Raw genomic sequence first — 288,358 nt, 5'->3', positions numbered from 1 at the left:
AAATTTAGGTTGTTTTAAATTATATACTGGGTATTGTGTACTGGGCTCTGGGAATATCATTTTTGATTGATAAATACGACTGAGTGAATTGGTAGTTAAATTTTAAATCGCTGCCATGTCTTCTTGGTTCCATGGATTTGACTGTGCTGTCTAAATGTTGGACAGGTGGAACGGGTTCCCTGTGCTCTACTGAGGCTCAAGGGATTCCTGAGAGTCCTGAAGACACAGAAGGAAGAACGTCTATCCTGGTGGAAGGTAAGTGTAGATGCATCTGTTAAAGAAGAAACTAAAATTCACATGGGCACTTGACGTGAGATCCCTTTGATGAGGATGGAGGATAAAAAGAATAAATTAGTGAGAGAGAAGATGATTTTGCACATATTGTTGTACTTTCATTTCTTGGCTATAAAAAAGATAAATTAATTTAATCAGAGATTTAGTTACTTTGCTGAAGTCAGAAATGCATCCCCGATATAAGTTGATCCTGAGCCCCTTTTTAGTCAATGGAACATTCCTCAAAATGTGTTTGGACTACCTTAAATATATAAACTTTTAAAAAGTGACTAAAATGTAACTATCTACTAGAATAATGTAATTTATTTTTAAAGATCACATTATATATTTTCACACAGCACGTTAAAATCCTAGGACACATGTTCTGTGAGTCAAGTTTGGGAAGTGTCTCTAATGCACTGTCTCCTTTCTCAGGTGGACTCTGGGTCCCACCAGATGCCAGCCTGACACCTTCACACGTGTCATATTTTAAACTTCACAATTTTCAATCTAAAAAAGGATTATAGTAAAGCCTTGAAGGAAGACAGGGCCTACTTGGTAATTATTCTTAAATTATCTTAAAGCATTTAATATTTTACTTAGGATAGGATTTCAAGATAATAGACTGAGTACAGGCTTTATCTCCTTTCCCTGCTGAGACAACACTACAATAACAGGAAGGGAATTAAAGGGTGTAATTCCACAGAAACACAAAATGAAAGAAGAACCATTGTGGGTGAGACATTTTAAAACATGTCAGGAAGCACATATGTGGGTAGAACAGGGTATAACTGGAGAAGCGGATTGGGGGAGACTCCAGTCAAGATCTGTCCTAGCTGAGGACTGATGGGGTCTCCAGAGTCCAGAGGGGTACGCACACTGGAGAGGGCAGGCAGAAGGAAGGGAAGGGGCTAAGCAGGGAGTGGACCCTAAATGTCTATACAGAGCAACTGAGCTTCAGTCAGCTCCTCTACCACAACATTAAGTATCACCTGATGGCCAAGTGTTGACTGACCAGAAAAATCGAACAAAAAGACCAGGTTTCTTCTGGAATAACATTGGCTAAATATTGTGAATTAACTAGAACCAATCCCTCTGAATTCGGCGTTGGGGGCCCTAGAGTATCGTTCCTACTGCACATGTTCACCTGAAGAGCTCAGTCACTCTATTTCCTCACTCACGAATATTAGGAGACAGCAGGAATCACTAACTACTCAGGTAAGTTATCATGACTGATCACGACCAACATAAAAAGAAAAGCTGACTCCAAAGGAAATGGAGGTAATTCAGAAAAAAGAGAACTTTGCTTAAATTTTAATTTGTAACTAAGAGCCAGTTGGCAAGAAATATATTTATAAAATAGCAACAGATGATAATGAAAAGGAATTAACAGAGAACACAACGGTTATCTTGGTAGTTGAATGTGTGATTGCCAAAAAATTAATAGGAATTTTAAAATGTAAAATCAAGTCATCTCCTAGTAGGTAAAATCCCAAGAAAGTAAGACTTTGAAAGAAAGGTTGAAGAAAGTGGATCATCTCTGAAGGTCTAATATTTAAGGTGCCAGAAAAGCACATAAAAGAAAAAGGAAGTTTCTGTGCACCAAGGCTAAAGAGACCTTAAATAATTCCAGAAAGTAAAAAAACAAAATAAGTCATCTAACGAGTCATCAGAACACAGAATAAAGAGCCCGGAGTTTTATCTTTTTAACCCCCCACCACATTTTATATTTTTGATGACACACTTTACATCTTTTTATTTTGGGTATCTTTTGAGTAATCATTACATTTTTAATTAGTTTTACTTCTTCTCTTTTTTCCCCTTTTGTACTTGCTTTATAAATGATTGATCCCCTACTTTTCTTAATTATTTACTTTTCCAGTGAGATCATTACTTTCGTAAGTTTTCTTATTATTAGTCAGTGCCTTTTCTTTATAGCTTAGAGAAATTCCTTTACCATTTCTTGTAAGGCCGTTTTAGCGGTAATAAACTCCTTTAGCTTTTGCTTCTCTGTAAAACTCTTAACCTCTTCTTCAATTCTGAATGATAACCTTGCTAGGTAGAGAATTCTTGGTTGGCAGTTTTTTCCTTTCAGCATTTTGAATATGTCATGCCACTCTTTTCTGGCCTGTAAAGATTTTGCTGGAAAATTTGCTGATAGCTTTATGGGGTTTCCCTTGTATGTAATGAGTCACTCTTCTCTTGTTTTTAAGATTCTTTTTTTATCCTTAACTTTTACCACTTTCATTATAACGTGTCTCAGTGTGTTTCTCTTGTGTTCATCTTATTTGGAACTCTCTGGGATTCCTGCACCTGGATGTCTGTTTCCCTGCCTGGGTTAGGAAAGTTTTCAGTCATTATTTCTTTAAATAATTTTTCTGGCCCTTTATTTCTCTTCTCCTTCTAGGACCCCTGTAATGTGAATGTTATTTTGTTTGTTGTTGTCCCCAAGGTCCCTTAAGGTATCATCATTACCTTTAATTCTTTTATTATTTTGCTGCTCCATCTTGGTGTTTTCCTTTGCTTTGTCTTCCAGCTCGCTAATTCATGCTTCTACCTCATCCAATCTGCTGTTGGACCCCTCCAGTGTATTTTCAAGTTCAATTATAACTTCTGTTTGGTACTTTTCTATCTCTCTGTTGAGGTTGTGGCTGTGTTCATCCATGTCTCTCCTGACACCAGTGAGTATCTTTATGACCATTACCTTGAACTCTTTATCAAGCATGTCGCTTACCTCTGTTTCACTAAGGTCTTTTTCTGGGGATTTGCCTTGTTCTTTGCCTGGGAACATATTCCTCTGTGTCTGCATTTTTTCTGTTTCTCTGTGTTTGTCTATATGTATTAGGGGAAACGGAGACTTCCCTCAGTCCTGCAGGAGTGGTCTTGTGTAGGAGCTGTCCTGTGTGGTCCAGAAGTGCCATCTCACCTGGCCACCAGAGCCTGTCACTCTGTGAGTGTCCCTCTCATGGGCTGCATGTGCCACCAGGTTTGATGGGGCTGTAGTAGCTGCCCAGGAAGGGGGTGGGGGGGGGGTTCATCGCACATACTTTTTTAAAATGATGTTATTTCAGTTTGTTATAGGAATCACTGAATTCAACACAGAAACAGTTACTCTAGATAGAGAAGACAGAGACTCTGGGAGAAGGAAGGTCTGAATAACAACAACAAAAAATGTCGTGGGAGAGAATTCTGAATATACATATATGAGTTTATATATATAATTTTTGATTGTATATATATATATATATATATAATCTTTGATTGAAATTCTGAATTTATAGAGGCACAGAATATAGTAAAGAAAGAAAATATAAAGGAAAAACTCTAGTGAGTTTTTTTATTTTAATGCTCTGCACAAGGAACTCTACTTAATGCACTGTGGTGTCCTAAAAGGGAGGGAAATCCACAAGGGAGGGGATATATGTTTATGTATGGCTGATTCATTTTGCTGTGCAGTAGAAGCTAACACAACATTGTAAAGCAATTATACTCCAATAAAAATTAATTAATAAAAAACAGAGTAAAATCTAAATTTCCATGAAAAAAAAATGTGATCTAACCAGTTTAGAATAAAACAAGCATTCTGAAGTCTTCAGAATAAAAATGGAAATCACTCCATTAAGTAGACAGAATTAATGATACTAGAATATAATATGGATGTGGTTAAATGTATATGTTTACACACACACGGCTTCCAGCCTAAGAACAAAGAAGAACAAGGACGAAGAAGGATAGTCATCAGATTTTGTAGATATTACAAGACCCATAAAAGAGAGATATGTTAAAAAGTTACACACTTGTCATGATTTTGAGCAACTGGTAGAATGTAAAAAAGGAGACTCCATATGATTGTTTTCCTTAGAGAACACATTGGAGCAAGAAGGAAGGACACAGGAGCATTGCAGCTTATTATATTACACTGTTGGGTTATGACACAAACAACAGTAATAGAGTCATAGTAATGCAAAATTATTTTCACTTTTTGGGCAATGCATGTAAGATTCACTTGGGTTTCCAGACAAAAGGTATATGTTACCATTCTTGATTTGAAAGCAGCAATAAATCTGCCAGAATATGGGAAGTGGAAGAGAAGTTAGAGAGTAGAAGGTTAGAGGTTTTTGTACCCTCATTTGAAGAAGTGGAGAGTGATAATAAACTGCCAATAATGATGGAAGAAGAAATAGTAGAGTCAATATATTATTTAACGCTAAGACATTACCAACAGAAGAGTCATATACTAAAAGTGTGTAGAGGAGGTAGGGAGAATCATAGCAAAAAATCATTAAATTATGTAAAGTGGATAAATCAATAAGTAGCTGCCTAAATGTACTTTTAAGAATATAGATAAGACAAAAAATTTAAGTAATTATTTCTAAGTAAAACTGGAGGAGATTACTCTTTTATTTATGAACACCACTATACAATTCAATCTTTTAAAACTACGATTCATGTAATTTTAAGATGAAATATTTTAAAAATATAAAGTAAAATGGCACTAGTATATTCTATATTTTACTGATTCTCAGTGGAAACTAATGTGTAACAGTTTTAATAACTCATGTTTTTATGACATTTTTCACATTAACTAGAACAGCTTTTCCAGCCCCAATTCCCCTTTATTCCAAAAGTTCACAAAAGGATTTCTGGGAGTCTCTGAGGTATTTTACACAATTCCAATGACAATGACATTTTCTCTGCCCCTTGGTGTCAATAACCACCATGGAAGTTCTGATGTCCTTTCCAATAGATCTATTGCCAAATACACATGACTTGACTGTGACTTGACGAATTGGTGCTAAACGGAAGCCACATGGTTCTCAGGAGTTAGTGGGATGGCTGCTCCTCTTTCCCACACTGTCACAGTCATAACTCAAGGTTTCAGAAGTTTTCTTGTAAAAAGAAAATTCCTTCAGCTTCTGCCTGCTGCCTTTTCTCTTACAAAGCTCAGGGAGAAATCTAAGGGGTCTAGCAGGGAACTCTTCTGAGCAGGCATTGCTCTGGCAGACCTACATCTTGCTTCCAATTTGCAGGGTGACAAGGGCACCCCTGGACTCAGGCATTTGAAAGCTGCCAGAATCTACCAGTTCCCTCGTTTTGGATTCTCTTTTCAGATTTGCTTTATATTTTGAGACACGAGTTCCTGCACAGTAGGTATTATGACCTCACAGCTACCAAAACACATCCCCCCCACCCCAGCTCAGCAAACAGAAGGGGACCAAGAGGGATTCATAATATACTCACATTCCAAAACCTTAGGACAGGATTCTGGTTGATTCAGGCAACGTCGACCAATCAACAATCACAATCTGATTGGCTAAGGAGGCTGAGTGCTGTAAACCCATGACTGCTCCAACTGAAATCCTGTAATTAGGAGTGTAGGAAGGATGAAAAAGAAAGTATATCACTGAGTCACTTTGCTGTACAGCAGAAATTAAACACAACATTGTGGATCAACTATACTTCAGTAAATTTTAAAAAACAAACAAACAAACAAAAAGGAGTGTAGGAAGGATCATTTTCCAGAATGTTGGGGGAAGGTGTGGTGTTAGTACTCAGCACAGAAGAACATCTAAGCACAGAAAACATCCCAGTTGCAAGGTCGTGGAATAGACTCTTAGTGGATATAAGCTGAGTGGTTTACAAATCGAGTGCTTTTAGGATGTGCCCAACTTCATAGATGGCAGTGATGTTTGTTCAGATGGTGTAATTTGAGATCAGCAATGTCAGAACTGTATTCATTCTCAGTCCTATTATGGAGCCTAAACTTTCCACAGCTATTTAGTGTTTGGTTCAGAGAAGTCTCTTTTCAAATGTAATATAGGATGAGTGCAAAGTAGGGGACTCAAGTTATCCCACCATGAACTATTAATAACGTCCCTCATATTAGTTTCTTAGATTTGCTGTGTAGGAAAGGCTTGGATGGAATGAGTTATACAGCAAGAGATCTTGGATGCCTATTTTCATGATGCAATGCTTAGGGAAAATACAAAATAAAGTGTACAGTCCTATGAAAAAATAAAACCATTATCCTTAGAAAGAATGACTCAGGAAACATGACGCATATGGTAAGACCCTGGAGGAACAAACCTGCTTATGTTCCCACGCACACCTGGTGGTTCAATGTCAAGCTTTCAAGTCAGAGTATCAGATTTGAATTCTAGTGAGTTTGGGCAAGTTACTTCACTGCTCCAACTTTCGTCACTTCTAAGCTACAAGTGGTTTTAGAGACCTCATGAAGTTGTGGTGAATTTAAATAAAGAATTATATAAAACACAGAGCGGTGCCGAGCATATAAGACTTGAAAAGTATTAGCGATTACAATTAGCAGGAAGCTTAGGCACTCAGAAACAGTGAGTTTCTAGATGCAATGGAGAAACGTAAAGGGAGGTGAGGTCGTTCAAGAGTCTGAGAGGCAACAATTGACATGTTTAAGCATGGTATTCCATCACTGTGGCGACCCTGGTGACGGGGTTTGTTTAAGTCCTACAATGTCCAAAGCTTCACATATAGTTTTTGAGATGGAATTTTGAGGGTTTTGTCCTGCTACAGGTGTGATGCCTTATTAGACTGCACAGAGCAGAAGTCAGCCTTGCATAATTTGGATACTTTCTTCCCTGAATTTACTCAATAACTACTTTGAACTAAAATCTAAACATAGCTGTTACTTAGCCAATCTGTGAGAATTTCGTATTCATCTTTTAAAAGAATAAAAAAGTGTGGGATTCCCTCACTCCTCCATCATAGGATGGGACTATTGTGTAGAGAAATACACACACGCACACACATTAGATTTGGGGTCGTACGTTTAAGATCTGAGTTTAGCTTAAGCCTTGATAGCTGTGTTCCTGTACCAGTCACAGACCTCTTGGGTCCTTAGTTTTCTTACAGATAAAATAAAAATTGGATTAGCATCAATTGTTTGTGAGACCATTTAGTCAAAGAAAATCTTACTAGGAAGCCTTGTGTATAAAACAGACATGAGGGATGCTTCTTTGATTAAAATGGAGAAAAGATTGTGGAATCCTGAAAATTCAGATCTCCTCTCTTTGGTAGCTGAGTGGTTCCCCAGGGCAGTTACATAACTTCTGGACAGAAGTACCCTCTAGGCCCTTTCCGTTTTTAGACACATATTTCAGCTGAGTACCTACTTCCCCAAAGCTGAGCACAATCAATGTACCATAGAAAGTGTTTACTACACCTTTTTGCCTCTTCTGCTCTCTTCTGTATATTTTGCCTTCTTTACATTAAGTCTTCTTAAAATATACTCTTAAAAAATATCTTAATTAAATGGGAATAGGATCTCCAGTAAACCACTATCAAGAAACCATTTTAAAGTAAAAGAAGAGCACAAATATGTTCATATCAAGCAACCATCTACGGGTCACTCAAAAATCAATGGATTGCACTCACTTTTCTGGGTTAAACTTGGTCTACATTTCTTGTTGCAGACAAGAAAGCACTACTCTCTTGTATTCATGTTTGTCGTCCTTATTACAGTTATGACAACTATATCTCTTATTCTAAGCTTTCAATGTTTGGAGAAAACAACCTGGATTTGAGGTCAAAAGAGCTGGTTTTAAGTCCAATTTCTACCACCTGCTAGTTCTATGAAATTTAATCAAATTGTTAAACTTTTTGAGCCACATGTATAGATAAATAATATTCTTCATGGTATTCAATTGACTTTCCAACCACCATACTTTCTTGAACATCCTTCTGGTTTATCCTCTACCTCCTTTGTCCTTCCTTCCAGCCCTTTTTGATGGTGTTTCTTCTTCCTCCTCACCTCTTATCCTTACACCTTCCCCTACCAGGCCCAGATCTTAGTCATCTTATCTATTTGAAGGATGGTCTTGTTGATCTCAACCAGCCCAATGTATTTGAATAATATCTGTATCCTAGTGATTCTGAAAGTTAATCTCTAGCCTAGCCCTCATTCCTCAATGCAGACTTCTATATCCAACTGCATACATGACATTGCCAGTGGAATGTCCAAGAGATATCATACTTTCCACACGTCCCAAACCAAAGTCCTTGATCTTCACCCCAAACCTGCTCCCCATGCAACCCTTCCCATCTCAATTAATACAACTACATCCTAATAGTGGTTTAGGCCAAAACATTAGAGTCAGCCCTGAAATCAACTCAGTCAGGCCACTCTATTGGCTGCTCATTATAAAGGCTATTGCTTTGGGCCACAGGCACATGGAAAGATGCTCAACATTGCTAATTATAAAAGAAACTCAAATTAAAACTGCAATGAGGTATTACCTCACACCGGTCAGGATAGCCATCATTAATAAGTCTACACATAACAAATGCTGAAGAGGGTGTGGAGAAAAGGGAACCCTCCTACACTGTTGGTGGGAATGTAAATTGGTGCAGCCACTGTGGAAAAGAGTATGGAGGTTCCTCAAAAAAACTGAAAATAGAACTACCATATGATCCAGCAATCCCACTCCTGGGCGTATACCTGGACAAAACTATAATTCAAAAAGATACATGCACCCCAATGTTCATAGCAGCAATACTTACAACAGTCAAGACATGAAAACAACCTAAATGTCCATCAGGAGATGAATGGATAAAGAAGATGTGGTACATATATGCAATGGAATACTACTCAGCCATGAAAAGAATGGAATAGTACCATTTGCAGCAACTTGGATGGACCTAGAGATTATCATACTAAGTGAAGTAAGTCAGAGAAAGACAAATACAATATGATATCACCTACATGTGGAATCTAAAATATGACACAAATGAACAGAAATAAACTCTTTGAACAGAAACAGACTCACAGAAAAAGAGAACAGACTTGTGGTTGCCAAAGGGGAAGGGTGCGTGGGTGGGGGGAAGAATCGGGAGTTTGGGATTAGCAGATGCAAACTACATATGTACAATGGATAAACAACAAGGTCCTACTGTAGAGCACAAGGAACTATATTCAATATCCTGTGATAAGCCATAATGGAAAAGAATCTGAAAAAGAATATATGTGTGTATATATATATATCTGAATCACTGTGCTCTACAGCAGAAATTAACCCAACATTGTTAATGTTGTTCATGTTAATTCAACTATACTTTAATAAAATAAAATTTTTAAAAAGCCTACCAGAAATGAGGGTCAGGGACACCCTCATTTCTGTGTGAATTGTTGTGAAAGCCTCTTACTTCATCTCCCTGTCTCCCTGCTTCCTTTGGCTACCTACCTATAGCCTTCATAAGGCAAAGAGAGACATCCTTTTGAAATATAAAATGAAATTAGTCCCTTCTAATAGGTGACATAATTTACATATACTTATTGCCTATTTTCTCTCTCCCGCCACTGGAATGTAAGCTCCTTGACTGCAAAGGGGTTTGCTTCTTCACTGATACCTACTAACTACCCAGAATAGTGCTTAGTACAGAGCAGGAGATGAATAAAGTTTTGATTGACTAACTGAACAAATGAATGAATAAATAAATACATATTTTGAAATGGTTTTTTAAGGCTTCAATAGAATAATCTATCTCATGGCGCCTGACACAGAGAAAACATTAACCAATTATTGCTGTTCTTAGGCAATTTGCTCAGAGTAAATTCTGAGGTTATTGGATCACTGAATCCACTCTTTTTAGCATGCAGATGGAGTTTCCTATGTAAAGTTCTATACAAATCCTGAAAATGATTGGATAGCAACAAGAAAACTTAATCTGAGGCATCATCTTTTTGTTTATCAAATCCCATGCTTGTTTGCATGACAATAAAATTTTTGTACTGTAATTTTTCTGCCCGGAGATACGTAGAGCATCTTCTTAGCTGTCTTGCAGGCTGTCTTTATCCGAATTTATTTAAAAGAGTGTCTCTAGAAAAATCACCACATTTATTTTGAAAAATTTTAAAAAGTAACTGTCACACATTTCTTACCAGTATTTCGTTAGGGAACTAACAAAGAAAATAATTCTACATTTCGCAGCTAGAAGAAGACTTTTCAAAGTCAAGCCGACTATTCAGTTCCTCAATGCTTCTGATGGGCAATGCTTGTCAAATCATAGGAATTATCATAACTACCCCTTCCTTGATTTGCTTGTCAAATCACAGAAATTGGGACTTCCCTGGTGGCACAGTGATTAAGAATCCACCTGCCAATGCAGGGGACACGGGTTCGAGCCCTGGTCCGGGAAGATCCCACGTGCCGCAGAGCAACTAAGCCGATGCGCCACAACTACGGAGCCTGTGCTCTAGAGCCCGCGAACCACAACTACTGAAGCTCGCGGGCCTAGAGCCCATGTTCTGCAACAAAGAGAAGCCACCACAATGAGAAACCCGTGCACCGCAATGAAGAGTAGCACCCGCTAGCCACAACTCGAGAAAGCCCGCACGCAGCAATGAAGACCCAACGCAGCCAAAAATAAAATAAATAAATTTTTTAAAAAAATCACAGAAATTGTCATGCCCATCATAACTACAGAACTTTGGTTTCCCAGCTGGAAACATGGCTACTATCCCTGGCATATGCAAGACTTTTAAGCGTGAATCGAATTCCCATGTTTATTTTAGGTATTAACATAATGTAGGCAGAGCATATAAAAGATGTACAATCTTGGAGCTACAGTAAAAAGACACACACACACAAATGCAGCTCACCATCGCTTTTCTATTTTTACAGATATTTAGCACTGACAGCACGGAAGGAATCAACACATGGAAAACAAAATTTTGACCTCATTTTTAAACAAGAACATTTATCATCAGTTTAAAGGGTAGTGAGTTCACAAGGCCCTAGTGTGAATGCGGCCTGACCTTGGGGGAGAAGTTTTATAGCAAGGTCACTTCCAGCTGCCAGCAGGTGCTGCTTGGAGTGTCAGTCTAAAGACTTGATTCATTAAGTTCTGCCACTCTGGTACTGTACTCTTTATGACAAGAAAAACAAGAAGGAACAGTGAGTCTTTTCTATTTAACCCATAAAACTTAACACTCTGACCTCAACCATATAAAGCAGAAGTGAAAGGGGCAATTGCAAATCTGACCAATAAGACTGGTACAGCACTTCCATGCTGGGATTAGAAGACTCTCTGTCTAGGTACATGAGGAAAAGAACAATTTGCAAATTCTTCTGTGTAGGTGATTCCAGAACCGGTAGAGTCCATATTCTTTGTAGCGTTTAAGACACGTCGGTGAATGATGGGCAGACTCTTCATCAAGACCTGGTTTGCACGAGGGACTGGGGGAAAGTTCTTGGGTAGAAAGACATGGTAAGGAAGGGTCCCTCTGTTGTAAGGAGAAGGTGGCATCTCATGTCTGTCGGTTTCCTTCCATGTAAAGCCTGAAAGACCCACACGTGTTCTAGGAAGAGAGAGTCCTCCGAGTAGAGATGAGAGGACTATTTTATACTAAGCGGGACACAAGGCCACGCTACTTTGGAATGCATGACTAGAACACTAGGATATAGAAAATAATCTTTTAGCCTCCAACAAACACACAAGGACTTCAGGCTGTGCTGCTTTCCTTGGGAGCTGGTGGGGCTGATGGTGAGTTTCTTTACCCGGAAGAAAGCAAAACAAAACAAAACAAAACAAAAAGTCTATACCCCTAGTGATTTGCTGTATACAGGGATAGAATAAATCTTTTCTAAAACCCCTTTCTATATCCCAATGGAGGTGAGGGCATGGATGGAGACTATGGTTGAGAATGAAGACCTGGCTGATGATTCAGTTGCTCAAGAAAACTCCAGAATGTGTGCTTGAGTAGCTTTGGGTAATGTGGGAGTGGGTGGTGAACTGTGACATTGTCTCCTAAAGAAGTCATTGGTGATTAGCACACAGGAGAAGGAGGAAGAGGTCTTTAAAAAGAAAAATTGACCCTGACAAGACAGTCATGAACAAGTATTAGGAGTTGCCCAGGAAGAAAGTTTCAAATTTTCTCATGTTTATTTCAATATTTTGTATTTATTATGCTCTGATATAATCTCCTACTAGTACTCCAACAGATAGTAAAAGCGCATTGTATTAGTTTTTTATTTGTTATACTATTGATGGATTATGGAAAAGGTGTTGCATTCAGTACAGGATAAAGTCATGTGAGGAAAAGGATGGGGGAGGAGAGGGACTCAGGAGAAACAAACAAGCAACATGAGCTGGAAGAAGCCTCCTTGGAGTATCTTGCATGGTAGGCAGCATTTTAAGATCACTCCCTATGGATGTAATGAGATCCCACTAGTGTGATTACTTTATACTACATGACAAAGTAGTTTTGCAGATGTATATAAGGTTATTAATAGTTGACCTAGAGATAGATGGTTCTCTAGGTTCCCAATCTAGTGACATGAGCCTTTTAAAAGCAGAAAGGGTTTGGGCAGGAATTTGACATGAGGATCCTTGCGGAGCTGGAGGGGACAGGTGGAAGGACCTGAAGGTAGACTTCCAGGAGCTGAAAGTGGCCTTGGCTGACAGTTGGAAAGAAGACCAGAGTCTCAGTCCTACAACCACAAGGAACTAAATTCTACCAACAACTTGAAAGAGCTTAGAAGTGAATTCATCCCCAGAGCTTCCAAATAAGAGTCTGATCTGGCCAACACTTTGACTTCAGCCTTATGAGACCCAAACAGAGAGCCCAGTTGAGGCCTCCTAGGCTTCTGACCTACGTAATGGTGAGGTGATCAATGGGTGTTGCTTTAAAGTGCTAACGTTGTGGTGTTTGTTACACAGCAGTAGAACACTAACACACTTGCCACAACTGGGGTGAGAAAGTGCTGGCTTCCTTTAATAAAGGGCATGGACACATGACTGCAGCCTAAGGCCCGGAGGATGCAGGGCTATCCAGGTGTCAGGCAATAAACTGGAGTGTTTTCAGGTCAGCATTTATTAGGTATTTTGATTAGGTGACCAAGGGATACCAAAATCCATGTCAGCTGGTCTGGTAGTCATGGGTGTGTGCCTCTCAACCTTCAACTAGAGGGAGCTTAGTTGACCAAAGGCCCAGCTGCATTTTCCCTGAGGCTACGTCTTTTGCAGAACTGCTCCTTGCCAACCTTTGAGTACAGGCTGGGGCCTAAGGTTGACCAAGCCCTGCCTTAGACACATTAACCAGTTCCTGAGTGACAGGGGACTCCAAACTTTAGCTTGAAGAGTCCTTTTTTTTTAAATTAATTTTTATTGGAATATAGTTGTTTTGCAATGTTGTGTTAGTTTCTGCTATACAGCAAAGTGAATCAGCTATAAGTATACATATATCCCCCCTTTTTTGGATTTCCTTCCCATTTAGGTCACCACAGAGCACTGAGTAGAGTTCCCTGTGCTATACAGTAGGTTCTCATTAGTTACCTATTTTTTTTTTTTTTTTTTTTAGTTATCTATTTTATACACAGTAGTGTATATATGTCAGTCCCATTCTCCCAATTCATCCCCCCACCGATATCCATATGTCAGTTCTCTAAGTCTGTGTCTCTATTTCTGCTTTGAAAATAATTTCATCTGTATCATTTTTCTAGATTCTACATATAAGCCATATTATACAATATTTGTTTTTCTCTTTCTGACTTACTTCACTCTGTATGACAGTCTCTAGGTCTATCCATGTAGATTATCATACTAAGTGAAGTAAATCAGAGAAAGACAAATATTATATGATATCACTTCTATGTGGAATCTAAAAAAAAAAAAAAAATGACACAAATGAACTTATTTACAAAACAGAAACAGACTCAAAGACATAGAAGACAAATTTATGGTTACCAAAGCGGAAAGGGGAGGGGAGGGATAAATTAGGAGTTTGGGATTAACATGTACACATTACTATATGTAAAATAGACAACCAACAAGGATCTACTGTATAGCACAGGGAACTGTATTCAGTATCTTGTAATAACCTATAATGGAAAAGTATCCGAAAAAGAATAGATATACATATTGGGTTAGCCAAAAATTTCATTCAGGTTTTTCATAAGAAAACGGAAAAACTCGAATGAACTTCTGGGCCAACCCAATATACATAATGGAATCATTTTGCTGTACCCCTGAAACGTTGTAAGTCAACTATGCTTCAATAAAAAATTTAAAAATAAAAATAAAAAAATTTTAAAAGTTCTTGACAGCTTTGCTGAGCCTTCCTTAGATGATACAGAAGTCTAGGCACTTCTATCTAACTTTCCTTCCCTCTCTCTTCTCTGGGTCTGACTGCTCTCCCAGCCTTCCCCACCTCCCAACCAACCCCATTTTCCTTCACACAGGCTTTTCCCCTAAGACAATTCTTGAAAGCTTAACCCTGTCTTAGCATTTGTCGTTTGGAGGACCTGGACTAACACAGCAGAATTATCTTCCTCCTGTGAAATCCCTGGTTGCAATATGAGCATAAGATCGATGCTAGTTACACAAAGTAATACTATGTCGCTAACTAGAGCTTGGGTCCTGAGTTCTAAGGCAGGGCTGTTGTAAACTCATCAATTAGCTCATCAAGTGCTCCTTTACCGGATCTAACTTGGGCCAATGTTGGCCTGAATGTCCAAAGACCAGAGGAGCCTTTCAGTGCAAACTTGACCTACAAAACTATGCAATAATGAATGGGTGTTGCTTTAAGGGGCTAAGTTTGTGGTATTTGTTACACAACAGTAGAAACCACACACCTGGGAAGACTGAGCTGAGAATGTGCTGATTTCTTTAATAAGCAGCAGAGCCTACCAGTACAACGGGAGGACAGGTTGAATCAACCATCCCCACCAGCGCCAGAAGAGGGGTCAGAGAGAAAGAGTGAGACTGAGTGCTGACCCACCTGCCTAGAGACCAGCTGGTTGTAATTCTGGTCTAGACACCAAATAGATAAAAAAGACAACATCCCAGGGGAGGGAGAGTGACTGACTGACCCTTTGCCTGGACTTCCTCAGCCTCTAGTCCGGTTGGATGGAAATGATGCTGAAATCTCAGTCTCTGTGCACCGGTGCCAAAGCAAATCTCAGAGTTCTGGGTGAAGTAGAAAAGAATAGCTTTATTGCTTTGCCAGGCAAAGGGGGACACAGCTGGCTCCTGCCCCTCAAAATTGTGTGTCCCAACCCAGGAGGATTTGATGAGGAGTTTTATAGCAATAGTTCAAGGGTGGGGTTGCTGACACGATTAGGGTGTGTGCAGGGTCAGAGTCTCCTACTTGGCAGCATGAGCCAGGAAGAAGAGAGAAGCAGCTAGTTAGTAGAAGGAGGTGTGTCAAGTGTGTTTTTATTTGTTTTTAACTTCTTTTTAATTTTTATTTTACTTTCTGTATTGTGGTAAAACACTTAACATGAGATTTACCCTTTGGAAAATGTTTAAGTGTACAACACAGTATTGTTAATCATAGATTGTACGGAAGAACTCTAGAATGTACTCACCTGTATAACCGAAACTTTATAACCATCAGGTAACAAGTCCCCCTCCCACAAGCCTCTGATAACCACCACTCTACTCTCTGCTTTTGAGTTTGACTATCTTATTTTATTTTTAAATTTAAATCTTTATTAAATCTACCAAGTCATTTTTAAAATTTTTATTTTATATTGGAGTAGAGTTGATTAACAAAGTTGTGTTAGTTTCAGCTGTATGGCAAAGTGATTCAGTTATACATATACAAGTATCTATTCTTCAAATTCTTTTCACATATAGGTTACTACAGAATATCTAGTAGAGCTCCCTGTGCCATACCGGAGGTCCTTGTTGGTTATCTGTTTTACATAGAGCAGTGTGTACATGTCCGTCCCAAACTCCCAGTACGTAAAGTATGTTGTGATTATCTCACCTTGGAAGTAAGGAAAGGGCAGGAGACAGAGAAAAGTTGCCACGTGGGAAGGAATTCCCACAGAACTTTGTTATAATGACCTCTTCCTGAGGAAAGAGAAGTGAAAATAACACTGATGTCGAGAAGATGTTTTTAAATTATGATTTCAAGTTTTTTATTTACTTAGAAGTAAACCTACCTATGACCCAGAGATTCCACTCCCAGGTATTTTTACCCAAGAGAAATGAAAATGTATGTTTACGAAAACATTTCTAGAAGAATGTTTATAGCAGCTTTATTCATGGTAGGCAAAATAGGGGATCTTCATATGCTTCAGTTGGCAAAGCTAGTGAATTATACATCAGTCAAAGACCTACTCAAAACACACTTTTGTGAGAGACCCAGATGCACCCCTTAAACTCAAGCTGGAAGACACCTCATCTTGCAAAATCTCTTTTGCACATTACTTGACTGAGCCCACTGAGGGGAAGTACAGTATCTGGAGAACAAAAGTTCACTATCAAGATTGTTTTCTAGTGTGCCCTCACCATCATATATTTTAAATAACATATGAAAAAACCATCATAACTATGGGGAAAAGTAAACTTTGATCCTGAGGCTAAGCTAAGCCTTCAGGGTTTGCGAGATCAACAAACCACATGTTATATAAACAGAGACTTTCAAACAAATTGTTAAACCTGGTTTCATATTTACCACTAAAAAGAGTTGACTTGGAGGTGAAGAAAGAGCGTTGCCTTTGTAACTGGGTCCAAACCTCGGCTCTGCCTCTTACCCTCATCTTATCCTCTGGAACTCGGTACCGCTGCACCTCGCTTTGAAACATAAGAGAGGGGATACACATGAAAAAGTGTGGGGTACCATATACATGAGATGAAGGGTCTCTAGTCCACGTGTTTTAGGGAATGCTAGTTTTTCTGATGCATTCAGCCAGTTCTTCAGGAAACCCTTAATTCTTGGCAACTGGGTCAGTTTTGGAGGCCAGGAAGTTGGAGGCGGTCAGGAAAACCTGAATACCTGACATCCTTTGAAATGTCAAGATGCCCTAGACACTGTTTTAACCCAAGCTTTAAAAGAAATGACTGTTTTGTGTTTTGTTTGCTTTCACTCCATTTTCCATTCTCTCGTAGAGACACCAAAGCACAGTCAAGCCAGCAAACAGAAACAGAAACAAAACCACAAAAAAACCCTAAAAGACAAGGATGAGATGAAGGGGAAAAACCACCAGAGTCTGTATAATTCACAGACTGATTATCAACACTGGACATTTGAGAGTTGAGCACATTTATATGACTCAGAGCCACCAGAAGTCTAAAGGGGGTTCCCTAATGTAAAGCAAGTTCTACACATTTTAACAATTTTTGCAGTGAGCCAAGAGCGATAATTCAACTGAAGAGTATCCCTCTATAGTCTTAGACATGGGGTAGAATTGTTTAATTGTAAAACAGAGAAAATCGTTTCATGAGGTTCATTGTTGTGTGTGCATAAAAGCCAGTGTATTCAGTAGCAATGAGCAGGTGTTGTAGTTTCTCTTGTAGAGGAAACTGTCAAGTTTAAGCCCTTTTTCTTTTCACTTCTTTCCTCAGCATGAAAGACATCGACTTTGAGTTGAGTGTGTTTGCATTTTACAGTCTTGTAATAGAGTTATTAAAAAGGTTTCTGTCCCTTCCTTTCAGGTATTTTGGAAGGTTTTGAGATTTTAATTTTTAAAATTTAAAAAATTTTTATTTTATGTTGAAGTATGGTTGACTAACAATGTTGTGTTAGTTTCAGGTATTTTTAAATGTTTTTATTTACTGTTTGAACAATTCCAGGAACTACTCACCTGTGGCTCATGGTATTGACAGATCTTTTGTCACAATTGGACACAGTTTTCAGGGTGATTGTGAAGTTTTGTAATTTTCCAGGAAGTCTTTGCTGTTGTGGTCCATGTGGATGGATGCCCTGCTCTGATACTCATAAAAGGACCTGCCTATTGTAATATAATAGCAAGTCCTCAAAAAGATCAGTAGAAATGGGGAGGAGATGGTTGAGCTCGCAGATTTTGTGTGGAAATGATGCACAGGAGGGGGTTATGGGGGCTGATTAGATGGAGCCCACCCAAGGCTGCTTCTGATCTGAGCTGAGTCTATATAGGCATAAATCTAAGCCCAAAGGAGAGACTCTCTTTACAGAGAATCTCTGAGCTGCGTTTCTCCCTCTAGCAACTGTGGGAAGCCTGGTAATTGAACCCAACACTTGATCTTGGGTGACCTCAAAAGAGCATTAAGGATCTTTCTTGAAATAGAGTGCTAGCAAACCACTACCAATCAGTGGCAATTGGAACTTCCAATCAATGATGGAGACATCATGCAGTTCTGAGATTAGGATAAGCTTTGCAGCATAAACTTGGTTCTAGGTGATCTTTTATTTGATTCATATGCAGAATTAAAAATAGATTTGGGGTCAATCTGAAGTTAAGACTTGGGCACTTGGTCAGCCTTGTGGAAAGACCCGCATGGTGAAGAGGTGAGATGTCCAGTCAACAGTCATGTGGGCGGGTGTGGAAGAGGACACTCCAGCCTCAAATGAAAGCAGCTCCAGCTGACATCTTGATGGCCAACTTCATTAGATCCCAAGTCATCACCATCAAGCTAAGCTGCTTCCTGACCTTCAGAAACTGAGTGAGATAATAAATGTTTTTTTCAAGTCCAAAAAAAAAAAAAAGACTTCATTTCTAAAGGAATAGTGAGAGATCTCCCTCCCACAGCTTATTGTAGGTGAGTCCAACTATCATACAGCTACTGCCGTTGCTGACTTGCCAACTTGGTAGGGGGTGAGTTACTCATGCACTGACTTATCCACATTTTTCTTCTCCACTTGGTCTCGTTGGCTTCCAAAACATACGCAAAGTCATGTGACACTGCCAAGGAGCCAATAGACTGTGAGTCACACAGGACTGACTAACCAATCATTTATTTCATGTCTGACACGTGTGGACGTGCACCATATCTCTTGAGGCAGCGAATACCCTACATCATGTCACATCAGAGGCTCAACACGACAGGGCTGGGAAACATCTAGCTAATGTTTCATCCAAATACCTTCCAAGATGGCAATAACTATCTAACAGAGAAGAACTACTGAATAGCAGTTGGCAGCCTTGAAGAGCATGTTTAGAATAACCCAGTGCCACTAATGTAGAGAAGGCAGTCTTGTCATTTGAAGGGCAGCCTAGGTCACACCTTGTTGCAAAATGTGTCCCTTTTGGACCCAGTGTAACATGAAAATTTCTTATGTTATCCATTTTGCATACTTTACAGTGTTAGTATGTGCATATGTGTGTGTGTATTTATGTTTTTATGGTGGGGATCGTTAAACATTATATTTTGGTGTTGAGGCTCTTGCTGAAATAAAATCATTATATAGAAGAGGTGACATCGTAAGCTTTATCTGTCACAATCATGCTGGTTAGGATGTTTGTTTTAATGGGACTTAGAGATGTTCCATGGTTCAAAGATTGTGTGATAGACAGAAATAATTGGGAGCAATACTGAAACTTTAAGCAACCTCCTTGGTACATCCTCAAGTTCAAGAGCATCTTACACTCAACACACCTTACACTCAACACACCCCAACCAAATCCGATTGCCTTACTTAGACTCTGCTGGCTGCACCCCACCACCAGGAACCTAGGACAGAAACCTCTCAGTGGTCTCTGACTCCCCCTCCCTCATTTCACTCCTCACGGGCATTTGGTCACTGGTTCTGACATCCCACCCCTCCTTTCCTAGCCCCTCTCTGACCATACGCCTTGGTTCAGGACTAATCGTTGCTCATGTAGAAATGCATTAATCTACTCATGGAGTTACTTGCGTCCAGATTAATTAATTTGTTTATCTGCCGTCTTCTCTATTAGTTGTGAATTGGTTCAGTGGTAGAAACCATGTTTTAGTCATGGCTCTGCAATGTCTGATGAAACCCACTGCCCAGCATCTGGGTATGGGGTATGAAATGAAGTATGAAATGTATGAAATGTATACATGAAATGTATGAAGTGAGGCAGGACCCTCTGGGGCCTTCCCAGGATAGCCCCACCCCTCATGTCCTCAGCCTGCCTTTTGTTTGTAGAAAAACTTTAGTAAAAGAATAAATTTCATCAGAGAAGTGAGAAAATGCAGAAGCAAAGGAAAACAGTCAAATAAGACCAAGTAACAATAGTTTAGTCATTAAACAAAGGCCTTTAGTTCCTCCTCAAGGGCTATAGATAACATTCAGAGTCATGTCCTGTGAACTGTTTTACAGATACTGAAACCCCCGCCAGATGGAAGACTTTAACTACGTGATGACCAGACCATAGCCATGTCATAAGCTGCCACAATTCCAAGGAACTGGCCTCAAAGAAATGGGAACAAACAGATCCTGGAACTGAAGATTAACTGTTCTTAAAAAACAATCAAGATGATGCTGGTCGGACCACTGCATGACCAATTTCAAGATGAGTGTCAGAGCTGACTGTGCTGTTTCTGCATGTAGCCGCCTTCCTCAGCCTATAAAAGCCCTTGCCCACTGGTTGTCATGGGGGTGGGAGGGAGGGAGTCAGCCTTTGGACAGGAGTCCGCCCTCTCCACAGCTGCTGGCATCCAAAACAAAGCAAACTTTCCTTTCCATCAACCTTGCCTCTCAAGTATTGGCTTTCAAGTGGCAAGAAGGCAGACCCCACTTTCAGTAACATATATGTTTGTGTTTCTGTGTATTTTTGTGGATATGCATGTATGTGCATGTGCATGTGTGTCATTCAATAAAATCCAGTGTCATGAGAATAGGACCAAGTTGTGAGTCCCTGCAAGCCAGGTGACAGCATGAATGATAATAAGTACTATTCTTTGAATGCCTACATTGAGCCAGGTAATTGAGACACATTTTGTAAGATCAGTCTCACAACCTTTAGAGGCAGCTATTACTAGTCATAATTTCCAGGTTACTGAATAAAGACTCAAAGAGGTTATGTAAGTTCCTAGATCCATCTGACTCCAGAACCTTTATATACCTAGAGACAAGTGCTATAAAATGAAGAAGCGCTGTAAACAAAAATTGGGGAAGTTTTTTTTTTTTAATTTATTTACTTTATTTTTGGTTGCATTGTGTCTTTGTTGCTGCACACAGGCTTTCTCTAGTTGTGGCGAGCGGGGGCTACTCTTCGTTGCGGTGCACAGGCTTCTCATGGCTGTGGCTTCTCTTGTTGCGGAACACGGGCTCTAGGCACGCAGACTTCAGTAGTTGTGGCACGCGGGCTCAGTAGTTGTGGCTCGTGGGCTCAGTAGTTGTGGCTCGTGGGCTCTAGAGCACAGACTCAATAGTTGTGGTGCACGGGGCTTAGTTGCTCTGCGGCATGTGGGTTCTTCCCAGACCAGGGCTCGAACCAGTGTCCCCTGCACTGGCAGGCAGATTCTTAACCACTGAGCCACCAGGGAAGCCCCAAATTAGGGAAGTTTTGATAAGAAGCTTTGCCTGCCTTAACCTTTTGCCCAGTTTCCCAATCTGTACATAGATTCATTCAGGTTCAGTATCAGAGCTCATTTTTCATTATGAGAATTACATTTGAATGAACAATAAAAGAGAGTGCAGCAGTAGACTCCTACTACATACTTACATACCTGCACGTAAAATTACTTTCTGATTGTAGAGCTGCTATTTTTAGTTTGGATGTGCATAAGTGTGTGTGTGTGTATGTGTGTGTGTGTGTGTGTGTGTTTTAATGTTTAGAGACCCAACGTTTGGACGCCTTCAACTGATTTAACTGAAAAGTCCCCTGACAGAGAAAACTCAGTACTACATGAGGATAGCTATAACCTAGTGCAATTTGTTTATTGTATTGTGAGAATGCTGTATATCCTTTCTACACTTGACATAATCTATTAAACTGGTACCTAACGTTGATTACATGATTATATTCCAGGTTATTTAAAATAGCTTCCTTGTATCTAGTGAGACATGTAAATGTTGAGTGACAAGTTAAGATTCTTATTCAGACTGGGAATTCCTTTCAGAATCAACTCATAAACACTCATGAATGACATATGCCTGAAGAGGATTTGATTATGTTACTTTGTATCACATGTTTTGGAAAAGTGTTAATGGCTGACTTACATTTACTCTGTTGGGATTTATTTTGAAAATAGAGTTTCATTTTATAGACATCCTCTGGTTGTGCATTAGTGGTTCTTCTTCTACTTCGTTGGCTAACAAGAAACAATTCCAACCCAATCAATTTGACAACACAAGTTATAAGAATTACCCCATTTCCACAGAAAAGTTTGCTATAATTCATCCAACACCTGTTAAGAGTTTTCCATATATCATGACCTGTGCTATATGTTTTTAACTTATCTGACTGCCAATAATCCTGTGAGTTGGGTAACATTATCTCTATTTGATGGATAAGGAAGCTGAGACCCAGAAGGTCAGGCATTTAGTAACAAATGGATTCTACCCTGGGCTCTTGAGAACTGAATAGAATTGTACAGATTGTTTCCCCAAGTCTCAAAGCCTATTTGTCCTTACATAGCTATGTTAGCAGTTCCTTGTGGTCTCTGAAGTATAAAGACCATGATATCCAGGACACTTTGGGAATTCAATTAAGCCAGATCCCTAGCCAGCTAAATAGACCTGAGGTTTGAGTGAGCCTAACGTTGTGAGTACTGATTCAGAAAACTTCAAAGAAACACAGAACATGTTTAATATGCTTCCTCAATCAATGATGAACACTAAACCTTATTTTCCGATGACGTGAAAGAAAACATTTTTTTTTTAAATTTCAGATCTTTTTTTTTTTAACATCTTTATTGGAGTATGATTGCTTTACAATGGTGTGTTAGTTTCTGCTTTATAACAAAGTGAATCAGCTATACATATACATATATCCCCATATCTCTTCCCTCTTGCGTCTCCCTCCCTCCCACCCTCCCTACCCTACCCCTCTAGGTGGTCACAAAGCACCGAGCTGATCTCCCTGTGCTATGCGGCTGCTTCCCACTAGCTATCTGTTTTACATTTGGTAGTGTATATATGTCCATGCCACTCTCTCACTTCGTCCCAGCTTACCCTTCCCCCTCCCCGTGTCCTCAAGTCCATTCTCTAGTAGGTCTGCGTCTTTATTCCTGAAAACTTTTAACTGTGTAGCTCTCGCTGATCAATAGCTCAAACTCTAGAGCCAGAAGTTTAGCAGGTCATCCTGCCTTTAATACTTTTTAGCTTTGTGACTTTATTCAAGTTTCTTAACAACTCTGTGTCTCAATTTCCTCTTGTGTACTATGGAGCTAATAACAGCATTTACACCATAGAACAGTATAATGATTAACTGAATCCTCCTTGAGAGTTATTATTTTGATTGTTCTTAGCATTTCCTTAAAACCTTGAAACTATAAATTAGATGAAAAAGCTTTTCTAATAGTTATTATTATATTTCAAGACACGTGATTGGAACTGAGCAATCCACTACTTTTCCCCTGCAATTTACATCACCTAGGAGATAGAATTACTCCTCACTTTGTGTTTCTCACAATAAAACATTTATGGGTAAGTTAATGTAGAGCACTCTGCTTATCTCTAAGGAGTATTTTGTAAACTCTTCTGAGAAGTCTATCATTTCCTATAATTCATACAGCACTTTTAAATTTCTTGATGTGTTTTTACATAGCTGACCTTATATTTACAACAACCCAGTAATGTTGGAAGGGAAATATTACCACCATTATTTACAAAAGCAGAAAGTGAGTTTAAAAGTGAAGTTTGGGCAGAAGGAAGTATAGAGGCTTTATCTTCTAGTTCTTAGTCTCTTGTGTCTTTTTCTGGACCAGTCTGAGAAGAGAGGAAAGGTAACACATTCTGTTTGCCGGAAAACTGGATTTTCTCCTCTTCACCCATCCCAGTGAAACATTGTCCCTAATGAGGGCAAGAGCACACAGGAAGAAAGGACTGAGTCACCTTTAAAACAGTACCAGGAAAAAAAAAAAAGTGCTGGAACTTTTCTCTTTGTTGTTAAAGGCTTCTAGAAGCCTCTCAAGCAAACACAGAGTAGATTATAAAAGCAAGACCCCAATTTACTAACTACAGAAGAGTTCTTTTCTCCTCAAAATCATCATTCATAATTCCTTCTCTCACTGACTAAAGATCACAGGAGAAACCAAGCCTACCAAGGAAGCCTAGAACGAATCTTCACAAGCAATATCATTCCAGAGTTATCTTCAATTGCATATTTTACCTTTGCATTAAGATTCAGTGTCAAAATTAAAAGTTAAAATACTTGAGAGGAGAACAGTTTTGGCAGATGGCTAGTTTGAGAGACTGCTACGTTCTCCTGTAGAGCCTAGATGTTGTAGGTCAATATACCTAGCTTTAAAAAAAAATTTATGTATGTATAAAAACACCCGACCAACCACAAACAATAAGAAAAACAAAAAACCCACAACTGTTCAACTGTCCTCACTTCCCTTTGAGCTTGGAAACCATTGTAATTCTCCCCAATAAGATGTAAGCAGAAGAATTGGGGTGGAATTTATCAAGAAACCTTTTAAAAGAGAACCAACTTGCACCTGTGCTTTCTCCTGCTATCTGTCTGAAATGCTGACAGGATGGCGAGGTGTAACAGAAATGAGGGAACGGTTCAGAAAATCCAGGGGTCTTCAGCCAGGATACAGTTGAGCCCCTGCACCAGCCTTGAATCACCTACATTTCAATTTCTTCTTATCACAAAATGAATGAATAAATAAGTAAAATAATTAATATATAAGTAAGGAAATGAATGAATTTCAATTTTTATTAAATTCAATATTTGGATTTCTGTTATATAAGGCCATACCCAATTTTTCGGTGAAATAACATCCGTAGACAAAAGTGAACCCTAACAGTAAGTGAGTCTTTCCCCCATGCACAGACCCACCACCTGTGCAAAAACGCAACACAAAATAAGCCCTGTCATCTGTGAGCAATTCCCAAAGACATTCACAAATGTGGTTTACCATTACAAAAGAAATAACCTTTTGAAAATGCCTTCTATTCTTAAAAACACACACACACACAAAAGTATCTCTATAATGCCTATTTGGATTAAAGCATAGCAATTTATATTTGTTTTTATTGATTTTAAATAGGATAAGGTAGAGAAATGGTTAAAAAAAAAAAAAAGTCCTTTTTATTATATTGAAATGAAATGAAGAGAGTTTATTTGAGAAAGTCAGTCCAGGAGCCTGGATTCACATCTGATGTTTGGTAAGAGCAAAGGCTGGCTGGGCCTTTGGCAGTGGAGACTTTGTTGGGGGACCCAGCCATCCCTCTGAACTCTGCCATCCCTCAGTTCAGCCCTTGTTCAATGTGCTAATCCAGAACCCATCCTTTAATCGGAGGTACACCTCACTTCCCTAAGAGACAGAAAAACTTCAAAGGATGCCTTAATTTTATCATGGTAAGCCGTAAATATTTTCCCGTCTCTTTTGAAATCTCACCTTAGTAACAAATAGCTCTTACCCTCAAAGTTTTGAAATAATACTAAACTTTATCATGGATAAATCATAGAACACTATGACAAATGACAACAGATTGAGTCTCTTGTCATCATTTCAATTAAAATGATCTTACAAAAGACCTATCTTGCATATACAATGGATGTGGGACGTAGCTCAAGATGCATCAAATTATAAAATTAGAGGTTTCTTCTGGGGGGTATTTGATCATGAAAACTGAGGACACAAATACGATGAAGTGGAAAACACTGTTCATCATTATTGATTGTCACCTTCATGGAATTGCAGCAGGTATTTTTGTTTTGGCTCTATACCCAGCGCAATATGCTAACTTTCTAATTAAAATAAATGGAGTCAGAAGTGTGAGAGGTAGAGGAGGACTTGCTTGAGGGGTTAAGGTAAACAGAATAATGTCCCTTCCCAAAGATGTCTACATCTTAATTCCTGCAGCCCATGAATACCTTACTTTACATGGCAAAAGAGTCTCTGCAGATGTGATTATATTAAGGATGTTGACATGAGATGATTATCCAGGTGGGCCCAATGGAATCCCATGGGTCCCTATAAGAAGAAGGAGGAGGTCATCAGCACTGAAGATGTCTTGCTACTGACTTTGAACATGGAGAAAGGAATTCATCCATTCAATGAGCCAAAGAATGCAGGTGACCTCTAGAAGCTGGGAAAATCAAGGAAACAGACTGTCCCCCGGGGCCTTCAGAAGAAGTGGAGCCTGTTGACACCTTGATTTTAGCCCAGTAAGATGTACTGTGGCCTTCTGACCTCCAGAATCATAAAGTAATACATTTGTGTTGTTTTATGATATTGTTTTGGGAGAAATTTGTTACAACAGTAGGAAACTTTTCAGTAATATAGGGTTTATGTTTGATTTGAATTTTGAGTTCAGTGGAAAGATCGGGGAGGATATGTATTCCCATTTAAGGGAACAATAAACACTAAAGCATGAAGGCTGGAAGGAGAATGATGAGTTGACCTGGATGAAATAAAGATACATGTGAGAAAGAGATGCATGTGTGCAGGAGGGGAGGTTAGGTGATACAGGTGCCCATGTCCCCAAATAAATTTATCTACCTTTTTAAGGAATTTGAACAATAAGGAACCATGGGGAATGACTTAATTGGATTTGCATTTGGGAAGATTTAAAAAATTGCCCTCACAAGAAGCAGAGTGGGATTGGAAAGCAATGATACCAGTTAAAAACCAAGGAACGTAATACCTAATAGGAAGAGTATATAATGTGGGCAATCTGTTCAGGAACACCTTGATGGAAAAGGGTGATGGTTAAGCACCAAAGGATAACTTCTAGTTCTGATGTGCATCTATAGCAACTGAGAAGACCCAGCAGGATCAGAGGAACAACTCTGGTCCAAGGGGTCCCACCCGACTCCCCTCTTCCAAAGAGGACCCACAGTAAAATATTCCATAAACTGGAGACTTCACTTTGCAAAATCAGTCCTAAAAGTGCCATTAACTACTATGGTTCTGGAAAACTGTACTATTTGTGATTAGAATTCATGAACATCTGCAGGCGAAATTTTAATTTTCTATTTATCTTAAACTTTCAACTTTTTGACTTGCATAGGAGGTTAATTCATTCCATTTTTACACTAACATGTATAAATTAGGGGGGAGAGATAAATTAGGAGCTTGGGATGAACACAAACACACTACTATATATAAAATAGATAACCAACAAGGGCCTACTGTATAGCACAGGGAACTCTACTCAATATTTTGTGATAACCTATAAGGGAAAAGAATCTGAAAATATATGTATATATATATATCACTTTGCTGTACACCTGACAGTAACACAACATTATAAATCAACTATACTTCAATTTTTAAAAAGGCAAAATAAATAAACAACTAAAATATGGGGCCTTCTCAAATAACGTGAGGTCAATTATAAAGAAAAAAATAAATAAGTAAGACATCATTTTGACAAGTTTTTAAGTGCTGATTAGACAACACCCACCACCACCCCAAACCTCCCCAGGAAAGCTTTCTGTTTTATGCATAATAACCCCTATGCATAATAACCGGAAGTCATTTATTCTCACCACATAAGAGAGTTTGAATCTTCAACAGATTCCCTTTTGTTGAAGAAATTCTCAAGAACACAAGGCACTAACACATGCCTTTTAGTCATTCTTTGTTAAAAAAAAAGGAATTTCCAAATATCTTACCCACGTTTTGTTTTTCTTCACCTGAAGTCCAAATCCTTATTTTCAGCCTTTTGCTGATTTCCCAAAATGTTCTGGCATTAGAGTAGACACATGTTCAAGTCTCCTCTCAGGACTCAGCCCATGTGTCAACGTATTTGTGACAATCTGGGTGAATCTTTTACCAGCATTTTGAAAATTACTTATCAAATGTAACATATTATCTAAATATTCCAACCTTCTCTCTTGTCTATTTAACTCATTAACCTTTCTTTTCACTCTTAATGGAAGTGAAGAGAAGCAATTTATTAGTTCTGACATGCCTATCAGACTTATAAAGAAGGTATCAGTGGAAACAGTGTTTAATATATCTGAAAAAATACATATCTTTCTACTACAGATCTCTGTGAACCATTAGTAAAGTTAATCCTCTCAGCATATGTTATTTACTGAAAGAAGTCACCATTTTGCATAGGCATAATGCCAGAACTATAATAAAATGAATTAAGACTTATTATGATGATTTTAACCCCATGATAAAATGATTAGGCAGAACAGAAAATTGAAATTGAAAACATGTGGAGACCATCCTTCTGGTCTCTGGATTAATTTCAAATGTTCCGGGAGTATTAATCAGCTGGTTGCCCTACTTTCTATACTCCTATTAGACTCCTATTAGATGTGTTAAGATAAACAAACATTCCCCCAGGCAGCAAGACCAGGCTTGGTTCAGTCCTCCACTTAGAGGATACCTAGACCTGAAAAGAGCAGAGATGTGCTTGGATTTGACATAGAAGAGCTTTCTGTGTGGTTTTCATGTATGGGAACAGCTGGAGTAGGCACTGAATTAAGTCTGTGTATGATGTGGATACATAGATGATAGATCGATAGATCGATCGATAGATGATGAATGATAGATGATAGAGATAGATAACAGATAGATGATAGAGACAGATAGATAAATGATAGGTGATAAATAAATGATAGATAAATGATAGGTGATAAATGATAGATAAATGATAGATAATAGATAAATAGATGAAAAATGACAGAGATAGATAGATAGATGGATCATAAATGACAGATGATAGAGAGACAGACAGATAATAAATGATAGATGATAGACAGATGATAGATAGATAGATAGATAGATAATAAATGATAGATGATAGAGATAGACAGATGATAGATAATAGTTCTCAAGGGTTGCTGTGAGGCAAAATTAGAAAACATGTTAAAAAGAGAGATTTGGGTTCAAATCTCCCATTCAGCTTCAGCCTGGGCTTTTGAAGGACTTAATCAGAGGACTGTTATTTGAGGCAGGGCTGTGCTTGCCTGTGGTCAGGGGTCGTGAGAACACAGAGGCTGCCCCACACCTGACAGGCATCTCCACCTTAGTCACACCGCGAGGCACGCCTTAAGATGTGTTATTAATACCCAGATACTCTCCTTCAAATATAGACCTATAAAGAATTTTGAATGAAAAAATATTTTTATGCATTTTATATATTGAAATTCTATTGATCAACAAAACTGTAAATATGTACTTATTATGATTAGTAAAATGATCTAAACATTAATAATGATGGTTAAACTTATTAATTTTATGTACAAAAGCATTTAAGAACTTTTGGTCGATTTAATAAATAGAGACAGTTAATACAAATCTTAGGACGTTTGATAGTAAGTAACTTTTAAAAAAGAATTATATCCTTTAAGCCAAAAATATAAAAATTTAAAAATAATGATGCAAAGCAGAATTATAGAAAGCAGATTATACTCGATTCTAAATATGGTAGAATTGCTAGGTGTAATAGCATTCACAATATAAAGCAAAATAAAGCAAAAAGCTTTCAAGAACGCTGTTTAATTTTTAAAAAAAATCAATTCAGGCCCTGACTCTTTTAAAGAAAGAAAATACTATTTGGGAATTGTATACATCTCACAAGGATGAAGTAAAAGCAGAATGCATGTTTTGCTATTACAAAACTTCATAAGGAGAAAAAAAATTTCCAAAATGACATAACATCTATGATAAATAATCTTTACTGAAATGTAATACAGGATATAGAGAATATGAAGTAATAGTAAAAGCATTAAAGATAAATTAGGTACTTCCCAATATGTTGCTCTTTTACCAAGTTCAGTTGAAATGAGCATCTTTTTAGTTTCACGAACAAGAGGAACAATCTATTAGCATATTGTTGAGAAATTATCTTCCCCAATAATATCAAACTTCAAAAACTGAATCCTTAAATTTCTTAATAAAATATTATTTTTGGATAAAAATCTATATTTATTTTTTGACTCCCTCATAAGCTGATATTTACTTTACTCAGCTGTGGTTAATGATTCATTTTCACACTTACCCATTCATCATTTGCCTTCAAAGCCTATTCAGAACATGTCACAGTTAAGTTTGCCCAGAGAAAGTCCCTAAAGCAAGGATTTGAATGTGGGCAGTGTTTGAGAGGTTATCCCTGAAAACATGCGGAGCAGAGTTGGGGAGTGAGAGCATTTTAGGTTTCATCCCAGAAGCAGTCAGAAGCTATTATGTAGAGAAGTGGTGAAATTAGATTTGCATTTAAACAATCAACCAAAAACGACTACCTAAGGGAGAATGAATTTGTAGAAATCAAAACTCAGTATGAGAACTGTTAACGGGTAGGTATTACTATAATCCGTGCTAGAGGTCATGTACAGGAGTCTGTGTATATCTTGCAAGGATGAATTAAAAGCATAATGTGTGCTTTGCTTCTTAAAATATTTTATAAAGAGGAGAAAGTTACAAAATTGTATCACATCTATGATACATAATCTTTTATGGAAACACAACAGAATATAGAGAATATAAAAGAAATGGTGAAAGGTGGGATTAAGGCTCTAGAGAGCAAGAGAGGTTGACAGGTTAGAGGATTTAGAGGTTAGATGTGGAAGGGACAGGAGCAGAATGGCATCCGTGCATCTGGCATAAACACCACCTCTGGGGAGGTGGTGAACAGCCCGTTGATTGTAGACCTATGAGTGGGTTATCAGACAAGACCAGCCCAGAGAAATGACTTCTGAATTAAATACGTGCTTGCTACTTAAGCCATTAAGCTTGGGATATTATTGTAGCTTATTGTGTCAATAAATAATTTATACAGAAATTGATACCTAGAAAGAATAATATCATAAAAAAAACTTAAAACATATGGCATTGGCTTTAGAACCAGGTGGCAGGAAGAAGCTGACAGAATGGCAAGAAAATTGTTAGCAAAGGCTGAAAAAAATGATTTAAAAAAAAAGTATTAAGTTTGGAAAAGAGGAGACTCAGGCTACGTAGTAGCAGAAAAATACTGTGTTCACTTGGAAATTGAAAACGAAGGACTAGTGAACTTTTGGATTTGGTTAAGAAGACCTTCAGTGAGAATATTGAAAGTGTCAGCAAGTTGCTTCTAGCTGTGCGTGATAAGATATAGAAATAGATGGGCTAAAGAAAGAACTGAGCAATTTGTAAGAGGAATTTAGAGGAAATATCGAAGAGAAAAGCCTTGTTGGGTTAGAAAATAAAACTATTTTTTTATCCCTAGCCTCTCTAGCCAGCAAAACATTCGTAAAATACAGCTTGAGGAGGAGATCAAGTAAAGTGGGTGCTTATACAATCTCTTATGATGTTTCTATGCTCTGTGCTATGATGCATTCCCGTTCACAGAGGACCTTCTAACAGCTAGAAAAAAAGAACTTCTCGAAATCTTAAGGGATTCTAGAAATCCCACAAGAACTCGATATGCCCTAAATAGTTGTAATTAAATCTAGAGAAAGGCTTGTCTCTTGAATTGTAGGTATAGTCTTCACCGTTAGAACTGAATGGAATCAGATTCACAGAAAACCTAAAAAGTTCTTAAAGGAGTTATGTAAGCAAAAGTGCTGCAAGACTAAAAATGAAATTATTCGAAAATCAAAAAGGCAATAAAGAACTGGGAAAGTTCCTCGAAGGCCACATTTTTCAGTGGAAATACTCCCCACTGCCAGAGCAGGGAATCTGGGAATATTTGTTCAACAGGATTTTGAAATGCTATGGAACAATGACTGCTATGTCTCATTTCTTACCTTTTCAAATGAGAATGATAATTAAGCGAACCATACTCCTTTTCCACCCTTGTATGTTTGGGGGATGTGAAACAGATATCTTGTCTTTTTGGTCCTTAAATCTCTGAATCGAGAGGAGCCACATCAGGACCTGATGCAGAACCCAAGATACTGAATTTTGATCCTCGGGCTGTAATTGGATAACACTTTGAGGATATGTAAGGAGGTGAAGAAATTTTGCAGGTGGAAGGAATATATGAATGGCTATGGCAGAAGATATAGACTATTGCATATTGGTGATGAAATGCCCACATTTCTTCACCCTGCCCTCTATTCAGGCCCTCTGCAATGCAATTTTGCAGTAACTCCCACCAAAAGCCATGTGAATCTGGGATGGCCTTGTAACTTCCATCGATCTACATGTCTAACTTTATGTCAGTGCTACACCATCTTGATTGCTGTTGCTTTGTAGTAAGTTTTGAAATCGGGAGTGTGAGTCTACCCATTTTGTTCTTTTTCAAGATTGTTTTAAATATCCAGTATTGAGTTAAAAATGGAATCAGAATCTAGTCAAAGGTATGTCCTTAGCATTGGACAAAAGTAGTGTTTGGTACTTTCCCTGTAAATAGGAAAGTGCTCAGCACAGGACCAATTATATAACATGTGTATAATAAATGTGCATTCCCATTTAAGTATACTTTCTTTTCACACACAAGATAATATTCTATAGCCTAAGATAGATTTTGGCAGCTCTTAGAAATTTTCTGTGTACAGATTACAGATAGCAGGATTTTCTATCTTCCAATGCGGTCTAGAGACATCCCCTCTAATGAAAGATTTGAGATCACAAAGTTAAAACATGGGAATCTTGTCACAACATGGTGGAGACTTAAATCCTCAGTCTAGATGTGTGGTACCCCACGGGATATCCCAGGGCCAGATAGCCACGGTGCCGAACGAGCGAGAGATGATGATATCTAACAAGCTGGTTTGCTTTCCTTGTCGATATGGAGCTCCCGAAAGAGCTGTCAGGTATTTTGTGCCCGGTGAACTGTAGAGCAGCCTGTACTTCTCTGACTGTGTTTTCCCAGCCTGGGATGTGGGGAAATAACAGACACATAAACCCCTGGAAACTCTACTGAGTGGCCTGAAACACTGAATTTCATTGTAGACTCATTTCTGAATATTGGTCAGATTTCTTAGAGAAAGCAACAGCCACTCAAATCAATTAACTCTGTCTGTCAAGGGTTTTTCTTGTTCTTTAGATTCCTCCTGTCACCCCCCTCTTGCTGGGTCAATATCCCTTTCTTGCATTTTCTCCTCTTTCTTTGAGGTTTACTTATCCTGAGTGCATCTTTCACTGGACTTTTTCATGTTCTTTCTCTAGACCCTTATTACCACAAATCCCCTGGCCCTCTATTTTTCCTTCCCACCCTTGCCATACCCTCATCTAATCATCTTTTTACAAAGCCTTCCTGAAAAGAGATATTTATAATGAAACCCGAGGAAGATGGTGACAATTTCGGACAATCGTAACACACCAAATACAATTTTAAGTGGCTTATTACCTTCCAGGCATTCTGTGAGCTGCTGGAGACCCATTCGTGGAAAGGATGGATACCTCCCTTTCCACACGATTAAACAAATGCTTATGGGTGTGTAATAAATGCTATGGAAGAGCATACAGTTCTATTGGGTGAAGCATTTGGCCAGAGATACCTAGAGGAAATTGAGACCTGAAGGACAAATAAGGGGAGGTCAAAGGAAGAAATGTCCCAGGCAAAGAAAATAATGTTTGGAAGCCCGGGAGTGGCAGAGCCTGTTTTAAGATCCTAAAGGAATCCAGTACAGCTGGAGCTTAGGAGAGAAAGGAAGATAAAGATGTGTGCAGAGAAAGAGGTACCTGGAGACCGCTTGTAGGACTTGGCCCCAATGTCTAGAGGAAGATTGATGGTTTAATAGAAGGCCGACTTGACAGGAGCTGTATTTGCAAAAGATGAGTATGTGGATTGGGAATGTATTGGAAGGGGTCAAAATGTGGTATGTGCACCACCATCTGTAAAACAGATAGCTGGTGGGAACCTGCTGTATAGCACAGGGAGCTCAGCTCGGTGCCCTGTGATGACCTAGATGGGTGGGATGGGGAAGGACTGGGAGGGAGACCCAAGAGGGAGGGTATATATGTATACATATAGCTCATTCACTTCGTTGTACAGCAGAAACTAACACAACATTGTAAAGCAATTTTACCCCAACAAAAACAAAACAAAACAAAAAGATGTGGTGTGGTGAGGAGGTTATCTCCTGAGTCTAGAGGAGAAATTGTGGTGATGTATCCGTGTCATGCAAGTGAGGATAAAGAAAAAGGAGTAGATTGTTTAGCTCCCTCAGAGATAGAAATTGCAAATATAGGGGTTGTCGGAGGAGAAAGTGTCGGGGTTGTGAGAGAAAAACACATGATTCTAACCTGAGAAAGGAGAGATATATAAAATTTAGATATGCCTTGCTGTGGAGATTCCAGGATGCCAGAGGGTATGCTCATTATCAAAGGCGGGCGGGGTCATAAACAGCTTGGGGTTTGTGAGATGCCACGACTGGAATAATACTTTACAAAGGAAAGCACGCACTTTATAACATTCCTAAATATTAAAATCTGTTGAGTTTTAGCTTTAGCTAACTTTGAAATATTTTTATCTGCCTTGCCTCATCTTATACTGGACTTCAGTAAAACAGATTTTTCATTTGGGCAATAAAACTCAGCCTGCGTTACTTGTAAACTTTGAACATGTATCCTCACAAGGCACAGACCAAGCAAGGAGACGGTGTGAGCCCGTGTCCTTGCAGAGAATCAGAAGGTTGGTGGCTGAGGCGGCCTCTGAAAAATACATTAATTCCAATTTTTACCTCCATTGGGACCTTGAAAGAGAAGGCAATGGGACCCAGGATGAGACAGATCAGTTCCTTTCTCTGACAGAGTTTGAAAGTCCTGGCCATGGACTCAATAAACCTGTCACGGTGATGCTTATAAAATTTTTTTTTAAAATTCCAGCCCAAACCTCTCCTCTGAGCTTCAGTCTCATCTATCCAACTGCCTACTTGACCCACTTCTACATCTAAGGGAGAGCTTAACTTAACATGCTCCTGTCTGAACTCTGGATTTCCTCCCTCAAATTCTGCAGCTTCTCTTCTTGCAATCTCCTTACCTCTCAGTTAATGGTACCACTATGGCCCAGCTTCTCTCCTCCCCTTCCACATCTAATCTTCCTCTTCTTTTCTTTTCTTTTTTCTTTTTCAGTTTCCATATATAAGTGAGACCATATGGTATTTGTCTTTCTCTGACTTATTTCACTTACTCTCAAGGTCCATCTGTATTGTCACAGATTACAAGATTTCATTCTTTTTATGGCTGGGTAATATTCCATTATACATATATATATATACTGTACATATATATACATATATATATATATATACATATATATATATATGTACATATATATATATACTGCCATTCATCCGTTGATGGATACTTAGGCTGTTTCCATGTCTTGGCTACTGTAAATAAAGCTGCAATGAACGTAGGAGTGCATATATCTTTTTGAATTAGTGTTTTCATTTCCTTTGGATAAACATCCAGAAGTAGAATTGCTAGACCATACGGTAGTTCTATTTTTAATTTTTTGAGGCACATCCGTACTGTTTTCCACAGCGGCTGCACCAATTTACTTTCCCACTGGCAGTGCACAAGGGTTTCCTTTTCTCCACATCCTCACCAACACTTGTTATTTGTAGTCTTTTTGATAATAGCCATTCTAAAAGGTGTGAGGTGATGTCTCTTTGTGGTTTTGATTTGCATTTTTTGATGACTCATGATGTTGGACATCCTTCATGTAACTTTGTCCATCTCTACATCTTCTTTGTAAAAATGCCTGTTCAGATCTTCTGCCATTTTTAAATTGAATTGTTTGGGGGGTTTTTTGCTATTGAGTTATGCAAGTTCTTCATAAATTTTGGATATTAACCCCTTATCAGATATATAATTTATAATAATTTTTTCCCACTCAGTGGCTTGCCTTTTCATTTTGTTGATGGCTTAATTTGCTGTGCAGAAGCTTTTTAGTTTGATATAGTCCCACTTGTTTATTTTTGCTTTTGTTGCTTTTGCTTTGGATGTCGGATTTTAAAAATCATTGCTAAGATCTATGTCAAGGGGCTTACTGCCTATGTTTTCTTCCAGGGGTTTTATGGCTTCAAGTCTTACATCCGAGTCTTTAATTCATTTTGAATTAACTTTTTTGTATGGTGTAAGACAGTGGTTCAGTTTTATTCTTTTGAATGTGGCTGTTCAATTTCCCAATACCATTTATTAAACAGACTGTCATTTCCCCACTCTATAGTCTTGGTTCCTTTGTGGTAAGTTAATTGAAATATATGCTTGGGTTATTTCTGGGTTCTCTATTCTGTTCCATTAGTTTGTGTGTCCATTTTCATACCAATACCATGCTGTTTTGATTCCTGTAGCTTTGTAGTATAGTCTAAAATCACAGCGTTTGATACCTCTAGCATCGTTTTTTTTTTCTCAAGACTGTTTTGGCTATTCAGGGTCTTTTGCAGTTCCATATAGATTTTAGGATTGTTTGTTCTGTTTCTGTGAAAAGTACCATTGGAACCCTGATAGGTATTTCAGTGAATCTGTAGACTGCTTTGCATAGTGTGGACATTTTAACAATATGAATTCTTCCAATCCATGAGCATGGCATATTTTTACATTTAGTTGTGTATTATTCAATGTCTTTCATTAATATCTATGGTTTTCAATGTACAGGTTTTTCCACCACCTTGGTCAAATGTATTCCTAAGTATCTTATTCTTTTGATGCAGTTATGAATGAATTTGTTCTCTTCATTTTTCTTTCCTATTTTATTTCATTTTTTCTTTCTAATAGTCCATTACTAGTATTAAAAAAATGCAACAGATTTTTGTGTATCGATTTTGTATCCTGTAACTTTACTGAATTCATTTATTAGTTCTAACAGTTTTTTGATAGAGTCTTTGGGGTTTTCTATATGTAGTAGCTTCTGCAAATAATGACAGTTTTACTTCTTTCTTTCCATTTTGGATGATTTTATTTCTTTTTCTTGCTTAATTGCTGTAGCTAGGACTTCCAAAACTATGTTGAAGAAAAGTGGTGAGTGGACATTCTTGTCTTGTTCCTGATCTTAGAGGAAACACTTTCACTGAGTATGATACTAGCTGTGGGCTTGTTATATATGGTCTTTATTATGTAGACATACATTCCCTCTACACCCCCTTTGTTGAAAGTTTGTATCATTAATGGGTGTGGAATTTTGTTAGATACTTTTTCTGCATCTATTGTGATGATCATATATATTTTATTCTTCACTTTGTTAATGCAGTGTATCACACTGATTGATTTGTGGAGGCTGAACCATCCTTGCATCCCTGGAATAAATCCCAGTTAATCCTGATGTATGATCCTTTTAATGTATTGTTGAATTTGTCTTGCTAATATTTTGTTGAGAATTTTTACATCTATGTTCATCAGGGATATTAGCCTATAATTTCCTTTTTATGGCATCCTCATCTGGTTTTGGTATCAGGGTAATGCTAACCATGTAAAATGTGTTTGGAAGAGTTCCCCCTCCTTCTATTTTTTGGAAGACTTTGAGAAGGATTTGGTATTAATTTTTTTGAATTTTTGGTAGAATCCATCAGTGAAGCCATTTGGTCCTGGACTTTTGTTTGTTGGGAGGTTTTTGATCTCATGTTTTGATTCTCTGGAAGAAGACACAAAATTTAAGGGCAGCTCCATGTTATTTTATGAAGAATGAGAGAGAGGAGAAGGGTTGAAAAATAATGGTACCAACACATTTATTGTAACAATCAAAGGGAGAGGTTTAGTTTTCCCAACTGCAGTGAAACTAGAATATGGCCCTTTGCTGTGCATTTGTGCTGCCTCTTTTTCTTTTGTGGTAGAAAAATAACTGTATGGGGAGATTCATATGTTCATGGGCTCCACTTGACTTGTTCTGATGAAACACTACTGTTTGATCCAACAAGGGTAAGTGGCCAATAGCGCACGCATTCCTGCCTTTTCCGTGTTTCCTCTCAGTTCTTAGAAACAGACTGAGAAGTTATCATTTTGTTCCCCAAATGCTTCATTCTTGTTTTCCTGCTGTCTGTTATATCTATGAGTCATTTTCCAAATGTTTAAAAGAGAAGAATGAATATTGTGTCAGATCTCCTTGTAGCATCTTGAAATTCCTTGGGGATTCTGAATCTTCTCATGGAAATGGCCCTGGACCAGGAGCCTTGATATTAGCTTTCTAGTTCACTTTGTCACTCTCTCGCTGCATGAATTTGGACAAAGACAATGTGTGTCTCTGGACTTCAAATTACAGGCCTATGTGCAAGGAGAACATTGGATTAGATTACCTCTAATCATGTTTTCATGATTTATTTTGTATGTGTGGGGACACCTGTTTAATTTAGATATGCTCGGGGATTATAAAGGTAGCAACACAGTGGTTATCACTCCCGAGCTGTTCACAGAAAGAAACTGAGAGGCACAGAGAGAAGGGAAAAAGGAGAAACAGGGCAGACACTGGACTTTAGACCACGTGACTCATTTTAGTATCTCAACTGTATTTTGGCCAAATAGGAAACTTTATTTAGGGTGCTGTATCAATCAGCTTAAGCTAGATTATGCTGCAGTAATAAGTGTCCCCCAAAGTATCAGTGGCATACAACAACAACAACAAAAGTTGTTTTAAATTTAAATTACATCTCCAGCATGGATTGGTTTTGGCTCTGTTTCCAATTTTCTTCATTCCTGGGCCCAGGCTTAAGGAACAGCGTCTCCCAACGATGGGCCATTCTTAAGTCAAAAGCAAAGAACAACAACAACAAAAAAAAGCAAAGAACAATGGTAAAACCACACAAGGTCCCTTAAAACTGCTACTGAGAAGCATCACACTTCCCTGCCACTCCCATTTTACTGGCCAAAGCAAAGTACACAGCCAAGTCTGAATTCAATGGAGAAGGAAGTATGATCATCTTACAAGGAGAGAAACAAACAATTAGGGACAAAAATGCAATCAACTGCAGGCACGTTTGTATGAAAACTGAACAAAATGTGGTGGTCCTACAGGAAAGTAAGAACCTCTGACTGCTGACATACTAGATAAAAGTTGAATCATGGCCTATGTAACCATCATTACAGATTGAGTTTCTTTATACAGAGTAAAGAATGTAGTATTAAATGTCTTTCTAGTACAGCTATCTTACAAACTCTGGCTTATTTATACACTAATCAAAGCAGCAAAACAACCACATTCTGTTCACTGGATTGTCCTTAAGTGTTCAACACCCTGCCAAGCCTGATCCTCATTTCATTCAGTCTTATCTATGTTTCCTATTTAGATTATGTCTACAATTTTTAAAAGTCAGAGTTTCATAGCTTTTTTTTTTTATTGAATTTTTGAATTTTATTTTATTTATTTTTTTATACAGCAGGTTCTTATTGGTCATCCATTTTAAACATATTAGTGTATATATGTCAATCCCAATCTCCCAATTCATCACACCACCACCACCCCTCCCCACTTTCCCCCCTTGGTGTCCATATGTTTGTTCTCTACATCTGTGTCTCTATTTCTGCCCTGCAAACCAGTTCATCTGTACCATTTTTCTAGGTTCCACATATATGCCTTAATATATGATATTTGTTTTTCTCTTTCTGACTTACTTCACTCTGTATGACAGTCTCTATATCCATCCATGTCTCTACAAATGACTCAGTTTCGTTCCTTTTTCTGTCTGAGTAATATTCCATTGTATAGATGTACCACATCTTCTTTACCCATTCATCTGTTGATGGGCATTTAGGTTGCTTCCATGACCTGGCTATTGTAAATAGCCCTGCAATGAACAATGGGGTGCATGTGTCTTTTTGAATCATGGTTTTCTCTGGGTAGATGCCCAGTAGTGGGATTGCTGGGTCATATGGTAATTCTATTTTCAGTTTTTTAAGGAACCTCTATACTGTTCTCCATAGTGGCTGTATCAATTTACATTCCCATCAACAGTGCAAGAGGGTTCCCATTTCTCCACACCCTCTCCAGCATTTGTTGCTTGTAGATTTTCTGATGATGCCCATTCATAGCTTTTAAAATGTTTATAAAGCTCTATATTTGTTCAATAAATGTGCATGAAATGTGCTTTGCCTTCCTGCAAAGCAATAATAAATCAGCTGCCATAGGAAGGCTAACACTTCTGCAAATGGGAGAATGTGTAACTTTTTTTGCATGTCATTATTTTATTGTTTTTCAACATTTAAGTTTCTTGGGCATGAATATCACACCTATAATACTTAAAAGATTAAAATAATTTAGGGCCTTCTAAGACTTACGTTATTTAGTTGAATAACAAGAAAAAAATTGGCCTAAAGGAAAATAAAGTTAGTTTTTCTACATATTAAAATCCAACCAATAATGGCCTTTCAATATTTGTTGTTTTGTTTTGTTTTATAAGCAGGAAGAAACTTTTACATAAACACACTCACATGCATGCCAGAAAACATTCTTAGTAGGGTTCTTTAATATTGTTTTATTTATATATACAAAGTCTAAATCTATTTAATCCATATTAAACTATAATACCCTTTAATTAGGCAAATAAAAATTGGGACCGATCAGAAAGTAACCATTTCTACAGAGCAATTCTCTAGACAAGGCAGGATTGGAGACCACCATTAGATAGTTTTGCTCCTTCCTTTCTGTCACCTGATATTTAAAAAACCCAATTAAGAAGACTTCTTGGGGTGTACATGCCCCATTGCACCAAACTTTCTGCTGATTATATGATTATATCACTATCTTTTCTTTCCTGCTTCATTTTTCATCCTCTTTACACATCAGCCCCTCCTGCAGATATATTTTTAAAAAATTATCAGCAGACAAAATATATCTCACCCTTTTCCTAATTTGCTCATCTTCTTTCCATTTACCATGTTTTTGGTGTTTGAAGGAGGCTGTGCATGAGGCCAAGGTCAGAGACTGACTCATTGGAAGACTTCTTCCAGTCAAACATTTCCAACTGTTACTTCTAACAACTCTATTACACGCCGACTTTATTGTGTTGTGATTTTACTTTCAACTTCCACATACTGATTTGTCACTTGCTGCTATTTTCAGCTGCATGATCTTGGGCCAGTTATTTAAATGCCTGAGTCCCAGCTCTCCTATTTGTATAATGAGGAAAATACAAGCGTCTACCTATTTGTGTCATTATGAAAATAAAATAAACTCTTGCTAATAAAGCACTCGACACAGTAAGTGCTTGATAAACGTTAACTATTACCATGGAGATGAATACATGTAAAAAATCTCGAGCTTTGGAATTTGACACCTCTGTTAATGCAGGCCTTTCCATCATTGCTTTTGAAAATAAAAATATTTCCAATAATCCAGTAAATGTATTTAACAAGTTTATTTACCAAGCACTTTTGCTTGTGACATTTTGGTAAGTTCCACAAGGGTAGAAATCTCTTCCTGTCTCGGTCATTGTGATGAGACGTATCTTGGTAACTAATTATTGACTGACTGAAGAACAGAATGATATTAATTTATCCTGGCAGGAATGGGGATATATTCTGAGTCTTGTGAAGGAATGGGAGTATATTCAACCAGTTGTATTAATTTGGTAGGGCTGTTTAACAGAGTACACAGACGGGTGGCTTAAACAACAGAAATTTATTTTCTCTCAATTCTGAAGGCTAAACATCCAAGATCAAGGTGTCGGCAGGGGTGGTTTCTTCTGATCCTCTCTTGCTAGCTTGTGCACGGCCGCCTTCTCCCTCTGTCTTCACGTGTCTTTCTTCTGTGTGTGCCTGTGTCCTCATCTCCTCTTCTTATAAGGACACCAGGGACTTCCCTGGTCCAGTGGTTAAGATTTTGCCTTCCATTGCAGGGGGTGTGGGTTCGATCCCAGGTCGGGGAGCTAAGATCCCACACGCCTCACAGTCAAAAAACCAAAACAAGGCAGAAGCAATAGTGTAACAAATTCAATAAAGACTTAAAAAAAAAAAAAAAAAGGACACCAGTTATATTGGAGTAGGGTCCACCCTACAAAAACCTCATTTTAAATAGTCTCACCTCTTAAAAGGCTCTATATCCAAACACAGTCACATTTTGAGGTACTGGGGGATGAGGACTTCAGCATATGAATTTGGGGATCACTATTCAGCCCCTAATACCAGTCTCCCATGTTAGAGTCACACATAGAACCAGACCTCTTTAGTTTCTCTTCATTTCTCTTCCAGCCGAATGTGCTTTATCCTTGTAGCAGGGGGCCTGGGTGGGCAAATATTCAGCAAAATAAGGCATGGGGATAAAGATGAAAAAATCTAAGTCAAAATAAAGAAATAGAGGAGGAAAAAATAATAGAAAAATTATAAACGAAGTAAGAGAAGAAAGGAGAAAGGAAGAAAAGACTGCCTAGAAAAGTAATTTATCCTGTGTCTTGAGTGTTTTGTTAAGGCTAGCTCCATGCAACATAAAAGAGAAGGTTATTACAATCAGCAATCTAAGAATCAAGGGAAAAGCTAACTCTGGCCATAACCTTTTCACCATCTTTTTCCGTGATTCTTTCAAAACCTCACTTGTTACTTTTGAATCACATTTAAATCATTTTTTTCATTATGCAGATCTTAGTCTGAAAGCACTGATGAACATTTTTTTTTAAATTTATATACAGCAAACCATCAAGAAGCAAACAAAACCAAAGGTAATTAGGAGGGTTTTTATTAACTGCCCTAGAACTGGCTCTATTTGTGTCGGCCAGCAGCCTGTCCTAACAACCACAACTGCGGTGTCCAAATCATACAGCTGGAAGCTTCAGACCTTGAAGGCATGTTCTACATGCTGCCTCTGCATTAATCCATGAACTTAATAAGCATCTGTCTCCCTGGTGGTGCCTCCGTGTCTAACTGAACTACTTATACCCTGTAAATTTGCAGTCTGTTTGACTTCTGGAAAACAAACCAGTCAGGCTTGCCTGATCTCATCAGTTTAATCTTAGAACATCGAAGCTACTCAACAACCCATGTATCTTTATGTAAAAAAAACCAAAAAACGAAAAAGGAAAGAAAATTGGCACAGCAAGAGCTGTTATTAGAGACATGTGGTCCAGGTTGGGATCAGAATTCGTTCCTTCGCCTTTCTGGAGGAACATGAAAATATGAATATAACATATTAAAAACGAATGTGGCTAATGAATGACTATGTGCTGTAATCACCACGGTCATCTATAGGATGACATCGTCAGCATCTTCAGTATCAGTCAGAAAACACATTTTCTAGGGAAAATGGTTAATCATGAGAGTCATGAATCTGTCAATGTATGTAAGTGTGTTTAATGTATTAATTATGCTTGTATCTGAAAGTTTCTTAGCTCTGCTAATTTAAGTCTCAGAAGTCAGGAAACTATATTGATGCTAACCAGGGGGGCTTGATCCCAGAGGTGTTTGGGGACAAAACTGGATCTTTTCATGAGCTGCATCCTTAGCGGCTTGCACCTTCTTGGCACCAGGCAAATGGGCACTGTTGTCATATGATGTCGCACAAAAGTGGGAAGAACCGTTAGTTATAAAGAACACCTTATCAGCAGGTCTTCTTCCTGTTTAACCATTTGGACAGCACCTCACAAAACCCTTCCCTGTTTTATTCTTGGTGCAGGGAAATAGAAAGGATGTCCAGCATCTATCAAATACTTACTCTGTTCCAACCGCTCCCAATCACACGAACTATATAACCACGCTGTGAGTTGAGAATTCGCATCATCCCCACTTAAAACCAGAAAAAAAAGGAGCTTAAGTAACTTTCCAAAGGGGCCACCCGCAGTGAGTAGGACATCCTGGACTTGAACTCAGGCATTTAACACCAGAGCATTGAGACTAAGCACTATGCTGTATAGCAATTGGGGGCATGAACTTCTGGCTAATGAGGACCTTGGTCTCAGAGAGGAAATGCTGAAATGTCCTGCTTGTCTCACTTTGCACACACAGTAAGCCACATGTGAAGGGGTCTGAGTAGGACAGAGGCCAACTTCTTTCAAAGAAGAATTAACGAGAGGACTTGCTCCACGTGGGGAACTTCCTCTGTGAATGCTCCAAGCACCTTCTAAACATCAACCAAGAGTAAGGGGTGGGGGCCAGGGGTTGAATGCAATACAAGCCCTGCCTCTCTCTACCTGTGGGACACCGAGCAATTTTATTGAAGATAACAATAGTATTTATTTATCACAATATTTATCTCCTACATTTGAAGAAGTCATAAGACTTTCTCATTTCATCTTCTCAAAAATAGGACAAATAACATTAAGAGGCACACCTTGTTAAATCCATTTGACAGGTGAGAAAAGTAGGAAGTAACAAAGTTTAAAATAAATTCAGTAATTTCTGAAGGCCATGCTTTTTCTCCTAAACCACGTAGCCTACCATAAGGCACTTTTTCTAAATTTCTGAAAACTTCAATGGATTGTTAGGTGATAAAAGTTCTCTCTCAATGAGGAGGTTCATATGTGGGCTGAAGACCATAGAGCAAGGAAGTAGCATTTTGTTGAAAAAGGAGATTTGCAATAGTCTCTTCTGAACCTGAGATTCTTGACTACATGATCACCTAAGATCTGGCCATCCATGGCTCTGACTTTCTGGAAGATTTCTGTTTCATGTAACCAGTCGTTATAGCGTCTCTCTGTAGCTGGTGAACTTAGTTAACTTAGTTATTTCGTGCTTCTAACTACACTAAATTATTGAGTCCAAAATAATATGTTTATTACACTGTGAACCAGTGAGTTTTGTGTTCTAAGACCCTGGATTAAGTCCTTAAACTCATCGAGATTCCCTGAAATACAAGTATGGATGAATTCACTCAATCCACCTCAAATTCTGGGAAGCAGACGAAGATATATGCGCTACTAAAGGCAACTTGTTAGCCTTCCTATATCTTTTTCCAAAGGCTACTATTAATCCTTGGGTAGAACAACTCACTGCCCAAAGAGCTATATTTCATGGGAGGTCCTTTCAGTTGCATCAGTCTGCATGTGGGATCTACTTTCCTAAAATCTGAAATAGACCTGAAACTTTCTGAATTTATCCTTAAGCTACACCTGCCCTGATAAGTGAGTTTATGTTTAAACTGAACTTGTGACTAAACAAATTAATAAATAAATATAATACCCATGTTGAAACACATCTTTTGATGTAATTTACCATTCTAATACCATCTGTTGCCTTTTGCAGGCATTATGAACATGTCAGACTGAAGGTTAATTTAAGAAGAAACTAGAATTCTCTTTGAAGTGTTTTATTGGAACTGTGTATTCTGCTTCCATTCCTTGTGCAGAGTTTATGTATTTTGTTTCTGAAGAGTCAGGCCTCTCATGAGAGCTTTCTTTTCTTGAATTTGAATTTATCTGTGTGCCTTGTCCTTGTTATTTTTATGCTCAAAGGACAGTTATCATTTTAAATAAACAAGAACAGATCAACTTGAATGAACTGGAACAAAGAAAAGATATGCACACACACAGCACTTAGCCACTTGCCAAGATATCGTAGCATCAACTTGGCTCTGATTTTTAAAAGAGATGAGAGTAAGGTTCTTACCAAAAAAAAAGGGAAGTAGATTCTTTAGATAAATCCTCATTGACATTTTCTAGTAAACAGGAATTGTACTGACCCATGATATCAGACATAACATCCAACAACATGTGTGTTTCAACTTCCTCTTCCATTCACGATGGAGTACCACTACTGGACACAAACACCCATTCACTTTTGCCACAGAAAATAATCTTAAAACTGAATAAAATATGCAAGACAACACTTTAAGGTACCAGACAACAGAAGGCAGATGGTATGATCCTTGAGAGCAGGAAACACAAAAAATAAGCCCCAGGACTTTCCATACTCCAGTGTGAAGAGGTAGAAACCAAGTGGAGAACAGTGGTCCATTCTGCTGACAGAGGCTGAGCTCAAAGCAGGGCTGATGAGGCAGGTGGAATTCATGGGCCTAGATATCAGAAAGCAGGGAACTTGGCTGAGAGCTGGTTTGTACACACACAAGGCAGGACTCCACAGTGTAGGGTGGTGAGAGAGGCAGAGAGCTACATAGAGATATCAGATGTTGTGCAAGTATTCACTAAGCTCCTATTGTATGCATCAGGGCACTATGGTAAGCATGAGTGTGGTTTTAAACACAACATATAAAATGTATAAGTATATATATTTAATTAATAAAACATTAATATACATGCAGCACTATTTACAATAGCCAAGACATGGAAGGAAACCAAGTGCCCATCAACAGAAGATTAGCTTAAGAAGATGTGGCATATATATATCTATATATCTGTATATATATATATATCTGTATATAGATATAGATATGGATATAGATACAATGGAATATTACTTAATTCATTAAAAAAGAATGAAATATTGCAATTTGCAGCAACATGGATGGACCGAGAGAATATAATGCTTAGTGAAATCTGAAAAATGAAACAAATGAGTGTATGTACAAAACAGGCTCACAGATATAGAGAAGAAATTTATGGTTACCAAAGGGGAGAAAGAGAGGGGGAGGGACAATTTAGGAGTATGGGATTAACAGACACAAACTACTGTACATAAAATAGAAAAGCAACAAGAATTTACTGTATAGCACAGGGAATTATACCCAATATCTTGTAATAATCTACAATGGAATATAATCTACAAAAAGGACCCAAATCACAATGCTGTACACCTGAAACTCACACAATATTGTAAATCAACTACATTTCAATAAAAAAAGAGTGAGATCAATCAATCAATTTATATAATTTATAAATTTGTAAAATATATATTTATTTATATATTATATATATTATAAAATTTTAACATATCTTCCTGGTATTTGCCTTTCTCGCTTCCATTTTTTCACTATCTGCTCACAAAACCCAAAGTCTCTCCAAGCCACTTCTTTTTTTTTTTTTTTTTTGAGCTACCTTTCTATATTCCAACTTGAACATGATTAGTCTGAGAGTACTGTTCCAAACTGGGAATGAATGCAGCTATCAGAAAGGCAGCAGGGCAACAGCCAAAAATCATAAGCGAGTATATCAAGCATTGTTTGTTTTGTGAATAGAACCATACCTGGGTTCAGTATTGCTGTTCTAGACAGTAAGAAAGAAAGCCTTTTTCACCCAGTCTAAAGTTATGAAATGAGAAATATAAGGCTATGTTTTAACACTACGCCAGCTTTAGGGTAACACAAGTGTGTTCACATTTTGAACTGATTAAAATTCTTACAGCCGTCAAAGGGCATTTATTAAGTAAGTAAGTTCAACAGTTTATGGAGTTATTTGGTATATTCTCTTGATGTGTACAAACAGAAAAGGAACACAGTGACTAGTGCTTTTCTTTGGAAGAGCTGGAAGCATACCTCACATATCACAACAATCACATTATTCTCTGTAAACATTTTCAAAGCAGATATTTTTACCATTTTACAGATGGAAAAAATAAGATTAATTTTGCATTAAGTAATAACATCCAGATTTCTCAGATCTTGTCCAGAATTCACTGACTTCCAGCGAAGTAGCTGCTTGAATTTAAATTTTCAGAAGAGCTATTTTTTATTGGAGGCTTACATGCATCTGCTGTTGGAGAATTTCAATAAGGCAAAATGCTCTTTGTGTACAAGCTTCATTCCGGCATACTACGGATTTTGCCATAAAGTGAGATGAAACGTGAAAAAAGTTGGACTTTATTAATTTTTATTTAAGGCAATGATAAGATTTTGGGTGTGATATATTTCAAGAAAAAATAATAAAACTAAAACCACATAAAAATCAAATACATTATGAATATTTATTATTAGAAAAAATTAGTCTGTCTACTTCTTATGACACTTCCTTAAGTTTATCAAGCTTTTGTAATTTGGTGTTCTTTACTGAGATTTGCAGATTATAAGGTTTTTAGTATATGCATACATTAAATCACAAAAAATCAGAGTTCAGCTCTTTTGAGCATGAACTGCCTGTTCTCCTTGCTTGGCCCTGCAATAAAACTTTCTCTGCTCAAAAAACAAAAAAAAAAAACACACAAAAAACTAAACTTCCAGAAACTATTATATATTACAGTAGGATTCAGCCCTAAAATTTAACCAACAAAAAAAATTTCTGAGGCTGAAGTCTGATAGCCTAAGATCAGCCAGTGACTCTTTCAGAAACAATCTGCCTGTGGAGAAACTCAGGAAAAATTGCTTCCTGGAATTAGTGATATATGCACTGAAATTAAAGTCGTATCTTTCACCGTGGAAATCCATGCAGCAGTTGGACCAGCGATCTTGAAGGACCCTGACAATGAAAATGCAGTATCTTAAGGGACAATTCCAGCAATGAGCCCTGAAAACAGAAATTTACATGTTAGACTAGAAGTTCTCAGCCAGGGGATGAACCTGTAACAGGGGACATTTAGCAATGTGTGGAGACATTTTTGATGTCACAACTTGGAAATTATTAAAAAACAATACGACAGGCCCAAAATGGTGTCATTTATGTCAAGCCCCATGTCACCAAACCGAGACTTCATTACAGTTTTGGTTCTCCTGGCAATAGAACCTTAAACCTGTCCATCAGGAATCACCTGATCAGCACTAGGGAGCTCATCCACCTGATAAACCTCTGGCATCCCCTAAAGGAAAGGAACCTTGCAATAACCAGCCTCATTTTTTGCCTAGTAGAACTTCCTTGTTCTCAGTCCCTTTGGCTTATAAAAGTATTTCATTTTACACAGCAACTTGGAGCTCCTCCCTCTCTACTAGATTGGATGCTGCTTGATGCAAATCAATTTTTGCTCAAATAAACTGAAATTCTTTTTAATATGCCTCAGTTTATCTCTTGACAGAGTGTACCTGGCATCTAGTGGATAGAGGTCAGGGATGCTGTTAAATGTCCTACTATGTGCAGGTAAACTCCCTACAGCACAGAAGTATCCAGCCCAAAATGTCAATATAGCAGACGTTGAGAAATTCTGAATTAAACTAGTTTTAATAGTAATCAGAAAGCTTTCTTTCAAGCATTGAGATAAACCTATTCACAGGTAAATAAAGTTGTTTCTTAGAAAGAGGAGATTTCTATGGCTTCTCTGCTGGTGATTGAAAATATTATCAGATACAATACAGACGTGAGGTATTTTGGAATCTTCCTCGATTGAAATGGTTCACATAAAATCAATAGACTGCCATATATTTCTTCAGCAAAGATGGGTGTGTTTGGGATCAGCAGAGAATTGCACTCAGGGTCTGCAAGCATGCTGAGCCACGTACAAGTCCCACATGGCAAGGGAAGGGGAACATTTTACGGAGGAGAAAGGAAGTCAGGAGGGCTATGTAAACAAAGAGGCCGTGGCTTTTCATTGGCTGAGTCCTTGCAGGAAAGAACAGTATTTCTCCTGCCTATTGGGCTCTGCTATGGTCACAGGGACTGAGCCCTCCCCTTTCTGGTCTCCTGGGGCTTCTGTTTATTCATTTTTTTTTTTTTTTAGAAAATCAAAGGAGCCTTTGAATAGGAACAATAACATAGTGTATTACACAGCTTAGGACTGTATTTAACTAAATTCACTTAAAATTTCAGAAAAATCAAATGTTTGTGCACTTTAGTATGATTTTTAAATATAAATTGCCTTTTTATGCCCTTGATTTCCCAGCTAATATGCTTTCAGGGGCCACAGCCTCATTAGAAAGTGCCAGGAAATTGATGTGGATTAACCAACGCTCAAAATAAAGTATACTCATTGATCAGGTTGGAAATGGTTTCTTGCAAAGTTTGGGCCCTGGGTAGATGCCACTCTGAGCACATTCTTTGATAACGTGCCTGGTGCAATATCCTACTCAATCCACATTTGTGGGTGAAAATGGTGTTGACGATTACGGCTGCTTATAACTTGAAAGCCACACTAAGTTATTAGTACCAGACCAAATATTGCACACGTCAAGACAAAACCAGGGGACTCAAAAAGGTTGTGAGAGTTTTTGAAAACTGCTCTAAATTCATGCAGACTGAACGAAAACTGATTTTGATGCTGAGGATAATAGTAATGACATGAGTAGAGATGTGAAATCCATGTAAATGACACACAGCTTAGGAATGCTGATGAGGAAAAAGCAAGATGTACTGATTTCTCTCCCCTGGGCTGAATGGATCCACCCTTGCTTTTCCTTTGAGAAGCTGTTTTTTAAGGACCGAGATAAATTGATAACTTGCTTTTTAATAAGATATTTTTTATTCACAGAAAGCTTAAGTTACTCAGTCACTTTGATAAATTACTGTTTTGCTCTTTATACATGGAGTGGGAATAATATTGCGACTTTCCCCAGATAATTCAGGGGTGAAAGGTATTACCTGAATGCATATTATTTATCACAAAACTGAGTCCTATAACTTGTGTGGTGATTTCATTTGGGCTTTGCTAATGGCTTTTCCATTCTTGCTGGGTAACCAGTAGAGGTGGGCGGGATCCTATAAGACCACCCAAACTGGAATAACCTAGAAGGTTCCAACCACCACAGTAAATGTGCTGGCCTAGAATCCTTCCGTGGGCCCTCTGGCTTGTGTGGATGCATCACCTTTCACTCCTAAGCTTTTACATTCAAGATCAAGTGTTTTAAATACTCTCTTTCTGAAGTGATTTCCAAAGCTCTTTGCAGTTCTAAAATGCTGTGATTCTCTATAAATAATATTGTCTCTCTTTTTCATAGCACAGTTGCTTTCTTCTAGGAGATGCTGCCAGATAAATCACTTTCTAGCATACCATCCATATCATGATATAAATTCACCTGCATGTCATAAATTCAGGCACAAAAACTTCAGGATAGACTCCATGGGATGGAGTTATCAAAGGGGTTTGTAAAACCAGGAGATCACATGATTTTAAATGTTCAAAAAGAGTTAAGATAATGCATTTGTGATGTCTTAGTCTATTTTAGTTTATTTTTTACTGAAGTATAGTTGATTTACAATGTTGTGTAGTTTCAGGTGTACAGCAAAGTGATTCAATTTTAATTACATAGATACCTATTTTTTTTTGTGATGTCTTTTTAAAATTTTCCTAACGTGAGAGTTAATTTGTGAAAGAACACGTTAAGAAACCATAACCATGAAAACTGAAGTTATTTAGAAATATGCTTTCTAATGAACATATATGCTCTGTCCTAGGGCAATTTAGACCATTTAGAAACTCCCCGACTGGAGGAGTACATGGTGACTGAATTTCACTGTATCTGTGTTCTTACTCAGAATCTAAAGATATTTTCATGATTTCTTGAGAGTTTAGAGAACTCTTCACCATCAAAGATGGATTTTATTCCAGTACTTGCTCTGGAGAATGGAGGGTGTTGGATATACTTCTAAATAACTTGTTTGATTAAAACTATTTCAGTTCAACAAATAAAAAAAGGAAAAGGCAAGAGAAGAAAAAAAATAAGAAAAAGCCACGTGGAAAAGTGGGGAAAAGAACAGCAGCCACTCAGAAATATTCATTGACTGCGGAGAAATCTACAGGGCTCTGCTTTTAATACTCAACATCTGTCTTTAAAAACATATCAATCACATGATCAGTAACAGCTGTTGCATTAGACTTTTAATCAGCCATGATTTTCAAAAGGGAGAAAGAATGCCTTTGGATCAGTTGATGGAAAGTTATAGCTTAGAATGCACCAGCTTGGGACTGGCAACCAATTCTAAATTTAAAGAGACAAAACTACCAAGCACCGTAAACACTATTCGAGTACAAAGTGCTTTGTTATGACCAGCATAAATGCTCCCACAAATCTGGAAGCCTGAAGAAAACAATGCAAGTCATGCCATGCGTTTAAAATGATACATTTAATGTGATATGAAGTGTATGAAAATAATTTAAAAACAGCTTTTACATTCATAACAAGGCAAAAAAAACATAAAAGCATGATACATTTTAATCACAATAAATACGGAACCGTATTCGGGGAGCCTATTCCTTCGTAGGTTTGTGCAACTCTCACTCGTGCTATTGGAAATTAATAATCCATGTGGGAGTGAGAACTTCAGGATGGCAGCAATTTTACATATATTGGGGAAGAGGTTACTCCTGTTTTGAATTAACTTCCAGCTTTCTTGGAGACGACTTAGCAGGTCTGTGTCATTTACCATTCATGCTAAGATATAATGGCAACACGCTAAAAATTCTTGCATTGAAGTAGGGCATGTTTTTCCAAATTAAGGGGGAAAATATACTTACTTCCAGCACAGAATATTTCTTAGTTCATCAACCATTTGCTGCTAGAGGTGGTCACAGAGGAATCAGGGGTGTCCAATGAGATTGAAAGGGAATTAAATTTACATATGACTCTGGCATAATAACTCTGTTACACCCCAGAAATATGTAGAATGGGAGTCATATTCATTGAGACTGTGAAGGAGATAATGTCTCACTTATGACGGCTAAAATAAATTGCAACTGAGTTCCTTCTGAAGACATAGATTTCCAATCAGAAGGGTTGGATGGCCAAATGACCTTAAATGACCAATACAATGAATTTATCTTTCCTCTGATTTACAGTAAGTCCCCTACATACAAACCTTCAAGTTGCAAACTTTCAAAGATGCAAACGTGCATTTGCATGTCCAATCACGTAAGTTAGTTCACGTGTCTGGCGTATGTTGTCACATGCATGCATCCTCTACAAGTGGTTGTGCTTTTGTGTACTTTACTGCACGGTACTGTATAGAGTACAGTAGTATAGTATCTTTATTCCAAGCCCAGGATGTCCGGAAGCAAGTGTAAAAGCAGTAGTGATGTAGCTGGTACTGCTACCAGCCCCAGTATGCCAGCTGTTGTACTGTACTACTGTACTTTTCAAGGTACTGTACTGTAAGATTAAGAATGTTTTCTTCATTTTTTGTGTTTGTTTTTATGTATTATTTGTGTGAAAAGTATTATAAACCTATTACAGTACAGTAATTACATAGCTGATTGTGTTAGTTGGGTACCTAGGCTAACTTTGTTGGACTTAAGAACGCGCTGTTGGAATGGAACTCGTTCATACGTAGGGGACTTACTGTATTATAAATAAAAGGCATAGAATAATTACAGGTGTGACTATTGCACAGTACTTAATTTCTTTGTCATAGTAGGAAATTATTTCTTGTAATGATTCTAAATTATATCCTACAAGATTTATGAGGATAATCATGATGGCTAACCATCCTATCTTGCTCTAGAGCACAGCAAACATTTATTACCGACACATGTGTCCATATTCCATATTAAAAAATGATAATATACAAACGTATACAAGGACATGGGCTTGCTTTCATAGAGTTCAGTCCTAGAATAAACATATGGCAATTTTGACTGGGATCCAAACAGAGATTAAGATAAAATGAAGACCTCCATCTTGGGGGTGATGGGGGTCCTGGGATGAGAAGCTGAGAGAGCTTTCCTGGTGATGGGGTACAAGTGCTGGGCTCAGTGGTGTGTGCCCAGGGCATCCTAAGGAGAGGGAAGTACACACTTGGTAGCATAAGAGTTCACTGTGAGCAGCCAGGTGGCTCCAGGATGAACTCACATCCACAGAAGGAAAGAAAGAGTCAAGACATGAAATTGAACACCTAAATTGGAGCTGGAAGATGACGAGTCATCAGTGCCATGCTGCCAGATTTGTACCTCTTTTTTAACGAACATTGAGACTCCATCTGATTAAGTCATCTTCAAACTCTGAGAAGCCATAGGTTTTACCAGCAGATCCATCAGACACTGCCACGTGGGTGAAAGAAGGGGACTGAGTACCAGGATCCCAGTGCCCACTCAGAGTTCAGCCAGAGATGAGCCTCAATCATCCACAAAATGTTATTAAGGAAAGGGTTCTCCTGCGTAAGGAAAACTACACTAATTAAAGAAGGAAGAAGTTTACAAATCAATATATTAAGTATTTTGAAATGGGAAAACCAAGATACACAATGTCTCAGTTGGTTGGTTGGTTGGCTGGTTGGTGGGTTGGGTGGGCGGCTGGTTGGTGGGTTGGTTTTTAAAGCCACTCTGACAGTTGTCTGAAGAATGGGTTTGAAGGAGGCAGACCACTTACCAAGTCAATAAGACATAACAGAAGATAAAAATAGGCCAAGAGAAAAAGGAAGAAAAGAGGACAGGTTTTGGAGGTAAATTGGGGGCAGGCTACTTAGCACTCAGAGCAAACTGGAAGGGGAAGGGGAGATGGTTTGGAGGGGGTGGTGTACCACAGGGCTGCTCAAAGTGTGGTCAGTGACAGCATCAGCGTCACCTGGAGTCACTCCCCACCCCAGACTCCCTCAATCAGAATCACTGGGATGGAGGAAGGGGGGGGAGAAGGGAGGAGCCAAACTTCAGTGTTATCAGAAGTCTGCCGGATGATCTGTACTCGTGCCAAAGCTGTGGAAGCCCTGGTAGAGAGGATGAGCCAAAATTCCTAGGTTGGTAAGTAGAGTGGGTGGTGATTAAAAATGAGAAAGATAAGTTTGGAGTCCAAGATAATTGTTTCAGTTCTGGATATGTTGTGCTTGATATAAGTAGACAAGAGATATTTAGAAATCCAGGTCTGGAGCTCAAGGCCAGAGTTGGCTGGGTTATTGGTTAATGTAGTACATACTATTCTAAGACCATCAACTCCTACATTTCAATGTCTTAACCTGCAGGCATTTATTTTTTGCTCATGTAAAGTCCCAAACAGGGTTTTTTTTTTTTTTTTATTGAAGTATAGTTTATTGACAGTATTGTATTAGTTTCAGGTGTACAACAGAGTGATTTGATATTTTTACAGATTACACTCCATATAAAGTTATTATAAAATAGGTTCTTGATCAATAGGTTGTTGAAGGCTTCTCTCTCTGACAGGTGGCTTCATCAGCCTCAGGCTGCAGAAGAGGAAGGGCATGGAGGACCATGCATGGCCGGCTGGGAAGATGTGCTATCGCCTGCACTCCTGTTCAAATGGGAGAATGCAATCTTTTGGTCACATCTTACTTATAAGGGAGGAGAAGAGATACATATGTACATATAAGGGAGTCTAGCTGGGATGCCAGGAGGCAGGTTCGATGAGAAACGGGCCTGTCTTGGCCACTCCTAAAGATAGCAATTTGGAGATCAGAGGTACATGAAGTGTTCTCTTAGACACGGAAGGGGAAAGGATTGCTCATGTAACATGTATTTTGCTGATAAGGGTCATAAATAACACAGTAAGACATATTGATATGCTGGTCAGCTGATGAGACATACTGCCTAATTATGAAAAATAAGTTCACAACACTTTCAGAAACAAATGTAGACGTATATACAGTGGAATATTCCTCAGCCATAAAAAAGAAGGAAATAATGCCATTTGTAGCAACATGGCTGGACCTAGAGATGATCATACTAAGTGAAGAAAGTCAGACAAAGACAAATATCACATGATACCACTTATATGTGGAATCCAAAAAAAATGATACAAATGAACTTATTTACAAAACAGAAACAGACTCACAGACTTAGAAAACAAATTTATGGTTACCAAAGGGGAAAGAGGAGGGGGAGGGATTAATCAGGAGTTTGAGATGAACAGATACACACTATTATATATAACATAGATAATCAACAAGGACCTAGTGCATAGCACAGGGAGCTCTACTCAGTATTCTGTAATAACCTAAATGGGAAAAGAATCTGAAAAAGGATACATATATGTATATGTATAACTGAATCACTTTGTGTATATCTGAAACTAACACAACACTGTAAAATCAACTGTACTCCAATATAAAATAAAAATTTTAAAAACTAAATTGGAAACTTTTAAAAAATGAATAAAATTTCACCTTTCTGAAAAAAAAAAAGAAACAAATGGAGAAAGCTAGGAAAATAAACTAAGTAGTGATATTCAGGTTGACAGCTTTGTTTTGTATTAAGGAAGACAGCTTGTTTAGCTAGAGATTGGTCACAGTTTCTTGAAATTGAAGGAAGTACATCTAGTCTTTAAGATATTCCATTCTTATCCTAAAAAGAGAATATTGTAAAATAAGTACATACTACTTTGAATAGATATATTTCTTTGAGATATGCATTTTCATAGTATTATTTATGTTTTGGTTCTCCTACAAGTGCTTATCCTACCTGGTAGCTAGGACGGTAGATGGTTTGAAAGGTGATAGAATAAGGGCTTTGTGGTGAGCAGGGCGCTAAAGGATCTAAAATAATTCCTTTACATGGTATGCAGAGGGTTTGGCCTTTTAATTTTCATCTGTCTTTGCAGACTTACTCACTTTTGTAATTGCTGGACCACTGGTTTTTCCCTGGCATTCTCCCACCCGTCCCCCTCGGCCCCGTCAGGATTTGAGTCGGAGTGGGAGGCTTCCAGGAACTCAGAGGGCTCTGCAGAGAGCACATTTGAAAAGGACGGATCCAGACAGGAAAACAGGCAGAGATGAGACACGCAGGCTGGACTTGGGAATTATGTTTGAAATGTTTCTCCATAACTTTTCTTCGTAAGCCAGGTGTCCAGAGTGGTTTACTCCACGTACATGTTGAATGTGTCTATCTGAATATATTATATTTGTTGTATTTGAAGATCACTTCACTTGAAGCCCTCTCCCCTACAGGGGATAATAATATTACATTCAGATGTGTGTTGTAAGAGATGAAAGACATAACAACTGCCTGAGGTACAAGAACTCAATAGAGACCCAAAATTACTACTATTGTATTATTTTTTGTCTCTCAGGACATCACGAGGTGAAATCCCCAGAAGAGGGAGGCTGATTGGGGGTTTACCCTGCCCTCTGCTATGGAGACAGGCCACACAGCCAGCTGGGGGTAGGGCTGCTATGGTTATCTTCAGAGGAGGAGGGGGCTGCTGAACTGAGAGGGAGCAGTGACAGCTGTTGCCATGTGGAGGGGCCTTTAACCCCTATAAACTTTTGTGAAAGTGGTTTCCTTTGTGACAGCTTGAAATATTACACGGCTTACTTTCGTGTCGCCAGTGGATATCATGAGGTCAATCAGGTTTCCTTAGATGGTGCAGGACCAGACTTGTGTGTGCCTTCAATACATTACCCAGGCAACCAGAGGGAGGCCACAGCTACTGAGAGGCATAGGGCATCCCAGCGACCTTTGGTCTAGAATGCACTTCCCTCCCTTGCAGAGTAAATTCTAAGCATATCTCCAATGTTGTTGCTTCTTTCCTGAAGTTAGCCCTGCTCCTTCTCCCATGCCCTCCACGGCAGAAAAAGGGCTTCCAACTCACTGTTCCTATTGGGTGTTACTCCAATTTGCAAGCATGAAAATAACCACCTTGAGCTACAGTGGGAGAAAGCATGGCTTCATAGTGTTGTAAATTTAGTGTCACCACATCTTTGTGTCTCTAACTCAAATGGGCATCTGTTCTTCCCCCAAATAGCCAGGGCAGTATAAAACCCATTCCAATGAAAGTGCGGGCCATACGAATGTGAGGGGGCAAAAGATACAAAGCAGAGAGGCAGGGCCATGCAAATAGAAAGGCCATTCCAGGGTTGATAATTAACCAGGGGCAGGCCTTTAGAAGATTAAATGGAAGAAGGTAACTCAGTTACATACAATGAGCAAATAAACTGAACAGGCAAGTCTCTGCAGAGAACCACAAGGCTCCTAAAATAAGGAACTGGCATTTCAATCCAGATTCACATGGGTCCAGAAAAGGTTAGGATCTTGCATGTCAAAGAAAAAGAAAACTCTTGACTGCACCAGGAAATGAACAGTCTCTTTAGCCACGAGTGCAAGTGGTTTGTTTTTTTTTTTCTTGTTTGTTTCAGTTTTGTTACTGTTGTTTTAGTTCTTCTTCAATGTCTAATAAGGAAAATAAGATTAATAGCTGATGTTTATTGAAAGCTTACGATGTGCCAGATACTGTGCTCGAGGATTTATATATATATTAACTCATTTAATCCTCACATCAGGCATAAAACTAAGTATGTTTATTATCGATATTTTACAGATGGTGTGACTGAGGCCTGGATAGGTAAGTTACTGGCTGAAAGTGACCGAGTGAGGTTGGTGATGAGGGCTAAGCTTGAAACCTGGGAAGCACCATCACACTCTGTCTTGAGGACTTTCATAGGATCGTCTATAATACCATTTGCCATCATTGGTACCCTGGGTAGAGGAGATGCTAGGAGCAAGGACCAGAGCCAAAGATACTGCAAAGCAATGGAATCCCTGTTGGGACAACGCCCCCAAAGGGAGAGACGTGGATGGAGCAAGAGGAGGACGAGTCAACAAGGGACCGGAGGATCTTCTAATCCCTGTGGGTGGCAGTGAAATCAGTGCTTCCTACGAGCAGGGGTTTAGGGCCCCTACGTCAGGCGTGCTACCCACAAAGCCAGAGCCCTTTGCCTCCAGGTGCATGGGTGAAAGAGAGGAAGAGTATGGAGAAGACACAACCGCTGTTAATTAAGTTGGCAGGGATGCTCTGCTCACAGGCTATTGGTAAGAATTGTTCACATGACCCTCATTCGTATGTGAGGGGGAGAAGAACACGTCAAAATTTGGCAAGACCCAACAGTCTTTAACAAACTCACTAGTGGGTTGTCACCCAGCATTTGATTTATTTTCTACCATTTCCTCCAGCCTCAATTCAGCCAAACTGGACTTCTCTGACTCTCGTTTATGACCCCAGGATTCCACCCTACAAAGGGACTTACCACACACAGTTTTCCTTCCCCTTTTTAAGTAGCTAATCCCTCTGTATCCTTCAGAGTGTCCTTTAATCATATCTTCAGAAAAGCCTTCTTGGGCATCCTTAGCTAGATCAAATCCTGGGTCAAGCTCTCACGGCAACCTTTACTATTTTTGGTCGCAGTATTGATTTTTTATTTTGTGATTGACTAATTTTTATTTTCTGCCCTCCCTCATAGGCTGCCATTTGAATAGCGGCTCTCTTTTGGTTCATTGCTTTATGTCCCAAGATTTACAATAGCAGATACTCAGTAAATGCTAGTTGACTGGCTGGCTGGGTGGCTGAATAAATAAATATCCAATATTTTTGATAGATGTAGAGATAGATACAGATATATAGATATAACTTATATGTACCTATATGTATAATTTTCCCTAGAGGATATCAGTTGATTATTTAAATGTTGAGAGGTAAGTGGGAATAATTGAAATGTATAGGTCCAAAGTGGGAGCAAAACACAGGGTTTAGCAAGTTGCTGAAGTTTTAATGTTTCGTTATCTTTTTCTTTTTAATATGTAAACTCGTATTTGAGTAAGCTCAATCTGCAAATCTTGAGAGGAAACAATGAGGTTCCTTTCTTCTGTAGATAATTTGGGTTTCCTTTGCCCTATCTGAGGCTCTTGGCTTCACCCTGAGTTCTGTATTTACCTTCCCAGCTTGTCAGCAGGACCTTGGACCTTGTCTTAGACTCCCTAACCTAGGGCCACATTTGGGCATTATCACATGCCATCAAAACAATGCCAATTTCCTTCATTCAGCTTCCTTCCATTTTTATTTAGATTTAGTTCATTTTTCAATTGTCCTCTATTACTCACTTCTGAGCCCAGTAATCTTTTCATGCATATGCAGGCTTATCCAAGATCTGGTTAACTGTAGCAGGAAGGACCTCCACAATATCTTACTCTTCAGGTTACTTTTGACCCTCTAAATATAGATTATTCATTCTCATCACTTTTTTTTTTCTTTATCTTTAGTGGCGTTATTCTCTCTGATGGTGGTCACTACTATCTCTGTGATGTTCATTCATGTATCAATCAACCCATTTATTCGTTGGACAGAAATCTTAACATGATTATTCAGATCTGGGCAGGGGATTGCTGCAATGTGATGAAAATTAGGGTAAAAATATTCACAGTTCCCTGTAGATGCCAAGCATTCAGAAAAATCCTTACTCTTCCTGGAGAGGTCAGGAAAGGAAATCTTCCCTGAAGTGGAATGATTTTACCTGAAGTGAAAGCCATTAGGACTCTTAAGAGCTGGGCTTAGAAGTGCCTGAACCTCACCTCCACCACAAGGTATTGGTAGAAGCCAGTCACAAGGTCAGCAAAGGGCAAATACCCTCCACCTCTCGGTGTGAGCAGTGGCGTGTGCACGGTGCAGAGGGTGGGTAGTGCCCCATCATCACCAACTATTTACCGCAGACAGCATACCCTAGAAATCCAGAAATTTATCTCCCGGTATTTCAGAAAAATGTGCTTGAATATTCATTCTCCTCCATTACCCTCTTTATGAACCATGTTCTTGTGTCTATTGGATCCCATTGTCTACTTTCTATAACTATTATTTTTTCCTATTACTTAAATTATTTTAAAGTATAGATTTTTTAACTTTTGCTTTTCTTTCTTGCAATCTTCCTCTCTGTTCCTAATTAGATTGTCAACTTCTTTTCTATTTTGCTTTTTCATGGCTTTATTTCCCTCCTTTACTTACTTTCTGACATCTGCCAATTAAACATTTTAAATGTCATTTTCTTCTTTAAGCCCTACTTTAACTTACTTTAAACAGTAGTTCTAATAAACTTTTCATATATGCTTTTGGGTTATTGGGGAGTATCTTGGAACATAGACTCCACCTATTTCTTAGTGGAGATACTTTTCACATCTGTGTTCGTCAACGACCACTTTCTTTTGCCATTCCTTTTTTCTCTTTTGGGGGTAATGTTTATGTGCACATTCTGTGTAGTTTCCTCTTTGAGTATTTGAATGAACCATCAATTTTTTTTTTTAAAGCTTCAACCATTCTTTTCAATTTATTTGATATAAAGGAAAACATCTGGTTTAGGGTATGTGTTCAGAATACAGACTATCTGTGAAGCAGGCATGATGCTGGTACCTAGGAAAGACAGAATCTCTTTTTTCTTTGCTGGAACTGCCATTAGGAGGTTGCTGGCAACTTTTAGTTTGGAGAGGCTGAGAAAGCTCTCAGAATTTCTGGAACCGATTCCTTTTGTTTTTGGAAAATTACCAGCTCTAGATACACATTTAGGCAAAACATTTCTCACCCTCTTCAAGGGCATGGTTCTGGCTGAAGACACCCACTTACATCACTGGACAGAATACTTGGCATCTTAATCTGCAGCATCAGCATTCAGATTTATGGTGACTTCACTGCAATGGCCAAGGACGATGGGTGGGGACTTGCTTTATATTTATATAACTACAGAGCCAATCCTGAACCATCAATTTTTGGAAGAAAGTTGTGAGAGAGGAGTCAAGGCATCAGGAAATTGACTCTGCTCTTAGTAGAATGTTCTCTAATTCAAGGCTTTATGCCCGTGTAACATATTTAAAGCCAAGTGTTTGTCAAAGTGGGCGTAGCAAGGTGTACCCCAATCAGAGGTCTCCCTGCCCACCAGCATTTCATTCATACCCTTTTTGTTTTCCTTATTAACAAAAAGGCTAAATATCTTCTCCCATGTTTAGAAGCCATCTATTTTCTGTTCACTACTGAATAAAACCTGCCCAACTTTTAAATTATTTTTTATAGAATGTATAAATACGCATGTTTGTATGTGTGTGTATTTGCATATTAATTCTACGTTGTTCATATACGTTACGTGTATACACTTCAAGCTTGTGACTTGTCTTTTCACTCTTAACATGGTACATTTCAATGAACAGAAGATCTTACTTTGAAAGTAATGAAATGTACGAATTTTTTCCTACATTTCCTACACCATCCTATGTGGATGGTGCTGTTTGTATCTTGTTAAGAAATCCTTCTCTTTCCTACGTATGCAAATTATTCTCGTATTTGTTTATTTAAACGTTTAAGTTTTTTTCCTTTTGGTTTTAAATCTCTAAACTAAATGGAATTAGCGTGTGTGTGAGATATGGGATGGGAATGCAATTTCATTCTTTTTCGTATCGCTAATCAGATGCCTCTGTAGTTTGTCCCCTGTTCTGATTGCCGGGTCCACCTTGAATTACGTTCCCTATATGCTCACAGGTCTGTTCTATTGGTCTATTCCTGGTGTGGCCACACTCTGTTAAATTGAGTATTTTTATATCTGGTGGCAGAGGTTGTCTTGGTGTCTCCTGAGTATCCACCTCCCTTGCTGTGGTCCTTCTCCCTTTTCTCCTCAACTCAGGCCTCTCATCTGTCTCCCTCTTCTCCCCCATCCACCACATCTTCTTTTCCCTTCTCTTTCCTCCCCAAAGTTCTTTCTCCTTATTTCTCCCTCTCCCTCTTTCCCCAGCCTCTTTCCTCTTTATTCCCCAGCCTCTGTCCTCTTTATTCCCATCTTCTCATTCCATTAATTTATTCTTGAAATAAAGAAGAACTCATCTGCCTCCCAAAGAAACTTGCTTCTCAAAGAACTGAGGATGGGAGATAAAAACATGAGTGGGATTTAAGTTGAGGGAGAAATTACTTCCAAGAGGAATAAATCCAAAAGGAGGATGTATACAGGGATCCAGAAATGATTCTTAGAGTAGATAGCATTTGAGTTGAGACTTAATGTGACAGCGACCTTTTACAGTGCTGTCTCTGGGGTCAAGTCCTTCCAAGTAGGCGGAACACACTAAAATAAGTTCCAGGAACATAAAGAGTAGATGGTAGTGAGCATGCAGTGAGTAGAGCAGGTCAGCTCGTGCATAGGGTAAGGTGCAGATCGTGGAGGGGGTGGGTCTCAGGTCAGCAAGGGAGAGTGACCTTTCCTTGTGAGCCATGGGAAAATCACAGAGAGATAGTGTTATGATCAGAGATGCACTATAAGAAAGTTATCTGACAGCAATGTGTTGGATAAACCAAAGATGAGAGCATTCGGAGTCCAGTCCGGGAGACCCTGAGCTTGTATTAAAATAGTCTAATCAAAAGGTAGGAAGGGCTTATACTAGGGCCTTGGCTGCAGGTATCAAAATAATGGACACCTGCCAGACCCTTTGAAAAATGGAATCAATCAGTTTTTGTGATCATGGGCCCTGGAAGGGATGAAAGACAACACTGAAGCCTTGATCCCAGGACACTGGGCAGTTATCAATTCCGTTTACCAGGACTAGATGGGAGTTTCCAAGAAGTGAATGAAAATGTGTGTCTGGTCCCTCAAAGGAGGAGCTGATGCCATACTTTTTGGTCTGGAAGCTATCTAAATAAACAAGATACAAATAGCACCATCCACAAAAGAAAAAACGCATACATTTCTTTATATTAAAAGTAAGAACTTCTGGGACTTCCCTGCTGGTCCAGTGGTTAAGACGCCATGCTTCCACTGCAGGGGGCATGGGTCTGATCCCTGGTTGTCGGGGAGCTAAGTTTCCACATGTAAGAACTTCTGTTCATTGAAATATATGTATGATGCTAAGAGGAAAACTATATTGTAGAGGAAGCTAAGGAGAAATTTACCGCATCATTGAATGCAGTCAAAATTGGAGTCATCATCTTACAATTAGGAACAAGCCTGCAGAGCCTTTTGTCCTTGGGGAAACTAGTGTCCTTCTAGATCCAAGGCTCGATGCCAGGGCAGGGCATCGAGGAAGGGGCAGTGGGCTGCCCATGTCTCTAGTCCTGGGTTAACGGGAAATTGGGAGGATCAGTGTGTCTAGTGTCACCTATTACAGAAGTCAATTCACAGGAGGACTAAAAAGAATCACTAAATTTGATAATCCAGAGTTTATCATTAAACATGGAAAGACTAGTGTCAGGCGTCTCTTTGGGGATAAACGTTAGATTTCAAAGGTGAAGATTTCAAAAGATTTGAAAAGTGAGTATGGAATGAGGCAATGTAGCATCTGATGTACATGACTCTTTTGAGAGTTTGAAGTTGATACAGAGGCAGCTAGGATGGGACGAGCTGGGGGAATGGCAATATAGATCATCGTTTTGAGAACGGGGGGGAAACGTGTTTGTAGGTCAGATGATCAGCAGACGAAACGAATTTGAAGCAGAGGCTGGTAAAGTTGAGGAGGAGGTGTGAGGTCGTGGAACCAAGAACACAGGTGGGGCCTCGTGTAACAAAGGAGGGGGGGAGAAGGAGACCCAGCGGAGGAAGGCCTGAAGGAGGAAGACACAGATGGACCCCGAGTTCTGGAGAAGCTGGCCAAGGAGACACATGGAATTATCTTGCTCTCAGTGAAGCAGAAAGAAGAGTCATCTGCAGAAATAGTGAGGGGCGGAGTGGGCTTGACCACTGAGAATCACAGAGGATGGCAAACAATAGTTTGCAAAATGTGACGGAGATTTAGTCACCCTCCTGGGGCTGAACCCACAAGAACCTGCTTATTTCTCCTTTCTTCCTGTCGTTATCGTTGTCCTGTTATTGCTTTGTTTTTGCATAGTTTCAGATTTACTTTCCTAATAATATTAGCACTGGATAGCTGAGGGAAAGATTTTCGTTTTCGGCCTCACTGCTTATAAAATACATTAATAGGCAAAGATAGAAATCAAAGCCATCTTTTTTTTTTTTTTTTTATGTGAAATTACAGAGTACATGTTTAAAAAACAAGTTTTCCTTTAACTCCAGACGCAGACCTAAATCTTAAGGGGTATAAAAAAAGGTTTCACATGGGAAGCTGGATTTTTAAGCTAATGAATGCAACTCTATTTTTGATACTATGCTGTGTGTTTATATAAAATAGAGGAGCATTTTAGGCCAATTAGTGGCTTGCAAACCCTATACTTTTTCCAGCAAGGGGTAAGCTTGACGAACTTGAGAAGTTAATACAGAAAAGTGTTGGCAGTGAAATCGTGCGGTCGGGTTGATTCGAGGCAACAAAGCTTGAGCATAAATTAGTTTTTATTTGTTAAAAGAAAAACAAACTCTGTTTGTTTTTGTAATACAGTTTGTTAGCTCTTTTAATTTGGGGGAAAATTTGGGGAATTCCAGTTCTCAGAGAAAGTGAGAGGCTCGGGCCAGGGTGAGCCAGGCCCCAGCTCCCAGGCCTGTGTAAACAGCCACATGCATCTCCCTAAATATACCTCGGTCAGAGGCAGCAGGGCGGGCCTGTTATGCCTGGACCTCGGCTGAACCGAGAGAGCCAGCCAGGCAATGAGTGTGGTGGGGGCCACACTGGATTATTCAGACCACCAAAGGGAGCCCCTGGCATGGCCCCTGTCCCCCATCCGTCTTACGTAGTGGCTGTGGAAACCCAGATTTAGGGAATGATGTTGCACGATAGAATTTGGAGATCCTGGAGTCCTTTCCCTTCATTTTGCAGGCAAGAAAAGTCAAGATGAGACCTGTAGTTTGTCATGATCAAAGCAGATCCGTGCAACTCGAGACAGACTCAGTTCCCAAGTCCAAGGCTCTTTGACGTAAACTGTGCCATCAGCAGCCTTCTTTGTGTGGTCGGCCACGTGAGGGCGGGAGGGGTTCTTTGAGCCTGGATCTAGAAAATATGACATACGTGAAAATCAGATGACTTGTAGCCCAGCTAATGGTAAACCTCTGTACATTCAGAATCCGTGTCATCGTTGAGCCCTTCACCCAGGCCTCAGCTGCAACTCCCAGCTGAAACGAAGCTACCCCAACCCTAACCCTATCCTTAACCTTAACCCTAATCTTGGGGAAACTTTATGTGATTGTTGCTGCATCTTACTTACTTTTATGAGTTGGTAAAAAATCTCAGGATTTGTGGTGTAAGAGTTTCTTTAGAAGAAGTCTGCAGCTAGGGTTAGTTCAATGTTGTTGTTGGTTTTTTGTTTTTTTTTTTTTTTTCCTTAGGGCTCACAAAGCACTCTCACATTTACAAAGCACTCTCACATTTACAAAGCCCTTGAGACTCATGACAATACTGTAAAGTGATGTGGTGGAAATTGCTAGTGGTTCCCAAAATCTATTTTCTTTTTTCTACAACAGTAGAATTCCTGTGTTAATTAGTCAGGGTCCTCCAGAGAAACAGAACCCATCGGATGTAGAGAAAGACATATAAGAAGAGATTTATTATAGGAATTGCTTCACAAGGTTATGGAGGCCAAGACGCCCCACGGTCTGCTGTCTGCGGGCTGGAGACCCAGGAGAGCTGCTGGTGTAATTCAGGCCAAGTCCGAAGGCATGAGAACCAGGAGTTCTGATATCTGAGGGCAGGAAAAGATGGACCTCCCAGCTCAAGAAGAGAGAGGGAAAGAATTCACCCTTCCCTTACCTTTTGTTCCATCTGGGCCCTCCATATACTGGGCAAAGCCACCCACACTGGTGAGGGAAGATCTCTTTACTCAGTCTACTGAATCAAACGCTAATCTCTTCCAGAAACACCCTCACAGACACCCCCAGAAATAATGTTTTATTGGCTATCTGGTATCCCTTAGCCTAGTCAAGTTGACACATAAAATGAACCAACACAATCCCTGATTTTTATGCGGATACAAAAGAAAGGCCACACATCCCAGGCTTCCTTGCCGCTAGCTGTGGCCCTATAGCTAAGTTCTGGCTAATGGGACGAGAGGGGAGGTAATAAAATGCAGGCAGACAATGTGTGCTACTTCTATGTTATGCCATGGAAAGGCAATGGCAGTAAAGCAACTACACTCCAACAAAAATTAATTAAAAAAAAGGGCCATGGCAAACCCTTTCTCCCTTTCCACTTCCCACGAGAATATACCTAGACTAGTATTGAGGTAGAGAAACCTTGTTCTAGGTGATTCAGATAAATCAGTAAAGAATAAATGCAAAAGATTGTGATTTTTATAAATGTTAATGATTGTGTGACCTTGGGTACATTATGTAAGCATTTGAAGTTTGTTTCCTCAATTTAAATTTGAGAGACAAATAGTTGCTTTGAGGAATATAACGCCGATTAGAGGGGCAGTGTATAAAGTGCCCATCATGGTGTCATTGTTATCGTCAACAGCAAGCTGAGCCTGGTTTTGGGGGCTGCAGAGGGGGAAGAACTGGATGTGGAAGGTGGAGAAGCTAGTGAGGGAGGGGGTGGGATTCAGAGACCGTGGTCGGCATCATCGCAAGGCTTTCCTCTCCTTTGTGAGACCACTGCGGGGGTTTCCTTAGTGAACAGACAGGACCCTGTGGTTAGTGCTGGAACTCTTTGTCCTGAATTCACAGTAACAGGAAGAGTGACTCAGTCTCCAGCCTCAAAGGATGGAGAGGCTGAGTCTGGTTTGGAACTTCCTCCCTTAAGTCAGGATTGGTCTGGGAACTACAATAATAAAGCCGAGTGTTGGAATGATTCATAGACATCAGTGGGCCCAGCGAAGGCAGGGTGGGTGGGAGTGAGGCAAAGGCAAAGAGAGGATTCTGGCTACAGCAATTTGTATTAGCCTGGTGGTTTGAGCTAAGTTTTAAAAGCCAATGGACCCAAGTGTGAATCCCGGTTCTGCTAGTTTATTGGTACCAATTTCCACATCCTTAAAGGGGATAATAGCTACCTGTTGAGGACTGTTAATAGCCATCATCGACTGAGTTCCAATTATGTGTCAGTCACTCTTGCAACTATTTTTTGCACATTATTTGGGTAATCTTCCCAACAACCCTTGGGAGGTAAGAACTCTCGTGATTTCCGGGTTACAGATGAGAAAACTGGGGCTTGAAGAGGTCAGAAAATGGACCCACCTTCAAACTCTACTGCTGGGTTGCTTTGCCATTTAGAATTAAATGAGAAAACCTAACATGCTAGCGTAGTGCCTGGGCTATTGCCTTGAATAAATGGTAATTTTAAAATATTATCCCAATTTTAGAGATGAAAAAATTGAAGCTAAGAATGGCATAGTAACTCTCCCCAAATCGTACACCGTGTTGGTAGAACTGGGCTCAGACTTTCAGCTCTAAAGGATTTTCTACCCCTGCATCTGCCTTGGCACCAGAAGGGCTGTTTGAAAGCAGCCTGGTCACCCAGGATGGAGTGGAAAGTTCACCCAGCTCTCAGAGGTCAAGAGGATGCCCTGGCTCTTAAGAACATGGCCTCATGCTTCCCAGAGAGGATGTTTTCTTTGTTGGATGCATCTTAAAACAGCAGCCAAGAGCAGCCTCTTGCCTGCCCCTCCTTTCCAGGGACTGCTGGAGCCACATGGTCTCTCGCTCACTTCTGTTTATGGAGTTTCTCAGCCAAGAGAAAAACCATTAGGTGTCTAGTTGCAAGTAGAAAGCATCCAAGAAGCTGCCTATTCCAGTGGAAGTTCCTGCCAAGAACCTTAAATAAACTTGGTGGAGGGAAGACGTCTAAACCCATTCTGTACACGGTATGTTTTGTTTGTTAGATTAATGTGTAGGACTTGATTTCATCTAATTAACTAGTTTGGGATCTAAAAGCAGAGGAAAACGGTGGGCTTTTTTTCTTCCCACTTCTGATTCTCCTTGTGGGTTTCTTTTGGGCAAAGAAGCGAGTCAATACATTACTGAGGATAAAAGAAAAATCTCTCTGAAGAGTTAAGCAACTCTTTATTTATACTTTTAGCCAAAGGTGAGAGGTAAAGTCAACAATTTCTCTATGATCAGTGGCTATGCCCAGCAGTAGTATGGATAGAAAGGAAGACTTGAGCATGTAAGAGGAAAAAGTCAATACAGTTAAAAACTATAACGAAACATGTAAGATGCTTTGCCTCCATCGTTTTTTTTAAAAAAAGTCTATTGTGTCTCTACAATACTTTCAGAAGGAAACTGAATTGTTTTACCCTCTTTTAAAATATATACATATAATAAGGTAGAATCCCCTTATGTTTTACATGACCATGAATTTCATGCCACTTGACTGATGCCCCACCACAGGGTGCATTAATATAAATGACTCTCACTAAGCAGGCTGACACTTCTCGCCCTGCAAAGTGCCCCCTTAAAGATAAGAGGATGGGCAGGAGTCAGGTCAACCCTGGTTCCTCACAGCTTAGATAGGGGAGAGTTGGCCGGGAAGTAGAGGAGAGCGGGGTTTGACACCTTACCTTTATACAAAATTTCTTTTCTCAGAATACAATGCACACTAGAGAGACAGCAGACCTCCTCTCTACACGTTTATTGAAATGCTCCTGGAATAATTTTTGGAAGAACCTGGGTCGAGTTCAAGGCAGATGTTGAGATTTTCTGGAAAACCAGAAAGTAGTAAGAGATCATTCTGTAAGGAAGGGTCAGATAGACCAAAAGGAGATGCCCCAAGAAGACAAGGCAACAGTTAAAATTTAAAGAAAGAGGCAAACACAAAAGAATTAGACAGTTGGATATCTAAAGAGTGAGATGTTAGTATATGTAGTCAAGACAAAAGCAGTGGACAGTTATCTGAGTGGAAAGCAGGAAAGATTCAGGAGGGCAAATAAAACCCTAAATTAAGCGGCAGAAAAGTTACAAACACAGAAGCAGTGAAAGGTCCAAAATCCAAGCTGTGAAACCAGTAGGTCCCAAGTGCCAGTCACGAATAATGCATCAAGGAAACTTACAGTACTTACAGCTGATAAAACGAATCCCCTTCTCCTGGGACAGCAGAAGTTTAAAACAGAGGAAATGCATCTGTATAAAAAGCAAGGTCATTTTACCTCTTGGCACAAAGCTGCAGAAAAAGGGAGAATGCTTGTGAAAGAAAAAAAGGAAGAAGGAAAGAGACCGTTCAAGACAACCGTCTCCCTCTCTGGGGCACGTTTTTCCTGGTGGCAACCTCCTCCCCGCCAGTCCTGGGCGAAATAAACAGTCCTCAGCACACAGAGTGGAGAAGCCAGAGGCTCTAAAACAGAGGATCTGCATCGTTGGGATCTATAAATCAGAGGCCACAGATATGCAATAGTGAGTCTGAAGTCAATACAGGTCATTAGGACAGATGGACGGATCCTGCTCTGCAGACCACCGACGCTTGACCCACGTGACAAGTGACTACGTGGCCAAGGAGCCCCATCTCTGGTCAGGTCGAGCTTCCCAGCGTGTTCATCTCATGAGCTCAGAGTGAATCGAAGTATTAAAAGGCAACTGTGATGAATAGTAAACCGAAGAAGTTGTAGTCTGCACAGGCTTCCTATCCCTGCGGATGACCAGCCTCGAGGTTCTGTGGCCTCAGGACCCTGTGAGGACAATGGGGGTCAATGTCAAGGCATGCCAAGGTGTCCACCTCACCTGGTTGGGAAGCTCTACCTTAGGGGATGGTTTGAGATCTCCTGAGATAATTACCCTCAGAGGCAGATGACCACACAGTGAAAGCAATGGATCTAAACACATGTCAAAATTAAGTAAAGAGCCCTGGAAACTACTGTATAGAGACTGAGACCAGCACAGAGTAAGGTGATGTTTCAAGTGAAAAGTATAACAGAGGGAAAGAAGTCATTGTTTCCCTGAGTAGTACAAAGACCTTCCTCCTGCCCCTCCTCCCCCTCCTCCCCTCCCCCCCCTCCTTCCCCCTCCCCCTCATCCTCTTCAGCGGTGGAAGTTACAGTGTATAAATGTAAAGAAACAGAGGCAGATGAAGCAGAGAGCAACCTAGCAGACCAGCAGCAACAGTTTCCTGGGACAGAAGCAGGACCGGTAACTGTAGCACAGAGATGGTGTAAAGCTCAGGCTGCTGGGGTGTTTTCTCAGGCCAGAGCCATGTTTTAAAAATAATTAAATTTGAGTGCTTTTAGGGGTATGCATTTTCCATGTTTTTGAAACTGCCACCCTTAATATTTTATCAACCTTTTTCATTCCTTCTTGTTATTTTCCTAACCTCTGAAGGTGTTAGAGTTTGCAAACTCCAGCTCTTGAGGAGTGCTGGGAAGATCTTGAGGCCAGCATTTTTAGAGGCATAACCTCCTAAGATGATCAGCCCAGCCGCGATAAGCTGGGGCCCAAGGGAAGGAATGTACAAAATCAAGACCGCAACTAGCATGGAGACAGAAACAATTCCTGGGAAAGAAATACTGTTACTAAGAGCTACCATACAGTTTCAAATTTTTTAGGATTAAAACACACACAGATTTATGCATACGTATTTTCTAAAAACTATACTTTCTAAATTATCTTTATTGGACTTGTTGCTCGTTTACCATGTTATTTTGTTCTCCTCAATGACAAATTCTTTTGTTTCAAAAGGTGTCCAAAGAGGATGTTCAAGTTGAAATACCTAACTTACATGAACTTAACCTACCACCTGATAAAGGTCTAACAAAGTCATAGCCAAAGTAGGCAGAAAAGACCCTTGACTGAGTCTTCCAAGTAGCCAAAATGCATTGCACAGAAGGGCTTCTGTGTACATGTTTCTGTATCTGTGAGATACTAAGCCTTTTGCAACATTGTTCTGATTTGGGGCAAAGAAAAATATGACCAACCTGGAGATCCTTTTCTGCTTTTTGCCTAGAAGGAGCTGGTGTTGATGTGGGACAGATGAAAGGATATGCTTGGAAAGATTAAAGGTTTGGGATCTACCATTGGAAGCTCTGACCCCCAAAGAGAACTCCATTCCCAGGTGTTCATGCTGTCAGAGCAGTGAGATAGGAGTGGATTTCTGTAATGGGTGAGTGGAGATGTCAGGCTGGACCACTTTGGGGAGATTGTATGGAAGACAGTCTAGAAAAAAAATCATTCTCCACAGAAATAATATGATTGACTTACCTAGTAGTGCCATTCTTAAGTAAATGTGGGTGAACTCAATGATGTAAAATATCAGCACACACATGGAAACTTGTAAAGCAGGCGTGTCTGAATGCACCATCGAGTTTACTGACATAACACGCATATAAATTTTAGCATTTAGAAGCCATCCACCCGTCTCCACCCCAGCCTCGAGCAGAATAAAACCATTGCAAAGGTTTTAGCACAACCTGGTGGTCATTCTACCGTGTAAAATGAGATGAGGAAAATAATTCAAGTACATCCATGTAAAAACACCTCAGTGTGACAAAAATTATCCCAGAGAAAAAACAAATCATTCCCATGAAATTTACTGTTCGGCATTGCCTAATAATAAAATGTGAGTCTACATTAGTAAAATAAAACATACAATTTCTCAAATTTGTTTTTATTCAGTGCTCATTCAGAAAGGAAATATAGGTTTTGGATGAAAAAGTGTCCTGAATTGAAAATGGATTCTTCACAGACTTTTTTTTTCTTTTACTCAGAGAGTTATTTCCATAGAATTAATTTTAAAAAATATTTTTAAAGTTAATAATTTGGTCTTCATCAAAAAAATAAGAAGTTGGAGTTTAAAAATAAGTTAATGATTTTTTTAAAAGAGATAATGTCTTAGGAAGTCCGAATTTAAACACTGAATATTGATATTTTGTTTCACTAATAAATGAACATTCCTCTTAGAGTGATTAAAAAAAGGATAAAGTAATTGTATAACTCATTGGCCTGGTTTTCTCACCCTAGCATAGAAAGCCCATCATTTACATTGCATATGTTTATAAGTTGTTGTTTTTTTTGGCGCGTTACATGATGTCTTTATTTTTACATGTTGATCTGGCAAAATTTTGTATATTGACATTTGGGTTTTTTTAAATTTTCATTTTATATTGGAGTATAGTTAACAATGTTGTGTTAGTTTCAGGTGTACAGCAAAGTGATTCAGTTATACATATTCATGTATCTATTGTTTTTCAAACTCTCTTCCCAGTTAGGTTGTTACAGAGTATTGAGCAGAATTCCCTGTGCTATACAGTAGGTCCTTGTTGGTTATCTATTTTAAATAAGCTTTATCAAAACATTTTCTAGTTCGCATAAAGCAAGGGCTAGAAGGGCTGATTTGACTGAGATACAGATCGGGCTACCAGCTCAAAGAAGATTTATTTTCCAGGGAGCATTTAGGGACTTATTTCCTCTGAGACTTTAGATTATAAGTTATTGGGGTCAGAACTGTTTAAGTCTAAGAATTTTAAATCTTCATTAAGATATTTTTATAGTTTTTGAAGAAAGTTTTTATCAAGCGAATATATAAACAAAGCAAAGAATTTCCATATTCCATTTATTATGAACCCATAGCCGTATGTCTCTGGTGATCTTTACATTTTCCTTAATGATGGCATGATTTTTAAAGGGTTAAATACCACTTTTATTTCTAAATTAAGGAATTAGTATTACTTTTTGAGTCAGTGATCTGTTAAGAATTATTATTGAAATATGACTATTTTGATAATTGAAATATGACTATTTTACTGAAACTGGAATGGACTATTTACTTAGCCCTCTGTAATAGGCCCAGTGATGAAGAGCTACACACAATGGAAAAAAATGTAAAAGCTTTTTTAATACTACAAAGAAAATGTACTTTCCATTGGTAAAACTTAGTTATTTGGGAGGTTATTTGCATTTGTATAATTTATACACATTCATGTGTATAAATGCTTCATTTATTAAAAATACAGATTCTCATGAAAAAAATTCACCAATGTTTTAAACGCCTATTCAGTAATAAAATCACTTCGCCGAGACCCTGTAAAATGTATGACACATTGCATTATCTGTACTATATATTTCACTGCAAGGATAATAGCTGTTTTGTTAAAGTGGAATTGCTAAACATGCACCCCAATGAAAGTTAATCACATGTTTATTTTTGCACATGTCTGATTGGAAAAAAAAAAAACCCAGAACCCTCCACTTATGACTTCTGGGGCATTGTTTTTCATTAGCTGCTTCAAAGCAATCCCCATTTCTTATCTTCAAACTTGGTAGGTACAGGGTGAAATTCATTTTAGGTGAAGTAAGAAAATCAGGGAGAGAGGGTCTAGAACCGGATGTTTCCCTCCAATACAACAGTGTCCAACCGAGAGGCCCCAGAAAGGGCCATGCTGAGTATATTTAGATATAGTATATAGTATATACTATATAGTGTATTTAGATTCCTGCAGTCCCTCCTCTGAGTTCGTCTCTGAATTCCCCTCACTGAGCCCTCCCCTTCCTGCCCAATGGCGGGAAGGCCTCCCCAGGCTGCAGGCTCAGTGCCGCATGAGCAGCTAGCTCTGCTCTCTGCCTGGGTTTGTGGCAGACCACAGAGACCCCCCGCCACAAATCTGCTTCCTTCCAGTTCATAACACTTTCATTAAAATGTCCCCAGAGACTACCATGTGTCAGGTGCTTGAAATACAAGAGACAAGCTCACTGGGGCATGAGCTCTGTCAAGGTGGGCCCTGATGAAAGCAACACACAGGGGTGAAAGGACACCGTGGAGGGGATGGCCGGCATCACCCACGGGGGAGGAGAGTTCCCGAAGCTGGGGAGAATAGCACAACTTTTGTTCTTCAAGGTGGGTGACTTGGATGAGAAAACATGGTAATGAAGTTAAGGATTATCTATTTCACCATCAAGTCAATATTTTACTTGAGGTTGATATAAATTTATACAGGCAGACCTCTGAGATATTGTGGCTTCAGTTCCAAACCACTGCCATAAAGCAAATATGCCAATAAAGGGAGTCACATGCATGTTTTTGGTTTCCCAGTGCATATAAAATTTGTTTACACTATACTGTAGTCTATTAAGGGTGCAACAGCGTTATGTCTGAAAACATGTACATTTCTTAATTTAAAAATACATTGATTAAAAAGTGCTATCATCTGACAACCCACTGTTGCCACAAACCTTCCATTTGTAAACAATGTGGTATTTGCAAAATGTAATAAAGCAAAGCACAATAAAACAAAGTACATCTGTACATAAGAAAAGTAAAAGATGACTGACAGCATTTAAAACACTTAGTGAGCACTCCAATGTTCTCGCTACTGCAAGTTTCTATGGAAAAGGTACGTAAATAGATTCTGACATAGTTCTTCATTTTGAGGAGTTAGGTTTCCTGAAAGAGACACTTGTATAAAAGTTATGATGGGAAATTACACATAAAAACTGTGCAGTGAGAGTAAGATGAGGGGGTGATAAACTCTAGCTGAAGTAATAAGAAGATACTTACAGATTTAGTGATATTTGGGATGTGTCTTAAAAGCATAGAAGTTCACCAATCAGTGAAAAGAACTTATTAGGTCACCAAGAAAGGACAAAAGGCTAGAGTTGGGCAAAGGAAACATAGATAAAAACAGACGATATTAGGTATAGGACAAAATGGTAATTAATACGCTCGGAGAACTTTTCCCATCATAAAGTATCAACATGAGGTGATTAGAAATGAAGATCCTGAGAATAAATTAATTAATAAGAATTCTTGTGAATAAAATTATACTTTAGGGGAATAATCAATGTAAGATAGAAAATGAAGACTCTGAGAGAAGAGACCAAAAAGACAATGAGATTTTTTTTTAATAGCAAAGTAAATAAAAGAAAATTAGAGAATTTGCAAATTCAATACAAAAAGAAGGTAATTGTCACCCCTGCCTTCCCCCCGCCCCTCCACAAACAAAGAAGAGTAAGATGAGGGAGGATGGGGAAGAGAGAGAGAGAGAGAAACTGAGAATTAAAGAGAGAATGAAAAGGAGGAAGGGAGGAAATCAACAAAGACATAATTTAGGGAAATGTCCCCAGACAGAAAAATATTAGTTTCCATATGAATGGGCCTCTCAAGTGACTAAAACAGTGACATTAAAAAGCAAACAAACAAAATAAAACCTGCCCACATCATGGCACCTTATTGTGAATAATTGATCCTAAAATATCTCAGGAAGGAAAACAAGAAACCTCTGAAACCAGGTTATCAGGAACCAAGTGGCATCAGACTTCCCAGAAGCACCAGCCAATGCTGGGAAACAAAAGGGCAATGCCTTTAAAAATCTGAAGGAATCTAATGGATTTAGAAGTTTGAACAAGCATCCCTAAAAGAAACCAAATATATGGAAGAGAAATTCAAAGACACAGTAAATGAAAAAAATCATGAAAAAGTAAAATCTAAATATAAAAGTTGAAAGTGCAGAGAGCCCAGAAATAAGCCCACACATATATGGTCAATTAATATATGACAAAGGAACCAAGAACATGCAATGTGGAAAGAACAGTCCCTTCAATAAATGGTGTTGAGAGAACTGGACAGCCACATGCAAAAGAGTGAAACTGGATGACTGTTGTATGCCATACACAAAAATTAACTCAAAATGGATTAGAGACTTGAATTGATGTCTGATCTGTCTTAGCGATGATTTTTTTTTTTAATTTGACACAAAAAGCAAAGGCAACAAAAGCAAAAATAAACAAGTGAGACTACACCAAACTAAAAGCTTCTGCACAGCAAAGAAAACCATCAACAAAATGAAAAGGCAACCTACTGAAAAAGGGAAAATATTTGCAAATCATATATATGATAAGACGATAATATCCAAAACATATAAAGAACTCATGCAACTCAATAGCAAAATATCAGTCAGACGAAAGCATGGGCAGAGAACCTGAATAGACATTTTCCGAAGAAGACATACAGGTGGCCAACAGGTACATGAAAAGATGCTCAACATCACTAATCATCAGGGAAATGCAAATCAAACCCACAATGAGATATGACCTCATACCTATTATAACGGCTATTATCAAAAAAACCCAGAAATACCAAGGGTTGGTGAGGATGTGAAGAAAAGGGAGCCCTCATGCATTGCTGGTGGTAAAGCAAACTGGTGTAGCCACTATGGGAAACAGTATACAGGTTCCTCATAAAATTAAAAATAGAACTAAAATATGACCTAGCAATTCCACTTCTGGTTATTTATCCAAAGGAAATGAAAACTAACTCAAAAAGATATATGCACCCCCCATGTTTATTGCAGCATTAATTACAACAGCCAAGATATGGAAACAACCTAAGTGTCCTCCAATGGATGAATGGATAAAGAAAATATGGTATATGGATACAATGGGATATTATTCAGCCACAAAAAAGGAATTCTGCCACTGTGACAACATGGATTGATCTATAGGATATTACGCTAAGTGAAATAAGCCAAATGGAGAAAGACAAATGCCGTATGATCTCATATGTGGAATCTGAAACAAACAAGCAACAACAACAACAAAACAAAACAAAACCCTAAGTCATAGATACAGAGAACAGATTGGTAGTTTCTAGAGGTGGTTGGGGGTGAGAAGGGTGAAGTGGGTGAAAGGGATCAAAAAGCACAGACTTCCAGCTATAAGATAAATAAGTCCTGGGATGTAATGTACAGCATGGTGACTATAGTTAACAATACTATATTGTATTTGAAAGTTGCTTAGAGAGTAGAACTTAAAAGTTCTCATCACAAGAAAAAAGATTATATTGTACACCTGAGACTAGCATATTGCTATATGACTCTTATTTCTCAATTAAAAAAAAAAGAAAAGAAAATGGTACACACTGTGTCCCAGGAAGACTTCATGCAGAAAGATTAACACCATGATTAGGTGGGATGAGTTTTTGAATTTCAAAGTTCAAGAAAGAATCGTGAAATCATCCAGGAAGAAAATACAATTGGATACTAAAAAGAAAAAATAGGTTTTGGTTGGCTCCAACATTCCACAGCAACAATCAATGACAGAATTCAGTGAAACAGAGTCTATAAAATTATTTGGGATCAAAAATGTGACTCTTAAATTTTCTACCTCCTGCTTGCTGTCTTTCTAGTATACAGCTAACTTTGGACAGTCTCAAGGATCAGGTCAGAGGGAAATAGCATCATAAAGAATATCTGATAAGACCCACTCGACAATGAAATCAAGCCAGTTAAAGATTAATCAAAGTAAGAAATTCAGGAGTGGGAGCCCTCAAAAGGACTCTAGACCCTTGCTCAATTTAGAGGCAGGTCTAATGCAGTTCTTGCTGGCTTGATATTGTGAAATTAGCAATACAAATAGGAAAAACACTGAGAGGTGGAGAGAGACAAAGTTGAAGGAAGTGTGGATATGAGAACTCATTATCTTGAAAAGCAGGAAGACAAAGAACAGTAAGTGGTGTTAAAACATTTTGAAGGTTTTATGATCCTTCTTTGCCTTAAGTTAACATGAAGTCATTTAAATTAATATATGCAGGAAAAAAAAGATAACTTAGGTATAGGTTAAAAATTTTTTCAACTCATTAAAATTCCATTTTTTCAGTAAATTTAACTGGATTAAACATAATCCTTTGTTTAACAAATAAAAAATCTATATTTTGATTTGTATTTTCAAATCTTTATGTTTTTCTAAATTGTTCCACATTTTTTCTAATGTAAAGAAAATCCTTATTTATTTTGGCCTCCTTCCCTCCTTCCCTTTCTCCTTCCCTCTCTTGGTAACTTCTATATATATGGAGAAATGACTAGCATAATATTCACCAAAATATAATGTTCACTTTGAAAGTACTTTTGGGGACTTTTAAAAATTTAACTGTTTTTCAACTAGGTAATGGATCCACAGTTTAAAATTCAAACAGTTATGCTGAGACATACAAGATCCTACCCGTGTTACCATCCACCACCAGCCCCAACAGGTAAGTACATAACATTCCATTGAAAGGGAGCACCTTAGGTTATTCCAGAAGCCTATAGATAGACACTTGGGTTGTTTCTAATAATTTCCAGTTTCATAGGAAAATGCAATAATTCGTACACGTGACAACTTGTAACTGTATAGCTATTTCTGGAAGGAAATCTGGAGATGTGGGGTTTCTAGGCAGAAATGGAAATGCATCTGTAAATTTGGTAGATGTTGCCACGTTGCCCACAGTAGGGCTGGTGAAATCGTGAGGGTCCTCAGTCCCCAGACCTCCTGTGTATCTCCCATTAAGAGCGGTTATGTCAATGTTGTCTTGATTTGCATCTTTCTCATATGAGTGAGATTGTGCATCTCCTGTGTTTAGGCCTTTCGTAGTTCTTGTTCTGTGAACTCTTACTCTCCTTTGACCAATTTTCGATTGGATTTGGGGTGATTTTAATTTTTATTGGTGCTTTTCTGTATTGCTTGCTTTTCTATAATAAGAATGTGTCAATTTTATAAAACAAAACTTACTGTAAAAAAGCATAAGACCACAGAGGAAGAGTTTGGCTTGGTAAAGTGTAGAAAAACCCTTTCTGAGATAGGATAGGAGCGGGAGAGTGAGTAAGGTAAGGATAGAAATATATTTTTAAATGCATAAGAAGAAATTTAGGTGAGTGGCTTCTATTTTTGTTTCTTTTTTTAGTAAATGAGTCAATGGCATTTGATGGAAGTAGTAGCCATGGAGATGTCCAAGTTGGGAAGAGCGCCAAGGAGGCTGGTAAAGGAAAATAATCCACTCACCATATTGTGGTCCTGAATCAAGTTTGGAATCACACATATTTAATGATGCCAATAGATAAGTTTTGTTTATTTTTTTAAATTGAAGTATAGTTGATTTACAATGTTGTGTTAGTTTCAGGTGCACAGCAAAGTGATTCGGTGAGATATAGGTATATATATATTCCTTTTCAGATTCTTTTCCATTATAGGTTATTACAAAATATTGAGTATAGTTCCATGTGCTATACAGCAGGTCCTTGCTGGTTATCTATTTGATATACATTAGTGTGTATATGTTAATCCCAAACTCCTAATTTATCACCCCCCCCCTTTCCCCTTTGGTAACCGTGTTTGTTTTCAATGTCTGTGGGTCTATTTCTGTTTTGTATGTAAGTTCATTTCTATCATTTTTTAGGTTCCACATTTAAGTGATATCATATGTATTTGTCTTTCTCTGTCTGGCTTACTTCACTTAGTATGATAATCTCTAGATCCATCCATGTTACTGCAAATGGCATTATTTCACTCTTTTTTTATGGCTGAGTAATATTCCATTGTATATATGTACCACATCTTCTTTATCTATTCCCATGTCAATGGACATTTAGGTTGTTGCTTCCATGTCTTGGCTATTGTAAATAGTGCTGCAATGAACATTGGGGTGTATGCATCTTTTCGGATTATGGTTTTCTCTGGACATGCCCAGAAGTGAGATTGCAGGATCATATGGTAACTCTATTTTTAGCTTTTAAGAAACATCCATACTGCTCTCCATAGTGGCTGTACCAATTTGCATCGCTAATTATTAGAGAAATGCAAATCAGAACTACAATGAGGCACCACCTCACACCAGTCAGAATAGCCATAATCACAAAGTCTACAGATAATAAATACTGGAGAGGGTGTGGAGAAAAAGGAACCCTCCTATGCTGTTGGTGGTAAGTTTTTAAAAATAATATTAGTTCCAAGCAGAGAAGCTACAGGTGTGGAAGTGGGAACAGAGATAAGAGGAATCTGACCAATGCAGACTTAATTGTCGGTAGGGCAGGAGGGCTGGTGGCCAAGGTGGTGGCAGGAACTGGGGATGCTACAGACAAGTATGTGAAGTGAGTGCCCAAAAAGGAGAAAAGAATCAAGACGGGAAGGAGAACTAGAGTTCTCCATGGGGTAACTAGAAATTCCAGACCATACCCAGTTATCTTTTCTTTTTGTTTCCTTTTGTAAAAATTCATATCAAAGCATGTCTTTCACTTGTAATAATTTCAGCTGCTACATAAAACACAAATCTCAGATAATATTCCCAGAAAGATATCTTATATGTAAATCTCCATATGTAAATACGTAAATTTAGAATCACGTTAAATAATGAATTGCCTCCAAAGTGCATCATCTTGCAATGATAAATAAAATTAATCTCTTCCTTTAACATCGTATAAATGTAGTGTTGATTTTATTTCTCAAATTCACATGTTCTCTGAAAGACTGCAGGGCATTGAATGAAACCATGCTATAAAATCCGTAGGGAGAAACAGTGGATTTTAGTAATTTGACTAAACTTGTCATCGATTTGACTGATTTTGACTTTTTTTATCTTCCTGCATTTAAATTGTGAATAAATATTTTGCTACCTCTTGCAAGAACAAATAGAGTTTATTTACCACTGACTCTCATCAAAGAGAAATTTGACTTCCATGATTTAATGCTACTTTAAACAAAGAGAAAACTGCCAAAGCCTGTTTTATTTACAAAAATAACTTGTTTTGTTTAAGAAGTCACTTTATAAAAGTAAAACTGACTGTGAGCTCAGATGAGAAACATTAGTTTGTCTGAGGGGAAACCCACATACTTGCACACACACTGAAAAATCCTAAACTAAAGTATACTGCATTTATATCACAGATATGTGTTTTCTCTCATAATTCACGACTCTAGCTATTGAAAAAAACTGCTCCTTGGATGTTGAACTAACTGTTATCCCTTATGGTGTACTTGTGTCCTCCAAGATGGATGCAGAGTTCTTTAGGATTATTAGACATTGCAAGATAGTGTGGGAGAAACGTCAAGATGAAGATTCTAGGTCCTAGGACAAAGATCTGATGGATTATTAAGACTTGTAACCTAATCAGAGTGCGTCCGCTGGAAAAGAATAGTGTAAGGGAGAGAAAAACACATGTTTTTAAAAGATGATGTAAAAATAACCATTGCTAAAATGTTCCACAGAGCGTTACCTTAAATAGCTAGCTAACTGTTCTTTGCTATTATCTATGAAGACCCACAGCAATGTATGAGAAACGATGGGAGATTTATCTTCCAAGTCAATTCAAAGTAACTCACAGCAGATACTAGATGGCCAATGAGCAAGTTTAGCTTTTATTTCTGTTAATTATGATGAAATTATCTAAACTTTTAGTTTTAAATCTTCTGCATAGTCTTTGTTTTCCATCCCTGTCTTTAGGCTGTCAATGCAATGAAAGCAAATAATTATTAAATATAAATGGAAACCCCTTTATAAAGGGATTTACTACATGTCAATTTCTTATAAATGTAATAATTCAATTCTCCCCTTTGTATTCTATAACATAACATATGACGAAAGTCATGCAATGTAATTCATGAGGGATAATTTAGTCTGAACTAAGGAAAAATCTCAATTATGGATTACCAGGAAAAATTCTCAGTGCACGGTTATCTAACATCTTGAGGAAACCCCTTCATCGAGCCTGTGTTAACCAACGGCGGACAAGTTCTGTGGGTAACTCAACTCCATCCCATCTTTCATCCCAAATATTGACAACTTTCATCCCCACCTCACAGAGTGTGCATGGTAAGATTACACAATACATAAAAATTCAAGAGCATCTTTTTATTCTTTGACAGGTCATCAGCCTCTACTGGTGGGATTTGCCTGTTATACCTAAGAGTTACCACTGAGTCCAACAAGTTCTCCTTTCCTGGAAAATTAAATATAATATCCCAGAGGTCCCACTTTTACTAAGGTAAAAAGGTGCATATGAGTCAAGAAAGCCCTGGCTTTTCTAGAGAGAAATAACTGTGTTCTTTTACATAGGAAGTCCACGTCCAGGTCCCTGGCATCCTAAGTTTGGGGACAGCTAAATCAGAACTGAGCTCCCTTGGACTCACTCACTAGAGAGAGAGAATGAGTCATGCTGTCCATAAATGTGGTTTGCATTTTATGGTGCCCTGTTAACGTGTTTCAAAATCTGATTGATGGGTACTCGGACAAACATACTGAAATGTGATCTAAACAGTAAGAACATGTTCTGATTACCAAACTGAGAGACAATGGAACAATGACATTTGTGATTTATTGCTGGGTTTTATTTCCTGGCACTCACTTTGGTGATGAGGTGATCTTTGTTTATATGCATTATGGGAACAATCCTTCCCCAGGGATGTTTAAGAGTGTGTTTATTTTTGTATAATAACTTCAGTGTTGTGAGTTCAGCTAAGCTTACTGCATCATACAGCGTTGTTGAGAGTGTATATTACACGTGGCTTTGTTGTTTTTGTTTTTGTTTTTGTTTTAATCACGGGATAAAGAAAAGACAGAAAATAAGTTTAGACTGTTTTTTCCACTAACTTTTCAAAACACATGAACAAAGTTTATACTCAGGAAGGCAGAAAAGCAGAAGGTTATAAACACAGCCTATGGTGCCAGGAAGAGCTGGTTCAAATCCTGAGTCTGTCACTTACCAGATGTGTTGGAAGATGCCAGGCACCAAACTTTTCCAAGACTCACTTCCTCATCTATAAAATAGAGATATAAGAGTAAAAAATTTGTCTTGAGAAACAAATGCATATAAAATAAATAAAATGCCTGGCATGAATTATGCCTCAATAAATGTTAGTTATTATAGTAATAGTATTTTTATTTATTAAGAAATGATACAGGGACTTCCCTGGTGGCTCAAGTGGTTAAGAATCCGCTGACACGGGTTTGAGCCCCGGTCCAGGAAGATCCCACATGCCGCGGAGCAACTTAGCCCGTGCGCCACAACTACTGAGCCTGTGCTCTAGAGCCCGCGAGCCACAACTCCCGAAGCCCACATGCCTAGAGCCCGTGCTCCACAACAAGAGAAGCCACCACAGTGAGAAGCCCGCGCACTGCAATGAAGAGTAGACCCCGGTCGCCGCAACTAGAGAAAGCCCCCGCGCAGCAACGAAGACCCAATGCAGCCAAAAATAAACAAATAAATTTATTTAAAAAAAAAAAAGAAAATAAAGAAATGATACAGGTTGTATATATACCCTTTGATTGGGTTAGTATCGATCCAAGAAAATGTAAAGAGAAATGTAAAGAGGTTTACAAAAGAACGATTACAGCAAATGGACCTTTAGCAGAATAAATCTTTTCACCCGAAATAGGAAATGAAAAAATCCCAATTTTGAACTTGTCTCTTTGAAGAAACTTCAGATCCTTCCAATTGTAAAATCTGTATGAGAGAACGAAAGCACAGCCTTTTCTACTCATTTGAACAGATATTCTTTTAAGTTGTGCATTTTGAAGGTCTTCATATCAAGAAACATGTTGCAATTAGCCAAGGCAATTACCACCCACTTACTTAGACCTAATATAGTGCTATGAGAACATTTTATAACAAATCTCCAGTGTAAATTAAAAATTAAGATCAGTCCTAGTTAGTTATAAGAAATAATAAACTTCATATTCAGTGTTTTAGCAGGAAAAGAGCAAAAATAGATATGGAAATATCACTGTATAAGTATTAGAGTTCTGAGTAAAAGCTAGAAGCTTGCATTTTAAAAATTATCATTGCAAAGACATTTTGCTAATCACTTCATACAGTTTTACCATTGCAGGGAGATATTAAAATGTATATTTTTTTCTGCAAATATTCATTTGTCGTAAGTAAAATATTAATGTATTGGGAGCTGAATTTTGAGAATACTAAGTATTTATATCTTTTATTCCCAATAAATTCTGGTACCAGAAATAAAGTAAACAAACTCTAAAAGAAACATAACATAGTCTCTTTCTGTCTAATAAATATATAATGGAATCCAAGCCTTATCCCTAAAATGGACCAAGCTTTATTAAGTTGGAACTTTTTGCGTAATTTTTCTGACTAGGTCTTGGCATTACTAATGGCAGTGCCAAGCTTTATAAATTGAATTTTTTATATAACACGACAGATTCCCTAGGAATGCAAACTGTAGTCATAGACATGGGTCTATAATTCACATATTATTTTATTTTTTAAGATAAAAATCATAGACATATGATTCCACTTTCTAACGCAATGGGCCCCGACTTCTGAGTGATACATATTCTCACAGAGTAATGGACCTTCTGACTGGCCTCTCCTCCAGCACTTCCTTTACTACAACTTCTCACGTGCAGAAGAAAAAAATGTTTCTAGCTTGCTCCTGTTAAACAGATAGAAATTACCATTGCTCTATTATCTAAGTATTTATTTTGTGTCTTCTCAAAAGGATAAACTCCAGTGGCAAATACACATTTAAATCACACAACATCCACATTTGAAGATGTCATTTGCAGCTGAAACCTCTAAATAAAAACTTTACTTGTAGATTATTTAAAATTTAGAACTTTTAAAGGTGGGGAGAGAGATAAATTAGGAGTTGGGGATTAACATATACACACTACTCTATATAAAATAGATAAACAAGGACTTACTGTATAGTACAGGGAACTATACTCAATATCTTGTAATAACCTATAAGGGAAAAGAATCTGAAAAAGATATATATATATATATATATATATATTATATATATATTTGCTGTACACACCTGAAACTAACACAACATTGTAAATCCACTATATTTAAATAAAAATTTTTTAAAACTTTAGAACTTTTGCTCTTTGCATTTTGAAGCAGTTCACAGGAAAAAATAGACACATATGACGCTAGTCTACTGAATTTGAGAACTCTAAATTTTAACTACATTGTCTAGTAAATGGCGACTGATCAAGCTTCCGTTGGAGAAACTGATGCACATTGTTTGAATGAGTAATGAGAGAAAAGAAAGCGAGTTTTCTTTCTTTCTGGAGCTCGTAGCTCATGACTCCCAATCCCCCTTTTTATCATTAGTAAGTAAAGAGATATAAGTAAACAATGTAAATTAGAAACTATTGCTTCATTCTAAAATTCACTTATTTTAATATGTTAATGGCAAGGTACTATACAATAATGTAAAGACTTATTGCTAATTTTGTGTGTATAATAAAAGAATTAGAAGGATGAACACAAGACGAATGTGAGTTGAATGGAAAACAATTGATGATGTATTGTTGAGATATTTAAACTCAATCAGGATAGTGACGATCTAGAGAACCAAGCCAACTTAGAGGCAGTGTGTGACTAATGTAATAAACTGAAGCAAATTCAATAAAAGTTTTGTTTATTACCTTTTCTTGAATTTTTTCTAGATCCCAAACAATTATTAGACTATAGATCTTTAAAAAAATAAAACCTATAGAGTTGTTCTACAAATGTTAATTGCATAAGCCTATATTTCAATATCTGCTTACATAATTCATATATGAACATGTGAACACTTATGCACAAGAAAAGATAATGATTGAATTTCATTGTTGTTATCAATTCCTGGTAAAAGCAGTATAAACATTTGAGAAATTCAAAGTAAATGCACTTCAGTGAAAGGCAAGGACAAATTTTACCATGAAAATTATTCATATGCAATATTATATATCTCATATCAATGTCTTATTCCATAAAAATAGCTACGTTAGGCTTTGTATGTAAATATTTAGAACAAATACATTTGCATGACTCCATTTTTGTCCTAAGGATTGAACACAAATTGCATTTGTTTAAAGATGTTTATTTAAGTTCAATTTTAACAAACATATAATTTTGGGTGAAAAGTATCAAGCAATGAATTTCACATATTATACAGAGAATAATCCATGTTGCAAAATCATAAACACCATATGAAGATAACAAGATAGGCTTTCTTGAAATTTTAAATTAGATTAAATAAGCTTGAAAGATTGTACTAAATGCTAACATACGGAATATAAGATTTCCAAATGTTAATTTAGTTAACTTTCTTATAGTAACTATACACACCTACTATTTTATGTCTGTTTCTAGAAGTAACATAGTAAACTATAAGATATATTTCAGTAGAACAAGGAGGCCATCTTGAGGTCATTCTAGAAATGTACATGTTATTCTTACACAGAGCCCACACACAGTTTATGATTTAAAAAAATACAACCTTTGAGCAGTTAATATTTCCCGTATAAAATGTTATGTTTCTTAAAAAAAAAAAAAAAAACCCAAAAGGCAAAGTTTCTCAAGAGCATTTAGATTTACTTGAAAGCATCCTCTCTCTCTCTCTCTCTCTCTCTGCCTCTTTGTTTCTGTCTGTCTGTCTGCCTCACACACACACACACACACACACACATGCACACACACACAAAGACTACAAAGAAGTTGTTTTTTGCTGAATGATGGACAAGATTTAAAATAAGTATAAGACTGTACAAAATGCTTCAGCAAAACTGTCTTAAATATTTTTCTACAGTTGTAAAATAGAAACTTCCCACAAATATTGGTCCACGCACTTCATTAATCCATTGTATATCTATTTTGCCTTTCTAGTTCTAGAAAAATAGAAATAACATGTTTTATGAAACACTTCATTAATCCATTGTATATCTATTTTGCCTTTCTAGTTCTAGAAAAATAGAAATAACATGTTTAATGTGAGGTTTTGAGTTGCCCCATGTTTGCCTTCTCCTATGCACTTTGAGTTAAAACTGGGCTCGCTGGACCATTGGCGGAATGTTCTGTCCCCTCAGGGCCACTTGCGGGTTTGGAACTTTCATCCTCTTTATTTCCTTCAGGGGTCTTATCCAGGGCACCAGGTGGGCTCACACAGTTGGTATCCTGCTTTGCTTTGTCCACTTCATTATCAAATTCAATTTTATCTTCTTGTTGGTTGTTTTTCTTCACCTGCCCATTCTGGGCAGGGCAGGTGCTAGCAATGACGTCATACAGGAATTGGTATTGCTCCTAATAAAGGGAAGAAGGAAGGAATTAAACAAAAGAGGTTTATGGCATTATTTTTACATCAGATGAAATTTAGCAAGACTTAATCCTTTACTTGGGGAAGACCTGGGTATCAGAAAACAATTCTCATGTGTTTTCGTAAAAAGAACATTTTAAATGGTTCACCCTCCTTACAGTTCTAAAGGACTGACTGCAGGGCAATCTTCAGAATTTACCTTGTAGCCACACCAAACTGGTGCTCGGCCCCCTCGCAGGCCGTGTGGGGTGTCTCATTCCTAAGCTTTTGCAAAGGAAGCCATTTTTGGTGCCCACCGTCTTGGTTCATGCCTACGTATCATTTAGCATCAGATCAGGAGTCACCGGCTTCAGGAAGCCAATCTGATCCCCTTGGGTTAAATTCAGTGCCCTCATTCATATTCTTCTAATAATTTCTCTGTCATTTCACTTACTACATTGTTTAATAAATGTCTGCCTTTTCCTCACACTAAACAATGAGTCTCTTAATGGCAAAACACATAGCAGGCACTCAATACACTTTTAACATCAGTACATGCAAGCTCAAGGTCATACATAAGTAAAAGCTGCCTATATTTGAGTGAGTAGTTAAGTTTACTTTGTTACTAATTCCCAGACCATCATCTGTGGTCACTACCACTCACAGGGGACACAGCTTGGATTGATTACGACAATGCTCACTCATTATCCTCTCTGTATCCACACCTCTTTGCAAGGTGACTTTGCAGGCCCTTTGGACAAAGGTTGAGTCTACGACCCCATGCCCTACACCTGAGCTGGCCTTGTGACTTGTTCAGATAATAAAATGCAGAGGAAGGCATGCTCCAGTCCCAAGCCTTGGCTCCAAGGGGTCTCACTCTGCCCCTGCGAACCCTGCTGCCTTTATGGGAATGTGTCGGGCTAGGCTTCTGGATGAGGAGAGACGTGGGATCCACTCATCCCTATTGCCACAGCTAAATGCCAGCCAACTGCCAGCCTAGTGGCAATCAAGGTCCTTTTGGACAAGCCAAATCCCAGTGGACACAACAGCGACAGCACACATATCAGTGAGCCTGGTCCAGGTTGGCTAAGCCTAATGTGATCAGCAGAACTATTCAGCTGATCAAACATATCATTGAATTATAATAAACGTTATTCTTTTTCAGTCTCTAAATTTTGGGGTGGCTTGCTACACAGCAACACAAATTGATACAGGATTAAAGGTGGGGGAACTGAGGGAATCCATGAGCTTTTAAAAAAATGTTCTTCAAGAGCCACCACCACAAAGTGTTGGCAAACTCCAATTAGGTCTCTTATGTATACTAATAATAATTCAATGTGAATTATCATGTAAAATGGAATTTAAAAGAGAAGACTAGAAAAGTAAATAGAAAAGAAGTAATGGAAAGGAGAGGATCAGAAGTGGGGGAGGGGAGGGAAGGAGCGAGAAGAAATCGTCAAAATAAAAATGCAAAACATGTTAAAAACAATGATGAGGTATACTTACAAATGTGGGAACCATTCCCGGCCTAGCTTTGCGTAGAGATTTTACTGCTTGAAAAACATCTATCACCTCTTCTGTTTCTGCGCTTTCCAAGAGATTTAACAAAGCACAAAATATTCCTGTTTGCTGAGATCCATCTCTAAAAAAGAAAGAATAGATTAAAAAAAATTCTACATTACATGGAGAAAGTGACATTGGAATAAAAATTGAAAGAGCGAGACAAGAATACATGCTTCACTTTATGTTTACTGTAATTAATTTTATTCCAGTCTCTTAAGAGCAAAGCATTTCTGCTAAGTGCATGTTTTATGCAAACTTTTTCAATTTGGGAATATAATAATCCTTTAGTTTAAGAAATATTTGTCGTAAGCTTTAAAAATATACTTTCTTCTATTAGTACTTTACCAATTACAATGCACTTTAATTTACATCTGAAGTTGTTAAGACAAATATGATAATATCCGCCAGATAGATGAGGATACTGAGATTTAGGGAAGATAAAGGCATGGTTAGAAACTGATGAAACCAGAAATACTGGACCTGATATTTTGTAAATTACTAAACCACATGCTTTTTCTCCTCTCTTCTGCCTCTCCAGTGCTTTTTACAAATGTTAACACTTCTGCACCAACAGAAAAATGATACCTAGTGAAGTTACTAATTAAAAAGAGGGCAACCAAATTACTTACCAAACTGTGAAAGGTATGTTAGATTATAATAAAACTTCAATTTAAGGAATATGTTAATAGTAGAACTTTATTTATTGTACATAACAAGGAACATATAGTAGGTATTCAGCCATTCCCTAAGAAACACATACAGTTTTAAAACCTAAACTTCCCTTATTTTTCTTTCCATGTTAAGTTTTACCTTTGAAAACTCAAATAAATGCCAAAAAGTAATGTCTGTCTAAGGTCTTGATTATAGCGTATACAATTCTAATAATAATAATGAAGGTTTCTCAAAAATTCTAAAAGCCCTTTGCTAGATTTACATTTCTCATTTTACTTTACTATTTTTCATTTCTAATTTACCTTACCATTTTTTATGCAAACATTTTATATCACACACCCTTCTTTCAATATCTCTTATTTAAGGTGGATGTCTATCACAGATGAAAGTAAGTGTCTGCATAACAGAAGTTAATCAAATCAAGTATTATTATGTATATTATTAAAATCTTTGCCTTTGGGGTCCGTTTAGAGAGTCAGGTGATGGGTTTCAAATCGAAGCTGCTAAACATTGGGATTTCAGTTTAATAAATAGCTTAAGATATGTTTATTGGAGGCAAAGCATTCAGTCTTCTGGATTTTACTGACGCCTAATAGCATGGCTCAATGCACTAGGCAGAAATAAAATGCAATATCCGTCCATCCGTCTGTCCTCGCATCCTTCATTTCACTCATTCATTCGTTCATTCAGGACATGTGACATTCCAGGTTCACAGCCTAACAACATTGTACTAAAAATATAATTATTTCTACTGTATTTCTATAATAGTTATGCTGTGGGAGCACATGGCAGAGAGTGACCGACTCCCTAAGAGGCTTCCACTGCGGTCATACATTTTTATCTGTTAGGAGGAATAGAATTTAACAGAAGGTGCAAACCAAGAGGTCAAGAAGGATGCTGATTTTTAGCGCACATCCCATCGAATCCCACCCACCTGCAGTGAATGAGGAGAGGCACATTCCTGTGAAACTTATTCCCTTCGGTGGAATTCTTCTTGGGAAGTTTCTGTTTGAGATTCTGAATCATTGAGATTAATTCTTTGGGCTCCACGGGCAGTTCTTCCCCATTCCAATTGTTAAATTGGTACTGGTACACAGTTCGTGGATCTTTCCTCTAAAACCAGAAGGGAAGGGAACATGAACTCGAGTGAAGCTCAGCCCATCTGATAAGTTGATAGTCATGTTTTCCTCACAGTTACTTTCATTTAAATCATTTAAAATTTTTATTCTGAGAACATTATAGAGAGAGTTGCTTTGTGTTCATAGAATGGTTTATATTAGTTTTTCAACCAGATCAATTACCCCAAAGATACATACTCCTGAAATTGTTTGTATACCTTGGAATGTCTCAGTTCAAATGCACGGATGGTATAGGCTGAGGATTTATTGGTGTCCTTCATATGAACTTCTACGTCTCCATATGTTTGCTTTCCTTCCTCCCAGTACTGAGAACAGGCTTCCTAGAGAAGAAAGAACATGATTCAACATCATCTGCCCAAGGGTTCTGTTTGTTTTTAAATGCACTCAGAGTACCTCTCTCTGTCTTTGCTCTATCCCTGTCCTCTTTCTCTTTTCTTCCCTCTGTTCTATTAAATTTGAAATTACAACTTGTGCTCTGAAATTGAATCTTAATCATAAAGATCTAAAATCTATTTGAAGTATGTTGGACATCCATTCAACAAATACATGGTGTTGCCTTGTGCAAATCAAGGGAACCTAGGGATAGCCGAGGTGGCCAGGACACCACAGGTACGGCTCTGCCATCCCTGGTGTAGATCTCAGATTCGTTTTTCCCTTCCTTCCATACCCTCACCATCACCTTCTCAAAATGGATGGGTTGACCTGATGTTGGTCATGACCCCTGCAATAACTTAAGTCTCTCTGTTCCTCCAGGGATCCTTGGGGAAGGAGGTTACACCTCTTGGAGCTTTGTCTCTATCTTGTCTATATCAGTTGATTGAATATACAAGGAAAGGGTCAAATTGAAGAACAGGTGGATCACAAAGGTATTTCCTCCTTCCTCAAATGGTTTTCCACCAAATACAGTCCCACAGTTGCTGACCATGATAGGCATTCCTGCCCACGCTCCCGTTCCATTTCCTGACTTTCCCAATTTAGATGAAGGAAAAGATTGCTAGAATTCCACGTTGAAAATCTGAACATAGATTTCTTTTTTAAAAAAGACAAAACAGAAAGATTAAAAAAAAAAAACCATTTTCTATGTACAAGGGTACATAGGGAAAAGAGAGAGAGAAAAAGAAGGCATATAGTATAATGCATACTTATGAGAATATTTATTAAATAAGCTTGAACATATGTCAGATTAATGTGTTAGGCGCTAAAACTAAGATGTACTGCCAGGTAAATTTTGATAACTTGAGGTATTCGGAAAGGCTCAAATACATGTAACAGGCATTAGGCAGAAGATCAAGTTAGATCTCAGGTTCGCCTCCAACTATAGAATTTTATGACGATAAATATTACGTGGATATAAAGAAGACAGGATTGAGATAAATTTTCCGGAGTTTTATCGTTCTAGAAGAACGGGATCAAAATGGGAAGAGAGGGCACATTTAGATACATGGAATGTCAGAAAATCAAGTCAGTGAGGAGAACGCAAATGATGTGTCAAGATTCAGTCAGTAAATCTACTTGTCCAGGGTGGAAAGTATGGAAAACATAAAAATATGAGGAAAATGGAAAGATACATAGAGCCCGATTATTTAGGGTCGTAAATATCAGACTGAGGAGTTTGGTTTCTATCCTGAAAAAAAAAAGGAAAATGTGACTGTTTGTTGTTTTTAGCAGAGGGTGGCACTGAGATTGCTGTGCATTATATGATCCGTGAGCATTAGGCAGGGCTGGTGAGGGGCAAAGAGGAGAGAGGGTCGGAACCCGGATGCAAAACTTTGGAGGCCAGCGCTTGGATGGAAAACGGGGAGAACGAACAAATGGAATTGTGTGACAGAGGGATCAAAAGGCCTCAGGTATAACAATCAAGTAAGTAATCCAAGAATGAAGAATCAGATTTTAGAACAGAAAGACTTAAAAGCTTCTTAAAAGTACAAACCTGGTCTCCATTCTTTAGCTCTGTCAGCATAACGATCACCCTGACTTTTCTTTGGAATATCATTTGCCAAAAGTCACCAATGGTCTCTTTCAGTGGTCCCTGAGCTGCAATCATCACTTCAGGTTTCCAATAACTCTTTAAAAAAAAAATAAAGGTGAGACTTAGTTACTTGTGCTGGAGAGAGAACAGTGGATGCTTAAAATAACCGTTTGAAATTACAGTCACTTAATTTGATATCAATGCTGTTACCTAAAATTAAGATGCTTAGGTCCAATCCTGTGATAAACCATAGTGGAAAAGCATGTAAAAAAAGATTTTATATATATATATATATATCTGAATCACTTTGCTGTACAGCAGAAATTATCATGACATGGTAAAGCAACTATACTTTAACTTTTTAAAAGTGAAAAAAAAAAAGATTCTTAGGTCCAAAAAACAACGTGATATGTATATATAAGATATTTACTTAGTTAATGATAATACCTGGCTAATAGTGTGAAATCAAGTTTAGAAGATATTATTTTAGAAAACTAACAATTTTTCCTTCCAAAAATATCATTTTTTCCACTGGAAAGCTTAATGTGATGGTAAAAAGAAAAAAAAGCATAAGCATTTCAAGTTATCTTCATCATGTCTCTAATTTGTTTATATATTCTTCTGCTATCTTATAATTAATATTCTATGAATACATATCAATATTTTAAGAAAACTGGGAAAAGAAATAAATTCAACTTAGTGTACATGCAAAAAGTATTTACTGAATTACTAAAAGTTCCTTGTTTGAATTCTCAGTGTATCAGAAAAAAGGTATGTGACACAGACTCATTTAAGTATTCAGAAAATCTGAATGAAAAGTCTTTAACTATACAAATATGCAAACGTGAGTTTGCTTACAATTTGCGTATATGAGTAAGTATAAACATTTTCAGATACTTGCTTTTGCTGAAAGGTCATTATTTTTCAAATTATATTATAGTCATATTTGCCATAAACTGTAACTAATAGCATTGTTTTGTTTTGTATCGACTCATTAGGTTTTGACGTCTGAGTGTTGCAATAAGTTAAGATATAGCATTAAAAGTGGAAACTCTCACGTCAATCAATACATAGTTATGGTCAAGCTCATCATTCCTTTATAGAATCACTTAATGCATGGCCATAATAACATACATATATAGTTTTAGAGTCGGACCTTGGGTTTTGGAAGCATAAGGACCTACCATTACGAAGGAGGCATTGATGTATTTGCTCGTCTCCTCCGAGTCACTCTCATCGTCAGAGGACTCATCTGAGTCGTGCTCACTCTCCTTGCTCATCTCCAGTTCATGTTTAAGTGTTACTCTGTTAAAGTCATCTACGCAAAACAAAGTAGCAGTCAGTCTCCCTTGAAAGGCCTAATCCGTGCTTGATCGTCACGTGGAAATTAGAAAGTCACTTAGAAGTGACAGATTACATGATGTACGTGTATTGATCTACAAGGAATGAGATTCTGCTCCATTTTTATTGATTAACAAATTATTTTTTACAAGCCTAATAGAAAGAAGATCCCAAGAAAGTTCCAGAAAAAAATATAGGCCATAACTCTATGTCATAATGTTCCATACGATTATGCAATCTTTGATACATATACTTTAGATTTCCATGGAATATCATCATTCTGATGGATAAAAATTTTAAAAATACATGTATGTTAATAACATACATAGCTTAAGTAAAAACCTAATTTCTCAATTATATCATATTAACATTCACTTAACAATCTTAATTAAATGGGTATCTCAGATAATTATTTCAACAGGAAAAGTATTTAGTCCATAATTTCTCACTGTTTCTCAATTTCTTTCATTTATAATAACCTGATCAAATGATCTGATTAGCTACATCACCATCAATTCCATAGTTTAAACTATATTCATAAGGACCTCTTCAGTAATTAACTAGGTCAGCCATGCGTTGATTCGATGTATTTGGTTGTCCAGCTTATTACCTTGGGTTATATTTTCTCCATGCTAGTTTTAGTGTAGGCAGCTGAATAAAATTATAGTTGTACCAGGTGTGGTCCTATCAATAGACTTAAGTAACAAAATCCAAGTCTTGAAAATGATGCTTATTTTGACCTGTTAAATTTGATGATTTATAGTATATTTCCCGTCTACTTTTAACCTCCTTGGTGTAAGGAAGGGATAAACAGAGAACATAAAGGGAATAAAAGGATGTAATTTTGCTATTTAACAATTACCCTGGAGTAAATAACTGCAATAAACTGAAGATGAGAGAAAACCGGTGAAGAGGACTTGGCTTTTTTCCCCCCAGATTCAGAGGTTACATCTTCCTGAAAACCCATTTCTGAACTAATTGGTACAAAGAAAACACAGAATATTGTCTGTCCTCCAAAGTCCATTGTAAATGTCTGGGGTTCAATGTATTTGCTACAACTAAAATTCAAATAGCCTATAACTATTCTCTACTGTCAAGCAAATGTTGAAAACTTGCTTCCAAATGGTTTGTGTGTGTGTCTCACATTAAACAAATTCAAAAGAGAGCTTCACTTTATCTGATACAAAAAATAAAATAAGCTGCATACATGGAATGATGTTAGAATTCCTGTTTTTACTCTTATTTTCTTCTTGATTCCCAACGTGCTGTATCCTCCAGCTCCTATATGAAGGAAGTCTCTGAGGGGGAAAAAAAAAGAAACAGAAAGGAAAACTCCTTTAAAAATTTATGTATTGGCTTAGTTTATTATTGTAGTTTATTATTGATGCTCCCTAAAGAAAAGAATTTCACCAGGTTTTGTGAAATTTGCATACCTTCCCTAAGGGCACAATTTTTAAGTTGGCCTCGGAATTTTTCTTTATAATTGCTCAGGTATTAAGTACTTTGACATGGCGAATTTGAACATATACAATTATATAACAGAATGTGTTTCCCGGTTAAGAGGTGCTGGATAGCAAAATAGTATGGTTTATTCTTGTGTAAGTTGAAAGCACCGCATAGATGTTGATTATTCTCCATATTGCAAAAGCAATGGTAAATTATTTTAAATGATCCAAAGTAAATTCTCCAGATGAAGCATTTGCCGAAGACTAGGCTCACGCTTCAAATAATCAATACCTCATTTCTTTAAGCCCTCCAGACTCTCTCCCTCTCCCTCGCCGTAGCTAATCAGTCGACAAGACCGATCATTTCTCCGGGTGGAGCTCTCAGATCCTTCTGCTTTTCTCTCTTCCTACTTAGTTCAATCTGCTTTCATTTCTCACTTGAAAACATCAGCAGTTTTTTCACTGGCCTCTTTATCTTCAATCTCACTTTCTCTAATCCTTCTAAAACACAAAACAGAGCAGGTCCCCCCTCAGGTTCTTGGCAGCTCCCCATCTTTGTTAGGAAGGATCCAGCATCCCACGGAAAGCCTGTCGGGAGATGCCCTTGACTGTCTCTGCAGCCTCACCTCCTGCTGGGACCCTCTGCACTGCAGCCAAACCTACTTCCCCCAGCCTTGGAAGGGGCTAAGCTGTCCTTTAACTCTTGGCAGATTCTCAGGTGTGTTTTCTGCCTGGACTATCCTTGTCCCTTTTTCTCACTCTGCTAACCTCTACTCACCCTTTAGATATCTGTTTACTGGTCAATCTCTACTGGAAGATCTCCCTGCCTGCAGTCTTCTCTTCCCAATAAATAACTTACATAAATATTTTTCAAGTGGATGAATAACCTAAACTGAGAGAGCTCATCATACAAAGTTCAGGAAGATTATACACACACATTCTACACATATATGTGTGTGTGTATATAGGTATGTGTGAATATGTATTGTATATAAACGTTTCGAAAACTATGGTGACTTCTTTCAAACTAAATATGGAACCTTGTTTCAAATCACACTCCAGCCTCTGCATTTCTTAGCCTCTTCACCTCCTATAATATTCCTCCTCTCTTCAGACATCCACATTCCCCACTCCACTTTTGTAGGTAGATTTCATTCCAAAGATTGCATCACTTTAAAAATTATGACTTCAACCATCCTTCCTATGGAAAATTACCTCTATTCTTCCCAGTCATTTATTCTAGTACCTCCAATCCAGCAATCTGCAATCCTATGAAAACCTTTATCATATTGTTTTTACTCCTTTCCCTTTTTCCCTCATGTCTTTCTGTGGCCAATACGCTCTTTATCGTCCACACTATATCATTCATTTGCAAACACCCTTAGAGCCTTTGCCTCCCAACTTTCAATTATTCACTTTAAAAGATTCTAGATGGGTTTAACCCAACTATACACAGCTCTAGCCCCAATGTTACTGTAGGAAACAAAAACAAAACAAAACAAAAAACCGACTGGCTCTCTTTAATTTCATGACCATAAATTTCAAAAGATCCAACAGTAATTCCGGCACCCCTACCACCTTTGCCTGGGAGATTGCTCTCCTACTTTGATAGAACTATTTCACATGCTTTTCTCTTTCTCAAGCACAAGGCCTTCTTTGCCCTACTCACTTCTGTCCCCCCAGACTCCCAACCAATGATCTTACTTCGTATTCTCTTGAGAAAAATAAGGCAATTAGACAAGAACTGCCTCGACTTCCCGTCACTAATCTACCAACCAACCTCCATCTCTACCCTCACTTTCTGTCTCCCTTTCTGCTTAGATGGAATAATTTCACTGTTTCTCTGAGAGCTGTGGTCACTACCTCTCTGGATCACACTCAATCCCCATGTCCACATACAAATCACTTTGATTCTTGTGCCTAGAATTGTACTCAGTACAGAGCACAGACTTAATCATATTTGTTCAGCCAAAGAATTTACCCTTTTTTTAAGTGACCTTACATATGAATGTTTAAATTAAATCTATAAGTGTTTTAAACAGTGTCTGTCTATATGCAGTATAGTGGGGTTAGTGTATTAAAGGCGGTCAATTTATCAGCTAAAAGAGCAAGAATAAGATAACACCCCTCTATTGAAGACCATGCCAGTAGCCTACTAGCTCTTCCACCACAGTACAGTCTTCTGGTGGATCGTGGTACTTGGTGATTATCTCAAGCTCCACTCCCACCCCAGCCCCGCTCTGATCCAAAACGTTAAACGATTCTGCATTTGATTAAAATCACATTCCTGGTCTTGTCGTGAAACCCTCTGAATTGACCAGTTTGGTAGTTTACGGAAAGATTCAATAAACTGAAAATCATAGGTGAAAGAGAAAAGTTACAGAACATTTTTTTGACAACTGAGCAATTTGGAGATAGCTATGCCAACTCTCTGAAATCACAGTGAGCTACATCCTAGGTTAGTGTTCAGAGTAACTGCCTGATAAATAGCTTAGGACACACATTATTTATCCTTTAGTTTCTGTCTACCAGCTCCAGCCAGTTCATGTTCCTAAGTAGTCATAAACTCCTCTAACTATTTCCTTTACAAACCAAAACCAGATGTAGTTTTTAAAGGTGAGATGCTACATTGCCTTTGGCGGGCCAATTTTGTGGCCATATACTATTATTTTGACACTTCACTTTATACCAGCTTAATGAAGAACGGTTGAAATGCTGGCTGTAGAATCAGATTTCTTGGTTTCAACAAGTTTCCTATGGAATAGCTGTGTGCTTTCAGGCATTTCTCTTAAACTCTGCGTGTCTTAGTTCTCTCATCTGTGCTCCATTTCATGGCAAAGCCCAAATACAAGAACTATGTCAAGTGCATAGGACAGCACTGGAAAAGAGATAGAGGTTCAAGTTATCGGTAATGGTGCTCTTGTCATCACTGTTGTTACCTGGAATTCAGCCTCCAGTGGGGAAGGCTCACTGGGTGGATCTCTTTTCTTCATGTTAGACAGATATGGATGTAACTCAGACAAGCTCACTTCTGTTTCTCCAAACTGATTGTATTCCACCAAGGCCTGATGGATCAAGATGTACTGTGCCTACAGTTTCAAGGAAGAATATACATAATTAATTGATAACTTAAAGCCCTATAAATCACATTTAAATAAATTCTACATTCCCATAATTTTGCTCATATGGAGACAAGGTATGGAAAAGAAAACTGATATCTGTAACATTTAAACAATCTGGAAGTTAGCTCTCATGGTTCTCTGGGATATAAGCAAATTCCATCTCAGATTTTTTCTCCAGAAAAAAAAAAAATAGCTTGGTAAATAGATGAGGCATCTACAAGGTAGGGCATAACTTATATCTCATTCCTAACACGTAAAAAACATTATCTGTTACTTCCTTCTGTGACTAGTATTGAGTCAGTAAGTTAAATTACTAATATATAAAACTATAATAAGTTTCACACTATATCTGAGAAAGAAAAAAGCAGGTTGATATGCCATAGAACACATTTTTTAAAAGAGTTTCCTAGAACCTTTTAATAGAGAAAATTATTCTAAAAAGCACAATAGGCCAAACCCATATTTAACAACTCCTAACCTTTTATCATATTTGAATCCACCATTTTTAAATAAATGACATATTTCTGATAAAATTCAAGCCTCTTTAACACCACCTCTAGTCCCCTGAGTTTGGTTGTAGTATCCTTCCACTCTATTGTGTTTTTCCACAGGAAATAATTTCTTTTATTTTTCTCGTGTACGATCTGTTTTTATACTTCTACACTAATATCTATGTATTTATAACATTGTACATTTTTATGTCCTTTCTTAACAATGACATAAATTGAATTGTATACGTTTCATCTGGTGACTATATTCACTCACTGTTTTCATCTGAGCATCTACCTACACAGAGAGCTACAGACCTAGATTATTCCTATCAATCGCAGCAGAGCATTTGTTTACAAAGAGTCCATATGTCCACATTCTGTTTGCTCATTCCCATATTGATACATATTTAAGTTTTCCATGTTTTTGTTATTCTAACAATGCTGAACACAATGAACATTCTTGAACATGTTTCTAGTTGCACACATTTGCAAATGCTTCTCTCGGTTATATACATACATGTAGAATTGCTGGGTCAAATGCAGACAATTTTGATAATAACCATCACTTACAATTACTGACTACATGCATCTTCCAGGGACTTTCTAAGTGCTTACTTGGGTTACCCTTTGTGTCTTAACTTTGTAAGGTAAGTACTATCATTATCTCCATTTTACATACGACTTAACTGAGGCACGGGGACATTAAACACTGGTAAAATGGTGCACAGTATTAAGAATAACAAGCACGATTTGAAACTGCTACATCTAGTTCCCAAAACCAGGCTCTTAACCACTGTACCATCCTATTCTTGTCTCCCCAGTTTTAATTTTATGAGATGCTGCCAAACTGGGTTTTGGCATTTAAAAATTTTTCCCAATCTGATATGTGTAAGTGCTATTTCATTATTTTTTTAAATACATTTTATAGTCATCCTCCTTCCACAGTACTCTCAGCCACTAATGCAAAATGCTTCTAACTGCGATTGGTGCTTTAGTTTTCAGGAAATTAAAAGAAAACAACTTTCACCCACTGTTCGAGGTTGAGAAGAATATGGATTTCCTTTAAGATCACTACTCCCACCACAAAAGGATTTAAACCAAAAGGCAAAAGTGAGGATAGTGACTGCAGCCTGAAACATACCTCCACCTGAACCATCAGGCACCTCTGTCGCCTTAGCTTGACGACATAGCCATAGACATCCACCTTGCTCTCCGCCTCCAGGCCTTCTAACATGGCGTCAATTCCAATATAGGTGCCTGTGCGTCCAACACCAGCACTGACAAAACAAATGAAAAGGTTGAAGGTATGATCGATCACGGCAGGAAAATGAATGGAAAAGCCAGCAAGGGTGAAGCAGAGAAAACAATGTCATTTTCTCCTCATAGATTGTTTCTCAAAGTAGCAATTGCCAAAGAGGAGGGTGGCCCTAACACCACAAGGAGTGAAAATTTGAACAGCCCTGGTGCTTTTGGTGGAGGTCTTTATTTACCTGCAGTGCACCACGACGGGGCCACTGAAGAAGTTGCTGAAAGCGTTCACTCTCCTGCGCAGCTTGAGGAGCAGGTGAGGGTCTTCGGGGACCCCATGGTCTGGCCAGCTGGTGAACTGAATGTGGGTCACTGCTCTCCCAGTTGCTTTTTCTTTTCTCTAGCCAGGGGATAATATTTTTTTTTAGATGATTTTTTTCTCAAAGCAAACTATGGGACATAAGTAGATGGAAGGGAGGAACAGTACAGAAAACTCCTGGTGCAAGTTCTTTTTCACTCATGATTACATTTTCCTTTCCAATGAATAACTAGGAATTGAGACATCACGCAGGACTGGCATGCACCAACCAGTAAGCAATTACTTACCAGGAAGGTAAGTAACATATGGTTAAGTGTAGCTGAAACCACTAGGAACTATCATGCTGCCGAGCCAAAAACAAACAAACAAACAAAATAAAAACACACAAAACAAGGGGATTGGTGAGTGGTTGTGAAAAGATACAAAGTAAAAGCCATTCTCACAGCTGTTTGAAATACTTCTGCTTGGTAGGAAGACAAACAGGACTATTGTCATATGAAGAAAGTCTGATTAATTATTTGATTAATGCTATATTTCTCATATTAGAAGTGTCAGCTCGACTGTAGAGAGAGAACTGAGGGAAGTCAGCTCCAGATTAGAGCTCATGTCTCTCCCAGTTTCAAGGTAAGCACTAGAAGATGCATAATTCATAATTCTCTGACCAAGTATGAAGAAGAACTACCTACATTTAGATAATAGAAGAAAGAAACAAACAAACAAACAAACTTGGTTGGTTTTAATTTTCAGATAGGAAATAACTGAGTTAATGAAGAATAGTAATGTCAGACTAATCAACATAACCAGAATGGTATTGGCCTCTACATTCCTGGCTTTAGTGCATCATGTCTTTGGCCATGAACCACTGGTGGGATTGTCCCACAGCCTTCCAAGGGCATAGTTGTTAGTGATGCCACAGGGCCTTAGAAGGCCTTGGGAGAAATAGGCAACTGGTATTTTTTTCTTTCACAAAATGGATCTGGATCATATGGAAATACAATTTAGATTACTGAGAAAACCTCCAATAAATGGAATTCAGAGAAAATTTCAACCTTATCTATAAAGACTTCCATTTTTTAACATCTTTATTAAGATATTTTCACATTTCTTTAAAGTGTAAATGTTTTCTTTATATTCACAGAGTTGTGAAATCATCACCACTGTCTAATTATAGGGCATTTTCATGACCCCCAAAAAGAAACCCATACAGATTAGCAGTCACCTCTATTCCTACTCTACCCACCTCAGTCCCAAGCAATCACTAACGAACTTTCTGTCTCTATAAATTTGACTATTCTAGACTTTTCATATGAGCAGAATCATATAATATATGAGAAGACCGCCATTTTAACTATTATTTAAGGTCACACTGACAATTTTCTTTTCTGAACTAAACATTTTATCTCACCTACAGAGTTAGAACTTTAGACTTCTTACAGTAGTCTTTGTGCCATTTGTATATATTTTCCATAATGGTAATAAACCCATTGAGACGAGGGACTATTTTATCATTCATTCAATAATTCAGTCATCCATTTAACACAATTGATGAGCTCTTGATACTTCAAGGGTCACAGCATTATAAACACTTTTGATGTGGTGTGGACAAACACTATTTTCACTAGTGACTTAACTTGACCCTGTTGGCTTCTATTATTGTTCTAACCCAACTCTTCCTCCTGCACTTCATTAAAAAATAATTTTCCAGATATATTTCAATGTCTCACATTTAATATTCCATAATTATATTTTTAGACAAACAGTATGAAAATTAAAATTATGTCATAAAGCAAACTCACATTTGCAATGGTCAACTTCTGAATGATGTAATCCGGGCATCTTTTGTGCTCATTGATCTCTACAATCACATCTCCAAAAACCCGGCTGCCCTCTTCCATCGACGGCCAGTATAATGCACACTTGTTCTATATTTTAAAAAATCATTAATGATTCCAGTTTTTCATGTAAATGGATTTGTTAAACATTCATTGTAAAACAAAAGAAACAAAAATGTATTCTTTGAAAGTCTCAAGACATTTTTATAGTCTCCTGTAAACTGCGATGCTTGGAAAGTATTCCATTTCCCATTAAGTGCCCTGAAGTATTTCCTTCATACGACCCAGCGGAAGAAGGATGATCTTCCCAGGCTTAGCTGCATATTAAATGGGGACGTGCTTGGTGGTCAGCAGAAATGATGAGGTTGCGTGTGGTTAATTTCAGGCTGGGGGATGGGGAGGCTTTCACGCTTCCTAAAGTCACATTACATGAATTTTCATCTATCTGCCCAAGGTCTGTGTGTTTCAAGCGTTCACAAGTACTTGTGAAATCAGCCCACAGAAGTGTACTGAACTTAAAATAATACTGCAACAAACTAGGAATCACATAGCAGTCCAGCAATGAAGCAGAAACATTTAAATTTTATACTTATATACAAATATTTATATATGTGCATATTTAATTTTTCTACAAGTATGAAATTTTAAATCAAGTGTTATACTGATTCAAACAGAGAATGGTCTGTTTTGTCATCAAGCACATACATATGTGCCTTTTCAAAATGCAATTCAACACTGTCTTTTCCTAACATCCAGCCTCCACCCTGTGAGTCCTGGACCTTCACCCTCTGAACCTTCTGGGTCCTTACCTTGTTCCCTTCTTCACATCGAGTGACCATGACAATAACCGTGGCTTTCTGTTCCCAGATCATCCTCCAGAAATCATCAACAGTTTCATCCCTGGGACCTAGGGGGTAAACAAATAAAAACTGGTAAGAAATATCTTCTTAAAAGTGCTATAAAACAATTTTTCAAAAAGAATGTTGGACTCTCAGGGAAATTACCTTGTGCAGCAATGTATTTCCTGGGTTCTTTGAAACCCTGTTCAAAACACACACAGAGGTATATCATTTACTGAGTGCTCAGTTATCCATTTACATGCAAAAGTGTGAGATAGGGAAGTTGCCTTAGATCTGCCATTTCTTGATTGTGTATTTCCCTGGGCAGTTTCAAATTAAAAGTGGGGTTTTATTAACTCAATGGCAGTTAACTGTGTCAAATATGTTAGTCAACATTTAAAAACAATATTCATGACCTTCATGGGTTTTTGCTATATACCCTAAACAATTTTTAAAACTAGATAGACTTTATCTTCATGTGGGAAGGTGCGGCAATTTATAAGCATAATACAGGCACTCCTATATTTTAGATCCTGCCAACCTTTATAGCACCATCTGCCAGAATTCGAACCTCCTTACCAGCCATAGAGATACTTTTTACTCAATTTCTTTCAATAAATCATCCTGAGGTCAGCCCCATACTTCTACCTCTTAACGAGTGCTGGGATATACCGCTGATTACCTAGAATCCTTTTCTGCCACTCTAGGTAAGAGATACAATAACTTTCATTTTATTACCTACAATGTCTGCTTTCTCCACTCCAGTTATCAAGGCAAAGAAGGAATAGAGACAGGTGAGACACTGTGCTAGTTTCTTCCAAATTATCTCCTACTCCTCAAACTTACCTCAGTGATCAGAAAAGCCTTTCAGAGAGATAACCTTTGCCCTTAGTTGAAATTCAGTCACGTGGGCCACAATAATTCATGATTAATTTTAGTAACTTCTTGAAACTTCTATCTCATGATATAGTATTACTCATACATTCATTTATTCAACAAATATTCATTGAGTGGCTACAGTCTGTCAAGTACCTATCTAAAATCTGGAGACATATTCTTTCCATGAGCTCCCAGGTCTGCTGGAGAAAAGTAAGTGTAACTCGATACTATAATTACCATATTTATTTGAACAGAAAATATAAGTTTTTTTTTCCTAGAGACTATCTAAATCCTTATAAAATCTGCTCTCAATGACTTTATTTTGAAGAACAAGTTATTGTTTGGAAAAGACACTACACAAAAAGTTGTTCAACGCTAATTGTGAAGGCCTGCAGTGGTCACCTACAGAATCAGTTAAAATAGAGGCCAAAATTATGACACAGTCCTAGTAATTATTTTTGGACTATGACCTCACATTTGAAAGTGTTAGTTGCCACTGTAAACAAGCCTTTTGAATATCATGCGAACAAGAAATTGCATTGTGGAGACCAAGAGCACATGTCAGGGCAAGAGGTATGTGTTGCTTGGGATAGGATTTACAGGGACAACATGAAACAAAGATATAAAAACTCTTTTTTTGTTGTTTTTTTGTTTATTTCTACTTTTTATTTTTATTTTTCTACTACTGCCTTGGGAGACTGACCTAAGAAAACATTGGTATGATTTCTGTCAGAGAATGTTTTGCCTATGCTCCCTTAAAGGAGTTTTCGATGTCATGTCTTATGTTTAAGTCTTTAAGGCACTTTGAGTTTATTTTTGTGTATGGTGAGAGGGTGTGTTCTTTTTATTTTTTAATACAGCAGGTTCTTATTAGTTATCTATTTTATACATATTAGTGTATATATGTCAGTCCCAATCTCCCTACAAAAACTCTTATGCACCAAACAAAGTTGATGGGAAGTAGGACATTGTACAGGTTAGAGGGCTGTCTCCAGACAGAATGCTTGAGAAAAAACATCCTAGCTTTGCTTCAGAGTTGTTGTGAGAGTTCATTGAATCAATATATGTAAAGCACTTAAATTCATGATTGATAAATAGCAAATGTATAATAACTTGTATCATTATATATATATATATATATATATCTCATCATTGTGTCATCATAATCATTAATGTCAAGAATTTTGCTCTGGAAAATCATCAGCTATCTCACAAAAGGACACAGAAGTTGGAGATGATTGTTTCATGAATGATCCAAGTAAAAAAGTTTTTTTTCATTATTCTATAATTTTACATAAATTGTGTGTAGTGGACTGAATAATGTTCCCCAAAAAACTCATGTCCACTCAGAATCTCAGAATGTCACCTTATTTGGAAATACGGTCTTTGTGGAAGATGAGGTCATACTGGGTGAAGATAGGCTCTAAATCCAACGACTCGTGTCTTTTATAAGAGAAAGGAGACACAGTGACACAGAGACGCACAGGGAATAAGACCACGTGAAGACAGAGGCACAGAACAGGGTGATACAGCTACCAGCCAAGAAACACCAAGGATGGCCAGGAGCCACTATAAGCTGGAAGAGGCAAGGAAGGATTTTTCCCCAGACCCTTCAGAGGAAGCATGGCTCTGCTCACACCTTAATTTCAGACCTCCAGCCTCCAGAACTGTGAGAAAACACATCTTTGTTGTTTTAAGTCACTCAGTTTGTGATGTTTTGTTATGTCCACTCTGGGGAATTAATACACTGTCTAAATAAGTAAATGAATAGATAGATAGAATTGGAACATTTTACTTTCTTCACTGAAAGTTTGTGAAAGCTTATATAATCATGTAGATCAAAACAAACAAACCAAACCTCAATTTCAATTGTTTTTTCTTTGAGAAAAATTTGAAATTACCTTATAAACCAGCATGGATGATAGTATGAGACACTTTGTCAACTGTTTGATTGTCAAAAACAATTTTCGATAGTCACTGTTTTGGCAGTCTGTGTGGAAATAAACACTCATACTTTGCTGGTGGAACATATATGGGTACAACCCCAGTGGAGGACAATTTGGAAATGTCTTTTAAAATTACAAACGCTTATTCTCTTTGAGCCGGCAGTTCTTCTTTGAGGAATTTATCCTACAGATATGCTGAAACTCATTGAGAAATAATATGAGTCAAGATTATTCATTAAACCATCGTTTGCAATAGTAGATTAGAAGCCATATTTAACGCCTGTTACTATAGGAACTGATTAGATACATCACAATGCAGCTATGCCAAGAATTACTCTAAAAATATTAAAGAAAGATGTAGAAATGTTCTGTGTTCAGCAACCTACAGCCTGTGGGTCAAATCAGCATGGCCTGATTTTGTAAATGCAGTTTGTTTTTCGGAACAGCCGCATTATGTATTGTTTATAGAAGTGTAGTCACTGGGCTTCAAAGCCGAGTAGCTGTGGCTGAGATGGTATGTCCTGCAAAACCCCAAATATTTGTTATCTGGCCCCTTACAGAGAAAGCTTGCCAGTCCCTGCTTTTTACAGTGATATTTTATGTATCCAAGATATATGTTTTAAGTAAATGAAGCATTATACAGAACAGTGTGAATATTACATTAACATTTTTGGATAAAGGAGGGGGTAACAAATGTTGGCGTTTTCTTGTTTGTGTATTAAAAAACTCCCGCTGGATAGATAGGAAACAACATAGAGGTTACCTTTTAAGGTAGGTGGAGGCACTGGGTAGATGGTGGATTGGGTGGGAGGAATTTTTTTTACGTCTCTCTGTGTTTTTATACTGCTTAATTTTTTTTTTAATTCGTGTCATGCATTACTTACTGAACAATTGTTTAATAAATAACATTTTAAAACATTTTAGATAAATTAACCATGCACTATATCCTCAGACTGTTACTAATTGAAAAAGGGCAGGGACTTCCCTGGTGGCGCAGTGGTTAAGAATCCGCCTGCCAGTTCAGGGGACACGGGTTCGAGCCCTGGTCTGGGAAGATCCCACATGCTGCAGAGCAAATAAGCCCGTGCACCACAACTACTGAGCCTGTGCTCTAGAACCTGTGAGCCACAACTACTGAGCCCGTGAGCCACAACTACTGAAGCCCACGAGCCTGGAGCCCGTGCTCCGCAGCAGGAGAAGCCACCGCAATGAGAAGCCCGCGCAACACAACGAAGAGTAGCCCCCGCTGGCCGCAACTAGAGAAAGCCCGCGTGCAGCAACGAAGACCCAACACAGCCAGAAATAGTAAATAAATACATTTACTAAAAACAAAAATTAATAAATAAATAAAAAAGAAAAAGGGCAAAAGTAACAAATTAACCAGGGCCTCCCAGTCCTCATCTCTATGGTGAGGGGCAAAGACGGGGCTCTTATGAGAAATACACACATAGATAATTTAGATAATATCCAGCGTATAACAGGTACAAGAGTATTTTAATTCTTAGTTATCATTCTGTTTGGAAAGAAAAATCCTATATTACCTAGCACCAATAACAAATAATAAATAACTATTCTTGCAAATATTAGTGATTTTGTTGTTTATATCAATGGCATTTATGAGCTTCCTTCAGATCATTTCAAATAATAGTTCTAAAAATTTTCCATGAGAGGATATATGTATATGTATAACTGATTCACTTTGCTGTACACCTGAAACTAACACAACAGTGTAAATCAACTATACGCCAATAAAATTTTAAACAAATAAAAATTTGCCATGACAAAGAAGGAGCTGAACAGAATGCATAGATACCAGAAAAATGAAAATGGTCAGTGACAAAATGATGAAGATATAAAACCATCTGGCTGTTACGCATTTTTTACTCACATCAATATAGCTGGCATTGATATAGTTGGACCCTGCATCTCCGTTTATGTCAGAGAGTTCAACACGGTTATAATCATCTGTTCAAAGAAAAGAAATATTAAATAAGTGAAATCATGAATAATCAAGTAGCCTAAATGTATGGAAATCCAGTTCTCGATGAGCACTTACAAGGAAGGATGTCAACGTAGCGGTTTTTATTCTGGTTAAAGGGTTTTCGAGCATCCTTGATAGAAAACTTGCCGAATACCCTCGGAATGCTCTGAAAGGCACAAAGATCCTTTGGGTCACAGCAGATTCAAGAAAAACCATTTCCCCTTGCCGCTTATCCTTTTGAGCAAATGACACCTCCTGGAACGTATTTCCTTTACACCAATGAACAAGTTGCATATGGTAATTGAAATGAACATTATTAGGAATTATGTAAAAAACACTCTTTAAGAAAAATGAATGATAGGCTACTTGGAGAATAAATCCCATGAGGGAGAGCAAATTTAGCAGTTATTGCTCTGCCACTTTAAAATTCACTGAAAAACACACTTGGATGATCACCTAGAGCATAAGGACAAAATCAGCCAAATGCGTTTCGAGATACAGCTTCATAACTAGTATTCATACAATGAGGCAGCATTATCTTGAAATGTTGACTAGTTTTATGACAATGAGTCACTCTTCTGGTCTGCAAATATCTGCTAATAAATAGCTGCTTTGACTCCGTTGCACTATTACGTGGGATAAACTATCAAGGCAAATGGTTATACAAGACATTTAAGGTGAATTACGTTGATAACAGAGTAAACTTTCTCATCACGTATCGAGAAGAGCACACACCTGGAATTCAGCCAGGAAGAGCCTCCCTTCATCAGCGATCTTCCTCTTGTAAGTTTCCAACAAAACATCTGCATGGATGGGCTCCACATTCATCAGTTGCCTCTCATCATCTTTAAACGTAGTAAAGATTCACGACTAGTGTTAATGTCTCTCTTTCCCTTGTTCGTGCAAATTTCGTTAAATATATACCTTGGATTCAGTCCTTAGCGTCTTTCCTTCTCACACACATTCCACCTGGAAATTCTCACTCACACATAAAGATTCACCTGTAAACCTATGACGTCTAAATCTTGGGCTCCAGCCCCCTCTGGACTTTGTATTAATCTTTCCCTCTTATTCTCACATTTTCCATGCAGTTATTCCATAGGGACCTCAAAGTCAAGATATTCAAAGTAATTTTCCCTTTATTCTAGCATCTCAAATCTTGGCAAACAGGACCACCATTCACAAAGTCATTCAAGATGGAAACTTTCAGGTGACCCACGATTTCTCCCTCTGTCCCCGTATCCAACAGGTCACCGCATACTTTCCATCCTTTCTGCCTGTGGTCACTCTCAGGACTCCTCCTCATCCACGTAAGGACATCTTCCCGACTCCTCTCCCTGACTCCAGCCTGTCCCCACCCTGATTTATCTTTTAAACTGCCACAAATTCATCCTGAAATATAAATACAAGCATGCCGCTCTGCTTGTTGAAAAAAAATCTCACACTATTGTTTGTGCCCCATAGCCTAAAGGCTAAAGTTTCAACGTCTAATGTGATATATGATGCCTTTTTATCATCTCTCTTGACCCATCTCAACCACACTGTTTCCTACACTTGCTTTACATCTTAGGCGTGAATGTTCTCCAAGTGCATCACACACTTTCTTGTCCTCATGTTTCTGCACACACTGTTCTCTCTACATAGAATGTCCTTCCTCATTTTCTATCTACGAACAGATTCCAGACCAAATATTGCCACTGTGAGGATATCTACATTTTTTGTTGGATTTAAAGCATTTTATGACAATTACAATACTCATCTATATTGTAATTTTTTCTTTTTATTGTATCTACTTTAACTCGTGAAATACTGTAAACAACTAAATAAGAGAATATGATGAATACTCTATACCCAGGACTCATCTTAATGTGATAATCTCTACAGTTGACTGTGAACAGATTGTGTTAATATTTTATGCCACCAGAGAGAAACTCTTTATATGCTAGGCTTGTGAAATAACTTACTAAAGAACAAAATACATACTAATGTAAATAGCTGTAAGTGTATATGAATACTGAAACAACTCCTACTATCCCAGGTATATCTGACAGTATTTTTTCAGTATTCATGTTAATTTCCCCTATTTATTAGATGAAGAAAGAAGATGTCCATTAGGGTTGTACATTTATCTTTTTGTCCGTGGAAATTTTCTATCCAAACATAACAATCAAACTGTCCATGTACGGTTGCTTCTTTGGGTGGTTGGAGATTTCCGGCATTCATTCATTCTGACCTAGGGCCACCTTCGGGGTTTTATGGAGTTTGGGTAAGGTCTGACCACGCCAAGGAGCAATCAGTGTCAACTTTGAGATAAATGCTCCTTGACCCCTGGCAATGGTCCCCCTCCTGTCTTAGGTGCCTGTCACTCTTGTGATCTTCATCCATCCCTCAGCCCACCTATAAAAACTAACCCTTGGGACACTTTATCTTCCACTTTAATTTATTCATTGACACGTATTGAATCCACATGCCCACCCAGGTACTGGGGATAAAGCACTAAATGGGAAAGTAAAGCCTCTCTGCCGTCCCAGAGCCCACATTCTAGACAAGGGAGGAAGATTAACAAACAAGCGGAATATAAAATACAGTGGCAGGAAGCCTCTGCAATGGAAACTAAAGCCTATTGGGGAGCTCCAAGGAACCTGCCCAAAAGCTTCTGCTTATGGATTTGGGACCTGCCCTGGCAGAGGGAAACCCTTCCGAGACAAATTAAAACCACATAGAGGAGTTCTGAAATGTTTCCTGTCTTGAGTATGAAAAAAACAAACCATTTCCTATATTATAAATATGTTTTCAACTTCTTTATCTCCTGCCCTTTAAATGGATCAAAAATCACATTTTTAAAGAGAAATGAAAGAAGTACTGTAAAAGTTTTTAAAAAGAGAGAAAAAATGGAATATGTTTTCATTTCCTAAGTCAAATTGCAATCTTTTGTCACGTCCATCAATGTGCCTTTAGTGGGGACAGCCAGTGTCCCACCCTTGCAGGGACGTGAATACACTTGCACTCCTCATTTGTGTGGCTTTCCACCTGCTCCTTCCTCATTTGTTGGTCTAATGTTTCCCCACAATCTTAGAAGACCCAGATTCCTGCCTTCTCCACAAGCAGTTTTCCATCTTCCATCTTTCTATAGAACCACACACAGTCCACGACGATGGTATCTATCAAATCTGTCATATTTGTCCACATGTCTCTCTTCCTCTGTTGATTCTAAACCTTTAAAAGCAGAGTCTGTGGCCTGTCACTGATGTATTTTCAGTGCTGGCACAATATTTGGCATACTCTGGGAAATGCATAGACCCTTGCTGGTTGAATAAATATATAACTTAAGTTTCATCATTGTATCCACAGAGGAAGTCCAGGTTAGATTTTTTTAAAATATTGAATTCTTATTTCAAATGAGTAGATTCAAGTGGGAAGGGGATAATCACCAGTAAAAAATGTGCATACTTACCCCTTTCAACAAGTTCCTGCTGTTCATCTAAATTGCTGTGAAAAGAAGAAATGTAAGTTTGCATACTCTTAAGAAACATAGAATTCAGTTGGCAATCAATTTATGTTTAATGAATGTCTTGAAGGAAGGAGGGAGTGGAGGTGGGGAAGACAAAAAGGAAAAGGGCAGGGGATGGGAGGGGATGATGGGGGGGAGAAAAAGTGGGGAGGAAGAAACCAATCACGGGTGGTCAGTCAAACTCGGATAACTGACCACATTATTTTATTTGGAACCTCTTGGTTTTCGTAAAATGTAGTTGTTCCTGGACAGAGGAATGCATATCCTTCCCTAGATACTTCTCTCCTTTGTCATTTCTAGGTCTCTCTGACCACTTTGTACTAAAAGAAAAGACACATTCTTTTCATTGGTTATTATTAAAAGAAATGCGTCCAATTATTAGTGAATGTAGAAAATATTAATATTTAATATAAAACAATAAGACCATGTGAAAGTCTTTCATCAAAAGGTCAGTGATATCCTGGACTTCGTGCTGTCATCTCTGAATTCACATTTTTCACTTAATTGGTTCCAAACTGGCCTCATAGATGGGTTTTCATCATTATTACTACTATTATTATTTTTTCATCTTAAAATCAACTCTTACCTGGATCTTTTCTTTTGCAGATCATAGATTTTATAGAGAACAATAAGCAGGGCTATTGATGTCACAATAATCAGAAATACCAGAAATATGATCAGTGCATTAGAATTATCTAGAAATGAAAAAGAACACATAAAGAGAGCTGATTATGTCAAATATTTTGCTGGATTCTTTGAAAAAAATCACCTTACATTTTAACATTTTCATTTCTTTTGAAGTTTTCAAAAGATACAATTTTTAGAATGAGATCAAAGACAATACATTCCTGATTTTGTAAATTTTGCCTATATTGTTCAGAACCAATAAAACATTTCCTATTTTAAGAGCGATAGAGCATAGAGGAGCAATCCTCTTCCTTCCTATCAAATAACGTCCTTTTATGAGATACTATCATTTAGATTTAATTCTCTTTCTTTCAGTCACTCCATTTTGAAGGGATCGAAGAGGTAATCTAGTTACAATTCTCAGAGAGAACCTCCTATAGTTTAACTTTACATGCAGAAGTAGGTAGCCTCTTACGGGGATCAGAAAGGTCTCTGCCCCACAGAGATAAACCTGCTCATGGAGGTATACAATCAGTTAACCAAGGGACACAATTATTTAATTCTACAGTTGGGATTAGACTTACCCTGACATGTATTTTCACTAAGGTTTAAGGTGAAAGCACACCCTTTCTTGGAGGAAGGGCAGAGAAAAGAGAGTGTATTGGAAATACCCTTTGCCCTGAATAAGTAGGTCATACTGTTCGTCTACAGTGAAAGTACAGTGAAGTACCACAGAGGCATTAGGGAGCCAGACTTAGCTCCACCACTTGCTAGTTGGGACATTGGCCCAAATCCTTATTATCTTTGTGTCTCCATCCCTAATTCCTAAAATGAGGCTAAACGAGTTTGAGTCACTGTAAACATTTAGCATCAAGCCTGGAGCATAGTCAGTACTAATTATTCACAACTCACACAAAGTATTTTGAGTCTTTAGTGTGTGTCAAACACTGATTTAGGTACTTAAGATGTCTCAGAGAACAAAACAGACAAAGACCCCTGTCCTCATGGGACTGACGTTCTGGGATGTAAGACAGACAGTTAAGAATATACACAATAAGTAAGCGAATGGTAAAGTAGGTTGGAAGATGGTAAAGACTGGGAAGGTAAGGAGTTAGCTGAGGAGGTACTGGCGGATGCTTGTTCTAGGCACAGGTGAGAGAGCCTGGAGACAGGAACATGCTCCGCGTCCAAGGAGCAGCAAGAATCCAGAATCCGGAGAGGCTGAAGTGGAGGGAGAGAGGGATGGGCAGCAGGAGATGCCATTTGACAATATGGCCAGGAGTCGGCGGAGGGCGAGGGTCAGGTTGGAGGGCCTTGTAAATCATTTTAAGGTTACATTGGTTTTTTGTTGTTGTTTTTTGGTTTGGTTTGGTTTGGTTTTTTGCGTCACTGTGTATCTTGTAGGATCTTAGTTCCCGAACCAGGGTTCGAACCCAGGCCCGCAGCAGTGATAGCACAGAGTCTTCACCACTGGACCACCAGGGAATTCCCAGTTACACGGGTTTTGGAGTTACATGTGTAGCACTTGCAGGATTTTGAGTAGAGGAGTAATAAACTCTGACATGTGCATTATACAGATCCTTACGACCCCTTGTTGAAAATGCCATAACCCAGGCAAAATATGACAGTGGTTCAGATGAGGTTGATGGCTCTGGAGTTAGGGGAAGTAGTCATCCAGTGCTACAGTGAACGGAGATCAGGAAGGCTGTGGGCGGAGCAGCCTTCTGAGGGGAACAGAAGCTCAGTTTTGGATTTGAGAGTCTGAAAGAACAATTAGATGCCCAAGTGGAGGCGCCAAGTAGGAAACTGGATATGCAGATCTGAGGCTCTCCTACCATAAATCTCGCGAGAAAGCGGCTGGGACTGGACATTAATTTGAGAGTCTTCAGCACAGAGCTGTTACTTAAAGCTATGAGATTGACTAATTCACCAGGAAATTAAAATTGGATAGAGAGGAAAGAAATCCCAAGGCTGAGTCCTGAGACAGTCCAGTATTCAAAGGTTGGAGGAGAAAGATGGAAACTGCAAAGGGACTCACCAGCTTAATAGGATGAAATGAGCTTTACTGTTGGGAGGCGCGGGGGGTAGAGAAATAGGGTGGCAGCCGAAGAGGAAATAGGGTCAAAAGAAATATTGTGATTGTTGCTGTTTTTTGTTGGTTTTTAACAACTGCATCTTGATGAGACCCATCCAGCACAGAGGGGAAATCAGGACGCAGGAGAGAAAGAAGAAAACTGTTACATCAGGGGTTTTGGTTGACAGGATCAAGGGATTCAAGAGTAATTGCAAGAGAGTGGTTATGGATTATGGATTCATAGTTAATCCATAATGATGGATTATGAATTGACATTGTGCACAGAGTGAGTGGAGGACCCAAGGGGCAGTCCATCGGGGTTCACTACCATGGCTATGGTTCACGAAGATAGGGAGAGCCTTAGTGCTCTTACTATTTTCAATGAGGAAACAAATTCAACCCTCTTCAATCATGTTTCTAAGGCAATACAGAAATGGTACGTTTTAGGCACGGGTAGGCTGAGAAGACTGGGTGTTTTGAAGGAACTATATGGTGAGCAGAATTCCAAGATATGGTGCCCAAGATTTCCAGGTCCTGGTTATCTCAGAAAATACTAATCTAGGTACTGCTGCAAAGCAATTGTGCAGAGAGAATTCAAGCGTCGAGTCCGTTGCGACTGGAAGATATGGAAATCGTTCTGGGTGAGCCCAAACTAATCATGAGTTCTTTAAAGGCAGAAGTCAGAGATCTGAAGCGCCAGAATCCCACACACTGCTCTGGCCTGAAGATGGAGGAAGCCAGGTGGAAAGAACGCGAGGGGCCTCTGGGAGCTGAGTGCAAGCCCTGGCCTGCAGTCCCCAAGGAAATCCGGTCATCGGTCCCACAACAGCAAGAAACAGGACTCCGTCAACCTGGAATGACCTCGGAAGCGTTTTTCTGCATATTCTCCAGGTAAAAACTCCTTCTGGCCAACATCTAGATTTCAGCTTTGAGCGGAAGACCTGGTCACATGGAGCCGGAATTCTGACCTACGGAATTGTGAGCTAATGAACGGGTGTGGTGTAAAGCCACTGAGCGTGCAGTAATTTGTTGGACAGCAAGAGAAAACTAATACAAAGCATTACCTCCCTGTGATTTTGCCTGGAGACAGTCCGTATAGTTTAGTGTGGCTGAAGCAACCACCTCCTCCCCTCCCTGGCTTCCTTCCTTCCTGCCCATGGCTGACACTGGCTGCCTCTTAAGCACACCTCTTTTCTCTTCCTTCTGGACCAGCTTTCCTTGCTGTTAAGTGTGTCCAGGTAACCGAGATAAGGGTAGAAGGCATATAAGCCTCTTCTGGGTCTGGTGCTTACCCCCTCTGGAGAGACCCTTCACCTCCTCTCTTCTCCAAACTGCTGGCTGGATGGTGGGTGTCATCACAAATTCAGAAGCCACGTGTGGCAGAGGTCAGCCCCTGTGTCAGCCTGGAGTTTCCAATGAGTGTGTGGAGCAGAACCCCACCCTCTACCTGCCCACAAACATCCCCAATTGGTGTGGAGTAAGAAATAAATGTCTATTCTGTTACTTCACTGGGATTTAGGGGTTTATCTGTTATAGCATCTATTGTTGCCTTAACTGATTGGTTTATCTGTTATAGCATCCACCGTTGCCTTAATTGATTGGTTTATCTGTTATAGCATCCATCGTTGCCTTAATTGATTGGTTTATCTGTTATAGCATCCATCGTTGCCTTAATCGATTGGTACCCGTCTTCATCCCATACTGACTGAGCAAATGCTATGTGTCCTAAAACTGTGACGGTCTCTAGGGATATGACAGAAAATAGGGCATAAAAAGGTACCAGTTCTGAGGGAATTTTCCCTATCTTTGGGGGAAAACAAAGGCTAGACAGGTAAATAAAATAATTATATATTTTCCTTATATTTAAAGGAAAAAAAATAGAGTGGTAAGAAAGTAAGGGGAACCTATTTTCTATATGGTCCGTGGAAGACTTCCTGAGCATGAGACATTTCTCCTACAACCAGAAAGATGGAGTGACTCAGCCAGGCCAACGGCTGCCCAAACAGCGTGTCTCATGCTCCAGATGTCTCTAACTGGAAATTCATAAAAACAGGAACATAGAAAATTAATTTCAGATGGAGATTGTCAGATGTCAGAGCTGAGTCTGCATCCTGGCTCTGGCATTTCTTTGACTCTTAACACGGGGCAAACTGATTAAATTATCCGAGTTTAAATTTTCTCATCTATAAAATGGGAATGATTTGATCTTCTTCAGAAAGGTGTTGTGAGGATGCCTATATATGTGTCATGTGTGTGTCTATATCTATATCTATATTTACGTCTATATGTATGTCTATCTATCGAGTGGGAAAGAGAAGGCCAGCAGCACATACTAGACATTTTGCAAAAAAATGCACCAAATGGTGTTGAGTGAGCATTGCAATCCACAGCAATTAATTAGGGTTGTTGGTTCTATAGAAACATGACGTAGCATCAGATGTGCCTCCATAAACGTATTAATAATAGAACAACCAAGGCTTCAGATACGTCTCGTGGCCTAAGACTTGCTCTCCTCACTTCTCTCTAGGAGCCCCTGTAACACTGACCGAGGCGAAGATTCATGATGGCAGACAGGATAGGAGACAGGGAGCCAGAGGTTGAGAGATTTCGACAAGTTTTGGAAGGTAGGAAACAAAGGAAAGGAAGTCACAACCAGAGAAGCACGTGGTGACAAGGGACACACACCTTCCCGAGAACACCTGGGCCTCAAGCTCCCAGGCGCCATGGACGTGGAAACCAATCAAAAGACCAAAATGGCACAATCGAGTGTCTATTTACAGAAAAACCAGGCATCTCTTGAAAGATACACCGGGGAGGAGACACAAGGTTACTCTTTGGAAAAACTGAATGGAAGAGGTAAGAGTCTAGAGGTAAAATCAGGCTCCGAGTAGAGCAGGGAGGAGGCCCAGCACAGAAGTGAAGCGGGAAAAGCAAGTGTCTGCATGTGGAATGGTTGGACACTGGCCCTGTGCCCTCCCCTGAGGGACCATCCCACACCCTCCACCCTACGACAAGGACTAGTTGTGGACTCATTTCTGGAGATTACGAATGATGCCGGAGAAAATAAATCGGTAACAGCACAGAGAATCTCCTCAGTCAATACGGCCCCTTAAGGACCACAGAACTTCTAATCACCTTCTCCCCTGTGTCACTGTAACTATGACCAGGCTGCCCATGAGAACGGAACTCTCAAGGAAACCCTTAACACAAAAGGCAGATGCCAAAATAATACATCAACTAATGATTCCAAAATGTGACTAAGACGAGCTCCAAAAAGACTGCAAAAAGAAAGTGGAACAAAGAAAACTTCCCAGAGATACAAGTCTCCAGGTCACGAAGGCCAATAGCATCCAGGAAAATAAGTGGAAAAGACCCATGTAAGACCAAGAATAAAGAGGAAAGCCTAAAAGTTCTAGAGAGAAAATAAAATGAGGGAACATATGAAAAGAGTGAGAAGCAGGATGGCATGAGAAAGTAATACTGGAGGCAGGGGAACAAAACTGGAATACTTTAAATTCTAGAGTTTTAAACTTAGAATCTACGCCAGAGCAAAATATTGATTGTGTTAGAATAGAATACAGATATTTTCATGCCTGCAAAAATTAAAATATTTTCTTCTTATACTAGAAGATATAAACCAGTAAAATTAAAAAAAAAAAATACATGAGATTCAAATACAGCAATTCTAAAATGGGAAACTGATAAAGGAAAATTTTATGATGGTACCCTCAGAGAGTTCCAGAAGAAAACGACCCCAGGAGTTCAATTGGAAATGTTGTCAAAATGCAGATGATGGAATGTGATACCAGAGAAACTCAGTAATACATTTCTAGCAGCTGTGCTTTTGCAATTCGAAACCCAAGACCTCCCCTGGAGTAGACGTCAGTATTAAAGTGTGACGACATTATTTATCTCTTATGAAAATGCTATTGTTAGCAAAGAGTTAATACTTTTTCTGCTTTATGGGGAAAAAGGAGCATGGGAGAACCCTCTAGCTCCACTGAAGTGGAAATCTGATAAAGATGGAATAGTAGCTGTGTTACCAGGCAACACTGCTAATGTAAACACAATCCCTGATTTCCAAAGGGCATCTGGACACGAGGGTTATGTATGAATGACGGTGTCCTGGTGGGAAGCCCTGGCCTTGATTTCCCTGAATGCACTAACCCCTGGCACATCTGGTTACTGGGCGCATCCCTGTTGGCACATCTGGTAGCTATGCCTGTGGAACTATTATAAGAGATACATGGGGCTTCTAAGCCGGGGTCGCTCCCACACATATGGCCTCAGTCTTATAGCTCAGTTGCCTCTAGAGGATCAAAGAGTTCATAGTCCCCGGACTGCAGTGGGCAATGCTACCAGGATGTTCTTGGCCAGACCCCTTTGCCGGCTGTGTTTCCCACTCTGTGTTTCTCTGAGGGAAATGGTGCCAGGCCTGGCTTATTAAGATAGGAGTATGAAATGTCCGGTGGAGTCTATGACCCCAAGAATAAATGCTGCCACTATAAATTATTTACATAATCAGAAAAACTCAATGAAGCTGTTGTTACGGTAAGGGCTTATAAAAGAAAAGTATATGGAAATAAAGTCAAAGATACTTGGCTGAATTTGTTTGGCATTTCACATTAGGAGCTTCTATTTTATAAATCTGAACAGAAAGAACTAAAACTTTGTATGGGACTTAGTAAAGCAGTTTGGAAAATAAGCTGTTTTTATATCTTCCCTCTTTGGAAAGACTCGGGAAAATGAAGCATTAGTGATTGTGCACGTGCGGGTAGTTGACAAAGACGGAGAAGTGGCAAGGTGACATCAGAAACAGCCTGTGCTTCGGAACACTGCACCAGGAGCTTTGAATTGAATTGAATTGAATTTACAAAGCTAACAAGTAGAGAAAACTTAAAGCAGTGTGCTAAGTCTTCTTCCTCCACAGGCTCAGATCAATAAGCAATATTAAAACTCTAGAAAGAGCAGCAGACAATATCGTTTTTATATATGGAGGAAACTATAAGGAGAACTGAAAACAGAAATGGTGAAAAGTGGTCATTTTGGAGAGCAGAACAACGGGTGGGGGAAGGTGACACACGGCTGTCTTCATTTCAGTGATTTTTTTCTAGAATGACCTTTATTTTGATTAAAATATTTTAAAATATTAGTGACAAAACATTAAAAAGCCATACTGTTATTAGGGAATGTGTATCCTAGCTCAGTCGGGTAAATCAGCACAGATTTGTATGTAACGCCTGCTTCTGCTAAGCAAATGCTTGAGGGACAGAATAAAATAAGGTGACAATTTCTAACACATACACAAAACAAACATGCTTGTTACTAACATGAAGAAATGCCGTAAGCATAATCATAATATTAGTCTGTGCAGATAAATCCTTTATGAATTATTTTATGAACTCTTTTAATAATTTAATCTCTTAATTTGAATTTAAGATATTCTATTTTAATCTGGTGTTCACCTGTACATCTGTTTGCACACACCAACTTAAAATATAATGTTTATGGAAAATATATAATATAAACATTTAATAATTAAACATGAGTAGGAATGTAAAATAATAATGCTAAGTGCTACTATAGATTTAATATAAATATAATAAATAGCTAAGTGATGACTTACAAGATGTTGATTGTGAAACAATTTTTGGATGACCAGAATACATCCCATTGTGATAATAGACCTGAATTTCAGCAATAAAAGAGAAAATAGTTTTCTAGTGTAAATTTATGAATCACAATATAACACATACATATTTGTCATACATTGTTGTTTATTTTCATAAAAAATATACTGGTTAACTTTAATTTAAAGTTGAAACTTCAAGATTATGTCAATACTTTATTATCAAAATGTTTTAAAGAAAATATTTACCAGTGAAAAAGATATAAAGAAATCTTAGCCCATTTAGCAATAATAATAATACTAATAGTTATAATCAGCAAGAATAAGTGAAAATTAAGGAATAAAATCCAACACATCAAAATGTTCATCATTTAAAGTTGATTCCCTATTAATAGGCTAACATCTTCACATTTCTTTAAAACGGAAATTCTGCTGTATACTATTTAGAAGAGTTATACATAAAATGTACAAAAAGGTTTTTAAGGCTAAGTGGAAACAATATAATGTAAGAATCACAGTATTGATATTCAAGTGATATTTAGTTCACAAGGGTTAAAACGATAAAGATTGATGATACAGGGTAAACTCTACAGTATAGACATAAGTAGTTCAAAATATTGAACACAATAAAGCAAAATAATTTAGATATACAAGGGAAACTGAATGGAGCAAGAAAGCATTAAGAATCTTCAGCAAAAAAACAGCTGAAGCAAAAACAGATCTGAATAGTACTAATAGAAGAGATTAATAATAAATCTGGAAAATATGTATCTAAGCTTTTACCCCATGGAGGGTATATAATATCCTCAGTACTCACAGAGTATTCATAAATATTTATCACACACTGAGCTGTAAAACATACTGTAGATTCCAAAGGGCAGAAATTGTAAAGGCCAATTATCCTTTTAAACTAATAATTAATTGCGATAAAAAATTCAGGAACCAGAAATGTAGAAAAGTCTCTTTAAAAAAAAAAAAGATAAATTAAAAATTCTTCCAAATTACAATTATATACTCTTTAGAAATTATCAATAATAAGAACAATCTACTTTAAAAATCCACTCATTAAATTTTATGTCAGTCATTGAGAAATTAGTAATAAGTAATATAGACAAGGGATAGAGTCAGAATTTTACCAAAGAACAATCCGTAGCTTTACTTTTTTTTTTAGTTAATAAAAAAGAAAAGGAGAAAGAAATAAATGGTCAAAAATCACTTTCAATGCCCAAACTAGCAGAATATCAAAATAAACCTACAATAAAAGAAAGTAATACATTAACAATTATGAAAACAACTGTATTAATTTATTAACCAGAGATCACAATGATGAATAAAGCTAAAATGATTGCTCCCTCATGAAGGTATAAATGTAGCAGTGGATTCTGAAATAAACATAAAAACAAGTTATGGGAACTGCAGTGAAGAAAACAAGAGGCAGCCTTTTGAAGAGTGAGGAAGAGAAAGGATAACTGAATAATTGTCTCCTAATTTGAATTTGGAGATGGCATTTTAATATGGTGTTTACCTATATTTTTCCAGAATCGCTTATCATGATTGACAAATGGGAGAAGAAAATTCTAGAAAGAGAGGAATGTTGAGTAAAGTGCCTAAAAGAGAGTAAAACCTGAGTGTTTGGAGAAAAGAAAAGGAAACCAGTGTGCCTGGAGCTTCCTGGGCACTGAGGGAGGGGAAGTGAAATGTACAGTGATAGGTAATAACAAAGTATTTCTTTTATTCCGACTCTTCTTTGGGAAAATATAAGCTGGCACACTCACTCACAAAGGGTAACATACCTGAAAAGAACAGTAATATCGAAAGATAAGGTAAATGATTCTCAAAGAATCCTTCTGTGTTAAAGGGACTAAAACACATTTTTTGGTGAACGAATAATTCCTGTATTATTTAAAGTTATAAAACACAGAAGAGCAGGAAAATGCCTCCAACCTGTTTTATCAGGTTAGCATAACCTTCATACAAAAATGTGAAAAGAATGATGTGTGTCCCCACCTATGCCAGCGTCGCCTTTACCCACTTATTAAATGACCTCATTTATGAATGTGTATTCATAAAAGCTTAATAAAATATTAAGCTGTTGAGCTCAATAATACTTTAAAGGAATAATACACAATGAGAGAGCAGGGTTGTTTTCTTGGACTGTGACACTGCTTCAACATTAGAAAACCTATCACTATAATTCAGCATATACACAAATCACACCAAAGCATCACAACCATGGCAGACCCAACATAGTATCATAAAAAGCATTTGATAAAGTCCAACCTACGTTTCTGGTTAAAAACAAAAACAAAACAAGAAAGCTTATGTATACCTAAACACTTCTTTAAGTGATAAGAATGTGAAGCAGATTGTCAACATGGCGTTAAACAGTCAACTGTGGAAATTCCCATTAAACCAGAAATAAAAGTGAGAGATTGGACTGAATAAAAATAAAAGGCGAAATTGTGTATGAGTTAAAGTGCTATAAAGAAAATTAAAAGGCAAACTATACACTGAAAACAAATTTGCAAGTCATAGGACAAAGAGTTTAATATTATTAAGAGCCGAGAAGCATTCCCAAAGAAAACTAGACAAAGGAGCAGGAAGGATGTTACTACAAGACGAATAACAAAAATGATATTTCTCCTCAACAGTAAGTAAAGAAAACCCATAAAAACAAAAAGAGTTGCCAATACCGTATTCCACCCAGTAAATATCAAAGGAAAAGGGGATGCGCAGTGTTGGTGAGATTCTCCAGGGCAGTTATTTCACACACTGCCATGGGAACGGCAATTTGGTAACTTCCACAGGGAAAAGAAAAAGTATCATAAAAAAATCTCAAAATACATGTAAATTGCTTTTGACCCAATACATTCATTTCCGGGAATTTATTCAGACAGAAATGATAAAAGACATATTCAAAGATGTTGTTATTTCCCTGGAAGAGTGTTTGCTGACTGTTGTCAAAACAGGTATAGTTAGTAGAATGTGATAAAGCCGTAAGATAGAATCTTATGCAAACATGAAAAACTAGTAGCGGATTATTAACATGGAAAAACGTTCGCGATACAGTGACTTATGAAACATGCAGTTTATCAAACGGTGTGCTCATATTACGGAATTTGTGAGATCATGGAAAATCTACGTCTGTCTCTCGCTCTAGTTCCTGGCACAGAACTCCCGAAACCCTGGTGTCTCCTAACTGATAAGAGCGCCAGGAACATTTTTGTCTTTGGTCTTTGACCCTGATTCCTGACACAGAGCTGCAGAAAACCTTGTAACTTCCAGGGCGACAGTCTTTTACTCTACTGAGGTGATTCTGGGTGGGTTCCTGGATGGCTCCCACACGAGGGCTGGTCCCCGGAAAGACCAAGCCATGATTAGTCTCGGAAGTTTCAGCCCTCCCCTCCCCCATTCTCCTGAGAAGGGAGAAGGGCTGAAAATGGAGTGAAGGATTTATCATGCCTATGTGATGAAGTCTCCATAAAATCCCAGAAGTACTGGGGTCAGAGAACTTCCAGGCTGGAGACCACACTCACGCCAAGAGGGTGACACACTCCCAACTCCACGGGGACAGAGGGTCCTGCACTTGGGACCCTCCCAGACCTCACCCTACGTATCTCTTCATCTGGCTGTTCGCCTATATCCTTTCTCACAACCTTTAATAAACTGGTAAACGATGTAAGTGTTTGCCTGAGTCCTGTGAGCTGCTTTAGTAAATTAATCAAACCCAAGGAAGTGGGTCATGGGAACCCCTGATTTGTAGCCAAATCGAGCTACAAAGTGGTGGGGACCTCCTACTTCTCATTGTCTTCTGACGTAGGGTGGGACCAATCTCGTGGGACTGAGCCCCTCACCTGTGGAATCTGACGCTACCTCTGGGTAGATGGTGTCGAAATTGAATGGACACCCAGCTGGTGTCACAGATACTTGCTTGATGTGGGGGAAAAAACTTCACACATTTGGTGACCAGAAGTGTCAGAAGTGAAGTGTTTCAGGTGTCCGGTTTTCTTTGGAAATGCTTCCCTGTGTTTCTTATAGGGAAGAAACACACAGGAGATGGAATGAACTGAGGTTTTTCCCTACAGCAGGAGGAAAAGACTGAGTTTTCCCATTTTAGAAGTATACACACAAAATATGATCAGTAGACAGCGAGCTTATGGGTGAGCTTTTTAACTCTCTGTGTACACTGCTACTTCCTTACATTTATTTCTGCTATTTTCTAATCTCAATGTACCTGTAAAAAACGTTTGTAATTTAAAAAGTCACATTAGTGGGCTTCCCTGGTGGCGCAGTGGTTAAGAATCCGCCTGCCGGTGCAGGGGACATGGGTTCGAGCCCTGGTCTGGGAAGATCCCACGTGCCACGGAGCAGCCAGGCCCGTGCACCACAGCTACTGAGCCTGTGCTCAAGAGCCTGAGATCCACAACTACTGAGCCCGTGTGCCACGACTACTGAAGCCCACGTGCCCAGAGCCCATGCTCCACAGCAAGAGAAGCCACCACAATGAGAGGCCCGCGCACCGCAGCAAAGAGTAGCCCCCGCTCGCCACAACTAGAGAAAGCCCGCACACAGCAAAGAAGACCCAATGCAGCCAAAAATAAAATAAATAAAAAATAAAAATAAAATATTAAAAAGTTTTTAAAAGTCACATTAGTAAAGGTAAATAGCCCAGATGAATAAAAGATGTGGCAAAGGAATAATCTACTGTGCATAAAATGTTGTGCTTCTTGACACGGGAGCAATAATTTAGCTATAAGTAAATCATGTTAAAGGTCAAAAAAGATCCAACAAAATATGTGTTGTAAACAACTGTATTATGTACTAGAGATGAAAAGTTTGGAGTCAAACTTTTACACTTTTATAGTGTGATTCCATTAGACATCAGAGCTTCTCAAGCCTGAGTGAGCACTGGTGTTAGTATTACTTAAATACTGCAGAATAATCACTATAATGTATATCAGTAATGTATGATTATGGAAATTGTAATCTTACCTGAAATGTATATTGTGTTGAATATTGAAGACCTTCTACCAAGAATGTGCACTCTCGTTGTTCTAATTCTCTTTCAGCCGAGTTATTTCCAATACTGACTTTCAAATGGTACTGCCCTGTCGGGGGGCCATTAAAGTCTTTAGGAGGCTTACAGCTAACAGCCATACTATTATCTGTCTTCCTTGAAACATGTAAGTCCATGACCTCGCTTGGACCTATCAAAATGAAGAAATACTTGTTGTTTTTAATCATTTCGTAAATGCGTATTTAAATTACTGGACAGTATATGTGTACAGTATAAAATGTTTTAAGTGCTTATTTGGGTGTTACAGATGGGGAAGTTAGGATAGAACATACATAAAAAGCTATAACAAAACGTCTGAAAATAAATTATACATTCATTTGATGACTATTAGCATGTAAGTTGTACTTGAAACCATGAGATGTTTTGCAATTCCCCCAAAGAAAGTGTGTAGAAATAGAAAATAGAGAAGAAAGGAGTGGAGAGGCAGGAAGTAGAAAATAGAGAAGAAAGGAGTGGAGGGGCAGGAAGGGGAATCTCCGAAGGCCTACAAACAGTCCAGGTCCTCCTTTTGGAAATGCTTACATGACCCTGGTGATACCCGGCTGGATTCTTAAGCAGCAGTGAATCATCTTTGTTTCTGTGATAGCACAGACATTCAGGAAAATAACAAAAGCATAATGCTCGAGGACCTGGACTTTTGAAACCAGAACTTAAATGACATTAAGAGTATTTTACGTACGGCCCTGAAGAGGACAATTTTTCTTTGTGAGCCTGGTGCCAGGTAGGGTCTCTGGAGCCATAGCTGTTGCCTTACACAGGGGGTATTTCTTCTGCCCTGACCTCATGGAGTTTACGTTCACCCCAGAGACAGATCTAGCTTTGGACCTGGCATCTATGGAGCCATCCCATGGGAGAGCAAGAGTCAGATGAATGGACCTGGCATCTATGGAGCCATCCCATGGGAGAGCAAGAGTCAGATGAATGTAAAATGTGACATAAAATAAAATAGTATGTAGTTCATTGTAACGGAGAAGAAAATGCTGACAAAATATTGTTTCATGAGGTCATGCAAGCAGTGAACGCTTTGTGAGTGAGGCGTTCTGATGGCAGTCGACATTTCTAGAGAATAAAGAAAACAATAGATTTTTTTTAATCTAAGTTGGTTAGATTTTTATCTAAGTTGGTTAGATACTTAATTGCCTGAAATCTTATAAATTGTACCTGTTCATATGCCCTCAAGCTTCATTCTTACAATTCTATGATTATACCTGAAGGATACAGAGAAAACCCAGGATGAGAGTTTTTAAATTGTTGTGTTTTCAATTATTATAAACCCTAGATGTTAACAAATGTGCCAGGTCAGTGTGTTTCTCAAATGAAGCATAAAGGTGGACATGCTGTTTTAACGGTTTAGACTTTGCTGTTCATAGAAAAAAGCATTAAAGCTTATAACTTACATGTTGCTTCTGTTTTAACTACACATTTCACATCAGCTCCATTACGTTCCACGATTCCATTGACAGAGGCATGTAATGTTATCTCATACCTTGTAAAAGGTTTCAAATATTCCAAATTGATTGTGTTTGTAGTTTTATTCAGAGTGTGGCATCTTTTTGCTTAGGGGAAAAAATGGAAACTTTTAGTAAGTCATCAAAATTTAGGATTACCACATATTTAATTTAGTGTCTACAGTGAATCATTCCAAGCCAACTCCAAACTGAGCGATTGAGAAATGAAAACATCCTTGGTGCTCAGAAATACATACAATTATCAGCAAATGCATTGAACAAATGTGATTACTATAAACTCAAATATTCAAAAATGATGGCTTCATATAATTAACTTGGTACAAAACATGTTTAATAAGTTCAGACATATTGTTTACCTATGGTCTCTTTTCTTTCTGAGAAAACACAGCTCATGGTGGATATTATGAAAGTCTTTTTTCCAATACTTTGGCAACCCTTTTTCTGATACTTAACCTCCAAACTTTGAACTTTGGTATGAGCCGCTGTTATAGACTTCAGATACAAAATCCATTTGATCACCAGTAACTAGGTATCTTCTGCCCTATTCGTCTGAGCACTACAGTAATTCATGGGAGCTGAAACAGTGAAGGAAAGCTTCATGCTGGCAGTAGAATCTGAGCTGTTCATTGAAAGATGAATGAGGCTGAGTAGGTGTAAGGAAGGAAAGAAAATTTTACAAAGGAAAGAAGGAGCATTTTTTGTTTAGGCACTAGCCCGACTAGGCTAGCAGACTCTGGCTGGGTAGGAACATGGGAGGTGGGACCTTGCTTACGCAGACGAGTTAGCACTTGTTAAGTTGAAAAATCACTAGCCGCTGACTATTTTTGAGTAGCCAAGTGCCACCAAGAAAGGTTAAAAGAAGGTTAGAGAGGAAGCATGTTACTGTGATAACAATAATAATACCAGTAGTGATAAAAACAATGAACAGACTATGCTGTGTTCCAAGCACATCTTGAAGTGTTCTATGTGAATTAATTCACCATCACCACAACCCTATAGGTTGGCACTCTTGATGTCATCCGATTTTACAGATGAGAAAACTGAGCCACAGAGACATTAGCAATCTGTCCATGATCTCACAGGAAATGAAGAACAGAGTCAGGATGAAACCCGGACACTGAGGTCCCAGAGGCCATGCTTTACCCTTCACCGCCATGCATATTGTCTGGGGTAGAAGAGGGGGACAAGGGTCTGCAATGGGGCCAAGCTTTTTCCTCCTCTTGGACACTTTAATTCTCTGGTCTAGGTGGACATGCCAATGGACTTGCAGAAACAGTGTAAGGGAAGATTTAGCACGTGCTAATTTCTTGTCTCAGTTACTTATCCATGACATGGAGATTACAGTAATATCTCTACCTCACCATGGGATGCTAAACAGTAAGTGAGATAAAGTGTCTCTTCTAGCCTGGTTAAGTGTCTATTTTCTCAGAAATCCCCAAAGCTGAGCTAGTTGATTTATACCTGCAAGCTCAGCCACGCTGTCCCTAGTGAGAACTGTCTTTGAGGACAGGAAAGGTGTGAGTTCTAGAGAGGGGCAGGTGGCACCCCCTGACCCATAACTCCTTATATGGTGTCTGCATGTCGGGACAAGGATCATCTTCTAACTCAGCTACAACCCAAATGTCAAGATGTCGTTCTCCAGGTCCATCTGGCTTCCATTCGGTGACCTAATTTTGTATGATTGTAGATGTAATCTCACAACCATTCTGCATCAAAATAAGTTTCATTTATGTTGTTCTGTGATGCTTTCATCTTAGTCAGCTTGACAAAATCAAGTTGTTGATTTAATTTTGAACAACACATTTTTTTCCAAAAGACATTGCTGTTTGGGGAATCAAAGTGTTCAGTGCTTAGAAAGATGGTTTGGAATGTTCATTTCCAGTTGCCAAGGGTTTCAAGCTTTGGTTGAAAGGTCAACATATTTTACACGAGCCTCTCTGCCTCCATGTGGGATACCTTTCCTCAGGACCCTGAGGCCAGAAGCGCTAGTCGAATGGCACAGGTAAAGACTTTATTAGACTTAGGGATGAAATTTGGTTTTCCTTAGGGCAACAGGGACATGTCTAGTTTCAAGTCATGCCTGTTGCACTGGAAATGGCTAGATAGATACTGGCTTCATCACTTGTCACCTCTTTGCTTTTTAGCAAATACCTCAGGAAATCCATTAACAACTTCCCAGTTGAAACTGCTCTAAAGTATCTTCCTGAACACCATGCCACGTAGTATAAACCCGTTGATCCCCAGAGGGTTTTGCACTGCCACCTCCCAAAATAAGAGATATTTTTTCTCTTATGTTGTTTAAGCAAAAAGGCAATAAACAAAATCATTTCCAATAACATCGCTGCGATGTGGAAGGGTGCACACTGGTTTCAATAACTTTTGAGAAATAGTCCTCTGAATGCAACAATGACTCAGGGCCCCTTCCCTATTACTGAGGAAACTTCATTGTCACTTGGCACTTTAAGTTAATACATAATACTGGAGATGCACAAGGTGTCTCGTGCTCAAAAATGAACTTACAGTAGCGAGAAAAGCACAGTCCAAGCTGTTGAATTTGAGCATTGATTTTAAGTTCTGTGATCCTCAGGGCATCGTATGAACTCTGAACATATCCATGCATCTCTTCTCTCAGAGTCATTGTTGAAACGTTTAACAAAATCTTAAAATACTATAAAAACACCCCACAAGCAGAGGAAACTAAATAAATGTCAGTTACATTTGTCTACCTCTTTTAGTCTACAGCTTTCAGAGTCGCTGCGATGGTTAAATGAGGAAATAACAAAATGAATTTAATACCTAATTAAAAGTTATATAAATTGCCATAAGAGTTCACTGACTTTCTTCCTGTGGATTTTTAATAGTGGTTTTATTTGAAATAATGAGAGTAGTTAAAAGAATTGTTCTAACATGCTATACTCTGATCATCTCTCTTTGACTTAGATAAGACAGAAGAGGATCTCAGGACCTGTGCTCGCGATGAACCAGAAGACAAGACAGAGCACGCTCCCCTCCCCAGCAGTGGTGGATGATGGCAACGAGAGACAGAGGACTGGGGATGACCTGTTTCCAAAGGGCCCTTGGAGCAGAGTCAGTGCATGAGCCACAGTGGAGACTGGGTTCAGTTAGTTACCAACCAAGTTTTGGAGAGAAGGGCACACAGAGCCAGATGTTGCCTACCTGCCCCTTCCCTCCCCACCCATTCTGTTCAAGTGTTTTATTTGGAGAGTCATAAATTTGGGTAGCACCGAATAAGAAGGAGCTGTACTCATTGCAAAAATAACAAATAAAAACTCGTCTGACTGCAATAACTAACACATTACGTCCTTCTAAGCCTAATTATTCAAATACAGGTTTTTTTTAATGGTATAGAATACAAAGAAGCAATAAATATTGCTCCATAAATTTCCACCATATATTCTGGCATACAAAATACTCCATAGTAGAGAGAGAATATAGAAAGTAAGGAATACAGAAAGGGATAGTGAGAAGAAATTTCAGAAAAGAGAAAAGAAAACCAAACAATGTGCTCACACAGAAACCAAGCAAAGAAAGTTTGTAGGAGAGGTGTCCAGTGAGGCAGACTGTACTCCTTTAATCTGACAGATTACAGATTGTCTTCCTGTAATTTCCATTTTTCATCTTCCCGTAAGTTCCATTTTTCCTTTCTCATAGACATAACTTTTCGAATTACCATAACCTCAAATACATTGCCTGTATTTCTTCTCCATAGAATTTGAGTCCTCTTATGCTAATTTGAAAACTACATGTGTATTGAACTTTGCTTTAGTAGTTTGATTATTAAGATTCAAACAACAAGCAAAAACAATATGTTATCAAAATATAAAATAACACACTGGAGATAAGTGGCTTTCTACTTTTCGAAATTTGAAAATTTATGTCTGGTTCCTACCCACCAAACAAAGAGATGGAATTCTGTGAGATGTCCAACTCAATACTACTTTAAGCTACAGGTAAAGGATTGACAAGTGGGCTATTCCATGTGCTGAGTCTCTTCTGAGGTGGTCCACGGTCCCCACTGTTTTCTACAAGTATTTTAGATACTTCACGTAGTCCAGGAGATGTCTGTTCTCTTAAATAGTGTCTTGTTTGGAGGGACTAGGCCGAAGATTGAACTAGTCATAGCACATTTTTTGGGCTGTCTTTATTTCTGCAGAAGTTCTGCAGAAGTTAGTTAATGCTAACTAGAACTATGTTCCAAGATTCCACCTGCCATCAAACTCTGTGGCTAAATGGGCATATGTTCACTTTTGTTCACCCAATTTTTTGTGTATATCAGCTGGGGCACGCTTTGGAAGTTGTTTGCAGTCCAGAATGATGAGTTCAAACTAGTGCAGCTCCCTTACATAATTTTTGGAAGACAGATATGAGTATTATCTTCCAGAGATTTTCCTTCTCTAAGGTTTGGAGTGTAATGATTAGAACTAAGAAGATCAAGAACGAGAAATGAGTATTGGGGATATTCTGAGATTTAGTCATTTCAGAGGCTGGGGAGCCTGTAGTGAGTGGAGGTAGTTCTAAAACCAAGGCGTACGGGATGCCCGTCGCGGTTGCTGTGTAGAGAGCTCCGTGGCTCACTAGCTCCATCCATATGTGGAGTGCTTTCCAATTTTTGATTTATCTTTACTGATATGGAATTAAATTCTATAAAAGTTACCTGAAGTATTCTGATAACAAAGAGTGAACGTATGAAAAAAATTTTGCGGTGGTCCCCAGGTAACCCATGCTTTATGTGCACTGAAGTTAGAACAACTCATATTCTGAGGGATTCCTGGATCTGTTGAAAGAATAAGAATATAAAATATAAAAAACAAGACATGGAGAAAACGTTCTTCATATTATTAGCATGCATTATTAATAGCCATATTTTGATTAATTATGAATTGATGATGAAAGTAAAAGAAAGATATCTGGTCTTATTAAGTTTGATAAGGTCATGTAACAGAGTGTCACTCCAGGGTGACATTGTGGAGCCTAAATGTTCCACTGACTTGAAGAGATCTGAAAACCCCTCTTCCTCTCATTTATTTTATTGTCCAGCTATCTTGGGATGTCTAGATTTCCCTATGCGGGAAATCTGTCACTGGTAGGGCTGATAAAGTTAACAGTCAGTACTGGAGTAGCACTTGTCATCACTTCCAGTAACTAGTCATCAGAACTTGAGGTGAAGAATGTAATAAATGCTTAACTCAAAACTACAAGGTATAATTTACATGAAAACCCACCCGTTTGGGGTATAGTTGGATGGGTTTTGACAAATATATGCATCGATATAACCACCATCGCAATCAGATATAAAACATTCCTATGCAACCAAGGAAGTTCTTCTGTGCCCCCTCCCAGTCCAGCCAGCTCCCTTGCCCACCCCCAAACACCCTCTGAACTGCCTTCTATTACTATAGATTAAATTAGTCTTTTCTTTCATTTCATATAGATAGAATCAAACGGTGAGTACATTTTTACGTCCAGCATATTGCACTTAACATAATGTTCTGGAGATTCATTCATATTGCTGTATGTGTCAGTAGTTAGTCCTTTTTATTCGTGAGTAGTATTCCATTATAAGGATAGACAACATTTCACCTATTCATTCAACTGTTGATGGACATCTGGGTTGTTTCCAGGCTTTTGGCTACTGTGAGTGAATCTACTATGGATATTTGTGCAGAAGTCTTTCTGTGGAAAGGACATGTCCTTTCTTCTTTGGTAAATACCTGGAGTGAAAGTTCTGAGCTATTACTTTGCATTCTCACCAATAGTATTGTCAGTCTTTTTCGTTTTAGCCATTTTAGTTGGTGTGTGATGTCATCAGCATCTGGTTGTTGTTTTAAGTTGCATTTCCCAGTTGACTAATGATACTGGGAAAAATTTTATGTGCTTATTGACCATTTGTGTATCTTTTTCTGTGAAGCATATGCTCAAAATGCTTGCCCATTTTTAATTGGGTTACTTGATGTCTTATTTTGTATTTGGAAGAATTCTCTATATATTCTTGCAAAACTCTCTGTTGAAAAAATTAATTGTGGATATTTTTTCACAATGTATGAATTGTGAAAAATTTTTATTTCCTTAGTGGCTTTATTCAAAGAGCAAGAATGTTTAATGTTTATGAAGTTTGATTTCTAAATGTTTTTCTTTTGATTCTTGCTTCTTGTGTCCATCTAAGGAACCATTGCTTAAGCTAAAGTAGCAAAGATTTTTCTAACGTCTTTGTCTAGACGTTTTATAGTTTTAGCTTTAGTGTTTAGCTCTGCAATCCATTTTGAGTTAATCTTTGTGTTTGTTGAGAGATAAAGGCTGATGTATTTATTTTTTCTATAGGGATAACTAAAAAACAATCTAATAATGAAATAAATATCCAAATAAATAAATAACCAAAAAAAAAAAAAAATCCTTCCCCTCACTGAATTGCCTTTGCACTTTTATAAACAATAAAATATTTTTTTCCTGGGATTTCTATTTTGTCACAGTGATTTATAAAGACTGTACTAATTTTAGTATTTAATATCCAAAAAGCATTAAATTTTTGCTAGTTACATGAGGACATAGTATTTCTGTAGGTTTATTTTTTTTCTCATGGTTTTGAGTTGTTTTGGGGGCTACTGGAGACATGGATTTAGGAAGCTGCCTTACTCTCAGCTAGCTATCCCTTCCATATGAAACTCAGAATCACTTTAGTATGTTCTGTCAAAAGTCCTGTAATATTATAATTAATAAACAACTTCAGCAATGAGACAGATTTCAGGATCAATACAGAAAAGTCCATTGTATGTCCACACACTGGCAATGAACAATCTGAAAATGGAATTAAGAAAACACCACCATCATAAGCAGGAATAAATTTAAACCTAGGAATGAATTTAACAAAAGAACTATAAGACTTGCACACTGAGAACTACAAAACATTCTCCAAGAAAATTAAAGAATACCTAAATTAATGGAAAGACACCCCATATTCATGGACCAGAAAACTAACATTGTTAGGATGGCAACACTCTTCAAATAGATCTACAGATTTAACTCAACTTCTGTCGGAATCCTGGCTGGCTTCTTTGTAGAAAATGACAAGTTGATCTCAAAATTCATATGGAATTTCAAGGGACCTCAAATATCCAAAACAATCTTGAAGTGGAACAAAGTTGAAGGACTCACACTTTCTGATTTCAAAACTTACACAAAGCAACAGTAACGGACAGTGTAGTACTGGCATTAGATGTATAGATTAAAGGAATGCAAGAGTCTAGAAATAAGCCCATCATTATTGTTAATTAATTTTGACAAGGATGAAAAGAACATTCAATGGGAAAAGAGTAGTTTTTTCACTAAATTGTGCTAGGACATCAAAAGAATGAAATTGGACCCTTACCTCAAATCATAAACGAATATTAACTCAAATGGATTAATAGAGCTAATTTTAAGACTTAAAACTAAAAAATTCTTAGAAGAAAACATAGGGATAGCTCTGCATAACCTTGGATTTGGCAATGAATTTTTAGTTGTGACATCAAAAGCATGAGTAACAAAGGTAAAAATTAATACATTGGACCTCATCAAAATTAAAAACTTATAAGCTTCAAAAGCTATCAACAAAGTAAAAAGACAACCCAGAGAATTGTAGAAGATATTTGCAAGTCATATATCTGAATTGTGTCTAGAATATATACAGAACTGTTACAACTCAGTGAAAAATAACCCAACTTCTAAAAATGTGCAAATAGTGATAAAAGATATACAAATGGCAAATAAACAGCTGAAGCTATGCTCAAGATCATTAGTCATTAATTTAAATCACAATGAGATACCACTTCACACCCATTGGAATGGCTAAAATAAAAAAGACAATAAGTGTTGGTGAATATGTGAAGAAATGAGAACACATACATTGCTGGTGGGAATGTAAAATGATGCAGCTACTTTGGAAAACTGATTGGCAGTTCTTCAAAATGCAAAACATAAAGTTGCCATATAACCCCCAAATTCCAATCCTAGGTATAAACACAAGAGAAACGAAGACATATATCTACACAAAACTTGTACACAAATGTTCATAGCAGCATTATCCATAATAGTCAAAAAGTGGAAACAACTTCAATGTCACGCAACTGATAAAGGGACAAACAAAACAAGGTACATTCATACAATGGAATATTATTAGACAATAAAAAAACGGAAGTATTGATATGTTACAACATGGATGCACCCTGAAAACAGTACACTAAGTGAAAGAAGCCAGACACAAAAGACAACATATTATATGAAATGTCCATATTAGGCAAATCCATCAAAGCAGAAAGTAAATTGGTAATTGCCTAGATATGGGAGTAGGAGGGAAATGGGGAGTGACTGCTAAAAGATACCAGTTTTTTTTGCTGTTGCTTGTTTTTTTGTGGGTTTTATTTTTTATTTTTATTTATTTTTTGGTGTGATGAAAATGTTTTAAAGTTGATTCAGGTGATGATTTACAACTCTAAATATATTAAAAACCACTGACTTCTATACTTTACATGGGTGAATCATACAGTAGGTGAACTAACAAAAGTTTGTGCGTTTGTTTTTTTTAAGAATGTGGCTTCTTTTGCAATGGTCTTGAAAAATTTCCCCTGTTGCCTGAATAAAATGACATGTAAAATGGTTAAATTGCTATTTCCAAAGGCTGCAGGATTCCTGCATTACTGGAAGAAATCTTACTCAATAATGGTGGGGTTTTTTTAAGACCTTACTTTTTTAGAGCATTTTTGAATTCACAGCAAAATTGAGGAGAAGGCGCAGAGATATGCACAACATCCCCTGTTATCAACATCCTCCACTTGAGTGGTACTTATGTTACAATTTATGAACCTACACTGACACGTCATTATCACCTGAGTCCATAGTTTACATTAGGGTTCACTCGATGTTGTACATTCAATGGATTTGGACGAATATATTACATGACATGTATCCATTATTACGGTATCATACAGAGTACTTTCACTGACCTAAAATTCTCTGTGTTCTGCCTATTCATCCCTCCCTCCCTTCCAACTCCTGGCAACCACTGATCTCTTTATTGCCTCCACAGTTTTGCCTTTTCCAGAATATCATATAGTGAAACCATATGGTATGTAGCCTTTTCAGACTGGCTTTGTTCACTTAGTGATGTGCATTTAAGGTTCCTCTATGTCTTTTCGTGGCTTTATAGCTCATTTCTTTTTAGTGCTAAATAGTATTCCATTGTCTGGATGGACCACAGTTTATTTACCATTCACCTACTGAAGTACATCTTGGTTGCTTCCAAGTTTTGGCAATGATAAATCAAGCTGCTATAAACATCCATGTGCAGCTTTTTATGTGGACATGAGTTTTCATCTCCTTTGAGTAAATACCAAGGAGTGTGACGGCTGGATTGCATTGTAAGATGATGTTTAGTTTTATAGAAACCCTCAAAACGTCTTCCAAAGTGACTGTACCATTTTGCGTTCCTACCAGCAATGAATGAAAATTCCTGTTTCTCCCCATCCTTGCTGACATTTGGTATTGTCAGTGTTCTAGAGTCTGCCCATTCTAAAGGTGTGCAGTGATATCTCATTGTTATTTTAATTTCCCCAATTACATGTGTAGCATCTTCTCATATGCTTATTTGCCATCCATATAACTTCTTTGGTAATTATATATTTTATAATGTACTAAAGGATCCACTTTGCTAACAGTTCATTTACTATTTAGTATCTATGTTCATAGCAGAGACTGGCCTATAGTTGCCTCAGCTCTGCCCAAGTTTGGTATCCACATAACAGTAACCCTAGCCTATTCCCCACCCTAACAAAAATCAAAATTAGTTGATAGATTTCCATGATTTCTATACTGTGGAACAGTTTGGATAGGATAGGAACTAACTGTAAACTTACCTTTCTGGTTTTTCTTTTTTAAAGGGCAGGTGAGGTAAGCAGACAGGGAGTGTGAAGAGATTGGAGAGGTATTAGACTATTATTTTATATATAACTCCAATTTTCTAATTCTTCCTAGGCAAATGTCCATAATTCATATGTTCTAGAAAATTATCCATTTTATCTAACTTTTCATATTGGATGCAAGTTTCTTTATAATCTGTAAAATTTCTAGTGTATTTTTAATTTCCTTTTTATAACGCATGGGGGAAGGTTGTTTTGCTAGAGATCTAACTATTTTATTATTCTTTTCAAAACCAAGCCTTTAAATTGGTTAGTAAATTCCTGCAATTTTTGTTCGTTCCTTCTTTCAATAATCTGTACTCTAAACTTTGTTATTTTCTGCTTTCTTTGCTTTTGCTTTCTGGTTCTTTTCCAAGCACTTTCCAATGATTTTCATTCAATAGAGAGCAAAGTAATAAAAGTTCCCATAAAATGTCACTTGGTCTTACGTAAGGCTACAAATTCCTCCCCCCAAATATGTCTTTACTTTACTCAAGTCTGAATATCTTTGTTCCAAAAGGTAAATTTAAGCCATCTATATTTATAGTGACTTTTGTTATACTTTGACATGTTTCTGCTATATTACCTATTGTTTCCTACTTAGTAGTCTCTCTCTCCCTCTCTTCCTGCCACGTTTTTCTTCTTCCTTCCCTTCCCCCTCCCCCTCTTTCTTCTTCTTCTCCTTCTCCTCCTTCTTCCTCTCTCCCTCTCTCTCTCACACCCTCTTTCCATCTTCTTCCTCCCTCTTTTCCCTTCTTTCTCCTTTTCCTCCTTTAACATGAAGAATTTTTTTTTATTCCATAACTTTCTTCTACTGCTGATAGGCAATGCCATCTATTTATCTGTCTTTCATGTTTTTAGTGGTTCCTCATAAGTTGTCTTATGCACGATTAACATATTTTCCTAGCAGATTCTAAATTTAACTGGAATCTCTTTACTTCTACTACAGCGGTCCCCAGACTTTTGGAACCAGAGACAAGTTTCCTGGGAGACAATTTTTCCACGGACTGGGGCTGGGGGGGTGGGGATGGTTCAGGCGGTGATGCGAGAGATGGAGAGCAGCAGATGCAGCTTCACTTGCTCACCCGATGCTCACCTCCTGCTGTGCAGCCTGGTTCCTAACAGTCCGAGGACCATTTCCCTGGGGGTTGGGGACCACTGTTCTATTAAATACAACTGAAATTTTAGCACTTTTCACTTCCTTCTCCCCTCCATCTTCCAAATGCTATTATTTTCCAGAATTTTATTTTCCACTTGTTATTAGTTATGATAGTCTTGTTATTATTTATATTGCTGACATTTTAGTAATAATAACTGTTATTTTGCCGTCAGCACTTAGCTTTACCATTGCGTTTTATTAGCTTCTTAAAGTGAGCTTCAGTGCTCATTTTACTCCTGTCAGAGTCAGGATTTGATAGAGGGGGCAAAAGATGCAGGACATACCAAGAAAAGAACTCTGCTACAGGAAGAAAGAGGAAATAAAATGGGAAACACGTGAACAAGCATTTCACTTACCTCACAGTTTTGTTTCCACCCCGACCTCACAACAGCCTACAGTTTGCAAAAACCTTGATGAAGGTTTGGATTCGCTGTCATTTATTTCTAAATTCTTACTTTAAAACAGACACAAAGCCATTTTCTGAAACCCTTTCTCCAAATCCATAACATCTTTTTCTGTGATTCTCAATGATTCATAAGAATATAAAAAGGAAAGAAATTTAACATATAAATGTAAGTGATATACTCACCTCTAAAATCTGTTTGAATAGTTTTATTTTGGCTAGTAAAAATCTTGTGATTATAGGATACTTGTGAACTACAAGTATAATTACTTTGGGGTTGAAGTTGGCCCTTTTCAAATCTGCCACTTTTATTATATGGACTAAGGCCACCTAAAAGAAATAAGTATTGCATATGAGTATATGAATACAATATATCACACTTAAATTTCATTTCGGTTTTATATCTATAATTAATATCTATTAGATTGAAAACCTATGCAAATGGTCAAAACAATAAGTAAAAGGACCTGATATCAGCTATAATACTGCATGATTTTGCTACACTCAATTTTAAAGAAAACATTAAGAGGTAGAACTGAATTTGAGAGTGTCTCTAATTTAGCTGATGAAATGAGGCATTAGTTCATTGTTCTCTGTTCAGAAATTGAGATTGCACTTGACATAGCCTTTACCTCACAGATATCTTAGATCATTGTTTTATCATCAGTCTGTCATACGTTTGTCCTTGCTTTCCTCACCCTGCTCGTGTCCGAGCCGTGCATCTTCCCCGTAACAAGATGATTATAAGCAGTATCATACTCCATCCTTTGTGTGACAGTCTGTGTGTTTTTGTTTGTCTGTCTGTCTTGCCAAATATGGCCTAGCAGATAGCTTTATGCCAAGGGGGGGGGGGAGATTTCATCCCAATAAATTCAAATGAAAATAAATTAAAAGTTATTAAATCATTAAAAAGAAATGCTATCTCAATTATTCCCCTTTCCATGAACCCAAATTCATATTCCTAGAAGCACTTACTATTCTTTTTCTACTTTCATTTTATCTAAGTCTTCTTGTAGTTGTTTATAAATGTTGTTGATGGAGGGCTGACAAAGTAAACTCTTGGAATCACGTGAAATTATGGTTGTTTTCCCTTTCATTCTAAGAGTATGTGTACCATAATTTTTTATAACTCTCTCCTCTGATAATATTTTCAACAATACCTCGTGTATAGCGGTTGCCAAGAAAATGCTTATGAATTAACTGATATTGCTATTTCAAAAATTATTTTTCAGGTGGAATATTTGTCTATTTTGTGAATTTGAGTTGTATAGAGAATACAATGATTTGATTCCAAACATATCATGGACTATGTGTGTGTGTGTGAGAGAGAGAGAGAAAGAGAGAGAGTGAAAAAGAGAGAATGGAAGAAGGAAGGAAAGTAAGAAGGAAGGAAGGAAGAAGAAAGGAAGGAAGGATTAGATAATATCTAGAAAAACTTCCCACTATAGGAAAAAAACTCCTCTGATCAATGTTAAATTCTTACCACATTCAAATTTATATGTTATTTTCTTTTTATCACAAGTAAAATTTTTAGTGATTTCCCAATGTAAACAAAGAGAAGTATTTGTCTTTTCAGGTTCTACACACTCATTCAGCTGAAAATGTTTAGGATCTGTCAAGAAAAATACAAAAATAGATGATTAATATTTCATAATGTGTGCCTTATGGTCAATTACAGTCATTGAAATTATATTCATGATACAGAATCTGGCAAGAATTTAGATTACTGTTGAAAAAAGTCTAATAACTCTCAGTGTTTTGCATTTCTTGATTCTTGAGTTTATTCTTTTTTTAACATCACACATATTGGTAGCATTTCACTTAGAATTTATGCTACTTTAAAAAAAAATGGAACCCAAGGAAGCGTCTAGATAAAATTGCATTTTTTGCACATTTTAAAAGACTCACTCCATTTTGTTTTCTTGTTTGTATCTTCAATTTTTCATTTACTCTTTGATTGTTTTTCATTGCATGATCATTACACAGAGCATGGGGGCTTCACTCTGGGGAATGCATTGCTTTAAATTGTCATTTTCTGTTTTTAATTGATCATTTGTTCCAGTAACATTTAGAGAAAAATGAATAAGTTAAATGACATTTTTTCAAAAACATCAGATATTTAACCTATTTAAATGTTAATAAGTCAATCAATGATCTTGAATTATTAAAAGATGTGAGAGATTCAACAAACTTATACAACAAGTTTATTCAGTCCCTGAATCCCTTTAGGAAAATGCATTTTGTGAAGGTAGCTTCTCTGAAGTCAGCTTGGTACCTTAGTTTCCTCTTTCCCAGCAGTAGCTTAGGTACTAAAACCAGCTTGATAGCCTTAACATGACTATAATGCTCCCCCTTTTTTTTTTTTTTTTTTGGTGAAAGTACTTTCGTTCTTTCCACAAACATCAAATCTTTGACTTTGTGTTATTCCCCCAAGATATTCTAGACACACTTGTATTTAAAAGGATTAATATATATATATATATATATATATACACACACACATATATAATGACTTGAATTCGGTAGCGGAGAAAAAAGAAAGCTTGTGAATAACCACTCAGTGGGATAAATTAGATCCAATCGACATGAAGCACTCTGTAAAAGAGGTGTAAGGAGGCAGGTAAGGGATAAACAGAGAAGGCTTCTCTGAGGTTACCGTTTTCACTGGGTCGGGGGGGGCAGAAGTCCACACACTGACCTCCTGCCGCCATCTTTCCCTCAGCCCTGTCCCCCTGCCTACTAACTCCTGTGACCAGTAGGACATGTCACACACAAAACTGCAGTGTTGCCGTAAATGCGCGAACAGAAATCAACTGATATTTACCTGGTGGTACCTCTAATAAATATTCCAATGGAGGGTGACATGAAAGATCTGATATATTGATCTTCTTCTTTTCACATTCCTGTAGGCCATGGAGCTGCTTTTCACACCCAAGAGTTTCACATTTCACTTCACTAAATGTTGCATTATATGTGTCACTTTCCTTGTTATAAATGAAGTGCGCAGAGATACTTGCATATTTGTCTTCCGAAAGAAAATAAAATAGTGAAGCTTATCTTTTATTTTTCAGAACGAATAAACCTATATTAAATACAAACTCCTTAATGTATATTTTTAAAAATATCCAATCACCAACAAAATAACCCCAGGAACATAAAAAAGAGAAGGGACACATCAATGCCTCCATGTTATTCTTTCGTGATTCCCTTTTCATCACTGTCCCATCAAAGACCTCAGCTTGTGAGTTTGTATTTGGATGATAATTGGATTAATGTCTGTCTTCCTAACTGGACTGTAAATTCCATGAGAGAAAAATCCCATCAATTTTGACCATCGCCATAAATCCAGATCCTTGTGTAAAACCTGTCATCGGAAAGGGCTCAAAAATGGTTGAATTACGCAGAAATGAACAACGCATCTGACAAATTTCTTCTTCTTGCTCTATCATTTCCCTTGCTTCCTAAAGTGTAGTATTTGATTATCTCTTTCTCCCGATACGGGGAACATTAATTACTTAGGGAGCAGAGGCCACGTTATTCCTCTACTTGTGTAAAATTATTGATAAAAACTCCTCCTAAGCACTTTCTCTGAGTGTCATCTCACACTCTTCCCTTTATTTAAAGACTCCATTGACTCGTAAAAATATCTTTCAACACACATTCACTTATTCTCTCATTTTTAGTACAAAAAAATTATGAAGCCTTCATTTTTCTTAAGACACTGTCCCAAGCACTAGGAATACAAATGATCTGCTTTTGGAACCATAGAATCTAACGTGCAGACAGGCACAGGCGTGAACTACAGAAAACACCAAAATAAGAAGATGCACAAAATAATACAGGGGTAAAGAGGCAGAGAAGTCTGTTCAGATTGCAGGACCAGGAGGGGCCCTCCAGAGAGGTGAGTCAGTTTGCATTTAAAATATGAGCAGGACATAGAAAAATTGATGGGGGTGGGAGGTGGCGGATGAGGGTGCATTCCAAGTGTAGAGGAAGAAGAACAGGGGTGAACACAGGGGCAGGAGGAAACATGTTTTAAGAAACAGAGCACTTCCATGTTACTTAAGTGAAAAGTGTAAGGAGGCAATAGTGCAAGAGGAACCTGATCATCAAGATCATATTAATTAATCAAACATACAAAGGCTGATGTCTGCACTAAATATACGGAGAGCTACTGAAGGTCGGGACTCCAGCGGTGAGATTTAGAAACATATGGAAGGATGAGCCCTGGCCACGAAGAAGGAATCTGCTTCCACTGAGAACAGAGGAAGAAAATGGGAAAAGGATGGATACAAACTGTTCTCAAGCATCTGCTTTGAGCCGAACCCTGGAGAGACAGAGAGACTTTTTCTTCATGATGAGCCTTGAAGGTATTATTCACATTTCATATTTATCATTACACAGAATCCTCTCCCAACCCCTAAACAAACTTGCTATCATCCCACTTTACAAATACCCAAACTGAAGTTAAGTGGCTCCACCAAAGTTGTTTAGCTAGTAATTATCAATCCTGATCCTCAAAACTAGGTCTGAATGTGACATCAAAGCTTCTTGCCCTGAAGGACCCTGGCTCTTAAGAGGTGGAGCTAATCATTGGTGAGAAATTAGAGCCAGAGAGCTTAGCCTGCTGGGGGGTCTTGAAAGCTTGTAATAAAAAAGGAAATCATTAAAGTGATATATGTTGCCTTTAGGTAGACAGACTTACCACATGTAGGCTTACGTGTAGTAGGAGGAGCTGTAATAGAAAAAAAAGAAAATGCAAACTATTAAAATTGCATTCTAGAATATCTCTGCTCTAGTCATTCTGAGGAAGGGTGGTTTACAATGTTTCATCTTCATAAATTATAGAATCTACCGAGTTAGCTTTAACAGATAATGCCGAGTTTGCAGTGCCTGTTCCCACATTTGGATCTCAAAACTTCCAACGTTGTAAACCAATGAGCTAGTTCTATAAAACGTTTTCATGAATTTACCCAATAAACACAACTGTGATAATACAATATTAAGACTTTTGGGCGCACATCTGATTATGGAATGGTGACGTGGTTGACTATTTACACAGCCAGAAGTATTTTAAAAGTCTTCCTCCCCTTGATTAATCTCAAAATAGGTTTGTATAATTATAACCCCTAGAAAGTTCAGTTTACTCCTTTGTTTACAAAAAAAAAAAAAAAATCAGAAAATAGGCAAGGGCTGCTTCATTATCTGGTTTAACTTTTGTAAGCTCTTTGCCCATATAATACATCCAGGGTAACAAATTGTTCTGTCCACCAACTGAGACCTATCTTGTGTGAGCATATGTATTTAACTGAAGAATTGGATGGAAATGTGGTTTGTGGAAGCTAAGAGATCTCTGCTAATCTGGTCTTTGAGATGGAGAACTTGCAGGGAGAATAGTGCCCTGGCAGGCTCTGAATGGCTGACCCATTGCAGACTCCACCACCTCCTGGACATTCATTCCCTGCATGGAGCCCCCCACCTCTGTCTCCACATCCCACGTGTGTGTCTGGGGCTCTGCGATCACTCCTCTGTCACTGACCTCTTGGAACAGAGAGCCCCACTGAGAGAATTGTTCTTTTTCATACCAACACCGAAACCCACTCTTAGAAGTCCTAGTATAGCTGGTCATTTCTACGAGTTTTCGTAGAGTACACAACTCTTGGGGGATGCTACGACCATGATGTAAGAGGTTATCACAGTAACACCGGCCCTGGTCTCATCGGCTGTTGCACTGCGAAAACTGATCAGTGTTTTGGACTAACTGCCCTTCCACAGCCCTCAGGATTAGAACACTCAATTGAACTTCTCGAAGAAAGAGCCCAGGGCGGAGCCAACGGAAGACCCTTCAATGAGCATGTCCAAAGCACGTGGTGGTGGCGTGACTGCATGACTGAGGGTCAGGTTGTCACCTATTGTTGTGAGATTAGTTGTAGAGATAATGTTTTCTGCAGTGGTCAGAGAGGATGGTGTAGTGGACGCGTTGAGCACATCTGCAAGGAAATGAACAGAGGGTCACAGTTAATGAGTTTGTCATATCGAGGGTCGAGGGGAAAACTCTTTAGCAAAGATGATTTCTTAACTGAATCTTTGCCAGAGGCTTCCTCCTCGTTTGAATTGACACTTGCTTGTTTTTAAAATAAGAAAGTGAGTCAAAGATTTATCTACACGTGGCCCTTTAAGGTGACTAAGAGTGCAAACAACTGGAACTAGACATTGTATACGTTGAGAAGAAACTATTCATTCCTTAGAATAATTCTGACATGTGCAGTCTCCCCCAAACTACCTCTCATCCCGTTACAACTATCCTTATTTTAATTACTAACAAGGATACCCGTTACCCTTTTGTACTATTCAGTTCATACCAGGCTTTTTACATAGTCCATCTTCCTATCAATCCTATGAAATGAGTATTATTATACCCATTTTTACAGAAAGAAAAACTGACACACAGAAAGTCTAAGTAACTTGTCCTAAAGTCAACTTAGAAAGTTGAAGAGGCTGGATTTGATCTCAGGGCTACAGGACACTAAAGTTTGTTATCTTTCTTCTTCGCCATGAACTTTTATAATACAAATAATAAAATAAAATATGCCCATAGAAAGCTTACTGGTAAGGTTTTTGTTTTTTGTTTTTTTTCCTAATTTAGTAACACTGTGTGAAAATTTGTAAAACAGGAAACCCACAGTCATATTTGGTGTGAAATAAAAGAGCTGCATGACAGTTTTCAAGTTTCCATTTCATTATCCAGAACCTAAAACACCTAGAGCATCATGGTCAAACCTGAGGCATTGTCTTGGGTGGTCGAGTTGGAGATGCGTGCAGGTGAGGCAGCGCGACTGCTGTGTGCGGGGCTGAGCGTGGTTACTGGGGGGAACGCTGTGTCAGCGGGCAAGGTGCTGGGTGCAGTCCTCTCTCTTGGAGCCCCTGCAATTACAAAGGCCGTCAGCATTCCTGCCCCACAAGGGCAGGGGCCACACAGCCCACAGAGGCATGTTTATTAATAGAAACTAAGGCCAGGGCTTCCCTAGTGGCGCAGTGGTTAAGAACCTGCCTGCCAAGACAGCGGGCACGGGTTTGAACGCTGGTCCAGGAAGATCCCACATGCCACGGAGCAACGAAGCCCATGCGCCACAACTACTGAACCTGTGCGCCACAACTACTGAGCCTGCACTCTAGAGCCCACGAGCCACAACTACTGAAGCCCACGCACCACAACTACTGTGCCCGTGCTCCACAACTTCTGAGCCTGTGCTCTAGAGCCCGCGAGCCACAACTACTGAGCCCACGTGCCACGACTACTGAAGCCCACGCGCCTAGAGCCCGAGCTCCGTAACAAGAGAAGCCACGGCAATGAGAAGCCCGCGCACCGCAACAAAGTGTAGCCCCCCGCTCGCTGGCAACTAGAGATAGCCCACGCGCAGCAACGAAGACCCAAGGCAGCCAAAAATAAATTAAAAAAAAAATCACTTTAGAAGCTAAGGCCGGGCAGTAAACACTGAAGCACTCCTGCTACGTCACAACCTGTGCGTCTACAAAATGGGATGAAAAATAACACGGCTTATGGGAGAGATGAGTTTAAAGGCGGACACCTCAGAACCTATGCAGCCTTGGCATCAGAGCACACATGTTAAAAGTATCTGGGACCTCGGGAGAAAGCCTGCACTGCCCAGGGAGGCCAAGCCTCCTGGCGGGGGGCTGCCTTAGGCAATACTGAAAATGCACAGAGTGGCTGCCGCTGGCTGGCGCAGGGACCACAGAGATGGACGTGAGCTCTGAGGGCAAAAGGCTGCTGCGGTGAGGTTACCACTAGAGGAACTGCCGCCCGCCCCTGCCAAGCGCCGTGGGTGAGGTGCACCTCTCTGGGGAGGGACCCCTGGGTGCAGGTGCTTCCTTCCGATTTTCTGAAAAGAGAGCTGAAGGGGATCCCGCCTGTGCAGTTGCTGAACTGGGGGATTTTCTTCCTTCCAGCTGAAGGTCACAATGCTACCTTCACTATGGAGGGTCCCCTTGCCAGGAAAAAGCAAACTGGTTTAGAGCCCAGGCACTTCCCATTATGTTGACAGCATCCCCTTTGTTTCCAGTTACAGATGAGCTAGTGGGTATAGAATCAAGGGTTGTCGCCGATAAAAGCCCACACTGTATTTGGTTGGGACTTTTTTATTGTCAAGGTTCAAAGCACCCACCGCGTGTCACATCTTTCCCCCCACGCACACACACCACACCCAGAATCACAGCACAAGGGAGCAACGTGTATTCACTGGGTGCCAACTAGACGCCTAGCACTATGCTGGTGGTCCTGGCAGAAGCAAAAGAAATAGGGCTAGCTCCTAGTTGAGCTTTGTGCGGTTATTTCACTGTCACGATCCCTGGGGTCACCGGTTCAACGGTGTGAGGTGGGTCCTGCATCTGCAGTCAGATGCTCAGTGTTTCAGCTGAGTGACACACGCATGCGCGTCCCCCAAATGGCTCTGACGCGAGCCCTCAGGCGCCCTCCAATCACACACATCCATGCCACTAGGACTGAGCATGCATCCACTAAATTTTGAGTTTGGGTTCTCAGCTCAGTCTTCAAAAACCACTGAACCCCAAATTTAACTAAACCACAGAACAGGATGAATAACTTAAACGTCAGTTCTTCAGGTTGGGATCCTCAGCGGAAGCCTCCCACAGAACCAGGAGAAGAGAAGATGCATTTTTTTAATCCTTTAAAAAAAAAAAAATGGTAGGCACACAACCGGCCCTCTGCAAATTTTGAAATCAGCCAGGCTCGACTTTAGCCTTCCTCCACACTTTTTTTTTTTTCTTTTTTACTAAGACCTTGAGCTCTTAGCGGTCTTCTCTCTCCTAGAGGTATTTGCTTTTTTTTTTTTTTTTCCCACACTTTTTTCTACTCCTCACTTCACTAGCTCATTCCCTCTGCCCCTCCCCAAGGTCCCTGGTCCTCATGCCATTCTGAGGTCTCCCACCCTCACCCTCTGCACATCCCCGACCTTCCCTCTTCATAGGAAAACTACTTTCCCTGGTTTAGTCATCTCAGCGATGGCTTAGGAGTGGCAATTACAGTTTGAACGAGGTTAATTAATCCTAATAGATTTTTAATTAGTGGAATTAGCCACTGGGAGAGGAAGAAGTCCTTGATGGGGCAAAGCAGACTAAATTGTGTGACGGCCAGCCTCCCAGGTCAACCCTTCTTAGCTTTTTCCCAGATGCTTCCCATCCACAACTTCTGTGGATTTGCTAAAAGCTCCAGATCTTTTTACTGCTGTTCCCATGGCAGCCAAAGCGAGTGAAATGGGGCAGGGAGAAGAGGGCAGCTCTTTTCCAGGCTGTTTAAGGTTCCTGGATTGCCTGTCAAGATTTTTATGCCGAAGGAGCAGTTTTAATACTTCAAAATAATAATTATTCTATCTGATACACTTGGCTTCCTCGTTGGAGCCATACTTAAAGCAAGGTCACTTCACTGCCAGGCTCCCCATTCATATCTTTAATTTTCAGACACTCAGGTCACTAAGTGTATACCTGTGGCTGTGTGCATTTGTAACCTGAGAAACATGCTTGTTTTTTAGGATAAAAAGCGGCACCGTGAACTGATTAGACACGGATTTTGGAAAGACCAGGGAGGGGTTATTTTGCAGTTTTTATAAATAGAGATGCTGAACTGAAAGAATCTTGATGCTTGAATGGAGGATATGAGCATCTATTTTTTTTTCATTCTTTTAAAACCGATGTATTTGTGGTTATAACTTCTCAGTGCCCTTTATTGATAATGTACACCATCTACTCTTCACTGTTTTGTTTAGGTAGGAGGTCTTTAAGGAAAGAATCTGTGCATATACTCTTTATTACTAGCAAGAAGTTTTCACTGCAGAATTATACTTGCCTAAAATATAAGCAAACATATAAAGCCCTCACTAACCCCCTGAACAGGTCTTTCCTGTATTCTCATAATTCTCATTCTTTATCAATTCATCACTATTACAAGGACCTTTGTTAGGTGCACTCTTGGAATAGGGGTAACTATGAAAGCTTGAAATTCCAAATCCATCCACCAGCAAAGGCTACACGTGGAACAGTGGTTGGATTCCCTCACTCCGTACTTAGACGGTGTTCATGCGCTCTTTGTATTTGCACAAGTCTGAAGGAGCCACAAACTGGACTTGACATTCCTGCCCAGAGCAGGGGTGAGTGCAGAGAGGCACCTGCAGGTCTGCGGGAGCCGGCAGGTGAGGTTTCTGTGCTGATTAACCTCTAAGGTAGGAAAGCGAGATCATTCCATCAATATCTCCCCATTGCAAGCGAAAATTTTAAATACCAGGAAGTTATAAGGAGCAAACTGTTATTATAGTTTACCAAACTGTGAAACAGCCCAGTCTGTTCAAGTGCAAGTCTGCTGTCTTTAAGTTCACCTGCCAGAAGGGGAGCACCTGCGTGCTCGTTTACACATCTCGGAGCCCGTCTGGGTTGATGCAGCCATAGGTGGCTCATGTTTCCAGATGGCTTTTGTGACTTCCGGGTCACTATGAGCTTTTGGAATTCTCCATCAACTCCACAACTGAAAGTGAGGACATTTCTTTGTAGGCAGAATAAGCAAAGAATCCCCCAATATACAAGAATCTCTTACACATCACAAGGAAAAGACCAGAAAAATGTGCGAGAGATGTAAGAGACAATGGCCAAATAGTATGTGCAAGGATGCTCATTATTATGAAAAAGAGTTTAATGTAAATCAAAGCATAAATCAAAATGAAAAATGTTTATCATACTGGCAGAGTTTTAAAAGATTGATAATAGCTAGTGTCAGAAGTGATATGAGGAAACACACACACAGAATTATATACTGAGAGTCTGGAAGACAGACAACTTTTTAAGGAGCAGTGTTTGGGGAGAGTGTATTTTCGTTGTGTGTGTGTGTGTGTGTGTGTGTGTTTGTGTGTGTGTAATGCTTCTATAATGCTGTTTTGCAACATGCATACATTAATTTTATAAAGATAATATTACAAAATCAAATTTAGTGTTATGCATGTGAATGCTTACTGTAATAATTTTTTTAATTTTTGAAATGGTGTATATTATACTGTTACAAAAATGGATTGAGGCATATTTTTCCCCTTCATATATTAGTAAGCAAGAAAAATTTGATTACATTCCATTCCACAATACAAATCAATCATAAACATAAAATAAATAACACATATAGGTTTTATCCCAGTAGAGAATTGAAATATCACCAAGATTATTTTCCAGAAAAGAAAATGTGTTGTATTGTTTGAAAGCATAAGAAATTTTCCAAGCTAATTTTATCACTAGTATTATTGAGACAGAGCAAGTTAGTATTTTTAAATAATTCATCCATATGTCCAATCTATTTCATTTTAAACCTTTTCTTCTCGCACTTTGCTTCATATGTAAATGTCTGGCTTTAACGTTTTCAGGGGAAAAAAATTGGGGAAATAAAAAGGTAGGAATGTTGTATGGGTGTATTTGTGCATGTGAGGTGAAATGTGGAAGCTTTGAAATAGAAAACTCTGTGTGATGTTATTCAGTCAATAAAAAAGTTTAGCATGAAAAGTTCTACCTAGCCATCAGTTCCCTCATACACACATTCCTTTTGTTAAAAGGAATTCAAACACTTGCAATGTTTAGATAGGTCCCAGCCACCTCCGCTGCCCTATGGTAGCAGGGAAAATGGGATAAAGATTAAATATACATTACTGTCATTGATATAAAAGGCACTGAACATTTATTCAACCACTTACCACAGCCAATAAAGTTCATCCAGATGGTACTCAAAACACTGCGTGTACCCATCACACAGGAATGTGATGGTGTTACCCGTGCTTGCATTTCAAGCTAAGATTGATGACCTTATTGAACAAATATCCTAGTCTTTTTAAACAGAACATGTCTATTAACTAGTTTGCCTCAGAAAGTGGCACACAGCACGTTATTTAGGAAAAGGCAGGAACAAATCTCAGGATGGTCAGTTTGTGTACCAGATACGCTTGTGGACCTAACATTAAACAGAAAACTAGTGGATCAATGGTGTCCCTGGATTCTAGGATCATCAGAGGTTTTCCCCAGGAGAAATACCTCCCATGTCACTCTGCTATTTTGCTACGAACAGGACCACATCATCTTAAATTCTACCGTTGGGACTCACAACCCTAATTAAATATTTTTTTTAAAAAAACAGTGCAAATATCCCTGGAAGAAATCCAAATAGCAAAGCTGAATTATTAATCCTCAGTGTGGTTTTTTTAAAAAATAATAAATTGTCTGTCTCCAATAATTTTCTGATATTGAGGATCTGGGATTGAACCAAGAAAAATTCTACTTTGGGGTAAAAGCCGGGGAGTGTGAGACCAACAAAGACCTGAAAGAGGACATTCTGACCTCCCCGGGGCTACAGAAAACTTAGGTGAGCAGGAACCAGGAAAATGATGCAGCACGTGGGGATCAGAGGACCCCGAGAACCGCCACTGTCCCCCGTCAACACACCCTGATTTTACTTAGGGGGACTTCCCTCCCTCCCCCTCTCCCTAACAACAGGCTTCATTACTTTAGCCGGCCAATATTTCATTAACACCTAGATGCTCTACGTTTTACACACTTTAGTAAAATCTCACACGTAGAAACTGAACATAATTTAAACTGTTCTGATAACTTTAAAATTTAAAAAGAAAAAACAGAGAGACAAGTTTTTCCCTAATCCCATCTCAGTTAAGATCACTGCCAACCTGTCACAGCAGGAATACTATCATTATCCCAAGAGTTCAGGGATACTTCGGTGGTGCTACTTTCTGGACCAGGAGGAGGCGTGGTCTCTGAGGAGTCATTTCCTCGTTCAGAGATGCTTGCGAGTGAGAATGCAGTGGTGTGAGCAGGTAAGGGATCACCTGGAGGCAGAGTAGAGGGCTCTTCTGTTGTGTTCAGTCCTGTCACATTCATGGGAGATGGAGGGGGGAGAAAATAAACATGTGAGTCATACCCTGAATCGTATCATCTGAGCCGGCTAGCTCCCCGGCCCATGACTGCACGTACATAAATATACCTACCTATACGTGTGCATATACACACACACCATACAGATATGAGTTATGGTGTGTGTGTGTATATGGGGTGTGTGTGTATTTGACAATGTGTACACATGTATGCACATGCATATATACACAAATATAGATGCATCCAGAGGGATAGATGGACTATATAGACTTAGTCAGAAAGCAAGCTGCAGAACAGGGGCTAAAGGTGAAAATGAGGAAATGAGGTGAAAGCAGCTATTCCCTACCCTCTTCTCACTTCACTGGTGGATTCTCAACTGTCCAAAGCAATTGGGTTCAGAAGGATGAAACACCAGGCGTAAAGATGATTAAAAGAAATTGTGAAAGATTGATCAACGAAGAAAAGAATAAAGAAAGAGAAAGTTGGAAGGGGATTATTAGGAGGGCTAGCATTCCAGGAGAAGAAAATGAAAGACAAGAGTTGTAGATGCACACACTGATTTTTTTTCTTTATCAATCAAATACAAACAAAGCAAAGACCAAGCAAAAGACTGGAAAACAAAATTCACAAACAAGTATACAGATGACCCAAGTCTACAAAAATGTTTTTTTCTTGATAACCAAAGAAACACAATTTGAGATACTGATATAACTTTTTCCCCAGTTTCAGTTCACTTCAGGAAAAAGAAAACTGTGGCAAGGGAAAAGAAAACTGTAGCAAGGGGGTGGTGAAGTAGGTCTGTGCACAGCTGAGGTGAGCACACAGATGGAAAGACCTGCCTGCACAGCAAATGAGCACCGTGTACTAAAGACCTTTACATTTGTGTGCTCTCTTATTCAGAAAGTGGATTTCTTTATCTCGAAGAATGGGGAAGCACACCAGTTTAAAAAAAAAATATGTTGTGCTCTCTGAATATTAGGATTATAGAGGTTCATTTTTTCCCGAATTTTCTGTTTAACATGTGTTTACTTCTATGAATAGCAAATTTTGTTCGGCAATATCTAATTAATAAAAAATTGAGTTATATCACAAGCATTTTAATTAGCTCAGTTCAATAAGTTATATCACAAGCATTTTAATTAACTCAGTTCAATATATGGGAAAAGGGAGAGAATGGGGGGCGAACCAGAAAAGGAGCAGAAGTGTTAAGAAGGGCAGAACTAAGAACGGAAATGGAAGATCACTGAGTAGAGAATTAAGAAATGGAAACAGAAACGACACAAGGAAGTCCCAGCTTTATTCATTAATGTTGAAGGTGATGTGAAATCCATTTTTACTAAGTACCTGTAAAACCCGTCTCAGCTGCATGGAATTGCCTCGACGTCAGTGTACACGAAAGATCACAGAACTATTCTGTGATTACAGTAATCCAAAGAGATAGGACAGCTGTTACATGTGTTCTTTTCCAAAGAAAAATTCCAATCCCTGAAATTTCATAGCCTAATAACTCACAAACAAATGTTTTTATTAACAAACTTTCACCCATAATTACATGTCAACATGTTCAACTAAGTAACAAGCAAGTGGTGTCTTCCTGTCTTCAGTGTCAAATCCTAAATCTAACTGTAGTGTTCTCTCATCGTTACGGTATATACTGAGTAAAAGGAGGGTAGGTGGGTTGGTGGGGGAGAGACTGGAGGGAGATCAGGGATGGGGAGAGAGAGAAGATGGAAGGGTGGGAGGAGCTTAAAATTCTGTCCAATAACATTCATTCACATTCAACATTATAGACGAGCAATTATTCCTTTACTGTTTTCAGGTTAAACTAATTTTGGTGTCGGCAAAGTTCCAATGATCTCATTTGCTTTGAGGAAACTGTTGCAACTTTCTCCCTTTATCACCCCCTCCATGCTTTTGCTAGACTTGAATTCCAAAGAGGGAAAATCACTGCAAATATCTCATATAACAGTGCTTTACTGTTTTGAAGAGTAGCATTGCTAAGGATTACTTCTAGTCAAGAGCAAATTCAATTCATGGTGTATGAAGAAAGGGTGTTTGGAGAACCACCCTCCACCTAGAAGCCTTAACATCCTTGCAGACATTCTAAAGCTCCATGCACGTTCCCTCACTTCATGAATAAGAACTGAATTTAGGATGAGAAAACATGCTTCAGTTGCCAATTCCACATTGCCCCTGTGCTCCCGCTTTGGAGAGATACTGGTTTCCACTGATCACATTCTCCTTGGCAGTATTTGGGAGAGAACGTTCTGATTTGCATTGGGGGCCACTATTTTAACTTACCTGGTTTCACCATTTGGGGGCTTATTGTGATCGAGTCTGGGCAGAGATCAGGACACTCTCTCTATAAGGTGAGGGTCACCTACTGTTTTAAACCTTCAGTCCCCTTTCTACTCCCTCCCATTCCCCTTCTGCAAAAGTAACCTGTTTCTATGGTTGAGATGAATTTACTCTTCTGTAAAAGGTGGAGATGCTGAGTTGCATGTCATTAGGTGGCATAAACCAATCACAATCTGCTATGCATCAATGACTTCAATATATTTATAAAACCTCTCTGCCATGGTAGAGTTTCTCTAATAATCCACTTCTCAGAATATTTTGAATGTGCCTCATTAGAACTGTGCATTATAATTGTTAAATCAGGGTTATCTTAAGGGCTTTACTTATCTTCTTAATGCATAATGTCAACCATATGATTAATCAGGACATCAATAATATACTTTCAATAACAATATCATTTAAGTGGTGTAATTTATTTTTAACCAGATCTAATTTTTCTCTCTTCTTTGACACTTGATATATATGAATTTATTGTCAGCATCTTCATTGCTTAAATTTATCTCAGGATTAGGACACTTGTTAAGACAATTCAGTTGTACAATCGAATTTGGAAATGATTATTACAAAATATCTCAATATTGTCAAAACTTTTCTCTTGCAGGAATTTATAGATATATAAAGTTACATTTAGAATTCTAATTTCTCATATAGTTCCGTAACTATGAAGTTTTGCAATCTAACTAAAATAAATTGATTTATTTATAGTGGTAAAATTTAAAAAGAGATTGGAAACCTGCTATGTGATTAACTGTCAGGTGTAAGAAAAGCTGTAATTTATACACGATAATACATCTACAAATAAAAATATGTTCAGGTAGTTATCAAACTTTATATCTTACAAGCAGGAATGTTAAGAACAAGAGAATGTCAAGGACTACTCATGATTATAAAGTTGTCCTTAGAAAACGATTTCACTAGAAAATAATAGAAAATTCTATCAATGTTAAATATATAAACTTGGCAAGAATAAGTAAAATGTAAATACCTTGAGTGGAAGAAATGGTGTCTTGTCCTGCAAAAAGGAAAACAAACATCTCTTAGAAAGTTTCAAACTTCATACATACATATGTAAATATAAGTTAGATTTCTGTGTATATACATATGTATATACAAACAGCATCCCTATGTTAATTCACATTCACAAAGTGACAATTTTCAGTACATTTTACCCCGGTGAAACCATAGTCCTTCTCTTAATATCATGCTTACAAAGCCCAAGTATGTCAAAACTATGCTATTAGTTTTTGAATTCTCAGGTAAAATAAAAATAATAGAAAAAAAAAGGAGAGCTTTGGAATTAATTTCAAGTCTGCAAAAGACTTTGAAAAGACTTCTGCAAAAATTTTCCCAAATGCATTCCTTTATTGAGATGATGATTATTGATTGAGTACTTACTATATTCTAGACATTATGCCACATTCTAGGATAAAATATGATCGAGTTATAGAAATTCTCTGCCCCCAGTGAGCTTAGTTCAATGTGAGATATAGAACAAAAAAAAAGAAAAGAGAGAAAGAAAGAAGAAAGGAAGGAAGGAAGGAAGGAAGGAAGGAAGGAAGGAAGAAAGAAAGAAAGAAAGAAAGAAAGAAAGAAAGAAAGAAAGAAAGAAAGAAAGAAAGAAAGAAAGAAAGAAAGAAAGAAAGAAAGAAAGAAAGAAAGAAAGAAAGAAAAAGAAAGAAAGAAAGAAAGAGAAAGAAAGAGAAAGAAGGAAAGAAAGAAAGAAAGGAAAAGAAAGAAAGCCATACAGTGTGATGACAGATGAGCGGAAATGTGATACAGAAACAAATATGAGGATCACCTAATTCAGACTCCCCGGGTTGGTGACTGGAGGAGGTCACCCCCGGGTTGGCTGGTGGAGGAGGTGTTAGAGAGGTTTTCGTGGGTACATTTAGTCTGTGACCTAAAGGATTATGGACAGCTACCTTAGTCCTAGAATAAGAAGAAGTTGGGATTTATCTTGCAGGCTTTAGCCATCGGCAAGAGGTGTTAAGGGGAGGTCTAATGGAGAAACATCTCAATTTTCGACCAGTCTTGTTATGAAATGGAAGACAGATTATCAGAAGGCAAAGCTGGGAACAGGAAAATGAGGAGACTTAAAGAAAAGCATATGGGAAGGATGATGTCCTACGTGAGGAAAATTGTACCCACAACTCAAAAAAAAATGGGATTCATGAAACGCTTAGGAAGTAGTCATCAAGGTTTTGTAAATCTTTGAATGCGAGGAAGGAGGAGGAGGAGGAGTAATTGGAAAGACGTTCAAGTTGGTAACTGAACATCCTAGTGAACTGCAGTAGGTAGACTGTGGACGCTTTCACTGAGTGAAAGAAGAAAGAAAAGCAGGTGGGAGAGGAGCATCTGATACGCCTGAGACTTCATGACCTGCGTTTTGTCCCTCCTCTTTAGTCAGCTTTTATCTTTCTATCCCATATAAAATGACTCTTTTAAAGTTTTTATCTTCCTGTTAATAGTCTTCCCTTTTGTCTCATTTATTCTTATTTCCTTCTAAATAAAGTTCTTAGAATTGTGTTGATTTGTAAAAAAAGTAATAAGAGAAATAAAATATCAGCATATCAGTAACTAACATCTTGTGTTTTAAGATGAAGAAAAAATAGACCTCGCGGTAATTGTTCATAAAGAATTTAGCATATTGCCACATTCAAAATATTCAAGTTAGTTTAAGTGTATGAACACATTTCATAGAATACACCGCTCTTCTTTATCTGAGAAATATATAAGGTTTTAAGTTATCTAAAACTATTTTGATGTGCCCCTTCTCGGTATAAACACTTAAATCCTTGGAACTTCAGACAATTTCATTTGATTCAGTCAGGTCCAAGAAAGATGTATTGTTTTGCTGGCATGCTATTAGTGGCTACTTCTGAACATGATGAAGGCATGGTCCTTTTCCCTGGAAAAGCTCATAACCCATAAGACATATAGATAGAGATTTAATCTTCAGGGGTCTGCAAAGACATTTAAGTCATAGATGTACTTTATTATGACTAATAAATAAAATCTCGTCCACCTGAGGTCAGCAAGAATCACACAAGATGAGGATGGGAAGGAAGAGAAGAAGCTTTGGCTACATAGCAAAGAGTCTTGCATATAATATGTGGTCCACAAGTCATTACTGAATGATTCTGAGCATGAGTAAATGCAAGGGAGAAATCAGACCTGAAAACAACAGCTTTGGGACAAAAGCCAAGAGTGAACATTAGAGACTAGGTAAGGAGACTGAATTTTTTCCTGAGTGACGGAATCAATTAATATAGAGGAAAAATCAAATAGTAGATGTGATGACAGAGAAAAGAGAAATCTTAATGGTACCCATACTAGCTCCATCACTAATTCCACAGACCACTATAATCTATTGTTCTGATCTATTAATTTTTTGCCACTAAAATATGTAACACAAATGACATGGAGCATTTTATAATAAGGAATTATAATTTATCACATATTTATTGTGGATATGAGAAAAGAAATGATGGGACAATGGGGAAGCTATTTCTTTTTCATCTAAGAACTATGAATACTAGAATAAATATGCTAGAAATGTTTCCAACCAGTAGACTACTTATCAGGCCACATTTGTGTCAAAGGTCCCAGCGATACTCATTTAATTCCAGCTCGTTCGAAAGCAATGCATTTCTTTAAAGGAAATAGACGATGTCCAGTATTTTAGTCTAAGTTTGGAAAAGGAGAGCAAGGTAAGTTACCAAAATGAAGAAGACAGTTACTAGAGATTTGTCTTTTTTAAAGAACATTTCAGAAATAATATTTTATTACTAATTGCTAATGTGTATTGAGTGTTTACTGGGTACGAGGCAGTACGCTAAGCCTTTTGCTTGTATTTTCTTTCTGAAGCATCACAGCAACCCACAGGAGCTCAGAGAAGACGAATGCCTTGACCGAGCTCTCAGGGCTGGTCCAGGCTAGCCAGGGCTTGACCCTGAGCCCGTCTGACTCCACAGGCCATCTCTCCACCCTCCGGCATCCTGCTTTCCCCATCAACTTGGCCCTCTAGCCTTTCTCTCCATTTGACCTTTCAGCCAGGAAATTCTTTTAGCCAGTGTTTTAGGTTTCATAGAGATCAGTGTTTATGAAAAGCTCAGAAGCTGAGTAAAAAAGCATCTTAATCAGGATCGGACCTCAGAGTAAATGACTCATAGTGTTACAAAGGCTAAAATAAACTTGACCCTAAATATAGACATTCAGACTAAATTATAGTTTGCTGAGTGAATGCTCTCTGTATGGTACAGACCAATATCAGAAAATTCAGTGGTGTGTCAATTTAGCTTACTACAGGATATTATTTTGACAGGAAAGGCAACCAAACAACAGTAACACCAACAAAAGAATTACAACTCACACATCTCTTGTTTAGCTGTGAAGAGGCTTCTGGAGCTTGGGAATAGAATAATAACATATCTGTATATCTATAAGTTATCTGTACCTATATCTACATATTTCTGGTCTAATCATGGTCTCATATCCAACATTTCCCCAAATCCTTTAACCTTCAATGCAACAAAATTCAGCATCCATGGAAAACAACATAATATCTAAACATTGGTCACACTTCCTTTCTTCTCTGTTCCTGTTTACTTCCCATAAAAGCTTCTCAGATTGAATATGCATTTTCTTTTCTATCCATTTATCTCAGAATCTGATTCTAAATTCGTCCACTGAGTGATTTTTAGTGTATTAAAACACAGATGCTTATGTTTTATTTCATTTTCTTTATAGAGTATTACACACACACACACACACACACAGAGCCTTCTATCTTTTTGAAAGAAAATTCCAAGCCCTCGGCAACTCAGTTTATACTCAGTGTAAGACTAAAACCGCTTGTTCTCATGGTCACAAAATCCCTGTAAGCAGATTTGCAGCCTCTGTAACACTTTTAGTCAACATGATAAATCATGTGAAAATTATTTAGGCACTCAAAAAATAGGATAGAAGCACTTGAAAATAAAATTTTACAAATGTGAGCCATTCCCAAATTTAAGCCAACATTTTAAAGAAAATATTCAGGCACTATAGCAATGTAACTGGAAATGACACTTCCATTTCAATAAGCTATATCCACTAGACTACATACATTTTTAAAAAATATTTCAATTAGTTTTTAAAACATCAGAAAATTAACTACAATTCGGAAAGTAGGAACACATATAAAGACAATCTACATGAAATAGACTAGTTATAAATCTAAGTAATATCTAAAGGACATATCCACCTCCCAAATAATCTGCTGACTTTTATATTAATGTACACTGACAAATACTTCTGCAGAGACTGTCTCTCCACACAAGATAAAGTAGCGGATGGGGATTCCCTGGTGGTCCAGTGGTTAGGACTCCCCGCTCTCACTGCCGAGGACCCAGGTTCAATCCCTGATCGGGGAACTAAGATCCCACAAGCCCCAAGGTCCGGTGAAAAATAAACAAAAACAAAAAACAAACAAACAAAAACATGAAAAAGTAGAGGATGGGTGAAGTTACTTAAATATTTAGAGGAGACAATATTACCATACGTCTGCATAATTTGTCGATGTCTCATCACATTTTGTAGTTCTTCAAGTGATTTCAAGTGTCCGTTGCATTTCAGACATTATCAGAACGTTAGCAAAATCATAGACAGAAGGGACTGTGCTGAATTCTCATCACCAAACAGGAAGACCTGATGAGACGGGTTGTATGAGGTATTTAACTATGTCACGATCTACCCATTTGGCTGCTGGGTTTGGTCACAGAGGGATCTGCTCGGCCAGCGGAGTTAATGTGGTTACCTCTGTTGTCTGATGTAGGTGGGCAGCCCTGCTGTCTTTATACCCAAGTTTATGTATGACTAGAAAGCAATCATCTACCGATAGTGGAGTCAAATAGACCTGGAAAAGCAAACAAAACATCTGCCTAAAGCACTTAATAGCTAATGTACAATAAATACCTATTTAAAATTAGGAGATTGTATTAATATAAAGAGCATTACAATATCTGTAGACATTATATGCGAACAATACTGGGAGGGTGTGGAAAACAGGTAATGAAAAATACGTGAAATAGCGGCAGGAATTAGGAGGTCACAGGCTTAGGGCGTGACAGTAAATAGAAGGTGTCAGGATTTCTCAAAGTGTGAACTGCATTGAATGGTCTCTTAGATTCTACACACACGTCACGTCCAATAAATATAATAAAAAGAGCACTGTTATATATCTTGTGTTTCTATATATTATCCCTTGACTTTTACTCCTCTGGGGATAATATTTTCTACACCATTTTTAAACATACGTAAGTGCCTGTTTTCATTATTTAGACAAAGGACTATTTAGAAACCTTCCAGGAGGTGGCACCATAGCACCAAAAATCTGCAAATCATTTCCCAGCGTTATAATCCTGCTGTTGTGAATCACCCGTGGAATTGACTAGGTACATTAAACAAATGAAAATGTAGTTAACAGACCACTTGATCTTCAGAGCTGTGTTATTCTAACATGTGTCTTGTTATTGAATTTACCTTTCCCAATATGTTTCTTTTACAACTCAAAATGTTCAAGTGATTGCAAATCAAAGCTACCTTGAAGTTGCACCCCTAAGTCCCCCATCAGAGATTTCAGCAAAAACTAGGAATCAATTGAGTGAAAATGACATTTCAAAAGACATGCTTAGGCTTTGAATACCAACTGTTCCCATCACCACCACCACCCTGACCCTCCACTTCCTCAAAAGGAATGGAACACCATTTCCAAAGGGAATTAAATCTGTCTAGTTCAGCAAATCTAAGAAAAGTACAAGGACAGAAGGGTGAAACAGAAGAGATGAAATAAATGCTGATTTTCAGCATCCAGCCTAAAATGAATGGTCTCATGTTTTGAAGGTTGAGAATGCACACCTGACCTCCATAAACATAAAGGCAATACAAAAATGGAAAAAGCAAATCAAGACAAAAAACACAGGTCAACTAAAACAGATATGTATGGTTTTCCTTGCTTACTAAGGCAGGATAATAATAAAGCAGATAAATAAAAATAAAAGGATTCTACCTTTACTTATTCTGTAAATGTGATATATGGTCCACAAACAGCAAATCTAATAAATGCATCAAACTACCAAGTATCTGTGGAGTAAGCCCTTTGTGCAAATGACAAACAAAGCATTAGCTGGATTTCAGAGAATCATAGGAAGTAGTCTTTCCTTCCCTCCACCAGTAAATATAATAATTATAGCAAGAGTTTTCTGAAATGTTATGTATCAGACACTATGCAAACCTCTTTACATGTTTTTGCCCGTAATCATCCCAGCAAGTCAATGAGTTAGAAATTATTTTTCCTATATTATAGGGAACAAAACTGATACTTCAAGGAGCTTGATCAGTCACACACCTAGGAAGTGGTAGGTGTGAAGGAGTCTATCCAATACTAGTTTTCTTATGCTTCATGCAGGATTTGTGTTAAAACATTGCTTATATTGTTATAAGTGCCTGGAGTCCTGTAGATAAAATAGTTGCTGCTGACCACCAGAAAATAATTTTAGACATTTCAACTGGTATAGAAACATAGGATTTTAATATCTATTGACATGTAGCTCCTTTGATGGATAAGGAAACTAAGGCTCATTGAGTTTAAATGCCTTTCTGATTTCACGCAATTTAGTTAAGACCCATGACTTATAAGCTCCATCAATTATGACAGAATTTCAACATACCTATTGGGGAACCTCACTCTTAAATACAATGGGCTTCCAAGAAACTTAGACTGAAGGCTCTAAGAAGAAGGACAGAGACCAAGATAAACAGAAGACAGACCTGGGAGAAACAAGACAGTTCAAGGAGAACACAAACCACTAAAACCAACTATAATTCATCTTCTCAGAAATGAGACAACATTGCATCCATGAACAAAACAAGGGGTATTAAAAAGCAACATTCCAAGAAGAAGAAAGGAAGTCAATGGATACCGGCTAAAATCTTTGGGAAAAAGAAAAAGAAACTGCAGAACAACAGACAATACCATTTAGAAATGGTGAAATATCTTTGTGTTTGTGTTTGCTTCTGGAAAGATGGGGGATGAGGAGTAGGATGGGGGTAAAGGATTGTCTTACTATAGAACTTACAGTCCTGTGTAAACTTTCCACACACACACACACACACACACACACTTGAATAAAAACACAAATAAGAAAGAAAGGTATCAATTTGTAAAATTCAGTTAAGGATAAATAGGGCAAATGCACATGGCCTTGGAGTGGAATAAAATTTTAAAATTCTTAATTTTTTAAATACAGCAATCATATCTAGCTATCTAGAGGTTGTCATACTGAGTGAAGTAAGTCAGACAGAGAAAGACAAATATCATATGATATCGCTTATATGTGGAATCCTAAAAAGTGGTACAAATGAACTTATTTACAAAACAGAAATAGAGTCACAGATGTAGAAAACAAACTTATGGTTACCAAGGGGGAAAGGGGGTGTGGGAGGGATAAATTGGGAGATTGGGATTGACACATACACGTTACTATATATAAAATAGATAATTAATAAGGACCTACTGTATAGCACAGGGAACTCTGCTCAATATTCTGTAATGACCTATATGGGAAAAGAATCTTAAAAAGAGTGGATATATGTATATGTATAACTGATCCACTTTGCTGTACAGCAGAAACTAACACAACATTGTACATCAACTCTACTCCAATAAAAATTCATTAAAAATAAATAAATAAATAAACCAATCATATCTAGCTGTCTCCCAAATAACTGTCATATGCCACATCACAAATATTCTTGTTCACACGTGAGCACATGTGAATATACACACATCCACCTCTAAAACTAGGCGTGCATTTATATGTCTTTCATATTTGGCTTAAAACATGCTATCAATTTTAGCCATTGTAATTAACAAATAACAAAAAATAATAATAAATGCAAGATGACCATCTACAAAATGACCAGACCCAAAATGAGTTATTTCGCCTTACTTTCTATCTTAAAATATGTGTCTGTAAGTCATGGGGGGAAAGAAAACGAGATTATCACTTCTTGGGTATTGATGGCCAACCTGGAGTCTTTGATTCAGACTTGAATGTCTTAAAATGGCCCATAGTCAATTTTTTTTCAGAAGTATTTCATGCTACATGTCCCCTGGAGAGATATATAAAGTGTGTAAATATAGTAAAGGCAAAGAGAAGATTTATGCAGCTTTGTTTAACCCAGAATCTCTCAAAAGCATTTGACACAAACGCATTTTTTTCCACGGACATTCTGTAGACAATGTGATGGATATGAGGGCCAGGAACCCCAGTGATGCTGGGTTGTACCAGTGACGTGCAACTGTACACATATACCCAAAATACAGATTAAATCAGATTAAAAGTCCTGGGCTCCATCTCTGCAAATTCTGATTTAGTACATTTGAGGTGTGCAGGGATCTGTGGGCTGGTATTTTCTTAAAGCTCTGATGGTGGTGATGGTGGGGAACCAGGGTTAAGAATGATTGGTGAAAATACTTCCTCACGCATTGACTCCGTAAAAACATTTCTCAGAGTAGGTTTATTTATGTATTAAATGTCTTTTTATTTCTTATGAAAAAGTCTATTTTCCTTTATTGAAATCCAGGGATAAATACCACATTTATAAAATATACTCCAGATAGCAAAAACTTTTTAATTGTATGAATCTCTTAGTAAGCATGCTTTTGTAGCTCTTTGCTTTCTCTAGGATAGGGTAAGATCGTAGTCAAAGAAATTCAAAGAGTCATCGAAGGATGTTTGCACAAGTCATGAAATTGTTTTACGAGTGTCTTTAGTACGATTAATAGTTTCTACTATTTAATAACCGAATCCTGTGTGAATGGCACTATGATAAATAAATGTACGAATCCTGTGTGAATGGCACTATGATAAATAAATGTACGTATTACTTCATTTAATCAGAAACCCCACAAAGTAGATGGCATTGTCCTCTTTTTACAGAGGAAGGCTCAATAAATAAATCTATGCAAGGCTAAAGAGCTCATTGCAAGAGGAGTTTGGTTTTAAATGCAGATCTGACTTTAAAAAGCGCCACACTTGTTCAACTGCACACCGCCATAAGGGAAACATATGTAACGCTAAATCCAGCAGTTACTCTAAACAGACCCAAAATGAGTAAAAGATCACCTGTGGACCATCAAAATGGGATTCAGAGTAAGTCCCACATTGAGATGTGTTTTTAAAAAGTGCAAATTAAAAGAGGTAGATTCTTATTTAGAGAAAAGTCGGAGGCCAGAGGAGCTGGGAAGGCGGGCAGGGGATGTGAACAGACCTCAGACAAACTAAAACCGAGCTGGGACCTTATCCTTCAGTATTTTTACCCAAATCCTCAAGGAAGGAAAAATAGAACACGCCTGAAAATGGTTTACTGTTATTTCGGGCATGCTTTAAAACTAAACAAACAAACAAACAGAAAAGACTGTGCTGATCAAACCTACATTTCCTAAAGCAAGTGGGATGAGGGAGAGAGACGGTGGGCAGGTTCCCTGCTGGCGGGTAATTGAAAGCTGGGGGCGGGGCTGCGCGTTGACTCAGTTCTGCGTCAAGGTCAGCGCCCGGCGGCACCATCCACAGATTTTTTTTAGACGAATCAGGAGTGAAATCTAAATCATCCTCCTTTTTTGGTGAACTAAATACAAGATAACAAGAGATAAACAGAAGATCCACGCTAGACCGTAGGGAATCCGCCTAACCAACTGGTCTTCCGTCTCGCCCGCGGCAGCCCAAGGTCGGCCGAGGCTGCCCAGAAGGGAAGGGAAATAAAAGCAGAGTCCGATACACGCGCTACTAACTTCTTCTCATTTCCCCTTGCTGAAAACTCCGAACAGAAACACTCGACTGACTTTCAAAATCATTAAAGGAACCGGGCCTAATGGGAAAAGCTCCCCTTTCAAATAGAATAGGTTTTCAACACGCTCTCCTCGCCAGACGGCTGTTTGCACAGCTCCAAGCAGCCTTGGTGGCTTTTCTGCTCTTGTGGTTTCTCCTCCTCGGGGTACTTCTGTTTTTCTTTTTCTGAGTCTTTATAGGAAAGGAAGAGGTGTAGCTGGTGCGGTTAAGCGCACAAGCCTTTGCAAATGGTGCAGCGGGTTGCCATGGCAGCGGCCCCAGCAGACCCATCTCGGAGTTAAACCACAACTTCTCTAGTTTATGGTGAAGCCGGCTGATAAGACAATGAGCTCCTGCAGCAAAACTGAAGTTCAGGGTGATTTGTTTTTGTTTCAATGAAAAGGTGTCTCAGAGAGAAGGTTGAAGATGAGGAGGATGATTTGTTTCACTTGGAAGCACTGCGTTTTGAAAGGCATTTGCAAATCATATTTTAATGAGAAAAAAAAGTTAAATCCAATCGTCTCTTCAGTAACGTTAAAAAGTCACCCTCTCTTGGGCTCGCAATGAAATTGGATTCATTCATTACATAATGCAACTTGGAGAAAACAGGTTCCAAAGAGAAAAGTAAGACAAACGTGCTTATTTGTAAATAGAATCCACGCTCCTTTAACCTCAAGATTATGAAATGACCAAACAGAGCGGAGGTGAGGATATTTCACAAAGTACACAGCTCTTTATCATCACGTACGAATGTTACTCTCCCACTATGACATACCACATACCACCCTTTGCAAGCAAATGTTCTGAGCTAAATAAGTTAAGTGACTTCCTCAATATCACACTTGAAGTCTCCTGAAAGTTCACGCCTGAGAACACAGGAACGTACAGGTGAGTTTTGCGACCTTTGCCATGTTAACCGACACGCTTCAGCCCTGGTTGGTAACCATTTTCCATGCTGAGTATTTCTACCAACGGTCTTAGGTCTTAGCTAAAGATAATTAGCTCACGATATAGAAAATATTAAAATAATATATGAACATCCATAAATTATCTACCCTGGAAAACATCCATAAATTATCTACCCTGGAGAAGGTCATGAGATCATTTTTATTGAACATTTTCAGAAAGATTCATATTGGGTCGGTTTCTCGTGGCTTTTTATGTCAGGAAACTTCTCTCTCTCGAGTAAAAAAAGGAATGTTTTTGGAATACCTACTCTCCTCGGAATATCTCTGTGTGGTAAGTGTTATTACGCTTGTTTTAGAAATGAGGAAATGAGGAGGCTGACAGTTTGAATAAATTGAATTCAATGAATACATAAAGTGATAAGTAACAGTGCAGAAACTCAAGCCCAGGCCTACCAGGCACCAAAGCTCTTGCATTTTTTTACTAACCACATAAGGCCACCTCCTGGGAGTGCAGGATACAGAGTATCTATTTCACTTAATTCTCAACTTTGGTACATAGTCTGTGAATATCTAGTATCTGGGGTCTGGGCTTCTTTCCTTTTCCCTAGTCTGACTACTCATCCTATCCTATTTCACCAACCTTTATACTCAGTTCTAAACTGTGACTCCCCCTTTCCCCATGCATTTTATTTTTTTGGCCACGCCATGTGGCATGTGGGATCTTAGTTCCCGGACCAAGGATCGAAACTGTGCCCCCTGCACTGGGAGCATAGAGTCTTAACCTCTGGACCACCAGGGAAGTTCCCCCCACCCATGCATTTTAGATACTGCCACGAGTCCACTTTTACAATGTACTGATATGCTTTGTTCTTGCTAAAATATTTTAGTAGAAGATTCCAGAATCTTTACTATTATTATTGAAAGTCCTTCCCAATCCATCTCCAAGTTGCCTTTTCAATAACATTACCAATATTCTTAAATGAAATCACTTATTTCATTTCAAATTCACTTCAAATACAATTTATTGTCACCCAATAGGGTTTCAGCACACGCCGCCTCTCTCCCTTTCAGTTTAATTTTACCCTAGCCTGGGATATCTTTCCTTCTTTTAATGACCCTGATTCATAGCCATCCCCAAGACTTGATTCAAAATCCAACTTCGTGACAATTTTCCTGGTCCCCTCAGGCCACCAAAGTCTTCTAACATTTAGAAGAATAATAATGTGTAGCACTCTTGGGGATGCGTATCATAAATCGACTTATCTAGTTCGTTATCTCTTTACATGGAATGTTCCAGTTAAGACCATAGATGTTTGGAACCAGCACAGGAGGGCTTGAATCTCTCCATTGCCACTCTCTAGCTGTGTGACCTTGGAAAAGTGACATACCCTCTCTGAACCTCAGTTCTTCTCCCGTTAATCTATAATATCTGCTCATAGGGCTGCATGGCTATTAGGTAAGACAATGTCTGTGAAGCCCTTAAGTGCACTGAACCCTTAGGTAATCATTGAGCCCTTCCTCACTTAGGAACTCAAAAAATGATACTAATCACTGTTTTTATCATCATCACCATGATTATCACCTTTGGGCATTTGACTTGTTAACTCTGTTTGTGTTTCTTAAAGGTGCTGGTGAACCGTCATCCCTTGCATTTTACACAGTGGCTAGTTTATGGAAGGTAAATAATAAATATCTTGGGTTGTAGTCTTAGTATATTTTGTACTTGGTAAGACAACTTTGAGCAATATAATTTTGAAACTCATTGTAAGGTATGGTATGTGTAATTTCTCATTTCATAAGATGAAATGGTATTATGGTTCCTCTTGTCATTTTCATGTGCTTTCGAATTTTCACATAACATCTCTATTTATGTCATGCAATGAAGAACAGAATGTAAAACTATACCCATAACGAACTGGGCTTTGCATTGTATTCACACTGACCTGGTTTTGAATCCTAGCTCAGCCAGTTAGGACCTTGTACAGGCTAAATAATATTTGTGAGCTTTGTTCTCCTTGTATGTGGAGACAGAATCACCACACCTAGTGTATGTACAGGTACATAGGAGGGTTAGATGGAGTAATACTTGCAAAGGGCTTCACAAAATAGACAGCAAGCACACAGGTGATGTTGAGTAAATGTTCACTACAGTAACACCCATCTATCCCTCTGCCTTTTTCACTTAGTGGCCATCAGTGGTCATAATTTTCAGATGAGAGTCAGGAATCCAGTGGTAGTTAAAACTACCATTTTAAGAGGCTCTCAGGGCTGAACCTTCTGTTTATTTAATTGGCACACAAAATCTCATTTTATTTTTCATTATGGGTTGAGTAAGAATCTATATGTGCCTACTGTCTTGAATTATGAATGTTTGCAGACTTTTTCTATGGTTAATGCAACTTGCGCTGGGCAAGAAAGGAAAGAATCTGAGTTACACACCCAGGATATAGCATTCCGTGTTCCCTTAGCTTGGATGTGCTTTTCATATCCATTGCTGTGTTTTCTATATGCCTTTTGCATGCCCCCCATCCCTTGGAGGGCTTTGAAAAAATTTTATCAAAGCAAGGCTTATGAGTGACCATGAAGATACCAGACCTCAAAAACACGTGGTTTCCCAATGACCTATCACCTGCGATTTCTATCTCGGGGCAAGCAGTGGAAACGGCTGGGTCCCATGGGTTCTGAATCCCAGGTGCCCCTTCCCAAAGGTGCTCAGACACCAGTGCCATGCTGTCTGGGACCCAGCTTCCTGGCCATCACCCAGAACACGACTCCAGAACCCCTCACGCACTGACACAGATCTTAAGTTTGACAATTGTACAAAAGAATGGACAGGTACGGCCTTTTTCCAGACTCACATTCAGCTCACTGTTTCTCCTTACCGACGGGCTGAGGCATTCCCCAAAGTCAAAAGAACACCGTAGGCTTAGGTTCAAGCTATGATAAAATTGTCACCCTTTTAAAACCTCAGGACATGGCTTCCTTAGGCCTGAGTCTTTGACATGTGCGGTGCCAGCCTGGGTGCCCAGACAGCACGTCAACTCTCCATGTATTGAACTGAAACTGGTTGGACTGAATCAAGTTGTTAAAAAACACAACCACAACGATTACAACATTGGAGGGTGGATGTGCAGTGGCCTAAATAAAATGACTTGTTACTGGTCTATTTCTCGTTGTAACCATGTCTTTTACTTACTTTTCACACTGAGGTGCAATTTTAATCTCACAGAGCATCCATAACCTCGAGTTTGAGGTGTAGTCCTCAATTTTGAAGCAGGAATGATATTCTCGTCAGTGGCACAGTTCTGGAATCATGCTTCTCATAAGCTTTAGTGACCCTTTTAAGTGAAATCAGCAGTGACAACAGAAATTAACCCACCCATTTTAGAACCAGGAATGTAGCCACTGGGGGAGCATTAAGGGTAGGGATGCTTGGGGAATTCCCTGGTGGTCCAGTGGTTAACACTCCACACTTCCACTGCAGGGGGCACGGGTTCGATCCCTGGTCAGGGAAGTAAGATCCCGCAAGCTGCACGGCCAAAAAACATACATGTATAAATACATATATGTATATTTATATATATAAAATAAAATGAAACAGGATAGGGATGCCTGCCTTCCTTTTGTAGTGATAAAACCGTCCAGGGAAAACAGACCACGTGAGTTTTGAATTATCAATTCATTAACATATTTTCATGGCTTATACCTAATTTACAGAGATAGAAAAATAATTTTTATGCCTGATCTATGACAAAGGAAATCCAGATCTTGGCCCAGTATGTCATTTAATATCGTGGAACAAAAAGCATACTTGGGCTGAGACCATTCTTATGGGAAATCTCATGAGAAGCTCATAGATTTATTGTCATTTTTTTTTACATCATTTTGTCTCTTTATGAGGATCTATTCCAGTTGATCCTAGTGAGGGGGAAGATGAAGTCAAAATTAGGTAGATTCTTATGGTTAATGAGATATTATCAATGTCATATACCTTTTTAAAGAATGAAAGTTAAATGTGAATGAGGTAAAGGTAAATTTGAGGCACATTTAGTGAGAAAGTGCTGGGCTTTTTTTTCCCCTATAATAAATACTTCTTTCACAGCCTCTCGCCTACCTCAACAAAACTACATTTTCTTTAAAATCTAGACTTCTGTTTCTCACAAAAATTAATTCCATGTCAAAAAACTACTGTTCTTAAAGTGAGTAGAATTGAGAAATATTTAAAGTTTTCCAAGGATGACTGGAAAAAAATTGTTATAACTGAAATCATGCGTTCAGATTAGAGAAACAGTTAGGTGAAATTCACATGCTATATGACTGTTAATACATTATTTTATAGAATTATGCAAACTAATGGGGCACTGCAGAGTCTCCAGTAATGGAGTGGGAATTCTGATAGTGTGGTTTTGCAGCATATGGTACAATTAAAATTTGGGGTAAATTAAATACAGTCACTTTGGTGTATGCATGGGGAAAGGAGTCTAGAAGCGTATGCCTCATTATGTCAACTATTAAGTATTATCAACTATTTACACTATTATCCATCTAACTCACACATTTCTGTGTCTATATCGTTATCATGAATCTATTATATTTGTAATTAGAAAATTAATATTAATCGTGTGTGTCTGAGAGAAATTTATTTAAAACTACATTTAATCTCTATCTTTTCTGCTAATTGGTTTTGAGACAAAGATTGAAAAAATATAAACAGGAACACAGCAGCTATGGTTTTAGAAGGTAAGGATCACATTGTACAATACCCTAAACTTGTGGATGCTTAAATAATGTGCTGATATATTTATAATAAATCAGAACAGTGGACCCATTGAGTATCTTAGAACACATAGCCACGTCTTTTAAAAATGAAGAATATGGGGCTTCCCTGGTGGCGCAGTGGTTGAGAGTCTGCCTGCCAATGCAGGGGACACGGGTTCGAGCCCTGGTCTGGGAGGATCCCACATGCCGCGGAACGACTGGGCCCGTGAGCCACAACTACTGAGCCTGCGCGTCTGGAGCCTGTGCTCCGCAACAAGAGAGGCCGCGATGGTGAGAGGCCCGCGCACCGCGATGAAGAGTGGCCCCCGCTTGCCGCAACTAGAGAAAGCCCTTGCACAGAAACGAAGACCCAACACAGCCAAAAATAAATAAATAAATAAATAAATAAATAAATAAATAAATAAATAAATAAATAAATAAAAGAACGTGCATCTCTTAAAAAAAATGAAGAATATGAATTGAAGAATTAGGAAAATGAGAAAATACTTGAAATCACTTGGAGCTTCCCTCCAATGGTAGAAATGGCAGCAGTAATAATAATGATGATGACGATGACATTAGTTAATGTCAGTTAAGCCCTCCCCCTGCTAGTCTGACCCTGAGGTGCTTAGTTACCTATCCCTCCCTTTATGTAACATCCTGACACTCTCTACTCAGTCTCTGACTGACATGAATCATTTGCCTCTCTCGCTGCTCCTCTAGATCTCTCCCAAGCAGTATCTCTGCAAGATCACTATTTCTTTAATATATGTCCTGTGGGGGGGGCTAGGCAGGAGGCATAATAGAATTATCGTAGACCGGATGGCCACACAGACAAAATGCATGCTCCTGCGGTCCAGGGTAACAGGGCAGGGGACTCAGAGGCTCTGCCTCGCACCCCTTGATTTAGGTCCTGGGAGTGAGCTTTGCCCTCTTATCTAAAATCTGGGTGGGTAAGACTTATCTGGCAGTGGTGTGGTGAAGATTAGGGATATGTAAAGCCTCAGATTCATAGTAAACATTCCAAATAATACGTAGCTGCTTTCATTGCCAGGGATGCAAATTTGAGGTAGGAAACAACCAGCTACAGAAAGGCTGCAGCAAATACCGGTTGGAAGTTTCTATAAGGAAATCTGTATTCATAAATATTTGTGCAAGGGGATCTGTGATGTAGGTACTGCATGAATTTTGCAGAGGGGAGGTCAATGCCATGTAGATGAGGACAGATCCCTGTGTCAACAGTCTAGCTGCACAGGGGAAAATATGTCATTGGGAGTCACAGAACCCCAGGCTTCAGCGTCACTGTGAGAATGAAATCGCATACTCTGAGTGACACTATTGTAAATTAGTCCTAAATGAAGTTAGTCTTAATAATAAAATTCTCTTGAAAATTACTTATGATTAGCATCTATGGTCAAGAAAGAGCATCACAGCTCAATTGGTCCAACAGACAAACCCCAATTCAAAGCCGATCTACAAAACATCTGACCAGTAACTCTTCAAAAGTTTCCAGATCATGAGAAACAAGGAAAGACTTAAGAACTGTCACAGATCCAAGGAGATTAAAGAGGCATAATGCATAATCAGTGTGGTATTCTGGATTAGACACTGCAGCAGAAAAAGGACATTGGTGGAAAAATTGGTGAAATCCGAATGACTATTTCTCAGTTTTGACAAAGGGACCGTAGTTATGTAACATGCTAAAATTAGAGGAAGCTGAGTGAAAAGTAAATGGGAACTCTCTTTGCAACTTTTCTGTGAATCTAAAACTATTCCCCAATTAAAGGTTATTTTTTTTAAGTTTTATTTTTATACTTCTGAGAAAGATGAAGCAGCTTTTTTTTTCACTCTTAAATAGAATTATTTTGAAATTGGAGGCACTTTCCTAGCACACCTGGTAAATGTTTGCCATCATGGCCCCGGTCTTCATGCAGTTATAATACAGATGCTGTAAACGGCCACTAGTAAAAAGACCACGTTGGACACTGTGCTCTGTTTAAGGAATCATAAAATTTCAGGATTGAAAGATACAATAAAGCTTACCTAATCATCTACTTAATACATGAAACTGATTTCTAAAATCCCTACTCACTACTTGTGAGTTTATTCTTAAATGTCTTTACTGAAAACATACTCATAACTTTTTGTAGATGTGGACACAGTATCCATCACCTAATGGAAGTGATGTTGAGTTTGAGCTACTGCTTCAGAGGCCCATAAAAAGAGGATATGTTCTTTAGGCCAAAGAGGCAGTGTCATTTCTACTGCATGTAAGGAATAAGCAAATGCAGGGAAATAAATGTCTTTGGTTTAAGGAGATAAATCGGAATTCAGTTGAAAATGTGTAAATATAATTTTTTTCATAAAAGTTTTTGATTGCTACTTTATGGTATACCAAATGAATACACGAAAGTCTACTAATCAATGAAAGAAGATTATTTTTTAGGGTTTTTAGCCCCCATATGTTTATATAATTCATCCATAGTATGAAATTTAATTAAATGATTTTAATCATTTAATTAAAGCAAAGTTTGGAGAAAAAATACATTATGAACATCTCCTGACTGTAAAATTCTTAAATTTGGCTTTGCTTTTTAAAAAATACCGGCAAAGTAACGTATATATACATATATATATGTATATATATATGTATACAAATATACAACAAACAAAAGGCTTATTCCTGGAGAAATTCTATTTCACTCTTATATTCTTCTGTAGTCTTCCATCATACCTTGTTAACTTTCCACAAGAGATTGTATTCCTTAATATCACTGGAGGAGTGATAAAAGTTAACTCTTTCATTTTTCAAAATAACAAACTGAGGGTGACAGAGTGGGACTTTGCCTCTGTAAAGGAAACAGCCCAAATGGTGTCTTTTTGTTTATGAAAAACAAACACTTCACTTTTTATTCACTCTTTATTCACTCAATAAATATTTTCAAATCCCTATTGTGTATAAGAGGCCATGGTAAGTATACACAGTCCTTGACCTCAGGCAACTTCCAGCCTAACAGAGACGCAGTCATAATAATACAGTCCTAATAACACTAACATGTGCACAGCCCTTATCATGTATCCAGCACTATAATAGACTATCTCCAATATCTGTGTAAAATGTACCATATATATTAGCTTCCTCGATCATTGTAATCATATGGGGTATGTATAATTATTATCCTGACTTTAGTGATAAAGAAAGCATAATAAGGTACATTAAATAACTTGACCAGGACTGTTCAGCTGGTGAGTGGCAGAGACAGGATTTGGATGCAGACGTCAGGGCTCAAAGTCAATTCTTTTCATCATTGAGCTATAACCACATGGCAACGTGCTAAGTGCCTTAGTGGAGCCAAGCATGGTGGCCATGGAAACAGAGAGTGCCTAACCCAATCTTGGGGTAATCATGGAAGACGCCCAGGAAAAAGCAATGTCTGAGTTGAGAAGGACACTTGGAGATGGGCAGGAAGGGAAGACAAGTCTTTCAGAGGAAGAGAACAGTGTGGCCCCGAGTGTAGAACCTACTACATTTCAGAAAGTGAAAGCAAGAGGTAAGGTAGAAAGGGCTAGAAATGTTTCTGGAAGGGAAACTGCTCTGCTGGTGGAGGGACCTCCTATTATATACTCTTTTCTTCAGGCAACAGTAACTACTGTCAAGCTTTCAGCTGCTGAGTGATCCCTGTGTGGCATTCAGAGTAGAGTTTAGGGATGCAAAATGAGGACATGGGTTAGGAGCCTGCGAAATGCTTTAAAATGCTGTGAAAATACTTTCAGCTGCAACTAACAACAACAACAACAAAAACCCTCAAACACAATAAACACTAAGGAATTTATTTGTTTCCAGAAAAGGGTTAATTCAGTGGTTTAGCAATGGTATCAGAGCCCAGGTTCCTTCCATATTTCTTCTCTGACATTCACAGGGTCTGGACCTCACTGCCCTCAAGGTCTCAAAATGACTGTGTCACCTTCTCATAAAATATCAGCCAGAGACAGGAAAGGGGCCTTGTCTTCCCTTTGTTTCTTTTTAAGACTGAGGACAAAGTATCCCCAAACCCTTTTTTATGTTTCATTGGTCTAAATTGCACCCCTGTTAAAGGGAAAATGGTCACCATCATTCACCCTGACCAATCAGGCCCTAAGTTTAGGTCACGTGGAATCAGCAAGGTCTAACTGAACTTTAAGTCACGTGGAAAGGCATAAATAGCTGAATAATTAAATAAATACAAAATCAATTTCTTGTCAAAAAGGAAGCTCTCATTCGCAAGAGAAACACAGAGGTGTAGGGAATTACAGTCTCGGATGGTTCTACTGTAGGCTGCATCAAAGCTGTGGCAATGGAAGTGGACAGGAGTGAATATTCCAAGAGATATAAAGACTGTAGACTTAGGAATATTTTATAACTGAATGCCGAGTAAGGGAAATGGAGAAATTCAGAATAGGTTCTAAGTTTCTGCCTTGGACACGAACTGTGTGAAAGCTGATAGAATTCACTGGTTTAGGGAATACAAGAGCAGAGTAGGTTAATGGAAGAAGATTTTGAGTTGAGTTTCAGTAAGGCTGTGTTTGAGACACCTGAGATATGTGTTGGAAGCATCTGGTGCAGAGTTGGACAAGCGGGTCTTTAAAGCAGAGGAGACAGCAAAGTTGCAGATACAGACGTAGAACCCGCCACCTTACAGAAGACAAACTAAGCAAAGGGAGTGAGTGATCGCTCCCAGAAAGATACCAACACCAGCATCAAAAGAGCCAGCAGAGAAAGAGAAGCCAGAGGACTGAGATGGATAGGAAAGCCTAGAGAAGGTGGTTTCATGTTCCATGGAAACTAGGAGAGGAAAGAGTTTCAAAAAGAAGGTTGTCAGTAATGTCAAACGCCTGGGAGAGGTGGAGTAAAATAAATGCTCAAGCTTGGTCCATGGGATTTAATTTCTTAGAAACTGGGACATGGGCTGTGATGCTGGTGTGTGAGTACGAGAAGTTTCAGGGGCGTAGGAGGAGAAGCAGCCAGAAAGTCGTAGGCGGGTCGGTGAATGCGAAGTGAGGGTGTAAACTGTGAGGCTGGAAAAAAATCTTTACAAAGTCTGTGAAAGAGAAGACAGAGCTGAAGAATGACTTAGAGATGCAGAGTGGAGAGAGGGTATTTCTTTGTTAATTGCACTGACATCACAATTACAGTAGTTCTCCCAAAATTGTGTTTTGATGATCACAGCTGCAAATTGTTTTGGAGCCTATCAAAGAAAGATTTTTAAAATGTAATATAAATATTTCTGGGATTATATTATGCACTAAATCCATTAGGAAATTTTTTAAGCTTTTAAACTTTTGTTCATAAATTTAAGTAGTGAATGTGTCCAAAGCTATCTCGTGTTCTTTTTTCTGTGTATTTCTTCAATGGTGTTTCCTTTTATTACCAGTCTTTAAACCCCAAACTAAGCAGTTTTCATATTTAGGAAGTTGAATATAATTTTTATACTTAATAGGGTTGTATAACATTAATCAGTTATTATAACAAAGTTATCATGAATTTTGGCTTTCAGTGTCTTTCCTTAAAAATGCTAAGACAAATCAACAATAGTAACATTTATAATCAGTATTTAAGGCTAAATCTGTCATACGGGCCCTCGCCAAGCTATGCCAGGGATGTATTTCACTTGTGACCGAATTTACAAAATGTCTAGATCACTAACAAAACTCCTGAGATAAGTATAAAAATGAATTCAAAGCAGAAGCTAATAATACTTTTAGGTTTCATTTAACATGAAAAAAAATAGCATGTGTCTTTACAGTTCTGAATTAAGATGCTCACAATAGAAAAAATAAAAGGGGATCATATGTTAGCTTTTCTTTACTTAGGTCCTTTGAGTGATGCCAAAGAAATAGCCCATCAAATCCATTCCTTTACAAATGCAATTTTCAGGAGGATGAGGGTGTGAAGAAAAGTGGAGAAGAAGAGGGTGTAGTTTGGAAAAAATGACTCTGTCATTCGCTAGACTTAACAGCTCAAAGACCAGGCTGTTAATTCAGTTAAAATAAAACCTGATTTGTAAAACTTTCCCAGTTGTTTCTTTGTAGGAGAAACAGGTTTTACATTTGCTTTGGGGGGAAGGGGAGGGATGCTGGTGTGAGTGGCACAGGTTCTGGATTAGACCCTGGCTCTGCTTCGAACAGAATACACAAGCCAAGTAATCCGTATCTGAAGGATTCAGCAATGGGATGCTTAGCAAAGGCTAAAACATGGCATGGAAATAATGTGAAAACTTGAAAAATAAGCGAAAATATTTTAACAGAAATACTTAACTTTTAAATCTAATTCTATCATCTCTTTCCAAAGAAGCAAGTCAACTTACATCTCAGGCTTTATAATTTGAAAAACTCTTGATCAAATAAATCAATTATCTTTCAACTCCCTGCACAAATGAAGCTTATTGGTAGACTTTCTAAGCCATCAGATGCTTTCTTAGTGAAACAAATGGGTTAATTATTTTTCTAAGCATAGAATAGCTTCTAGTTAATGTCAGACACAAATATGCTATCCTTTTCTGCGTAAACACACACAAACCCACAAGCAAACATAATCTTCATCTGCTACACACAGCCATTCATTAACAAGTGGCTAAATGTAATATTAAAGACCAGTGGAGGTAAAGAATGGGGATTCTCAAGGTTTAAAAAAAATCTTGTGGGAATTCCCTGGCGGTCCAGTGGTCAGGACTTGGCGCTTTCACTGCCAGGGGCCAGGGTTCAATCCCTGGTCAGGGAACTAAGATCCCACAAGCCGAGTGGTTTGGCAAAAAAAAAAAAAAAAAGATCTTGTTTTGTGGTTGAAGCAGGAGGGAGGCCTGCACAGCGCGAGCAGGGAGGGCAGAGGGCATCCAAGGAGAATGTTGGGTGACTGGGTAGGGGGCTGCGTGTCCCGGAAAAGCGTGTGCAGGAGCAAACAATGCTAAGAATGAGTCATTTCCAAACACACATCGACCACGATTTGAATTCTGAAAATGTGTTCATTTTTTGTGGTTACTATGCAACAATGTAGCTACTTCTTTGTAATTCTGACCCAATGTGTTAGCTGCGGGTACCATTTCAACCATGTTACTTGCACAAAAGTCACTCCTTTGAAGAGATTGCCATGAGGCTGAATCACATAAGATGGTTTCTTCTGTAGGCCAACAGGGACCAAAGAGCCTCAATTCCATGTTTCAGCCTATATGTCCCATGTCACCTACTGTGCATATGAAAATACCTTCTAGCTGAAAGTATCATAGCCCTCAGTGGTCTTGCTATAGGGATGGATGGCAGGTCTTTGAAAGATTAAACTCTTTTAATCTCCCTTAAATATATATCTGTTCACCAAAGGGCTCTAATTCTTCCATAGGGAGAAGTGGATTCCCCAATTCTGAAAGGCTAAAACATCTCCTTACACCTTTCGGAGTCTGAAATCTCTGTGACCCCATGTTTATCTCTAGAATGTACACTCTTAGTCTTCTCTGCTCCTTTATCTTTGCTCTCATGTGCCTTTCTCACCTAATCTGAAAAGATCTTTGATTTTTCCTGGGATACATTTTAGCTGCTGCCATATTTCCCTCTTCTCTTTTAAATCATCTTTCCTGATACAGAACCTACTAATGACTTATCACCCGTTCTCACCTTAACCTTAACCTTGATCAGTGGTCTTTCCTCCAAACCATGCAATGGGAATGACTATGCCCATTTGGCATTTACTTGCCAAATACAAGGAAGAGTCTTGCTTCCTTCTCCTAAACACTGCCCATTCTTAGTAGCAGTATGGAAGGTGCTTGGCAAAATTAAAGCCCTCCGTTTGTATGCATGTTCGTACCTCTGATGTCTGAATGTGCCTATTTCTTTGTGTGCCGTGCCCTTCCCTGACTCCTATCCGGTCTTTAATACCCTACCTTAGCTAACATTACTTGTTGCTACCATGTCACTCTGTGCCTCTGTTTATGTAAAACGTATCACACCGTATCCTCACCTTTGAGTATGTGGAATGTGCTTCCCCCACCTAGACCTATGGCTAATTCTCACCATTTCTGCTCCCCGTGTTATGTCTCTTTCTGTGAGGCCACACTGACCCCTCCTACAGTCACTGTTTCACTGTTATGACCGCACGTTTTAACTCTCGCTTCTGCATTCGGGGTTAGCTACCTGCTAAATCCCTGAGTAATTTTCTAACACTCCCTCACTCTGCCTGTGTTTATTTTTATGACCTTATTTGCCCATGCTGTGTACTGCCCAGAATGCCTGTGACACAGAAACTACGTGTCCATATCTTAGGATTTAAATTCTATCAACTACTTGAATCTTTCTGCGGACATCCTAGCTTGTAGTGATATCTACTTTGCATATTTCTATGGCACCTTGTGAACTGCCGGTGTGCGTCCTGTCCCACAAATAGAGGAAACATGTTTTTGAGGCAAAGATCATGCCTTTTGCTTTTTTCTTTTCCATGCTCTGCCCAGTGTTGAGTCCACTGCTCTGTCGATAATAAGGACTCGATACCACACCTAGAATGACCCAAGTGACCCAACACCTGGATGAGCGCCCTTTGGTGCCCATCAGTAAAGCAACTAAGCCAAAATCTTGGCTTCCCAGACTCATCTGGGAATTATTATTCCCATCCAAGCCCAGCTCACTATTTTTCTTTGATCTTTGCACCTTGGGAAGCTTGTCAGATAAAATGGCCTTATTTGATAGATTCAGTCATAGGAAATGAGTACCAGCTCTGGCAACGAGCAGACACAGTACGTCCTCAGAAGCCCTTCCTGCCCCCATTCTTCCTTGTGTAAGGCTACCATAGAGGCTGGAAAGCAAAAATATCTTATTTCTTGGTGCCCTCTCTCCAACCCATATTGCAGTGGGTGCCATGAGATGTTTTTCTGGCCAAGAAGTGTAGACAAAGTCTCTGGGAAGGGTTTCCATCTCTGAAACAAAAGGCAAAAGCTCACTACCAAAAACCTCCTGCCACTTTGTCCTTCCCTTTCTTACTGCCTGGAATGCAGATGAAAAGTGTGGATGCAGAGCAGCCATCAGGAGACGTGAGATGGCAAGCATGAGGACAAAAGCCTACAAAATAGAATGGTAGACTAGACACAAGAAAAGAGGTTAGCTGCTTAAGCCATCCCGATGCCTCTGTGCTGGTCATGGATTAAATTACTCTAGGTCTCTAGTTGTATAGCTCTTCTATATTTGAACCACCAGGAATTATTTTATTTTGTTTGCTAGCTGAATACAAAGCTGACCGATACAGTAAGCTGCAGGATCATTACTGAGGTTTCTTGCAGTCATCTATATTCAAGCGAGATTAGATTTCATTTTTAAAGACGAATGAAAATAAATCTACTCTTTTAAAGTGTGTATTTATGATGGAAGTATTCATAGTCTACCTTGAAAATAGTGTTATGTTAAGATCACTTTTCTCGTGGAGTATTTTATGCCCTTGACTTCTGTGCCTTGGTCTTACCAAGGCTGGATAAAATCTGTTCACACCATCTCTGCTCCGGCCCTCTGCATTTTAAAGGCTGCTCTGATTCCATCTCTTCAACTCAATTAATAGATTATCAGAACTTTCAGTTTTACATTTACTTCAACATCTAGTCATGGTTAGTAAATGCTTTAATTATTCCTTTTTCTTTCTAAGATAGATCAGTCTCACCAATAGTTTCTAAAACTTTTTGGCCCAGAAAAAAAACAATCTATTAAATCCAAAGAATCTGTTTAGGGGCCACTATGATCACCAAAGGAATCTCACCCTTGTCCCCATCTCTCCCTCTTCCACGAGTGAAAAACACACACTATTCCAGACACACGTTTGCCCACTTCTACCGTTCAGACTCTGTGAGTAGATGTCAACAATTCTCCCTACATCTGTAAATGTGAATATCTGAACGAATTAAAAGACAGTGAGCTGCCTCTGTAGGTCAAGATACACTAATGACAGTATGAATCATGCATGCGCTGAGCTGTCTTTCCAGGACCAGGAAGAGATTCGCTCATATTTCTCCATATTCTCTTTTTATTCTGAATGCGCCAATCAGAATATTTTTGCCAACACTTCAACACTCTACCAAACAGGCTCGTCGGTCTGCCCTGAGGTATTTCTTGCCGGGCACCATATGGAACACACTTGAATGTTTCTGTTGTGTTCACCAGTCAGATGGTAAGGAACCAAGAAAGAGGAACACATAAGTGTGTCGAGAGAGCAGGATGAGGGCAGGATGAAAGCATCACGTGCCCTGGGGGCTGACCCATCTGCTGCTTCACTGGCTTTGCTTCCAGCTTGCTCCACTGTGCTTGCACCTAACTTGATTTCTTGGGCCCATTTTGATGTCAAAACACGCCCATCAAAACTGTAATAAATAATAAAATGTACTCCCTTACAAACTCTGACATTGAAATGATCCATTAAACTGCTATAAAAGGCCGCAGGAAGGTTCCAAAATTGCTCCCCTTGTACTGGCTCCAAACCCATTGAGATTCAAGACAATCTCCAAATTCGAAGACCTGAATTTTTCTTCAGAGACCCCCTGAGAACATAAGCCTTCAAAGGATAAAAATAGCATTTTTCTTTCTCTTCTAAGCTTTGACCACTGTTGACACTGAGTATCACAAAGTCGAAAGAAAATAGCTGTCCAAGCACTTCTTTCGGTGTTAGAATCTATAGAGATTAAAAGGAGGCGGCCCAGGGCAGTGGAAACCCAAGTCCTCAACTTGTAACCTGGTGCTTCCCGGGGTCCTAAGTAGCCTCAGGGAGATTTTGTCTTCTTTTCCAGCCAGCTTCATACACATGAGTGGAAATAAACATCAGAGCAGCGCTTAGCATATCTAAATTGGAATTTTCCAAATTTCCAAAAAGCATTCACTAAATATGACTAAGGGCCCCTCTACTTGACCTTGTCATCAAGTAACATGACTATTAAAAATTATGAGTTGACCAAAAAAAACCCCTCTGTTTTCTAGTTTTCTACAGGGGAACAGTTTCTAGGGTATGGAAAGGGTATGGAAAATATCCTGTCCTTTGAAACCTGTTCTCAGAAAGATAGGTCAGGACTTGGTTTTCCTATGCACAAAGCATCTTTAAATTTCTTCTTGCCAACCAAATAGTTTAATTTGTCACTAAAGCCCTTCACACTTACAGCAGAATTCACATCAAAAAGCCATTTTGAGCAAATATTTTCCCATTTTTGTACAGTTCCCTTTCAGATGTGGGAAGATGGTCTGTTCCTTATTTCTCACAGGCAGACACAGACACTGAAGGAAACAATGAAAACCCACTCTCACCTCAATTATCCACAGACCAATTTTCTTAGAACACATAAGCTTATGTGGATAGATAATAATTAGAGTAACACTGCCTTAAATAATGTTATTTCCCTTCCCATTCACCCCCATATATTCTTGCTATTTGATGTACTACTCCTTAGATGACCTAAAGGCATGTGGGAGAAAAATGTATAGTTCTGAAGCATTGAAAGTGTTTGTTGCCATTATTAATAGAGAAAAGCTTTTTTGTTTGTGTTCTACTCTGCTCATGGCAGGTAACGTGATGTCAGGCATAAAGGAATAATAATACAAATAATAGCATAGCAATGATAAAAATGAATACTAACATATATTCAATGATTTCTCTGTGCCAATCATTTATTCTTTAGTACCTGGGAGGTAGATGCTCAAAATCTCACCATTTACAGATGAGGAAACCGAGGCACAGAGACGTTAAGCAACTTTCCCAAAGAAAATTCAGTACCTGAAAGGGTGGCGATTTAAATCCAGGAAGTCTACGTTATTCAAGTCCGCAATCTTAACCAACCTCAAAGCTACCTTGTAACTGATAGTGTTTTTCAAGGCCACCAGGTCAGCTCTGGATGCAGAGGGAGGCTGCAGGTCTGCAGTGGCCCGGTCAGGGCATCGTCCGTTGGACCAACTTCTAACTGAAGCCTCTTTTAACTGCTTCCAGAAGCTCGCCAGTGTCTCCACTTATTAAGACTCAGGATTTTTTCCTTCTACTTCTACAAACCCACCTGGGCCCTTTTACACTTTACAAGGGGTTTCAGCTTATTTAATTAGATAAAGGAACCATATAGCTTCAAGCACTCTTCAGAATGCTGATTTTTTAAAAGAAAGATTAAAAGTTCAAGACCATTATTATTCAAATTGTGAACACTACCAGCTTGGTTTGGCTCCGTAAATGGACTGAAAAGAATGAAATTCAGCAAGGTGTCGAGGGGAGCAGGTGTGCCCAGCAGGGCTCAGGTCTGAGGAATGCAGAATTACATGGAAGGAGTCATGATCAGGGGCAGCCTGCCTGTGGGGCAGTTGTGCTGGGAGAGTGTCTCTGTTCCCCAGCAGTGTGATCACAGACTCAGGAGGCTGGGGCCTTCCCCGCGCGGAGACCTGGCAAGTAGGACACAGGTGCTCCCTTTCTCCCGTGGCAGGTGGTTCACGCCCTGGCTGGGGACCGTGGCAGTTCAGCCCCTCCCTCCCGCATCTGGGCAGGGGACGCGTGGCATTGTTACAGCAACTGCGTAAAGGGGACGCTTAGTCCAGAACAAGGGCTTGCAATGAAGTCCTCCGAGCTAAAGGAGAAACAGTAATGTTCATAATTCCTGTGAAAACACAGGCAGGCACATTAAAAGAAACGTAACTGGCAAGTAGCTGAATATCTGTAGCCTCGGTAAGGCTGTCCTAGAAAAGGAAAGAGTGACATTTGTCAGTGTGGTGGAAAGTCACTGAGCGGATTTAAAGCAGGGGTCTCCAGAACAAGGAGAGGATGATTCTTTAGATTCTTTAATCTTCATAATTATTTTTTCCTTTCTTCTCTCTCTCTCTCCATCCTTTTCCATTTCACTCATTGCTACCAAATAAGCCACTCCTACCTGTGACATTTCAGTCTAAAATATATATTGATATGTACGCTTATACAAATACAGGCTTATGTTTACATTTTTATATATTTATTGAAACACACAGCTTCCAGAAAATTCCAAGTCAAAATGAGCCTGGAATCAAATGGTTTGGGATCACATCTTGGCTCTGCTTCCTATTAGCCATGTAACCTCAAACAACTTACCCAATTTCTCTATGCCTCACATTCTTTATCTATAAAATGAGGATAAGAAATGCATGTACACCATAGGATTGTCCTAAGAATTAGGGGAGTGAATGAATATATGCATTAAACATAGCACCCAGCACATTTTAAGTGCTGAATACTGTCAGTAATTTTAAGGATTATTCCTATTGACAGTATTATTCAAATAACCAATACAGTGTGGAAGAAATGTATCACCTGAACCCAGTTAGGTGGGCTCCGAGATTACCGGTGTTTAATATGAAAAGTTGGCCTATCAGTTGGACATGGTCCCTTCTCAATAGCCATCCTTTGGAAGACATACGTTTGCTGAGTCAAGGTACTAGGTCCCTGAAGAGCTGAGTCCAGCCCAGGATACCACACATTGAGAATGGAATTGAAATTCTGGGATATTCAGAAGAGATTAACCTGATGGTATGGTGATAGGGGGTGAAATATAGCATGCCAAATATAGAAAACTTAAGAAAATGTAGGATATTTTTTCCTAAGATTAAATAGTGTCGGTGAGGCTACCAGGAATACATTCAAATACTTGAAATACTATTATATGGAAGACGGTATCATCCTATTTTATGCTGATATATAAGAAAAAGAATTTTATCCAGTTGGTTTAGTCAGCGGTTCTCCAAGTGTATTCTAGAACCTCAAGGGGTCACCAAGAATCTTTCAAAGTGTCTTCAAGGTCAAAACTATTGTCACAATAATACTAAGCTATTTTTTGCCTTTTTTTTCTCGATCATTAGTAGAAAACAGATATTTCCAGAGGCTACATAGCGTATGATACTGCTGCTGTTAAAACATAAAAGCAGATATGAGAATCCAAGTATTTCTACTAAGATAGACATTAAAGAGATTTGTAAAAATGTAAAACAGTGCACTATTCTTACTAAATCTTTGTTTTGTAATGTGTGGCTATTTTACATGAAAAAATGCTATTTATATTAACATATATTGGGTTTATTCTTATTATTAAATTAATCATAAATAAATATTTTAAAGTCTGTTTTAATTTTCACTATGGTAAATAGAGATATGACCCACATAAAGAAAAACTCTTCAGGGTTTTGATAATGATAATGATGCTGAAGAAAGGAGTTGATTTTAAAGAACGTTGAAGAAGACATACTGGGACTAAAATGTTTGAGGTCCATGAGCTTCAGTCATCATGGAGAGGCTTTGAAACCACCAATTTCAAATAATTTGAGCTGTTCACCACTAAACTCTACTAAACTAAGCTTTTCTTTTATAATAACAGTCTTTAGAAACTATTCAAACATGGAGGGTATGTGGTAAAAGAGATACAGGCATTGACATTAATGGCCTCTAAGATGTCTTTCAACTCAGACTGTGCAATTCCCTTGCAAAAGAAAACAAAAGGGAGTTTACTGAGATATTGTTGTCATGAAGCTGCTGGGAGAGTGGGCAGATAGGCATGTGGTTACGGGTGGAAGTTTGGGGTGAAGCAAAAAGTGAAGAGTCCCTCCAGGCAAGGAACAGTGTACTTTGAATTGCTGTGCCCCTGATAGGTTCTCTGAGAGGAGGGTCATGAGCCTCTGGGCTCACCGCCCAAGTCACCGACATTTCCTGGGGGACCTCCTCCTGGGAGGATGAAGGCTGGTTTCCCTGATGGCCTCACAAGTCTCCCCGGAACATTCCAGAAACTAATTGTCAAGAGTCTTTCAAAGATGAAAATTGATCGAAGCACATATGATTCCTCTTCTAGGGTATGTCACAGCTGATAACCTGGTAATCTCGACTCACTGTACTGGTTCTAACATTTGTATCAACTGGGAATATATATATAGTTCTCTCCTCTTCCATACAACTTGATATCAAAATTTAAACACAGCTGCACCAAAGATAGGTGTGCAAACCAGGAGAATGCAGTTCACAGAGGAAATGCAAATGATGATAAGCAAATGAAAAAAAAAACCACAGTAAAAATCAAATTAAATGCAAAATAGAAATTCTAAGGAGTACCAGTTGCACCTATACAATTAACACGTTTGAAAATGATGCAAGTAAACCCTGGCAAATATATATGAGAGGAAACTCACATACGTTGCCAGGAAGAGCCTCCACAAGAAAATCTTTCTGAAAAGCCATGTGTTCATGTACATGGAGAGACTTAAACCATTCCTGGTCTTTGAAAGAGAAATTCCAGGTCAAGGACTCTGTCTTGAAGAAATGGTCATACATCTATGGACGAGAGTTTCTGCATAATGATATGCATTTTAAAGAAAAACTGCCAAAACGTTCTTCTTTGACTGCAAACTAATAAACTAGTTCCACAGAAAAAGTAAGTCAAATATCCTTGAGGACCAAATTGGTTTGGTCATTAAACGCACACTGTCCCTTTCCTGAGACAGACCCCACGTGTTGTGGCCTCAGAGTAAGCATTGGTCACTTCCGTATCTCCAGGGGGGACACACAGGAAGTTCCACGTGGGGAGAGGCCACCTCCCACCACTGCTGTGTCCTCTGTCCCCTGGCGCTGAGTGATAAGTACCTTTGTTGAGTCTTTGTAGGAAATAAGCAAATGATTCCTATGACACAGTATGTGTCTAGTGAACACAGGCAAGAGAACGAGGCAGAGATCAAAAAGTGTGAGGTTGCTGGTACCTGTTCCTCAGAGACCCAGGACTCGTGTGGACACCGCCTTAGGACCAGGTGCTTCCACTGGTCCATCTGAAGTTTCCAACCTTAAGGAAATATAATCTCAATTCTCTAAAAGTGTTTATTTTACTTGAAATCACTTGGTCCTTAATTTTAAGTTCACCAGAAGTAACTTGGTCTTTAATTTTAAGTTCACCATTAAGACTTTTAAGAAATGTCATTTTGTAAAATCTTGTCTGGGAGGAAAATGGTGTTTCTCATTTACCACTGCAAAGGCAGAACGTTGCTTGCTGGAGCAGATGTTTGCCACATCCTGTAAGGTCCTGTGAGGTCCTGTAAGGTAGGACCATGCCACTTTTTCAACTTGACATTCTCAAGTCTCATTCAAAAATGCCTTTCCTTCTGGAGGCTTTTACTCCAGAGGGAAGGAAGAACTGGGTTTCTTCTCTGATTATTATGAAAAGCTTCCACACAGCGGTGCCACTTTCTCTGAAGTCTTTGTGGGCGACCTGAATTCTCATGATTTTTTTCAGAAACTAGCATCAGAACAGAAGAGCCATTTCATCATTGTTGTGTGTGTGTGTGTTTGTGTGTATGTGTGAGAGATGTGTTTCATTTAGGAGTCCCAGGTCATAAATACCAAAGTGTTAACCACCTTTTGGGGGGGTGAGAGGGACAGGAAAGGGGGGAAGAGGCACAGAAAACTCATTACCTTTGTCTGTAAAAGACCAAGCAAAAGGCTTTACAACACGTACCACTTGACATGGAATAAATACTTTTCTCATACGCTAGAGACTGGTAAGTCATGGTGAACATTCTAGGCTCTCCCTGTCATTCTGTCTCGAGGACGTAAAGCATTTATGTACCATGTTTCTTTCATGGGTACAGTTATTCACAATGCATGCTGCCTTGTTTCATCACCTCCTGATACAAGGAAGTAACACAATAAGATATGACTCAAATTCAGTGGTTTGCCGTTTTTCTCTCAGAATATCAGCCATCGGTATCAGTGTCTCTATACAAAACAGTCTAAAATATTCCCATGATAACAAGGTACCTCGAAGAGTTCTAAGGGTTCATTCATTCGTTTCCTGTGAATTCAACAAGGACGTGTTGAAAGGCTGCTCTCTAACGCAAAAGCATTTGCATCTGAGGATGCAAAGCAAACAAGGAAAAGTCCCTCCTGAGAGGGATTTATAGCATTGTAGGGAGAAATTAAAAGTAAATAAGGAAGGGCATTCCTATGACACAGGGATCAAAAGGATGTCCCTGTGGGGACGTGAGAGGGCTGCAATCTACATGTACCCAACCTCTTCCCTACAAAAGTGAAAAAAACTGGGCTATGCCACAGAGCTGGTTACTTGGCTACAGTTTACTTTAACACATTCATTGAGTATCTCTAAACATAATTAGACCATTTCTGTATAATTATGGAAGAGATGCTAGCCAATGTGTATTTTTAGGGGGCATGGAAGAAGCCAGTGGCAACAAGAAACCTGCAAGAATTCATTCAGGATGAGAGTGGGATGTTGATAAATAAGCAGCAATTTTGAATGGGTAGGGGGTGACCAAGCCCTGCTGTGAAGATGCAGCACTGAAATGAGCATTTAGTAAGAATGGACTTTCCTCCAGAAGTACCAAATGGACTTCTGGTATTTCCATTTGGGTGGAGATTGAAAAAAAAATAGAGCAAAATTTTTCTCACAATGTTTTGCAACTTCTGCTTCCGGACGCAGAGCCCAGAGGCAGCAAGAGAGTTAAAAATGAAAACACTGTTTATTCTTTTTTAAATGACAATTGATTTTTACCCATAAAACTGAGTCTACCTCATTCAGGTATGTTTGGGATTCTATGTGACTATCTATAATAAATCTATTTTTATTTAAAATAAAACGTAGTTTATTCTTGACATCCTTTATCTTAGTTTGGGGAGAAATAGTCTTCCTTGTTTGACTCCAGTAAAAACGGAAAACAGAATGACTTATAAAAGTTGAATTTCTTTAATGAAAAAAAAAAAAATGCTAGAGCACCACTAATCTGGTGAGAGTATTCAGTATCAGAAAAGCTTCTTTTCTCCAAGAGTTATCAACACTATGATTAGGGAAAAGACCCAGGTAATTTTCTCTGCTCTAATAACCAAAAGTTTTGGATATCAGCCCAAACTTTGCTTGACTGGAAAAAGATAAATCAGAATCTTTATTCCAGATATTCATATACATATAGACTACTGTACATACAATTGTTTACTATTTACACCTATTGGTGTAAGATGATCTTAATTCCATCCTATGCTGCATTTTAAATGTTCTATAAACACAAGAAATGGATCTAATTGAAACAAAATTGGCTTTCCCTCTCTAATTGAATCCCCTTGTCTAGTGTACTCTGCTATTACTCCCTGGTAGAAGTCTGCATACTTTAACAATTTATTCACAGGATGCATGCCTCCATTTTTTTTTTTTTTTGAATTTTTGAATTTTATTTTATTTATTTTTTTATACAGCAGGTTCTTATTAGTCATCCATTTTATACACATCAGTGCACACATGTCAATCCCAATCTCCCAATTCATCACACCTGCCTCCATTTTTATCTCCATCTGCTAGAGCATAACCAACGTATTTGAGCTCTCAGCTCCCACTTTATAGCAACTAAACTTTCCCTGCAAGCTCAACCTCCGCCCTCCACCACCTCCATGATGTGCATTTCTTGTAAAACCTTAAGTCAGTAAACTTCCTCAGGGAACTGGTAGCAACGCATGACAAACAAAGTAACTCTGTGGCATGCAGCAGAGCTGCATCAATTGCTAAACAAGTTTCCGAGGCCCTTCTGTAGCTCTGCTCTGAATGAGGCTCTCCTATTCTACTGGCAGGTGTCTGGATTCAGTGGGAAAAAGAATTGAGGATGGAGGAGAGAGAGAGAAAGGAAAGAAACAATATCTTTTAGTTTAAAACCTGAAGATAATGGGTATCTATTTCTTCCGCGTGCAAAGGATGCAAATATGTCTGTGACCCTTTTCACTATGAAACACTTAATGTTTGTTCTAGCACATCTTATCAGAAACAACTGTCCGACACAGTTGAAATGGTCTTAGAGAGGAACATGCATTGTGGACACCTATGATTTGCAGTGGGTCCCTATTAATCTATGAAATAAAGACTGAATTGTTGTTGTACCTTTGGGACAACTGGTAAATACAGAGATGATTCTTACGTTAAAAAAAAAGATGCCACTTACAGTGAATACAATTTTATATTGTTTTGCTAAGCCTTCTTAAACCTTTCTAATATTTACTATCTCATGGGTGTGATAAAATTCTCACCTGTGAATATTTCTGATCTCTTAAGTTTCTAAAAAATCTATGTCCCTTTTGGTCACTGTAAACAGTACCCAACACACTTCCTGGTGAATAATGCTTCGTGGGTCCTTCCTGGAAGCATCCAAAGGTTAACTCTGTAGTCCAGAATTGTACAATGGTACTGCTGGGGGAGTCCTAAAGAAATGATTTCAACTAGACCACTAGTTCCCAAGGAAAGTGGTGAGGGCTGGCGGTTTTGCCCTTGAGGGACATTTGGCAATGCCTAAAGACATTTTTGGTTGTCATGACGGTGGGGAAGGGAAGAAGGGGGTCAGGGGTGCTACTGCATCTGATTTGTAAAGACGAGGGAAGCTACAAAACATGGTACAATGCACAAGACAGCCCAGTCATCCAGCCCGAAATGTCAATCACACTCAGGAGAAGTGCATTTCACTAAAAAAGGAACTGAGGTCTGAGGACATCAAGTGACTGACCCAACACCACACATCAGAGTCTGACTCTAGGCAACAGGAATTGGTGACAGAGTCAAGATTCAAAACTTGTCCCTAAACATCTAATCTGATACTCATTTCATTCTGTCAGGCAAATGGCTAAGTACCTGGTGATGTACAGGAAGAATTCTGGACCAAGGTCCCTCGTTTTGGGTGTGACACAGGACAAGCCACTGAACACTCTTGACTTTCAGCTTTTTGTCTCGTAAAATAGATGAGTTAATGGGCTTTCCTGGTGGTGCAGTGGTTAAGAACCTGCCTGCCAATGCAGGGGACACGGGTTTGAGCCCTGGTCCAGGAAGATCCCACATGTTGCGGAGCAGCTAAGCCCGTGCGCCACAACTACTAAGGCTGCACTCTAGAGCCCGTGAGCCACAACTACTGAGCCCGCGAGCCACAACTACTGAAGCCCACACACCTAGAGCCCATGCTCCGCAGCAAGAGAAGCTACTGCAATGAGAAGTCCGTGCACCGCAACAAAGAGTAGCCCCGGCTTGCTGCAACTAGAGAAAGCCCGCGTGCAGCAACTAAGACCCAACACAGCCAAAAATAAAAACAAATAAATAAATTAAATTATTTTAAAAAAATAGATGAGTTAAAATAGATTATTTCTAAAGTCATTTTATTCCTCTAAAATTCTATTATTGTATAAATAATAACACCTTACATTATAATAGTCTCCAAATTCCTTTTCTCTTTCTTTTTAAACTTCTCTAGGAATCCTAACCCAGAAAGAAGCAGGAAATATTGCTGCTGATTTAAATAAAACAAAACAGTGCTTGACCAATATTCGACTCTCAGTAAATAGTGAAGTGTATAATAAAATTCAGGAATAAAACGTATCCACATTGTCTATGATTTTAATAGGAAGACAAGTTTTTCTGGTCCTTTTATATCCTGTGTACATATTAACTTATTTTGACTGTATACGTGCCACATAAAGACTTTTATAAAAAGAAAAGAAAAGCAGCCATGTAAGCAGCAAGATGTTGTTACTGAATTAATGGAATTTGTTTGACAAATATAATCCATTGATATATTTCCTGAGATAAAAGTTCCCCAAAGTCTTCACGGATCTGTAATTCGTTCTCAGTAATTTTAATATTGTAGACAAGAAAAATTAATCAGTGCTTTAAATTTTAATTTTCATACCCATACGTTTAGTGCAAAAGAGGGACCAAAGTCACTTGTTATGTGCTATATTTTGAATACTAAAAAGTTCAGTAGATTAATTGCTAAAATTGTAAAAGAGGACATGGGATAAAAAAAAAAAAGAAAAAATGTATAGTTCTCATCTCTTCACTAAAAACAAAACTAGTACCTGTAACCTGTATGTATAAATTTGGGGGGGACCCTGTAACCCCTAAGTCCTAATTTTAAACCCCTTTTCATTATTAAAAAAACCAAAAGACATTTTACATGTCAGATTGCTGTTTCATTCCACTAGCTAATTTTTTTTTAATCAGAAGAAAATAAGCTATCATTTCTTTTCTTTTTTTCTTTTTCTTTTTTCCATAAAAAGAATTTTAATCTGACCCATGTGCTATCATTATAGCACATTAACCTCTGGATGTTTTAACAACATTTTGATGGATCTTAAATCAATTAACACTAGAAAGGAAAACATCTGTGGCCCTAATACTTTTTAGAGTGGTTCTTAATATTGTTTTTATAAGGAATTTTTAAAGTATTTAATTTTTAAAAAGCCACTGAAAATTCCATAATTCACTGTGTGTTAAAAACAGTAGATATGAAAATCATGTCAATTTTATTAACAAACATGAAGTATGTGTATCTATAAGAAAGGATTATTAGAAAAGTCAGCAGAAGGAAATATTTGCCTGCCCATCAAATCCAGATGTTCAGCCCATAAAATGGAGGCCTAGAAAGAAAGGCAGGTTATGGTATCTGATATCCTTAAGAAGTGTTACTTCTGAGAAGATTCATGGTCAAGGCAAGCCAAAATAGATTTTTAAATGAATTATGTTTTACTTTTGTTTTAAAAGAATTGTAGTAATATTTTCTACATTCAATAACGGAATGGAATAAAGAGTGAATTAAAATAAAAGGTACATGAATTTTTTTCAGAAACAACATTATGTAAATACTTAACATTTGATTTAATATATAAAGGTTACTCTTTTAGCAAAAAATAGAACCATGATAAGCATTTTCTTTCATAAACTGACAAAACAGATACCAGAGCAAAGATTCCACAGAACCATGGTCTTGTGGGTTGCATTGATTTTTTTTCTTTTCTTAGTCCACTGCTCTTAAGCAAATACAGATGTTTGTAAAATAGTTTAATTACAAAATAGGAGTCCACATTGATAGTGGCTGAACATTCCATATTTCTGTATTTTGATTTACAGATTAATATGCAAACATTTCTTGTTTTTTAAATAAAGATTTCAACTTTTATTTCAATTCTTAAAGTGAAAAAACAAAAGAGAAGCTAGTGACAAAAGTAATAACAGGGACTTCCCTGGTGGCGCAGTGGTTGGGAGTCCACCTGCCACTGCAGGGGACACAGGTTCAAGCCCTGGTCCAGGAGGATCCCACACGCCGCGGAGCGGCTGGGCCCGTGAGCCACAACTACTGAGCCTGCATTCTAGAGCCTGCGAGTCACAACTACTGAGCCTGCGTGCCACAACTACTGAGGCCCATGTGCCTGGAGCCCGTGCTCTGCAAGGCCACCGCAATGAGAGGCCCGCACACCGCAGCGGGGAGTGGCCCCTGCTCGCCACAAATAGAGAGAGAGCCCGTGTGCAGTGACGAAGACCCAACGCAGCCAAAAAAAAACACCAAATAGATAAGTAAATAAATTTATAAAAATAAAAATAGTAATAACAGAAATTGGTACTCCTTCATAGTTTTCCAAATGCTTAAAGTAAGAATCCCTTATGATTTCATTTTATTATACTTTATGAAGTGCTGTCTCCATTTTCTGAAACCACCCCCTACTTAGAAATGTAAATTTTAAAATTTAGTTTAAAAGAAGGCATTTTATTAAGGATAACAAAAAAGTCATTTTGGATTCTTTGAACATAATATACTTCTTTTGTTGTTTTGAAAATTGACCAATGAAGTTAGATGAGAAAAACACGTAGAGCTAAATTGATGTTAATAGAAAATATCTTTAGTTTTACAATGTTCCTGAAAAATAGAAAGTGACAAAACTGGCACAAATTTTACATTTGACAACTAAAGGTATTTTTATTATTCTTATTTCCCCATCTTTGAAGTTCTCCTTATATTGTATCTGACTTGTTCCACGTCCAGATTTTTGAGGTTCTACTTGCCTTTGGTCTCTCACTGGTCATTCCAGTGGTTCTTTCATCCATGCCTTCTAGCTGCCCTCAACACAGCACCAATAGAACAGGGATAATCTTGTGTTTCAAAGGCTTTGGTGAGTTTCTGTTGTAGGTCACCCTGCAAATGTTCTTCCTCCCTGTAAGAACCTCTCTTTCTTGAACCTGTAGATGGACTCATGGGTTCCATTGTTCTAAAGTTACCAGGGAGCAAGGCAGCATCTTAGCTGTTCACATTGAAAGGATGCTGAGTCCTCTATTATTTAGATGGGAAGTCATTTCCTTCATTCGAACTTTTATCCTTGAAGCAATGGGCAAATAAAGTCATATTTGCTCCATAATTGAGCTCACACGTCTGAAAATGGATTACTTAGGTTTACCAGGCTTTTATCTCCCTACTACTTACACACAGGTAGATTTTCTGCATTACAGCAACTAGGCTTTCTGATTCACTGATGCTACAGTCACATGCATGATTATCTATTTCCCCTGCACTAAGATACTGCCTGCAATAAATTGGTCCTATTTCTCTCATCCTCTCTTCCGCCTTCTGTGCACGTGTGATGAAGCAGATGTGCCTAAACTAAGCTTTACATCCGTATGAAAATGCAGCAGGGCCGGAAGAGAAAGCTGTACAACTTTCTCCTGTGCTGAGCCTTTTCAATACGATTTCATGATAGAGATCACAGTAAATTGCCAAAACATTCAATGTGCCCATTTTTCAACGTAAGCAAAACACCATCACACAAAAATAAATGTCAATAATATTTAGATTACTTACTCTTTTGGTTTAACCTTAATTCTGCTATCCGCTATTAAGACTAGAGAACAAGAATTGCTGGAACATTTATTTGATACTCTGAAGAATTCTGAATACAGAAAATGTAGAAAGAGGTGAGACCAGCATGGTGCAGGCGAAGCATTGTTCAGAGGGTCAGGCACAGAGGAGGGGCCCTGGGCTGCTTCCCTTTCCTTCTTGATCAATCTTAGTATTTAAAATTAGAACAAGGAAAATGAAATTTAGCTATTTCCTCTTAGATCACGAAAATCAGTACATTTTATGATATATATTGGGAAACACATTAACAAAGACAAGTATAAGCTAGATTTGATAATGGTTTGTGTACTTAAGTTAAACGAGATCACATTTATAAAACGTTGAGAGCAGTACCTGGTAAGCACTACTTTTCTTGCTAGCTAGCTACCAGTGACTACAAAAAATAAGTTGCCCTAAAGATTTTCTCTAAGCAAACCTGCCAAGTCTGATATTAAAATCTTATTTATGTATGATCTCATAAAGACAAATCCTTATTTGTATCCTGTACAATTATCAAGGCTATTAGGTTCTACCTAGTATAAGCCTATGTGGTAACCAATTGTTTTCAATTTTCTTAAAGAAATGAAAGATTTAAAATTTGATTTAGAAATAATCCTTTTACAGAGAAAGACGAATATTATATGATAGTACCTATATGTGGAATCTAAAAAATAATACAAATGAATCTATATACAAAACAGAAACAGACTCACAGACATAGAAAACAAACTTATGGTTGCCAAAGGGGAAAGGGAGGGGGGAGGGATAAATTAGGAGTATAGGATTAACAGATACACATTACTATACATAAAATAGAGAAGCAACAAGGGTTTACTATATAACACAGGAAACAATATTCAATATCTTGTAATAACTTATAATGGAAAATAATCTAATATAGATAGATAGATAAACTGAATCACTTTGCTGTACATCTGAAACTAACGCAATATTGTAAATCAGCTATATTTCAATAAAAAAAGAAATAAGCCTTTTATGTAACAAATTAACTCTCAACAAACCCCCAACCTGTCCAAGTATTGGCTTAAATAATATTTAAAGATATTTTTATCAATATGCATCAAAACAAGGTCCCCAAAATGGACTCAACAGAGCATTGTCTTTTCAAGACATTCTCAGTTAAATTCCTAATTTATTAGTCTCTCAATACATTTTATATAGTTTTTATTAAAACAGATTATTTTAAGCTGTACCTTTTTTTAATAACTAAGCTAACAAAGGATACATATAAACATATATAGAGACATATATACTACATACATTGAAGATATTTGATTCTTCCAATATTGCTATAACTTCCTTCATACTTACTTTTGTAATAATATTAAAGTTAAAAGGGGATATTTGACAATAGTTAGTATGTTCACAATCACTGTTCAGTAACCTTTCAAGAGGAGACATGAATTTGGATTTTCAGTAGAATTTATTGGATTCTCATTATATGCCAGCAAACATGTTAAGCCTTTCACAATCATCACTTCTTTCTTTCAACATCCCAAGCAAAACATTCTTCTCCTTTCCTCACTGACTGCCCCTTCTGACTTTCCTCTCCTAACCCCTCCTTCCAACCCCTTCAAACATGCAGTGTCCCAGGGCTCAGAGTCGGGGCGTCGGTACTTCTCCATCTGAACATTCTTCTGACTCTCTCATAGTGGGTCCCTCAGCTCTAAATCCCATCTGCACTACGACTCCCAAAGCTATGGCTCCAATCAAGACCTGATCAGCCCCTCACTCTTAACTTCAGCTGCCTTCTTGGCATCTGTAGTTGGATGCCTGATGAGAATTCAAGCATTCACATGGACAAAGCAGACACTGGATTGTCTACCCCCAACTGGGATGTTTCCCATCTTAGTTGCTCATGGAAAAAAAAAGAGTCATTCTGAACAACTTCCTACTCCCCTTCTGCACAGCAACTTCTCCAGATCCCATGTGGATCTGTCCTTTTCTTTTACTGTCAACGTTTGGTCCAGATCCCCAACCCTTCTCCCTTCCACCAACTCAGCGGGCTCTAACTAATCCCCAGGCTTTGTTTCACCTCCAGCCTGCTCTCCACATGGCAACCAGGGTGGTTTCTTAATATGGAAAAGAGATTTGACCATTCCCTGCTTAAAAATTCCAAATGGCTTCTTCTCATTACACTTAGGGTGAATATAAATTCTCTCTTTCTGTTTCTGTCTCCCTCTTCACCACACACCACTCAGCCTTTACTCGCCATCCTGCAAGCACCCGGCCTCCTTTCTGTGGCTTGGACCCACCAATTGTTTGCTTTTTCCAAAGGGCCTCGCACCTGCCAGTTCCTCTTCACCTGAATCTTTACATTCTCATCAGCCAACAGGTAGCTTCAAGACACTTCCTCAAAGAAGCCTTCCTTGTTCACTCTGTCTAAAGGGCCATTCACCCCCAAGTCTGGTTGGTCTCTGTCATATCACACTGTTTCATTTCCCAACACTCATCAATATCTGAAATTTCTCTATTATTTTTTTGGCTTTTTGTTATCTCTCTTGCTAAGATATAAGCTTCATGAAAGTTTTATTTACCACTATTTACCACTATTTTTATTTACTATGATTTTTATTTCTGTTGTATGCACCACTGTGTCAGCACTTAGAATAGTTCCTGGCACATAGTAGGGGCTCTAAAAACAACTGAATCAAGGAGTAAATCGTCTCACTTAAGAACTACTGCCATTATTCCCATTGTACAGATAATGAAGCTGAGAATTTAAAAGGTAATTTTCCTCACATTTCATAATTGGAAAGCTAGGAATGGACTCCAGACAAGATGACAAAGACTAATTTCTTAAGCACTTTAAAAGTAGAGCATGTCTGAATCCAACATTTCTATAATTATCTCTTTAAACTACTTCCATCAGCTCCCTGACCCTCTTCTTTTCCTCATCTGCCTCCTCCATGTCATCGCTTCCTCTTACAGTCAAAGCTCTGAACTGATGTCTTCCACTTCATTTATGTTTTCTTAGATATTATATATCTTGATCATGCCTGAAGTATCAGTAAGTAAATTAAGAAAATAAAACGACCGAAAAGTAAAAAGACAGGGTTTATTAGGCATAAGTTAAAATCTTAGTTTAGAAACCAAAAAGGGGATTTGGAAACTCAAGTTTAAGAAGTCAAAGTACAATATTTGGCCTGAATTATCTGATTGGCAGCCCACATTCATCAGAGTAACCAAATAATACACATACTTTTTTCTTCACTTTCCCTTCAGTTATAGTCAACTCATTCCTGGAGTAGCAAACTGTAAGAGAGCTCTACCTGATTCATTTAATACGCCTCTTGGATGAGTATGAAAAGATTATCTAGTGTCTACACTTCCTGGAATAATATGAAAACCTCATGTGTTTTCCATGATCAAAGTGTTTAACAAATGTCAAGTTACTTCCCTTGCACTTCAAAAACAAAAAAAAAAAAATCTAGATACTTTGGTACATTATTCAATGGCTTTCATTTTATGTAATATCAAAAACAAATTAGGGATGGGGAAAATCCATTATTTCCATCCTATCACTCACCTTGAGACAGACTGGGTGCTATGCTTTGTTAACCACCTTTCAAGACAATGGTGACAACATCACTTCTGCATTATTAACATGGCATCAGCATTCATAGTAAAGACAAATTAATTAAAGATACCTCTTTGCTTTTTATAGTTTTAGATCTCGCTAGGTATATGGAAGTGGCTCAGTATACAGTGGTTCACTCATGCAGCTAAATCAGGTGCATGGGGATTAATGCATGTTTCACACAAATGACCTCTAAGCAACTTCCAACTACCCTTCAGTCTTGCTGTGATTTGCCCACCATCATCATGTCCTCAATTACCTGGTTTTTAAGCTGACCTTTCAGAAGGCTGAAAAAAATAGACCTAGAATCAGATAGACTCAGCATGAAATCTCAACCCTCTCCCCCCAACTCCCTCTCCTTATGAACTGGTGACCTTGGAAAATTACTGTGGAAGATCACCAAAAACAGTTGAGGATTTGTTTGTGTGGTGTGTATGAGTGTATGTTTAAAATTTCTCTCCAAATAAATCTTTTATTTTCAGTTTAAATCATAAAACAAACCAAAAACAAATTGAGGCTATTGCCTAGTTCTGCAGCTCCCAAACTTCTATAACCAAAAGCCTGCCAAAGGAATCTGGTTGGAATGGAGGCCTAAATGTAGTTTCGCAAGAATAGAGTTTTTACTGAAATAGTGTACTATATGCAGATTTTAAAGGAATAATTTATAGAAGATTGAGAACACAAATATTATCTGTTGTGAGGTATACTATTACTTTGAGGAGAAAGCTTATGAAGAATTTGGAAGATTTAAAACCCCATCTCTAAGCAGCCACTGCTTCACTGAGATTACAGACTTCACAAGGAAAGGAATGGGATATGGTATGCCCAATTCATGGAACAATGAAAACACTTATAAAATATTTGTTCATGAAATGAATAAATGAATAAATAAATAGGTTTAGCTAGCCTGGTAAAATGAAATACTCATAAAGTGTTTAGGTGATGGTATTGGTAAGCTGATTTTTATTTTCCTATGTATTCATTTCTGTATTTCTCAAGTTGCCTAGAATAATCATGGTTTACTTAGGAAAAAAATAGGATATGCAATTTTATACACAGCATGTGATCGAAAGAGAGGAAGATCGGGAAAGAGAGAAAGAAAAAATGTTGGCAAAGATTTTAAAGCAATTTTTTTCTTTCTTCTATTTCCTGAAATTTTCTATCATGTAGAAATTTTGCCATGAATAGTTCACTTAAGTAACAACAACAAAAGGACAATTAAAATTGTTTGCCTGAGTTGTTAAGTATTTTCTATGTACAGGGTTGGGCTGCACTGACACACCATCCATTCATTCATCTCACTGGTAAATAAGAAGAGACCCAATGAAAACCTACATGAGTTCACCAGCTACTGTGAGAAAGAGCCAGGTAAAGAGATCCCCAGAAGGTCAGAAGAGGACCTGTGCAGGTGTGAAAGGGGTGAAAGAGCAGGGGATGTGCAGAAGGGCTGCCCAGAGGAAGTGACCTTTGAACTAAATTTTGAAGGACAATTATAATTTGCCCAGTTTAAAAAAATTATGGAGGGGAGAAAACATGGAGGGGTGAGCAACAGTTTGGAGACAGGAAAACATTATATTTTTAGGAAAATGAAAGTTACAAGAGTACATAGTACATGTCACAAAGTGGCCCCAGATAAAGCTGGAGAAATCTGGAGGGATTAAATTAGAACCGTGTGTGCCATGCTATTTGCTTTCATTTTTCCTAAGTGCACAGAGACCAAAGGAGGGTGATTTGCCACCTTATTTTGACCTCACCCACCATTGTGCCTTGAGAACATTTTAAACTTGTGTTGATTCTTCTATTTGCTTTTTGTTCCACCAGTTAGTAAGAAGTTGGTACAAAGGAATGAGAATTAAAATATACCAATGCTAGACTATACAGCAGTCTAATAAGTGATACTAATGTTTCCATTGGCTACCTGAGAAATAACCAAAAACTCTCAAAATCTCAAAAAGGAATCTTGCTGAAGGAGCTCTCAATCACAAAATGGATGTTACTAATAGAAATATCAACACAATATAGATTTGAGTATGGCTAGTACTGCCCAATCTAAACTTTGACAAAAGTGAAAAATTATATTACATCACTTATATTTTATGTGACATTGATATGCAAAAAAAAAAAAAAAAAAAGAAAGAAAGAAACCAACAGTGGCTAAAACTGCACACATGATATGTTATTTCTGGCTAAATAGAAAAATTAAAGCCTTTTGGGGTAATTTAGATCTGTGTGGTTTGACAAGAAAAATTGCACTTAGAAAAATAATAACCATACAGGAAAATTCCCACAGGCATAAACTATAATCAGTAAAATGTGCCGTGGATAAAAATCAATTCATGAATTTAATAGCGATTGTAAAAATTAAATGAATATGGATGCTGTTGAACATTAGTTCAGTAAAATAAAAATGGAAAAATTGGTAATGATTTAATCAGGTTATATAAAAAATACTCAAGGAATTAAACTAGCTTAATGGAGGGGAATTTTTCTGTGAAATATATTTTCAAGAAAAATTTATAAATGTTGGTATATTCTAATTAAATGTTTATATTCATAAATGTTGAGTCAAAACACCTTGAGACCAAAATCATGGGATCAGTATATTCTCTATCCCAACTGGGAGCCATTGAAGGATGAATGTACAAAGGTGAGTTTTGCCTTTTACAAAGATTATCTTGGTAACAGCTGAAGGGAGACAAGGTTCCAGGCTATTAATGTTAAAACGCTGTAGCAGAGTTGTGATACGGAATGGATCTATAAACTATTTAAGAGGTAGAATCCAGAGGAGTCTGAAAATCCCTAAAATAGGGGATACAAAGTTAAAAACATTCAAAGATCTATAAGAGTTTATTCCTCTGCCACACAGCCTTAAACCTTATCTTCTCAGAATCTCTCAAAGGAAGAGATGTGATTTGGAATCACGTTTCAACGGGAAAGAGCTGTGTGCTGTGATTTCGAGGGATTACGTAAATGAAATTTACAACTTTGCAGAGTACCTCACCGTTTTCAAAGCAGTGTCACAAATATTATCATGTTTAATGCTTACAACACTTTGTAGATAAGGAAATGGTGTATCACAGAAGGAAAATGATTTGGATCCAGATCATACTATTCATAGAATTTGCTTTCCAAAATATTTCTCGTTCCACCTGCCATGGTCTTCTCCAACTTGGATGGCTCCTGACTCATTTCCTATGATGCTTAATATTTCTTTTATCAGTAAACAAATTATTGTTTTTTTCTTTAAGTGGAAATATTTAATATATGGTGACCACACTTTATTGTCTTGATTTTGTCCCTTTGATAACCTCTTTTATCGATACAGCATTATTATTTGTATAGGTGTCTCTAATCTATTTTCATGACTATCAGGACAATTTTTTCTTTTAATTTACAAAGCAAAGAGTTTCTTCTTATCTATCAGTGATTTGTGTTCAGTTCACTTTACCAGGTATTCATGTCCTAACACTACGTCTGAGTGTGATGCTGAGTTGCCCTCAGCAACTCGACTCAAGTTCTGTTCCAGCAGATCACTTTTTCAGATGGTTGATGAATTTCCTCCAGTTGCTCACATTTTGGTTGGAAGCAAATTTTTGAATATATGAATGGCAATCATTTTCATTTAAATATCATGACATGTAGTTACAACTTTATCACACTTGCGATATATTTATAGGAGAAATAGAAATTTTAGTAAAGTCACTTTTTTCAGTTCAGATACTTGTGTCTCATTTTTAACAGGAAATGAATGTTTAATCTTTCAACACTGTGTAAGTATGTACCGTAAAAGATGTTAAAGTTTGTTTGAGTTTGGGCCTTCAGTAAAGAACCTAAAAAAGTATTGATAATCTTGCTGATTATCTTTTCAGAAGGGAATCAATTGAAGATAAAGTGAACGAACGTGAAAGATTCTTGACTATTTCCCTAACACTGACTTTATATATATTTATGCTTGCCCCAGCTAAAAGAGAAGGAAGGTTTTCATTTCTTTCTTTATTTTTTCTTGTTTCTGTTGTTTTCCTGAACACATAATACTCTGCTTACAATAGCCATTCCCTAGACTCTTGAGAGACTGAAATTGGAATAACATATTGACATATAAAAGGAATGCACATTAAAGATTTTAGGCAATAATTAAATATTTTCTTATCTAAATATTGATTAGAGCCATGTACACAAAATCTATTAATTACTGTAATTTTTACTTCTGTATATTTCAGAATTGTGTAGAAATAGATATCACATGGTATTGCTAAATGAATAGCCTGCAATATTGTATTTCTTTCTTTATCCTTCCATAAGACTACTATCTTTTTTTTAATTGAAGTATAGTTGATTTCATTATTGTGTTAGTTTCAGGTGTACAGCAAAGTGACTCAGTTGTATATATATATATATTTTTTTTTTTCAGATTCTTTTCCATTGTAAGTTATTACAAGATATTGAAGGTAGTTCCCTGTGCTATACAGTAGGACCTTGTTGTTTATAAGACTACTATTTTGATGCATGCAAAAGTCACAGCACTAACTCTTTGGTGATCAGCAACTAGTAAGTGGTTGGGTATCTCGTACTGACAAAACTATTTAGACAAGATTGAAATTAAGTTTAAACTGAGCTTAAGTTAAATTTCCATTCTTTTCTCCTGTCTAACAATTCCCACAGACTTATAAGATGACTGAAAAAGATCAAAGATCTGCAGTGATGACAAATTTCTTTCTCTGCACCAGTAACTCTTATATACACATGGTCTGAACACAAAACCCTGTAACATTAATGCTGCATGCACTTTCATCAACAAAGTTAATCAACCTGACTACAGATCTCTGCTCTTTACCTGCTCAGATTGAAATTATTTATCACATTATCTAGTAAGAAATGATGCCATCTGCCTTTGGAAACAGTCCCAGGGCAATAGGTCAAGTGCTACCCACGCCAGTATGTGCAAGGGCTGGACCTGACTCCAGTGTCTCGTTCCCCTGCTACATGAGTCCCTCCCTCCCTATTCCTTACTTTTCTTCCCGTGGACGTCTGGATCTGAAGAACAAACCAGACCCATCAAATGAAACGCCACTAGCGAGAATGTCCAAAGAGTATGTCAGGAAAATTTAGAAACAACATGCATGAACTATGGATTTTTTTAAAAATCAGGAGGCTCTTTCCAAAGAAAAGGTAAAATAAGGAGATGAAAGAAGGAAATGGGGGGGGGGGAAGGGCAAAGCCTGTAAAGATCTAGATCTAAAATGATTCTACTTAATCTTGATAAAATTGTCCAATGGCCTCCACCTTCCACTTCGCCTCTGACTAGTTGTTTCATTTCATGTTTTTTCCCTCTCTGTCCTTTCTTTCTGAAAATTTTCTTACCCTCCTCCTTCTCCTCTATTATTATAATCTGCAGTTTCATCAAAAAACGCCCATTGCTTTTTCAGTGTCTGGGAAGAAATCAAGCACAGATGATACAAAAAAGGCATAAGACGGTTTCTGCTATCATGTAGGTTGCAATGGCCGTAATGCTCTGATTGGTAAAGAATAATGCCAACAACAGCAAACTGAAATAGTATGTGAAAAATGACAAGGAAAGGTGATAAAAAGTACCCAATTTCAGTGGAGATGTTTTGTGGCAAGAGTGACGAAAGAGAATTTTAGAGGGGAAATAGGATTGGCGCAGCGCCTTGGAGGTCTTGAGGAAGTGTAGAGCGGCAGGGTGTTGAAACTACCTGCTGCTTGTTCTATTTTAGTCAATCATAAAAGAAAAAGAAAAAAAGATCCCTGCCCAGCTCCTGCCATGCTCCTAGCTCATCGGCGGACTCAGTTGTTCTGGCAAAAGTTTAGAATAGAAACCAAGGCAACGAAAGGATGTCGGAGGGTTTTTTCCTCTTTCATTTTATATTTTTAAGCTGTAGGGTGTGAAAAGAAATGGACAGATTAGGATACTACTACAACACTGCAGGTGCAAAGGGATAAAGGTGTGAATTAAAGGGATGTCAATAGAGGTGAGGGGGGAGCAAAGATTTTAGAGATCATTACAAAGTAAAATGATAGGACTTGGGGAGCATTTAAATATATATTTCAGATTTTCTTTCTCCCTCTCTCTCTTTTTTTTTTCTTTTTTGCAGAAACACAACACAGTAAAACAAGATTAAATGTAGGAAAGGAGGTGGTAGGGCGGTGGTGGTGGTGGGATGAATTGGGAGATTGGGATCGACATATATACACTAATATATATAAAACAGATAACTACTAAGAACATGCTGTATAAAAATAAATAAATACAGTAAAATGAAAAAAGACATAAGCCCCCAGCACACAGGCTAAAATAATTTTGCTTAGAGGCTTTGCCTCAATCCTGTTAGAGTTCTAGAATAGCTCTACACCACCGTCTGTTTGGCTGAGAAAGTTAGGAATGAAACAATATATCTGTGTTTCATGATTTAGTTGGAAAATGTTGCGTTAAATAAATATTAAACACAAAAATCTAACACACAAAAAAAAGGAAAGGAGGTAGGTTCCACCCTCTGGGGGTGAGTCTGAACATGAAGAATCAGCACCAGCAGTACATAGTAGGTGATGATAAGGAACTCTGAGTTTAGGAAATAAGAATAAAACAGGCCGAAGACTGAGGCCCACAGAACTCCAATATTTAAAAGTAGACAAATGTGGAGAACCAGTAGAGAGATGATAGACAGACAGACCAATATATATACATAAATATATAATGTTTGTGTGTATATTCTGTAACTCACACATATATAACTCATCTATTTATGTGTGTGTGTATGTATATGCATACAAACAGTGTAGAGATATCTATGTTCTTACGGTACTTAATTGTCACTGGTAGAAGGACACCAAGTAGCCCAGAACAGAGCAAAGACCCAGCTCAAAGCTGAGGGCTCTGACCTTGTGCTCAGTCACATAGAGGAAGGGAGGAAAAGGGAGCCAGACCCCTAACCTCACCTCACCTTCCCTCTAACCAAAGGCATTTCAAAGTCTAGCGATGGTAACAATCCCAGGCAGATTTGTGTTAGGAAAATGTTTTCCAAAAAATCAATATATAATCATACTCACCACCCCCAAACTCTACATTGTATTTAGAACTTAATAGGATTGCTGATCAAATTCAATTCATAATTACTATTGAATACCTGCAATGTGCAAGGCAAGGTACACGTTTGGAACTAAGAGCTCTTTCTTTTTTATGTAGATGGAAAAATGAAAAATTATGTCCAGGAAATGACTCTTAACCGTTATGACTCATAACTCACATAACTCATGTATTCATGGCTGTTATGGTGTGAAGCGCTAGATTCTGGCACTACTTTGTTAGAGACAGAGATCACTCATCCCTACCTGCATGCTCGAAACCATCACTGTCCCCCAGAATTATTTAGAAATTTTAAACAAAGTGTTGGTTTCCGGTTAACATGGCATAGAGGCACAGATAAAGAGATCAGACATTTATGCAAAACTCAACCAGCATTGTTACTCTGCTCTGGCAAAGTGTAACTTTGCCCATATTTGTATTTTAGAGATTAAATAACACATCCGAGTTGTGCAACAATTTATCCACTGAAGTCACTCTCCATTTGGCTCTATTTCTTTATGCCTTTAGAGTTCACAATATAAATTTGATGTCTAATATTTCCTATAAACACTAAACTCAATTGAACACATCAAAGTAAAACATATAATGCAACTCATAGGTTGCTAATATAGAAAAATATATCATTTAAAGAATTAATAATTTCCAAAATTATACAGTGAATCCCAAAATCTCTCTGGGGACTTCAAAGTATGATAAACAAGATTTGCACACCTAGATAATTATATCTATATATTTTTTCTAAAAATGAGTATGTCTGCTCTCCATATTTATGTGAGCAGTTGAAGTGAAACTTGGTTTTCAAAATAAATCTATGTATATCGATACATTTATTTATAGTATAAACTATTCAGCAAAATCGGTTTAAAGGTTTCTAGATCATTTTACACTCATTTTGATGATAAATTCAAAGATGTTTCTTATGGTAAAAATCCTTAATAGACTGTGTTGAAATTTTTATGGTGGTTTGCTCCGTGGCCTACAAAATATTTCAGAATTTCTTGATGCTCATTTAGAAATGCTTTCCAACAGTTCCTGAGTGGGAATTTTTAATGGAAATTTACTCTGACTTAGGGTAATACACATATTATTACCTTATTAAAATTATTATTCTTTATAATTTGGTTTTTATTATTATAACCAACTTTATAGGACTGGTAACTTTGTAAACATTTTCTGTACTAAGACAAAATGCTGTACCTATATAAAAAATGTTTAATCCGTTTTTGCAGTTAAAGAAAACAGACAAAAAAAACCCACTATCCACGCTGCTTTCTACTGTCCTTGGTTACACAAAATGTAAATTAACAATGTAGCATGCTCAGAAGGTAGCTACTGCCCTGCCCTTTGGAGAAAAGGAGAGCAGTAGAAAGTCAAAAAAAGATTTCAAAGTGAATTACAATCAGCAAGATTTTAAAAAATATTTTTCCTGTTTTCTTTTTTCTTTCTTTTTTTTTTTTTTACTTATTTGGAAATCTACAAAAATACCATTTAAATATCTTTTCAATAATAAAAAATTCCTTTTAGATTCTACACCATAAGGAGTAATATTACATATCAACCAAAAATGTACTCATGACCCAAACTGAAACCGTTCAAGAAATGCCCATTAAATGGACCATAAGTGTACAAAGATCTCAAACATGAATAGGTACCAGAGGTCCGATTAGTTATATTTTCCTACAGAATACAGCATTTGCATGATTCTTAAGAGTTTAAGTATTTTTATCTCATCAAGGCTCTACTATTTACCCATCACCCAGGAAGGGCGGCGGCCTCATAAGAATTTTCAAAGCAAATGATCATTAAAACGACTGTAAGGGACCAAAACCTTGATTTAAAATACATTCTGTGATAAGAATTTGCAAAAAGTTAATATTTAATTAAATACCCAATTGTATTATTTTAAACTACCATACAACTAAGTATTCAAGAAAATATTTCAGTCATAATCAAAATTTGAGGAAGCAAACTTACTGGTCCGAAAAGAGGGAGTGGTTTGCATGCAAGCAAAGCCATATTATGATTTTTAAAAATTCATTTTTTGTTGAAAAGACAAAAATTTACTTCTTTTGCCATTGAAATTTCCTTAGACTTTCATAAACTTGTGTTTGTATATTCTGAGGGTTAAGTAATAGCTTTTGTAATATCTTTGAACAGTTTGTAAACCAAGATACAGAGAGACAATGTTTGCCTTTTAAATCGTGATATTTTTTTTTGGCCAAACATGTATGCCTTTTTTAAACAGAAACAATGTATTCTGTCACATAGCTCTGTCATATTCTCTCTGAGAGACAATAACCTTGACTGTTTTACAGCAGGTTTCCTCACCTCCAGTCACCAATGCTTAATTAATTTTTATGTCTATTTCAAACCAATGACCTTCCACACACACACACACACACACACACACACACACAAAATAACTAAGGAAATATGAATTTCCTCGTACTTACCTGTAACCAACACTACAGTGTCCAGAAAGGCAAAGCCAAATGCCAAGAGTTTAAGCCACAAATACATGGTCATATCTGGAAATCAGCCGTATTCCTGTGAAATAGCATGCGTCCTTCTGAAAGGCAAAATAATGGTTATCTCCGCAAAAATGTTTCTCTGTAAAACTGAATCAAAAAGAAAAGAAATGAATGCATACTCTTCACTGGTGTCTTATCGGACAGGGAGCAATTTCCTCCTTCGCTAAGAACAAACCACTTGCTGCTAGGTAGTGATGTCAGATTCGGTTTTACTAACTTCTCCAAAAATGCTGTAAAGCGTCCTCTTTGCAGGAAGTCAAGAAAGTTGTTCCAAGTCACTGCAAAGGCATCTTACTTCCTTAACTCAAGTGATTAGACTGAGTTAGCAGGCCTTTCAAAAGATGTTCCCTACAAGGAAGATGTGTTTTTAGTATCCAAATAGCACTCCCATGCAGTATGCATTACAACCAAAAACGAATATAACCCCCCCAGAAAAATCCATAACATTTTTACCTAAAAGATGATGAAAGATAGTCAGCATGGTTACAGTAAAATGGGGGTTGGCAAGATGATACACTAATTGAATTAGTAAAAAATACCTGTATGGGTTTTAAGGGACCAAATGAATGAAAAAACTACTACCTATCTGGTCATTTTCGACAACCGGTATCATTTACCATCAGGGCATTCAAAATCCAGCAATATGACAGTGTTAGCGTCTAGCCATTTCCTATGCAAAGCACTCTCAGGGAGCTTCACAGGTTTGCCCCAAATCTTTCATAGATATCCTTGTGGAGCCAGCCATGGAATTGGACACCCACTTCTACTGCAGCAAATTCTGCTTCAAAAAAGTAATACTTCTGTGACTTGAGATATTCTTGGGGCTGCTGATGAGGGAAAGATGAACCATTAAGTCAAGAGCTGTCTTTTACAAAAGTTAACCATTTTTTCTCCCTCAGTAATACTCTCTCAACCTTTCTGATTAAAAGACAGCAAATACACAGTGTTCTTCTTGATTCTGATGGTGTTCTTAGTAAGTCCATTAATTAGGAAAACTCATGCTGGCAGAAAGCCTCTGTGAATTCAACAATACAGTTAAGTGAATTGGTATCATGGTCACAATCTCTGAATGCATTTAAAAATCCTCATGCACAGACATACCAGGCATTATTATTGGAACTACAGATAATGTTGAGGGGACTTCGAGAGAGACAGAGCCCTTGCAGCAAGCTGGTTAGGAAGGAGCGTTGCAGAACTTTTGCGTTTAAGTATATACATCTTTTGATGTTTGCAACCTTACTTGTTTTATACTTACTTCAGCTGCTAGGAACTACAGAGCCACATTTGCAACCGCCCTTGGTGCAAATGAAAATAATCCCACATCTTAATTTCTGAATAGTAACAACTATAATGAGATTCTTATTAGGATTCTGATTTTATATGATTATTATTATAGTAGCTAACTTACTGGGCTCTTACCATGCCCATGAATATGCTTAACCCTTTAATTGCCTAATCCAATTTGTACAACAACCCTTGAGATAGATAACGAGACAGATAATTCCTCATGTTATCTATGAAGTTCAGAGAGGTTAGGTGATTTGTCCAAGGTCTCACAGCTGGGAAGTTAACAAGCTATGTTTTGAAACCATCCCCAAGTTTCATCTTGCTTTCCTTATTTACCTTACTATCTTCTTTCATGTTTCTCACCTCTTTCTCCAATCGTTTTTACTTTGTACTTTTATAATTCTTAATCTCAGAAAGATAGAACTTGATGTCATAAAAATGATATTGTTCTCTTTTTGCAAATGTGTTTTTAAATAAAAGAGCTGGGCATGTCTGCACTACTGTTTAGGAGGTAGGTCTAAGAAAATTTAGCCCCACGAATTTTAGTTCTTGGCTCCTCAGCCTATTTCTTTTTTAAAAAAATTAATTAATTAATTTATTTATTTATTTTTATTTTTGGCTGTGTTGGGTCTTCGTTTCTGTGCGAGGGCTTTCTCTAGTTGCGGCGAGCAGGGACCACTCTTCATCCCGGTGCGCAGGCCTCTCACTGTCGCGGCCTCTCTTGTTGTGGAGCACAGGCTCCAGACATGCAGGCTCAGTAGTTGTGGCCCACGGGCCTAGTTGCTCCGCGGCATGTGGGATCTTCCCAGACCAGGGCTCGAACCCGTGTCCCCTGCATTGGCAGGCAGATTCTCAACCACTGTGCCACCAGGGAAGCCCTTCAGCCTATTTCTTAAAATACATTTGCAATGGAAATCTATTTGGGGGTTAGCTTTGAGTATGTTTAAGTGAATACTTGTGTTCTGTTAGCTTGCTACTATGGCAGGGTATTTGGTAAAACTGGAGGCCAGGAAAAAACTGCGTGACACACCATCTTTTAAAAGGAAGTTAAGAAAATATACTTTTGAACAAGCTAAGGAGAGAGGGTTAGACACCTCAAAGAGACATTTCAAAAGGGCTTGCATATCACAGCTTTGAAGAAATAATAAGAAATCAGGAGATTCAACTTCTTTTCAGGCAGGCGGGTAGAGAGATTCCACCCAAGGAATACTGAGATTAACTAACAACACATGAGTTGGATTGTGCGTTTTAAGGTGTTAAAATTGAGTTTAGTGTCAACCAGAAATATTAGACTTTGAGGTAGCAGAATGTTTATGGGATACTCCAAATGTGCAAAGAAATAGGGCCTGATGTAGAGACAGCACTGGGTGAATAGGTACACAATTCAAGTGCTCTCAGAATGGAGGCAAAGGCACCCAGGGGCTGAAGGCAAGAAGGAAGGCCCTCGCAGCTCGTTGGGGGACAGAGCATAGCTCCCCTTTCGTGGTGGACAACTGGACAGAGAGGTGGGGGCCTGGTAAGCAGCTGGCCTCTCCACAGGGCACCCGAGGAAATCTCTGCTTTATCACATGCAGGCCCAGCATGGCCCTAGACAAGCAGCAACAGCCACAGACTCTCAGAGAAACAGAAGGAGCATTTGTGACACTGGTGTGATCCACTGATTCTGAGAAACAGGGACTGGGCATAAGGCTGATGAATGGCATTTTTAAGAACCACTGACGCTGGGAAAGGACCAGGAAGTGACGTCAGAATTTATACGTAGAAGAGTAAATAGCTGGGTCCTTCCTGAGTGGTTGAAACACTCCAAAACAATCTCAAAGTTTGATCAATAAATGCCAAAATAGTCATAGCTGATGGACATATACTAGATTTTTTTAAAGATATAATATTTTTACATTTTAAATATTTTCTTTAAATTAATCATCATTTCCCAGATTTTTTGTTACATAAAGTAAAAGCTACATCAAGATAGAAACTGATGTAAAGCAATTATACTCCAATAAAGATGCTAAAAAGAAAAAGATAGAAACTGATTACATGAGATGAACTGCAGAAGCAGATAGTATCCATTTATTCATCCACAAATATATAGTCATCTCCCAATATAAGACAGTCATTTTTACCATGATGAAGAAAAAATGGTGAGTAAAAAAAGACGTGCTCCCTGCCCTGATGGAATATACTTTAGTGGAAGAGACAATAATTAATTAGCACACAGGAAATACTTGATGTTATGATTGAAGTACATAATAAGGTATCTGGTCTGGTCGTGAGGTCAAGGAAGTTTGCGTGAAATCAAAAGCAATGAAGCTAGACCTGAAAAAAATAATAGAAGTTGAATGAACATGGGGAGAAAGAAAGAGTATTCCAGGCAGAAAGAACTTTATATTTAAAGGAAGAGGTGTGTTCAAGGAACAGAAAGAGGCATGGGGGCCTGCCACAGAGAGAAGCAGAGCCTTATATTTACATATATTATGTATATTATGTCACAATACATGAATGTATACAGTCATCACATGGTACGCCTTCAACTTACACAATGCTATATATCAATTCTATCTGAATAAAAAAAAAAGTCAGACATGAAAAACAAAAAAAAAGATCTGGCCTCAGAGGGAGGTGATAGTCAAACCCTGCCAGGCCTTGTAGGTTCTAGGACACTTATCTCTTTATCCTTTATCCTGAGAGATACAGGAGGTATTGAGGCATGTGAAGCATTGTTGCCAAGTCTCCTTGCCAATGACACCCGCATCGCCAGATGTGATACCTTCACTCACTTCTCTGTGCTCCTCTTATGTGACACAGCAGCACTAAGTACTGCCAGCCTCTCCTCCAACCCTTGCCTTTGGTCAACTTCCAAAACACCATTACCTACTGATTTTCCCTGACCCTCACTGGCTTATCCTCAGCGGCTGCCATGTGGGCCCTTCTTCTACCTGACTTCTAAGTTCTGTGACACATGACAGGTTCAGGTCTGGCCCCGCTTCACTCTTCCTGAGCATCGGAACCTTAATTCTCCTGGTGATTCTCTGTAACCCTCGTCCATGGATCCCCACACATCACTGTCAACTGATGCAAAAAATTCAATACTGGGCTTCCCTGGTGGCGCAGTGGTTGAGAATCTGCCTGCCAATGCAGGGGACACGGGTTCGAGCCCTGGTCTGGGAAGATCCCACATGCCGCGGAGCAACTGGGCCCGTGAGCCACAACTACTGAGCCTGCGCGCCTGGAGCCTGTGCTCCGCAACAAGAGAGGCCCCGACAGTGAGAGGCCCACGCACAGCGATGAAGAGTGGCCCCCGCTCGCCGCAACTAGAGAAAGCCCTCGCACAGAAACGAAGACCCAACACAGCCAAAAATTAATTAATTAATTAATTTTTTAAAAAAAGTAGGTAAACATATATTTTAAAAAAAAAGAATTCAATACTGATGTGCAAAAGGAAAAAAAAGATTCTGCCTAGTGGCCAAGATACAGGGTTAAATCCTAATTCTAGCAATGACTGAATCTCCCTAAGGTGGAGCTAGTAATACTACCTTAGTGTTGCTGTGAGAAGTAAATTAATTAAACAAGCTTTCAGTTAATGGTATAAATACACTAGGTTACAATTAAAAGCATACACAGTAGAACATACATCCTGCCCCTTCTTCCAGTCCCAACAAACAGAGGAGGAGAGACCCAAAGGAGGGAGGGGGGAGCACCGCGAGAACCTGACCTCACCAGAACATTCTGCACCCCATCCAGGCGACGTCCTGTGGACGCAGGAGGAGAGGAGGTGAAAGGGTTACACTGACCGTGCTCAACTCAGCTGAATGAACCTCTTTTTTTACCCCAGTGTAATTAGGAAGTTGGGGGACCTTCCCTGTATACTGTTAAGAGATGGAAAAGGCAAATTCAATATGCTGTTTTCTTGAATTGGCTTAAAGACACTGTGGATGGCAAGACTCATTCTGATTTCAGCAATGTCGAAATGTTTTATAAAATATGTGTCTCAGAATCGATGAAATACATTGAAATAGCTGACCTGTGGCAGGAGAAATATACAATTATTTTAATCAGCTCAGACCGTTTAATAAACCAGTCATGTTTGTAAAAAACTACAAGACGGGCAGTGAGTTCTGATACCCATTTCCAAATCTGCCTCAATAAGAAAGTCTTGTAGCTTTTCACAAACTAAGAGAATATTCCACTCTGGCCAGGTCGTCTGTGGATTCCACTTTGTTCTTGTTCCATAAGGTCTGAACCGAGGTGTGTGTGCTTTACTTCAGTAACATGACTGAGGACAAGCCACGTTTAACATTGGTTGGTTCCTTTGAAGCCTGCAGGATCCTTTTCTCTCTCTTTCTCTCTCTCTCTCTCTGTCTCTCTCCCTGTCTTACTGCACTGGCTCCTGGCAATGGATGACTTCCCTTTGTGGGCTATTCCAATCACCTACCTGGATGCATAATATAACACATAGCAAGTAGAGCACAGGAGATGAATTAGCCTCCAAATGCTATGATGAGATATAATGTTGGAAACTATGATAGTGTAAAATAGGGACTCTACGTATGGTCCATTGTATATGCCTTAACTATAACCTAACACGTTCACTCCAAGCCATGCACTGAGTGCTCACTCAATTGATTCATTTAGTTTTCACAACACTAAGTGTTATGACTTTTTCAACAAGAGAGAAAATAAAAAACAGAAGCTGCTGCACATTTGGCTCTATCTGAGCTGTCACTGTTGCTTCCTTCATATCACGTCCACGCAGCTGGTGTCCTGCCCACCTGCATGCACGTGTTTACCTTTGTGTGCTGTTTCCCATCCCATGTCATACAAGGCTCAAACTCTTCAACATCAACTTAGTATAAAAGCAATGGTTTCTTTCTTGCTAGCTCTTATTATTTGAAAATACTTTTAAATAGTAGTCTGCGTTTTACTTATTTTTCCATAAAAAAATTTCTAAAAGTCTGTACTATATTTAAAATAGAGAACCAACAAGGACCTACTATATAGCACAAGAAACTCAGCTCAATATTCAGTAATCACCTAAATGGGAAAAGAATTTGAAAAAGAATGGATACCTGTATGGGTATAACTGAATCACTTTGCTGTTCACCTGAGTTGAAGTTAAAATTTCTGAATCCAGCTTGAAATTAATCCAAATAAATAATGGATGATAAACAACGAAAAACAAGTACTTTCAAAAAGCTCACAGCAGATTTCAAAATGTCAAAGAATATGGACATGCAGATATTTCAAGTGTGTCACACGGAGTCACAAAGGAAATAGTGTCAGAGGAGATATGGACTGAACCCCACAAAACTAAATTAAATAAAACAAGGGCCAAGCACGTGAGAAAATGTGTAGATCTGATGTAATGTCCTCCTAGAAATTCAATCTGTTGCAAATCTCAACAGCCAGACTCTTGGCATCTTAAAGTCATTGCATATCACTTTGGCCAGTTAGTAAAACACATTAAAAAAGATGACAACAAGGTCCTACTGTAGAGTACAGGAAACTGTGTTTAATATCTTATAATACCTATAATGGAAAAGAATCTGAAAAAGAATAGATATACATGTGTATAACTGAATCACTTTACTGTACACCTGAAACTAACACAACAGTATAAATCAACTACAGTTCAATTAAAAACAATTCATTAAAAAAGACTCATTCTCTACTCTGACTGGGTTAAATTTAACATGTGAGCTCTGATTATGCTGGTTTCACTTGGACATGATCTTGAAGACATCTTTAGGTTGATAATGTGAGATATAACATGCTATTTTTTTTCTTTTTTTGGCCGCATGGCATAGGGGATCTTAGTTCCCTGACCAGGGATCAAACCCGTGTCCTCTGCAGTGGATGTGTAGAGTCTTAACCACTGGATGGCCAGGGAAGACCCAACATGCTATTTTGAGGGCAGTGGACTCCTGTATGATTTTTAAAATTTTGGTAAACATAAATGCTTTTCAGAAAGCATTTTGTCTGCTTGAATAAGGCCCACTGGTGGAGACACCTGAGGCCACCTCCTCCAAGGAATCTTGTCTTCCAGCCCCTCCCCTTGTAGCCCCTGTTGCAGTAGGACAGTCATGGAACACCTGTGTCCATGGAGTGCTTCACGCCAAGTGTCCTCTGGGGTACATTGCCCAGGAGGAACTAGGTCGATACCATGGATATCCAAGTTCCACATGTCTCTTGCCAACTGATGAACAGAAAGCTATGGTAGCTGCAAGACTTCCTACCTTGAAGCATCAGAGATGCTGCTTATGAGAATAAGAAGGGTGAGAAGATCTGCCGTTTGGGCCACTGAGTTGTGCAAAGTACTTCCTAGTGCAAACGTGATTTCTGAGAAGCCAGCTTTCTCAGGGGAGTAAGGAGAGATACGGGGGTCTGTGACTTTGTGAGCCACATGTGTAAGAGACCCACACTCAGCTTTCCCTACAGGCTGGCCTTTGGTTTATCTCTTACCCTGACTTTTGTATCCTTTTCTCTCTCCCATGTCGTTATAATAGGCTGTGTCACAAGATGTCACTGAGGGAGCCTAGCAAAATTAGAACTCTGGGAGTATAGCTAGAATTCAAGGGACCTGACAGGCTTAGAAAATGGACGCAGTGGACACATCCACAATAACCTGTGGGAAACAGAAGATGCAAGTTCAACTCATAATCTTTCTCGCCCAAATACAATTTTGTTCTAGAGTTTCCTACCTCAGTTTGTGGCACCACCAGCCATTCTGTTGTGAAAATAGAAACCTTGGTGTCATTCTCGAAACTCACTGCCTCCAATCCATCATTAACTTCTCTCCATATGACTTCCTAAGTAGATCTTAAATTTCTCAATTTTTCTCCATTTACGCCACCAGCCAAGTGACTACCACCTCTTGAATAAACATTTAAAATACCAGGACTTCCCTGGTGGCGCAGTGGTTGGGAATTTGCCTGCCAGTGTGGGGGACACGGGTTTGATCCCTGGTCCTGGAGGATCCCACATGCCACGGAGTGGCTAGGCCCATGCGCCACGGTTGCTGGGCCTGCGCTCTGGAGCCCGCGAGCCACAACTACTGAGCCTGCATGCTGCAACTGCTGAAGCCTCTGCACCCAGAGCCCGTGCTCTGCAACAGGACAGGCCACCGCAATGAGAGGCCCGCACACCGTGGCGACGAGTGGCCCCCGCTCGCCGCAACTATAGAGGGCCTGCTCGCAGCAGAGACGACCCAAAGCAGCCAAAAATTAATTAATTAGTTAATTAATTAATTTTTTAAAAATGACCTCCTAACAGCTCTGCCTATATCTGCTCTAACAGTATTTCTCACTTGCCAATTCATTCTCCACTCTGTATTCAAGAGGTCTTTTCTAAATGAAATTGTATCTTGGGCACCCGCCCCAGATTCTGTCAATATTTTTCCACAGAATTTAGGATTAAAAGAAAAATGCTTAAGAGAACCTCAATGGCTTTGCATGGTCCAGATTTCTGCTCCTCTACAAACCCAATTTTTCACCATCCCCTTCACCCTAGTCATACAGACATTGGCTCAGACCTTCCTGTTTACCGTAGCTTTATCCAGGTAAAAGATTTTACATATAGTGTCCTCTCAGCTTTAAAAACTCTCCCCCATCTGGCAACATTCTTTTAATCCTACAGGTAGGACCAATCATCCCTGTCTTGGGAAGTATTCCTTTGCTTCTCTGATTAGACCAAATAACCTACCATTGCTCTCCCAGTATTTATTTCATCTTCTTCATGGCACCAGTCACATTGTTTGGGTGATTATTTGATTAATTTCTTTCTCTACCACCAAACCATATGTCCCATGAGGTCTGCTACCTCAGCCCGCAGGCAGAGGTGTACTCTCATTAGTTGTTAAATGAATGAATGACCACAGCATCCTTCCCGATGCCCCCGGGCTGCCTAAGACTCTCAGGACGTTTTTGCAACCCTGAGATGAGGATTAAATTTTCCACCCTTCCTGGTATAAAATGGGTAGAAGGTTAGATTTAGTTTGAGTCACAGAAAATAAAGAAGTGTGACAATTTGGGGACGCCTGAATTAAGGTCACAGAATCATATCTGCTATATAGACAGACAGTCCGCAACTTACAGTGGTTTGACTTAAAGATTTTTTTGACTTTACGATGGTGCAAAAATGATACGCATTCATTAGAAATCATACTTCGCATTTTGAATTTTGATCTTTTCCCTGGCTAGTGATATGCTATACGACACTCTCTCCTGATGCTGGGCAGGGGTAGCCAGAGCTCCAGCCATGAGATCACGAGGGTAAACAACCAATACACTCACAACCATTCTGTTTTTCACTTTCAGTACAGCATTCAATCAATTACATGAGATATTCAACACATCGTTATAAACTGGGCTTTGTGTTAAATGACCTTGTCCAACTGTAGGCTAGAATGTAAGTGTTCTGAGCACAGTAAAGGCAGGCTAGGCTAAGCGATGATATTCAGGAGGTTTGATGTATTAAATGCATTTTAACTTATGATGTTTTCAACTTATGATGAGTTTATCAGGACATAACCCCATCGTAAGTGAAGGAAGATCTGTACTTGCTGAGTAGGGCACTCTTATTCTTCCTGTTTTCAAAGACAAGTTCATTTTCTGCACCGTATGCAGGAAGAAACAAAGGAGCATGTAACACCAAAACCATCTTCCAAAGATGTAGCTCTGTTTTGATGGAAGGCCCTTTCCTCCTAATAAGCACTCCATTAGTTAGGGTTAATTCTTCCTGCTGGATCAAAGAGACTCTCAAATGTATAAAGGCTCAAATGCAGTGAAAGCTTATTTCTGCCTCAAAAGACAGTCCAAGGTGGTGTTCCAGGGTTGGAAGCTGATCTTCTCCACACGGTGATTCAGGCACCAGGTCCTTTCTATCTTGAGGCTTCACAATTCCCTGGCCTCGGCGTTGTCTGCACTTAGTGGGAGAAGGGCAAAGAAAGCATGGATAAGGCCCACACAATCCTTAAGGCCTTGGCCTGGAAGTGACACGTATCACTTCGCCACCCATTCTAATGACAATGACTTGTGACATAGATCCAGATACAATGGGAGAGGGGTAATGGGAAGACGTAGACTGGGACAATGTCTCCAGGTGGGCATCTACCTGCCTGCAACAACTCTATACTATGGAAAAGGAGAATAAGTATAAGTTTGGGAGGACAGCTAGACATTTTTGCCCAAAATACCCTTGGTTTGGATAAGAAAAAACCAGGAGAACTTGGATGTAGAAAAAAGAGAGTGTTAAAAACTGCTATGTGCAGAGTACAGTGCAAATGAAAACGAGTAGGATATTATCCACACCCTCTAGGAGTTCAGGCCAGGGAGGAAAGGGCAAATGCACAAACTATAACATAAGATATGTACATAGGCGTATGTATGTGTTCAATTTTTTGATGAATATAAGAATTTTCAAACCTTTAGGATATGCTTAGATCTGAAGAATTATCTTCATTTTCTTCAGATGATTGCCAAGCACTGGGTTTTCTGGGTGCCAAAGAAATATTACCCTGCAAATGTAACTTATTTTACAGGAGAAGCATTTGAGACCCCTTACTACCTGTCAAATAACCTTGACACTTTAGTTTTCTGTGAACTGAGGGTATATTTAATATGTAAGGTAGTAAATTTTCATGGTAAAAAAAAAAATCTTTGTAAACTAAGCAAGATCACAAAGGCACCACAATAGTGGATGATCTGGTATGAAAATGGAAAAATATCATGTACCTGAACAATTCTATAGAATGAGATTATGTTTAAAGTACCAAGAGGAAAGATTTGGCTTTAATTAGTTACGTCTTGTCAAACACTGATAAGAGTAGTAATAGTAGTAGTAGCGGTTGTAATACATTCATCAAGCACTGTTCTCACACTAATTTGAATTTTCTCATGGGATCAGAGCACCAGTATGAGGCTGGGTAGTATTATGTCATCATGTTTTCAGGCCCAGATTAGTAAAGAAACTTCCCCTAGTTCATTTATATTGTAAGAGACAGAATGTTTGCAATTCAAATAAAATCCAAACCCCATAGAGCCCTGTAAATTCCAGCCTGGATCTCACACTTGATCCTGTGGACTTTTCACTCCATGCTTCTCCCACGTTTGTCCTCCCCCAACATTGGCCATGACATGTGCTGTTTACTATGCTCCTTCCCTCCTACTTCCCATCACCAAATCCTTCTCTTTTTCACATCACGGCTTGACTATCAGAAAGGCCTTCCCTGACCATCCTTCCTAAAAAAGATCCCCAACTCTGATTCGCTCCTTTATTTCAACCCCTTACTCTTTCCCTTTGTAACATCTTCCAATAATTATGATATTTTTATTTGTCCATTTATTTACTAACCTTTCATCCATCTTCCCCACTTGGATGTAAGCTCCATAAGGGCAGGGGATCTGCTTGCTTTGTCCATCACTGAATCACAGGTGCCAGGAACAGCTTCTGTCTTCTGGAAGGTGCCCAGTACATGTCTGTTAGTGAAGGAGAGAATGATGGTATACAAGAACAAGAAGATGCATAAATGAATAAGTGAAAGAGGTGCACTTCTTTTTCCCATGTGAGGAACCTTTAACATAAATAAATTTGCTAGATAGAGATACAGCATAATATATAGACAGCTTACTCTTTTGAGTCAGCTTTCCTTCCTGAAAATTTAACTGCTGCCACTAAGTTTTGAGATCTTATAAAAAGTTACTGTGCTATCTACATGTAGTGGCACTTTTTCTTAGCACAGTTTCTCAATATAAAATGGTAGCTACTACTTTACTGAATTTGAACCTGAACTAAATGAAATGAATGTCAAGCATCTAGCACCATGTCTTATACATGAAATGTTAGTTCCTTAGAGAACACAGCCTGTGATCTAGACATTGATCCAGGAGCCAGAAGGACTTATTTCTATTCTTGGGTTTCCCACTTACTTGCTTTCTGACCCCTTAGCCAGTCTTTTTCTTTTTTCTTTACTTAAGGGAAATACTCCACCTTTTTCTACATATAAAATTCTCTCTCACATATTAGCTTCTTTAGCTAATGTTATAGGATAATAATAAATTGCTTTAAGTCCTAATTTGGGGGTTTAAATCCATCATTGTCTCATCTGGGAAAAGTTTAAGGTAGTTTCTTAATGAACCTTAAGAGTGGCAAGAGGAGCAAAAATTAAAATGCTAACTTTTTCCAAATGATATTCTAGTCCAATTTCCAAAATATGTCAATCTGTAATTTGTAACCACTTTTAAACATGGCTTTCAAAACTCTGCAAGCCCATCTTTTCCAACCTCTTAGTTAACTATTTAATAACTGTGTACAAGTGTTTGAGAATCACAAACCTGAAGGAATCTGCCCCAGACCTACGGGCAGCACCTGTGTTTGTGTCAATGGAGTTCGCTTTCATATGTAATCAGTTGGCTCAGATGGACTGCTAGGGGGTTTGACCTTTGTTTCTTTTGGGAGAAACACTGTGTTTTGGGAAGACTGTCAAAGGAAGCTACCCTCCCACTTTCTAGAAGCACACTGAGACTCCATCCTCCACTGTGAACACATGAAGGGGTGACCAGCTAATGAAACCCCATCTCATCGTGATTTGGCATGAAGTAGAAAGTCAAGGGGACCTATTTAATAATCAGTAACTTCATTAGAAAGGAATCAGTTACCCTCATTTGGAAACATCTGGATGAATTATGAATACGCCCTATGGTAAGATCAGAAACTTACCATAGAAAACTTACCAGGGGCTTCCCTGGTGGCGCAGTGGTTGGGAATCCGCCTGCCAATGCAGGGGACACGGGTTCGAGCCCTGGTCTGGGAAGATCCCACATGCCGCGGAGCAGCTGGGCCTGTGAGCCACAACTACTGAGCCTGCGCGTCTGGAGCCTGTGCTCCGCAACAGGAGAGGCCGCGACGGTGAGAGGCCCGCGCACCGCGATGAAGAGTGGCCCCCGCTTGCCGCAACTAGAGAAAGCCCTCGCGCAGAAACGAAGACCAAACACAGCCAAAAATAAATAATAAATAAACAAATAAAATTTAAAAAAAAAAAAAAAAGAAAACTTACCAAAGTTTTCAAGTTTATTAGAAGGAGGTCAGAACACAGAGAGCAATTAGAATTCTAAAATCTCCAGTTCTCCACTGGATCCTCATTTCCAAACTAAAGGTGAAAGCAAGATGGAACTAGCTTTTTTTCTCCCCAAGTTAGACATCGAGGCAAAGAGATGTTATCACTTTAATAACTGAACTGTAATCATGAACATGTTCACTGACTTAGGGAAAAATAATTCAACAAAGGCCCTCTGCCCTCCAAAAATCTCCACTTTTGGAAAAAGGCTGTAGGTCAAGTGAGAGAGATGAAAGATGGTCACACTCTCTTTGACAAGATTTGAACAATAGGAGAGGCCTTAAGAAAATGGCGGCTTCCACGTCCTGTCTCTTGAATACTCACCCTTGAAGCCTTGAGCCTACTATGATAGCCACATGTGGAGGTCATTTACAGTAGAGGGCAGCAAATTTTCTGTAAAGGGTCAGATAGTAAGTGTTTTGCAGGATATAGACAACATTTAAAGAGAGTAGACAGAAAGTAGACAACATTTAAACAAGTGTGTGTGACCGTGTGCCAGTAAAGCTTTATGTATGGATACAAATTTGAATCTCATTTAACTTTCAGACTTCATGGAGCTTTATTCTTCTTCAGATTTTTTTTTAAAACATTAATAAATTTTAAAACCTTTCTTAGCTCACAGGCTGTACAACAGGCTGCAGACTGCATTTGACAGAGAGAGAAAAAGATGTTCATGAGCCCTCGATTGCTCCAGCCCTCAGACATTTGCTTTCCCAGCTGAGACCCCAGATGTCAGGGCAAGATGAGTCATCTGCACTGTGCCCCATCCAAGTTCTTGGTTCCCAGAGCATGAGATATGATAATAATAATTTGCTTTAAGCCCTAATTTTGGCCATAGTTTGTTAAGCAGCGGTAGATAATCTAACTGGGATAGCCCTTATAACAAAGACGACAATGAAAAGCTACATTTAATGTTTTTGAAAACTTGGTGACCATCTCACTGGTCTTATCCCTTACAAATGCCCTTTTCCCTTGGGCCACATGAGTCAACAATTTTGACTGTACTGATCAAAATAAGTAATTTTCTTGGTGCCGTAGACAAAACTCCATTAATAAAATGAGCAGAGTTTCCATTTAAAAATCACATTGAAAGGTATGCGTTATGTGAAAATCCAATAGAAGGTGAGTTTTCTGATTTTGCCATTAGCAGTGAGGCAACAGATGAAGTTCTCAACTTCCCAAATCTAGGTTTAAGAGAGCAAAGTGTTTCCTTTATTACCCTATCTTCACAGACCTGTTGTTTTTGTCACCCAGCTTTAATTCTTTCCCCTTCTGGTAACCCTTTGAGTGTATCCACCTCTCCACTCTCAGCCCCCGGGGCTCTGGGGAAGCTGACAGACAGATATAGCACAAAACTCATGCCTGAGGCCATCTGAGTAGAGCATTCTCCTGGCCAGAGAAATTGGTTCCACAACTGCCACGTATACCAGTCAGAGACAATTTGGTTCAAGAGACTTTGGTATTTCTGAGAAAGAACTCTCACTCTTTTTTTTCTTCTAGACTGAAAATTATAAAAATAAAAGAGGCTGGAGTTTGGACCCTCTTTTGTTAACATACCCATTCTAAACCTAAAGTTCCTCAGCATATATCTGGTGAAAACCATCATTCGAAAAGATACATGCACCCCCCAATGTTCACTGCAGCACTATTTACAGTAGCCAGGACATGGAAGCAACCTACAAGTCTAAAGACAGAGGAATAGATAAAGAAGATGTGGCACATGTATACAATGGAATATTACTCAGCCATAAAAAAAGAATGAAATAATGCCATTTACAGCAACATGGATGGACCTAGAGATTGTCACACTAAGTGAAGTAAGTCAAACAGAGAAAGACAAATATCATAACAATATCACTTATATGTGGAATCTAAAAAAATGGTACAAATGAACTTATTTACAAAACAGAAATAGAGTCACAGATGTAGAAAACAAACTTATGGTTACTGGGGGGGGGGAGGGGTAAATTGGGAGACTGGGATTGACATATACACACTACTATACATAAAATAGATAACTAATAAGAACCTACTATATAGCACAGGGAACTCTACTCAGTACTCTGTAATGACCTATATGGGAAAAGAATCCAAAAAAGAGGGGATATATGTATACGTATAACTGATTCACTTTGCTGTACACCTGAAACTAACACAACATTGTACATCAACCACACTCCGGTAAAAATTTTAAGAAAAGAAAAAGAGCTTAAACGCAACCGTGGGGATGGGAAGTAAGAGATGTGGAAACACATGACATTTTGGTATGCTCCATTGAGTTATAGCTAATTTAGTAATATTCCTAAATGTTTGATCTTACCTTAGCCCCCAAATTACCTCTTTGCTTAAATTAGATGAAGTCCAATTTTGTGAAAGTTGCAACAGAAAGTGCCCTGAGTCACCACATGGACAAAGCCTTTCTTGCAGTGGAATATTCATTTCTTTACTCTTTACCTAATACTTTTGGAATGATATCGGGGCTATTCCAGGCATCGGTGATGGGACGTAAGAACACAGAGACAAGTAGGCACAAAGTCCACTGCCACCAGCGGCTCACCATCTAGTAGTGAAAACAGACGTATAAACAAGTAATTCAGATGCAGTGTGATAACAGTGGGACAAGACTGTGGCCTGAAGGAGGAAGTGATCTACCATGGCTGAGTTGACAGCAGAAGGTGCCCCAAGGAGATAGCAAGCTGGGTGGGGGAGGGGCGGCAGGTACAAACGCTCTGCACCCAGGTTCTCAGCAAAGCTCTTTGTTTGAAGAGCTGCACGCACTTCCAAGTCACAGAATCGCCATGCGCAGAGGAGGAATTTGGAGAGACGGGCCCTTCTCAGGTCAGGAAAGGCCTTGGATGTGACACCAGTGGTTTGGGTTTCAGCCTGTGGGCAGTGAAGGATCATCAAAGCATTGTAAGCAGGGGCGGAAGAGGTAAATCGATCTACCAATAGCTTAGGTAAAGGGACACTCCTCATGACACCATGATGAGAGCCTGGGCTGAGGAAAGGCCAGGAGGCTGAGGGTAGAAACCAGAAGCCAAAGCTACTAAAGATGCCTCATCAATACATTTGAGACTGTCCACAGGAGCGGGAGAAATGAAAAACTCTCAGACTATTCAAACGTAAAAGGTGATAAAAGTAAAGATCTACCTGTTCTTAATTCCAACTGCTCTTGTTTTGTATCTTATAAATGCTTCCTTTTTGCTTCCTCTCTGCTACCATCTCATTTCCATTTTCCCTCAAGAATGTACAATTTGGTAACTTCCCTTTTTAAAAAAATTTTATCTTCTCTATGTCATGACCTTCCTAATAAACCTTTGGTTGATATGTGCTCGCTCTCTCTCCCTTTCTCTCTTCCTTTCTTTGTCTTTCTTTGTGTGCGTGTGTTTTCGTTTTTGTTTTTTTGTTTCTTCCTCCAAGCACTCAGAACGGCGTCTAGGGACATAAGATTCCGGGAGGGATTGCAGAGCAGCGTTCCTTTCAGCTGCACAAGGTCCCTGGGAAGCCAGGGTGAGTAAGGAAGACTTCTCGAAACCTCAGCACTTTCAGGGCGCGGTCCCTCCACATCGTGTACACGTGGCCCCCGCCAGCACATGGTGTAGGAAGTTGCATCTCGGTTTAGAAGATGTAAAACAGCTAATGGAGGGCTCAAGTGTAGCTCCCCACAAACCTCGCTGCTTCTGATGTGGGCGGAAGTGAGCTCAGCCTGCGATACTCCGCCGCTTCCCCACCCCGGGCGGTGCAGCTGCGAAGTGTGTGCTGTGAACCTTGGGAGCCACAGAGCCATGACTTTGGCGCTAAGTTAGGAACGGAGAGAAGCAGAGGCCCCGGGGGACCTGACCAGGGGGAATGTGGCCCTTTGTCTCCCTGCAGGATGCCTTCCCCACCCACAGCTCAGAGCTCCTTGGAGGAGCACCTCCAGGGCGCTGAGGGCACTTCCTCTGTGATGAACGGGCAGCCTCTCCTCTGCTGAGATCAGGGGTGAGATACTCACAGGAAGTCAACGGTCCCCTTGTTCACAATACCTGCGGGCTCGCAGCCAGGCCTCTCTAGCTGCCCTGTGAAGCCTGAGTGGGACCGGGAGCCGGTTGGATGCTGGGCCTGCCCTGCCCACCTGTGGGCTGCTTTCCAGCGCCGGTGGAGGCGGAGCTGGGGCAGGAAGCACGGGCTGCTTCCCAGGTGAGGCCCAGCACCGAGATCACAGCCGGGCAGCTGAGTTCGGCGCCAGGTAGAGACCCTGAGGCCGTGGCAGAGGCGGGAAGCAGAAACGCTCAGCCCTTCACGTGGCAATAGATCTACCTCACGTGTGTGTTTCATGCACGGTGGGGACTGCAGCTTCCCTGCCACACATCCAGGGCTCACACCCATCCCTGCCCCCAGCTGACATAGACATCGTACCTCTGGACAGGATCCTTCCTCATTTAAATAAGAAGGTATGATCTGAGGACATCTAGAGTGGGTTGAAATGCCTACCACGCCTAGAAATAAACGAGTGAGAAGAGAGCCCCCTCTGTTACCATGGCACTGAGTGTCCATTCAATGGAAAAGTGACGATTGCAAAGAAAAGGGGGGGGGGTGGACATCGAACAGGACCATGACAGTGACAAAATGACTTACAGTCTCAAGTATATGGTGAAGGAAAATGTATATTCTGATCTTAGTCACCTGATTAAAGACTGATGAAGGAACTCAACTCATTCTACAGGATTTAACCTCCTGATCCCAACAGATCCAGAGGAATAAGATCCCTGCAAGCCAACTTTTTCGTTTCTTTTTTTTTGCTGTTTACTTTAATTTTTGTTTCTTTGAAAGACAAGAACCAGGTCCATGTTGTACTGTGTTTGAAAACAGCGATGATCTGCCTAAGGATGTAAATGCGCTTTGGGTTTCTGGATAAAGGGGTGAATGCCACAAACTGGCAGTGTTTCCGTGCCAATGGTAGAAACAGCTGTTTTGGTTTGAAGCTCGCAAATGTCAACACACTGTAGATACTAGATGTCCACAACAAATCACGTGCAAAGGAGATTGTGTGCAAAACTGTACACAGTTGTGTGTCCAACTGTAATTAAAAGGAAATTTTTTTCTAGCTTTTCAAAGTTGGCTTTTAGAAAAAGTCAATTCTCAATATGAAATGCTATTCAGGATTGTATGGTAATTTTATTAGGGATGTGGTAATGGCATTATGATGATACGAATGTGAACGTAGGAGAATGTTCATAATTTTTGTACACTCTGGTTGAAGTCTTTAGGAGCAAAGTGTCGTGTTTTTATAATGCTCCGGAAAAAAACATCAAAGAGATAAAATTGAGAGATGGATAGATAAGCAGACAGACAAAGAAAATGCAGCAAAATGCTAAAAATTGATGAGTCTAGGCGTGGTATGTGGGTGATCACTGTACAGTTATCTTTAGTTTTGTTTAAATTTTCATAATACAGATTTTGAAAAAGAATATATGTAACACACATACACATTCATGGACAAACTTATCCATCTTCCAATAAAATGTGTGTGTTTATTGACAGATATAAAGGGAGGTTCTGTAGAGCACATTTTGTAAGATTCCATTGACATAAAAGTCTGTGTGTGTGTGTGTGTGTGTGTATACAAATGTATACATAGAGATGACTATTTGGCAGAAGACAAATAGGGGTTATCTCTGAGTGTTGGATGGTCAGGTGATATTCTCTTCTTTGTATGTGTTAGTCTTGCTTGGTTTTTTACAATGAGTGTTCTGTCATCTTAAAACACAAAAGTATAAAAAAGCAGATAAACACATTGACTTTAATCCTGTCCTATTTAAGAAATACATGAACTTGTTAACCAGAAACATAGTCTATGTACACAGTACACAGGTATGAAGTTGACTTTCTCAAGAAAAATGCAAAGGCATGGAGCTATTTTTATGTTGTACTTACACTCAGATTTCTTTTTCTTTTCCACTTAGGATAGCATTTGAGTATGTGGTTTCTATTTCAAAGAATTTGAAATGCTAAATAAATAACATTCTCCAACACTGTATTTTCCTCTGTACCTAAGGAAAGAATTATTCATAGACCTAGGCAGGCTAAACCATGAGAGAAATAAGTCAAACTGACTGTTACATTTTCAATGAGTCTCTTTCTACTCATTTTAAGAATCAGCATCAAAGCAGGTCTGTATGTTTCTCACCTCATGGTATATCTTATAAATGAATCTCACATGTGTCGTTTTCATATTGGTGTACATAATTATGAAGTGGAATAAACTCAAAGTCACACTGTTGTAGAGTGTATACTTTTCCTCATCATGTTTATTACAATGATGACATTTATCCTTAATTTTTAACATCTTCTGCCATATTTGTTAGATGTTCTCCATGGCTAGACTTGGACCCCTCTTACAAAGTGGTTCATTTAAATATTTTAAAAACTTGCAACATGCAACGAGCAGCACAAGACAAGAGCTGTTGCTTGGACAGAACAGAGTTAACTTTCTTACCCTCTTCCTTAGTGGATTAGAACATGCTCAATACTGTTCATGCCAATGTACTCAGGGTAGCTCGTGCAGAAAAAAAAAAAAATAGTGAAATGACACAATTACTAGTGCTTTTCTTTCTGGTTTATTTCGTTCATCCTTCTGAGCAAACCCATTCTCAAGTAAGGATCAGAAAAATTCCTTAATAGTGATATAGTGGATGGAGCCTTCAACTAAACATCAAAGATCTAGAATCTAGACTTATTTCTGCTCTTCATTAGCTGAGTGATTTCTACAGATTATTTAACTGATCTGACTGTCAGTTTTGTAACTGGGAAAACAAATGATTTGGACTGGGGGCGTCTCTAAGGATCTAATGTGCTGAAGTTAAGATCGGGAAAACATTGTCTCCATGGAAGAACCAATCTCCCCTGGAGGGAGGAACATGAAACAGAAGTACAGGGTCACCACAACCAGGTTCTAGAGCTGCAATGGTCCCGGTGGTTACATCAGTTTTCTCTGATGCTGTCAGATCTCTCATATCTGGGTCAAAACAAGAGTTCTGAGCCCCTAACTCAATGATCTCTTGTCTGGGCTTGTTTGCATCAGATGCAGTATGTAGCCTGGTTGAAATCAGCACATTAACGACATTAATTCCCTTTTGAAGCCACTTTTTCTCCCTGCAACTAATGAGGTTTGTCAACCCCTCTTTCTTTGTCTCTGGGGCTCCTGTGTTTTTCCCTCCGTATCTCTCTCCAGCCATTTCCCTATTCCCTGCATAGTATCATGTGTTGGTGCTTAGACCTAGCTCCAGTGCAACTCCTTGGGATTCCTGTAAATGGTCAAAGGGTTACAAGTAAATGTGCAACTGAAATCTGAAAGTGCCTTGGTACAAGGTGTCAGGGCATCGCTTCTCCTCCAGCAGCAGGATACAATGGTGATTGTTTCTGCTGTGATAAGATGCCCTTGACGCAGATATTAACATCTTCATCAGTGCACGTCAGCGTCTTCGTGGGTGTGTCTATGGATTTCAGCTGCAGCAGGGACCAGTAGCACCTTGCAGCCAGGACTAGAGAAGGAGAGATGTCACCGGAGCTGAAAAGAATAAAGACTAAAGATGCTGAGGGGTGGCACAAGAGGATGAGCCAGTGGCAGCACATGTGAGACTACCCGCTCCTGACCTATAGAGGACGCTCAGGACTATTGGAAAGGAATGTGAAGAAGACCAGACAGAGTTCACAAACGGCGGAAGGGATACTGTGAACCTATTCTTAGCATCTGCCTAGGAAACACATTTTACATGTATTTTAATGGTTCACTTATTTGACTCCAGCTGCCTACAAATCCTCTATAACTAGCCTAAATCATCTATAAGTAAGCCCTACATTTTCCATGCTTTCCAGAATCCTAACATTAACACAATATTCCATGATATAGGCCATGCCATTGAATAATGTCAACTACTCTGAAATTTTTAAGTACGTAAATATAGGTCATTATTAACCCACCAAATTAATCAAATATATTTAAGCCACAAATTCGTATTGAACATCCACCTTATATTAGTTTAGATGTGATGCTATTATAGTAACGGTGTGAGATTCAGTAGAAATGCCCATCAACATAAAGAATAAAATAAATTTTAAGAGACAGGTTATGATTCCAAACAGCAATAATAAAAACAATAGCAACAGATCAATAGCCATCATTTATTAATCACTTGCTGTACACCAGGCATTTTTTTTGAAAACTTCTGTGTACATTTCTTCATTTAAGTGTTGAAACCAATATTGAGTAGTGAGGTATCATCTCTGTTACACAGCTGGGACGTGGATTTCAAAGCCAGCTTAAAAAATTGTGACTTTTTTTTTTTTTGGCCCGTATTGCTTTTGTGGTTGTTTTAATCTGCATTCGTTGCTACCATTTAAAAATAAGAAGGATTTACTTACAAGTTCACATTTTTAACTTCTCTTGAAAAACTAGGAGATTGTGTGCTACACCAGGGCCTATATTTTTACATAACAATAACATGATAAAGCTACATAATGGATGCCAGCTCTAAACAAGCCATCAACCGTCCACTTATGTGTTTTTTAGAAAAAGGCAAACAATTCAAGTTCAGCTTGATGAATTTTCACAAAGTTAATAGGAAATTAATTTGCACAAAGAAGCATCCACATGAAGAAACAGATCATTAGCAACACTTCCAAAGCCCCCGTGCCCTAACCCAGTAATGTCCCCCACCCCCGCACAAGGTCATTGCTATCTTGACTCGAGCATGTAGATTATTTTTGCTTGTTTCTGAATTTTACATAAATAATATACAATTTATTTTGTGTGTGTGTCTTCTATCACCCATCATTGTATTTTTGAGATTCATTCACATTGTACCGTCTATTTGTAGCCAGTTCATTCTGGTTGTGGTACAGAATTCCACTCACAAATATATCAATTTTGTTTACCTATTCAACTGTTGATAGACATCAGTTTTTTTCTAGTTTTTGGCTATTTCAAATAATGCTGCTGTAATATTCTGGTGTATATCTTTTGGTGAACGTACAGGCATTTTCTTATGAGAATTAGCTGAGGAGTAGAATTGCTGGGTTATATGGTATGTATATATTCAGCTTAGTTAGATAATGTCAAAAATATTTCCAGAGTGACTGTACCAATTTACAACCCCATCAGAAGAGTATTCTAACTATACCCAGTTCTCACCTTCCCTCTTCCTTCTTTTCCTTCCTATTTTACTTATTCCAATGGGGATATAATAGTATCACGTCATGCTTTTAATCTGCATTTCCCTCATGATGAATGAAATTGAGTACTTTTCATAAGTCTGTTGACTATTTACTATTCTCTTTTGTAAAGTGCATGTCAGTCTTTTACCCATTTTTTTTAGTTGTCCTTCCCTTCCTAGTTAATTTGTAGAAATTCTTTACATGTTCTAGATATGAGACTTTGTGAGACATATGTATTACAAATCCTTTTCTTCCACTAAGTGGTTTAACTTTTTATCCCTTAACAGTGTTTTTTAGTGAACAAAAATTTTCCTTTTTAATGTAATCCAATTTGTCATTTTTTCAATTTTCATTTCATTCTTTATTCATTTCATTCATTTGTTCATTCATTCATTCATCCACGTCATTTATTTTGTATGTTTCCTTCTATGAATTTTTGTGTCCTGCTTACACAGTTGCTGCCCATCTGAAGTTCATGAAGATATTCTGCTGTTTTCTTCTTGAATATTTATTATTACCTTTTGACATTCGGCTCTATAATCCATCCGAAATAGTTCTTTGTCCATGGTGTTGAGGTATGGGTCATAATATTTTTTTTCTACACAGGTATCAAACTGACCCAGCACCGTTTATTGAAAAAAAAAAAATCCCTTTCTGTAGTACACTACAGTGGCACCTTTGTCATAAATTGTTACACAATTAACGTTTGGGAGTTTTTCTGGACTCTACTGAGCTCTCTGGGCAGTTTATTCTTATACCAATACTATGCTGTCTTAATTACCATACTTTTACCAAAAAGTGATATATAAAAACGTAAACCCTTCAGCTTTGTTCTACAAGATTGCCTTGACTAGTCTTGGTACTTTGCATTTCCACATAAATCTTAAAAAGAGTGTGGCAATATTCTGAAAATATCTCTGAGATTTTGGTTGAGATTACATTCGATAGATCAATTTTGAGATAATTTATACATTTATGTTATTTGTTTTCTTTTTAAAAAAATTTTTTTTACTGGGGTATAGTTGTTTTACACTGTTGTGTTAGTTTCTACTGTACAGTGAAGTGGAGTTCCCTGTGCTATACACATTATTTGTTTTCTAAACCATGAATATGGTATATATCTCCATTTATTTAGATAATTTTAGTTTTTCTCAGGGATGTTCTGTTATCTTAACCGTACGTGTCTTGCACAATTTTATTAGAATGTATTTCTAAAAATTTGATGTTATTTGACACTACTGTAAATTGCATTGTGTTTTTACTTTCATTTTCTATTTGTTTGCTCTTGATACATAGAAATGTAATTGGTTTTTGTATAATGACCTCATATCCAGCAACTGTAGCTTCAATGTTGTTAAATTCACTTGTGAATTTTAGTAATTTGTAGATTCATTTGGATTTTCCATACATTTGACCATATTTTTTTCATTCTTAGCCTTATACCTTTTATTTCTTTTCTGGCATTACTGGACTAGGATGGACCTCCAGTACCCTGTTGAAAAGCAGTGATGATACTGGGCAACAATTTCTCAACCCCAAACTCAGGGGGAAAGCTTTCAATATTATACAATTAACTATGGTATCTGCTGTAGGATTTTTTTTTTTCTTTAATAGAAGCTCTTTACTTAGATTAAGGAAGTACCTCTCTCTTCCCAGTTCAGTGAGTTTTTTGTGACATAGTTTATTTCTTTTCTTCCTGGATCTGAGCAGATGATTATGGGATTTCTCTCTGTCTGTCTGTCTGTCTGTCTCTCTCTCTGTGTCTCTCTGTCTCTGTTGCTCTGTTTCTCTCTGCCTCAGTCTCTGTCTCTCTCTCTCTCTCTTTCTCTCCCGATTACATGGTAAGATACATGAATTGTTTTTTGAATGCTTAACTTTCCTTGCATTCTTGGAGTAATGCCATGATGTATGTTATTCTTTATATATTTCTTTAGTGCCTATGTGCTAATATTTTATTTAGCATTTTTGCTTTCTTTTGTACTTTTTCTTTCTTGTAATGCCAGTATAAACTTTTGATAAAAAGATTGTGCTACCGTCTTAAAAATAAAATGGAAGCTATTTTCTTTTCTCTGTTCTTTTGAAAAGTTTATACAAGACAGGTGTTAATTCTCACAAAAACTATCTGGGCCTGGAAGGTTGAGAGGAGAAGAGAGCAATGATTTTAATAATAGAATCAATTTTTTAGGTAAACTAAACTTAATTTTTCTAATTCTTGTTGAGGAAGTTTTGGTGAGTGTGTTTTCAAGAAATGTGTGTATTTAGCCTAAATTGACAACTTTCTTGGTACAAAGTTGCTCTTGCTATTCTTTTGCTATCGTTTTAAAGTTCATAAGATCTAACTGGTGCAGCCACTATGAAAAACAATATGGAGGTTCCTCAGAAAATTAAAAATAGAACTATCATATGATCCAGCAATTCCACTTCTGGTTTTATATCTGAAGGAAATAAAATCACTATACCTAAGAGATATCTGTACCTTCATGTTCAAAGCAGCATTATTTACAATACCAAAGACGTGGAAACCTAAGCATCCATCAGTAGATAAATGGATAAGATAATGTGATATATATTATACTATATATACATATCACATTGAGTATTATATAGCCATAAATAGGAAGGAAATCCTGCCAGTTGCAACAACATGGATGAAACTTGAAGGTATTATGCTAAGTGAAATAAGCCAGATAGAAAAAGATAAATATGATCTTATTTATATGTAGAATCGAAAAAAAATCCTGAATTCATACAAAAAGACAACAGATTGGAGGTTGTCAGAGGTGGGGAAGTGGAGGGTGGGAGAATGGGTTAAAGTAGTCAAAAGGTACAAACTTCCAGTCATAAAGCAAATAAGTCCTGTGATGTAGCGTACAGCATGGTGAATGTAGTTAACAATACTGTATTGTGTATTTGAAACGTACTAGGATAGATCTTAAAAATTTCATCACAAGAAAAAAATGTGTAACTATGTGAGGTGACGTATGTTAACAAAACCCATTGTAGTAATCATTTCACTATATATATATGCACACACATATATATATATCTCACTATATATGTATATATATATATATATATATCTAGCTCCCAAATATTTATGTTGTACACCTTAAACTAATACAATATTATATGTCAATTACATGTCAATAAAACTGGAAAAAAAATTAATGTTCATAAGATCTGTAGTGATACCGTTTTTTTAAATTACTGATGTTAATATTTTACCTTTTTTTCTCTTTTTTCTTGATGAGTTTTGCTAAATATATACTAATCTTTTCCAAGAACCAATTTTGGAAGTTTAGTTAATTTTCTCACCTATATTTATTTTCTATTTAACTGATCTGTTTTTTGCTTTTATACATATTTCCTCCTTTCTTGTATGTTATCAATACTTTGATTTGCTATTCCATTTCTAGTTTCTTGAGATGGAGGCTTAGATCTTTGATTTTCAACGTCCAATATTGTCTTATACCACAAGCTTTACTCATTTATATTACGTCTTTCATCTCTAACAGCATTTGTGCTTACAAATCCTTTAAATGGTCCTTAACTTGTCTAAGACTAGTTTGACATGTTTATAAGTTGATAGGGGGTAAAAGAGCAAAGATTCAAATCCAGGCTGTTTTACTCTTAAATCCATGGTCTTCCTTCTCACATAGGGTTGATTATATAAGCCATCAGGTGGAAGAAAGAGAACATAGAAAAGCAAAAGTAAAACAAAGGAACCTTGACTGATGCATACTTCTTGCTAAGTACAGAGCAGCTTCTGGAGGAGACAGAGAATTGAGACGAGAACCAGACGAGTTGTGTCTAGTTACCTCCTAAGTATGAATCTTTCCACTTTCGTGGCTACTGTTTCTCATCTGTATCACAAAGGCATGGACTAACCATTCCCAAGGTTCCTTTCCATTCTAACAGCAGAGTTTCAAAGAGGAAATGATGATCAATGCTATCAAATATTATAGAGAGGTTAAAAAATATAGAGTTTAAGAAATAGGCAATGGACTTTTAGCCAAGTAATCATTGTATTACTGAAGGTGGGGGCCAAGTGACAACAGTTTTAAAATTCAATGGGTTTTATGCATTTCTGAAGCGGATGGGGTTCTCTGTGCAGAAACACGTCTTGCACAGCCTGGCACAGCTGGGAAAAGTCATAGCAGGGGTAGGAACTGCAGACCTTGTCAGCCTGAGAGTGACACTTGGTTTCCTGGGTCCTCTTTTTCATAGCTAGAGAGCTATAGACACAAGATGGGATCAATCAAGAAAGATCATCACAAATAACAAAAAAAGTAAATTAATTAATTTGGTTTTCAACATCAAAAGAGTACCTGGAAAGAGTTTATATTTAAAAAAAAGGTCTGAGATAAACAACATTTTATCCAGACAAGACAAAGTTCAATAGGACAACTCCTTTCCCTGGTGGTGCAGTGGTTAAGAATCTGCCTGCCAACGCAGGCGACACGAGCTCGAGCCCTGGTCTGGGAAGATCCCACATGCCACAGAGCAACTAAGCCCGTGTGCCACATCTACTGAGCCCACACACCACAACTACCGAAGCCCACACACCTAGAGCCTGCGCACCACAAGGAAGAGTAGCCCCCGTCGCTGCAACTAGAGAAAGCCCACTGGCAGCAACGAAGACCCAATGCAGTGGAAGGAAGGAAGGAAGGAAGAAAGGAAGGAAGGAAGGAAGGAAGGAAGGAAGGAAGGAAGGAAGGAAGGAAGGAAGGAAGGAAGGAAGGGGGAGAGAGAGAGAGGGAGAGAGAGAGGGAAAGAAAGAGAGAAGAAAGAAAGAAAGAAAGAAAGAAAGAAAGAAAGAAAGAAAGAAAGAAAGAAAGAAAGAAAGAAAGGAAGGAAGGAAGGAAGGAAGGAAGGAAGGAAGGAAGGAAGGAAGGAAGGAAGGAAGAAAGAAAGAAGAAAGAAAGAAAGAAAGAAAATTTTAAAAAATTTACCTGGCAGGTAGTTTTAAAAAAAAAAAAAATAGGAGAAGTCCTCACACAAAGACGATTCATAAGACAATCGTGATAAAGTCCCCTCAGTGACCTGGGGTTTTCATCCAGGACATTATAGGGGAAAACACAAATTAAAAATAAGAGGTTTAATTCTGCCTGTTGAAAGTAAGGGAAAAGATTTCCCTCCGCTCCTTTTTCTTAAAACATTTACCTTAGAAAATTAGTAATTTTAAGTACTTTCTCCTCTCTTTCCAATGTGTGTTCATATCATTTTGAAAACAAGATAGACTTTTTGTCGGCTTTATGACCAGGATTCTCTCTCCCAAGCACCTGGGAGCCTTCTCTTTGAGATGTAACTTCAAGGGAGCTAGCACCCCTGTCTCCCAGTTTCCATGGGAAGCTAGAAACCCAACGGCAGCAGTTACCTTGCTCCAAGTTCAAAATTACCGCCTGTCATAAAGATATTAGGCATTTGTTTCTCCTCTGGATAAAGCCAATCAGCTAACATCAATGGTGACGCCAATTACCATGGTAAAGTTAGGATGAACTATGTGTGACTGTCAAGTTCTCTTAATTAAGGACTAGGTATTCTTTATTTTGAATCTGAAAAACATGTATGTAATGGATTGTATCTACCTGGCTATATCAGGGGATGAGTTTTTTTGTTTTTGTAGTCTCTCAGCAGATTGCCTGTGATATATGCCACATTCTGGATTACTGCTTATGCAAGAATAAAAGTGTTTTCTTTCTCTACTAATTTTGTGCCGAGGGTCCCTGGGTTCAAAGATGATTCTGTTTTCATTTATATTTGCCAAATGCATATTAGGGTCGAATCTAGCACTGAACCACCTGAGACTTGAAAGCATATTCCAAGATAAAGATATCTTGGAATATTCCAAGATATTGATATCTTGGAATATTCCAAGATATTGATATCTTTATCATATTCAAGGATAAAGAAACTCCCCACCCAGTTTGTTTCCAGCAAACTAAGTGGATCACTGCCTAGATGTGGATTGTGTTAGGAGGGAAAAGCGATGGAGAGAGTCAAATCTACAGCCTGGACCCCAGGAAGCAAGTTCCTTACATTGGAATCCTTTTGTTTATCTCTCAGTAACTTTGTGGAGCTGGGTAAGTGTTCTACATGTGATCACGCTCTCACATGGAAGAAATAAAGTATTAAAGTCCGCTGATGCAGAGTTCAGAAATAAAGCAGAAGTAAAAGTACCTTGAAGCTATTAAGTGGAAGTTTCAAGGCCCCTGGCTTATACAGTCCCCTTTCAAGGACCTACGAAGGTGTTTACATGGTCGTATGTGTTTATAAAATTTGCAAAAGTAAGATCTTTCTGTATTCCTTTTGATAAAGAGGATCCACCAAATCATGAAATCTTTAAGCTCCTGCTGTGAGAAGAAAAAGAGAAATAGCACAGCAGCAAGAAAAGGAGGAAGGGTAACAGTGAATTTATGTATGTTCCCAAGACAGGGTTTTCAAAAGAAAGTAGGCACTTTCCAAAAATAGCGACTACATTTTCTTAGGAAAAAATATTTTTTTTAATTCCTGCCAAGTAATAGGAAATTCAGTTACCCAAATGACCTGAATTCTTGACATCCAACTGAAAAGCCTGTCAGAAAATAGTTCCCCAAGATATCTGCTTTTCTTACCTATAATTTATTTCACACATTTAAATAGTGCCAGCTAAAAGGAAAATAGTGCAATCATTACAATAGTACAATCTTTCGAAAACAGAATGTTTCTGAAGATGGCAAATTTTAGGAATTTAGAACTTTAAATTATGAAAGTGCAGGTGAATATATATATATATATATATATATATATATATTTTGCTCTCATATACTAAAAATATTTCAGCTAAAATGCACTAATCACTATTTGGGGGCAATTTGTTCATATTATTATAAATGTGTTAGGCTGTGTGGCAGAGGTAATGACAACCCTTCCCCAAACAGCCTTATTTCTAAAAGACTCTGAATTAAAATAAGAGCAACCTTCATTGAGCACAGCCCCAGCTGGGTCAGGGGCTGGGGGAGAGACAGAAAGAGCAGCCAGTAAAACACAAACCTCCAGCATGAAAAGGATCACCCTCTACCCTCTAGAATCAAAAAGGGTCCTGAACGTGTGGTCTCCTCCTTTGTGCTGGGTGGGGTTTTACTGCAGGTGGAAGAGTGAGCAGAATTTGGACTCAGAGACCAGAAAGGGATGGATTTGGCAGTGCACAGACATGAACGGGAGAGTGGTGACCTGGGCCCCCCTCCCCCTCTGCAGGCCTCAAGCTCTTCAGACTTACTGTTAGAGACCCTTGGGGTTGTTGAAGGTGGCTAGAACTGTTTTTTTCTTTTCCAAGATGGTTTATTAAGGATATTGAATATAATTCCCTGTACTATACAGTAGGACCTTGTCGTTTATCTATTCTATATATAATATAGAACAGTTTGCATCTGCTAACCCCAAACTCCCACGCCATCCCTCCCCTGTCCCCCCTTCCTCTTGGCAAGCACAAGTCTGTTCTCTATGTCTGTGAGTCTGTTTCTGTTTCGAAGATAAGTTCATTTGTGTCATATTTTAGATTCCACATATAAGTGATATCATATGGCATTGGTCTTCCTCTTTCTGACTTACTTCACTTAGGATGATAATCTCTAGTTGCATTTATGTTGCTGCAAACGGCATTATTTCATTCTTTCTTATGGCTGAGTAATATTCCATTCACTATTTAAATGTGTGAAATAAATTATATGTGCCACATCTGCTTTACTCATTCATCTGTTGATGGACATGTAGGTTGTTTCCATGTCTTGGCTATTGTGAATAGTGCTGCTATGAACATAGGGGTGCATGTATCTTTTTGAATTATGGTTTTGTCTGGATATATGCCCAAGAGTGGGATTGTTGAACCATACGGCAACTCTATTTTTTGTTTTTTGAAGTACTTTCATACTGTTCTCCATAGTGGCTGCACCAATTTACATTTGAAGGTGACTAGAACTTTAACGTTGTCTATTCTTCATCGGAATTCCCCCCCGAGATTTCCCTTGCCTTGCACAAAGTAAATATGCTGTAGAGGCTGAAAAAACAGGGTCTTGGGAGAAGGAAGCTCCCTTTCATCCTGTAATTTTTCAGGCTCCTGTAGATAAAGAGCATTGGCCTACCCCCAGTCTTCCACCTGGAATTCCAATGAGTGGTGATAACAGGCAGTGGTCCAAAACAAAGATGGGGGCTGGATCCCCTGGAGCTGGGATGGCATTTGGACATGAGGTGTGCAAGAGGGCCAGTAAGGCCAAGTCAGGTCAACCACCAATTCCTCTTGGGATTGTGTGCGGTGGGGGAGTATGTGGTGGGTAATAAGACAGAGGGGAGGGGCCTACACAAACCATGCATTTGATTTTTTATGCTCTCCTATAAATAAAAGTACTTTAGTGATTAAACAAATTTTAGCATGTGTTTCGGTAGGAGCTCTTTTCAACCAGGCTGAAAGCTCCTGAGGGTCTCTCTTTTCTTCCATTTGTGTTTTTGTGTTTTTTTCGTTTTTTTTTTTTTTTTTTGCCTTTTTTTCTCTTTACGGTAGAAGAGCATCCAGTGATTCTCAAGTAGCAGTGCTGCGTTTGATAATACCAAGTGATTCATTATGAATTAATGATATTATAAAATAATAATCATAAGAATTCGTGTTCAAAAACATAAATGGAGAGAAATTGCTCTCCTTATTTAATTATTAAGTCATTTTGCTCATCTTAAGTTTAAATACCAAAGACTGATAAATTACTTACATTTTATGAGTAACAGATACAATTTTCCCTTTTAGAAATGAGCACAAGCAATGTTTACATGGTGTATATAAGACGTTTTCTGGAGCTCTTAAAAATACAACAGAGGCCCTAAAACTTCAAATAGTAACATTTTTTTAAACTAACAGTTATAAGAGTTTTAAGTTGAGATTATCTGCTAGACGTCAACTTGCGTGGATATATAATGACAGCAAGAATGGCAATAACTCCACCAAATGTGAAGTAACTCTTCCAAATGCTCAACTCATTTTCTTTGAGCAAGTTTTTATTGAAGGATAAAACTCCCTAAGGAATATGTGTAAGGAGATGAGTTCCCAGTTTCACGTAGCTCTTTTCATTTTACACAGGAGGTCACTGGAGCCCAGTCACGGTCTCCCCAATAAACTCATGGCTGAAGGCTAATTATTGTCAGATCTGGAAGTTTTTAATCACATTTCTGGAGTGTCATTTCTAGGTACTACCTGAAACAAAAATTTTAGAATTCTCTTTTTCATTTAATCTGACTTAATTGGAATGGCCCTTGTCTCTTCATGGATGAGAGCACTTGGTGTGGAGGTGTCTACAAGGTTGACCCGGTAGATAAATACAGACAGCAGATTATCACAGCTCATAGACTGCTCCTAAATCCATTTAATAAAACAATGCATCTTAAAAGGCTTTGATAACAAAGTCGATTAGTAAGAACAATGCAAAAAAAAAGCTCTTTAATTTTCACACAGGTGTTGTCATCTATTTTACATGACATGGCCAGCATTGATCTGACAGACTAAAGGATTTCAAATATTGCGTTAAGTAATGTGCTTCTACTTGTAGAAATCTGAAACCTGCTAAATACACCTCCCATTAACACAAAGCCTTTATTTATAGAGTGAAAGAGAAGCTGTGACTTGGGAACTTGTTAAATTAGGCAAAAAATTGCACCTCGTTTATTTTCGCACTTCCAAATAGAAAATATAAACACTTAAAAGTAAGAAAATGCCAAAAGCATGATGAATTACATAAAGTACATATTTTGAACACTGTGTCATATAGCTGATGCTGACCACGTAAACGATAGCAAAATAGGGCACTTACGTAATAATTCATAATGAGCCCAGCCATGGAGCCTGAGTTTTATATTTCATAGGATCAAGACCCTCAATTTAGCCCAAAACACATCACAAAACTTAACACAAAATGATTTAGAATATGTAGTTTCCTAAGCAATTTTTATGTCAAGACTTTCACTTTTTTATGCTCAATCTTGCAATATGAAAATGCAGGCAAGATAATTTTTTTAAAAAAACCTAGAAAACAACAAAAACAAACTCATGTGATATTCACTTATATTTATAAGTAAGCATTAATACATGAGGTTTTGAGGTTTGAACTAGGTGTCCTGAAGTTACCATAGTCTAGGTTTATTTGAAGCCTTTGAGACTTTTAAGTCTAACACAATATTTATGACATAAAGGGATTTAAATGTGACATTGCTGACATTGTAGTTAAAACTGCCATATCTGGTTTACACAAGATAACATTCATTTATAAGCTCCTGTGATTACTCTTTCTGTATACTGAGATTGATATTCTAGGGTTTTATTATTCAACTTTATTATAATTAAACTAATTTTCCATTTTGTACAAAAAGGTATTCCTGAAGGGGTGTGTCTGGGTAGGTGTGAGTTGGACTAATTTTTTCCTATTCAAGATCTACAACATAATTATCTTTGAAAGGCCCAGAAAGTTTGAAGCCAAATTTTTTGACTCTCAGTATTACCATCGAATTTCCTTAGGTAGATGGACTATTTACTTGACATATTAATAGTTCAATAAAGGGCCAGCGTTCGGTTCCACTTATGTTCTTGACATTGGATCAGGCCAGCATTTCTTAGCCTTGTCAGTATCGGCCTTGTGCTTGGATAATTCTCTGTTGTCAGGGGCTGTCCTGAGCACAGTGCCATGTCTGGCTCCATTCCTGGCCTCTTCCCACTAGATGCCAGTAACACTTCCCAGTTGCAACAACCAAAAATGTCCTGGGTGGAAGAAGCGTGGAGGTAAATGTGCCCCCAGTTGAAAGCCTTGGATGGGGCATTAGGAATTTTAAAAAGTAAATAAAATACAGTAGAAACAGAGCACTGTCTTTTACCTGGCACTGGCTTCAAACCACTTTCAATTCACCTAGGCTAATGATGGCGGGCTTCCTCTTCTGTTTCCGCAGCTAGAAAGCCTGGTCCTAAGAGCCCTGAGGAGGACGCTGGGTCACCAGGGCAGAGGGGGCTGGAGGGCTGCTACATCACACCGATCCGCAGTGTGTGGGTAAAACACGCACGGAAATTGTTACCGGGCTGTTCTGGCGCCCGTGGAAAATCTTCATTTCTTACGCATATGAATGCAAAAATTGGTAGCTTTTTCAAGTGGAAAAGAATGGGCTTTGTCTAATCCAAAGTGATTTTCAATGAAACAGAACATTTATATCCTTCCTTGCTGCTCTCCCGGGGTGTGCGGGACAGAACCTCGCGCAGGTGACCCTCCCGCCAGGCCTGTCGCCCTGGCCCGCCTGTGGTCATTTTTGATGTGGGCTTGGGGGTCCCGCTCAGAGCTGACTTCGCCCTGGGCTGTTCCTTACAGAAGATGTTAACAAGCGCGGGCATTGAGGAAAGAGCTCCCCTGCAGGGCTTCTGACCCGAGGCCACAGATCCACTAGTGAGTTTACAGCTTCATAGCATGGTTTTAATTTAGTCACCTCAAAGGTCTGTATTCCTCAGACTTGCAAACTGCACGCCCCCTCCCCTCCCTGGAGCCCCTGCTCTCCCATCCCCCAAGCCCAGAGGAAGTTTCTCTTGCAAAGATTAGAGTCCAGTTGGGAAACTAATGAACGGCCAACACAGGGCTTGAGAGACAAGTTTTTTCCTTCTTCAAAAGGCAGCTCAGAGGGCTGCTTTGTGTTTGTGTACTTAGCAAAGTCTCCCCAGATACCCCCTACCCTGTCACCTCTACCACATCATTTCTTATTTATCAGACTTAAGTCACTCTGAGTAGCTTTTCATCTGGATTTTGACCACAGGAATTTTAGATAGCTCTGAAAAAGAAAAGACTTGCTCTGCGAATTAAACTTTTCCCCAGACGTTTCACGTTGGGAGGACTTAACGTGGTAGACTGTGCCCAAGCCGACTCAGAGCTTGTCATTATTTACATGAGCTAACTCTTTGCTGTGGGGTTTTCCCGTGCCTGTAGGGTGTTCTGCATGACCCCTGACCTTTACCCACTAGATGCCCGTAGCAACCTCACCCCCAGTGTGAAAACCAGACGTTGCCAAGTGTTCCCTGGGGGTAGTATCACCCCTGATTAGAACCACTGATTTAATGTCACACACAGTAACTATTTGTCATTTTACCGTGTGCTGGAATTGTAGGATTGCTATACATTTACTACTAGAAACAATGGTCACAAAATCAGATGGCTTTGCTTTTTCCCAAAAGAAAAACCTTCCCTCTTTTTTATAGATTTAGGTTTTATTGATTATCAATATTTCAAAGACAAGTGTCATAGATTTTGCCAACTTTCCGTTTTCCTTAGGAAAGGAAAACTCTTATACACTTAATTTTTCTGATTTTGCCACATATCTTGATAGAGATGAAATGGAGAGAAAGCTGTTCAGTAGGAAGCCAGGGTGTTTCATTTTTGGGCAGTGGTTTGAGGGATAAGTGGATTTTTCCGTAGTCGAGAGTCATGTGATAATTCTCTATGGCAGTTACCTGCTCCCTGCATGACATCCCCCCAGTTTTCCCCAACCAGGTCCCGACCTCTGTGTTGCCACGTGTTCGGGCGAAGCTGGGCTGGGAGATAAAGTAAACCCGTTGTCAATCATTCAGTTACCATTGAATAACAGGGAACCAAGCGACTTAGGATTTTAGTAAGGAAATACTGCCAAGTCAACAACCGACAAATGATACCACATAGAGCTCTTCAAAATTAAATCAATTCATGTGGTTTTTATACCACTAGTACACGAGGCACATTTTAAAAAATGTTTTTAACTAAGTGCATTTTAATGTTATAAAAACTATAGATATCAAGGCAACTGAGTACTTTCTGATTTAATTCAAGTGAGGAATTAAAATAGAGCTTGCCCATTGCACTTCACACTTTAGCATTATCCTTGACTCATAAACTTTAAATAAGGGCCATTTGCTATAATCCACAAGAACTCTGAGAGGGGTTGATATGTAATAAGTAGAATAATCACAAAAATGGACAACTAAAGAATCAAAAGAGTTACTCTTAAAAGTACAATGATATTTTTACGTTAATAGTTTTGCATTTTAGAGGACACTTTTGTTATTACACAATAGAGTGTAAAAATTTAAATGGTAAGATCCCAGTGAACAACAAGCAGATAGTTTTTAATTACTGCTATTGTTACCAGGAGCAGGGGTGGGGTGTAGAGTGTGAATTTCATCATGCAGTAGGTGAAATAAAGTAAGATGAATTTCTCAATACTGTGTAATGTTGGAGAGATTCTTCAGGGTGGCATCAGAAATGAATGTCTGTGCAAAACCTCTGTTGCTGTGCAGATTTAGAAAGGAAAACATGCTTGCTTGCAGGCATTATGTAACTGGCAACAGCAATTGGAGGGATTTTATTGCCTGGATCTGTGACGTGCCAAACACAAACAGAAACAACAGAACTCTAACAGTGGAGTTCAAGGTTAACTAATACACTGTACTTTAAAAGACTGACTTTGGAGTGAGTGTGGAGAGACAAGGGACCATCTCTAATTAGTGTGTCAATTCCGAGGTAAATTACCATCCACCTGAATTGTTTCGGCTTTGCGTGGGATATAGATCAGAGCAAGATGCAAAAGGTGGGCAGAGAAATGTCAAAAGAAGAAAATCATCAAAAGGGACAGGAACAAGAAAACTGCATTAATTGCTTCTGACTACAATTCTCATTAATAATCAGGTGAGAATAAATGGAAACTAATGCAGAAAAACGTTGTTAAATTTTTATATTACTTGTAGATAGTAGATATGTTTATGCTTAGGTTAAACTGTTTAGTAAACTAGACATGTTATTTCATAGTAGAGGTTTCTTCCTGCCCGACTATTTTATTAGCTTTATGTAGCTGAATGTTAAATGAATAGCCTGGAGGCATCATTTTAAGATGGTAAACTGGTAGATCCAACTGATACTTTTAGACAAAATTTTGATGCTTCAAGTAGAAGATCATGTAAAACAACAGAATTGAAAATAGCCTATTAGTTGGATATGTTATGTGTTCACATATATTATCTCAGTATTAATGTGAATTAAGTCAGTCAATACTATTTTGTATTGACTATATGATCATTGCTCTATGATCCTGTTATCCACATGGTATTGCAAAGGGGTCCTTGGAATATCTTTTCCATGAAAGCAAAGAACTTGTTCAAAGAGTTTCTACTATGAATCTTTTATATATTCTGATAACAATAACTTACAGTTCTGTCATTCATTCATTCATCTACTACACACATCTGCATGCAAATACATGCCTATATAACAGGCACTGTCCTGTTTGCTAAATGTAGGATGTGAACCAAAGTTCCAGTCGCTTTCCTCAAGAAGTTCTCAGTTTAGGGGTGTGGTCCATGAGAAGGGATTTGAGAGCCGCACAATGGGAAGGTCATTAAGAGTTTTAAGCAAACAGCGACATAATCTGATTTACATTTTTTTAATCTCCTTGAACTACTCTGCAGACCATGTATTATAGGGAATCTAGGATGGAGGTGAAGATATCAAGTTGGCTGCTGTTGCCATGGGCAACATGAGAAATGATGGTGCCTGGAAATAAGGAGAGTCAGAGTGAGGTTGAGGAAAATGGACAGGCTGCAAATGTAGTTTTGAGGTAGGGTTGACGGGACTTGACATCACCACTTTGAATACGGTGATGGGGGTGGTATGGGGGTGAGATGTGAAGGTAGAAAAGTTCAAAACTGGAAGGCTCTTTGTACAGAAAATTAAAAGTCCACTTCTTGGCACTTTAATACAGGAACCAGAAGAAAACATTAAAACCGGAAGAACTTGTTGGTAAATGGGATGACAAAATTTTTTGAATTTTGAATGAAAGCATAGTTGTGATATCAAAAGCAGATAATAGGGTGAATTCCAGGGCTGAACAGAAATAAACTGGTTTTGAATCGCTTGACAGTGGCTAGGAGGCCTGTGGTAGTCATAGTTGGTTAAGCTAACTTCTCTCCCTTGTTCATCACCCACAACAAGTTTTGGAAAATTACCACCCCCAACATATTTTGAAACAAACAGATACTTCCTTTTTTCAACCTCCCTCGTAGATAGGGATTGCAATGTGGACTTGCTATCACCCGTGAGAGGTGAGTGGAAGCAATCCTTCTGCTGCATGGGCTTCTAGAAAAGATGGTTCTTACCTGATAGAAGAGAGTCAGATGAGATCTCTCTCCCTCCCTCTTCTTTCCTTCACTCCTCCTTAAATGACCCTTTGCTTTCTACCCACGCCCTCTGATGTGAGGGTCAGGAACCATCCGGTTTAGTGATGTGTTTAGGTGTCTCTACTCAAGCTGCCATTATCGTTGCTTGGAATGATAAAATGTGAAGGATGTGAGGCATCCTTTTGGGGTGGCAGCATTAAAAAGTCCCACAGAATTACAGAATACCAACCCAGGATTTTGATAAATCAACTCCAGACTTCTTGCTAAGAAAGCGATAAATACCTTCACTCTTGAAACGACAGTGGTAGGGTTTTCTGTTATAAATGAATCCTTGCTGATAGCAGGGCAATACATCCAAGTGGCAATTTAGGTAAAAAAATAAATAAGTGGAGGGCAGGTAAGCCACGGATATAATTGTGTGAGTCCAACTGAACTGAAATCTTAATTGATAGCAGGGGATGGGATAAAGCAGATTTTTTTTTTTTAGTTATTCTTAGTTTAGAATTTCTTTTCAATAAACAACAGCTTGTTGTAATGGAATAGAGTCTGCCAAACAGACAAACTTAATCCAAAAATCCACTCCTCTGTATTTTAGCTTTGTGACTTTTGGCAAATTTACCTAAACTTTTTGTGGTTACCTAAGGTTGTTGTGAGAACTAACTGAGATAATCCATGTAAAATATGTGATGTACAGGGTCTGAAATGTGGTGAGCAGTTGGTAAACAGGCTCTGGGCATCAAATTTCTCACAACAAATTCACAGGCTTGATATGAGCTTCAAATGGTATAAAGCATGTTAAATGTCTAGCAGAGAGAAAGTTCTCAATGAATATCCAGCACTTCACCTCTAGATCAATAACCATGGCTAATTTATTATGGGAATATTAACAGATGCTTAGGTATTACCATTTTCATATAAAATGTCTGGTGGAAGAAAAGTATAGAGTAAACTTGTGTCCATTTTTATAATAGGGTGAAATAATTTGAAGGTGTTGGAATCTCTTAGTTTGAAGTTCTTTGAGGTCGGGAATTGAATCTAAATATGAGTGGGCTATAAAGAACTAAACATTCTGTGTCCTTTGGAATTAACATTTGAATAAATGTCAGATGGAAGAGGAAAGCTTCTAGATATCCATTCTAGATACTTGGAGAGGCTTGGCTGTCTGCCTATTTAATGTTTCATTACAGCTCAGAAGTTTGCACTTACCCAGCTAAGTCTCACCTTGGGTTCTCCCTCTTTGGAATGCTTTCCTGACTTGTGTTCCTGGCCCTGGATCATTAAACCTGGAGCCGTTATAGCCCCAGATATTGGCAGCTATGTTTCTAACCACGGTGGGGTAACCCAGCCATGAACTTCGAGAACTGCCATCTGGTTTAACTATGTGGTTTTAGTTGTTCTCTACTGAAGCCTGAATCGTTCCACCCTCATGCTTGCTTGGCCCAATAAAATGTGAGTTCCAGTAACGTGTGACTTCTGGGTGGCGGCGTGAAGATCTAGGGTATGATTCACTCAGTTTCCTTTTCCCTGCTACATGATCCTGAAGGCAGGACCATAGCTGATCTCTGAGTGACTGCAATGGGTAGAGAGAGAAAGACCCCCTGCCAACCCACATAGTATGAGCAAGAAACAAACTTATAGTATGACCAAGATACAAACTTGGTTCTAAGTCTCTGAGAGGTTGAGGCTGTTCGTACCCACTGCCTAACCTACCCTATCCATACAAAAAACTCATGAAAGGAGGCTCTCTCCCCTCAGTTAAAGAATTCAGATCTCCAGATCAGGACTATCCATCGTGGGAGCGCTCACTAACGATCCCCTACTTGACTCAAAATGATATACACTAATATGTATAAAATAGATAACTAATAAGAACCTGCTGTATAAAAAAATAAATAAAATTAAATTTTAAAAAAAAAGGATGTTTTTGAAAGTCTGATTGGAGGAGCCATGTTTTAGCATCTTTATTTGATTTATTATGCTCAAGGACCAAAGGGAGGGTATATTAGTTAGGATTCTCCAGAGAAAGACAACCAACAGAGAGAGAGAGAGAAAACAAGAGAGAGTGGGAGCAAGAGAGAGAGTGAGAGAGAGAGAGAGAGAGAGAGAGGAAGGAATTTGTTCACACAGTTATAGAGTCTGAGAAGTCCCACGACATGCCATCTGCAAGCTGGAGGCCCAGGAGAGTCGGTGGTGTAATTCAGTCTAAGTCTGAAGGCCTGGGAACCAGGGAAGCCCCTGATGTAAATCCCAGTCTGGGGACAGAAGATGAGGTGAGATTCCCCAGTTCAACAGGGAAGCAGAAAGGGGAGCATTCCCCCTTCCTCTGTCCATTGTTCTATTCAGCCCTCAGGACCGGATGAGCCCTGCCCCCCACAATGGGGAAAGGCGTCTACTTTACTGAGTCTACCTGCTCAAATGCTAATCTCAGCTGGAAACATCCTCCCAGACACACCCAGAAATCATGTTCCCTCTGGGCGCCCCAAGACCAGTCAAGGTGACACATAAAATTGACCATCGCAGAGGGGAACATAAAGCAAGGCTAAGAATAGAGCGCTAACAAAGAAGAGGAGAGGTTCTTCCTGGACTTTACTCCCTTATCTTGTCCGAGAGGGGCTAAGAGCTGTCCTTTAAAACACTGGTTCCTACCACACTCTCAGTACGATTGATTTCAAACGTAGGAAGTCATATGATGGAAAAGCAGCAGATTTTTTCCCCATTTTATTCTTTTATTTACTTTCCAGTCGGATAATTGGAGTATTTCCTTTGTAAGTTTGGGAGGAAGGACATTCAAGTGGGCCTGCTAGCTCCTTGCAGCTCTGATGGGTAAAGAGAAGCTCTCATTGTTGAAGAACTTCATGGGCAGGGCCTGTGTCACTGGAGGCCAAGTGCACATTTAAACCAAGCACCCACTTCTGCTCTTTCTAGCCCTTCAAAACTCTCACAGTACCTTTTCTCCAAAGCTACCATATCTGAAAAATAAAGTTTGCTTCATTTAGAAACTATATCGCTTATGGATTATTTAAACCATCCTAAATGGCATCGAGATAATGATGCAAGAAAAAGATGTGCTGTGCAAAGTCAACTCAGATACAAAGAATATAGTAGCTTAAATGAGGCAACTACACTTGGAAGGCTAAAATTAAACCAATGTGTTGAACCATGGACATAAAACATTGTGTAAATCCGTGAGCTTCTGAGTAGACATTTCTTTTGAAATTCCTTTTTAGTGTTTAAGTTAAAATTAATCAAACGTTAAAAACACAAACAGGACAATAAGTTTGATATTTAATTATTTTACTTTGAATTTATTTTTCTTAATGTTTTGTTTTGTTTTAACATCTGTATTGGAGTATAATTGCTTCACAGTGGTGTGTTAGTTTCTGCTGTATAACAAAGTGAATCAGCTATACATATACATATATCCCCATATCTCCTCCCTCTTGCATCTCCCTCCCACCCTCCCTGTCCCACCCCTCAGGTCACAAAGCACTGAGCTGATCTCCCTGTGCTATGCGGCTGCTTCCCACTAGCTATCTATTCTACATTTGGTAGTGTATATATGTCCATGTCACTCTCTCACTTCGTCCCAGCTTACCCTTCCCCCGTCCCATGTCCTCAAGTCCATTCTTTACGTCTGCATCTTTATTCCTGTCCTGCCCCTAGGTTCTTCATAACCTTTTTTTTTTTTTTTTAGATTCCATATATATGTGTTAGCATACGGTATTTGTTTTTCTCTTTCTGTCTTACTGTTTTTAATCACAGGTGGAGTGTAATATTTTTAATGGAGTGAAAAGGAGAGTTTTCTTTATCAAGCTGTACCTTTGGGTTCTTGTGGATTCCTAGTATCTTTGGGGGTACATATAGAAAATGATAATATTCAATATTAAACAAAGAAATAAACTCTGAATGGAATACCGACTTCTTCCTTTAGGTCCTGGTCAAGAGACGATACCTCTCCCCTGGGCACAAGGTGAGCCCATCCACCACTAGGTCACTGCTCATGTTGCTCGAAGGAGCTCCACAAGGCAGCCCTTCTAGGACAGTGTCCTATCATCCCTCAGATGGTAGGGCACCAATCCCACAGTGACCTTCAACAACCTAGTGAGTGAAAAATGGAAAACACAGGCTATCTCTCAATTTAAACACAGACAAATAGCAAAAATTTCTTCCAAACTCGGGAGTGGAGAATGTGGGCGTATCGTGAATTGTAATGCTCATCTGAATTTCATTTAATAAATGCAATGCCTCCAATATTTGAGGCTTGTGAGATAATAAGAAAGGAACTATCCCTGAAGACCTGCACGTTGAATAATCCAATATCAGTTATCAGTTTTCATCTTTCTCGATCTCTCTGTAACACTCGATAAGGTTGATCCCTTCCTATTACTTGAAATGCTTTCTATGCTAGGCTTTCACGATTCCACGCTTTCCTGTGTTTTGTCTCATCTCACTGGCTGCTCCTTTTTGGTCTCTTGCTGATTCAGCCTCAATTCTCCAGCCTCTAAAGTTTAAAAAGCACCACGATTCAGTCCCTGGGCTTCTTTAAGTCTCACACTTCCTAGTGATGCCCCTTTAACATCTTCTGTGAACTCCAGGCTTGAATATCCAACTGCCAACTTGACATTTCCACTTGCATCTCAAACTTAACATAATTTAATTCTCCCCAACATCACTCTTCTCTCTGTTGCTATCCATGTTAGGAAACGAGACCACCATTTAGGCTGGAATCTTGGGAATACATCTCTACTCCTTTCTTTGTCTCATACCTCACATTCAATCTATCAAATCTTTTCAGCATCTCCTTTAAAATATTCTAGAATTGAATCATTTATTACCACCTCCAATGCTACTACCCTTGTGTAAATTGGATTCTACTCTTGATCCCTTTGGAATCCAATTTAGAAAAGGGTAGTAAGCATTCGCTTACAATCAGTTTTCTACATAGCAACTAGTGTTATCTTTTAAAGTGTTAAATCTCTTACTTCTAAACATACACCCTTGCTAAAAATCCTACAATTGCTTCCCATCGCACTGAGAATGAAACCCAAAGTCCTTCCTTCCTATGCGTCTCCTATTATTTGAGCACCTGTCTCTCTCTCCATTCTCATCTTCTCAGCCCCATTAACTGACTCAAGCTTCATTGACCTCCACGTGTTCTCTGCTGAGCCAGTCGTCACTTTCCCACCCCGTTCTTAAATTTGCTTATCTTTCTGCCTCAAACGTTCTTCCCCAAGATGCCTCGTAGCTCACTCCTTCCGTTACCTCTTGGTTTCTTCCAATTAATCACTCATAGAGGGTCCTGAGCAGCCTATCCAAATCTATACTCTATTCCACGTTGATCTCCATCCCCTACCTTGCTCACCAGGAAAAAAAAATACATGAAACAATGGTCTTCAAGATGCTGGATATCACGCAACAAAGAAGAATAATTCCTGAAAGAAACTAACAAAGTCAGCTCTACAATTGCCTTAGCCTACTGACTTAAATGAGACTCCAGTTCATAGATCAGAAAGGAGGATCAGAACATTTCCTGTGTTGAGGAGATAGAGCCAAGAGTTTGGGGAGATGAACACAACTAGAAATGCATTTGAGAACAGTGTTTATCTTGCTGCTGTTTGATAGAATGTTCTGTATATATCCACATATGTCCATTTGGTCTAAAGTATACATGTTTCCTTACTGATTTTCTGTCTGGATGATCTATCCATTGTTGAAAGCAGGGTATTGAAGTCCTCTACTATTATTGTATTTTGTCTATTTCTCTCTTCAAATCTGTTAGTATTTGCATAATATATTTAGGTGCTTTGATGTTGGGTGCATATATATTTATAATTGTTATATCCTCTTGATGAATTGACCCTTTATCATTGTGTAATGATCTTTCTTGTCGCTTATTACAGTTTTTTTACCTGAAGTCTATTTTGCCTGACATAAATACAGTTTACCTTGCTCTCTTTTGTTTTCCATTTGCATGGACTATTTTTTTCTACTACTTCACTTTGAGCCTATGTGTGTCCTTAAAGCTGAAGTGAGTCTTTTGTAGGCAACATATAGCTGGGTCTTGTTTTGTTAGCAATTCAGCCACTCTGTGTCTTCTTTTGTTGTTGAATTTAATCTATTTATATGTAATATAATTAGTAGGTAAGTACTTACTACAGACATCTTGTTAATTGTTTTCTGGAAGTTTTGGGTTCCTTTCTTCTTCTCTTGCTGTTTTCCTTTATAAATTGATGGTTTTCCATAATATTATACTTTGATTCCCTTTGCTTTCTTTTATATATTTACTATGGGTTTTTGCTTTGCTGTTGCCCTGTACATGAATCATTATATAGATATAACAGGGTATTTAAAACTGATTACATCTTAACTTCAATTGCATATAAAAAATCTGTTCTTTTACTCCCTTACATGTATTTTATGTTTTCTATATCATAATTTACATCTTTTTATATTGTGTACCTATTAACAAATTATTGTTGCTATAGCTATTTTTAATATTTCTGTCCTTTAACCTTTATACTAGAGTTAAGTGATTAGCACACTAATATATTAGAGTATTGGAGTATTCTGAATTTGACTATATACCTACCTTACCAATGTATTTTCATTTTTATATGTTTTCATGTTACTAATTAGCATTCATTAAATTTAGCTTTAAGAATTCCTTTCAGTATTTCTTGTAAGGCAGGTCTAGTGGTGATGACTCAGCTTTTATTTTTCTGGAAAAGTCTTTATTGCTCCTTCATTTCTGATGGTCAAGTTTGCCAGATAAAGTACTCTTGGTTGACAGTTTTCTTTTTTTTGTTTCAGCACTTTTAATATGTCATTCCATTCTCCTGTCCTTTAAGATTTCTGCTAAGAAACTCACTGACAGACTTACGGGCTTTTCTTCTAAATGACAAGCTTCTTTTCTCTTGTTGCTTTCAAGAGTCTTGATTTGTGACAGTTTTAATATAATGTGTCCTGGAGAAGATCTCTTCGAGTTGAATTTGTGGACATATGAGTTCCAAATCTATCCCTGCTTTTGAAAGTTCTTAGCCATTGTTTCTTTTTTCTTTTTAATATATTTATTTATTTATTTATTTATTTATTTATTTTTGGCTGTGTTGGGTCTCCGTTGCCGTGTGCGGGCTTTACTCTAGTTGTGGTGAGCGGGGCCTACTCTTTGTTGTGGTGCGTGTACTTCTCATTGAGGTGGCTTCTCTTGTTGCAGAGCACGGGCTCTAGATGTGAGGGCTTCAGTAGTTGTGGTGCACGGGCTCAGTAGTTGTGGCTCACAGGCTCTAGAGCACAGGCTCAGTAGTTGTAGTGCATGGGCTTAGTTGCTCTGCAGCATATGGGATCTTCTCGGACCAGGGATCGAACCTGTGTCCCCTGCATTGGCAGGCGGATTCTTAACCACTGTGCCACTAGGGAAGTCCCGCCATTGTTTCTTTTAATAAGCTTTCTGCTCCTTTCTCCCTCTCTTTTCCTTTTGAGACTCCAAGCATGCATAGATTATTTCTTTTAATGATACCCCATAAGTCCCATAGGTTTTCTTCCTTTTTTTTTTTTCTTTTCTCCTTTTGCTCCTCAGACTGGATAATTTCCAAGTATTTGTCTTCAAGTTTCAGGATTTCTTTCTTCTGCTTGGTCCAGTCTGGTGTTGAAGCTATCTATTGAATTCTTTGGTTCAGCCACTGTATTCTTCAGCACCAAAATTTCTGTTTGGTTCATTTGCATGTTTCTATCCCTTTGCTGAACTTCTCATTTTGTTCTTGTATTGGTTTCCTGATTCTCTTAAATTGTTTATGTGTGTTTGCTTGTTGCTCTCTGAGCGTCTTTAGAACAATTATTTTGAATTTTTTGTCAGGCAATTAATGTATCTTCATTTGAGGGGGGATCAGATTATGAAGGTTTACTGTGTTTCTTTGTTGGTGTCATGTTTCCCTTGATGCTTTCTTACCCCTCTAGCTTTGTGTAGATGTCTGCACATTTAAAGAAGCAGTCACCTCTTCCAGTCTTTATAGACTGACTTCAGTTAGGAAGACCTTCATCTATGGAGTGGGGTCCAGAAAAGCATGCTGTGACCTTGGGTCTAATACTGCAGGGCACTAAGCACCAGAGTATGTGGAGGCTCTGGGTCTGGGGGTTGTGATGTCTTGATTGCTCAGGCTGCTGGGGTTCATGACATTGACACTGCATAGTTCTTAGCAAGCACTGCAGAAGGGGTCTGCAGAGGCTTCAAGGGCTATTGGGGTGTTTTGGAGCACCTCCAAGTCCACCACTTAGGGACCAGGAAAGGCAGCAGGCATGGGCTGTATGGTGATGTACACACACTCAGCTGCAGGGCTGGCTGCAGGTGCCTGTGTAGTGACATGGGCTGGTTGCAGACACACATACAGTGTTGAGGGCCAGGGCCAGCAGCAATGGCTGTGGTCAACTGTGCAGACACAACAGCTGTGAGGGCCCTTGCTGTCAACATGCACTCCCATGGCTGCTGGGCATTACCACTGGCACACACAGTGCAGACCAGTAACAGCAGCAGGATCAGGGGCATGCAAATGCACAGATGGATGGGTTGGCTGCAGGGGAGCCCAACAGTGCACACCAGTGTCAAGAGAGTGGGCTAGATCTGGGCCCACAAGCAGCCTGGGGGGAGGGGGGACCTGGCTGTCAGAGTGCCCTACTGTGGCTACAGGGTCTCATCACAGGTAAACATATGGCATGGAGGCCTGTGATGGGAGTCAGGCCAGTGGCATGCAGGTGCACAGCTGGAGGTTCTAGCTCACAGTGTGCACAGAGCAGTGGTGGTGAGCTGCAGTGGTCTAGGATGGTGTCCTGTACCTGTGCAGCTGCAGAGGTCAGGGCTGGCTGGTCAGTGGATCCTGGGCTCCAGTGAGGGCTAGAGGGTAGGGAGGAGGGAGGAGGGAGGTATTCAAGCTGTTGGCATCTGCAAAGATGGGACTTATAGGAAGAAAACATCAGTGGTGAAGTCTGCAGGGGGTCCATGGTGGCTGTGCTGGCCTTTGGTTCCTTCAGCTGCAAAAGCTGCTGGGATCCCCCTTCAGAGTATGCCCCTGGGAACCGTGGTCACTCCCACCACGTGGCTTGTACTGGTTGCCAGGGCCCTTTTCCTGTTCCAGGTTGTCTTCTATTCATATCAGCTTTGCTGGTCTCTGGGTGGGGTGAATCCAAAGTGGGTCCTTCTTTGTGCAGTGCCCACAGAAGGCCGGGGAGGCTGATCAGCCGCCCTTCTCTTCCTTTCCTGGCAAGGGGAACTCTTTTGAGCTGGGGAGTTCCCTCTTAGCACTGAGCAGTTTCAGCCTGGGAGATGGGACAATGCAAGCAAAATGAAGTTGCTCTTCCTTCTCTTTTTGTGTAGTTATTCTCAGGCATTTTGTTTCACTGTGTTGCCAAGTTTCTTAAGTGGACTTCTAAGATCTCCCAGAGCTATTTCTGTTCATGGGTAGCTGTCTAATTGTTGATTTTTGTTGGGGAACAGAGGCTGGGGTCTTCTACTCTGTGGTTTTGGTGGCGTCACTCCTTAATATGCATTTAATTGAAGGGGCTTCCCTGGTGGCACAGTGGTTGAGAATCTGCCTGCCAATGCAGGGGACACGGGTTCGAGCCCTGGTCTGGGAAGATCCCACATGCCGCGGAGCAGCTAGGCCCGTGAGCCACAACTACTGAGCCTGCGCGTTTGGAGCTTATGCTCCGCAACAAGAGAGGCCATGACAGGGAGAGGCCCGTGCACTGCGATGAAGAGTGGCCCCCGCTCGCTGCAACTAGAGAAAGCCCTCGCATAGAAACAAAGACCCACCACCGCCAAAAATAACAAATAAAAAAAATATGCATTTAATTGAAGTCCACAGAAAGGAGTGAACAGAAAAAAAATTTAAGAAAACAATGGATGAAAACTTTTCAAGCTTGATGAAAACTGTAAACCCACATGCATATAAGAAGTTCAAAAAAAATAAAAATAAAAAACCTAAGCACAAAACATGAAGAAAACTATAGCAAGGAACATCATAATCAAATTTCACAAAACCATTAATAACAAGAAAATCTTGAAACCATCAAGAGAAAAAAGCATGTTTACATAGAGAAGACCAAATATAAGAATGACAACAGATTTCTCACTGAAACCAATCAAGGTGAGAAAAAGCACCTGAAATTTTAAAAATGCTGAAATTTAAAAAAGAAAGCTGTCTAGAATTCTATAGAAAGGAAACATATATTTCAAGAATAAAGGCAAAAACCTTTTCAGAAATACAAAAGTTGATGAATTCATCACCAGCAGATCTGTATTACCAAAAAAAAGTTTAAAAAGGTACTTGAGCAGAAAGAAAATCGTACCTAATGAAAATATTAATCTACACAAAAGAATGAAGATCACCAACAATAGTAACTAGGTGAGTGAATGTGTAAAATTTTCCCTATTATTTATTTAAATATTTCTGGAAGGTAATTGACTATTTGAACAAAAAATAATGAGGTAATGTGGGATTTTTGACATATGTAAAAGTAAAATGTATATAACAAAACCACAAAGGGCAGGCGAGGGTAAATGAAAATATACTATTGTAAGGCTCTTATACTACACATAAGGTGATATCATATCATTTGAAAGCAAACTAATAATTTAAATAGGTATACTGATAACCCTAAGCAATTACTAATAAAAGTGTGATAGCTAATAAGTCTACAGAAATATCACAAAAACAAAAACGAAAAAACTCAATCCAAAAAAAAAGAGACAAAAGAAGAAAAGAGAACAAAGAACAAATGAGACAAGTCAAAAGCAAATAGCAAAATGATAGGTTGTAAGCTAACTATATTAACAACCACATTAAATGTAAATAGTCTAAACAAACCACTTAAAAGGCAGACAGTCATACTGGATATAAAAACAAGACCTAACTATGCACTACCTACAAGAAATGATGTTTAAGTAGACACAGTTTTAACATAATGGAATGGAAAAAGATATATCATGATGATACAAATTGAATAAAGTTGAAGTGGCTATGTTAAGATCAGACAAACTTCATTTTAGAATAAGAAATACTATTGGGATGAAAATGATCATTTTACAATGCTGAAGGGGTGAATTATTCAAGAGAACATTACAGTCCTAAATATGCGTTTGATTACAGAGCTTCAAAATTCATACAGCAAAGACTGATAGAATTACAATGAGAAAGAGACAAGTCTACAACTATAGTTCAAGATTTCAATATTTCTCTGTAAATAACTGATAGAACAAGTAGAGAAATTGTTAAGTATATAAAATACTTAGTGTGGAAAAAAATAAAATAAAATAAACTACTTAGACAACAAAACGATCAACTAAATTGACCTAATTCATACTCGATCCTAATCATACAATAGCAGATTACACAAATTTTTCAAGTGCACATGGGACACTTATCAAAATAAACCATATTTCAAGCCATAAAACAAGTTTCAACAAATTTAAAAGAGTCAAGACTTATAAAATATGTTTTCTGACAATAATAAAATTAAATTGGAATCAATAAGAGAAATATCTTTGGAAAATCCCCATATATATGGAACTAAGTAATACACTTATGAATAATTTATATTCAAAAAAGAAATCAGGAGAAAATTAGAAAGTATTTTGAAATGAAAATGTATTATGATGCATTTGAATAGCAATTAAAAATTTGGGGATTCCTCAAAAGCAATATGTAGGGGAATTTGTAACACTAAACAGTTATATATTTTTTTAAAGTCTTAATACCCAAATTTTAAGAAAACTGAAAAAGAGCAACAACATAAACTCAAAGTAGGCAGAAGCAATTAATGAAGATCAGACTATAAATTACTGAAATAGAAAACAGACAAAATAATAGAGAAAATCAATGAAACCAAGGAACTCATTCTTTGAAAAATTCAATAAAATTAATAAAGCAAAAATTTCAGTATCAGGAATGAAAGAGTTGACATTACTACAGAATTTATAGATATTAGGATTATAGTAAGGAAATAGTTCAAAAAGCTTTATGCTAATAAATTTGGAAACTTAGAGGAGGTCGACAAATTCCTTGAAAGACACAAGTAACCAAACTTACTCAAGAAAAAATAATCAGAATAGCTCAACATTTATTAAAGAAATCAAATCTGAAGTTAAAAATTTTTCCTAGAAAGCAAAGTTCCAGGTCCAGATGTCTTTTCTGATGAATTCTACCAAATATTTAAGGAAGAAATTATACCAATTCTACAAAAACCATTCCAGACAATTGAGGACAGACTACTTCTCAACATTTTATAGTAGGTTAGCAAAACCCTAATACTAAACCCAGGCAAAGACTTTACACAAAAAGAACTACAGACCAATATTCCTCATGAACATAGATGCAAAAATAATAAACAAAATTTTAGCAAATTGAATCCAAATGGAGTTGAATCCCAGAAACACAAGGTTGGCTTAACATTTAAAAATCAATCAATGTAGAGACAGGTGATCAAGATCATGAAATAGGAAGACCCTAAACTCTCCTTCTCCCATGGACACACCAAAATTACAACCATTTTATAGAGCAGCTACCTATGAGAACAACCTGATGAAGAGCTGAAAAGATTTTACACAATTAAAGACACAAAGAGGGAATCACAATGAGATGGGTAAGAGGAGCAGAGATGTAGTACAGTCAGGACCCACACTCCTGGGTCAGCAACAAACAGGGGGATAATCACAATTGCAGAGGTTCTCCCCCAGGAGCAAGGGGTCCAATCCCCATATCAGGCTCTCCAGCCTGGGGGTCCCGAATGGGGAAGACAAGGCCCCAGAACACCTGGCTTTGAAAACCAGTGGGTTTTACATTTGGGAGAGCCAGATGGCTGTAGGGAACAGAGACTCCACTCTTAAAGGGCACACACAAAATCTCACATGCTCTGAGTCCCAGGGCAGAGGCAGTAGTTTGAAAGGAGGCTGGGCCAGACACACTTGCTGATCTTGGGGAGCCTTCTGGCGAGGCAGAAGGCAGCTGAGACTCATCCTGGGGAAGGAGGCAATGGTGGCTGGCGTTCTAGGGGGCTCATTCTACAGCAATAACATGAGTGCTAGCAAGTCCCATTTTGGAATCTTCACTCTAGCCTATTAATTCTGGGGGCCCAGCCCCTCCCTCCAGCAGGCCTACAGCACCCTATACACCCTTGGGCCATGTAGTCAACTGCATGGGAAGCCTACCCCACCTTCCTGTATGCTCACAGCCATCACATGAGGCATGGCCTCACAGCCAACGAGGCCAGGGGCCAGCACCGCCTACCAGTGGGCCCACAGTAGTTGACCCCAGCACAACAGAAGGGTGTGGGCAGCCCACATAGGGAGCACCACTAGAGCTATAGCTCTGGTGACCAGAGGGGAGCATGCTATCAGGCCCAGTAGGATGCCTCTTACATAAGACCACTATTTCAAGATCTGGAATATAACCTACCTGACACATAGATATAAACACAGATAATTGGGGAAAATGAGGAGACAGAGGAATATGTTTCAAACAAGGGAACAAGACAAGATTTTTTTAAAAGAAATAAACAAAGCAGAGATACTACCCAAGGCAATCTACAGATTCAATGCAATCTCGACCAAAATACCAATGGCATTTTTCACAGAAATAGAACAAGTAATTTAAAAAATTTTAAAGAAACACAAAAGATCTCAAATATCCAAAACAATCTTGAGAAAGAAGAACAGAGCTGAAGGAATCACACTTCCTGATTTTTTTGGCTATACTACAAAGCTACAGTAACAAAAGAGTATGGTACTGGCACAAAAACAGACACAAAAATAGATCAATGAAACAGAATCAAGAGCCCAGAAATAAACCCACGTACTTATGGTCAATTAATCTGTGACAAAGGAGGCAAGATTATGCAATGGAGAAAAGACAGGCCCTTCAATAAGTGGTGCTGGGAAAATTAGACAGCTACATGTAAAAGAATAAAACCAGAACATTCTTTAACACCATATACAAAAATAAACTCAAAGTGGATTAAAGACCTAAATGTAATACTGGAAACCATAAAACTCCTAGAGGAAAACATAAGCAGAATACTCTTTGACATAAATAATAGTAATATGTTTTTGGATCTGTCTCCTAAAGCAAAGAAAATAAAAAATAAACAAATGGGACCTAATTAGACTTAGAAGCTTTTGCACTGCAAAGGAAACCATTGACAAAATGAAAAGACAACCTACTGAATGGGAGAAAATATTTGCAAATTATATGACTGATAAGGGGTTAACATCCAACATGTATAAACAGCTCATACAACTCAACATCAAAAAAAGAAACAACCTGATTTACATAATGGGCAGAAGACCTGAATAGACATTTTTCCGAAGAAGATATGCAGATGGCCAACAGGCACATGAAAAGATGCTCAACGTCACTAATCATCAGGGAAATGCGAATCAAAACCGCAAGGAGATACCACCTCACACCTATCAGAATGGACATCATCAAAAAGACTACAAATAATAAAATGTTGGCAAGGGTGTGGAGAAAAGGAAACCCTCATGCAATGTTGGTGGGAATGTAAATTGGTATAGCCACTGTGGAAACCAGTATAGAGGTTTCTCAAAAAAATAAAAAAAGGAACTACCATATGACCTGACAATTCCACTCCTGGGTATTTATCTACGAAAAACAGTAATTTGAAAAACCCCAGTGTGCACAGCAGCACTATATAAAATAGCCAAGATATGGAATCAACCTAAGTGTGGACACAGAGGGGGGAAGGGGAGTGTGGGATGTATTGGGAGATTAGGATTGACATAAATACACTACCATGTGTAAAATAGACAGCTAGTGGGAACCTGCTGTATAGCACAGGGAGCTCAGCTCAGTGCTCTGTGATGACCTAGATAGGTGGGATGGGGGGCTGGGAGGGAGGTCCACAAGGGAGGGGATATATGTATACATATAGCTGATTAACTTTGTTGTACAGTAGAAACTAACATAACATGGTAAAGTAATTATACTTCAATTAAAAAAAAAAAACAGATGAATGGATACAGAAGATGTGAGATATACATATCTGCCCATTTTTTACATCAGGTTGTTTTATATATATATATATATATATATATATAAAGGACATCTATGAAAATCCTACAGCCAGCATATTCTTAAAGGTAAAAATTAAATGCTTTCCCCTTGAGATCAGAAGCGAGATAGGATATCCACTCTCACCACTTCCTTTCATTGTATAAAAGATTCTAATCATTAAGGCAAGAATAGCGAAGGCAAAGCCAACCTGATTGGTAAGAAAGAAGTCCAAAATTGTCTTTATCTGAAGACAACATGATCATCTTCATAAAAAATCTGATGGACAACTACTACTGGGGAAAAAAGTTAATTCAGAGAGGTTGTAGAATAAAAGATCAATATACAAAAATCAAAACTGTATTTCTGTATATTAGCAATGAACCATTCAGAATTGAAAGTCTAAAAAATACTATTTGCAGCAGCATTTAAGAAATCAACTACTTTAAGGTGAATCTGATAAAAGATGTGCATGCTATATAAACTGAAAATTGTAAAACATAACTGAAATTAAAGAAAATTTAGATAAAAGGAGAGATGTTCCTAGTTTACGGGTCAGAAAACAAGATTTGTTTTTGATATTGATTTTCCTCAAATTGATCTATAGATTCAATGTAATCCCAATCAAAATCTCTGTGCACTTTTCTGTAACAAATTGATAGCCTGATTCTAAAATTTGCATATAAATTCAAGGAACCTAGAAAAGCCAAAAGAATTTTGAAAAAGAAGAGCAAAGGAGGATTAACTTTACCTGATTTCAAGACTAGTTATAAGGCTAAAGTAATAAGGAAAGTGTGGTGTTGGTTTAAAGATAGACAAATAGATCAATGGAACAGAATAGCAGGCCCATACATAGATGGACAACTTTTTGGCAAAGGTGAAAAGTCAATTTTGTGGAGAAAAGAGTCTTTTCTGCAAATAGTGCTCGAAGACCATTTTTAGTTCATTTTTATATGTGGTGCTCGAACAATTGGATAATCATATTCAAAATATAAACTTTGAGTCACACCTTGCATCATATACAAAAATGAACTAAAAAGAGATTCTAGACCTAAATGCTAAACCAAAAACCCCAACATTTCTGGAAAAAGAAAAACAAAAGGAAAAACTCTTTGTTATTTTGTGTTAGGCAAAGATTTCTTTGATACAACACAAAAAAACATGTCCATAAAAGAAAGAAGAAGATTAATTGGATTTCATCAAAGTTTAAAACTTCTGATATTCCAAAGACTGTTAAGATAATGAAAAGTCAGACTGGAAGAAAATATCTGCTAATGATAAATATAATAAGAAATTTGTATTCAAAATATACAAAGAACTCTCAAAAGTCAATAATAAGGGAAAAAGCCCAATTTTTAAAATGGAAAAAAATTTTGAAGAGCCATTTCAACAGAGTATATGTGTATAAAAAGGAGATGCACATGAACAGATGCTCAGTTTTATGTCATTAGAGAAATTCAAATTAAAACTGTAAGATACCAGTATATCCCTCTTAGAATGGCTAAAATTAAAAATACTGACCATACTGAGTGCTGGCGAGAATGTGGAACAGCTCTAATTCTTATACATCAAGAATGGAAATGTAAAACAGTACTGCCGCTTTGCAAAACTGTTGACATCTTTTAAAAAATTAAATATGTATACATATAATATGTTCTAACCAGTCTTCTTCATACAAAGACTCATACAAAAGTGGTTTTAGCATCTTTATTTGTGACAGCCCTGAAATGTAAACAAGCCAAATGCCCCTCACAGGGAAACAGACAAATATCAGTATATTGGGACTTCCCTGGTGGCACAGTGGTTAAGACTCTGAGCTCCCAATGCAGGGGGCCAGGGTTCGATCCCTGGTCAGGGAACTAGATCCCACATGCATGCCGCAACTGAGAATTCACATGCCACAACTAAGGAGCACCCATGCCGCAACTAAGGAGCCCACCTGCCGCAACTAAGACCCAGTGCAACAAAATAGATAATAAATAAATAAATAAATAAAAATATCAGTGTATCCATATGATGGAATACTACTTGGAAATAAATAGGAAAAAACACTGTTACATACAACAAGATGAATCTCAGAATAAGTAAACTGGGTGAACAAAGCCAGGCAAAAAGGAGTACCTACTGTATGATTCTATTAATGTAAAACTAGAAGATGCAGACCGTTTTAGAGTAACAAGAGGCAGACCAGTGGTTGCCTCTGGGCAGAGTGGTGAGGGAGGGACAGGATGGAGGGATACAAAGGGCACTCAGGAAGCTTTTGGAGGTGATGTATCTGTTTATTACCTTGACTATGGTGATGGTTTCACAGGTCTATACATTTGTCAAAACATTAAATCATACACTTCGAATATGTGCAGTTTATTGTATGGCAATTGTACCTCAATAAAATCTGTTTTTGAAGAAAAGTGGGAATTCAGGTTGTAGCTAGAGAGTGGTGTTATAGCCATCAACTTGATGGTGATAGCTCAGGACTCTCTCAAAAGGAATTCAGTGATTCTGCTAGCGATGTGTGCAGAAGTTGAGTGCTACTGTGGATTTATAGTCAAACTGCTAGGGTTTGAATCCCAACCAAGTTAATTTAGTTGGGATGGATCTTTGGCAAGTTTCCTTCTCCAATCTCATGAAATTGTTGGGAGGATTTACTAGATCGCGTAGTAAGTGCTCAATAAACGTTAGCTGTTACATTTTTATGTTAAAATGTGGGTGGTTGGGGGGTCTTCCGTAGCTTTGGTCAGATGCTGAAAGAGCCCATGACTGAGAACGGCAGCAAGTCCTCTGATAACTGAAACTGTGGAAGGGGACGAAAAGACTCAAAGACACTACAGAACCCTGGGGGGCCATCTGAGCTCAAAAGACAAGAGGAAGAGGAAGTACCAGACAAGATGATTGAGAAATAATACAGAGGTGAGAGGAAGGCAGGAACAGGCAGGGTCACAGAAGCTAAAAGAGGAAATATTTTCAAGAAAAAAAAATGTTATCAAATACTGCAGCCTTGTGAAAGAAGCTCAAACATAAGATAAATCCATTGGATTTTGACAATAATGAGTTTGTGCTGACATTTTTTTTTTTTGAGATATAATTGACACAAACATTATATTAGTTTCAGGTGTACAACATAATGATTTGATATTTGTCTGTACTGTGAAATGATCATCACAGTAAGTCTACTTAACATTGACTTTTGATAGAGTAATTCCACCAGAGAAGTGGGGAAGCAGGCAGATGGTAGGGGGCTGTGAATGAATGCTTAGGAAGTGTAGGCAATTAATTCAGACAACTTTGCAAGAAATTTAGAAATGAATAAAAAAAAAGAAGGAGGCTATAGCTGTAGGTGTTATTAGGGCAAAGAGAGTATTTCCCATGCTGCTGCTATAGGACAAAAGCGGCCATAGCTGCAGGTACACTGATGGGAGTGACTGTTCTAACAACAGTTTATTCACAGAGGCAGGCAGCGGTAGCCGGTGGAATTTGATCCCGCTAGAGAGGAGGAATTGGGGAAGATAAGACCAAAACCAGAGTCAGTTTTTGCAGGGACATGGTTAGACTAACTGAGCCGGCAAGAGATGTTGAGACTTGAAGGAAGCCCTTAGCAGAGGCGACAGAGAGGAGGGAATCGAGTCTAAATAGATGCAGGAGATGGAAACCACAGATCTTAGTAACCAAATGGATGTGTGAGGACATGATGATGAAGGTCCAAAGCTTGGATCCGGCTTGGGGGACAGCTGCTACCACTGACTGATGGGGAACCTTGTGAGCACAGAGCCTCCGCCGCAGAGAATTCAGTACTTAGGAGACCTCTGCGCTCTGGCCACAAACCACAGCCCAAAACTCTCACCTCCTTCCATGACCAGCTACATAATTTCCGGGACTCACTGCAAACTAAGTGAACCTGTGGGACTTCTTGTTCAAAACTGGTAAGCTTCTCAAACAGTACGCCAGAGCATTAAACCAAGGAGCAGTTCTAAGTGCTGGACGACGAGTGACACCTCAGGCCAGAGAGCCTTAAATCTGACTCCAGTCTGGCAGCTGGCAGGGCTAGGTTAGCTGCTGGGCTTCCGGAAGCATGCTACATTTACAAAACGGAGCCTCTTTTGTTTCTTTTGACTAGTGGGTTTCAAGAACGCTTTGCCATGCTGATGCTGAGAACTATGGAACTTTCTTTATTAGCATCTTAACTGTTTAACATTGCCTCTACAGCCCACGTTTGTCAGTCTCCCAATCTGTCCCATAGAATAAAGAACTGTACTTCAATGATGATTTCACTTGAAAAGAGCTTTTTTTTTTTTTTTTTTCCCTCCAACTCACAGCTAAGACATAGCAGAAGGCAGGGGGCATTTTCCACGACTGACTGAGAAAGCCCTTTGAAGGTGAGTTTCTCCCAGTGCATCAAGTTGACAAGTGCACTTGGGGAGCTGCTTTGAAAGTGAATGCAAGTGCCAAAGCCCCGGGACAGCAAGCTGTGTTCTAGGGCTTCTGTTTCCTTAAGGGGACTGTGGATGTCTTAGACCGCTAACCGACTAGGAAGCTTGGAGAATATTGTGTGGGCAGTGGAGAAGACTTTCTCTGACCAGGAGTCCAGAACCACATCCTGTCTGTCCAGCTCACCACTGTTGTTTTGTGCCCTTAATCAATTCACTTAACGTCACTTAGTACTTCTGCCTCTGGTGACACAGGAGGTTTGGATCGTCAAGATCCGAAATTCACTTTTTCTATTACCTTTGTTCTCGTTCCACAAAGCTCCTGAGGACTTAGCTTGTCAGGATATTCGATAATTGACATTTCATAACAAAGAACAAATAAAGATAAAAATTTCATCTTAGCCAATTGTAGTGATTGCATACATAATTTTTTTGGATCTAGACATCAATATGGTATATATTTTTCAGTCATGACAACCACTATAACCAAGTATCAGAATTGCTTTATCATAAAATTTTGGGAGAATTCCCTGGTGGTCCAGTGATTAGGACTCTGTGCTTCCACTGCAGGGGCGTCAATCCCTGGTTGGGGACCTAAGATCGCGCAAGCCGCGCAGCGTGGCCAAAAGAAAAAAAATTTTTTTTTTTTGACAATTGTGGAGCATTTCCATATTTCTCATTTATGAAAATATTCTTATACATCTTCTTTGTGAAATCAAAACAGTTTTTGATATTTCACTTTACACGTTAGTAAGATTTCAGGGAAATTAAAATGTTTTGAATCATTCATAAATAAAATGTATTATAAATTATTATTCATTTGATCTTTATCTCATCCTTTTATTTTTTAAATTTTATAAATATTTTATTATATTTGACTACATTTGAAAATTTGTATAATTTATAAATGAATTATATTCAGAAATCAGAGGTGAATGCTTAAAAATTTCTATTGAAGCTGTGTACTAAAAAATATATATTAGTAGCCTGAATAATTATCTATCAGAGATATTTAGGAGACATTCCAAAATTGGGTTGTGGATTTATTATAAATGAGCTCTAAGTTTTGTTGTTTTTTTCTTCTGCTCTGAATTTATTATTTTTAAAAATTCTTTCTTATTCCTGGTAAAGCTACCCTTTCTTTTGGAGAGGTAGGCAATCTTCTGGTTTTGCAAAAAAAAAAGTTTAATTTAGAGGCCCAGGCCAGAACTACTCTTAAACTGCATTGTGCTTCAAAATTTAGTGGAACATGGGTAATTCTTTATTTTTTCTTATAGTATATAGTTCAGCAGTGCTGTTTAATATCTAATTTAATCATTTCTATTACAGATTAAACCTATTTCCTCTTATTATAACCACCTCCCAAAATTACTTACAACTCTGAACTTGAAAATGGTTACTAGGTCCTTTTCTTTAAAAAAATAGTTTTGTCACTTTTAATTTGGTAAAAGAGAGTGCTATCCATTCTTTTTGTCTTTCTCTTTTTTGTTAATGTGCCTACTTAAAAAAAAATTAGTGCATTTATAAAGTAATTAAATTAAAAAAGCAATCATTTTATTTTGTGTTTGGGAATAAAGAGTTAACCAACAAAATCAGAAAATATTAGATGGAGCAAAAAATGGATAACATAGGGTTTCTCAAAATTGCTATCATTTTTAGAGGGCTGAACAGAAATAATTGGACTAGAAACCACATGAAGTTAGAGAGAGGTTAGTAAAATGCATAATTGTGAACTTTTTAGTAGTGGCAGCTCAGTCTCCACAATACAAAGTTAAAATTCTTCTTTAACTTAGGAAAGATACAGGTTAACAACTTTATGACAAATGAAACCTATTCTCAATATTTTGGCTGGACCATATTTTATAGGCAAACTAAGTATAATTAAGGAAAATATTTTAGGAGTCTAAATTTATTGTTGGATGGCATTTTCCTGTGTAAGAGGTATACAGTAGAAATAATGTCCACATATAAAAACAACATAAGGACTGACTTTGTTTCAACCTGACTGAAGTAAATGAGTTTTCTAAAATAACTATTCTTGCTACTACTTTGATAGTTTATCAAGAAAAGTTCCTAGAAAGTGAAGAAAGAAACATTTTAAATGGCTCTTTGGGTTATTCTACCCTGACAGCGGTTTATGCAAGTAAAATCCGCCCTGGACCTGAATGCTCTCAGATATTGAGGGGTCCCTGTGGCTTCTTAGGGTTTCACTAAACCACGAACCTCTCCAGTGCGCTATACAGTATCTGAAATACAAGTTACTAATGTATCGTCACCAGCTTTGTGGTTACCGAAACCACTCTGAGAGATATGAAAAAGAAAGGAGGGAATGAATGAAGAAAGTAAAGGCCCAAAGGAAAGAGTTTAACATAATAAACATACTATGTTCGTCCTCTTTCTGAGATCATAAACCACTCTTCCAGGATCATCAAAGCTCTTTCCTTTAGGCTAATTCCATTCAATTTTAAAGGAATATATGGCAATGTAGCATTCTAATTTAAGCCCCTAGAATATGAGCTCTACACACAGCTTATTCACCTCCATATACCCAATGCTTAGAATAGACCAAATTGATGTTGATAAATGTCTGACAAATTCAAGAAGAAAGAAAGAACAAAAGGAGAAAGAAAGAAAGAAAGATGAAAGAAAGAAAGAAAGAAAGAAAGAAAGAAAGAAAGAAAGAAAGAAAGAAAGAAAGAAAGAAAGAAAGAAAGAAGCAAGAGAGAAAGAAAAAGGAAAAGGGAAGGAGGGAGGGAGGGAGGAAGGGAACCATTGATTAAATGAATGGATAAATAAGTGAACAAATGGTATGTAAAGGAGGTATTGGATGTGTCATAAGTTGCTATGAGAGTTACAGAAAGAGAATAGCACATTTCTCATTCAATATTCCCTGTTAGGCAATCAGCAGACTCAGCCCTGAGCACTGGATGGAAAGAAAGCTCAAAGGTTTGGAAGTGGAGCCAAATGTAGTAGGTAGCAATAAAAGTTAGTATTAAATCAAACCTGGCAGATCATTAAAACAGAGCTTCCAATTCAAAGAGCCTAAGCAAAAAGTAGGAATCCAAGTTAAAAGCAAAGGAGTGGAAGAAACGAATGCTAGATAGAAGAAGAAAAGAAGCAGAACCAAGAGAAATCCCAAAGGCAAAGGGAGCAATTACTAGCATTCTGTATGTGCTAGTAAATGTCCTTAGCATTCCACAGTGACTAAGGACAGAGGCTTCCTGAATTCACGTATTGGTTCTGTTGCTTACCAGACTCCTTACTTTTATTGTGACACTTCCCTCATTTGTAAACCAGGGATGATAATAATAGCTACTTTGCAGGGTTGGTGTGAGAATCAAATAAAACATGTCTGTAAAGCATTTAGCATAGTTCCAACATGTAATCAGTAATAAATGTTAGCTATTGTTATTAGGAGGCCCTGATTCAATTTGGACAGATAAGGTAAGGTAAGAGATAAATACATATAAATAGGTCTTGGGTAGGGTGACAGTGTTTATCAGTTGCTTAGACCAAACCTCATTTATGTATGTTGTCTTGGTATCTTATTTGGTTAGTATGCTCTTCACTAGCAAAGAAGCTTTAAAAAATAAATTGTGTTAGAATATCTTTAGCATATCAAAATTGAAAATAGTTTTCTGACACGTGAAATAAAAGATGCAAATTATAAAGAAAAAGATGTTAAATCAGACCGGGTCAAAATTTAAAATTTCTGAACAGAAGACAAATATCCCCCAAAATGAAAAGCTGCACTAGTAATCAAGAATGCAATGATGATTTTGCTTCTATAATAAGACAGAGGTGGTTATAGAGCAAAACTCCCACAGGGACCAAGTAGAAAAGCTGGACATGTTGTAAAGGGTTTAAATTAAACAGAGTAGGGAGGGGGGAGGTATAAATTAGGAGTTTGGGATTAACACATACGCACTACTATACATAAAATAGATAACCAACAAGAACCTAATGTATACAACAGGGAACAGTACTCAATATTTTTTAATAAGCTATAAGGGGAAATAATCTGAAAAAGAATATATATATATAATATATATATATAACTGAATCACTATGCTGTACACCTGAAACTAAAACAACATTGTAAGTCAACTATACTTCATTAAAAAAATAAAATTAAAAAAATTAAGCCGGAGGAATCAGGCTCCCTGACTTCAGACTATACTACAAAGCTACAGTCATCAAAACAGTATGGTACTGGCACAAAAACAGAAATATAGTTCAATGGAACAGGAAAGTCAGAGATAAACCCACACACCTCTGGTCACCTAATCTATGATAAAAGAGGCATGAATATGCAATGGAGAAAAGATAGTCTCTTCAATAAGTGGTGCTGGGAAAACTGGACAGCTACATGTAAAAGAATGAAATTAGAATACATGCTAACACCATACACAAAAATAAACTCAAAATGGTTTAAAGACCTAAGTGTAAGGCTGGATACTATAAAACTCTCAGAGGAAAACATAGGCAGAGCACTCTCTGACATAAATCTCAGCAAGATCATTTCTGATCCACCTCCTAGAGTAATGAAAATAAACAAATGAGACCTAATTCAACTTAAAAGCTTTTGCACAACAAAGGAAACCATAAACAAGACGAAAAGACAACCCTCAGAATGGGAGAAAATATTTGCAAGTGAAGTAACTGACAAGTGATTTCTCTCCAAAATGTACAAACAGCACATGCAGCTCAATATCAAAAACACAAACAACCCAATCAAAAAATCGGTGGAAGATCTAAATAGACATTTCTCCAAAGAAGACATACAGATGGTTAAAAAACACATGAAAAGGTGCTCAACATCACTAATTAATAGAGAAATGCCAATCAAAACTACAACGAGGTATCACCTCACACTGGTCAGAATGGCCATTATCAAAAAATCTACAAACAATAAATGCTGAAGAGGGTGTGGAGTAAAGGAACCCTCCTACACTGTTGGTGGGAATGTAAACTGGTACAGCCACTATGGAGAACAGTATGGAGAGTCCTTAAAAAACTAAAAATAGAGCTACCATATGATCCAGCAATCCCACTCCTGGGTATATATCCAGAGAAAACCATAATTCAAAAAGATACATGCACCCCAATGTTCACTGCAGCACTATTTACAATAGCCAGTACATGGAAGCAACCTAAATGTTCATCAACAGAGGAATGGATAAAGAAGATGTGGTACATACATATAATGGAATATTACTCAGCCATAAAAAAAGAATGAAATCATGCCATTTGTAGCAACATGAATGGACCTAGAGATTATCATACTAAGTGAAGTAAGTCAGACAGAGAAAGACAAATATCATATGATATCGCTTATATGTGGAATCTAAAATTATGGTACAAATGAACCTATTTACGAAAGAGAAATAGAGTCACAGATGTAGAAAACAAGCTTATGGTTATGGGGGGGTGTAAATTGGGAGATTGGGATTGACATATACACGCTACTATATATAAAATAGATAACTAATAAGAACTTACTATATAGCACAGGGAACCCTACTCAGTACTCTGTAATAACCTATATGGGAGAAGAATCTAAAAAAGTGTGGATATATGTATATGTATAACTGATTCACTTTGCAGTACACCTGTAACTAACACAACATTGTAAATCAACTCTACTCCAATAAAAATTAATTTAAAAAATAGAAGTTAAAAATAACCCACCTTAAAATAATTTCGAGTTATTCATGTAAAAAAATAAATTAATTTTTTAAAAAGCATATTGATCCCTAGCATCTGAAGCAGTCTTTTCCTGGGAGGGGGAGGAGGAGGGAGAAAGGGAGAAAAAGGCAGAAGATAATTAGATCTCTCTCAACCTTTTTTCTTTTATTTTTCCTATCTTTTTTTTTTTTAATATGAAAAGGCATTTAAAAGACAGAAAATTGAAGTAGTACCAGAGGCTCGTGTTAACATGTAGGTGCTACTGGTGTGAAAGAAAGAATGAGAACATGGCAGAAAGCCAGACAAGCCAGGTTATTCACAGAGGTGCAGGCAGAAAGGCGGGCAGGGCTGGGAAATGAAACACTTGGAGACCGAGGATTCGGGTTTTGAACGTCCCTATGTTTTATGTTTTGCTTCTATTTGATTTTCAATTATGGTGTCATAAATGCTCCTAAATCCTGCTACAAATTAGACTATTTGCTTTTCACTGAGTCACAAGCAGCAGTTCTCTCTTTTGACTAGGATGAAAAATGATCAAACTAAAGAAATAAAATGGATTAAAATAAATGGATGATCCTGATTTCTTGCAAAGTCCCCCCAAAATTAAAGCCAACACTTCTCAGTATTATCACCCTCACAAAATGACAGTCAGCCACAGCCTGAATTTAATAGAAATATACGAACATAAATAACAAGAACCCAAGGCAGTAGGAAAAGCCTAATACTCAAGGACAATCTTAACTTGCTATTTTCAATCATCATGACCTATATTACAATAATCATTAATAAACCTGCTTATTCCAACTAAATTTAATACGTGGATTTCAAGTAAGTGAGGTGAATACTCTACTCTGTTATACAGCTTACAAGTTAACACAAACAACTAATTTTTCCCAGTAAAATCTGTATAAAAAGACTCACAAGGGCATGCTTCCTGGGGCAAAATTCCACTTGCACGCTGCATGTCTGTCCCCTCCCTAGTTGTGTTATATTGGTTGGATCGCTTAAAAAATTAACAACAGAATTGTCATACAGACAAAATAGCTAGTCTATTGCCTTTTCCATCTTGGTCCTGTTGGTATCTTATATACACAGCCAGAGATTCTTGGCAAAATCAAGGGCCCCCGGCTATAACAGAGGTCAGTAGTATAGACTATGAAATTCTGGATTCAATCACCCGTGGGCCATTAAAAGCTGACTTTATAAAATATAAATAAATAAAGCCATGAATCTGTTGGCTGAGGTTTGCCAGCGCTTCTAGTACTGAACCTCCCACTCTAATCAAGGCTGTAAACCGCCTGTGATTAAATTGTTTTTTCTGTGGGAAACAAACAAAGATACATTGAAGCCGGGCAGGTAACAGCATCATTCTCCAGACTTCATGGAGCCAAATTTCGCGTTGCCAATCAATATGGAGACACACGGTTGTTTTTAAATGCCTTACCACAGGAATTGGCTTGCAGCCACCAGAGCGGAGTGATGGAAACAGAGCTGATGCGGGAGGGAGGGAGTGAATGCTTTTTGCCTCCCCAGAGTCTGTGTATTTGTATACCTTGCTAACAATCAGCATTTTAAAAGAAAGCTATAAATTTAAGACTCCCCCAAGTCAGAACTCTTGGAATATTGTTTGAGTCTAGAGAGGACAATTCTGATATGGAGCTCTTGCTTGAAATCTTGAATCACCCCACGTGTCCATCCTAAGCATAAAGGGTTAGAGACCCAAAGAGCGATTTATTAAATTTTAAATATTTGGCTTGCTGATTTTATTTTATTTTTTATATTCTACACTTCTGGAGCTCTGTATGCCCTTTCAACCTGGCGGTGTGTACAGTGCTTCCTTCAGAGAGGAATCCGGTTTTCAGATATCAAAATCCAAGGAAACAAAAGATAATTAAAACCAAGGCAAATATCAAAGGGAATTCAAGTACGTAGATTCTGCGCGCTGCCTTTAGAATTCACTTTCTTGCCACAAATACGTATTTTCCGTCCTCACAAGAATGCAGTATTCTTGCTATTTTATAATGATTTTCCAGCAAATAAATCAAAACAGGTTATTTGGATAAATAAAATTAAAAAAAAAAAAACAAAAACAGGTTATTTGGATTTTTTTTTTTTTTTTTTTTTGGTGACAGAAGGAAATATTGATCAAAAAGGCCATTATGAGTAGCAATAGAAAGTAGAGAATTTATGTGTGATTATTGCACTTGGAGATAATTTTATAAAGCAGAAAGCCAGGTTTTGGAAAATTCTATCCCCCATAAATAATCCGCCATAAATAATAGGGTATTTCCTGTCTTTTTCTGCTATATAAAATGCAAATCCCTCAGCGATACAATCAAAATATGCATTGATACTTCTCTTGTTGCATTTTTTAGCCTTTTATTAGGACTCTGGCCTCTGAAAGTTTGAGCAGGTGTATCTGGGAGTCAAGTAATGTGATGCTTCATCTACTCGACTTACTTTTCCTCATTCCAGACATATAAACGTTTATTAATTTTTTCTCTCTAGAGAACATTATATCCTCCATATATGTGCAATAAATGTCTGAGTTATCCATGGGAGGTGCATTAGTTGTTCAGATGAGGAAAGAGCAGAGTGCGGTTATATATCAGGAGAGTCTGAAAGAGTTTCAATGTCTCAAAAGCATGTCCAGATGTTATAAATCTTTGCTAACCCTTGGAGCTAGGATCTTGCTCAGAAAACTTGCATTGGAAATACATGTTGCTTAACTGAGTTGGTGCTTCTCAGTTCACTCTCTGATGTACAGACACTATCAAGACCTGCCTTCAACCCACAAGTGGGAACGGCTGTGTGGTCCAGCCCCTGCTTCTCAAATTGGGTTTATACATCCCTCTGCAGTCATCGAGGGGATGCAGGAGAGGCTGGGAAGGAAGCCACAGAATGAATCTGAAGGCTTTTCTGGAGTGGCAGTTTTACTTGAGGAAGGGGGAGAGGGAGAGTCAAAGAATTTAAAGTAAAAATTCCCACTCCTGGGCATATATCCGGAGAAAACCATAATTTGAAAAGATACATGCACCCTAGTGTTCATTGCAGCACTATTTACAATAGTCAAGACATGGAAGCAACCTAAATGTCCATCAACAGATGAATGGATAAAGAAGATGGGGTGTATATATACACAATGGAATATTACTCAACCATAAAAAGCATGAAATAATGCCACTTGCAGCAACATGGATGGTCCTAGAGATTATCATACTAAGGGAAGTAAGTCAGAGAGAGACTTATTTACTTACAGAGAGAGAAAGGCAAATATAATATGATATAACTTATATGTGGAATCTAAAAAAATGGTACAACTGAACTCATTTACAAAACAGAAACAGACTCACAGACATAGAAAACAGACTTATGGTCACCAAAGGGGAAATGTGGGGAGGAGGGGTAAATTAGGAGTTTGAGGTTGACATATACACACTACTATATATAAAATAGATAACCAACAAGGACCTACTGTATAGCACAGGGAACCTGGCTCAGTACTCTGTAATAACCTAAATGGGAAAAGAATTTGAAAAAGAATGGATACTTGTATGGGTATAACTGAACGGCTTTGCTATATCACCCCTGAAACTAACACAACATTGTAAATCTACTATACGTCAATATAAGATAAAATTTTTTAAATAAAATGAATGAAATAAAAACAAAGTAAATTTATTGGTAAGTTATTTTAAAAGATAATATTGAAGCAAACAGATAATGAAGCAATACACTAAATTTGTACAAATTTTAGGGTAATTTGAAGATACACAAGTTTTAGAGACTTCATAGAAATGTCATGCTTCAGCGGGACATGTCCAGCTACACAGAGCGCCCACAGCATCCAGGGCTGACCGTTTCTTCTGCTGTTAGGACTACTTGGTGGGAAAGTGTGAGAAGTAATGCAGAGCAAAAGTCACACCGACCTGCTTTTCCCCCTGCAAGCGGTGTGAACTGGTCAAGTCCTGCTCAAAATATACATAAAATGACCAAAATGCTGTCACCAGCCAATATCACGGAGATTTGTAAAAAGAATCAAATATGATAATGTAGGTAAAAGCCCTTTGTAACTGAAAGATTTTTTTCACATATTTATTCTTTTATTTAGCAGACATTTATTGAGCAATTACTATGTGACAAAACTCCGCTAGGTATGGTTCTTTTTTATTTTATTCTATTTTATTTTTGGCCACACCTCATGGCTTGAGGGAGCTTAGTTCCCCAACCAGGGACTGAACCCATGGCCCCTGAGTGGTAGCGTGGAGTTCTAACCAATGAACTGCCAGGGAAGTCCCTAGGTATGGTTCTTATCTTCAAGGAGCCTCCAGGCTAAAAAAAGAGAAAGAAATGACTCAATCACTTCAATTCAGTGCATGGAGGCCAGTGATATAGTTTTCTCTGAATTTAGAGCTGACATTTAAGGGAAGGAATTCCTGATGGTAAAGAAATAGGCTGGAGAAGACAACTCGGGGAAGAGATTTCTGGGCAGGAGGGACACTCAGAAGCCCAAAGTGGGAGCACATTTTATTTATTAGAGGGATGCCGGGTTTGAGGAATAGCATTTTGAGGAATCACTCAGATATGTGTTTTTCTCCAGCAATGTTTCACATGGAATAGAAACAGTAGAATCAATTTTTTTTTGAGGTTCAAAGTTTTACCAGGTGATCACAAAGAGGAATTTGAATGTATAAGCCAAGAAATGATTTAATGGAAGGATCAGGGAGTCAAAAGGAGACATGGGGGAATCCTTGGGGAAAAAACACAGCCTAAAGTCAATGGATGGGTCTGCACGAGGGTGGAGAATTCCCCGGGTGAGATGCTGAAGCACCCAGAACACATGAGGATTCGTCACATAAAAACAGAGTTCAAAGTCAAGAGGGAAACACAGGTTACAAAGCAGTACGGTAAGTCCCCTACCTATGAACCTTCAAGTCGTGAACTCTCAAAGATGCGAACATGCGTTCCCATGTCCAGTCACGTAAGTTAGCTCACGGGTCTGGCATACGTTGTCACGTGCATGCATCCTCTACAAGTGGTGCTTCTGTGTACTTTACTGTACAGTACTGTATAGAGTGCAGTAGTACAGTATCTTTATTTAAAGCCCAGGATGTCCAGAAGCAAGCATAAAAGCAGCCGTGATGTAGCTGGTACTACTGTACTTTTCAAAGTACTGTACTGTAAGATTAAAAATGTTTATTTTGTGTGTTTGTTTTTTATGTATTATTTTTGTGAAAAGTATTATAAGCCTATTACAATACAGTACTACATAGCCGATTGTGTTAGTTGGGTACCTAGGCTAACTTTGTTGAACTTAACGAACAAATTGGACTTACGAATGCACTCTTGGAATGGAACTTGTTCATGTGTAGGGGACTTAACTGTGTGTAGGGTATCAACCCATTTTTGTAAAACTAAATGCTCAGAAGGATGCATGACCAAATGTGAATAGCTACTGCAGGGTGACAGAATTAGGAGCCAGTGTGATTTTCCCTGTCTTCTTTATTTTCCAAATTGTCTTCATTGAATATATGTTGCTTTTGTAATTGAGAGAAAATAAAAAGCAGATGTAGTAGCACAGAAATATGGGAGTAAAACCAAACAGGTAATCAAAAAGAATCATTCCCAGACCGGAGGAAATGGAGAGTGTCACTGGGCACCCAGTCTGACTCCGAGGTGGACAGACGGGCCACATTGACTGTCTCCGCCCTGCAGCCAGCCTCGCTTCACTCACCCGGAAACACACACGAAATCTCACACACACAGTGAGAAACTCACAAGCCGGCGCTCACGCGCGCACACACACACACAGACTCACTCCTGCACTTCCTTTTTCTTAAGATGACAGGAAGCCGGAAATACCATTCACACAGGCGACCATGCCCAGAGCATCTCTGCACTTCTCTGCGCAGCTCTGGATGGTTTCAACTGTGCCCTTTGGTGTCACATGGTAGGGTTTGGGACAGGTTCATGTAGGGGGAAGGTTGATGTAAGTCAGGAAAATTGAAGTAAAGGAAATTAAGTAAAGCTGTTTCCCTCTCCTATCTCCATCTTTCCACTCCTGTCTTCCCTGTTTCCCTGAGTAATTTGTCAGTGCCAAGATCCAGGCAACTGGAGATTTCTTTCCAAAAGATCATCCTGGTGAAATCCATGGACTTTTCCCTTATACTCTGGCAATCCCTGCTACCCGTGATTCTAGGGCCATGTCCACTGCAGTACAGCACATGAGATTGGCTACTTAAACATTTTTATCTTCAATTCAACTCAAACAAGTAGTAATAGATACAAACCATGTGTACATCAACTCAATCTTCTTTATGAACTCATTTTTGGTATCTCCTTTGCCTCTTCGAATCCTCCTCTTGGAATTCCATTCCTTTTGGGCTGGTTTATTTCTCCTCATCCAAGGGCTACGTTTTTGCTTTAGTCCCACGTTGGTCCTTGGAAAGGCAGAATTGTTTGGTTGAAGGAGTAGGTCCCATTTTCCATTTCATGTAAGCAGGATGTATCTTCTCCTCAGCCAGATGGGATCTTGTAGGTTTGTGGCACAGAAGTTTCCTGACACAATGTTGTTTTTCCTTCCCAAACCCTTCAGCTGCCATTCTGTGGTGACCTGCATTATTCATTCTGGAAAACGCAGGACACATGAATTCAGGAAGCACTTATGACCTTAAAGGAAGCCAAGGTAGTGTGTACAGGGAGTCCTGGTAGCTGAGGCGGTGTCTGCATGAACAGGAATGATCTGCACTGACTCAGACTGTGTCCAAATTCTTCTAGTCACTTTTAGCTGTACAACCTTTAGAAAATCAAGTATTTGAACACTAATTTCCTCAACTAAAAATGGGGCTCTAATCATCTAACACGGTCATTCTGAAGTTTTAAGGAGCTTATGAGGGGCTACACAGCTCCCAGCACAGAGACTGGCAACAATGCACAGACATTTCCTTGCCTTCCATCGGGGACTGATTGTCTTTTCATCCGTCAGATGTCAGCCGTAATATTAGCACATCTTTAACTTAAGTTAAAAAGAACATGCCCCAGGGACCAAACGTTTTTGAGAGAGAAATATTGTCCTGCCTAAGAATTCAGATGAGAATGACCACCATTCCAGCAGAACCACAACTTCTTGGGAACAATCTAAGGCCTACTCAGGGGCAGATTCAAACATCCAATTGGTTCTAGAATCAACCTGATTTTCTTGGGTAAGAAAGAACCTCCTCCAGGTCCTTTACAAGCCAAGCTCAGCAGAGACTCCTGGAATCATTCCCAGCCTGGGACAGAATCCCCCAAAAAGAAGAAGGAAGAGGAGAAGGTGGGGGGGGAAGAGGAGGAGGAGTGGGAGAAGGAGAAATGAAGAAGAGAAGAAAGAAAACAGAATTAGCTGAATTCCTTAGAGGAGAGAGAAAAAAAATCATTCTGTTACTGTTCACCTCTGGACCCCTGTAATGCTGTCTTACACATCCAATGAAACCATCAACCTGTAGAGACACAAATCTCTCCAACAAAATAAATCATTTCTACGACTTCATTTAGACTTCAGTAGTCTTCCAAAGTGATCAACTTTTCTAAATGACCTAAAAAATCAGAATCTGCCTTTGATCATATTTTTTTTAGTGGAACCTCTCTCTCTTCTCTATCAGTGCCCATTTCTCTCTCCAACTCTTCTTTTCCCTAAATTAAGAAAGGAAAGCCTCTGCCAGAGAAGATGCTCTCAGAAATAGCCCTCCAGATAGACCCTTCTGAATAAGAAATCAAGGAGGGATATCAAAATTAGCTAAGAGTATAATCTTCTTGTCTTTGGATTGGCTACATTTTCTAACTTGCTGGTTTAGAGGATGCCCCAGTTTCTTTTAGGACTTGGCTTTTGAATTGGAGCATGCTGAATTTTCCAGATTGAGTGATGAGGGGAATCATGTGTTTATCTCCTTGTTCCTACTGAGATCACAGGAAACACCAGGAAGAGGAAAAAGGAATTGAGGTCCATTCTGGCAACAGACCCAGCAAGTGGTGGCGAAGGAACTAGGGTTGTGAAAGCGAAACCTTCAATGCATGTGCCACAGACAAGAAGTCTGCTTTCCTTTCATTAAATATTTAACTTTCCTTAATAAATCTAAATTCTAGAAAGCCACAGGAGATTCCAGGAAGGGCTAAGGTAAATTTTTCTGAGTGTTTCTTTGCCAGATCTAATGCTGGTAATCTCAGGCTGAATAGTCTGGGAGGTCTTTGGAGTCAGATGGGTTTTTCAACGTTGGAAGCTTAGGGCCAACAGGGAGAGTCAGTCCTGAGACCAACCTGTTCTCATGAATCCTTCAGATTGCAGATTACCGGTAGACAGGGTTACCTGCGTTCCCAACATTCTGCATTAGATGGGGTTTACTGGTCCATAACAGCAACCCTGGCATTGGCCTCCTGGCAATGGGAGACAGAGCATCATGGACAGGTAATTTTACCTAAAGCTTTCATATCTTATAATAATGATAATCACCTTGTTATATTCTTAACACCTGCTATGTTCTTAGTGCTTATCACATAGTAATAGATACTTGCTGAATGAATGAACGAATGTAGTGCTTATATGATGATAGACACTTAGCTTGACTACTTTTTGTGCACAACTGCACTTTAATTACAAGCTCACACTCACCCTACAGGGCATTAGGTATGACTGTTCCAGTTTTACAGATAAAAAGATAAGCCTCAGAAAGGTTAAGCAACTTGTCCAACCTAGAAAAAGAGCTGTTTGATTCTAAAACTCCTGTAACAATGCACCATCAACTCATCTCATCCTCAGTCTTAAAATCAAGGATTATTGGGTTTCCCTGGTGGCGCAGTGGTTGGGAATCTGCCTGCCAATGCAGGGGACACGGGTTCGAGCCCTGGTCTGGGAAGATCCCACATGCCGCGGAGCAACTAGGCCCATGGGCCACAATTACTGAGCCTGCGCGTCTGGAGCCCGTGCTCCACAACAAGAGAGGCCGCGACAGTGAGAGGCCCGCGCACTGCGATGAAGAGTGGCCCCCACTTGCCGCAACTAGAGAAAGCCCTCGCACAGAAACGAAGACCCAACACAGCCAAAAATAAATAAATAAATTTATAAAAAAAAAAAATCAAGGATTATTAAGGAACTATTTGTAATGGTCCTAATGGCAACAAACTAATTATCTCACATTATTCTAAAATACCCTTTCCAGAAAGTTTAACGTCCCTACATTTATTCATGCATTCAGGCAACATACAAGGACACTGCCAGATTCTGGGAAAATGGACAAAGAAGGCTTGAGTTCCTGTCCTCGGAGATCTAGAGAGACTCACACAAAAGTGGAAAATCACAATACAGAGGGTTGAGCATCATGTTAGAGAGAGGTACAGGGTATTAGGGCACATGGAAGAAGGAGATCTGTGCCCCCCTTCCTCCAAAAATGTCAAATGCATGAGAAGAAACAAGAAGCATGAGCTTGAAAGCACGTAGCTGGTGGCAGGGATGCACCTGAGACAGTCATGTAACAATGCCCGTGTTCACTTGTTAGACTCATGGCCTCGGTCTCATTTGTCATTTCCAATTTTGGTAAATTGTCACTCATCCCTTTCCCAGTTTAAAAACTCTGTGGGTTTTCATTTTAAGGGCTAAAAAAACTCTTGTGTTAAAATGCTTTGCCTTCAGGTATTTTATTGGCTAATCCTTTCATCATTTTTGCTGTTTTTCTCTATACCCATCACATTCGTTTTAAATTATGGAGTCAAAAATTAAAATCAGTCCCCCCTAAAAAGCATTGGCGCAATGATACACATCACATAAAAGATAAGCTCTCCTATGATTCTACTCCTGTTTATATATCCCAGGGTGTGTGGATAGATTTCTACGTGTGCAAGCAATTCTTGAATCACATATCATATTCTTGATATCCTATCAAGTCCCTTAAATTACAGCAACTGCAATTTTTCTATTTCCCCTTTTTCTTTTAATCACCCTCCTCCAATCCAACCAGAGCTTTCGGATCTTCCGTCCTTAGAAGTGTCCACATGTTATAGGTTTTAGGCTCACTTCTAAGCAAATTAAAAGTAGTTTAGGAGAAGAAACCAGCGGAAGGAAACACACAAATAAGTTGCAGATTCTAATTAAACAACTCACAAATTCCAGTGTAATTTTTTCTTATTTACAATAAACAACCAGAAACATTTGTCTGTTTATACTACAATGCGGTGCTGTACCTGCCGGACCCTGCTTTGTGTGTTTAGTGTCATTGCAGTCACAAAACAAGAAAGCTCTATGGGAGTTCACGTTTTTAAAAGATTGTGAAACTATTTTGAGAGCTAATTGAGTTATTACTATTCCATTATCAGCAATATACTTTAGATGCTTTCCATAGCTACAACAGTTGGCTGGAAATACAGAAATGCATTCCAATTCAACCCCTTTCTAAGGGTTCATCTCTGATTTGTAACTATAGCTCACTGAAACTCTTTTGTGAAAGAAAGAGAGAAAGAAAGGAAGAAAGGAAGGAAGGGAGGGAGAGAGCAAGGAAGGAAAGGAGGAAGCAGGAAAGACAGAGAAAGAAAGAAAGAAAGAAAGGAAGAAAGAAAGAAAACTGTGATAAAAGCACTTCATAATAGTTAATGCTTTTGTATGTCACTCTGGTGCTACACATACAAGTACAAATGTATTTGTTATAGCTGATTGATAGATAATAGCTAAATTTCCGACATTGCAAATATTTTTCTAAGTGCTTTTCGTATATCAAATCATTTCATCTTCACAACTCAATTACTTTATAGTTGAGGCATTGCAGGCACAGAGAAGTTAACTAACTTCCCCAAGGATACACAGCAAATAAATGTCAGAACTGGGTTCAAGGGCAGCACTGTCCAATACAAATATAACATGAGCCACATATGTAATTTTAAACTTTCTAGTAGTCACATCAAAAACAGTAAAGACGCATAGCACAGGGAGATCAGCACGGTGCTTTGTGACCGCCTGGGGGGGTGGGATGGGGAGGGTGGGAGGGAGGGAGATGCGGGAGGGAGGAGATATGGGAACGTGTGTATATCTGTAGCTGATTCGCTTTGTTATAAAGCAGAAACTAACACACCATTGTGAAGCAATTATACTTCAATAAAGATGTTTTAAAAAAAACAAAAACAAACAAACAAACAAAAAAACAGTAAAGAGATGGATTAAATTAATTCTCATACATTTTATTTCACCCAGGACATCCAAAATATTATTTCAGCATGCAATTAATTTTACAAAGAGATGTTTTTACATTCTCTTATGCACACTACACTCTCAAAGTCCAGTAGGTATTTGCGTTTATAGCACATCTCCTTGTGGGCTAGCCAGCCACATATGTGATCTCGATGGGTGGGTACGGCAGATGGCTACCATTTTGCACAAAGCAGCTCTACAGTCTGGGCTTTTTTTTTTTTTTTGATGTTTGACATTGATCAATGTCAAATGATGAACCTTTGAAAATGATGAACCTTTCCACTGGGTTAGTGGATTTAACTTACATGTACGTAACATCAGTTCTAGATAATAATCCAAGTACTTTATGTCTGTCTTGACTTCTGAGGGTGCCTGATGCGCACAGCTGAGGCTTAAGGACCGCCTACCTTTTACGAGAATAGGAACCTATTTCATGCAGATGAGCCCAGGCTTCCCCTCGCTGCTCCCATCCACCCCACACGCTTCGGTTCCACTGCTCGTCACCAGCCCCCTCCCCCTCCTTCCCCCACAGCTACCCATTTCCTTCTTTTTTTTTTTTTAACATCTTTATTGGAGTATAATTGCTTTACAATGGTGTGTTAGTTTCTGCTGTATAACAAAGTGAATCAGCTATACATATACATATGTCCCCATATCTCCTCCCTCTTGCGTCTCCCTCCCACCCTCCCTATCCCACCCCTCTAGGTGGTCACAAAGCACCGAGCTGATCTCTCTGTGCTATGTGGCTGCTTCCCACTAGCTATCTATTTTACGTTTGGTAGTGTATATATGTCCATGCCACTGTCTCACTTTGTCACAGCTTACCATTTCCTTCTGACAGGTGTGCAGCTCCTTCTGCCCCGGGATCTTCTTCCAACCAACCCTTCTTTCTCTGTGTGAGTTCCCAATGCAGAAGAACTTCTCGAGCTCCCTAATCTCCTTGAACTCTCCTTCCTGATGCTCTCTTTCATCCTCTATGGTCGGGTGCTTCGCTGGCCAAGGGGACATGGTGTCCTGGGAGCCAACGATGCAGAACTGGGACTGTCCCAGGACCCAGAAGGTGTGCATGGGGACAGTACCTATTCCAGGGGAAAGGCTGCACCAGGCAGCCCTTTCTCTAGGTCTGCTCCTGGGCATTATTATTATGATGATGATTTTTAACCACCAAGCAATATGGAACCTTTATTTTAATGTGATTACTTAAACTCCTATGGATTCACATCAAATACCAGTTTGGTTTTGTCAGTAATAATTCTTCTAGTAATAATTCCATTTGTAATAGGGTTACTCCTGGGCACTTTCTCCCTGACACCTTACCTCCCTTTTGCTGAGGTTTCCTGAACATTCTTCAGGGTCACCAAAGTTTAGCTCAGTGGTTGTTCCTTGTTTCCCTCTCCCATATACCCATAAAGCAGGAATTAGGTTAAAGGAGCATTTAGGCAGTCCTAGAAGATAAAAAGGGCAGCCTGGGGTGAGGGTGAAAGGCAAGAGGGAGGCCTCCCCCCTCTTTGCCTCCCTGTGGAGTTTCTGGTGAGGCGGTCATGTGAAGATGATGTTGTGTGGTCTCAGTTCTCTATAAAACAAGCTGGGAAACACCCTCTTCTCCCCAGTCTTGTGATGTCCTAAGTCACCCAGGGGCAATTTTTACCCCGACCAAGACCATGGGGTCCCCAAGGGCTACCTCATCAATTTCTTTGGTTCCAGCCCAGGGGTGACTCAACCCCATTTTACCTCAAGGAACCACCTCAGAGGCTCTGCATCTTCAGATTCCACCTCAAGCTTCCTTGCTGCTTTCTTTTTCTTCTTTTTTTTTTTTTTTTGGCTGCGTTGTGTCTTTGGTGCTGCACACGGGCTTTCTCTAGTTGCAGTGAGTGGAGGGGCTACTCTTCCTTGCAGTGCACGGGCTTCTCATTGCAGTGGCTTCTCTTGATGAGGAGCACGGGCTCTAGGCACGCGGGCTTCAGTAATTGTGGCGCACGGGCTCAGTAGTTGTGGCTCGTGGGCTCTACAGCTCAGGCTCAGTAGTTGTGCTGCACGGGCTTAGATGCTCCGCGTCATGTGGGATCTTCCCAGACCAGGGCTCGAACCCATGTCCCCCGCATTGGCAGGCAGATTCTTAACCACTGTGCCACCAGGGAAGCCTGTTCCTTGCTTCTTTCTTCACTTTGCTGATGGTGGCAAAAGGCACAGGGAGAAGATAACTCCAGTGGTTGTCGATGATGGATGTCCACAAAATTTTGGATACCATGCCCACCTCCAACCACCTCATGCCACATACAAACAATCCAGTTTATCTGCAGAATACCCAGTCTTTTCCATGCAAACCCAGGCATACTTTATTCCTAAACCTCTTAAGAGTAAGGCAGCATATTAAGTAGAAAGAATATTAAAAGTCAGAGTCAATGTCAAATCCTGGCCCTCACTTGACCTTTCAGGAGCCAGATAACTAGGACCAATCTCCTGAATTCCCTGCATCTTAGTTTCTTCATCTATAAAATGGGCAAAATGATGCTTGTTGTGCCCACTTCACGGTGTCATTGTGAGATTCAAAGGAGGTAACACATACGAATGTGCTCAGCAAAGTGTCAAGAACTATGTATATATTATGACTGTGTCAAGTCCTCTATCTTATTAACATCACGTGAGCGTGGGTACTCCTTTGCTGCAGAGTCCACTGTGGTTGCCAGTAGCACCGTGAAATTTATGGAGTTCAAGTCAACTAATTTGCATCACAAAAGGTTCGATGGAGGATTGATTGATTTTCCAAAACCTGTAACCTCTAGGCTGGTCCAAAATAGGTCAAATAAAAGAATGCATTTTATACCATTTGTTTTCCTTTGATCTAGAGCTACCTCTGGAAGATCCAGGGTGAAGTCTCAACGTAAGTCTACTGCCCTGACATTAAAATCTAACTCAGTGACTATCTCCTCCATTATCTTGTTTGATCTTCGCAAAACCAAGCACATCTAATGGCATATGTTATGGTTAGAAATTAATAGTAAAACAGAGTAAAGCCAACATTCCAGGCAATCAGGAACAGTTCCCAATTGTCCAACCCACTCCACTCACCATTAACCATTTGATAGCGGTCCGAAAGCCAGAAAAACTGGAAAACCCAGATACTCTCTCCTTTCGTTCTTCCCTTCAGTTTATGTCAGCGGTTTTTAAACTTTGGAATTCAAGGGATTACTATACACAGGTTTTTTTTCCCTAAGCAAATTCAAGTAAACCAAACTTCATAGGACTTCAAAGGTTTTCATTCGTATCTTGACATGGGCAAGCCATAGACTTTAGGACCTAAAATGGCTTTATAAACTGCAAGTCGACCCCAGGACTCCCAGTAAGACTATTTTTTACTTCTACCACTGCTATTTCCTTCATTTGAGCATTCCAACAGCTGACACTGATAACTACCATTTGCTGGGAACCATCTCTATGCCATTCATTACAATAGGCATCTTTTGTGATTATCTCTGATATGTACAATGACAGAAAAAGGTGGATGTAGCTATCACCATTTACAGAAGAAAAAAGAGACGTTCAGCTAAGGAAAGCAACACTTTGGAGGTTCCTTGGCTAGAAAACGGTGTTGTCAAAACCTAAGCCCGAGGTGGATCCAACGTGTATGGCTCTTTCCGCTAGGATGTACCACAGTAATGATGACCTTAAAAGGACTGCCCGGTTCAGAAGTCTGCTAGACAGTCACTGTGGTAACCCATGCCGTGTAAAAGTCAGGAAGGTTGCACATTATTTCTGCTTTATCCAAGGGCTACCAATAATAGCAACACTTATGGAGTGCTTTCTCCATGACAGGCATTTCTCACACTTGATCCAATTTAATCTTCAAGATGTACTCATGACACAGATACTGATTTATCTAATGTTTCATGGATCAGTCTAAATAACTTGCCCAAGATTACCAACCTTATCAGTGACATGGGTGTGGCCCTAGTGTCTTGAGCTTTGGGTGGCATTTCTGAGCCACTGTACACCCTAAGAAGCCAGGGTCCAGCTGCCAGGGGTTCAGCCTTTGGAGCAAGGGATTCTGAAGCAAAAAGCATGTAGCGTATCTTTGAAGGAGAACTCCACTGAAATCTGCCCTTTTAGTTGGGGTACATTTCAAACGTTGAGGACTAGAAAATATCTTTAATAAAAGTGTCTTGCTTTTCTTTCAGCCCTTCCCTGGATTCCCATTTAAATCCTTTTATCTTATCTCTGAATTGTCTATCTGATAGTGAGAATTCTTGCTTGAAAACAGAGTTTAGCAATGTATCTTAGCTAATCCAAACCCTAATTTTTCATAATTAGAAATCGATAGAGGTTCTCACAGCAAAATTAGGCCAAAAGATAGGACTTTTTACTGTTATAAGTCACAAAATGAAGCACTGTATCTAGATCATTATTCCACAGACAATTCCTTTTAGCCACAGAAGTTTGTCTTGAGAACAAAGATTCCACTTGAAATAATAAATTTGATTAAAAAATAAATACAGTAGGTCCTGGCAGAGTAGGGAAGTGAGTTCTCTTGGTGGGCAGATAGCAAAATCATAAGGATAGGAGCTGTGAGGGTGATGAGATAAAGGGACTAAATGTAAGCTTTTGAACACCTTTTATTTCATTATTCAATTTTTAAACATGTAGCAGTAACTTGTGCTAGATACTATTCTAAGTGCTTTATAAATATTGATCAGTTTAATCTTCACAACAGCCCTGTAAGGCAGGTACTGGCTTTATCTCTCACTTTCCAGCTGAAGAAACTGAGGCACAGTGAGAGGAAGATCTGAGCTGGGACCCAGACTAAGCTCTCTGCTCCCAAGTCCCTGCTGTTAACCAGCTTTATGCTGTTTTATTCGCGGTGATGCATACTCCTAACTAGACAGTGAGGGCGTGGAAACTAAGATATAGTCACTTAATGCCTTGACCAACAATTTTGGAATATATGATAGTACAGGTTAAATCTAGTTGAAAGTCTTCTCAAAGAACAGATTGTACAGTAAATTTTTAAAACATTGCTTTTCCTCCTGGTAATAGAAACCTTGATCTACTTAGTTTATTAAAAAGAATCTCTCTTCTCTCTTTCCTTTTCTCTCTCTTCCTTCTTTCTTTCTCTCACTCTTTTCTGCCTCATTATGCTTTAGGTCTGTGGTTGATTAATATGTACAAGACAGGGAGTAAAGAGGTAACGTGGTGGTGAATGTACTTTATGAACAGACCTCTTACACAGAAACATTCACACTTACTATGGGATAGACCAGTTGCAGTCGTCATACTCTCCCTGGAAGCCCCATATACCTTTGCTCCTGTAGCCATATTTGAGGACATACTGTTTAGCAGATACAGTAAGTCTCCTACATACGAACAAGTTCCATTCCGAGAGTGCATTCATAAGTCCAATTTGTTCATAAATCCAACTAAGTTAGCCTAGGTACCCAACTAACACAATCAGCTATATAGTACTGTGCTGTAATAGGTTTATAATACTTTTCACACAAATAATACATAAAAGACAAACAAACACAAAAAATAAACATTTTTAAACTTACAGTACAGTACCTGGAAAAGTACAGTAGTAACTACTTCACTGCTGCTTTTACACTTGCTTCTGGACATCCTGGGCTTGAAATGAAGATACTGTACTACTGCACTCTATACAGTACTGTACAGTAAAGTACACAAAAACACAACCACTTGTAGAGGATGCATGCACGTGACAACATAGGCCAGACCCATGAACTAACTTATGTGATTGGACACGCAAACGTACATTCGCATCTTTGAAAGTTCACAACTTGAAGGTGCGTATGTAGGGGGCTTACTGCACTGTTATAGAAACTAAGTGTAAAGGAATGAATTAAACAGGTAAGATCTGTGCCTTCATGGAATGTATTATTCTAGAGGGAGGAGGTGGATAATAAGAGAAATAGAAAAACATAATGTGAGATGGTGCTAATAGCTATGGCGTGAAATAAACAGAGAAGCAGAGTAGTGAGTGTCTGGGAAAGGGAGGAAGCAGGGCCTGCAGATTCAGATGGGAGGTTGGAGAAGCCCTCCGTGAGTCAAGACAGGAAGTGGGAGGACCCAAGCCAGCAGATACTAGGGGAAGCACTGCAGACAGAGAAAAGGGCAAGGGCAAGGGTTCTGAGGCAGCAGCGTGCCCGGAGCGGGAGGCTTCAGATACCTTGGTTAAGGATCTGATTTTTTTTTTTTTTTCAAAGTATGTCCTTTTTTTAAAATATTTATTTTTTATTTTTTTGGCTGCTTTGGGTCTTCGTTGCTGCGCACGGGCTTTCTCTAGTTGCGGGGAGCGGGGGCTACTCTTCATTGCAGTGCGCGGGCTTCTCATTGCGGTGGCTTCTCTTGTTGCGGAGCACGGGCTCTAGGCGCATGGGCTTCAGTAGTTGCAGCACGTGTGGGCTCAGTAGTTGCGGCTCTCAGGCTCTGGAATGCAGGTTTAGTTGCTCCACGGCATGTGGGATCTTCCCGGATCAAGGATGGAACCCTGTCCCCCGTGTTGGCAGGCGGATTCTTAACCACTGCACCACCAGGGAAGTCCCAAGGATCTGATTTTTACTCTAAGGGCAACCGCTATAAGGCCTTGAGCAGAGGAATGACATTGTTCTGGCTGTTTTAATAGGATCACTCTCACTGCTGCACTGAAAACAGATTTAAGTGGAACAAGAACAGACATAGAAGAATGAGATTCGTAGACTAAGGCCCATCATCCATCTGAGATGATGGTGGCTTTGCCCAAGACGATGATGAGAAGCAGGTGAGAAGTCAGATTCTGAATTTATTTTGAAAGGAGAGTCAACACATTTGCTGAAGAACTGGATATGGGCAAGGAAAGAAAGAATGACTCTGCCTTGATCAAATATGTGAAGGGAAAGACCATTTTCTTAAATGGGGGAAAATGGAGGAGGAGCAAGTTTGCTGGGTTTCAGGAACTCTGATTAGGACTTGTTAAATCCAAGATGACTTTAAAACACCCAAGTGAATAAGGGGATGGTATTCAGGGCAGAGGTGCAAAGTGGAGATTTCATTTATGAGTTATCAGCATGTAGATGGCAGTTCAACCCGTGAGACAGGATGAGATCACACAGGGAGGGAATATAGATAAAAAGGGAAGTGGTCCAAAGACCAAATCCTGGGCAGCTCCAAAACTTACAAGAAAATGGGAAGGAACCAGAGAAATAGACAGAAAGGGAGCAGCCAGAGAGGTGGAAGGAAGATCAAGATTGTTGGTGTCCTTCAAGGTATGTAGAGGGAGGCTTTCAAGTGATTCAACCAGGAGTCATGGCCAGAGATGCCCATGCCTACCCTTCAAAGCAACATGGGGTACTGAGGACTGTATCCTCCATCTTTTTGAATAAACACTCAGATACTTCAGTACCAACAGTTGTTGGTAGAACAGGGAGTAGAGGCGGTGGTAGACAGTTACACAACATTCTCAGGACAACTTCCTTAGACTAGAACCGTCAAGATTTTTCACAGAATCCATCCCAAGAAGCAACATCAGCTTCACAGGGGATGGGGAAGCCATTAAATACTGCGAAAGACACAGAAAGACGTGAGTGACAGCATTGTAAGTTTCTCACAGGAAATAGGGTTATTTGTTGTACTGCATATGAAGGAAAGTGTCAATGTAATAAAAAAATATATATATATGGAGTGAAAATATATATGTGAGGGCAAGTGAAGCTTGAGAAATGCCCTCTGACAGGTCAGCACAAGGTCCTGCAAGGTGGAGAAGGGATCAGTGAGGTCTGAGAGGATCCAGAAAGTTTCGTTCTTTCAAGTTGACATTGGAAATGGGCCTTGGAGGCTTTGTTTTCCAGGCAATACAAGAAAGCTATTCCAGGCAGAAGGAAGAGTCTGCATAAAGGCGTGGAGGAAGGTTTCTGGGGGTGGAAGAGAGGATGAGT

General features: G+C 38.6%; 1 protein-coding gene across 1 annotated transcript; it reads right to left on the bottom strand.

The window, feature by feature from the left end:
- Positions 1-86,065: 86,065 nt before the first annotated feature.
- PTPRC (protein tyrosine phosphatase receptor type C) lies at positions 86,066-206,439 on the bottom strand. Its single transcript, XM_068538573.1, has 32 exons — positions 206,410-206,439; positions 206,213-206,328; positions 153,853-153,879; positions 150,305-150,502; positions 144,348-144,491; positions 143,477-143,557; positions 142,273-142,302; positions 140,392-140,592; positions 139,051-139,179; positions 137,754-137,897; positions 130,734-130,853; positions 125,987-126,145; positions 124,505-124,719; positions 119,510-119,570; positions 111,769-111,877; positions 111,126-111,160; positions 108,407-108,516; positions 107,747-107,837; positions 107,579-107,655; positions 103,031-103,067; positions 102,836-102,933; positions 101,991-102,116; positions 100,118-100,275; positions 99,769-99,904; positions 97,954-98,103; positions 94,777-94,867; positions 93,413-93,546; positions 92,190-92,324; positions 90,457-90,579; positions 90,055-90,233; positions 88,392-88,527; positions 86,066-86,893 (listed from the first exon to the last, which is right to left on the bottom strand). Exons 2-32 carry the CDS (start codon positions 206,283-206,285, stop codon positions 86,618-86,620), a joined length of 3,783 nt encoding a protein of 1,260 aa, XP_068394674.1. The 5' UTR covers positions 206,286-206,328; positions 206,410-206,439; the 3' UTR covers positions 86,066-86,617.
- Positions 206,440-288,358: the final 81,919 nt, after the last annotated feature.

Source organism: Eschrichtius robustus, chromosome 3, assembly GCF_028021215.1.
Source record: "Eschrichtius robustus isolate mEscRob2 chromosome 3, mEscRob2.pri, whole genome shotgun sequence".
NCBI lineage: Eukaryota > Metazoa > Chordata > Mammalia > Artiodactyla > Eschrichtiidae > Eschrichtius > Eschrichtius robustus.
This window is presented reverse-complemented; position numbering and strand designations above follow the sequence as displayed.

Bases quoted from the DNA above. Each gene is read 5' to 3' on its own strand.
- PTPRC (XM_068538573.1), bottom strand. From the start codon at position 206,285: ATGACCATGTATTTGTGGCTTAAACTCTTGGCATTTGGCTTTGCCTTT. The intron at 93,547-94,776 runs GTATGCAGCTTA...TGTTTTGCGTAG, and splicing joins GAATTCTAACATCATTCCAT to ATGACTTTAACAGAGTAACA. The intron at 90,234-90,456 runs GTATACAAACAA...TTCTGGTTTTAG, and splicing joins TTGAACTGAGACATTCCAAG to AGGAAAGATCCACGAACTGT.